The following is a 270545-nucleotide window of genomic DNA, read 5'->3' on the forward strand; positions in this document are numbered from 1 at the left end:
CAAATTTCAACTTGTCTGCATCTGTTACTCTTAAATTAAAGTCAAACTTTTAATTAAGTCTAACCTGCAAATATAAGTTCATGGATGCAACTTGCAAATATAAACTAAATGCAAGGCATGTTCATTTTGTATCCTGCAATTTCATGTTCATTCAAGATGTGCCATACACGCTTTTTTTTACTTTAAGGCTCCGAATCATCCAACATTGAAGAGTGTTATAAAGAATATTGACCAGCCTCAGCTCGCATATTTTACCCTGTGTTCCACACCCCTAACTTGAAAGTTAGGGTTCTTGAGCGCAGGCTAGCAAAATTATGTCTAATATTTCTTGAAATCAAAAATTCAAGTTGCAAAAAGAGCAAGTGTTTCACGGGGTTGTGATGGAAATTTGTATGATCTTTAATGAAATGAATAGACCTTTCACGGTTCACAGGAAGGAAAGGGGTGGAAATTGTAGTTGCAAATGTTTATTGTAGAGGCTTCATGCAGCCCTAAATTTTTAAGAGCAAGTCAAGGTAATAACATGAGATTTCTGTATAAGCTAAAAATAGTGGAAGCTTGGTAATTCATGAAAATTGGAGAAGCACTTTATAGCACTACAAAATTAATTTGTCTGTATGTAAGGTTCAACAATACATTCCAGATTCAAGTTAAACATGAATTTCTGTCAAGGTTAGAATATCTAAATTGACAACGATTCCCTAAAAAAACTGAAATTTTACAGTAATTATAAAAAAAGTTATTACTGGGATGATCCTTTATTGTATAAATCAACTACTTCTACGACCAGCCCAAAAAGACAATTCATAACTTCATTAATTATTGCTGGACAAGGAGTAGCCAATGGCATAAGGCTGATAAAGAGGGAGCCAACCAATTGTTGTGGTTGCCATTATTTACTGCCTTTAATTAAAAAATGCTTCTGGTAAAGCTAAAGTATGCTTCTGGTAGAGCTAAAGTATGCTTCTGGTAGAGCTAAAGTATGCTTCTGGTAGAGCTAAAGTATGCTTCTGGTAGGCTAGTATTTTTATGAACAAGGTTGTTTGAAGACAATCGTATTTTGTAGGAATATGCTTTGAAAACTCTGTTTTGCGGCTCCTAAACAGTTAGGTAAATACGTAGTACATCCTAGAAACTTGGAGATTTGAACAGTCCGTTTTCACATTAACAAGGGTTGCTTCTATTTATGAAATATTGATGAAAAGGAGGCAACAACTGTTGCATAATGTCTGAGAATATTGCAATCAATACATGTAGAATTATCAATTAAATTTTGCAGTGTTAATGCAGGTAGGCTCCGTGAAATGTCAATGCCAGTTTGCAAGGAACCACAGCGCGGGCTACTTCAGTGAAGGTTTTACCATCCAGAAATAAAAGAAAAGATGGCTTCCCTAGGACACCAACAACAGCACTGAGTACAATCCCATCATCCTCCTCTTTAGCATCCGGGGCCGGTACAAAAACTGGCTCGGACGGATATGAGTCCTCCTCAATCCAGCTCACTACTTCTTTCGTATCGACGTTGACTTTTGCGATGTTCTCAAGAAAGAAATTCTTATCACGGAAAGCTGTGCCGTATGTAAACTTGTACTTCTTAGTATTGTATGAGTAGTTGATGCGTGGCAGTTCAAATCCTTCGCAAATAACTTCAAATTGCTCTCCGTTTACAAGTTTAGGCAGGGTTTCTGGCTCTTTTGTTACCTGTCCGGTTGATGGGATAGGTAACCGGTACCTACGAAGTATTGGAATCGTGTAGTCAACTCCCTTTAAGCCATTTCGCAGCTTGCTTAAATAGAATGCCTCGATTACAGAAGCATCCGGATAACCGCATACATCAACAACGATCTGACCGGACTCTTCATAAGCATTTACATGATGGAAAGCAAAAAATTTATCCACTTGGAAGGTCTTTTCCAGTTTTCCTGTGTGACGGTTAATTAAATGCATCCTTGATTTTAACTCTGGTTTCCATTTAAGCACATCCAAATAAGAATTCTTTAAAAAGTTCATTGTGACCATTTTCCACAATGCCTTCATTACAAGTGGATTTTCAATTATGATAAAGAAATTTTCACTCATACCAAAGCTGTGGAAATAAGCCGGACCAAAAAAGCTGAATGGAACTGTAGCTATGATTGTGGCACCAGAAAAGGGGTCTGTGGCATTTGCATTTGGTGGGATTTTGAATATGTCGTAACGAAACTTCAGCCAGTTTGCCGAAACATTGTATACATACCCTTCATCGTCATTGTGAGGATGCGCCAGAAGAGACCTGGGACCTAGTAGAGTAATTTTTGTTATCAGTCAAGGGTTCTATACTAGATACTAGATACTAGAATGAAAAATTATTGTCTGTGCGATCAGATTCGAGGATGACTGGCAAAGAGACCAAATTCCTGAAAAATGCATTTCATAAAAATGAAGAAAACAGACACGTTTTTGTGACGGTTTTTATTTTGGGAACTTTTGAGGAATTTACCGATTGATTTTAGAATAGGGGACTAGCTGTCCTCACTGCACCTCCCCGTAAGCACAAAGCACCTGTTACGCGAGCCATGTGTATGGAATCGCCCAGGTTACAACGAAAGCTTGAGAAATTTATAGTAGGGCCTCCAACAAAAGGGAAGGGGTGTTGGGCGGGGAACCGTGGCCCATTTCTTGCAAAATAATAGAGGTTTTTATTGGCGTTTAATCTTCCTTTGCATCCCCCCCAACTTTCCGACTTTTGTTGGAGCCAAAGAATGGCATCCTGTTAGCTTCTTTTTTGTATGGTGCCCCCCCCCCCCCCAACGTATCAAACTCAGCCATCACCTTCAAAAACAACTTGTTTGTAGAAAAAACGAGCTTTTTGTATTGCTCTTTTGGGCGAGAAAATGAGATGTCCTGGAACTTCAATAGTTACATGTTATTAGTCTTAAACTTTCTACAAAGTAAGCTGAAGCAGTAGCTTCAGACAGCTACTAAAACGGCTATAAGACAATGAATTTTTGAGACAATTCTTTGTCGAGCTCTATAGATGACAGAATAAAGTCCCTTACCACTCAAAGTAGATTTTAAGTCATGCTCCTCCATAGTTCCAAGGTTACTGGGATCAACGTGATAAATATACGGAGACTCTGTTGAAGCAAATATTTCTTCTTTGATTTTAACCATATTGATGTTGCAGTTGTCGGTCATGGCTGGTGGCAAGAAATAGAGAAAGAACCTTTGGAAGATATTTTTGCATGGATCAGGGGGTGCCCATGTAGCAAAACCGGGGGTCGCTACACGCCCATACTTCTTGGATTTGTCATAGGATTGGCTATGCAGAAATTCACTTGAATACTTTACTGTTCCTTTGCTGACATCAAATTTATGCATCAATGCTTGTCCATCGAACCAATGATTATAACTGCTTTTTCCCCATTCAAATTTTCCTGTAAAAAAATTGCATTTTATTTAGGATTTACTGATCAAGGAGAAGCTCTCTATAATCGAGGCAATCTAAAAATAATTCATCTAAATTCTTGCCTTTAACTTAGAATCTGGCCTTCTGAGAACATATTCGAACAGCCTTACTCAACAAAAATTGATAGACTTTCTTATATTGTAAGACTTTCTTCTCAAGCTATTGTAAATAGTTTTGTGGCACGTAGAGATGAATTACGTTGTCTTAAGACTTTTTTCGCCTATACCTTTTACTTGCTTTTAAACGGCATGGAAGCAAAGTTCTTGCTTATCCTAGCTTTAGCCTCAGTATTAGTGAAAAATTCCTGCCTTATTTCAAATGCCAGCCCCTTTGATCTGTCGCAGATCCTTGAAAGCAATGTGTTCAAACAGAAACTTCTTAGAGTTTAATTTTAATCCTTTGCTATGATTAAAGGCTTTAGCCCCTCCACTTTTTGCAAAAATGCCAAATATTTAGTACTCAACCACCAGTAAAGCCTCTTTTAATAAGGTTTTAGCCCCCCCCCCACTTTTTTTAGACCCCCCACTTTTCTCAACGCTCCGCGGTTCCTGTTACTAAGTACAACGGTAGTTTTTTCATAAATTTATCAAAGATTCAATTCTTAAAGAAAATGTAGGTTATCTTTCAGCACATTTTACACGTTTATTTTTTGTGGGTAGTGGTAAAAAAAGTCCAAAATGGGCCTAAATCTATCTGCGAGGCACGTTTGTTGTCATATTCTTGAATTCTGATCGGCCAATGCAGAATTTTGGTCGCTCAGCCAATCAAAGATTTGGAACCTATGCTTGTCTTGGCTCTAAGCAAAGTATTTGACTTGAATTGTGCAAATTGTGACACCAGGATGGAAATGGGTACATTGGGCTAATTTGACACGCTGATAATGATGCTGAACAGACGTAAGCCGAAAAATGCCCCCAATTGCTATTTTTAGGCCGGGGTACTTGACCCCAGTCCTCCATTTTGGATTTCATCCACACGTTGTTAACTAACGTTTAAAATGAGCATGAAGGTATATAAATACAATCTTACACGACAATAGTATATTAAAGAAGCAGTTTAAATATTACCCTTGATGCTATTTTAGAATGGAGTACTGGAGCCCAGGTCTCTATTAGCATTCTTTTATGAATCATTACTATTCTTGGTATGAATAGGATACAAAGTAAACATGAAATCTTTGGTTTGCTACTTCTCCTCTCAGAGGCCTTCGAGAGAAGCATAGAAGAACTACCTATTGAAGGCTGGAAAGCACAGAGGCTAGAAGAATCAGTGCAATTCTATTATTGGTTTACTGTAATGAAATTAGAGTCAAAGCTATTGTTTCTAAGTGCCCTTAATCAAATTGCACCTTAGATGTCTAATCTTTATCATACAAATCACTCGCGCTGGCTGCCGATTTAGCATCAACTCTTTGTTTGTAATCTTATTCTAAATCGAATATATATAGTTTTAAGCTACAAAACCGTAACATGTCTAATTCGATTATTCACAAAATATACATATTAAATCAACAATTTTAATAGTTTTTGAATACAAATTTAAAATGAAATCATTGAGTTTTGCATACGTTGCATGTACAGGTTGCCCCGTCCCAGTTTTTAATTAATCTTTTGAATTGGATCAGATTCCAAATTTGTGGTCCGAGGGACCTAAGACTGTTTGTTTGTTTGGTTGGGCCTGTAGTGCTGCGGGTGTGCTGCAAGTCTTGTGGACGAAGTGAGGGTCGATCAGAGGCTCTTTGTTCGAAAATATTTTGCATGAATTCAGGATTTAACCTTTTTACAGTTTTGAAAATTTCAATACAGTTGTTCCTTTACTGATTTGCAAAGCAGATCTCCATAAGATGAATCATGACCATTCTAAAGAAATACGTAGGGCTCGTTCCAGTATTTTTTCGATCTTTTCCATAGATCTAGCCGAGGAGAAGAAAAAATCTGAAAGAAGCCCGTAATCAGGGGCATGGCTAGCGGGGGTTGCAACGGGTGTAACCCCCCCCCCCCCCAATACTTCATGAATTCGTCGGTAAATCTTCAGTTTGTCTACAAATTCCTTAGTTTGTCGGTAAAGTCAACTTAAGTTTTTCTCCATCTATGTCTTCGTCGGTAAATTTTTCTATCAATGACCCTCCACCTTCCTAGTCTGGAAGGTCAAGCGAAGCCACTGCCTATAATTATAACGATTTTCGTTCCTCCGAATATGTTTCAGTTTGAAAATGCAGTAAGGATACTTAACATTTCTGCTACTTCGGATAGTCAGCATTTTATACTAATTGCATGAGACTTTCAGAAGTAGCGAAATGTGAAAGTTACATATTCATGTACATGTAATAATTTGCATTGACCTTCAGAGGCAGGAAACGCATATATATTTAAACATATCAATGCATAGATTTGAAAAAAAGCAAACATTTGAGTTTTCGTCTGACACGCTTCACAGTATAAAACGTCAGAACATAGATCAAAACACTAAGCTAGGAAATATATATACCCCGATGCGGATAGAAATAGGCTAATCAGAAACGCGAGCCCATAACTGTTGAGGCTGCCCTATTCCAGGGGGCCTTAAGTATTTGCCGGGCCAGAAAAACATGTAGATTTAGTTCTGGGGCCACTAAGTTTTCAACTTTTACATACCTCATGTTAAAAAAGCTGCTCAAAATCAAGTTCAAGTCTCATACCAAGCTAAACTAGAGATAAGATAGGCAGGCTTATTATGTCGTGTTTGATTATATTTATAAAATCTATTCAGGGTGAATACGTTTTGGAAAGGTGGATGATAGGACATGGTGGAGAGATTGGCTCAATGTGCATTTCACGGTGGATTCACAGGCCCGAAGCCAGGCCAGGGATAGCTTTCTGGTTGGGGGGTAAGGCCACATTTCCTCAAACTGTAGTTTTGAATCCAAAGCCAAAGAATGGTTTACACAAAATTGTGCAACTTTACGTTTCTTGTACCAGGTTGAGTCAGAAGATCGTATGCCCCGCCCCCACTGTGCAATTTTAAGTTGGGACACTAATCTTTGTTGGACTCTTGTTAGGTCGACTTGACAGTCAAAGGACTGTGAAACGTATTTAAAGAGAGGGCAAAATGTGATGAATGTGTGTGTAGTTAGTTCAGGCTGCCATCATGGTCCACGGCAAGAAAAACTTTCGGTAATACTAATCCAAGGATGGCCAGAAACTGAATCTAATACAGAATTTAACGGAAGAAAATCAAAGGCAATATTCTTATTATAGGGTTTTTCGTAACTAAGTTCCATAGTTTTATCTGTTCTAATGTTGACATTTTTTTCAAGGCAATAGTTTTCAAGGCATAAAGATGAAAAAGGAAGGGTCTTGGAAAGGAAAATATTTTTTAGGCATTAGCATTCCGCGGGCTGAATGAAATCTTGATGCGGGCCGGAAGTAAAGAATGGCTGCCCTATTTTAGAGTATATAATGCTGAACTTTCCATGTTAAAAACAGTTATTACTAATAACTTACAAGAGAAAATTTTAAAAAGTGACCTAGATCCATCACTTGTAGCATCTAGGGGTAATATTCTACTTTCTCCTTAAAATACTGTTTGGTTAACCAAAAGGTAGAAATCCATTCTATAATGTTTACGTCAAAAAAATAATGGCTTGAAGATAAGCGTTTACATACAGGCCTAGAATCAAGAACCCTAATCTAAAAATAGAACCAATTGCTATACTTTCATTGTATTGAATTGTGTTTAAACCTAAACCTTCTCAAACGCTAGTTGACTAAGTATGGATGAATCCCAAGTTGAGGAATGGGGTCAAGTACCCCAGTCTAAAAATAACACTTGGGGGCATTTTTCGACTTGTGACTGTTCGGCATCACTATCAGCATGTCAAATTACCCCAGTATACCAGTTTTCATGCTGGTACCACAATTTGCATAATTCAAGTCAAATACTTTGCTTAGAGCCCAAACTACAGTATACCCATTTTCATGCTGGTATCACAATTTACATGATACTTGTTCTAGCAGCCCAGACTGCCAACACCACAGGACGTAATGGAATATGTGACTACAACACGCAACTCTGACTGAACTAACCCTATATTGATGCCAGACTTTCGCAAAAGTACATTCTTTTGTAGGTATATTTGTGTTGGGCAAACTGTAATTGTGAAGAATGTATCTGATAATTCACAAGGATTAAATTTCCATGGATCATTTGACAAGAAAGTATTGGGAAACTTTAAAAAGTTCGGCAAATCATAAGTTTATTTGGGCTAAAATAAGGACCGGCTAGGATGGGCCTGCAAGGTGTGACACCTCTCATGAAAAAAAATCCCGTTGCAAAATAGTTTCTTGCCACCAAGGCGTGCTTTGTCGGCAAATTCTCAAACTTTTCTGGAAAATGGAATACTTGAAGCCCCCTTGAGCACAATAGTAAGCGTCTTCCTTGGCTGTGGTTCCTTTAAACTTTTAGGGTTAGGGTGGGGTGTAGGAATTTACAGAATCACGGATCGTGCGTGTCTGGTATTATGAAATAGCAGATTTCTTTATGTTCAGTGAAAAAATTAACCGGATACCGTATCTAAAGTATCAAAGCTGAGTAAACTGAGTATCAAAAACGATCATTAATAGTAATTTTTACTAGCAATACTTAGCTTGACAATAGTGTGAACACTAGCCAATGGGTTCAATATAATAGAAGAGCCACTATGTCTTTTTTGTCGTCATACTGGTTATAAGTCTACAACTGAATAAGGTCCTTTCTTTTTGTTTCAATAGTGAGCTTAACCTTTAATCAACATAGCAGTAACAGTATGGGGATGGATTTTCAATTGACGACACATTGGTGCTTTGAAAGTAAGTAAATGAACTGTCTTATGCAATCCTTGAAATTGCTTCATGTTAGTCTTAATTAATGTATATTCACTATCGTAGAAACTAACATTAAATAATCTACAATACAATTCAATACAATACATGATGGAAAGCAAGAGACACTTGATATAGGATACAAAACGTTAAATAAACGCGGACTTGCGTATTCGACAGGTGAAACCAATGGATTTACGTAAGGACCACTATGTAACAAGTAGCGGATTTGAAGATTGTATTATCCACTCCAAAGTTTTTTTTAACGAAAAATATCACTAAGAATCTAATGCAAACTTTAGAGGCGATAAAGAATAAAGAAATACAACTCACCCGGCCCTACTCTGATAAGTGTGCCTTCAAACCAGTCGGGAATCTTTCCAGTAATCTTGGCTAAAACAGGCGTTGGATGTTCTTCAGAGGAGCTGTATAGCTCTTTTCCAATTTTGACAAAATCGTCAAGTCCAGTTTTTTTACTGCTGCTTGCCATCCTGACATATGATCAAATGCACAATTCTTATGACTGTCTGGTAACTTCAAGAAACACGCACTTTTGCACTCGGCAGACGGCACAAAGACAACCCGGTGATCTTTTTTCGGCAATATTGATAGGGGGTGGCAACAATAGACGGATTTGTTTTGATCTTCTTACAGCGCATGCTCATTGCGTTTGGATATGGTATCGTATACAGAACAGATTATGTAATTTTTATGTTCCGTCGTCTTGAATTTCCATGTTCCGCCGAAGTTTTTCAAATTTGTTAATTATTTTGAAGATTTGTTTTGTGGTTTTGAAGATTTTTGACATGCTTTGAAATGTTTGCTTCTAAGGTTTCGAAGATTGTACTTTCATCCTTTTTTAGCTGAGATTTTGACTGATGTAGGACCTAAGGCTTGAATTTGGCCGTTTCGAACAATTTTGATCAAGAAAATACCCACAATCTACAATTTCTTCAAACTTATGTTCGTAACTTGAATAAACTCTGCCAAGTATTTATCGAAAATTATATTTCTCAATATGGAATAAAAACATATTGAATGCTAAATGGAATAAGCAAACTGGCACAACGATATTGGTAAATTCGGGAAAAATAAGCGGGGGAGGGGAATGGTCGTCTATTCGGGAGCAAAGAGTGAGCAGAAAGATCACGGTGAAATACCAAAATAAGTTTGATCTGTCACAGATTTTATGAAGGAATTGTCAATGAAGGATTTCCTTTTGTTAATGTATTACAGTTGTGGTAATATTGATAAAAATGTAGCAAAAAAGAAACATCGCAATGCGACGAGAATGAACAACAACAAATACACGTAAACCAGTGAAGGCTATTTTTTCGCCCCGGCATAAGGGGCTTCATTTCGGAGTCAAGCAGTCTGCTATCGTGACCTTTACTTTATTCACACAGTAATATTGATACTCCTAATAGTGCCAGTTTACACAGATCAATTTTATAGGGAAGCTGTTAGAGTCCAGACAAGTCACGCTTCTACATATTTCAACTGCAACCAACAAACATTACAACTTGCCTGCACTGCATCTTTTACTTTCCAAGATCAAACTTATAATTAAGTGCAACCTGCAAGTATAAATTCTCGTTCATTTATTGCCTGCAAGTTCCTGCTCATGCAGGATCAAAAACAGTCAATTACCTTTCCCGCAGCTGCATTTTCAACTTTGCACACCTAGCAAATATGTGTTTGCCCATGTGTCTCAGGAATCGAGAATGCACCAGAGATACATGTCCCAAACTTTCGGGAAAATGCCCCTTTTTTATCAATAACCAATGCCCCTTTTTCAACTTTCGGGAAAATGCCCCTCTATGTGACATGATGCCCCGTCATAGCTGATGTCTCAGTGGTAAGTGTCGCGGAATACAGTACCAAGGGTCTTGGGTGCGAGTTCCTCATATATGACCACGACTACACCTTTCCCGAGAGTGAGGGGAGTCACCATTTCCCTTTATAGGATGGGATTTTGGGGCAAAAGAGCAAACATTCAGACATGTAACCTCCCAACTTTGAAAGACTTCCACATAGAAGCTTTAGAAACCCTGATCATAGAAGCTTTGGAAAAGAATAACTTTTCTACTTTAGTCATTTGATAACGATTTTCGATTCTTACCAAGGTGTATCTGGTTCTTTAACACTTGGTTTAGCAGTATCAATAACTCCAGGACTTATATAACAACACCCCCTGATCGCAAACACGACAAAGACGATCCCCCGGACAGAGTTGATGCTCCCTGGGGTATTGGCTATGTAGTATATGTAAAGTAGCACGAAGTAACTTGTATTCCAGTAACTTGCTATGTAACTTTTTGGAATGTATAAAAAACCCTGACTCATCTTGTCATGAATTTGCTTCGTCGGTTTGCTAATAACTTATAGGCAAGCTTTGACAGGTGGGATAACAGGGATATAAAAACTTCCCCATACATTTTAATATCAATAACAGTAAAATTTCATTTCATGCAAATCTAAATGCCTTCTACTGCCGTTCATCAAGGTCCCGTTGGCAGCGATTGAGTTATTCATGTATATTTTTACCTTCATCGTTATGTGTCTTTTCTGTGCAGCGTCTTTGAGTCTTCAGCTCTCTTTACCTCCACACATAAGGAATATTCAATCTATCAATGAATTTTAAAAAGAAATTAAAAGCTGGAACGCCACCGAGTGCACATGCAAATTATGTTGTTATACCTGGATATTTCTACCCAGGGGATCTTTTAAAAAATTCTCACTGGTGGAGAATTGACACAAAAGGCCATTTTTCTTAATGTGACGCAACTGACGGCAAAAACAAAAGCAAAGGGACGAGTATGCATAGTCTCTAGAGCCTGGTTTTCATATATCGTAACCCGTCGGCGATGATCCCCGATGTACAGCATTCCTGATGGTCGGGGACCATCCCCGATGCTATAAACAATATTGAAGCGCCATAACTTTAATTTTGATGAACGTTTGGGAATATGGCTGCTGATAAAGGCCAATAGTACACTTTTGATACTATCATCGATCTATGATCAACACATTGACGTTGGTGATCAACACATTGATAATTTCGGGATATTTTGCAAATGACATTTCGGGAAATTTATTATAACAAAGTTAGAAACTTTCCCCGCGCACCCAACAGAAAATATTGCTCCAGAAGAAGCCATTGTTAAAATGAAGATAAAAAGGAGAGGCAAATTGCAGTATGAATTTTCTTGGGAAAATTTATGTTAAGTGGATTATGTAATGATCATGACATAGCTGAAGATTCACCCTGATTCACTGTAAAAAATGATGAAATTCAAACTTAAGACTAGGAATCAAACTAGGAATTATAGCCCCCTTAATGTTCCCTGTATTATCGAAAGCATTCCAGTTTTTCCGCGAAACAGTTACCCTCCCTTCAGTTCAAATGAACTCACTTTTGACAGAACATTCCTGATCCATTGTTATCTTTGCTATTGTTCACCGGGAAGCGTCGGGAAAGTCAAATTATTTTGACTTTTGCGATGATCGGGGATGATCGCCGATGGTTCCCGATGACCCGGTTTTCATATGTCATAAACCATCGCCTTAAAGGCTGGTTTTCATATATCGTAATTCGTCGGCGATGATCCCCGACGCAGTATTCCTGGTGGGAGAATACTGGCTTCTGTTGTAGATCTTAAGCATGAATACATAAATAAGTAAGTAGTAGGGTATAAATGTATAAGGTACGTGGGGACACAATGTCGGGTAATAAGAATATTAGATATGTCCCGTTACCTAAAAACATCTAAAAAGATCAACAAACGGATATAAAGCATGTGAGACTGTCGAAGTATCTCTACTACAGCTTGAATAGTTGATTTTTCAAAGTAAACTTATAAGAAACCATCTGTATAAACCAAGCCCTAAGATCAGCAAAAAATTAAGAAACCATAGGACACCCTCAATCTTGACCGAAACATACAGGCACTGCGGAGCAGGGGGCCCCCCAATTTTTTCAAAAAATGTCAAATATTAAGTAATAAACTACCAGTAAAGTCTCTTTTTATACTGTTTTAGCCCCCCCACTTTTTAGACCCCCTTTTCTCAACGCTCCGCGGTGCCTGACATAGGACACCCCTGATGCCCTTCAAGATGACATAGTTACTGGCCAAAGATCATTTGTAATGTGATATCTTGTAGTCTCGGGATCGCTACTGAAGCATAGGGAGGTCATTAAAGCACCTAAAATCCGTACTAAAATGTCATGTAATAGCATACTGTATTTCGTGATCGCTGTCTATATTAATCCTGAATATCGAAATTATTTGCAAGACAGAACAGGTCTCCTTTGTTTTAAGATCATTTCATATATCTAGGTTTATCTGCTAGTAGGAAACCTTAAAGTAGGATATAAGCGGTGTTTTTTGAGGTAAAATTAACAGCTCTATTCAAGATACTGTTATCTTGATCCAGAAAAAGAACATGATCCAGATGTCAAAGAAAAGATTCTTAAGGCATATCAAATTATCAAAGTCATGTTTAAATGTAAGTTGTTGTCCCTTTATTTCTCAAAGATGTACCTTTGGAATACATGACAGGGCCTTCGACTCCTTCGTGCAAATATCATCATTTTTATACCTCTAAATGCATTACGTATCTTCTACTGCTGCGTAAGAAGACTTCAACTGCTGCGTATTTTTCAGGACAGGCACTCAGAAATATTTTTTTATTAGTGGCTAGATTAGACGTTTGTAACCCTTTTAATACTGGAGGGCTAGAAGAGTTAGGATAGGGCTAGAAGAGTTAGGCGAATATTAAAGCATTTTTAAATGAAAATGGCTTTTAAAAAAGCAAAATTTCTACAACATATTGGCTTAAAGCTTTTTCGTCTGACACTCTTCAGAGCATAAAACGTCAGAATCCGAAAGAACATGATGAAAAATATATACCCAGTAGTGTGGATTGAAATAGACCAATCAGAAAAACGCAAGCACAAGACCGGTCTGGTTGACCAATCAGTGCCGCGTGCTTAAAGAAAAATTACCACTGGAGTCCAAGAGAGAAAACGAACTCCTTCTGTCCACACAATGGAGGTTTTTTCGTTTGTATGTAGATCGACTCCAAAACTGCTAGATGGAAGGACGACCGGGCTCTGCCAATTATCCGAAACATGTCGTCATTTTAGAGTTTTGCACAATCTGTGTTGTCTAAATGATGTTGACCGATGGCAGAATCACTTGCTTTAACAGTGTTTCTAGACCTACAAGATCGAGGAGGCTGTTCTCTTTGAGGGACTGTCAATCTTTCCAGCTATTGGTCTATCCGAAAAAAAATCCGAGGGCATCATCTAATCGAGGTTTCGCGCTAAAATCAACAGCGAAAATGGCGGTTCAATATGGCTGACTGAAAGAGTTTGACTTTCGTATTATCTCTAGAATGACGAAGGCAAACTAATTTTGAAGATGTCAAGAAGGTAAACTTTTTAGTTAAACCTGTAGAATATTTCCAATACGTTTTGCTTTTCAATCGGTCAGAATTCAGTGTATCAAAGAAGTTATAATGTTGAGTTTTTGATAGAGATTGATCTTGATCTTGGTTATCATAAACTTATTATTCGAACTTTTCATTCCAGGCCCGTAGACAGCTAAACTGGGTTAGGGGGGGGGGAGGGGGCATGGATAGAAATATAGCTTTTCTATACCTACCTTACGAAATACTGTCAGATCAAGCTGCACTTATAAGATCTTTAACCACAATTTTCGTAAATAATTGTTGGGCATTGCCTCCCCTGCCCCCAGTGTCTACGAGCCTGCATTCACAGCAATAATTACCTAGTATAGTTATATTTAATAGATAAACTACAAATTACAATAAATTTTTTAAAAGGAGACTGTATACAGTAGATAGTACATAGTTTGAAATGTTTGCTGTTGGACATATGAAGAGAACTCATAAGGAGCTATCTAGGTCATATGCCCAATTTGACATGTATAAAAAGTGTACATTTTATAAATAAAAAAAATGTTTAGAAAACTGCAACATCGAATCAAAAAAAGGAAAGAATGCAAATGAAAATGAAAATAATATCAACATATTATTGGGTTAGTATAATAAGAGATATTAATTAGTTACTAATCCAGTCTGGAAACTCTGTTTCTTGCACGGGCAAGTTTACGTGCCTGATTGTGCAACTGCGTGCCTCAAATCACACACTTTTATGAAATTTTTAGTGTTAATAATGTGAAATGTATTCAAATAGGGACTTTGCGTGGCCAATAAACAAAAGTGTGTGGATGGAAAATTTGAGTGCACGGGCAATTCGTCGTGGACGCACGACAAAGTTTTCAATTTGGATACTAATAACACAATAGTGAGAATATAATATAAGTTTATAATATCTGTAATTTAAATGTTTCAGAGTTTCGAGCAGAAAGAAAGTAAACTACAGTCGGTACATGGAAGATGCAGACAATTTTGAAAGTGATGGTATAAGCCAGATTACATAAGTTACATTTTAATTTTTTTTGTCAATCTCTTAAATTCTTTTTTGACATAAACAATTTGTAGATGAACATATTTTACTTGCAAATGCAATGTGTCTGAAGTAAGCTAACTTTCTACCCATTTCGTCCTGTGTCTTGTATGATAAAGTGTGATAAAGTATGTTTTTTCATTTAGTTTTTTACTAAATGAATGCAGTGATACCATTTATTTCCTCTCTATTTCTTCCAATATTATTTTGCCCATTGCAATCCTATAAGTTAGTGAGGTATCTATTTTTAAATCAAATAAAATAAGTTACATCTTTTTCATGGATTATGCTCTCAAACTGTTGTTTGGGTCAACAATGATTTTTCTGCTATAGATGACTTTCAAGATTCCCCAAATCCTCCACAATCAAAAAAGACAAAATCAAACGAAAATAGAAACAAGGGAAAAGACAAAAAGACCAAAGAGACAAAACAAACATCAATTTTGAGTAAAGACTGCCAAGCAATTTCTAGTAATAGTAGGTATGATTTAAAATTAATTATTTCTTTTTTTGTAAACTGAATAGATAGATTTGTAAACTAAAACGGATAGATCTTTTGGGTTAATTTAGTTTCTTATAAAATTCTAGTAGGCTTTGAAAAACAATTCACTAAAGCTATGCTTACAGTTACACTTCGCTCCCATTGAAGATTACACAGAACAGCAGAAACAGCATTCAAGTACTTTTTCCCCCTTCACTGCTCAGTGACTTAATTTCTGATAATGATTAAAAGTAAGCAGAGAAACTTTGCCCAAAGTTTTAACTTTCAAAGCAACATTGTATTCCATAACTTTCAGAAAAGTAAGATTTTTGCTTTTTCAGCTTTCAGGATAAGGGTGCTGCTTTTGTGAAAGGTCTTACACATTAAAAGCCTATTGTAGCTCTGTTTTTAAAAGCCTATTCTGTGTTTTTTTGTTTGTGCTTTTCTAAGATTGGAAATAAAGAACTGACATTTCCTTTTCTCTTTTCAACAGAAAGTCTAGAGATGAAAAGATATTTGAGAAAGAATTGCAAGCAGCATTGGAGTTATCAAAAAAAGATTCACCTGAAGTCATTGTCATTGAAAAAGGGGATTCAAGTTCAGAAAATGTGGAAGTGAAGACAGAAGAAAAAAGGATAGAGGAACAATCCAAGAATGGTAGTAGCCATCCCTCTGTTTTCATTGTTTAACCAATTTGTTAATTTCAAAGTTGGATAGGGTGATAAGAAACAGTTGACTCTTAGAGGAATCAATGCACTTCGAAGCCCACATATGGAGTCTTTTAGGGTCCTTCAGAAGCTCCCCTCCTCAAGGGTCAGCTCTTTATCATTATTAAAGACTTATACAAACTTGTCTTAAAACATCTCAATTGAGCATAAAAAAGAAAGTTGGGTCTTTAAGTTACATAACATATCATACTTGCATAAGGTTTGATATTGTCAATAAATGGTTTGATGAAAGTCAACTCTTTAAGGAAGATTATTTCTGTGAATGGCTGTAAGTCGAGTTGAACTGACAGTGCAATGGACTTCTTTTACAGAAGTTGTCAGTGAACCTAAAGAAGTTGCTGGTGATGAGCTTGATGGCAGTGAAGAATACAAGTTAAGTGATGATTCTGAAGATGAGGAGGAAGATGATTATGAAGAACATGATGATGACGATGATGATGATGAGTTTGTTATCGAGAGGAAGAAAGTAGTTAAAAAGGATAAAGGTGATGGAATGAAATCTACTGAGAAAGAAAGTGATAAATGTTTGCCACCAAGAAAGAATCAGAAAGAGAAAGAATCTAAAAAAGGTATAAATTTGTCAAATAATACCTTTGAAGTGGTTTTTCACAAGAAACTGGTTTTGCTGGAAAAATGTTCTATGCCAAGACATGGGCAGAATTTAGAGATGAAGTAAACTAGAGGAAACAAGTAGACCAATTAACTCCAGATCAATTGGATAGAATAACTTTCCATGTTCTGTAATACACTGATCACATACAAACTTTATTTATGGTTTAGAAATTGAAGACAAGATTTCAATTTCTTAAAGAATATCTGGATTGTCCAGCTGATTGTCAAATAATACCCTACTTATTGATGATTCTAATGATTTAAATCAATACAGTTGCTGTTTTTTTCTTTTTAGCCAAACCAGCCAACAAAACTTTAACCAAGCTCTCTAACGCAACCAGTGTCACAAATACCAGTGCAAATACTCCGCCATTGAGAAGTTCAACAATACAGACCAGAGTTGCACCAAGAGTAGGATTGAAATCTCCAGCAGTTATTATGAAAAATGCCATCACTCAACCACCATCCCCTGGTATGTCTGCCTATGTTTTCAAGTAAAAAACCATTGATATACTAAAGCTGAAAAACATAGAGTCTGTTACCTTACAAGATCTATTAAGCCCCCTTCTCTTTTAAACCCCCTCTCTATTAAGCCCCCTTATCAAGCAAAAATTTAAAATAAGCCTCCCTCTCTATTTTGCCCCCTTTAAAACCCCTGATGTCAAACAAAGAAAACATATGCATTAAATGGGTGTCTTGACGGGTGTGGTGACGATAAGATTGTGACGGCCCATGTGAGTATTTGCTTGTGTGCCTTTGAAGCTCCTTAGAAGTCAGTTGAAATTTGTTCAGCATGATGAGGACATTGTAATTGATTGATTTTAAGCAACTTTCGAAACTGCTGGCAAAGTTTTTGAGAACATTTGTATGACATTTTCATAACAAAAAGTGAATAAGGGCATTTTTATAACATTTTTACATTGAATTATCAATATGCCTCGTCTCTAATAAGCCCCCTCTCTTTTAACCCCCCTCTCTTTTAACCCCCCTCTTGGACAGACAGAAATAAATAAAGCCCCCGGGGGCTTAATAGAGCTCTTACAGTATTCTTCCATGAAGGAGCTCGCAACTTTGAAAGGAGGCTAAAGTTTCTATGTTTAAGTTGGATCCCGATCTGAAAAAAACCCTGCTTTCCTTCCATCCAATCGATTTTCTTCTAGGATGGGGGGGGGGAGGACGGGGTCATCTGCTCCAACAAAAGGGATGGAGTCCAGTAGCATCGTGACAATGGGGAGGGGTCATTCATGAAGTTTGGGTGAAATGTTTGCAATAATAATCTAACCGCATTGACACTTTATTGTTTTTTGTACGGTTATGCTGAAAATCGTCAGAAATTATTCTTTTTACTACCCCTTGATGTTTCCTTATGTGAAGGGAGACAATCAAGAGAGTGCCTTTTGATGTCGAGGCAACCCTCCGTCCTTGAGTCAAAGGACATGCCCATGGAATGAAAGCATCCTTGTGAATGCTCTTTGACTCCAGGACGGAGGGTTGCCTCAGACATTTGAAGATTTTCGCTCGTCCGTCTCCCAACAAGATATGCAAACTAGTTTTAGGCTATTTTAAAACCTAAACATTCTACCTTAAAATCATTGTTCTTTTATATGAGATTATCGATTGCTTCCAAGCTGCTTGTGTGTATCTTTTCAAAAGCAACATTGACGATCTACTTAATACTTCGTAGGAAATTCCCCAATGCATAGCCTACAGAATCGAAGCAAGTATGGAAATGCTAGCCCAGCTGTTGGTGGGATCATGAACGATAGTTCTCGACCAAGTGGTCTGCGATTGGGGTTATCACGGAATGTTCGTGTAGCCAAACCTTTGCATTCGAATATAGCAATCAAATAGTTGGCATTGGAATCAGGGCCTTGGTCCCTATCATGTAGAAATCGGCGTGACGCAGTAACTTATTTGCTAGCAGAGAGCTTTGCCAAGAGACAATTCTGTGGCCCAAATTATTATATTTATAATATTATTGCCTAATATACTGAAGGATTGTACTAATGTAATATTTTATTCGTACCGTGTAAATCCTCAAAAATGCTCCTAATGAACGTTTGTGCCTAAGGAAATTTAGGAAAATTTTTGCATGGGGGATGCTTAATGGGGCTTTTAATTGAGGATTTGCAGTATTCAATCAGTGTATAAAATGTTTACGCCCTTTTTTCTTTTTCTTGTAAATGCAGAATAAGCCGGCAGATAAGCCTGAAAATGTAGGATGAAACTCACCAACTCCATTGCTAATTTGCCTTTGCCTAAAAAAAAGATTATTTTGATTTTAGCATTTGTTTCGTGCCCAATCCCTTTTAGCCGTTAATTGTTTCTTGGGTCATGATACTGGACTTTCTTCAAATATTCATGGCTTGTGATTTATAAATATTGACGAAAAAAATGTATAAAAAGGAACAAATTGAAGCTGGAGCATCAGCGTTCATAAATATTCGTCCATTCTTATTTTATCTGAGCCAAAAAGATATGAAGGTTACTGAGTTTTTATCGTATATCGAGTTACTATTGAGCAAGGCAAGAAAAATAAAACAATGGGTGTACACATTACCAGGTCACCAGAGCCACTATGAAACTGAGATGGAAAACGAGCTAACAAGGACGTTTTAGAGGACACTGCAATACTACCTAGACTATAGAGCATGGCAAAGCGTGAGTTCATTCGTGGTGAGATCAGCTTTGAGTTGTACGCTAAATTCGAATCGCACACAGCCTAGGTTTTTCTTTTGACTTATGCATACAATAAAAATTATAATCAGCAAACATTATAGAAGAAAGTAGTTTTCATCCCCAAAGTTCGGACACTTCGTTATCCACAAATTGACCCTACAATGTCCGTAAATTATCCCCCATAAATTGAGCAGCAATGCTGCTTTTTTTATGTTATGCATTTTACATTTAGCAGACTGTCATTAATATAAATATAAAGATATACGCATAATAATCAAGTTGCTTCAATGTTGCTGAGAGATTTCGTTCACACAAACACACCATATTACTAACAATTTGAGGTGCCATACGATAAATGTGCTCGGTGCTCGCATGTGAATTCCCCGAGAACCCGATGCCCTGTAGACTATGTTTACCCCAATTTATTTTGAATGGACATTTTGAGCACTCCTTTGAACAATTATGGGTCCATCATGGGTTCATCGTGTCCTGTGTAAATATTCTTCTGTTTTGTATCACTAAATGTAGGTACTATTTTCGTCTGCTCACATGAACTTTATGTGTTGATTTTTCTTTACCGCGGCAATGCATTTCTTGAGGCATCTTATGACATAAATAAACATAATCGTGTTTTGTAGCAGCGTCGTGTCACATGAACTTCATTTATTGCATTTTATGGTAAATATTAAAGTATCATATTTCAGTGGTTGCGAAATGCAAACTCGACGAATGGTCATAGTATGTATGAAAGTGTTCTATACAGAATTAGGGATTAGAAGTGATATTATACTAATCTTAAACTTTATGGTTACTTCACTGATAACGGTTTTGCTCATATTTGTATTGTTGTATAATTTTTTTTAAGATATCAACTGTTTCATTTCTTTGTTTGCATTAAAGTTTGCTGCACCCCTCTTTTACTTATACAGTGAAATATCCCTCAACGGACACCCCTATCGAACCTCTGAGCAACTACTCGACAAATGCTTTCTTGCCGACAAGGCCTTGTACAAATCCAATATTTCCTAAAGATTTTGAAAAAAATTTCCTTTGTTCTCCATATAGCTTCGTAAATGTTCCATAAAAAACTTCACTATAAGTCTTCACTATAAGTAAAATTTCACTTTCTTAGAATGGACATGAACGCTATTCCAGGGTCTTTTTAGCGTACTAACAAGGGATAGGAGGGCAATCGCCTCTCCAGCTCTGTTGAAATTACTTTGTTTAAGCAAACAGACTTTCCCTCTAAACAACAACAGTAAAAAAGGCCTATCTTCAAGGGTGAATTTCCGGACCAGAGCCTTTTTAACATACTAACTAGGGGGCAATTATAAGTTTCCAACGAAGAGGGTCGGGGACATGGCCCCCACTTTTTTGCAACACGATAGAGCTTTTTTGCAAAACTCTTCAACTTTCGTCGGAGCCCCTGAATTGCACCTACAGTCTCAGTGTTCAAACCATTGGCTTTTGTCCTCATCTTTATATAAACACAGGCTTGCCCTCGCAGCCAATTTTCCCTTCGGAAATGCTTTGTCCTCCCACGAATGTCCTCCAGCTATTTAGTGGTTTCACTGTAGCAAAACGTTTGTTAGTGTTGCAAATTGATTTCTAACTATGTTCATTATTTATATTCATTCTCCATATAACAGTTGTCGATACATATTGCCTTCATTAACGGGTATCTTTCTATATACGAAGACAGCAGTCTTTCTTGGGACGAGATTCAAAATTATTCCATATCTTGTTCTTAAAATGGTAATTAACACAACAATGTCACCTATCAAATAACCTATTAGAACCGCAAAACGTCTGTACTATGATTCTACTTTTCCCTGATATTTTGCAATGTTTTTTACTAAATACTGAAAAAACAAGGCATTTTGTACTTTGCATTGTTTCCTGCAGCCCCTGGCAAGAAATGATCCTGCTTGTTTCCCAGTTGTTACTTAATAGAAATATTCGAGATCAAATAACAGGAGTCATTTAGCAATATGATCACTGTGGACAGGCTTTTAAAATTTTTTAGGTTTTCAATTCCTTCGCAAATTTGCAATATTAAAGCCTGGTGCACAACCGGCATGCTTTGCGACTTTATTTTCAAACCTGCCTAATACACTGATCAATAAAATAGATCAGTCTTTTTTATAAATCTTTTTTATAAGTCTTTTTTATAAGTCTTTTTTCTAGATCAGCGGCCTAATATCATATTGCATGAAAATACCAAACACAGTCAACAGGTATGGGGTGCCGTTACCGCCAAAATCATGTAAATGCTTTTTTGTAAAATTGTACCTTGCATTTATAGTACGGTACCATTTGTTTTCTGAAACTTTACCTTCTGTTTCACCAAATGGTACCTAGTTTTGAATAATGGTACCCTCTGTTTCATAAAATGGTACCTTTTGCTTAATTAAATTGTACCTCGTTTCAAAAAATGGTACCCGCTGTTTTGTGAAATGGTACCCTCTGTTTTTTAAAATGGGACACTTTCTTTTGTAAAATGGTACCCTCTGTTTTTTAATATGGTACTAGTTGTTTGTGAAATGGTACTCCTATGCTATAAAATGGCACTTTCTCCATTGTAAAATGGTGCTCTCTGATCAATAAAATTGTACCTCCTGTTTCATTGCATGGTAGATTTTGTCTTAACCTGAAATTCTTTTTTATTACTTTGAGCCTGGAACTACCAAACATAGAGTATCAAGAGTACTAAGACACAATAAGCCCCAGGACCTAAATGACTTCTTTTGAAAACACAATGGAAGAGCTCATAGAACTTGTACGCCAAAGTATCAAAAAAGTATGCTTCAGTTTAAATGCTAATAATAATATTGATTTTGGTGATGTTTTAATTACTTTTGATTTATTTGTGGAGTGTTCTGAAGCTGCATCGACCACTCTTGGCCTAGTATTACTTCTCAGATTTTGATTGTTGGTAGACTGAAGAGCAGCACTGGCATTACTTGCCAGGGGTATTTTGAACTGTTGTCGTTGGAATTGAAGAAAGCCGCAATGCAACCCTTGAAAAAAGTGGAGCAGCATCTGCAAGTTCTTTATCCGCCATTACTGTAGCCGGGCACACACCGAGACACCATGCTACTGCTCTTTACTTTCTGTACTGCTCTGCTGTTTTCCAGACTCCAGAAAAATATCACTTTACAAAACAGAGGGGTACGCGGCAGAAGATACCATTTTACAAAACTAATGGTACCATTTTATAAAACAGGGGGTACCCTTAATGAAACAGACGGTACAGTTTTAGAAAAACACCTTGTGACATTTTATAAATGCAAGGTATAATTTTACAAAAAAGGATTTTTTACAGACAACAGGATTTCGAAGATAATTAATAGCGAGTGCGGGGAAATAACCGACCCGAGCGAGGCTGTATACTGGTTACTGGTTACAGCAACATTGGTTACGAGAGTACGCTGTATACAACAATCCTTGAGGCAAATTAACCTATCGGTCTTAGAACTTTTCTCATCTTCAAAAGGGGCGCACAATTTCCAAAAAGGGGTGCCACACTTACTTCAACTCGTTGAGGGAGGGGCAACTGCCCCTAGTTGCCCCCCCCCCCCCCTTAAATCCGCCACTGACATGATGTTGGGTTTAATGTCTTCTTGTCAAAGGAATGCGTCTTGCTAAAATTACAACGGAACGTTTTCGATGGAATTTCATATGTCACGTCTCGTAAAAAATACGTCGAAACTTCTTGTTCAAAAAAGACTTGAATAAACAGAGGCGGATACAAACTACAGCAACCTATCTATGCAGAAGCATAAATCAGACTTTTACAACAACAAAATAAAAAGTATAAAAATCTTTAATCTGTCGTTTTTTTGGAAAATTCTTTAGCAGCGTCCGTCCTAGATTTTCCCCCGTTGATACCAACAACATGCAGAAAACAGGAATATGTTTTGCTGACTATCTTTTGGCCTCTTCATAGAATAGTCGAGTGGTGGTTCTAGGCATTTATCTGGTTCGTATTTTCTGAATACAAAAACTTGTTCGTCCCTTTAGAGCCAATCACCACTTGTTTGACCGATGCAAACGTCTTGTAAGCCAGGCCTGTCCAACGCGTGGCCCGTGATGTTGTCTAATGTGGCCCGTGCCTGGGTCAAACTTGATAAAGAACTGCATTGTATTCATTCAAGTTGTAAGAGAGAAATTGATTCATATTATTTACGGTATTATTATTTCATATTGTTTACGCGCACGTACACTTGGCGACTTCAAGTGCAACGCAGGGAACCCTCTATTTTGTGCCCAAACTATGAACACGCCGCGCTTGTTTAAAAAGTTCAAGATTGGTACAAGCCATGTTTCTAAGGGGAAGGGGGAGAGATAGTGAACTTGGTAAACACAATTTCAAATTATCGCGGACAACCGATTTTTCCGTAGCTCAGCAAAATGACTTTGTTATGTGTTTGATTTTGTTTGAAAAAATCGCAGTGTGGAAGGAATACGATATTGCTAAGCATAATAACTAAACATTCATCTTATGTTAGGCTGGAAGACCATAAATTAGAAGTTTCTAGTCAACAATTTCTGAGGAAATCAGATTTTTTCAGTTCGGATTGTGCCACAAAAGTCAACATGCCGTGGTTTACTTTTTATTTTGGGAGCACATACAACAGAAGCGGACTGGCCCACCGGGACACCGGGAAATTTCCCGGTGCGCCCTCTGCCCCAAGTTATTCTTTTCAAAAACATGAAAACTTTCAAAAGGCAACTAATCTTCGCACAGAACTAAAATTGATTACAATCATCAATTGTCCAAAGTACGTTTCCATAAAAAGTTTAGCTTCACCTTTAAGTTGAGCAATATTAAGATTGATTGCAAAGTTTCCCAATCTGCAAATTCTGCAAAATTTTCTAAAAACCTTGTAAAGAACATATTTTGCTTTGAAAATGACTTTGAAAAAAGCAAATATTTTAAACATACTAGCAGCTTTTTTGTCCGAAACTCCGTTTAATTTTGGTATACAACCTCGTATACAACGTCTTTTAATTTTGGTTAGCTTGTAATTTTTTCAAGCAAGTGCACAATACTTTAATTAATTCGATTTCTGTTGGGGGGGGGGGGGTAGCAGGGATTATTTTCACTAGCTAACTAGCAGACTATTTGCCAATTGACTGATGACTAATAATTTTGCGAAACAAATGACTTCTGACTAACCATATTAGTTTTTGACTTATGGCTAATCTTATGGCTAATGCAAATTAATCCTAGTTACTGGTATCCAATAACTGAGGGCTCGCACTTTGAAAAAGAATTAGTTGAGCACTACCTTTGCAGGCACCGCAGAGCAGGGGGGGGGGGCTGGGGGGGCTTTAGCAAAATATTGGCACATGTTCAATACCTGATCACGCTGGTGTACTGGCATCATAACTTTTGTAAATGATATGTAACTGTAGCGTTTAGGCAGAAGCAACACAGTCATTGGGCTAGAAGGTGTTGAGGCACCTCTTTACTTTTTTTCAAAGATATGCTGCAAAACTTTCAAAAATATTTTATGTTACCGTTTGATGAGAACGTAGTCATATATTTCGTCAAATTTTGATTTCATATTTCAAATTTCATAGATTTTGAGATCGAGTTTAATCGAAAATAATATTGTCTCCTAGGCCAGAGAAGCTGCTTTCTTTATAAAATTTTGGGAGGGAGTGTCACGCTAACTGAAAAACGGGTTTTGGGTTTCAGTCCAACCTTCAAAATTTATCATTTGATATCATCATTGATACATAACATTGAGGACAGTACGTCATTTGATACAAATTTTACCAGCCGCGTAGAAAGTCTTCTTCATGCCAATGCCGATTGTGGATAAAAAAACTTTGATTTTCAACATGGGACATGTTCCGACATTCTAAATAGGGTGTTTTCAAAAAATTTTCCGGGGGCAAGCCCCTGAGCCCCCGTTTCGTTTCCCGCCTAGTTCTCTCATTCTGTTGTCCATTGCAAAGGGTTTTAAGGATGGATTATGACAGTGTTTGCAACAAACTGATTAAGGCAAAATTTTTCCGGGCCCGTTTGACAAGCACCAAAAATGAGCAACTTTAACAACTATTGGCGCCCTTTTGCTTGCTTTTCCGGTGGGTCGAAGGGTAGCCAGTCCACAAATATAGTAAATAAAAATTGTTAAAACTGATGGCAGAGGCAGATTAAGACCTGGCTCGAACGGGAATGATTGCATACTGTACCAATGGCGTTCAAAATGTTTGAACAAAGGGAAATGAACCGTTCAGATGGGGACGGAACCATCACATACCAATTGTTCTTCTCTTCACGCGGGAAGACAATCGCTCCGTTCTACTTTTTGTGCTGGAATTTCAAGAGTTTACCGGTGTGCATATCAGTATTTCCATATGAACAATGCAAGCATTTAGCCAGATTAGTAGTCATTCTGTTTTTCGGATCATTCCACCTGTTCACACGGGAACGGAACAATTCCACACTTTTTCACTTTCGTATCACTAAGGGGAACGGTTTAAAGTGTTCACACGTGCGTGGAATGGGACGATATGAAACGGAACGGGGCTAAACAGACAATGCAGCCATAAAAATGTAAGAGGCCCCCAGTTACTACGTTATTCTGAAAGTGGCCCTTCTTGAAATAAGGTTGGACAACCCTGTTGTAAGCCAATCAGATTGTACTTCACCTCAGCAATCTTTGGCTCGAGCATAGATGAGATTTGATTTATTAAATCAGAAGTTGAGCTTGCCTCTACAGCGGTACAGCACGTCTTGTGTTCATCAGTAAATGTACTTTTATGCGAAAAGTGGCTTACGGCCACTCGACCACGAGCGGTTGACCAATCAAACTGCGCACAGAGAAAAACACGTGAACAGTTTCTGCCTTTCTACAAATCGGTGACATCCTAAAGCAGCGCGCAGTGGTTTCACGTGAGCAGTTTCCAATTCCTTTCTTGTGCGCGTGCTCTGATCAATTTGGCCTAAGATATTTTTGCATTCGCTATACTTATGCATGCCAAATGCCTTTTAAAAAGACGATACTCATTTTGATGAATGCTTAACCTTCTACGGTGATGCATCAATTGTCTAAATACGACTTGTATTCTGGTGTTAGATTATTCTTAATCACCATCATTACCATCATCATCATTAGGTTTAAGTGTTATGGTAGTGTCATGGCAAGGTCATTTGGGACCTGGCTCTATAATTCTGGAACAGTCTTTGTGTTAGTTAGGCATAAACGTTCTCTATTGGAAAAGTTAGCCTTCACTGGTGGTAAAATAGAGTAGTAAGACAGTAGAAAGAGCGCGGATTAAAATTGTTTTGTTCCGTCCCCTACATACACAGCCTAGTGGCTGACGCCGCAATTGATTCAAAGAATAAGAATTTTCTTATTTAGTGGTATGATGTCTTGATAAGAGGGATCGGGAGGACATGATCATCGATAAACGTGAATAGCAGAGTCCAGTCCAGGATAATTGACAGGCAGTAAAGTGAAATGTGACCCAGGAACCGCTGAGCTTTTGTGGATTCAAAGAAAAGCTTACAAAATGTTCTCATCAAGCTGAAAGCCAAGACATCATTTGTTCCTTATCCAGCATCAGATATGTCCAAAGTCCGGTCCACTGGCAATCGCGGCTAGAAGTGGTTTTGGATTGCCTACACTTTAATTGTTAAAATGTTATGTTTGTGGTTCACATTGTTATAATTATTATAATGCAGCACGATAACTTTTTGTTTTCTAAAAGAAACAAGTAGACACTGCTGGACCTTGGACAATTTTCGCGTTACCGAATACGGCACTTTTCAAAAAGTTTAGACACCCCCGAATTGATGCGAAGAATGTCGTACCACCTTAAAGCGGGTAGTCCAAAGTTCAACTTTGGCAACTGTGTTCGACCATCAAAAGCCTAGTACTGGAATTCCGTGACCAGTCTGTCTGCTGAGGAAAAGCTCAAACAAGGTGAGTTTATTGTTAAAAGAAATTGCTTGTAAAAGCTGATAAGATTCTCTTGCTATGTAGTTGAACCGAGATCCTAAAAATGCAGCTGCACTTTTCTCCTTGCTCCCAACACAGTTAATTTTTTACGACACTACACACGCTGCAAATCGTTGTCTTACTCTCAGTTATGGATCAATCCAGCTTCTCGTTTTTTTCTTTATCAAATTCATCATAGCCAAGCTTGACAGCTTAACCATAATTTTAAAAGAGTGCATCAAAATTTGGTGCCCTGTGCCAGGAGCCCTCTTTAAACTCGAGGGAATTATTTGGCATGAGGAACTCCCCTTTCAGAACAATGGTACAAGTCTTCTTCCAGGGAAGGCCAGCTGTTTCAGTTGTAATACCGAAAACCCCGCGTTGACTGAGCAATAATCTATCTCACAGTATTTGCTTCGAATTTCAGTCAATGCTGCCCATAATTCGTTTAGATATAGAATTGGATCCTCACTATTTCCCACAAAATCGACAGACATCTTCGTAAGTGGGGAGTACCCATTTTTTTATAAGAATAACACAGGTGATAAGATTATATGACACAAGCGTGGCTTATTTTAATGAATCAGTAGTGCAAACTAAAGTTGCTGCCATAGCTAGAAGTAAAATAAAACTTACCCATGTTTCTTGTTTTAATTTTTTTAAACCAAACACCCTGCAAAATAGAATATTTTTCATAGCAGCTTGATACAAAATCAGTAGGAGCGTGTCTGTCTGTAATTTATACATCTAGAGGAATTCTGAAAGCTACAATCCCGGACAAAAATGTTGAAACAAAATGGAATTTTTGTAATTTTCTACTTTACCTTGCCCCTAAAAATTCCAATCCTCCCTTTCCCCTCGATTCAATGCTGGATTTCTAGTTCTATCATTTCTCCTTCAAAATCATGCATTCAACATTGAATTGGGGAGGGGGGGGGGAGTTATTTTTGAAAGGAAATTGAAAATATAGGCTTTCCTTGAAAATTCTGAACCATTTTTGTCCAGGATTGCAGTCTTCTTTTCTTAAATGTTGGATATCTTCAAATGGTTTTAACTTTAAAACACAGTTGCCTTATTTTTTGTCAGTTTTTATCTATTTCATCACCTTATCGTGTCAATAATCTATCTTATCACCTTATCATCAAATCATTTTTATTTGTATATATGCATTGAAAATTTCCCGTTCCCTGAACAATTAATTCAGGGTATAATTTCTCATTTTAGGAAAATGACTACTGTAGGGAAAATAACAAATTTTATCCAATGGGCGGACAGTATGAAAGGTTTGTTTTTTTAAAGAGTTGATTGGAAGAAATTTTACACATATTGACCATCTTTGGAAAACGTGGTATCAAACCATTTATTGGGTATTTGCTATTTTCTGACTTGGTTATCATATTTGATTGTATGAACAAAGTTTAATTACTAAATATTTGCCATTTTACATGTTTAAGTAACTGGAAATTGAAATAAAACTTTCCAACATGAGAATAAGTTGATTAACAAGATATGTAAAGAGACTGTAAAGCCTGAGATTTTTAGAGAAAATCAGGGAAACCTTGACTAGAAATTGTTTGCTCTGAATATGAGCAAAGCAAATCTATGTGAAAAATGGAAATGCCTCCTTGTACCTTTTTTCAAGGAAATGTTGGTGGGAAAGTCAGAGAACTTTAACCCCAATGGACTGAATGAACCCTGTAAGAGCAAATCTGTGTGAAAACTTTATCCAGCTTCAATGGTAACCTGTTGCCATAGTGTGATTGATTTAAACACACATGTGAGAAACTGCAGTTTTCTGCACCCTTAAAAAAAACCCATAAAAATATCTTAGCCTTGTTAAAATACCCTTTCTTGCTGGCCAACTTTATGACCCTACCTCTAAGTTAAGCAGCTGTTAATTTATTTGCTTTCAGATATGGATCTTGTTTTAGGCTTAGCCTTTAAAATTGCATGGACCTGAAAAAGTAGTTTTGTGATTAGAAAAAAGAGGTCTACTAAAAGACAAGGGAGGTTAATGCAATTGATCAGGCACGAATAAAAAAATAAGATTTTTCATCCCTATAATTGTATCAAATATTATTATGTCTGTAAGCTTTATCCAATTATTATTGAGTATTTTGAGACTGTTTCCTTGTGCCCTTCCATCTTGATGAGGTTTATGCTAAGTTTGTTTAGATAAGTCTTTAAATTGTAACATTCTTAGATAACTCAATGATTTCAATTCTTCTTTGACAGTATTAGTCTTGACTGTGAATCAACTTAGAAGTTTTACTTGCCTAACTGCAATTATCTTTGTAGCTAAAAACATTTTAGCATTAATTATTTATTTTATGTATAATACGAAATAATCTGAAACTTGACTTTTCCAAAGTTTCATTGTGTTTTTGTCAAAAAATATTAATCTTTTTTGTGTTGACATTATTTATTCATTTAAATCTTAGATGTAAGACTAAGATTCTCCAATTCAAAATAGTACTTTAAAGGTGTTCAAAAGATTTGGTTCATAAAATTATGCAAAAATAAGAAACCATTTGGATATTAAATCATAATTTGATCTTTTGATCTTTTTATAATCAAATTCACTATAAACATTGTGGCAAAAAAACCATTTAGTCTATGTATTAAGATTTAACATATTTACATACACTAGCTTCAAAATGCTTGATTCCAAAAGACAGAGAGTTTGAAACATCTGATGGAGGATTTTGTGTGGAGAAGAGAACTAGTTTATAGTTGGTTCATTTTGGTTTATATGAGTAAAAGTAAAACCAAAATCTTGTTCTCAAGTAAATATTTTTGATACCCAAATAGCTGCATCTAGTTTGTACAAGTCCTGGAACCCTGAATTGTTCCTTCTTTTAGATGAAAGGACAGCAGACTGGCTGTTTGTCTCCAGCCCAGTCCCAACATTAGCAATGACACTAGTCTATTTGCTGTATGTGAAATGGATTGGTCCAAAGATGATGGAAAATCAGAAACCATTCAATTTAAAATACCCATTAGTACTATACAATGTAGCTTTGACAATCTTGAATTTTTACATATTCAAGGAGGTAAGCATTTGAATAATTCAATAACAATATTTTTGCTTTAACGTAAAAAATGGCTACAATTTCACCCTTTCTGTAGTCGCTTCAATTATCCAAATGTTGCAATAGTCAGTTAATATTTCAATTGAGACATGGAATATTGTTCATAGTCTGCTGACTGCCACATTTTGTTTAGCAGAATTCATTGTTAGTTCGTTTTAACCCAACTTAATTTTTACCCAAATGTATCTCTATATCAAATTTGAAATTTAGATTTTACAAAATCATAGCAAAGAAAGCTGAGAAATTTGCAAATAGCCAACCTAGCTCCTCATCCTTCCCATTCAATGTTGAGATGGGAGCTGTTCTGCCTGTTCACCTCCCCTCTTATTCTGACACCATCCCACCTAAAATTGACCTGGATGAGGAGATATTGTAGATCACCAGGATGATAAAACAATATGATTTCATGTTTTGCTATAAGCGAATTTTTATCAACATTGAAGCTCTAAAAAGAGGAAAAGATTTTATAGCTTACACCACTCAGTGACAGATTAAATATGTATTTTTTAATTTATTAAAGAACATTAATATTATCAGTGTTCAAATTGATGATATTATCAGTAAATATCAGTATTCAAGGTTATCACTGATTACCCATTTTTTCAAGAAATTATAAAAAAAATATGTGTCAATTTAATCTGAAGTATTTCTTATATTACAAAATGTGATCAAGAGTATTTTTAAAGAAAAGCCTATATGATAGGCCTATCCCCTACCATGGCCCCTCATAATTCATGAGAATTCAGTATTGTATAGGCTAATTATATGTGGCAGGACCCCTTATAGCTTCTTCTAGTTACTATGAGAATGGTGGACACCCAGGGATACTGGGGGAGACATGCCCCTTGTTGTTAGCTTGATACATTTTGTTGTCCTTCTAAATATGTTGAGATAACATTTGGTGATGATGCATAGGTAAAAAGTGCCATTTCTGACAATAAAAAGGGTATTGCCTAAATTTTTGGTTTTGTTAAGAACAATGGTGTTAATAAATGAAGATCTGTGTTTGTTGAGTGCTCATTCTGATTTATGTGAAACCTTATTTTTCTACAGCTTGTCCTTGGGGCCATAGATGCTGGGTATAGCTTTCCATGTCAACCTCTTGTTTATGATAAGGATCCAAAACATATACGGGTAACTATGGATGTTTCTGTTACTATACCTTGTCATTTCTTTGTATTTTTTGCTTTGCACCAATAAAGTTTTATTTGGTCACCAATAAAGTTTAATTTTCAGCAGAATGCAATGTTTCCCCCTCGGCCCAATAAAAATTAATATTTTTGGATATCAATGAAGTTTTATTTCCTATTTTTGCAGTAATTTAGTCAAACAATTTCCATTCTAAAATATGGTTTATGAAGACTATGTTTCAAATTGCTATTGGTCTATTCTGGAACATAGAGTGGTAAAGTCAGATAGTTCAGTGAACTTGGAAAGTGGCTTGCTGTTTCCATTCACTTTATGTGTACGTCATCTGCTAAGCAATGTTTTCTTGACCATTTACAAAGTTTTCACTTTATGATTATTCCATATATTATACCAATGTAGAAATTGTATCACTAAGGTCTTTGTTAACCTATGACCCTTGCAAAAAACTTGAAACACTAAAATTTTTATGTCACTGAAAAAAATATGAAACTGATATTAAGCAACATTGAGACGGGGGAAGGAGAATTGCTTTTAAATTCATTTATAAAATATCCTTAAAATTTCTCTATTCCTTCAACCATATCTCTCTATATCTCAATGTCTATATCAGTTAACTTATTTCAATAGATGGCATACACAAAGATATTGACAGTAGCAAACCTTTACTTTTAGAAACCTCTGGTCCTGGAGAAGCTGTGATAAACATTGATTTTTTTAATGAATTATTTCCATTCTCTTGCAGATTGCTGCAGCAGTATGGTGGTATTACTTTTCAAAAGTTATTGAATTCATAGATACGGTAGGTCTCTGATTGCTTTAAATGCCTTATCTATAGAAAATATATTTTAATAATTGTGTAATTTGGATTCTGTAACCAAAAGAACACCTTGGATAATCAGCTAAGTCTGCTGCAGATTTTTTTATGATGTTTTAGACAGTGTATGATAAATTGGGATGTTATAGGTTTTCCAAGTCAAGGTAACATGTTAGTCGCAAAAGTTTGGCTAGTCAAGGTAACATGTTAGTCGCTCTGTATAAAGATGTGGTCACCAATCTTTGTTTGTCATAACATTGAAGTGACAAAAGAAAGAGAGCCTTGATTTTGTGGGTGTTATTGTGTCATAAAGCAGAGTACCTGACTAAAATTTTGATCCAATATGGGTTTGTGAGTGTCTCAAATGTGAATATTGAGTTTATTTGGCAAAAAAGATTACTGATGTCACACTTTTTTGTATTTTGGTAACTTATATAGAGGACAAATTACAGAAAAGAGTTTTAATTACCTCTGGCTTTCATTCAAGTTTTTTCCTCTCTGTTTTTCTAGGTTTTCTTTGTCCTAAGAAAGAAAGATGAGCAAATCAGTTTTCTGCATGTCTATCACCATGCTACAATGCCCTTTTTGTGGTGGATTGGAGTAAAATGGGTTCCTGGAGGCCAATGTGAGTAAACATACCTTTCAATACAGAATCTAAACCTGAACTATTTTCTTTAAATAAAAGATAACTTGGAACAAAATATTCTTTGTAGCAGACGTGACCTTAAATAGGTGGCCATGTGTTCTCAGTCAAAATGTCATGAGATAGGGTAGCTAGTCTCTTTTTCTTGCCCTGTATGTGCAGATCATAAGCCAAATGCTGATTCACTTTTGCACCTTGCATCTCTGCACTCAACTGCACTAACCACCTCTCTTTTTAATGTCTTGAAATCTGGTTGTATCAAAAAGAAGGGACATGGAAGATAAATATTGTTGGAAAACCTATAATATTTTTTATTCCAGGGCGTCTTTTTTGTTAGCTGGTAACCAGCCCATTTATTTTCATAGGAAAGTGATTATCTTATTCCTTTAGAATAATGACCTGTTTAGTAGTTTTTCAAACTGATTGACAATTCATTTCTTGTTAGTACATTGAAAGTTTTTTGTAGCAGTCAGCTATTTAATATACGTTTGAAATCAAGCCCTGTTTGGTCACACCCCACTGATATCTGCATACTTTAAAGTAAATATTGTATGCATTTTTTTTCTTGGTGTTATCCAAGCCATTCTATTTCATACCTCTTTGTTTTAATAGAATGCCTTTTGTACATCCTAGCCACATATGCAGCTCCAATAAATGCATTTGTGCATGTTGTTATGTACATGTATTATGGACTATCAGCACTTGGGCCTGAATACCAAAAATATCTATGGTGGAAGAAATACCTGACTCAGTTACAACTGGTAAGTAATTCTAGATCAGATTTCTGTATGATTTAAGGCTAGCCGGCTAGCTACTGAATAACAGGATTAATTTTTAAAGGCTGGCTTCATCGACGTCTTGCCATAAATTTTTTAAGGCTGGCTTCATCGATGTTTTGTTCATTCATAAAGGATATTTGTCTTTTTTAACGTTGAATAGGTTTACAGTCATTAATTATACCGTAACTTATTGCTTTGGTAGATAAACCTTATAAATTTAGGACTTAGCTTTTTGAATGACTGTCAACTGTAGCAATGGATTAAAGGAGTACTGTCATGATGGGTGGCTGATCTCCAGACATTGACTTAAATCCAGTCTAAAGTTATGGAACACTAACATAAGTTTTCAAGAGCAAAGTAAGCCTTTATTCATCCCTTGGGAACAATTGGTTTTCTACAATAGACGTAGAAGATATAGAATTATGTTATTTGTGTGACTTGTATGATCTGTGCCCATACTAAGAACACTGTTCTGAGGGGTGAAAAGGGCGTGGGAAGCAGTAACATTTGGAGAATGAAATGGAAAATATATAAACACGACGCCCATTGCTCGGTGCTCCAAGTAATTTTTAGAGTCATTGTGCCATATTAGCTGCGCAAGACGGCAATTGCACTCATATGCATAAAATCGATTGACATTTTCTTTTAATGCAGTTAACGATGAATTGGCTGCTAGCCTGGCTCCGTTCATTTGATTTTTGCTGCCTGTCTTTTGCCTAACTGCTGAATGGCTTTTATAGCATTAATGAGAGGTTTTTTGATCGCTTGTAAAAGGATTAATTAAAGAAAAACATTTGATAGTAGGCGAATTAGGTCCTTCATGAAGCATTGAGCAGTTAATATTGAACCCCCTTGTTTTGTTTTACTTGTTTAGATCCCCTAATGCAAAAGTATCCAGGCTTGGAGAAACTATGGCTAGGGAAAGAGCAGGTTGTGTAGAATTACATACTACCCACACTGACTTTTCCCCATAGAATCTTATCTGTGTCAGTTTTTTCAGCCCAAGTTCTTCTTTGCAGTTCCAGTTCTTTTTCGCCCTGATCCACTCAACGCATTCCTGGTACACCGATTGCCCCTTTCCAGGATGGATGTATGCTGCACTGAACTTGTACCTGGTATCGTTCATATTTCTCTTTGGGAACTTCTACCTACAGGCGTACATACGAAAGCAACGCTTGTACTGCAAAGTGAAGCTTGAAGATCACAGCAACGGCAAGCAGATTAAGAATGGTCATCTGACCAATGGTGTGGATAAAAAGATTAACTAGAAATGTAAAACAAATTGATATGCACCATCTTTTGGTCTGAAATCGAACGTTTGAAAGACTTTTTTACTAATATGATTTTATGTTGGCGTCAGAAGTTTAAACTTAACCATGATATATTGTTTTAAATGATATATTGCAAATCAAATCTATTGACTTTAGTTTACATTGGGCAAATTCAATGTTCAGTAATTTGTCAACCTAGAGTTCTTATCTGGTATATTTATAGATATTTATAAAAAACTTGTATTAATTGTTGCACAGATCAGCTCTTTATCAGATCATGGTGCCAGTACTCCATGTAAGGTCCCAGTACTCCATGTTAGGTCCGATTTGTGCTGTACCTTAGATTCAGAACATCAAAGCCCTGTGCTAACAAAGCAATTAAAAGCAAATTTATCCAAACCAACAACCAACCTCACAACATCTTGAAATGATACCTTAAAATAACTTTTATTGGATTCTTTACCTCTTTCGTCTAAGAACAGGTAACATCATCTGTTTCCTACCACATCATTTCACGTCTTACCATTTCTTGTGCAACCATTACTATACAAATTACACTGTGCTGCTGAATTCTCACAAACAGAATGCTATACAAAACACAATGGCACCATACCAAGCTACTCCAAATCATAGCTTGACATACCGAATCATACCATAACAAACCATACCATACCATGACCTGCCATGTCATACCATGCCATTCCATACCATGCCATATCCGACTGCATCACCATGGAGTCGAGAGGGTGGCAATGAGTAGCAAATTGAAAGTTGCTTTTCTCGCAGCAATACCCCGAGTATTGACATTATTTTTGGTTTTCACACAAGAACAGTTTACCAAAAGTGCTGTGATTTTGACCAGAATCGTTGTACAAAAAGTCCAGTTTAAAATGAAACAATTCCAGATATTTATAAAAGCTCGGTTTACATTGAATGACATTTTCCCCCACGAGCCCCAGGTTTCATTTTCCCTACGTAGAATAGTATCTTAAATACTTGCAGCTTTTTCTTCAACATGCCTATGTTTCAGATCTCACTGTCTCTATTTTCGTCAATTTTGAGTGGTATTTTGATTTGATGTATTTGCACGTGATTGATTGATGTAAAATATACATGGAATTGACTGTGTATGAGTGTACGTTTCTAGAAAAATAGCTCTCCCGTCAAACATCCTTTAACTTTGACCTCTTGGGTAACAAAGAGTCCAAGAATTCAAACACAAAAGTGGAAGAATGGAACCGAGAAGTGACGTCAGAAGAACAACTGCAGTATATTTCGAAGGGGGGGGAGGGCATCCTATTCACATATTTGACCTGACACTTGCCACGAGACAGGGTATTCTTTTTCCGACAGGGTATTATAGACTGCATCAAAATTCTGAGAGCGGGTATCAAAATAAAGAAATCTATAAAGAAGAAATATGTGACTACAGCGTACTCTGTTATTAGAGTTTTCTTAGAAAAAGCGTGTTTCACTTACAATGATTATCCGCAAATACCACAAGATCTTGTGTATTTTGGCATAATTGTGCCGTATTTTGGCATACTTTTTATGGGACAGAGTTTGCTTTCAACAATTGTTTATTGGATGCAAAAGGTTTTCCTGCACACCTGGTATTTTTCCTTTTTCAGTGACCAGATTAAGGCCTCAAAGCCTCCCATTTCAAGAATCAGGCCCCTGCTAGCCTGAATTCCAGATCCCTAACTAACACTTGCAACTCGTGTATCAATTCGATTTTTCTATCAATTTTAATTCAAATGGCTCCTATGGTGATCATGTCAAAACAGTTAGAGAAAAGGCTCGAAATCGTATCACACATTTTTTCTAAAAGTAAGAATTGAGATGGTTTTAATCCTAAGCTTTTTATGGTCTTGTTCGACAAGTTGATCTTTCCTATAATGAACTATTCGTGTTAGGTCTGTTGCTAAAATGAGTGACCAACTTTGGAAAAAATACACAGGGTTTATTCTAAGAAGGATTTACAACACCACAAATTTTTGCACTGGGAATTTTTTGTTAAGTGTTATAATTTACTGGAAAAACGAACCAAAATAACTGTAGAAAGAGAAACCACAGATCTAAGAAAATATGTCTTTCGTTTGACTTTATCTTTTGAATTGGCATTAAAGACAGAAAATATTTACGGGGAATAGAGGTTGGTGTGATTTTACATGATAAAGATTCAAACTATACGGATTTTACTTGCTAAGGAAGTAAGCAAAGAAATAAACAGCCAAGATCAAAAGCTAAGGTGTTTTTAGTTTAAGGACTGCCTGAATATTTACTGAACTGAATGTTTATGAGGCATATGGCCATAATTAAACTTGTTCTCAATATTATATAATTTAAATTCGAAACGCTGCGCAAAACTTGCTTTCCTAATAACGCATCACATTTATGTCTGTGATAGCGTACCTATTATCAAGTTAAAATAAGGTAATGCTTCACTTCATCTCAAATATCATGAAAAAATTACAAGCCACATCATTAATGAGAAAAAACTATGAACCTATGTTTTATTCAAAACCACTTCTAAGTTTGATATGTATGTTGATATTATTCCAGATTTTAAAACAAGCAGTAGGCTTTGCAGACTAGGACTTAGCAGGAGCCGCGGAGTGTTGAGAAAAGTTAGGGGGGTCTAAAAAAATGGGGGGACTAAAACCGAACAAAAAGTGGCTTGACATTGGTAAATTTCTTCCACTTTTGGCAAAAGTGGGGGGGCTATAGTGTAAAAGTGTGAAATTTATAATACTTCTTGAAAAATGAACGTTTCTCATTTTGCTCTTGTATATTTAGGGTGTTGTACTTTCTAAACTTTTGTATTGTGCTTGTAAATTAATGATTTTGTATTTAATCTTGTGAATTTTCATCCCATAACTATCATTATAGCATTTTTATTGTCTAAGTTTTCAGTTTTTTGTTTTGTTGTAGTAGATTAAGGGCCATTTCGACCTGTATATATATAATTATAAAAAAAATTAAAAGAACCAGACTCTTGGGGTCAGGTCATAAATTTGTGTAGTGAAATTTACCGACGAAGAGAAATTTAGGTACTATTTCACCTACTGAAAGACGACTTTACCGACAAACCAGGGGTTTTTGCACTGACTGGAGAATTGGGTAGGAGTCAAACCCCCTACACCCCTCCCCCCGCTAGCTACGCCCCTGCTGGCCTCGATCATCTAAATTTTCGGACCATTATCTAAAAAAATTATTCTCTGAACTTTTAGGAAGGCTGGCTCTCTACTTCGCAACAGAAATAAGTCTTCTTTCCGCTTGCCACGATTGAATGGTTTTTGTTATGTTTTGTTTGGGACCGGGCTGTCCGCGTTTTTCGGGGTCTGGACAATAGGAAGAATTTTGCGGATTTGATTCGATTGTTGAGGAAGTAAACCAAGCATTGACAGGGAATGAAAGTGAGAAGATGGCTGACGGAGCAGAAAAATCGAAAGCAAGGCAGCGTTTTGCACTCTTGCAGAAGAGAGCATCGCAGCTTGGTCTTAACAATAATGACATTTTAAATCTAGGTGTCATCCAACAGCACCAAAAGCCGATCAGCCTAACTCGCATTGTGTATAAAACATTTTTCATCCTGCTGTTGGTTGGCAGTCTCATCGCAGGGGCGCTGTATGGAGGTAGATTGCAGTTTCTTATAAATATTATAGTATACTCAACGAATTATTTATTTCTAAACTCTTGTTTGAAATGAAGATGTCAAGGAACCGGAATTTATAAAATGTGATGCCGCAAATAGCCTATTAGCGAGACGTTTAAAGATCAAGTTTAAAAAGGCGAGCTAAAGGAGAATCCTGCGCAGTTGAGGCAACGATTTCCGCACGAGGGATGTCAATATTTTATATGTTCCGCCCCAATGTGCGAATCCTTTCAACTTAGTCGGTTTAGTTCAACATTAAGTCAGATTTCCATACTGACCTAGAAACTTCATATAATTTTGCTGACACGGCGAGTCAAATTGTGGTTTTATGTGGACTGAAGGATGGGATAAAGCTGTTTGTTATTAAATATTAAACAGTGGATTTTTTAATCAAGAGAGATCTTGTCTGTATTGTTTGTTAAAACGCAAAACATTGACGTTTTATATTATCAAGGAATGTATTCAGGAAAAATTTTATTTTGCTGAAGAAAATACATAATTTTAGTCACAAGCTCTCATAAAAGCATGCTCTTTTATGGGGATTTCAACTGTACTGCGGGAAATTAGACTAGATAATTCCAGCAATATATGAATGGTGGTAAAAAAATAAAGGATCAAGATCAAAAGTTGCAAAGATAAGGGAACAATTTTTGTTATGATTACAAGCCTTTAATATTTTACAACCCAATCATGGACATTTTCTATGCTCTATGTACCTTTTTTTCAAAGTTTGAAGCATCCAGAAAACGCATTGTCCAATTTTTTTCAAAATGGATCCCATAATGTTGCATGTTGTCAAGTTAGCCTATGGCAACACAAAATTTAAAGACGGTACTGGAAAGAGAAAAATAGCACACTAAAGTACTCAAATATGCTATTTTTTCCCTTTGCGTGCCATCTTGAAATGCTTTATCCTTGAGTTTCTGATTACATTTGTACTGTTTTCTAGCTTATGCTTACAAATTGGTCAGTGGAAAATGGTTTGCAAAGCTGTGGGTGAACCATGTTATTCCAATGGATCTTGAACAAGAGCAATGTTTGTTACCCACTACAGAAATAATGCTAGATGTGTTTCGGCCACCACTGGATTGCAGTTTTTGTGAAGGAATCCACAAGGAAGACAGGGTTGCAAACTTGACAGCAGAAGAGTTCAAAGACAAGTATGGCTATTCTGGGAGAGTGACCATCGTGACAGATGGTACTAAAGATTGGTCTGCCTCCAAATTTTTCAGTCTTGGTTTTTTCAAAAAAGTTTATGGGAAGAATAGCCCGGTTTTAGAGAGTGCAAGCAAGGATTGCCAGTTTTTTAGATATAACACAGATTTTAATACTATGAAGGAAGTTTTCACCATGCCAAAAAAGATGCAAAAAATGGAAGGGAAGCCATGGTATATTGGATGGTATGTATAGATTAGTATTGATGCATGTTTTTAATTCTCTATTGAATCTTACATTTTACTCTTGCATCCTTCCAGCATGTAATATTGGGTAAGAAAATAGTTTTTTTTCCCTCATCCAAATTTATCTTGGAAAACCAAAGAAAGAGGAAGGCTAAGTCAAACAGATTGTTCTCTGAAAGGGGTATCAGTCTGAAACCAGGTCTTTATGTAAGAACAATTTTTTGATATATACATTACCTAACTCAATAATTGCATGATATGAATTTGTATCATTTATTTAAAGTAATATATATATATATATATTATACATAGTATGATATATATATATATATATATATATATATATATATATATATATATATATATATATATATATATATATATATATATATATATATATATATATATATAATTTTTTATTTAATCTATTATAATATGCTAATTGTTTTATTTCAGGAGTAATTGTGATCCAAAAGCTGCCTCCACATTGAGAAAATATTACAAGCGACCATACTTCTTCTCGGATGAAATTGAATCCAGTAAAACTGATTGGATTTTCATGGGAACCCCGGGATATGGTGCTCACATGCATGTAAGCACTCTTTCATATGTGATTAGATGTTGCATCATAATCACCAATCATCATAATCACTAATCATCCTATCATCACCAATCATCCTATCATCACCAATCATCCTACCATCACCATTATCAATTTTAATCAAAATTACAATCTACTGGTTTTTTGGAATGAGAAAAATCTATGAAAGACACCTATGACCTATTTTCTGTAGAAACATTCAAGAATATTAAATCATTGTCATGTTATTTAGTTATATTTAGATTCCATCTTTTCTTAGATATATACTAGATATAAATAATAGCAGTTAGATATAAACCAAATCTACAGTAGTCAAAATAACCAGTTTTTAGTTATATTAACTAGAAATGAAACTGAAATATGAAATAACATAAAAAATTATCCATAAATCAGAATCTTTTGCTGCTGAATTGTGGGCAAAAATAAAATTTTATTTTTGTTTCTAGATTGACAATGTGAAATACCCTTCATGGCAAGCACAAATTCAAGGCACTAAAATCTGGACAATTGAACCACCACCTGAATGCTACTACAAATGTCCTGGTGCATTCAAAGTTGTTGTAAATCCAGGTGATATAAGTAAGTATGCAAAATGTTGTCATTTCTTTGCGAAATGAGCTATTGAAGGAACATACTCAATATGTTATTAAAGTGGGTACCTGGTTGGTGAAGTGGGTACCTGGTTGTCCAGATATTCAATGCAACATTTTGTAGAAATTAACAAGCTGGAGCGCTGGGTGGAAATTGTATTAATCCTACTCCTAAGTTAATTTTCCTTTTGCAAAATTTGAAAAAAAAATTTGTTTTTTTTTTTTTTATTTATTTTACTCCAGATTGGTTGTAAAGCCTTTAGGAGTTAACTATTGAAGATTGAAGATTGAAGAACTCTCTATAGAGAGGGAACCACCTTCCACGAGGAAAGTTACAATATGATAGTACCAGAACTACCAACCTGAAAAGTACAAATATTGTTAGACATTCTGAAGATTTCAGTTGGCATTATTTTCAACTGTTTTATTTGTTTTAGCTCTGCTTAAGATGAAAAATATTCCTTAACAGCATTAACTTCTAGTTGTTATTGCCTGATTTGAAGAAATTCTAGGGATGTTCTTTAATTTCTTCTTTTGCTGTAAAACCTGGAAATGTTCAATCTATTTGAGAAAACCTTTATTAGGTTGGAGCAAACTTTCCTAATTCTAATGATTAAAATTTTACAAAGTATGTAAACAGGAAAAATTGAAGTTTATTTTCATGTTTATTAGATATTATAATCTGCCTAGTAATTACCTTTCACCTCTGAGTTAAACATTTTTTTAACTTCTGTTTTGTTATAGCAAAACTTCTGTATATAAAAACAATGTTAATTAATCATGCTCAAATATAATTATGTACTTTATATCTTACTTAAATTTTCTTAGGATAGTATTAGGTTAAATCCTATTTAAATATTAGGTTAAATTCTTCCAGGATTTTTTCAGGTTTGAAAAAACCTTGAAATTTACATTCTTTCTTCCACTTTTAGTAATCTTGGATACAAACAAATGGTTTCACCAGACTGATATTGTTGGCCAGAACATGAGCATAACAATTGGTTCAGAGTATGATTGAAATGTCAGGACAACAGAGGCTTATTTTTCCCAACCCAAATCGCTGTATTTAAATCAAAGGAAACAGAACTGCAAGCCATATTTTTGAAAAGTATTTTTTACTTCTAGTTTTGTCTAATAGTGCAACCAAAGGAAAGGCAAAGGGTATTCTTTGTGTCTTAAGACAAGTTTTTGCAGATTCCAACTTGGGTTTGAATCCTATATTTAAATGTTTAAAGAAAGGAACATACATGTAAAAAGAAATGCATTTGCCTTTCTCTGTCTTGAAGATTTGTATGTATTTAAGTTGAAGTTGAGTTGTTAGGCTAATTATTTACTTAGAAGTGTGGCATCTAATTACTGACAGTCATAATCGTACACAATTTCAGTTTCCTTGTTAAAATCTACTCAGATATAGAAAATGCTAGATGGCCTTTTTAGGATTCAGTAATTGATACCCAAATCAAATAGAAATACAATGGTTTCTGGATCTTGAACTGATGAAAATCCTGAATTTCAAACATTAAATCTTAACGGGGTATATCCTATACCAATGGTTTGTATGTGTGAGCAGTCAAACACAGTATATGGTACCATATTCAGATTTCAAAGTCTTAGGCATAAATTTTTTTAAGAAATTGAAACTAACAAACTATATAACAACCAATAGAGAGAAGAAACTAGTCCATAAAGAAATGTTTCCTGATTTTCTATACTTTTGTTATGTTATGCTCCTGCCCCAATGTTGTTTTTCAACTACATGTTACCTAACTAACTGCAACACTGGTATAGTGCTATCCAAATAACAAGGGGGGCTGCTGAACATAATTTTGCTAAAAACAATAGCAAAATTAGATATTGGCTAATTTTTGCATTAACAAGGGGGCTCAGTCCTTTAGCACTACACCCCTGTCTTGCAACCCTCTCTGACTGTAAGATGTAGTGGCAAACACACCTTTATGAGAAATAAATGAATTTTAAACTTTACTAATGTTAGGGATAATTTCAAGAGTTCTAACTCATTATATTTTTCATTCACAATATCTACCCTTTAATTGATCTTATACAGCATGTCAAAGACAAGCTTCTGCAGACATCTAATACACACAAAATTGGTTTAAAAATAAAACTTAGTAATCTTCGTGTTTCCCGTGTAACTTTTTCACAGAAGTATTGTCGTTTATTCTATCAGCAAATTTTTTTAAGAATTAAATTTTTGGGGAAATTTCTCGCCTTTAAAAATTTCTTGTATTTCCTCCACTGTGCACCAAAGGAAACGATAAATGCATGTTTGTCTAAAAAATAATTTTTCATTGTATATGTCTTGAGTATCGTGCTCAGGGATGCTGGAAGGACAGGGCTTCAGTAAAAGATCATTTGAAAGAAATTTCCAACTTCTAAGAATTCTTTCATAATTGTCATTTTATTTCGATAATTAGATATCTTGAAAATGAGTAAGTGGCATAAGAATTTATTTTATAAGTTTGAAGAAATGTGGCCACGAATAAGGCCCTTTAATCAGAATTTTGCATAAATCTCTTCGATAATTACAAACCCAATGTCAAGGACGCTTTTATGAAAAGAGCATTTTGATCCCCTTGCCCCCCAATCAAAGGGGTGAATGACGCCCTCCCCTGCGTCTCTGATCATGCCTTGTTTAGGACTTGGAAAACCACGAAAATATACCCATTCAATTCCTTGTTCGTTTTCTAACAACCCTTGCACAGAAGTGTTTATAGTTTTAGCATCCCCGTGCAAGGGCTACAGCAATGCTGAAAGAAATTTCCAAGTTGGTGGCATGCAATGATTCAGTACAAGCACCACAGTAAGTTAAGGCACATTTCACACTTACTATTGAAGCAACCTATGATCTATTAAACCATATGATTAAACATTGTCTATTAAAATGTTGGCTCAACTGAATGCAAATACATTGACTTTAAAGTTTACATCGTCCTGGGAAAAGTCAGCCTGTGTGTCTATACATCGTATACATTTGATTTACTGTTTCATTAAATCTCGGGTGGGGCTTGGTTAAACTTGTTTGATAATAGCCCACTAAATGGATGGATAATATGATTTGACATTTTTTCTGATTTATAAGCAAAGAGTTAGAATGACTCGAGAACAACTGAATTTGACGCCACCAATATGGTTTTAAACTGGCTTGAAAAATCTTATTGTGCAAGCTAGAATTGCGTAATGAAGTAGAACTCTGTGAGGTAGAATGAGACTAGGCGACGAATGACCACTGTTGCAAGGCACCGCCTTAGAATGGAGACCTTCAAACGACGGACAAACCACTTCTTCGTTACAATGGAAAGGAATTGTGTAGAAAACGTAAACGCTTCCACAGTGAAGGCATGCACCTCATTTACAGTAGCGGTTATATCAAAACAAGTTGAAAATTTATAAAAATTCACTGCATAGGGGTGGTTCATAGTTGTTTCTAATGCTTGCTTTAGAACAGTAATACAGTCAAGAGCATAAAGAACTGAAATCTTGAGAAAGGGTCGGTAAATGTAAGTCCAAAGGAAATTCCTTTAATTTTACGGCTACTAACGAAATAAGGACCATTAGGCAAAACATCTTTGCCACAAACGATCAGCTGAAAATATACCCTAAAATTGCATTTCGATATGCTAAATAAATATGAAGTACTCAAATTCAGTAGACGAATGCGATCTGGAAAGAGAAAAGAGACCCCACTTTTATTCAATGATAGATTTTTCTTGTGCTCTATCCTTGTATCGATACTTGTTAGTTTGTATGCCCCATCTCTAAAATGATATTTGAATCTAACAGAAGGAAAAAGGCATCATAAAAATCATTTGCACTTAAGCCTAAATAGCACTTTAGTTAATAGAGCAGCGATTTCTTATCTGTTAACTTCGAGTTCGTGCTTAATGTGACCTTCAGAAAACTGGCCTATCTTGAAAGAACGCTTAAACATACCTCAAAATTTGCAGAATCAGTTACAACATCAGTTACAAATTGGCTGAGAGATGGTCATTGAGAGATTGGGTATTTACAAAAGGATCATTCTGGTTTTAGCTTGATTCTAAAAATTAAAAATCAAGATTAAATTGAAGGGATTTGATGAGCTCATTTTGCATAGATTATACTAATTTTTCGGCGTCAATCTGTAAAGTATTTCAGATTATAAAGTCAAAATTTGAAACCTCTAAATTGGATTTTTATGAATGCTTTAATTCATCGTTCTATTCAATCAACATCTAAGAATACACCCAAATAAACATGAGCGTAAATCTGCTGCAAATTCATCAATTATTTTTTTTGAATCACTGAAGACCAACTCGCATTGTTTCAAAATCCATTGATATTTATTTATTGTAGCAATTTGTGATGCATACTGATTAAACTAACATAAAGAAACTTTGGATAAAATGTTAAAACGTCCTCTTTAAGCAAATTTTTTAGAAGCAAGACTTTTATTGAATATTCTAAGAGTGAGGTACAAGGTTCAGATTGCTTAAAAATTTAGTGATTTAATGCCATTTCTGGCAGGATGTTGTTTTGGTAGTTGTTCTAGTTTGAAATCAAGTTCCGTTTAGAGTCGATGAATTCTTTCAAGTATCAAGATGGTGGAAATTCGAAGCTATTGGACATTTGTGCATTGCCAAAAGGCCAACATTTCTTTTTAAACTATGCAACGACATGAAGGACAAATATTGCATGTCGAAACTTCATTAGCTGAGCCAAAATAAAATACACTTTATTTCTTCAACCCAAGAGTGGAGATAACGGGGGCCTAAGTAGCTTGATATGTAATGGTGAATGCACCAGCAGAAAGCTAAAGACGTCATATCAGGCAGGGGCGGACTGGCTAATTTTTTTGGCCCGGGCAAATTATGATCAAACCGGCCCACAAAGATAGCAAATAAAAAGCTACACGGAAAATGCAAGTAAATGTTAGTCTGTAAGGAAAACAAGTTTTTAAATTCAGTAATTTTGTGCATGGATGAATGCTGGTTAACAGAACATGTTAAATATGTCATTTCCTGACTAAATAGTAAATAAACAAAAATTTGAACTCATTGGTTTGACTTTCTTTCTAAATACAGTAACTTATATGTTGATAATGTGATCGTTCTAGATGTCATCTAACAGGTGTTTTTCTAAGAACATTAACATGAAGGACTCCAGGTTTGGCTGCGAAAAATTACCACGTAATCTGTTCTTTATATATTTAAAGTGGAAAAGCTTCTATCACACTCAACTTGTGACAAATAATTTTCTAATCCTCCGGAAAACCACAATGATTTTCAGCCGCCCAAAAATATCGATTTGTCAATTTCTGACCCCAGTTGAAATTTTATCGTGTAGCACCATACCCCTGTTGGGCGGGGGTCCATTTGACTTATGATAGTATATGCCTAATAAATTTACCATAACTTGTATGAGTTTATTGAAAGGAGCAAAAGCAAGACCCTGCTATTTTTTGTGACGTTTGTGGCTTTTGCTTGATAAAAAAAGCTTTGTATCGTAGCTGGAGTCTCGCAGCTTTTCCTTACGAAATTTCTGTGCACCACCTTTGGTTGAAGTCTTCTTGCTCTTCCCTTGTTCTACGTATGTCCTCTTCATTACTACACATCACAGAGCAAATTGCGTAGTGAACTCTAGTCAATAATACGTTTCCTGATCAATAATACGTTTCCTGAAGAAGTCTCTGGGCTGCGGTGACAATAATGAATTCATAATTTTGATGCTTTTGAAGTACTCGCGTGTATATTTATTCTTTTCCACAAGGTCTCTGGAAATTCAAGGCAAACAGATCAACGCACGGGTATATTTTTTTCGCCTCGCAATCACTTTTTAAACCAATTTATTTTTTTGCACTTTTATCAACCGGCCCTTAAACCGACCGGCCCTTCGGGCGATCGCCCGAATAGCCCGACCAGCCAGTCCGCCCCTGATATCAGGGCAAAGTGGGGCCGTAAAAAGAGTGGGGACACTATCGAAACCTTTTAGATTCAGTTATGTAATTGTGCATGCAAGATTTTTGGGGAACTCTAGCCTTCTATATAGCCTTCATAGAGAAGGCAGGGGGCTGAAGTTTTTATGAACATTCTAGACTTTCCTGCAGAAGTCACTATTGTCGTTATCATACCTTTTTGCTACTAAGTACGATATTTTTTCGCATAGATTTACTACACAAGGGACTTGCCCTACCAGTTACGGTCTCTTTGCTGCTCATGTTGAATCGTTTTCTCGTGGTTTTCTAAGTCACCTTTGGTTTCAAAGGCCATTCTCGATCCCTGTTCGAAGCATATTACACAAACATAAGGCAGCTTCGAGGAATGACGAGACCTATGATGATCAACTTGCTCTTTTGAAGTCTGTGATCTATAGCAGCATTCTGCATCAACCAGACAACTAAATGGCCGTTCACTGTATCTAAATATAATCGTATTTTCAAAATTTAAGCTAAAAAGCTTCTTTGAACGAGGAGTCATGGATCTTGGGTCGGTAGGCAGAGACATGATCGAATACTTGCGCATTCGATGCCCTTTCCCCTCCATACGACTCTTCGAGCCTTCGTTCAGGAGATAATTATGAATAGCAATTGGTGTCTCACTCGCTCTAGAGAATTTCCGACTGCGTTTTAGAGACATCCCACTATGATATTTACCTTGACCTTTACCTTCGAACTCTGGCTCACCAGCAAGTCCTAGCACAGCTAAGTGGTGCCGATCGATCACTAACCTTGAGTTTTCGTCCTTGATCGCAGCTGCTAACTCCATTATGTTTCCTCTTGCATATATTGACGTCTTCCTCCTAGGATAACCTTCAACCCCATCTTTACTGCCAACACTCCGTTTCTCTTCTTTTCTTAAATCCAACATCTCTTTACACTCTTTCTCCATTATCTCCCTTAAAATTTCCTCTTCAATACTTCCCTCGTCTCTAGACGACTTCTTTTTCCTTTTAGAAGCATCTTTATTACTCCCTTTTCTTTGCTCCTTCAAGCCTCCCTTTCCAGCACCATTCTTATCACTGTGTTTTCTAGCCAAATTGCTCTTATCTTTTGATCTACTATAGCCATCAAGTAACTTCCCGTCTTTCAGCTGTCCTTTAGATTTCTTGGAACCTCGTCTTCTCCAGTCCATCAAACACTCTTCTACGCAGTTTGAATACTCGCTCCTCTTATCCTTTGACGCGTTGCTCAGTTTTCTGCTAAGGTCATCATCATTATCCTCTTTCACCAAAAACTCATCAATTAATGTGAACGATTTATCACTTTCTGTACTCGCTATTCTCTCTAGATGTCCTGCTTCTTTTCCTTTTGCAGCACTGTATTTTGAAGACGAATTTGATACACATTCTTCTTTATGCTTCTCTCCACTTGAAGTGTTCATATTTACATCAAGCTCATTCTCAGATGGTCTCACAACCAAACCTTTCTTTCTCACAGGTTTGCTGCTGTGCTCTATCGAGGTATCGTGTACCTCTGTTTTTCCAGTATGGTTTGATTCAGTAATAGACGGGAAAATAATTTCGTCATTGTCTTTGTTAATGTGTATTTTCGTAGCCACATTGCTATCTGAATGTAGTGAAGGAAGTTTAGCATTAAAGGCTGCTTTAATTTGTCCCTTATCAAAACTCGGTTTTGAGCCATGGTCATTTTTCTCACAAACTGTCTTGACAGTCTCATCAAGCAATGCTTCTTCAGTAGATGCCTTTCTTTCACCCTCTCTCTCTGATGCTTCGCATAATGTCTCAAGGTCACCTTCCCTCGATCGCAGAGGACGACGCCTTCTGATGCTACTAACTGTTGGATGTCGATCCTTCTCTTTTTTCTTTTGAACTTCATAAAGGTACTGATCAGACATTCCATCTACGCATGTGGAATTTGGCCCCTGTTCTTCCTTTTTTGAGGCCGCATTTTCGAAAGAAGCATTAAGTAAACAGTCATCATCTATTTCATTTGCATCGTCATCTTTTACATAACCTGCATCACTTTTACTTGCATCTGAATTGCCACTGATATTCATACCTCTTACTTTGCTCAATTTTGCACAAATTCTCACTGCATCTTCCGCTCCGCAACCATTTCTTTAATGGAATAAGTACTGAGACTTTTTCGAACTAGATTCTTCCAATCAGAATGTGACTAGAGAAGAGGCTTTCTTTTTGTTTCGATATATTGGTCTCCATCCAATTTGACTGTATTTTGTTGTTAGAGTTATAAAACCCTGACTTACATATTCCTTTACTTTGTTTTCATGACTAAAAGTTTCGTTATATGTTTACAGCGTCTGCAAACCAATTTAGTTGCAACTAATGATACAAATGCTTTTTCGGTATTCTTTATATCACAAATATTAAGGTCCAATGTCGTGTGAGACTGCCACCTTCAAAACTCACAAAAATGTTCTTCTGTCTGTTCTTCGAATTGCCTCTCTGTGCAGTACTGTTATTATTTCAAAGATAAGCACTCGAACATTCGGTGTCACGTGCATGGAGAAGAAGGTTTCTGTAAACTGACTTGCAAGAGATTAAAAAATTGATCAACATTCATACCACCAGTGACATGAATCCTCTCTTTCGTAATTTCGTCTCAGAGGAATGAAAAAATTGACAGAATTTCTCTGCAGAATATCTTTGCTCTTTCTATATTAACTACACGTTAATAGATCGGCTTCGCGGCAAAAATATGTTGGGCTCTTCACAACTTAAAAATGTCAGATATGTCATGATGCCACTTCTACGAGACTGTGTTATGGATTTTCAGCTTCGTCCAGAACACTTTTTATGAGCCAATCCTTACTTCAACAAATACTTGCTTGAAATTTCTTATCAACTCAGCTCAAACAATTACCCAGATGACATTGATGAAAGAAGATAAGTAGAAAATCATTCCATACGATTATCGAACAGCATATCTCTTTCACTGATATCGATCTTCATCTGTTTCTGGGCCAGTCTTCTATGTCACATGGCTGCGTTCCATGACTATCATCAGTGCCAGAAAAGGCCAACAACAAGATATTTTGTAGACCCTTAAAAGCATTGGTCAGTTGACAATTGGTATGTCTCCAAACTTTCAAGCAACTTATACAAGGACCAAGGTTGGCACGGAAGAATCCTGTTCTGCATATGTTGTAGCACACATTTGTAGAGACAAAACTTTTGCGATCGATTAGGACTGGAGAATCTTCTTCAACGTAATTTGTCATCAATGTCTTCAAACACTAATAACGTCTTGTCTCCGTTATATCGAACTTGATTTGAAATAAGCAATACTTCATCGTGATTCAAAAACCTGTGGTCACAAACCAGAGTCTCCGAGTTCAGTAATGTCTTTGTTTGTCGCTTCAAACCCTGCTATTTTTCCCGATTAAGCGTGCTGATAAATCGATCATTGCAGGTATTCAAACAGAACCAATACATCAGCATTTTCATTAAAGGGAAATCAATTGTTAAACAACTAATCCTGTTCTTATAAAAAGTCTTCCCTCTTGCAAGAGCGTATGTTCGCTGTTTACTAAAATCTACGCTTTGCGGCCAACGATGGTTTAAAACATAATTCCATTTTCACAACCTCGAGAAAACTAAGTTTGTAAATTCGTATAACGTAAAGCTTATCATTGAAATCTCGAAATTTGGCCATACTTTGTTTGGTTAGCTTTACATTATTAAGAAGATAGTGAGGCTTTTCGTGTCTGATAGCTGCACGAGACAAGAACAGTCGCGACACTAACGTTTGTTAATTAATACACTCAGCTCTTCGCTAATGAATTTAAAACAAAATGCAGCTAGCAATGTAACGGCGGAGCTGCAAAGAGCTGACGGAACCTCTGACAGTATTAATGGAAGCCTGATTTGATTTCCAAGAAATAAATATCAAAATGCGCTCAAAGAGAATGGTGGAATCAGATAGGAAGTTTTCAAAAACTACGTAGTTTCAAAACATGTTCAGTTTAACTCTATGCTTGATGACAACACTGAGGGTTAAGTTCAAGCTAGAACTAAAAACATATAGTTTGATTATGTTGGGGATCTTCTTATTCCTTTATTGTTTACACTACTGAAGATAGGCAAAATCCAAACCGTCAAGAAAAAGCCCAGAACAATATAACCGAACACATCCAATCAGTGGCGCAAAAAGCTATCCAGGGCTGCTGGGGAAAAAATAGGTTTGGGTCCTCTTTGATTGATCACATATTTAATGTTTAGATCTTCAGGGACCCCAATTTAAAAAATATGGCTCCACCTTCTTGTCCTCTGGGTTTGGCCAGGCTTTCCACCTTCCTGTTGCGTTCCTACATCCAATTACAACTTAGATTCTGACCAAGGCTCGATATATTATAGCAACACCCTAATTTATGTCAAAGTCTGTCAATTTTTACATGGGGAGTGTAAGGGGTGTCACCCCAGCCCCCCCCCCCCTCAATCTTCAAAACTCTTTTAATAAGTCGGAAATTTGAGAGTATTTGGTAAATCCAAGTCCTTATCACAGTGCTTATTTACATCTGAGAAAAATACCATAATGCTGATGCTGAGAACTCTCTTAATTCAGATTCGAATTGACAGAGCAGTATAATTTTAAGGTTTTTTAGGTTTAGGCTTATTACAAATTCAGTACAAAATTCCAACTGGCTTAAACTCTGTACTCGTCACTCTCCCAAAATTATCCTACACCATGTTTTTCCATTCTTGTGTTTGATATTGTTATACATTAGCTAAACCCATAAGAATTAAAAAGGTATAATGTTATATCATGTAGCCAAAAGAATCCGATCTTTAGGAAAATTCTTACCCTTCATTATCGGATGGCCCCCCTGTTTATAAAAAGTTCAAGTGAGTTCCTTGGGTTTAGAATGTACACTGCAGCAATAAAATGATGCTAAAAGGGTGTTGTTTCGAAAATATCTCATGGAGAACACACATTATAACCCCACAGTTCCACTGCAACATCTGCCAAGAGTTTTTCTTTCTCATTGAAATTTTGCTTTTTACACACAACTTAAATCCCGAAATTAGCTTATCAATTTTAAGATTTTTAAGATGATTGCTAATTCTTTCACCATACAAACAGATATTTTTCTAAAAAAATTTCACTTTTTTATCTTCGTTTTCAGAAATAATTTCAAGACAATATTGACGAAAAGTTGTAGTTAAAGTGCTTCGTATATTTTGCTTTTTTCTTTTTCCTGTTGCATATTCAATTTATCAGAGACTAAAATCGTGGATTGTGACGGCAATACAGGTTTGGGATGCACTTTACTTTCAGGAAGGTTGTTATTCGAGGGGGGTGAAGGCTTGTACGGTGGGACACTTTGAAGCTTTGCGAGATTCAGTATATTCTCTCCATGAAACATTCTCCATTTTACACAAACTAATGCATACTTTTTTGCACATCTTGATCGATTTGAAGACTGGCCACAGCCAGATCATTTAACAATGATATCATAAATATTCTATTTCAAGATATAAGGGCTTTATACCAGGAAAATTGTCAAGAAAGTATTATAAAGCAGAACTAAATGAAACAAATAAGAAAAATGAGCAAAGTAGCCAGGAACGGATTTTAGAGGAAAGGATTGGGAGCTGATAGATAATAATTGAATTTTGTTAGATAAAATTACGATAACGCCCATAATTAGGTTTACATCTTTAAAAGATAAAGATAATAAGTAGAGTGAAATCTTGGCGTTAATATTGATTTGAAGTTTTTTTATTAATATTGACCTGCAAAAATTATTTTTACCGAATAATAGCAAAATTGACAAAATATCTCATAAAAACTGGGGGGAGGGGTTTGCAGCATGGCAGCCCCATTCCCCCAGCAAGTCCGCGCCTGAGCTTAACCTTGCAAGAATGCAATAAATATTTATTTTCACTACAAAACAATATCTGGAGGCTGTTATCATACAGCATTTTTTGGAAGAATACATTTCCCACGGGCTCGTGCAGTTTTCCGTGTTATTGGTTTTAAAGTATTCCATGGCCAAGTCCGTGCTTTGTAATGCAGCGAATTAATTTATCAAAATACGAAATATCTTTCTGAATTCGCTCGATACACAAACATAGATCCACAAAAGTAACCAAATTCCGCCTCGTGTAAACGGGCGAATCCGTTCCGCTTTCACTCCGAAACCCCTTTATATTTTCAAATGCTTTTCAGATAGCTTTGGCCGTTCAAATATCTCAGACACAGTAATTACCTCACTTCAGTCCACAGCGCAGTGATAAACAAAATCATTTCTCTGCGTCAGCCAAGGTGCTTTTAAACGCATCAAACAAGCTCCAAACATGCACGAAGCAAGAAAATATATCTAATGAATCTACTTACGTCTATTTATACTTGCAGGCAGCCTCTTGTAACCATCTTATTAAACTCAGCATCGTAAAAGCAGCGAAACAAATCTGCAGGCATTTCGATAACAAAATACACTTCGGTGGAAGCCATGCAATTGACATTCCTTGCGTTGAAACATTTCCCGCGTAAATATCAAAGGAGCAGTGTATTATGGGTATTTGCTGCTCCCCTGGGACAATTATAAAGCAATATGTTGCAGATGGTTTGTCTTACTTGAGAATTTTCGTGCACGTGCACAAAACACACTCCGTGGGGGAAGAGTAGTTTGTTTGGAATCGCAAGCATTAGAAACAGAGGATTCCACTCTATTTGAACGAAAATACCGAGCTACAAACATTGGGAAAGCGGACAATTATCAATAAATGATGTTTTGTTGTAAAGACCAAAATCATTCCACAATACAACTGATATGATGATTTTTTCCTCATTTAACCTTTGTTTGAGGCCTGTTTTATGGTTCTTACATTGCAGAATTAACTTGGAGTCTTAATGTCACATCATAGTTTCTTTCTACTGTCATCGCATGCAAACCAATTTCGAGTTCCACAACTTCTCGATTGGTAAATTTCTGCTTATTTCCTTGTGAAAAATTTTATAATTTCCTTCTTGGGTCTTCTAGAGTTGTATCTGCTAATGAAAAATTGAGAAAAGGCAGCTGTCTTAACCCTAATGAGCCTATGTATTTGTGAGAGAATAAATGTGAACTCCTTAGCCAGCAATGATTCAATCTTTTGCATAATGCACAGAGAGAAATTTAATAACAACTTTGCTTTTTTGCCTATTTTCCTTGAGTTTTTCTAGCAAAAAATACGGCAAAGGGCTTAGAAGTCACTGATTTTTGGTAGGCTATGGAAAGAAAAAACTGTCTCTTCTTCTATGACAACAGTTAAGAGCTGGTGCAAGAATCTAGCTGCTGTGAAGACCAGAAGCAGAAAAACTTCAAAAGTTGCTTTGTATCTCGATAAAAAACAAAGCACGGGAAGCTGCCAAGGATCTCCAATGAAAAAAAGAAATACTTGAAACCATGAAAGAAAAGAGGGTCGATAGAATAGAAGAGACACTACCCAAGGCAGGCAAATGAGCCGTCTTCAGCTTCTCTTAAAAGCGCCCTCATCTACTGCGACCAGCCTGGAATCCAAGCAGGCCGCAGAGAGACGTCATGCTTAAAAGAGAAGCGATAACAAGAACATAAGGGGACCTTGAATAGGGCTGCTCCCACAGGGCTTTGTGTTAAAGGAGAACCAGCATGCAACTGGGAGAGAGTAGCAGCAAGGGTTGTGTAACATAGGGAGGGGGAGTGAGGGAGAGGTTGTAATTTCAAACCTTCTTTTTGCATTAGAGATCCCCAGAAACTTCCCGGGGCTAGGCCTATTTCAACACAAAACAAAACTTTTTATCTTAAATATAATTAAATTTATAACTACAAACAAGCGTCCATAATGGCGCAGCAACTCCATATCTGAAAACAAAAGAGGCTTGATAAGAAAAGTTTCAATGCAACAATAATGTTGATAATTTCTTCATTCTCACGACGGAATTATATGTTAGGTTGAACAACATTTTCAGCTGAGGAAGAATAAAATTTTTATAGGATTCATTCATATTAAGATTCTAATCTCCTAATAGAACAGTGTCAAAAACAGTTTAATCGAACAAGTTCTAGAAAAAATCAAAATACTTGCATCAGTATGCCTAAACGTATTCTTCTTTTTCTTCAAAAAAGTGGGGTACAAAGCCCCCTGGCCCCCGGTCTTCTGGGACCTTGTGTAAATGACCTCTCTCTCATAGATTCGTCAAAAATTATGCGATAAGAGTGTGTACAAGAGAGATAAAAATGACAGCCAAAGCAAAAATTCATAACAAAGACGGAACTTACTGTATTCAAAATGGAGTTGTGGTGTCATCAGAGTCGCACTAGAAAAAAATACAGGTGTCAGAATAATCATCAAGACACATCCTTTAAACATTTTCCTTAATCGATTAAGAAATCTTAACCAACTTCAAAGATGTTTAAATTATAATAGACGGAAGGTTTCATGAGGATCAAAGTTGGAAGAAAGAGAGGGGAGGGAGAGAGAGGGGAGGGAAAGAGAGGAGATGGAGAGTTAAGGAAGTGGAATGGGGGAAGGGAAGAGAGGAGGGAAAAAAGAAACAAGGCAAGGTGAGGAGATGAAAAGAGGGAAGAAGGGTAAGATTGGGGAGGAAAATGAGGGAAGGGGAAGAACGAGAAGGAGAAGTGTGGGAGGGGAAATGTGGAGATAGAAAGAGAGGGAAGTAAAAAGAGGAAGGGAGGAGAAGAGGGAAGTAAGAATAAAAAAGATAGAGAAGAAAAAGAGAGAGAAGGAGAAGAAGAGAGAAGAGGAGAAGAAGAGAAAGGAGGAGAAAAGAGGGGAGGGGAAGGGATAGAAGGGGAAGAGAGGAGGTGGTAAGAGAGATGAGGAGAGAAGAGAGAATGAGAAAAAAAAGGAGGGAAGGAAATGGAGAGGAAAAGAGGGAAGAGAACAGAGAGGAAGTGAAGCGAGGGTTATTCTTATTTGCAGAAATGTTCTTTTTCTCCAAGGAGCTCTAATGAATTAGTAAACCCAAATCTCTAACAAAAATATGAAATTGAATTTCGGAGCCTTCTTGCGAAACTTGAAATTTCAATAAAATGTATATTGCTACGAAGAAATTAAATTGAACTTTTCACTCAAAATCATAAGGTAAAAATTAAAGTAAATTCTTGCTCACTTCGATAACATCTTCAAGAGAAGCTTCGCTTCGAATAGAAGATCTCTGCGATCTTGACAGCACCTTGGAAAAAACGTGTACAATGAATGATTGTTTTTCAATGAAAATTACAAATTACTTGTTTTCAGAGACTTGAGAATGCAGAAGAATAACATGATCCAAAATGTGTTAATTTTGTTACAGGATTGTGCTACAAAGCTTCAGAAAAGGCCTTTTTTTATTCCACCTGTTTTGCAAAGAGCCATCTCTGAATTTGTATACTCCTAGACTCCTAAATAAGACTCCTAAACTAGACTCCTAAATAACCCAATGCTCCACAAGGGCTTTAAATATTTTGATAATGAAAAAATCAACTAATTGGTTTTTACCAATTGTTTAAACTCAAAACCACTAGTTAAATCAGCTCTGTGAACATCAAAACTTCTCCCGTACCTGATAGAACACGACAGAATTCATAAAAAATATCTGGTATGAAATCGAGAGACTATTACCATATCTGATCCTTCTTCAGTTCTGTCTTCTGTCTTAGCTTTCTTTGCATTCTGGCTGTTGGCTTCTACAAACGACTGAAAAGGTCCCATCATGTACTTCAAGTGTCCCATAATTGATGATGATCTTGGAACTACTTCTTCGTAATTTAAAACCTCTTCTTGGCTTTGAGTTCGACTTTCTCGTGCATCGTAGAAAACATCGCTTTTACAGCCTGGGTATCAAGAAATGCTATCCCTGTTATGTATATCAAAGCTAAACATAATAAAATAAAGTCTTTTTTCAATTTTTGAGAAGGTACTCAGTCAAAAATACTAACAAAATGTAATAAAAAATTGAAACAACATACTCTTTAAGCTTTCAGACGATGCAATCTGGTCAAGTGATGTTGCATGGGTATCTGCTCCTTCTGTCTGGGAAGCCGTTGATTTCATGACACCGAGCTCTTGCAGAGAGACATGACAAGAGGCATCTTTCATGCCTTGAGCCTCGTAGTCCATATCAGCTTGTGTGGCAGTTGAAACCATTGGCAATCTAAATTGTACTCTCTTATCAAGCTTCAATGGACGACATTGTACCTCTTTGTTTAAGGTGATGATGCGACGACACTGGGTACCAGTATGACGTTTCTGTATTAAAAAAATCCACATCATACCATGTTTCCCTTTCTCTAAAGTACAGCCATATCAAAATGGCTATCAAATTCTGAGATCAGTTACTGTTAGAGATTAATTCAAGATTTCAATGGTCGAAAGAGGGGAAAAGGTGACAGGGGTGGGATTCAAAAGGTCTTTTGGTTGATTGGAATGAACTTCAAAGTCATTTGTGTTGAAAACTAAATTCGATATTGTCTTTTCAGTCTCAAAGCAACCGAAAAGTAAGATTACATTTTCAAATAAGTTACAGTTTAAATTATTTGCATAAACAATTTTTACAGATTATTGAAGTAATAGGAGAGAAGACAAATCATTTGATAACAAGATAGGAAGAATAAACAAGGCTAAAAATTGATTTCTTCTGTTGTTTTGTCGTTGCCTTTTCTTCAACTTCTTTTTTCATTGTTAGCAAGCAAGCTCAGATCTTCTTCCTGCATCTTCTGCTCCTTTTGTTTCAACCTTCTTCAGTTGACTGCAGTCCTACCTTCAGTGTATTATATAAAATGCATTGAAGTGAATATAAACTCTTATAGTAACATAATGATGCTTCATAGAGGGTACAAATCGATCGTCATACATCTACAATGATATAAAAAATAAATTTAAAGTCTCATACCGTTGGCTGGTATACTTGGCATTGTTTATCACGCATATTATCTTTCTTCTTCTTTTCGCGGTACAGATAATAAGCATATCCGCAAAGTGCAGCAGTTGCCGAACCTGCAACCACTCCAATCAACGTATTGTTATCCACTATCATATTGAACCTCGTATTGTTATCCACTATCAAAAACTTGCGATTCGCTAAAACAGATGAACTGCGATTTGTTTTAACTAAACTGACCAATATACTTGTATTCAGAAGATTCCTTTCGTCTCCGTTACGATCAAAACAACCTTCACGTAGATTTGTCTTAAATTGTGATCTGCGCTTCGGAAATCAATATGACGTCACATTATCACTTAAAATATGGCGTCAAATGAGACATAATTCTCCTACTTTAATGAAAAATATTGAATTGGATTTCGAAAATGCCCAAAATGTGATGACACCGATTGAATTGAATAGAAAGTTAGGAGAAGATCGACGAGTAGATGATATTCAGGAGACTATATTGTATTTGGGTAACGTGGGGCAAATACTAAGCAAAAACTCATTTATGATTGCGCTGCAGTGTCTTTTGCTGCTCACGTGCTAAAGCTAACGCGAACAACCGTCGGGCGGGGCATGGTGCTTTTGAGGAGGTAGTCAAATACATGCGTCGTTAGCTTTAAAACTAAATTGCGACATATTTTTGAAAATTTTAAAGCAGCAAACAACGGCTTTAGGATAAAAATATTAAAACTTATATTATCAGTTCCTAATAAGGTAAAGGGTAACGTAAAGGATATAGGAGTCCTGGGAAGACAGATCTTCGTATTTAAAAGATCTTTGGCGAGCACGAAAAGGATACGTAAGTTTTGTATTAACAAATCGCTACTATTTCCTTCTATTATGAACTGCGAAATTTAACCAACAATTGCTTTTGTTGGATGAGCCAAAGGTCTAGTTGAAAAATTCTAGCCCTTTCACTCGTTAAAGAAATTTGAAAGACAATGTAGTATCAATGAAAAAAATTTAATCCAAAAATATCTTTGTGAGATAGTATCAACACAGTGTGTATTAACGATAAGATGTTCTAGGTATTATAAAATAAAATAGAATTTTCTAAGTTTAAATTCAACCTCCTCTTAGATTAATTAACAAATGTCAACAAAATCAGACTGAATTTAACACATTCAGTTTCAGGACCAGATAGTGCAAATTCATCTGCAAGTCAAGACATTTAAAACAATTTGATACCAAAAAACTTAACAACCAAATTATTAATATGAGTTTAATTTTACTACCATAAAATGTAAAAGTATGTCATTCATCATCTTTTACAAGGAAAATTTTTATTACGTCAAGTTTTGAGATCTCTAGAATAAAGGTATGGCTTAATTTGAGTCTCCATCGAAACCATGTAATTTAGCAAGTTAGCTTTCGAACCATTTAATGTAGTTAGGCTTTGAGTGAAAGAAACATCTTGATTTATCTGTCACAACGGACAACTACTGTTGAGTAACTTGGATGGCTTTATAATGACGTCATTAGAACGATTGATAACAACAGCAATTATATGCTTAGGCCCAGGATATTAAATCTACTCAATTTCTGTTGAAATTTGTTCAAGACAACATAAGGTAGAATTCAGATTTCAATCGAAATAATTGAAATAAAGCATTAAAAAGGGTTACCAAATTTTTCCGAGCCTTGTTCGGGTCTCAAGAGAATCTACCCCACTTTTGGTAGGCCTTACATTAATTCAGAAGTGTCGAGAAGCCACAGAGCAGAGCATTTAAAAAGAAAAAGCTAAATTTATAATACCAGTAGATTGCATACACTACGGCTAATATGTTACGTTGTATTAACTAATTTAAAGGGAATTATATTTCAATTCTTTGTTAAATTTCATCTTTGACCAAATCAATACTAATCTACATATATACAACAATTATTTAAAAAACAACATTAACATCAAAGTGAATTCATTACTGATCAAAACCTTACAAAAAACATTACAAAAATTAACCGTTGGTCGATTAGAATTTCTGAGAAAAGGTTTTAATGAGCTGAAATCTTGTGAACTCTTGATAGCTTAATGGCGAATACTTTGTTTTTAGAGTATTGGTTTAATGTAGCCAGTTTCTGTTAAACTGTTTTACCAAAACGCAATTCAACCGTGGTGTGTTTGTGTAATGTATTTTCAGATCAGAACTTCTATATGCATAAATAACATATTAAATGTTACGACTATAAAAATCGAAATTCTTGTTAGCCTGTGAAAATATACACTAACAACTCATAACTTAGATAGATACAAAACGAACAATAATACTATGAGAGTATACCCTTATCCCTTAACGAATTTTCCACCTTAAAGCCATTAAAAAATTGTATAACGGAACATTTTTACATCAGGATAAAAAATAAGTATGGTTATACGTCGGTCCAAAGTAAAAAATAGATTCTCGCTGGCAATCCTGCCAGAGGAGATTCCCCGTGATTAAGAACATCACATGCACGTGTAAGGCATGTCAAGCAGAGCAGGATCAGTGATAACCTCGAATTCATCCTCCTGTTGAGACAGAGGTTGTGTTGAGTTTATAGCAGATCACGGGAATAGTGCCACAACTGCTAATTTTTAGATCAATAAGTGTTGCAAAAATAGTCAACGGTGTTCACAGATATTTATGTATTTCAGAGTTTGTGAAAATTCAAGGAAAATTTCGGTTATATTAAATTTTTATTCTTGGTTATATTTCATTTCTCAATGAATATTACAACCCATTGTACGCCGTTTAGAAAAATGAAAAGAAGGAATGTTTTTTCTGGCATTGAGGCCGGGAATGGGGTTTTTCCTTAGCCAGCCTTTCCTCAACCAATAAATGTTTTATCTACTAAACAACTTTGGAAAAAATCACGGTTTTTAGAAACTGGAATCGTACCAAGAACTTCACAAATAATTACATATTTACAGGTGATCCTCCCACAGGGGCTGTTCTTGATTTAAAACAAAAAACTCTACATCTAACTACTGCTGCTGTTTCTTACACTTTCAGCCTTAGTTGATACAATCTCTAATACATTGATGCCCAAAGACCCTTTGCATTGTAAATCGAATCAAATCAAATCGTACGAATCAAAATCGAAACAAGAAAACTTACATTCTCTCCTGCTAAGTAACGAGACACGTTCACATAACAGCGATCGCAGACTCTTTCTGGATGCTGATAACCCAAATACGGCAATCGTAGACGATTTCTGGTGCACCCGGCACAAAATATATTGCCACATGCCCTGTAAAAATTTAATAACTTTTCTAAAGGTCTTGCAATATTCAATATTGAGGATAAATCATTGAGGAATATTACTTTTAATTGGTCTGAGCTAATTTTCTAGCTCAGGTCATGTCGGATCAAGTCAGGTCGGGCAAGATAGCATTGTGTCAAGTCAGGTCTTATCAGGTTATGTTGTATATGAGACCAGATCCCGCTAGATTAGAAAAGTAGAGTGCATTCATATCAAAGTCAGATCAGATCAGTTCAGTTCAGGTCGGACTAGATCAAATCAAATCAGGTCAGATCAGATTAGATACGCTCGTATTAAGCTTGACTTTGTCAATTCTCCTCATTTCAGATTCGGCCAGATGAACTAAAGCAGGGACTCGTTTGGCAAAGTAAGGTGAAGAAAACCTTTGGGTTGAAACTCGGATGATTGCTAACTTGATTTGTACTAAATGAAATAATTGCACAAAAGTGAATGGTTGTAAAATTGAAATTTAACGCTTCAAATTATCAAATGCCTTTTCTACATATTAAATGAAACGAACGATTCCAAAAGCATGAAATACCATACCTGCAGTGATGCTGTGAAAAGAAAGAAAAAACAAAATATTTTAGTTGAAAATAATTCAACAATTATCAACAGCTTAAGATTGAAATAAACCTGTTCTGAAAAATTAAGAACAACCCAAAGATTGGGGGATAGGATAGAACAGCATGTCCCTTCCAACATAAGAAACAAAACTGCCCCTCAAAGAGAATAACCTCCTCTATCTTGTAGGTCCAGAAACATTGTTAAAACAAGTGATTCTGCTATTGGTCAACATCTTTTAGACAACCCAGATTGTGCAAAACTCTATAATGACGACATGTTTCGGATAATTGGCAGAGCCCGGTCGTCCTTCCATCTAGCAGTTTTGGAGTCGATCTACATACAAACGAAAAGGCCGCCATTGTGTAGACAGAAGGAGTTCGTTTTCTCTCTTGGACTCCAGTGGTAATTTCTCTTTAGGCTCGCGACACTGATTGGTCAACTATACCGGTCTTGTGCTTGCGTTTTTCTGATTGGCCTATTTCGATCCACAACTGGGTATATATTTTTCATCGTGTTCTTTCGGACCCTGATTCTGACGTTTTATGCTCTGAGTAGAGTCAGACGAAAAAGCTTTTAGTATGTTTTAAAATGTTTGCTTTTTTCAAAGCCATCTTCAACAACTCATTTATAATACAAAAAACATAATTTGAAAGTAGATTGATTTAAGGTTTCTCTCTTGAACAAGTGGAGTTCCTCATCAAGAGACAACCAAAAGGCACCGTAAATCCTCACAACACATGGGTGCACAATAACTCAATAAAGCCCCAATGTGAGGTTAATAAATTTCAAGAGGCTTATAAATATGGGGGAGGGTGTATTTCGAGACTACCGTAACTACAACTATTGAAAAGGCTAATAAGAATAACTTACACGTCGTCTTATGCTGGTAAATTTCTGTTTGCAGTCATGACATTCTTTCACCCGGTCATCTGGCACCCAGATCACTGTGTTAGCTGCGGTTTCCTGTGATATGAATAAGAAGCATCATAAATATCATGATCAAGCCTCTACAAGGCATTCAATAAAGGATCACTATTGAATCAATTAATCAGTTGATGACTCGGATACAAGACAAGATTCTAGGTTAAAACTAAGAACAGCCGTCAATTTCCGAACACAGATTGTGAACACGGAAATAGTAAAGAAATATATCAATGCTTCAGACTTTTTATGTCACAGCTTTAGATGATATAAAGCAAAATTGGAAGCAGTATTGTGTCTGCGGCTCAAAGGGACGAATGGTGTAAAATAGTGAACTAAGAGAAGCGACAAAGATCATAAGAGCATGTTTACCAATCCCACGTCTCCTGCCACTACAGTTACTTTTTGCATGGATCTACCAAAAAAGGTCTGTTTGCACCAGAAAATGGATTTAAAACAATGGAATTTCTTAAAGAAAGCCAGATACATCACTGTCACACAAAAACTCTTAAATCAGAGAATAATCTGCGTCACATCTTCCACTCACCACAGTGTCTGCATTTTCAATCTCATCGAGCACTTCAGAGGCTGGGACAATATTGAACTCGTCAAATCTGAGAAAATACTCATGCCAAAATTGAAGGCGTCTTAAATTGCAAACAGGAATGAGCACCTATAAAAGAAAAATAAACTTGAAGAGGATAGTAAACAGACACCCAACACATTGAGTAGGCACCGAAAATAATCAAACATAATGAAGCCTCTCTGTGATGGACGTATGTGGAACCAGAATTACTTTTTATTGAAAATAGGTTTGAACTACCTGGGAAAATTTTTATCGAGACACTTTTTTGAGATAATGTTTAAGACACTTTTTTGGGACAAAATATCATTCGTTATAGGTATGCCCGGCATTTGCAGTTTCTTACATGCATTTTAACTCAAAAATGTCACTAAGACGTGCTGTTTATAACGTTTTTTGCAAAAAAAGGCTTGGATCAAAATTGAAAATATCAAATGTAGATGTTACATTGCATGATATTGTTACAGTGAAAGTCTAAGCAAGAGAAACCAGAATTATTGTAACCAGAAATGTGTTAGTTGTACGCCAGTAGCTTTAACAAGGCTTTGACAGGAGCAAAAAAATTGGACAGATAATTGGCCGGTGTTTTTAGAAGTCTGTTATTGAAAAAGGTGCAATCAAAGTTTGTTTTAAAGTCTTTTATTTCTGAAATAAATAGACTTTATTTTCTAAGATTCCTTTTCTTCGAATCTTACGTTGGACGATTACTTTGACCATATGAAGTAAATATCCTATGCGAATTTATAACGGGTCTTAACTGCATAAAAACAGATATAGAATCAATGTAAATGGCTTTGAAAAAAGCAAACATTTAGTAAACTAAAGCTTTTCGTCTGACACTCTTCAGAGTTTAAAACGTCAGAACATAGATCGAAAACTCTACGCTAAGAAATATATATACCCAGTTGTGGATCGAAATAGGCCAATCAGAAACACGAGCACATGACTGTATAGGTTGGCCAATCAGTGCCGCTTGCCTATTAGAATGTTACCAGTGGAGTCCTTAGGTGAAAACGAACTTCTTTTGTCTACACACTAGCGGGTTTTTCGTGCTTATGTAGATAGATTCTAAAACTGCTAGGTGGAACGACGATCGGGCTTTACCAATAATCCGAAACATGTCGCCATTATAGTTTTTTGCAAAATAAAATGTCAAAATAAAATGTGATTTTGAATTGTTCCTTACGTCATTCACTTGTTGGTAGGCTTCATTAATCATCGACTGGCGAGCTGCATCGAGATGCGCCCACAGTGAAACAGTTGTTCTCATAATATCTTTTGAGTCACGCTCCTGGACACTGTTGCAGAGAAAATTCCCAAACCTGCAATAAAAAAGCTGTATTATTCAAAGGTGTCGACGAAAAGCTACTCGTGTAGAATGTAGACCTACAATTTTTGACAAAAGTCCTCGAAACACACTGCGGTCAATGAAAGATTTTAGGAAATAAAATTGTCCGGCTGTAAGATACAGAAATATCCCCCGCCCCTACCCTAAACAAGTTGGTTAAAAAGCCTATTACTTACCCTAGCTGATAGAGTTACATTGGTTGAACTTCAAGCTCTGAAACTGTTGTTATTCAATATTTTTTCAAGGGGGAGAGGGGGATGCTACTGAAGTTATGCGAAATTTTGGCTTAGTGTACCTGGCAAACATTGTAGCAATATCTAGGAACAATAAAAATTTTCTGGACTATAAAATCAAGAAGGCTAACAAGACTCTAATCGAAACTGATTGGTCTATGAAAGGGTAATAATGAGAATTTTTAGAGCAAATGTGAGCTACTGAAACATTTCAGTGAAAGATTCAAAGAGAAATGGGAGATAGAATGGGGAAGAAGGGTAAAGTGATTGTACGCGTAGCTAATTAAAAATATCGAATATTTTGAAAAGCTTGCGACCAGATTCATCACGGAAAATATGAGACTTCATTGATATCTGTATCAAGCTATCTTGGCCATGGAGGAACAAATGGCAAATGTGATAAGATTCATTTATGTGCCTAAAAGTGAGCATGGCAAAATTCCCTTTGTTTTTTGGGTATTCTAGAAAACATTTGCGGAAAAAAAAGATACAAACTGCTTTGCAATACAGATGAATCGAATTCACAGTGTTAACTGGCCTTCACGGTGACATCTAATGTTTGAAGTGGGTGCACGATTGAATATAGAAATACATTCCATTCTGAGGTTTTTTCAACAAGGCATCGAAGAAAGAAACTTTAGCCGGTTATTTGAAGGCATAATGACAAGATGTCATTTAAAGAATGAGAAATCATTTAAGGAGGAAGAAATCATTTAAGGAGGAAGATATCATTTAAGGAGGAAGGTATCATTTAAAGAGGAAGAAATCATTTGAGGAGGAAGATGTCATTTAAGGAGGAAGATATCATTTAAGGAGGAAGATATCATTTAAGGAGGAAGATATCATTTAAGGAGGAAGATATCATTTAAGGAGGAAGATATCATGTTAAAGATGTTTGTTAGGAAAGATGGAAGATGTCTGTTAAGATGTTATGAGGGTGGAAAATGTCTGTTAAGGAGGAAAATATCATTTAAAGAGGAAAATGCCTGTCAAGGAGGAAGGTATCATTTGAAGAGGAAGATGTCTGTTAAGGAGGAAGGTATCCTTTAAAGAGGAAGATGCTGGTTCAGGAAAATCAGTAAAGGAAGAAGATATCAGTTAAGGAAGATCTTTTGTCACAGTGGGGATAACAAAAAATGTGATGATTATTTGACGAGGAATAACGAAAGTGATCAATGAAAAAAACGAAACAAAGCTGGACTTTACCATCCTGAATTGATGTGTTCAGCAATGGCCAGAATATACTTGCTGTTGAATTCGAATGCATTTGGAAACTGCTGCATAATCTGTAACGAGAATCAATTCGTCAAGTAGCATTAAAAATATGACCAGCTGTCAGGAAAACAAAAATCTGAAATATTTTTTTTGAAACTTGGATTTTACATCCCAAAACCAAAAAGAGCATTGTGAAGTACCTCTAAATATGCAAAATCAGTTAAAGATGTTACGAAATGGCAGAGATAAGGCCAGATAAGCACATGTTCTTGCCCCATCAAACCCTTCTGTAATTTAGTCTTTGGTCATAAATTCATGAACAGAGCCAAATTATGTTCTGTTCGAAAATTTCAAATCTTTTATTGGCAATATCTCACCCAGTTTCTGACCGGATATTGCATATTCGGAAGTATTTTATGGAGTTTTTTATGTAATGTGGTCAAAATTCAAAAGTTCTGGAAATGTTTTTTGTGACGACACATTTAAGAATTCTTTGGAGGGCAGTGGTCTTAAGGCCTCTGTCTATTACGCATTTTTCATAGCTAGAAAATACACCCATAAAGTTTTGATGTGCTAATGAGTTATCTCGACGACTAAAATACTTTTGGATGACAAGGGAAAACATAGAAATTTCATGGTTATAATAAACCTTCGTCACATAAAATAACAAGAGTATTAAATTTCCAATAAACGTGTATGGTGAAGAAGTTGTACAATAATAAGGTAAGAGTTTCAAAAGAAATGAGTAGAAAAAGTTGTTTTTGAACTTGAAAGGTGCATTATCTGAATAGTGGTCTCCCATCTTACAATATACAATAATAAATAGTTTCTGACTTTGCCTTAAAACTTTGGAACTTTACTATAAAACTGGAAATATTGTAAAAGATCTAAACACATAGTTTGGGAGTTCCACATCCGACTTTTATGGTAATGATGTAAGCAAAATAAATAAAGGATACGAGGAATGGAGATAAGAGGGATGTTCTTGCTAAGTATTCAGCGTGATTATTGCTGCAGTTATACTATGCAATAATTTGTTGGATGGAATATCACATTCTCTTACTTTTCATTTAACTTCATTTTGACGATCTGTTTATAACTTTATATAATTAGAATAAGCTAATAAACAAAGAAGAAAAGAATATCAACCTGCCAAACACACTCAAGGAACTGCAGAAATACTGGCGATCTTTGACTCGGACAGGACGGGTCTCCGAGACGGTCTGTGAATCGATGCCCAAATGATATCCAGTCTTTTTCAACCAATACCTTAGAACAAACAGAGTACATGAAAGGAAACCATGCAAAATAATGATGAAGTTTGATGATGAATAAGGATTGACAATTTAACTTGAAATTGAGACGTTTGTTATTTGTTAACACTGGCTGTAGAGATCGGTAAGAAAGGTTGCTAAAGGCAATGAAATAGTTGCCACATCCAGACCAGAGAAGACAGTCTTCTCGGTCATTCAAGAAACATTTTGATAGTTTTAGCTCTTGGCATGGAGTAACGATGGACATATTTGAACCCTCACTTACTGATTCTAACCTAGTCCCGCAATTCTCAAATGATCGTGATTAAATAATCAATAACAAAAATTTGAGTGGTATTAAAGAGCCTTGATAAAGTAATGACAAAATTAAAAAGATTTCGATTTTGTTTCAATTGCAGAAAGCAACTTACGTTGAAGCCATCAAATGTTCTATAGTGCGAATCAAGCATGATTTGAGCTAATGACGTCAGCTGCGGGGTTCTATCCCAACCATCAGAACAATGCACTAGTACCGAGACTCCTTTATCACTGACATAATGAGCAACCAAAGTTGCACCCTGGTGAGAAGAGAAGTGCGGTCTTCACAACAACATCCTATGTAAAGTTAAATTTCATATCCATTTTTATATATATGGCTTATATTATATCTCAAGTTACATACACATGAAAGCAACTCACATTGGAACCCTCCAATCGAATGAATTGAATCAGATGGATTCCTTTTAGTAAAGTAGTCTGAAACTAAAGGTATTGACCTGGTAGCTTCTCTACTTTGAAGAAAAAGTTTTTCGGCTCCGATTGAAAGTTTCGGATTCTCCTGTTTTATGTGTATGCAGGCAGACATGCTTCTCTGAATAAAGATCTTATTCAGCTGGAAAATTTCTATATTTTAATGATACTGATAAAAAGCACTAACGAAATATTTAAATAAGCACCCGGGGGTTATTCAAAACTCGATGCCAAAAAGGGGGCATATTCGAGAGGGGACGTATTTGACAGAATGAACTTATCAAAACTTGATATTCTTAAGGGAGGGGGGCTTTCAGGGGGAAAAGATTTGTAAGACATAAAAAGAGGATAGACATAAAAATTGGAAAAATGTAAATAAATTGCAATTATTTGATTGCTTCCTTACAAATCTGGCACCACCATAAGTGAGGGATGTATTCGAGAGGGAGGCTTATTCAACGCTCGGCTCATTAAGAAAGAGGCTTGTACGAGAGGGGCTTAATTGAAGCCCACTTTTCACTACTTGGTGCCGTTTCTAAATGGAACTCAGGTATATTTAGAGAATAAAACGGCATTAATTACCCTTAACACGTTGCTAATATGTGTCATCCACTGAGTAGCTTCGAGTTGAGACAACCATTTATTCTCAGCAGCGCCTTCGCAGACACCCTGCAGCTTATCAATACTGTCTCTCATAGCGTGAATATTCGCAATATCAAGATATAGAAGCTTGCAGTTCTGGTATCTGTTCACATCCTCCGTTCCTTTGCCCTGAAATTAGACATGAATACTGCAATCGTCACATATGATCACAAACTCAGTTGCACGGTGCCATATTTGGTTCACCTTGGATCTGTTTTCGTACGGGATAGAGGTTTGCGTCACGCGACGGTGAAGGAATCCGAAGTACTTCGCTATGCCTAACCGGAGTGAAAACCAATCAAAAAGGAAAATCAATCCGAAGTTAAAGCCAATTCAAAATGGAAATATTTCAAAGTGAAAACCGGTGCAAAAAAACCAAGTATATCATTTGCAATTTAGTTTCAGTGAAAGAGTGTCATAAGTTTAAAAAATACATATTTATACATCAAAACGCTTCATTAACATCACCAATAATACCCTTAAGTCCACTCCTATTAACAAACTCTCTTAAATTGTCCCTTATAGGTCAACGTTCGCTCAAGAGTCAAGAGTACACAAAAACTAATGTTGATGGAAATTCTTTAAAAACACTAGGCAATCAGGGTCGTCTGTTAACTTGGAAGTTTTTGTCTCTTTCTTGGACTCTTCAACCAAGTGAAAGGTTATCGTTCGCCGATTGGTTAAAAACAAGGAGCCAATCAAACGCGCCAATCTCATTCTCGTGCTACTTTTGATCTCCATCTGGATATAAATTTCTACTTAACTTGAGTCATTACCCAAATTTCCTAAAGCTTGGGCCTCACTAGCAACAAACACAAGGGAGTTAATGGTCAGCAAGGACGGGCTTGACACAAGCATAACTACACGCATAAATATATAGAAACCTTCCTAGTTTTCTGAATCATGTGAGGACATTGAAATCTGACATGTGAGGCATTAAACCTTCGCTTGCGTTTGTGCTTGCATTGCTACGGAGGACCAAGCTTAAGTGTCGGATGCTTCCAGTTTTTCGTGCTATCTTCAAACCAATGATATACTCACCGAGGATAGAGTTACAATATAATGTTACTGGTTCCTTTGGTAGGTGCACTAATTATATTGGTGTATGACGTAATATGCATATTTCATGCGTATAGTTTAATGCAGGTTTAAATACAACGATTCTCCTCACCCTCTCCCTCTCTGATGAATATTACAATTATCATTGTGATTATAAAAGAATGACCTTATTACTACATGCTGACCTGCTAATAGGCTCAATATGGCAATGCTCTTTGTACTGTTTTTGTTAATAATTCTTCTTCAATATGTACTGAAATACTATAGCTTAGAGAACAAGAAAGGTTATTAACAAATCTAGTGAACAATTATCCTCTACAGTTATAAGGAGATATAAAAAGCAAGTATTTGTTTAAGTGAGTTTCTAAGAGAGCATCTTCGAAATGACATCACGTGTTTCGCGATGATAGCGAGCTACTTCTTGCTAAACGCTTGCTTAGAGATAATCAATCAAGATAAGTTGATGTTTTTTGCCTTGCATCTGCTCACTAAAGCAGTTATCGCCTCAAGAATAAACAAATATATCCGACTTTGAGGTAAAGCTGCTCTGTATGTTAGGCCAAGTGTGACGACTCGGAAGAATGACGAGATTAAGTTGAGATTATCACGAACGAGATTATCAAAAGACGAGATTATCAAAAGCCTCTCGCTACCGAGGCAGTGGATAAATTCCAATATTTGACGGTGACTAAAGAATTTAATCTTGACAACATCGATGACATTTAACCAGAGCAACCGAGGAACAGTACTGCTTAACTATGAGCTCGTTTAAAAGTGGCCTAGTTCAAACCTTCCTTAATATTTGCCATCACAAATAATTTTCCTTTCTAAGAAAGACTACCGGACAGAAAATTTTCTCTTACCAGGGTATGAAACTTTATAACGTTTCAACTTAAGAGGCCAAAAATAAGTCAAAGCCAAAAGAGTTTCAAAACCATAAAATGATCATCTGCTCAAAACGAATCTATTTCTTCCTAATGCTTTTTGATAAATTATAAATATAACTGTATACAGTATTTTCACTATTGTCTTTAATTCTAGATTTAGTTAAATTGTGTATATTTTACAGGGCAGGAGAATTATAGCTCCCTGTTAAAAAGAAACCTGAGTAAAAGAACGAAACGAAGGTGAATCGAAGTTCAACTTAATTTAAATATAAAATCTAATATTTAGGTTTAGTTAATTTCTCATAGTTTCGTGTAAAAAATGCGCATGAAATTAAAGCAAAAGAATTTAAAATTCCGTCTTGAAAACAGAATTCTTTGGTAGAGGCGCAATGGAATAAAAGATTGTATTTCATAGAATAACAAAAATATTAACGTAAATTTAAAATATCTACAATTTGTATTCTGAAATTTCTTACCTTAAGTCGGTTGCCTCCTGCAGCTAGCATTGAACGAGCATCGAAAATCACCATGTTGCTGTTAAACGGGTTGCAATTTCTTGCTTCATTAAGCAAAGTCTCATCTTCAATACAGTACTATGGAGAAGAAATTTGTTAATAAAAATGCAAAACAAATGGTGGTTGTGACTGAAATGACTCATGATGATTATTGATATGACTGATGACGATTGATCATGAAGTTGATTATGACTGAAAATGATGTTTGCTTATGATGATTGATCATGACCTTGATGATCATTGGTGATGACTGATGATGATTGATGACGATTAAGGTAATTATGATTATGATTGCTCTTGCAGCCCCTGACAAAAAAATGTTGCTTTGAAAAAAGCAAACATTTCACAACATATTAACTAAAGCTTTTTCGTCTGACACTCCTCAGAGCATAAAACGTCAGAATTAAGGTCCGAAAGAACACGATGAAAAATATATACCCAGTTGTGGATCGAAATAGGCCAATCAGAAAAACGCAAGCACAAGACCGGTATAGTTGACCAATCAGTGCCGCGTGCCTAAAGAGAAATTACCACTGGAGTCCAAGAGAGAAAACAAACTCCTTCTGTCTACACAATGGCGGCTTTTTCGTTTGTATGTAGATCGATTCCAAAACTGCTAGACGAAAGGACGACCGGGCTCTGCCAATTATCCGAAACATATCGTCATTATAGAGGTTTGCACAATCTGGGTTGTCTAAAAGATGTTGACCAATGGCAGAATCACTTGTTTTAACAGTGTTTCTAGACCTACAAGATCTAGGAGGCTGTTCTCTTTGAGGGGCAGTTTTGTTTCTTATGTTGGAAGGAACATATTGTTTTATCCTATCCCCCAATCTCTGGGTTGTGCGTCCTACGTAGCCAGAATCACACTGGCACGTAAATTCATAAATAACGGAACTTTTTCGGTGGGTAGGAATGCAATCCTTTTGAATAGATGGAAGTGTTCTTTCGAACCTTTATTCTGACGTTTTATGCTCTGAGGAGTGTCAGACGAAAAAGCTTTTAGTTAATATGTTGTGAAATGTTTGCTTTTTTCGAAGCCATTTTCAAGTTATGTACCGCCAAAAAACTGTTCAAAAATAATATTGTTTTGTGTTGACGGTAAAAGGTTTGTGGCTGTATCTTACCACTATAAGCTAATTAATAGAAACCCTAACTATAAAAAAGACAAGTTACAATTGATCATTTGGGCTGGGTTTATGGGACTCAAAGATTCAAGTGCATAATCCACCGAAAAGGAAGTTGTCCTGATGGTAACTTACCCGCCCTAGAGCACCTGTTCTTGGCTGTGAACACCTCATAATGAAGCTGCCATTTTCAAAATTAAACCACGTCAGAGTAGGTATACGAGCCTAACAAGAAAGCATTACGATTAGTTTGCCTAATAAGAAGGGCGCAAAGGCAACTATCAAACCATCATCAAATATCAAAGGCAATCACGCAAAGGCAAGTATCATCAAATATCAAAAGCAAGTAAAGCAATCAAGAGAAGCTTTGTAGTAACAAATATAAGAATACTAGTTGATCAACAAAAAACGTAAGCAGTGGTGAACGTACCCTGGATCTAAATTCAGCAAGACCTTTGAGTGTTTCATCCTGCAAAAGAAATTGTTATTGTGCATAGCGATGACTCTAAAATCCACGAATGGGGTCAAAAATTCAAACAGAAAATTGATTTATTAATAACTATCATTAAAATGGCTTTGAAAAAAGCAAACATTTAGTAAACTAAAGCTTTTCGTCTGACACTCTTCAGAGTTTAAAACGTCAGAACATAGACCGAAAACTCTCGATCGAGACCGAAAAGTTTTCGGTCTATGTTCTGACGTTTTAAACTCCGAAGAGTGTCAGATGAAAAGCTTCAGTTTACTAAATGTTTGCTTTTTTCAAAGCCATTTTCAAGTTTTGTACCACCAAAAGATTGTTTGAATTATCATTAAACAAGATTCGTTTTTTCCTTCCTAATATAAGATGTTCTTATGAAAGATAAGAATTTTAGCAAGTACTGTCATTGAGTTCATATAACGTGAGAAATCTAAATTTCCAAATCAGTGATCTTGGAACTAATATAAAAAACCCATAGAGTGCATATCTGTTCCATAGTTTTGAGCTTTCGAAAAGAAGCTTGATATCTGCGTAAATTTGTATAATGCAAACGCTTCTACTAATTCTATTGCCAAGTGAAAAGAGACGGTCCCCTTTTTGGACAAAAAAGGCTTCTTCCTTGAGATTTTACCATTTCAAACATAAGGTAGCTTCTTGCAATTATTAACAGAAATATTACAAGCAAGAGAGCAAATTCTGACATTAAATTTTCTTTTTCCAACATTTGAAAATCAATGCCTTTAAAAATGTACATCTGGGAACAACAGTCCTTTACATAGAAGAGACTTTCATGTTTTGTTTAACGGCATCCAGTAGTAATAACAGGAAAGATACCAAAATACTACATTCAAATCGTTTTGGGGTTTCAAAATTAACCCTCAATATTTCTTCAATACTCCTAATTGACATGTTAACTTCAGTAGCAAGAAACCAAATGAAATATGTGTTACCAGTGATGAAAATATTGCGCAGAAACTTTCTCATGACAGTTTTTGTAGTGGGGATGTGAGAGGGGAGGGGATTCACTGACAATCGCGGGTAACCACGGGCAATCGCAGGCAATCGCGGGAAGTGGCTGGTATTTGCAGCAATTCGCGGTTATTTGCAGATACTCGTGGTTACTTGCCGGCATACCATTCCTCGCCTGTTCTCTACAAAGACATTTAAGTAGCTATGTGGGTAATCTTATATGAGAATCAATATACGATTAAAATATAATTGTACTAAAGTAAATCTTAAGATTACTTACTGAAACACTCTCTGGAACATAGAGATACCTCGGATATGAAGGACTGAAGGAATAATCAAGATTGATAGTTGACAAACGCCAATATCCATTCACCTTTAAGAAAAAGCAATAGTTCTAACAATGCCACCTATTTACCAACTCTTAACTCTGAAAACCAATGTTCTTATGGCTTTCAATTGAACAGCATCTAAAAGCGACTAAGCAGTGCAAAGTATCAGTAGTCCTGAATTAGTTTTCTAAGCAGCAAGACAGACTGTGCATGAGGTTTCTCTTGTAAGAATTTCTCTTGTAAGCATTTTTTATATAACAAATATAAAAGCTGGCATTCGATAGCAAATTGATTATGAATTTACAACTTTGTAAATAATAGTTATCTTCCTTCTTCACCAAGCGGGCAGGCAATCTTCCACCACAACCCAGCCCCCCCCCCCCCCATATCTGGATAGCAGCGCTGGGTTGCACAACATATTCTGAGAGAAAAGACAAGGGAACGTCCTACTTTTCTACCCAAGTCTCGGATGACTTTCCCGTTCTGATGAGTAGAAGGTCAAGCCATGTTTGGATCGTTAATCCTTTTAAGAAAGGGTCGCTTAGTGCCATAAATCTTTAGTATTATCATTAATGACACTAAGGCCGCATGAAGTTCTTTCTCATTAATAATACCACATCAAGTTAGTTATACTCAAGATGTTAAAACAATCTTGTAAACAAACCTTTTGTCGCTCGAATTCCTCCTGAGTATCGTAGACTTCCCAAGAGCTCAATAGAAACTCTGGCCCAGCCAAGCTAAAAAGGGGGGAAAAGAAAAGCACCGTACCATGTAAGTTTAAAAAATATCATTACAACTGATTAAGCGATTGGTTGATTGGAGTGATTAATTGGAGTAAGGGATTGCAGCGATTGGGTGCAATGATAATGATTATGATTGTTTTGATAATTGTGAACGATGATTGTGATTAACGATTAATGAAAGTGATTGGTGATTGGTAAATGATGATGAGGAAGTGATGTTGACTGGCCTAAGTTTAATACCATAAAAAGCACGGTGTCATAAAATTATACGGCAAAAGAGGGCATTAATTTCAACATAGGGCAGCTTTAATGAAAGGCTAGAGTTAGAACATTGGGCTAGAACGTGAATAAAGGACACCTCCAATATTAATTTAGGAAACCGGTGGCCTTATTCTTCATTTGCAATGTAGCATCAGTGGATTTTTGTAGAAATTGGGGAAACAAAAATGTAAAATTATGATTGAAGATAGCGATTGGTAATTGATTATTAATGTGAAGATAATCCAACTTGCTGAGGTCAGTACCTTACAAACATTTTCGACGGTGGTTGTGCATTTGCATTTCTCGTAATATAGCGCATCCTCTTAAGAAATATTTTCATCATCCTGACAACACACCTGCATTGAAAAAAAGTAAAACGTAAAAAGCACTAAAAGTAACTTGAAGCAAGCTACTGATGTGCACGTACTACAAATAGCGGTATGTTTCAAAGGCTAAGTTAGCAACAGCTCGTTGTAGGGCAGTTATCTTACTGATCATGTTTAATAATGAAAATTAAACACTGAAAAATGAAATGAAATGTACGGCTTTCCATACCCTGAGTGAACGATTCCGATAAACGATTCTTTCCCCATATAAGATTCGACGATTTCATCTGCCATTCCACCGGAATCACTTACATCACTAGAAATCGATTCGTTATCTTCATCGTCATCATCATCATCATCATCACCAGCCTCCCGGCTTTTTGTAGAATACGCTACACGGGGAAAAACTCTTTTAACTCGATAAAACAAACTCAATAATGGGGCAAATAAAACAGTTGATTGTGAAGATAATTAAACCCTAAACTTGTAACTTGGTCCTTTTCATATTTTGCTTAAAAATCAAATGTCATTTCTCTATGAGCCTTTCAAAATGGCTTTTTCTGGTATCAATCATCGAAACAGAACTAGGAGGGATAAACAGTTGAAGATACCATTACATCAAGTTTTTTGAGACAGTTCAAAAAATGATGTAGACTACAGTAAACTTCGTCATTTCGTGCCTGACATCGGTGGTGCATCTGGGCAAAAGGGAGCTGACTCACTTTAAAATCTTATTCCTTCTTAGGAACCAAGTGAAAAGCAATTCTGTCGTCTAACGTGAACATTTAGCTAATGTTGAAGAAACATCCTTCGGTTGTTTGAAATTTCTTTGGCAGACAAGTTTCTCCATAACTTGCACCCCTTTCTTTAAGAATGATTTGATATTTGAGCAGATGCATTTACAGCCCCTACCAGAACTCTTGGAGCACCCTTTTGCTAAAGTATTGTTTACATAAAATCAATTATTTTCGGTAAATGGAGACCGACACCTAACCCCATCTCTCCCGCAACAATATTAGTTGTAGAGTTTGATATCTTGGCTGTTCGAAAAAATTCCATCTATCAACACCCAACCTCTAAATATTGCATATTGCATAATTACATAATTACAAAAATTGCGTAAAATGGTAAACAGTTCAGTGCAGTGTACCAAGACTTTTGGTAGACATTTACCACAGTAAATAGAATGTATAAAAAATCACAGAAAATAGAATTTTGATAAACCTCCCCTTAGACAGTGCAAACATATACGAACGAATAGATCCCCATAAACATATACGGACGGATAACTATAAACATTACAGCTTAAGCACTACCGATACTCCGCTGATCAGCTAAATCATCCTCCTCCTCACTGCCAATCGAGTTATCAACAGTGAGCAGCTGCCCATCCGCTCTTGTTGTGATTTTCCCTTTGACGAATGTCAAGCGAATGGTGCGGAAATCGCTGCATTTGATAATGAGGGTCTTAACATCAGAAAAGCCAGCTCTTCCAGCTTGCGTTCTCTGAATGACCTACCAAACACGATAAGCACTGTCATATAATGGGGCGCATCCTTTAGGACACAGTCAGTGATGGACTAAAATATGCCCATACGAGCAAAGCTTTTAAGAAGGGGTAGAAAGAAGTGCAACATGATTCACATAGCTGTTTAATTCGGGATGATTTGTCAGTAGTAAGCAAGGGGGTCCTACGCAGAGACAACAAAGGCTTGAAATGAAAATGAATCGTTAAATTCTGCGAGGCGTAGCTACTGGAAAAACCATGGGGCACAGGAAGCAACCCCTCTCTCTTCACCGATGCTATATTCTAAAATCTTGGCAAAAAATTGTTAACAATTTTTAACTAAAAATGAAATCAAGCCTCCCTTTTTTACAACACGCTAGAAGTCTAAACAACACACCTGAGATCAATGTTGGGTGACGTGGTTACAGAATAATTGAGGATGCGTGCAGGCTCAAATATTCTTATAACAACATTGATTTCATGAGAGGGGCGAGTGCTTTGAAACAGGTTTGAGTTCATTGAGTGTGGCACAGCATTTCCAAGATTGTAGATAGGCAGGCCACACCCCCTCCCCCCCCCCCGTCACCCATTGCGCTATACCCCTAGACCTACCCTTCACATGGTGAATCGCCTTAAGTCGAAGGACTCAGTAATACAATTGAAACAACTAGGAAAACCGTATTACCAATCTTAATTTTCTGCCATAATTATAATATTTACATTTTCCAGTCTCGGACTCTCAAAAACCTCCACCTTTTAGCCTAAATACATTAGTGAGTTATTCTTAAAAAAAACATGGGTAAATTTTTAGGATTGATTAAAGGTAATACGATTGTTTGATTGACATTTGAATCACGTGTTTAGATTATATCACGAGCTCTGTGATAAATCTTTGAGTGTTTTATGAATCAAAAAATGGCATCCATATACCTCTTTATTGCAGGTCTTTGTCCCTATTCCAAACACAATAATGACGAAAGTCCAAAAGCTACATTGTAGGATGGTTATAGTATATTCAAAACAAAAGATTTGATTTTGCTTTTGTATCGCTGTGAATTAAAATATCAGACTAGAAATCTGCAAGAAAACTTTTACTTCTGACCAAAGTTCAGCCTTACTATCTTTCCGTATTCATTCTCACTATCAACAGCTTAAGCCTTATTATTCTTATAAACTATATTTTTATGAGCTACGTTCTTACACTTTAATAAACGTATAAACCTACCTTTTCTTCATAACCTTTTTCGACAGACTGGATGTTATTTAACGCTACCCACATCGAGAGATCCTAAAAAGACAAATAAAAAGATAGATTTATAGAATAAATACAACGTGTAACACAAGAGATGTGAAAAAATATGGGCTCTGTGAGCCTACAATTCTAAATACCAAAATTGAATTGTGAGAGCAAATCAGTTTACAAAGACTGATAAATAAAATGCATAATTTGTTTTAGTTACAGTAAGATATTCGTGTCTTTCCTGTTTTACATTTTTAGGGTTCTTGTCTAAAATCAGACCCAACACTTGGGGGTATCGGAGAGTCACGTATGTTAGGGCCGCCAAATATTAGTTCATTAACTTATCATTGCGGTAATACCGTCAAAATACAAGATCGTTTCTCGTGGCATTAAACTTTTCTTTGTCATTCTGTGCTTTTCTGCTTACTATTCGCCATCACGACGGAATTTCGAGACACATTTTACAGATATGCCATGACCTTGACTCAAAAATCTCGTCTGGAAAAACTCCAAAAAACAGAAAATACAAAAATATTTTGGCGTAGCATTTCATGAATGACAATGCGAATAAAGGTCCTGTAAAAACGTTTAACATATCCACTCTTTGTTATGTCTTAAGAAATTAGTGATTGTCAGAAATCTGTTGGCAGATGCTTTTCAGAACATAGCTTATTGTTCCTTTTCCAATCAATTAAGGCCAGGCAACCGCACAAGAATTAATAAAAGCTCCGTTTTTGAGTATTTCCTACCGACACCTATCATCAAACACAGGCGTCTTCATACAACATACAGGGGGTTGTCTCTAGCACAAATTTTTTGGCTGAACTGCCAATCAATACATGTAGAAAGAACTACGTCAAACAAATTACATTAACTTTTCTCATTGGAAAATTTGATCATTAAGTTTGATTTTTGCCTTGGTAATTATTTTTAATTTGCTTGGGTTTAAAAGATTCCGCTTAGCTGAGAAAGTAATAAGAGAATTGGTAAAAACCGAGAAAAAAGTGTTATATCCAACTAAATGCACTGTTTTTGACCCTCGACAAAAAAGGATGGCTGATAAAGTCACAACAAGAACCGTAACGAAGAAAGAAAATTCCTCAGAGTTCTGCTTCGAAAAGACCTTAAATTACTTAATTCCCAGCATGCTCTCATTTGAATGCATTACTTTCAGAGGCTAACAGAGCGATGTACGTCAAATGTGTTCCTAGATAGGGGTCGAGAAAACAGATGTTTTCTATCCAAGATTCTATCTTCTGAAACATTGTACTAGACATTCAATCATTTAATACCCTTATCATAAAATACTTTGTGTAACATTAAATGTTTAAAAGCACTGTTAAAAGGTAACAGTGGGAGTTGTTCTATTTCGATCAACAACTGGGTATATATATTTCCTAGCTAGCGTAGAGTTTTCGATCTATGTTCTGACGTTTTATAATACTCTTAAGAGTGTCAGACGAAAAGCTTAAGTATGATTCAAAATTTGTGTTTTTTCCAAAGAAATCCACCTTTACAGATTCAGTTTTGATTTAATGGATTTTTCAGTTTTAATCTTTTGTTTTTATACATTAATGGTGATTCGTCCTAGTGCCCTGGAAGGATAGAGTAACTATTGGGGCACCATTATTCGAGAACTATTGGAAGAAAGGTATTGGTCATTGGAAACTAAAGAACTTTATAATTTGGGGGTTGGCTCGAGCCCCTTCCTCCCCTCCCCAAGAGCAGTAGTAGTTACAGCCATGACACACTCTTCCAAAAAGAGTCGAATAATCGATTTTGCTGCCCTTATTCGTCGCCAGCTGTTCGGTAAGCAAAAATTTACCATAGCACACAAATTTCAAGAGTTTCAAGTGTCTCGAGCGAGGGGCAAATCACTCCAAGAAAATCTCGTACACCTTTGGTGGAAATCCTATTGTTTTATCGGAAAATCGCAAGAAATCCTTTTGTTTTAGGGAAAATCTCGTACGCTGTTTACAAGAGTGAATAGCCCCTCGGTCTCGTGTCTTCTATTTTCAGATTACGTAACAAAGATTGTTGTCAAGTTGAACTTAAAAAGTCTCTTTTAACTAAAATTTTATGGACTTGGATTGTAATGTTTAACTATAGGAACAATTATAAGCATCTAGATATATCGTATTTGGATATTTTGTCGATTCATCAGGTGCTACATGTAGAGAATTCCTTGATACTTATTTTATCTCACTTTTAGTGGGGCAGAAGCAAGCTTTCACTTGAGAAACAGTTAAAAATATACCGTTTGGCCTGCAAGACTAGTGACTTCAGACTTTGTACACTGTATGACCAACCTATTGAAAAACAGAAGATGACTTACGACCTACACATGTGTCCATTAACCTTGGAAAAATCGGGTTAGTGAAAACCGATTTCCCGTTGGATTAGTCATACAATACACTATTGCTACAAGTTCCAAACGGCGCTCTTTTTATTGGCGTTCAGAAAAGAAGCAAGGGAAAACTGTATAACAGAAAAGAAGCAAGAGAGCAAAAAACACGAGTCTATGGGAGGGAATGCAGGACTCCGGCAAAGAGAAAGACGAGGGCTGTAACAGAAAGCATGAAACGCGGGAAAACAACAGAATTTAAGAAACGCGAGACTACAACAAGGAGCAAGATACCCTGGACTATGGCAATGAGTAAGAAAGGCGGGAATACAGCAGACAGCAAGAAACGCGGGACTACGATAGAAGCAGGAAACGCGGGACTACGATAGAAGCAGGAAACGCGGGCTTAAGACAACGGCAGATATAAAACGAGGCGCTATAGCAGAGAAAATAACAGACAGCAAGAAGCGCGGGATTTAGACAGATATACGCAGGACTATTGTTATACACAGGACAGGACTATCATACAAAGGTTTACGGTAGAGTTCAAAGCAAGAAAGTGCGGATCGACACTTCGATGAAAGTCAAATGGTGAACAAACTGAGCCAATTTCTAAATTCTAAACCCTAAATTCTAAACCAATAAATCTCAATAGCTATACCTTATGAAGAAGTCATTTACTCTTATGATTAATATTAGGAAGTGCTGATTTCTGAAAATTTCCAACCAGACAAAAATAATGCAATAATAAATACAGCCATACCGGAAATCAGTCAAAAAAATCCTTCCCAGTCCCCTATGTCCACTGACTTCAACAAGTACGTCATCAAGAAGCAGCTCAACATTTTCCTTGTTGCCTGGAATTCCAAAATCAAAGAAATTAACAATATTTGTGTAAACATTGACAATTAAACTGAAAAGAGTTGTATGTGATTTATCTGGATTCAAAAAGCCTTTCGTGTTCCTATACTTCATAATAACATAGCCTTTCTTGAATGAAAGAATACTAATGAAAATGAAATACCTGGAAAATTTACAATGTCTTCTCCACTCGTTATTGGTAGCTGAAATCCTGGCAGTCTAGCACAATCGTTCCTCATAATTTCATGTGCAATCCATTTTGGTATTTGCTAGGTAAGAGATATCATCAGATTCATAGATAAGAGATATCATCAGATTCAAGGAAATAAATCAACAACAAGGAATTTTTTCTTAACATCAATATGAACAACCTGGGTTAAAGGTAACAATCTCAAAGCAATTCCTGTTCTGCCTAAAACAGTTTTCAGAATCATTTAGGTGCGAGTGGCTCTGTTGTTCTTCTTCTTGTGCCATGGCATTGAATGATGTAGACGGTTCATGATGGTACTTCCTTCTTCTGCTATTTCTTGCAATCTCACCTAGTTGTTTTTCATTAAGAACACCATTAGGTAGCAACAAATACAAATTACTGTTCACGTCATCTTCCCTGTCTAGATTTGAAATGACCTCTTCTCTGACTTGTTTTGCCCGCTATCAGCCGTCTTCAATTCTAAGTCAATCATTTGGTCAAATTCTTGAGTATAGACAAAAATATAACCTAAACTAATGAAAACACATACCTCTTCATCATTCAATGCTTTTAAAGTAATATTCAACAACAGTCTTCCCTTTGATTGGCCACCAGCATAGGTTCTTCCTAAAGGATACCATCTTGAAGTTGTTCCATCTGGTATTGTTGCCAAAGGAACCATAACTCTTCCCATAAGGTCATCACGATTAAGTCTATCTTTATCCCATACATCAATAGTGAGAAAGTATGCAAGCTCACAAAGAGGAACAATATATGGAATGGCACTTCTGCGATAGGATGGACCACTGAATGCAACTTGTGGCAAATGGTCAACTTCATACACAAAGGTTTCATTCCAGATTGGATTTAAACAACGAAACTTTGTTGTTGTTGTCCTCTCTTCTTTTCCGATTTTCAAAATGCAGTAAGGGTCTGATGTCCCGATTGGATCAAGAGCAGGCAAATCTTCTCCTTTGACAACTACAAGAAATTCAAATTATTATTGATTTGGCTAACTGGAAAAGAAGCTATTTATTATGCACAGCTAGCATTAAAAACAGTGCAAGTTTTTGGAAAGGTTTTCTGTATAGTATGGCTGTCCAACAAAAGTCAAATAACCTCAGTTTGAATAGCTAAATAGCAATTATTAAAAATGAGTAAATGTATCTTACAGAAAACTTTGTTTATTTGAAAAGTAAAATTACTTAAAAAGGCCTAATGACTGGTTGATAGATCTTGAATTTACAAAAGAAACATTTGTCTATACAGAGCCGGAGGGGTACTCCCATTAAGGCCTGACAAGGGGGTCCAGTCGATTTGAGGGTCTTACCAAATGGCCCATTTTAGATAATAAAACAACAGCTTAGTTTATCTTGCAATTTATTGAAAATAATAAACAAGATTCCATCTGTCCAGGTTCAACAATTATCAATGGGGAAGAAATCTGTCAAAGAAGGACCAACTGGGCACAAAGAAATTGATGCTACCAAGGATATAATTTCTGTCCTTATGCTACCATTTGAGGGTTATTGTCAAAAAAGACTATCGTTTGAGGTTATCTTTTAACATTCTAGCTTAGGTCCTCTTTGACCCTGACTGGACCCCCTTGTTAGGCCATGATGAGAATACCCCCCCCCCTCCTCTCCCCTTGGGTACAGACAAGAGGAACATAGAATTGCTCATCAACTTTTATAACCGAAGACCATGGGTTACAATCAAATTACTACAGTATTTTCTTGAATATTATTATGGTATATTACTGTGCAGCCATACTATACAACTTTAACAAATTGATGAGCAACTCCTTTGATAATTGTTTAAATAATTGCATTGTTGCGGACTTTTCAAAAACAATTTAGCATAAACTTACTTTTATGGCAACCCCAAGTCTATACCCTTAAACATATATCATTTTATATATAAAAGTACTACATAAGTAGGTTTTCATGTCATTTTTTAGATGTGACCAAATTCATTGCCATGGAATTTAAGAAATGCAATCGGGAGTAAAAGGTATTGTTAATACATCAAACTGTCAGGAGCAGTCAACATCAAACCACAGTTGCAAAAATTGATCTTTATGACTGGTAGAGCAAGAACATGACACTCTTGTAACGTTTTTTCTACCCTCTTGGGTCAAAATATTTAATTTCAAGGTGGCAATGAAAATGACAGAAATTATGGGGGATTAAAACAAACAAGACTCCTTGCACTAGCTGTTCTTGGAAAAAATTGCAACATTTTCACGGAGTTGAAAAAATTGCAAAATCAATAGGGGATATGTCTTATGTTACTATTTCCGAACTAACACACAAGTTTGACTACAGTGAAAAAGTTAAAAATAAGCAAACAAAATACGCCACACCAATAGACGTACACTACCCAGATAAATCACACATTATTACTTTTATTTTATTCAAAATCAATGAGGTGATTGCAATGAAAATTTACCTGTTATTTTGAGAAAAGCCATTCGCTCTCCCTTCCATTTGCCATGGGCTATTGTCTCTACTTTCGCTTTGTCGTCCACGGAAGAAGACATACTTTTTTCAGTACAAGAAACGTACCACATAGCCCCTGAACCTTTACTGTGAAGGCCTACGTTATGATTCATCTCGTAAGCATCCTATTATCTTGCAATCCCGCTGCCTCCTCAGAGGGCTTGTTCCGCCATTTCTTCCTCATATAATACCAAGGCGTAAACGAGGACGAAATGAGCCTCATTTCCAAGTGGCACTTTTTCAAAATGTTGTTAGTGTCAAATGTACAACCAAGTCGTGAAAAATTTCTGGTCCCGTTTATCAATAGCGCAAGAAATCCTCCCACTGAAGGGCTTGATCTGTGATAGTGATAACATCAGTGATAATAAGGATTTTTACAGCAATAGGTTTTCAACTAGAACAGATTTTAAGCTTTGAAAAGATTTAAATGGGCTCAACAATACTTTTTAGGCGAATAGGATGTTATAAGTTCACATTACGAATATCAGGACAGGAACGAAGGACGTGTGTATAGGAGCAAGGCCTGATAAACGACAGCCGTTCTCAATAAATGATGAATAACAATCCTTTGTGATACAGAATTTAAAAATGGTTTGAAAGATGTTACAAAAGCTTTTCGTCTGACACCCTTCAGAACGTATCCTGATTGAGAAAAACAAAACCAAACTGTATTAAATAATAAAAAATATCTGTAATATCATAATTCTTAGAAACAGCTTTTGGCTTTTTTGCTATATTGACGAATAAATATAAATTGAAAATAAACGCCATAAGATTTCCAGTTTTCAAAGCTCGTGCTCTTTCTATGTAGCAGAACCTTTTATCAGCAAATCCGACGTTACAAGCTAAATTTTTTTTTTCAGACAAAGACTTTCTTACAATGACAGTTGTGAAACTGCTGGAGCAAAAACGAACTGTTATTGTTAGCTTTTGATATCTGCATTAGACAATACCCCCAGTTAAGAAACACAACACACAAGTAGAAGTTTTTGGCTAAAAGTTAACAGTATGTTATGAAACTTGATGTTAGGTAAGATGATAGTTCTAATCGCTTATAAATCATAGGCACCGACTTTTATTTTTCCCAGGGGGAAGGGGGCTCAAAATTTAAATTAAAAAAAAATAAAAAAAGTTAAAAGGTAGAGAAATTCCCAAACGTAGGAGACAGAAAGTTTAGACTAAATTTTTTACAAGGGATTTATTTGATTCAAATTATTCTTTAGCAATAGATAAATTTCACATTTTTGAGACTTAGAATATACATATACCTTCCTTCAGCTGTTCTGCGCTGAATTTTCAGCCCAGTGGCGGATTTCAAACGAAATTCCCAGGGGGGGGGGCTGACCCCCCACAGCAATTCCCAGGGGGGGGATCGAGCTCACGAGCCCCCACGTAGTCGGCGCCCATGCTATAAATCCAAACCCAAATCAAGTCAAGCCATGATACTTCGGTGGGATTTACGAGCAACTACCTTGGGAGATTCACCCTTGAACTCTGTGTTTTGTGTTTTGTATAAGAAAATTAGAGGGATAAAGCTTGTTGTGACTTGCAGGACTGTCGGAAACGGGGCTGAGAGGAGCCCTACCCCACAATTATTGTCAAAATGTAGTATATTTCCTTTATAACAGTGTACTGAATGAGAAATAGTACAATTGGCAGCCCAACCCCCTCCTCCCTCCCCCAATATGAATTTTGTTGCAACAGCACTGACTTGCATTTCCCCCACTAATGCACATTCAATTTTTTTATAAAAAAACAAAGGTCGATGTTGGAAATGTCAATTTTCATTGTTTCTGAATTATGATGTCATGCACTTTATAAGGTTATAACGGAAACACATACATATGGGCGTAGTAGGTACTGCAGCAAGAATTGTAGTCAGTTACGAGAAGGAGCTCCAGTAGAAAGGATATATATTAGAGACAGCCACTACCTGGCGTAGGCCAGTGGAGTGGTAAGGAGTATCTCACACGGATTTGTCCAGTTATCATCAACCGGTTAGTCATAATTAGGCCTTATAAAAATATGTCATCATGGTGTTTTCATCATCTCTGCCTTGAGAATCCAGAAAGATACATAGAATCTTTACAACATTAGGTACTATTACAGAAAACAAAAACATTTCCAACGAAAACTTGTTCTGGAGGTGTTTTCACAACAATTTTGACTTTTCGATATTTCTACTGTTATGAAATTATGCTATGTTATGAAATGTTCGTGATCTTTCTTATCACGTCAAGAGATTTGCTTTCGTTCTGATACTGTATTTAGATGTGGGAGATATATTTTTATCCCTTGTGTCTTAAGTTCTAGGCCAACAGGGCAATCATGTTTTGGATTTTACAAAATTTCGTTGTTCTCAGTTTTATCACGATTTCATAGTTTCTTAATTGTTTGCTTCGAGTACTAAAGTTTCTTAATTTTTTCTGACTGTTCAGAACTCGCTTCTTAAAGACAGTTTTTTGTAAAAAAGATGAATGTAACTCTACTGCAGACACTATCGTAATGCATGATTCATTAGTGAATCGACGAGTCTGTGGCCTCTAACCCTAAAAGTGACTAATGCAAAACAAATCTCTGATCTTTTTAAATGATCTTCTTGTCTATCAAAAATCTCTGACAAAATAAACATGGCGTGAGTCTCGTTTCAGTTCAGGGACAAAAAGATTTGCGTTATCTTTTTAGAGATCAGACGCCACGTGCTCTCCTTTGTATGTTCCAAGCAGGCAGCTGTCGTTTATAACCCAGTCCTAAAGGGCAAATTCTTGTGTTGACATATCTTGATGACCTAACAACACAATCAATGAACGTTACAGGCACTCTAAACGTAACATTCCTCAGATTTATAAAAATATGACAATATAATTAGATTTTTGAACAAGTTGCTTTGCTCTTGTTGGTTGATCAGATTTGGAATTCATTCGTGTAGAAATCGGGTATGAGGTATAAACAGTCCTAGTTACTGGCTTGCTTACAACTTCCAGAGAAGTCAGCTTCAATCATTTTAAAGCATTGATTGGAGAGATGAAGGGTTTTGGGAGGTAAGGATGGCTTCTTGAAGCAGTCAGGGATGTTGCAAACAGCCGGGGGATAGTTGACTGCAATTGCTTAAATGCCAGTACCTTAAATTTATCAAGGGTTAGGGAAAACTTTTAAGGAAGTTGTGCTGCTCCAAAATAATTATCCCCTCCCCCTCGCCGATCCTTAGTGCAACAGTATAGAGAGAGAATCCGTTTTCTTTCCCGCGTTGCTTCATTTATCAAATGTCCTGCCTTTCTAAAAATACTGAGCCCTATACCGACTTAACATTACTGTGATCCCACAGTCTCTATTTGTTGACTATTCCTCTAATAAGAAGCCTCCTCGTTAATCGATTGTTCACCAGCAAATAGAGCATAACTTGAAATTTCCCCTTGAAAAACAAGTCAAGCGACGACCTTGTCCCCATCTCTTGATAGCTTTCCCTTGTCCCCATCTCTTGAAAACTGAGAATTTTCGGAGGTACTGATGATGTCATTGCAAAGCGAGGAAGAAGTGAAGCTTCTTTATGCTGAACCTGGGAATTTTATGATCCGCTGGCAGAGCATATATTCAGTAATTAACAGCTGATATCAGGAGGAGCAACGTCAAGTAAAACATTCTCAACTTTGTTTTGTGACGCAAACACAACAAGAGATATCATTGTCATCAAAATTTTCTTTTGAGTTGTAGATTAGCTTAATACTTTTGTCATAAATCCTCATAAAACTTGATTGCTAAGGAAGTAGCATTAAAACCAAAGGATCTGATCAACAAAGCACTTTGCTACTTCTAGTTTGGCATTATTGAAGACCATCTGCAAATATAACGTTTTTGGCAAGCTTTTTTCATTGGTAACTCAAATAAACCGCACAAAAATCGCTTTAAAGAATCAAACGATTTACCCTAATGCCATATTGTCTTCTAAAGAAATTAATATACAGAGTTTTTCATAAACTTTAACAACAAGGAAACGGCTGTTTAGACTATCTCTTAATTCCATTGTCTTTTTTACCATTCGAGTGACTCTATAGCTGGTGGCTGAATTAGATCTGTATTCTGCCCCCTTATTGAAACATACAATTGAAGTTTTACTAAACACATACTAGATTACCGATTATTGATTGGCAATCGGATATGTTGTTTTTCATAAACCTTCGTCGATAAACATTAGCAGAGTCACTATTCAAGTGAATAGAATTTACAAGCAACTGAGATAACTAATTCAAAGAAGCGTAAATTAAACAAAAAAGAAGCAAGGAGACATCCTTGTCAAAATATTCACGTTTTTGTAAATGCCATTATTTAAGCCAATAACTACGTTCTGGTCCTCACATGTAATGTTACTTTGGTACTATTTTCATAAAGATAATAAGCAAAGAGGGAAAAAGAAAAATTCTTAGATGTGAGATGCCTTTAGGAGTGGAGGTTAAACAAAGAAACGGTATTTATGGTAATAGTCTTACAGAAAGCAGTTTTTAGGGGGTAATGGCTTGTCAGAGAAGAGTTTAGGGAAGATGTTTAGTTACAACTATACCTAAACTGTCGTTTTTGAAGGTTGTTTATGGTTTATTTATGAAATCATTAATAAATCACTGTAGCCCCCTTTCTGGATCTTTATCCTTAAGGATCGTAGTTACCTTGTCTTCGAATGAATAAAGATCTTGTAGCATTAAAATGTTTACTTCTTGGGATCTTCACGTACTGGTTTCTTAACAAGCAATATTAACTGATTGACAAATAGCAGACTCTTAAACTTTCCTAATCCTGCTACATTCCTTTAAGGTTTCCAAGAAGCTTCACACTGCAGATATTCTGTGTTTGATTATTCTCAATTTTAAGTAAATATAACAGGTTTTCTATTATAGTTGTTATAAGCATAGACCTTTGAGAAAACAAGCACCATTTTGTATTCAGCAATGAAAATAATATGAGCAGTCATTATGATTGCGTTTCAATTGCCATTCATCTGTCTTGTTATCTGATTAAGTCATTTGACTGGAGAGACGTATTTGTTGGAATATCAACCTGCTTTTATTTAGCATTTCCATTTGTCGGTCGCATCTCTCTATGGCGACTTTTATCAATACCTCATTGAAGCAGGCTAAAGCTTCTCAAAGAAATCACACCCGGACAATTCGTTGGCACATAAACCTTAGTAGCAAAATTTGTATATCTTGTCAGGGATCATAAAAGCAACCCTAACCCAACTCCCCCCTCTTTTTCCGAAAAATGCTCTGCAGCCTCTTATCATATTGTATTTAAAAATGTACAAAACAAGACATGGACTTAAACGGCCATAAGTTTACAAGTTGAAATGATGTTTGACGCCCTACTCAAAAATCAATGGCAACTCTAATACCTTATCATAAAAACAGGTCATGTATTTGAGCACTATGAAAGGATGCTAGGCTAGTTTAAAATGAGAATTCCCAGAATCGATATACTAGTTCTTACCTTATAAGGTAAAGTTTAATTTTCGTTTAGAATTGAGTGAATATCGTGGTGTTTATTGTCTGGAGTTAAAAGAAACTGAATCGAACATTGAAGCTTGTAAATAAACAAAGAGAATGCTAGATGTCTGTGTTTTTACTTTCCAGCGGGCTATCAAAATGTTAAAAAACTTCGGTCCTTTGATCCATTATAGCAAATATTGTGACGCAATTATGAAGATGTGAATTCGTTTAATTGAAGAGTCCGTGATAAAGTTGTTACCAAAGGAGAAGTACCACACCGAAATGATTGCGGCACCCTTCACGCAGCATCGTACATACATCTGGATTGCGCAAGAGTATGGTATTCAGCAAAGAATCAACCTTCCCTGCAGGCATCATGCAATATTCTGTGATGTAATTTAAATGCGATCTTTCAACCCTACACCTTAAAGTAACATTTGCTTTCGGTTAATCTTAAAAATCTTTATGTTTAAATTCAAATTCGACATTTTTCATTGACATAAAAAATTCTTGGTTTGCTCACACCCTACCCCGCTAATTTCTTTGCGTTTTTTCAAAAATCTCCAGGCTTACTTTTGGCATTTAAAATGGGGTACCACCTAGGGGCGTCGTGGCTGGGTGCAGGGGGCACATGCCCCCTATTAAAAACCATTCGGCAATTTAACAATAATATAGTTAGGAAATAAATTAAGTACCAGAATGGAAATATATCGGTTGTTTAAAACACGACGTTTCGAGCATGCACTCGTTATCAAGTGGCTAGAAAAGAAACGAGCCAAGCAAAGAAAAGGCAAAGATGCGACGCAACAGAAAAATGCGAGATACCCAGAGCAGGGTGTTTTTAAGTTGCTATTCCAAGTTTCACACTTAATGCGATCATTAATTGTCGTGAAGTTCTATTAAAGAATAAATCAAATTCACAAAAAGAACAACTGAATGCAAACGGCTGCCTTTCACCTGAGCATTTGATATTAAATTCATTTTCAGAAGTTATGCTCCATAAACTTTCATGATTCATTATTCATTCGATAATTTGTTCGAGCCTCTGTCAATGCATTCAGTAAAATAGACTACCGATTTCAACTTGCTATTGTTCTGCCTTAAATCCTAAGTCTCACAAAACTTCTATGCCTGTTAAGATTATAAGAACTAAGTCATATAAGAAGCAGTCATGACCATCCAAGATGGGAGCTCAGTGAGAAAAAGCAATGTTAAACTGATCTTGTATTCAAAAGATGCAGAAAAAAATTAACTTCTAGCATAAAGAATATAATCAGATTTTTGATAAACATCTGAAATGAAAGCAACAACTGGATAGATTCTCACGATAGCTTCCAAAAGTGCAAATATTTACGACGTGATGCATTCTGAATGTTAAACAGTCAGATTGCACTGATCATATATGCCATAAACAGTCACCATAACAAACTATTAAGTATGGTTGAGTAAGCATATCTAAGTGCGATGACGTAACCGTCAACGTTGTGCTGTGCTGCATAAATATTCTAGGGGGAAAAGTTTTATTCAGAAACTTTGTCTACACTTTAGATTTTTTAGTGGTTGTCTAGCAAGAAATTTTACATTCATCATTCATTCAAGGAAACTTTTCTTAAATAGAAAGAGGAAAGTCTGCTCGATTATTTAATTTTCTATCAAAATAGTCTATGACTTAATAAAGAAAGAAATCAATCAGTGAATCAATGAGATTTATATGCTTGTGCAAGCTGACTTTGTTTTGGCTTATTTGATTCCTGTAGGCACACCTTGCTTCTTATTATTTTGTGTTTAAATTTCTTTAAATATTTTGTAATAATGTACATGACTGCAGGTCTTGCCCCCCTTGTTACGTCATTAAGCAAAACAAATTTCGGAAGTCCTTAGCCTGTGCTCCAGACCCTTATCCTTCAGGTTAAGGGTCTGGAGCACAGGCTAGAAGTCCTTTGATCTATTCGCCACCAACTAACTGATTTACAACTCCAATGAGATTGTCAACATAAAGTAAATCACAACAAGGAAGTTCCGCTTCCATGATAATCTTCTCAATTTGTTTAATAAATGATTTATGCCGGTGGCCTACCAACAGTTAGTGAGAAACGATAGCATTTCTCGATGGACTCCCCATCTGATTTCAGTGTGTTGTAAATAATGACTAGTGCTAGTTGTCAGTCAGTGACAGTCAAATTTGGTATTCGTCACTAAGAGCTTTCAGGCTCCAGTTAAGGTCAATCTCTAGCGGAGAATTTTTGAAGACAACTATCATATGAATGTACGAAAAAATTAGCAGCAAAATGTTCAGCACCTTCTTTACAACTAAAGTTTAATCATACTGGCATCAAAACAAAAGCAAACAAGTATCAAATTTGTCAGAAGAAAGAGACGCTAAATGAGGCCATCTGCCGGATTCTATATATCATGCGATGAAACATTTGTCGATAAGTAATCGGCGGGAACAGCACAAAACGACAAGGAGCAATTGAAGAAAATAAATCTAATTTGAAGAATTAGAAATAAGGGAAATAGACAAATATTTTGACTTAGTATGCGGGGTGTGATTAGAGTTTATTGATGCAAATTTGATCTATTTAGATTCGGTTTTTTCACTTTGTTTTTGGTGCTGCCTGCCTATTTCCGAGAAACTATAGATTTTTAGTTAAAGTTAACGGATGTTGAAGGTACTATGGACAAATGTAAATGTTACAATGGCTTAATGAACATCATCTCACTTAAGGATGTGCTATTCATTCGTTTAAGTTTCTAGCAAACCGTCTAAGAAAGTTTGCTGTTCGCTTCTTCTTGTACAATTATAATGTACAAGCATGTACTTCTAACAATTACATGCTCGGCAGCTTTTCTCTTGTGTCTATCTCAAGACAGTTTTAATATGATTAAAGTTAAAAGTGACGTTCAAAATATTGGACAATCATCAAAATAAAATCATGTAAAGAGAATTAGTAAGTGTTCAGCATTCTTTAATTTGCCTTTTTTCTGATGATCTTTGCAAATGTTTTATAACAAGCTTCACTATAATTATTCATTTAGATTGCTACATCGAGAGTGCAATGCTGCTTTTTGATTGCTACATCAAGACTCAATGCGGATTGCTACATTGGAAGTCAGCATGGAAAAGTCAAACAATTAGACTAAGTTAGCCTTTGTTTGGAAGAGTTTACAGTATTCTTTCATAAAAACATATGGATGCTATGCTGAGAAGACAAGCTTCCATTTGTAGAGGCGGAGCAACAGAACAGCTAGTAATTAAAATTAAAGATTCAAAAACACATTTGTCATTTCAGCAGAACATTTGCAAGTTGCAGATTGGATATTTGAGCCTGTTGTACAGAGCCTTTTTAATCATTTTTTCTGTTTAATCACTAGCTGTGTCAAAACACTTAGGTACTTTCAATTCAAGTAATAAGCACCGATGTTTCTCTTAAATGCTTTAGATGTTTCCAGCTTTTTATGTCTCAGTAACTCAAATCAAATCAAAACATTACAGATTTTCATTACGCCCATATATTAGTTTGGTTTTATTTCTTCCTTCGACAACCAAAGCGATCTTTCATATAGAAATAAAGGTAAATTAAGTTTTGAGTCCAGCATAAGTTAGATGAAAGACAAACTGTCTCCTTGTGAAACTCCTTATTTATATGATTTCTCCAGAGACTCTAGTTTCTTTAGCTTTACGATATTGCACGAAATCAAAGTTCTGTTTTTCAATAGCCAAGTACGATGGCTTATACAAAATTTGCTTTTTAGCATCAGGTTAAAGATATACAACAGCTTATGTGTTGAAAATTTACATATTGCTCAAGAAACATTACACATCATCTTAGCAGCGTCTTTTTATGTGATTCTTTTTTGTGTTTAAATGCTTAAGTAGAGGATAAACGTTACATTTGATAAAAGTTTGTAGCTTTTTCAACAAGGTGCTTTAAAAATCGAGAAAAAACAATGTTTATTGTAAAAAAAGCACTTTCATTGAACAATTAATTTTTTTAAAAAAGTCCATCATGATGGAGACCATCTTTACATTTCGTTTACGATCATTACGTACGTAATGCTTATTTGAAAAGTAAAACTTTGCCTTGAAGGGAAATTTTAGGTGGCACATTTCGTAACGGTTTCGATATCCTAACACAATAAAGATATTAGAATATACGTAAATACTGGTAATATTGATGATTTAATCAATTAAAGTAATAATTATAACAAAAACGGATAAAGATGATAGACTAAAGATCGAGCTTTTCAAATTTCCTTAATTACTTGAACAAATAGATTATTCTGAAATGAGTTTTCGAGTAGCTTTCGACAAATCATGTTTTCTTTGCATTGTAAATTTGCTCTCGTTCTCTGCGATCTACAGCAGGCATGAATACCATTTAATGAGTTTTTAGCTGCGCTCTGGGCAGAAGAGTTTTTGCTAAAAAGTCGTCAACTTGCACAAAATACAAGCAGCTTTCTCATGAATTTTTAATCAGATTTACTTACAGATTGGATTCCTAGAGATAAGCGTAAAGTTTTTATTGCTTCGGAAAGAATTTATCAGAATATGCTTTTCGTACCAATTCAAATAGTTATATCTCAGGATATGCAGCTTTATTTTGTTAGAAAAGCTGCATCTAAGAGATTTGCTTGATGACTAATTTGCTAGTTAGCTGTTCATTTTCGGCTGTTAGCTCCGTTTCTTATCAATTAAAGATTTTTAACTTGAAAATTGTTTTTTGATTTACATTTAACGCAATTAAATTGGAATGAAAAGTTGCCTAGCAATTATTGCAGCTGTGATATCGCTTGCATAACATTTTTTTGCTGTTCTTGTGTCTGCTGTTTTGAAAGATTAGTATTCCAATATAAAAACTGACCAAATCCCATCTATAGCGCATCGTGCTCTTTATCGTATTTCTCAGCCTTTTGGCCTAAAGGGCGACGTTTCAAGTCGGTTGAGGCTAATCTTTTAAGAGTTCTGTCTCGTGAGAAAGATGAACTGGGGTTCGTTGAAAGAAATTGCAGTGTATGGATTCAGGAAACTCTTGCAGAAAATGTGAAAAAACAAGCCCTGTGAAAAGGCGGAAAACATCTTAGGGTCTTATCAATACGAATGAAGTGAAAAAGGGAATTGTGATCCTAAATTCCCCTTTATTTATCGTATCAAGTCCTTCGGCTATGTAACTGCTCTGGGTACCTCATTATCAAACCTGTTCTCGTGTGGACAATGGCTTCAAAATTGACAGTTATTTTGCCATAAAGTAGCACACATTAATTTTGGTAGATTTACAAAGGAAAAATTGAATAAAAGTGTAATTGCTGCAGGAGTCTTTATGATTTTGGTAGATTTACAAAGGAAAAATTGAATAAAAGTGTAATTGCTGCAGGAGTCTTTATGATTTTGGTAGATTTACAAAGGAAAAATTGAATAAAAGTGTAATTGCTGCAGGAGTCTTTACCATCGGTTGAGAAAGCAAGAAACTGAAATGGCCTAATGGCCCAGAAGACTAAAATGTTGCATTTTCAATGGGAGGCATTGCCTTCAAAACAATAGTGACAATAAAAAAATGGCGAAAGCATCACAAGTCCCAAAATGAAATAAATTTTAATGATTAGGAAAACAATGCATAATTTATTGTCATAAACATCAGGTGATGTCAACAAAGCTATAGAATACATGCATTCTATGAAATTTTACTTTGCAAGTTTTAGGAGAAATCTCCTAAGTTAGGATGAAGAAGATCCACTTGAACACATGTCTAACTCGCCAAGGCTATCTGTTATTGTTGGAAAGATACGTTTGAAAGTTTCTGGACTTTGGTATTGTCGTGAAGGGTTTTAAGAGACCTTTTACTAAAGATACCGCAAATGAAATCTTGTAATTTTTGTTTACGTCATCATTTGTTGTTTTTTTATTCTGTGAATGCACCAACTGGATGCCGTAAGGTGAAGAATTATGAAGTATTGTATTAGCAGTTTGAGAGGCACGTCTCATCTCGATTAGCAAACGAGTCACTTTTGACTGACTATACAGTGTTTAATTTTGAAGGTTAATTAAACAAGTAATTCACACAATCAATGGTTTGTGTTCATATTAGCAGATCAGACAAATTCTTTATTTACCATAGAAATCGTAAGCTATTTATAAGCAAGCATCAAAGGCAGTTGAACCTTCTGTTTGTTAATTTTGGTAATAGATTTGGCAATTTTTCAAAATCTGTTTGTTTACTATACAAGCTTCCGTCTGCTTTGCAAATCAAAGCAAAATAACCGTAAATATATTATGTCGTGATGCGTAATGTAACGGCGTCGAAAACAGCGGGTATGATGCTCACCGTCTGGTCGATGTCCCTCAAGGAACAATTCTGGCGCCATCTGTTTGCTTGCTTAAATTCTCGACTGGAAAAGTCTTATTGAAAGAGTCGTTAAGAAAGTTAGCAAATTTCGAAAATCTTCATAATGCTGTACTATGCAAATTTAAGGTAGAATAGAATAGATTTGATTATCTTCTTAGTATATCTGCTTTCAAAGTAATTTCTGAATCGGAAACCCGTCGCTAAATTTCCGCATATGTGTTAATTCACTCAATAGTTTTTGGGAAGATGCCTTTCTGGCTTTGTTTCAACCAAAGTAGTTGTTTGAATAAGTTATCAACAACCTGCACTTATCAATGACACATATCATGAAGATTTTAGATTTTTGATTTTCAGTCGCCGTTAGTCATTCCCTGTCGAGTTTGTTTCTATTCAAATGAACGTTTCTACTAAGTGCTCATTTTCACGATTTCAGGACTTACTTAACAAGGAACGAAAAACCAATACAATAAAGATTTGTTGATGAAATGATGTTAAAATCTCGCTTTTGTAGATTTATCTGATGCAAGATAAGAAAGTTGAAGTTAATCATATAGGTAACTCGCTTAAAGAGCTTTCAGATGAACAAAAGCAAATTGCTTGGGGGAGGGTTGACTGTTTTGATAAGCAAGGTCAGAATCGCTCCAATGCTAAAACTTTTTTAGTTTTCAATGATTTCAGCACAAAAGCCTTCTCAACAGACTAGCGCTGTTTCACAGAACTGTGCGTGCTTTTTTACAATTATTTATGACATTGATAGATTTGAGAATATTCTTGTTTGCTTGTATTATCATAATTTTTACTAGGTATTTATTTGATTAATTTTTTCTTGTATGTACTGTTCTTGATCATGAAAAATAGTGCAAAATAGACCATCATAAATTTATAGCTGGCTTAGGTTTTAAATTAAATAGTATTTTTGGCTCTACTGGCTAAATTTTCGTAAACAAAGACATAAATGTTGTTATATCTTTTTCAGCTTATAAGAAATGTATTTAGACTATGAGTTGCATGTGAACACGTCACCTTAATTCGTGAACACAGAGTCAGATTATTTTAGAATGCTATTGCTTTATGGTTTTTTCAACATGTTAAGCAAAGGTTAATGGTTGAAATATTGATAACATTAAACTCACTTCGAGTCTTCGTTGCTTAAATAAAAAACTGCAAACACTAAGTATAAATATATTGTATTTCTGCAACAGATTTTGTCGACTTGCGCATTATGTATGTCGATAACGTTTTCCTGGCCGAATCATGCCAAATTCACCGTATCTAGGAATATATTCATTATTTTTGTGTTTAGAGCAAGATTAATCCAAGTTGCTATTCCGAGTTTCACAACTTTGCCTACATAGGCGGAATCGAGCATTTTATGACAGAATATATTCAAATACTCTGGTCATGCAAAGGTTAAGATTACCAAACCTGTCAACATCATTTTCCACATATCTTGTAGCTATCATTTATTTGTTTAACGACATGATAACAGATTGCCTCCTTGGGCGTATCAACAGTTTTTTATAGGCACCTCCCCACCTAAACTTTCATCCACCCCCTCCCTGCTTCTTGGGTAAGCTCCAGTGAAAAGTCTTAATGTTAATTCAAAATGGTGCTGACTTGAATGCTGCAAATCTTAATTCAAGTGTTTCTCATAGACCATAGACTATCTAAGTAGTAATTTGCTTGAAAAATCTCAAAAAATCTTATAAATAGGTTATCGCAAGTATTCTTATCAAGATATGCCAGGCAATGATCACACGAGCATTTGCCACACTGAACATTAAACCATTGAGCAAAATTAGATGCTTATTCTCTTATTCCTTGAGCTCCATTTCGCTTAATGTAAGCAGAGCCTGTGCGTTGGTACTAATTATGGATGATATATTCTTTAAAGGTGCCTTTAGATTACACTTAATACATATATGGTGGATATTACACATGTTATTGAAAGATGTAGAGCAAATTAGCCTTCTCAGATCTAGATCGACTTCAAAATAATTGCCTAAACAACAACAAATTCCCTGTCTTATTCAAATTGGTTTCATTCATAACGCTAGCTGATACAATAACTTGTATCAGGTTATTGTATTGATCTCTGTTGTCTGGGTAGAAGCTACGACGCTGGAACAAAATGAGTAGCTTTCCTGTGCATTCTTACCACATATAGTTACTTATTTGCGTTCATTCATTGCTGCAAAAGCCCAATAAACTTTAAAATTGCACTTTTTTCAACATAAATAAACAAAACATATTTATTAGTTTAAAATTACTTACTGTTTGTTGTCTTGTTCATTCAGAAAGCTAGGCCCATACACCAAATCAGGCAGTGGTATGCGAGAAAAGGCCAACAAACAGGCCTTAATGTTGAGCAGTATCAAGGGAAATGAAAGGGAAGATTCTTTTGTTGGAGTTTCATCTTGGGAGAGGCTGATGACTTCCCCTTTTGGAAAGGCCAATAAAGCATTGCTTTGTTTAGGGTTTCTTTGTTAAGGAGTGGCTGCTAGTTTTTGCATGCTCGAGAATATCCATATCGCTCAATTGAAATTATCCTATTACAATGCCTGCCAAAATACTGGAATTCTAACGTCGGTTTTCAAGGGAAACTTTATCCCCTCCGTTTTTGAACAATGTCACCTTCCTTGAAACGACGTTGGAGATAAGAAAATACGTTTCTTCGTGTGACTTGTATGATATTTTTCTAAACTGTAAACACTGTTCTTGGGGTGGGAGAAGTGCTCGGGGAAAATAATTAAAAAGTACGAAAACACAACGCAAACTGTTGAGTGTTCAAATTTCGTTGGTAGGCATTGTAGCATTCAGGTGTTTCTCTTTTCCCTCCAACTTATTTTCAGCGAGGACTTGTTTTGACACCAAATTTTTCCTGATACTCCATAAACATAGATTTGCAGTTTTAATTAGCATTAATAATTATTTTCAATGCCATAAATAGATTTATGCTAAGGTCATGGTTAGTTCGGGACAGTAATCACATCCTCTCGCCTGATTATGTCCAATACTGTTGAATATTCAAAGTCTGTTGTAGAGACAACAGGTGCCAGACACGATCATCTTTTGCAAGTCTAGGCATTTCTTACTAATGAGAATAATAATAATGATTATGCTCTGCCAAATTTATATTTCGGAAAAGTTTCTATAAAAAAACACGCGATTTCCAGGAAAAACATCTTGTATAGGACGGTAAAATAGGAAATTTTATTTTAATTTTGATATAATGTAACCAGTTCTTCAGTTTTGCTAAGTGTTTTTGCATTGCCTTCTAGAATGTTTTCCATTTCTGGAAGGTTTCTTTTGCATTCTATGCACTCCTATAAAAATATTCTATGTTTGTTCACCTCAATTTACACCTTCTGCAACTTGCGCAGCGTTATGTGCTTTAAAACCAGTCATGTTTAGTTTCAATTGTAGTAACGTTGGTCCCCTTTTATGTTCAATATATTCTTTTATCTTGAAATTGCAGCCTTGAAGCCGTTGGAAAAGTATCAGAAAATATTATGAGTACAGGTAAAATGTAGCTTTAACAGTGCCAAAGTTGCATCGAATAAAAAGAGCAAGAATCATCGACAGACTAACATTTCATTTTATAGAAAAAGAAATTTATAAATTTAAAAAAACCTTTATAAAATGCTAACTAGAAACTAGTAGATATCAGAGAAATTACATGACATTGGATGACGATTTCAAAGTTATAAAGAAGACGGTTTCTAAATTACAGCCATACGTGAATGCTTTACAGAAAAAAGGAAACGAAGAACCGTATTTCGAGTAGCTGTGGAGGCGACAAAAACTGGGTAGATTGAAACGATGTTAATAGGAGTAGAAACTTGGGAGGGGGGGGGGTAGGGTGGCAGAAATACCTTCTTTTATTGAATTTTTTTCATAAAAGATGATACCTCTGAGGTTTGATATTCGTTAACAGGATGACTATTATTTGGAAATAGATGGTATTCGAATGGCACTATTGGAAGTTAGGCCAAGAAATAGCTAGCCTAGAATTGGATTCACCAATTTCTATAGCTGAAAAAGCAACACCCTATAGGTATCAAAGGAGAAAAGTAATTGTGGGGGTTCGTGTACAACACGTTTGTGTTTCTAGAAAACAGTACGATTACGTTACAAGCGCCTAAAACATGTATATATTGTCTGACAGATTTTATACCAAATTTCTATAAATCACACTATACAGAATTATCATACAAATACATTAACAACGACTATTGTAGACGCCCATCACCAAATTGTAGTCTATAAAAGATGGAAATATGGAAAAAGGATATGTGTAACAGCGAATGAGGGGTTTTTCTTATGTATTGGTTAAGGATTCAGACGAATCAAAGGACTCAATGAATTTCCTTAGTATACGTCAAGACTTATAGAAATCTTGCTAAGATTTTTTTTAGAAAAAGCGGAATATTTGGAAAAAGATGTGAGATCAGACAAATACCTCAGGTAAGAAATTTGGAAGTCGTGGGTTTGGAGTTAACGCTTCATGGATGGTATACGGTAACACGAAACAAATAGCTTATCTTTGCAAAGATGTACACAAAAAGTACAATAATACATAGATTGTAAATAAACGATATTTGTGAAACACCGAGGCCATTGTAAAAACTGCTGTTTTACAAAAGACTAACATCCTTAGAAAGATAGGTTATGTGCCTATAAGTGTTGGAACTGGGAGACCAATAGAAAAGGAGGTATCCACATTTGGGGGTATTTTTAAGACAGCCAGTCCCTTTGAGATAACAGCAGGTTGTAGATAGCTGATTGGCCTCGGTGTTCACGGTTAATGGCAAAATGCCTTTCGATTCCCAGTGGAATTTTAATAACGTTTTTGTAAACTCTGCATAAACAGAGGTCAGCAAATCTTGCTAGCGATTCGTACAACGGTGTGGCTTCTCTTTTCAAGGTCCAGAGGTTGATGCGAGTCTCAATGAAATGACGCCTGTTAACGATAGGTGGCGTATTTCATATAAACCTGAATACGCATTGACGATAAATTAGCGTTTATCTTGCAAAAGTCATACAAAGTTAAAAGTCCAATGAATAAACTAGTCTCTGAAAATACAAAAATTAGGAAACAAAATAAAGCGGGTTAGCTAACAAAGCAGCATTAATTTGCAAACTTATGGATGATTCAGTAGAAGGGTTGTTTTCCGGGACGCCGGATCAGTTTCAGCAAAGAAGAAAAGGTTGGCCTAAGCGGCATAAGGCTTTGTAAAGAGGGGGAGGGATCTTATGAAGAAAAGGGGGAATGTGTATTTTTTCGATAATCGGAGGTTTTAGTGTTCTTTGTGATCCAACGTCCTTTTAGAAGACCTGCTATTTAATCCCAGCAACACTGAGAACAGGCTTTAATTTAAGCATTGTCGCATCTCTAGCGATAAAATTATTGTTACAACGCACAGTTTAAAAACAACAGTACCAAGCAAGCCAAGAGTGAGTCTCGTTAGGGACACAATTTAGAGATGATGCTCGTAATGCAGTGACCCTCAAGACGATGTAAAATAAATTGAGCCTTGATCAATTTATTAATAATAACCCTGGCATGCATGGTTCTAGTATGATTAAATTTCCCAGGACCTTTCTTTCTAATAAACCATCACACCGTTCTACAAATTATCAATATCTCCACAAGGAGCATTTAAGCTATAACAACAAACAAACGAGGCTAGTAATCGAAGAATCCTTGCCTCAAGGCATGGAGTCTTCTAAGCAATATGAATTTCCTTTGGCGCTCAAGCTCTTTGTCAGCTAAAAGTCTCTGCTCTTGCGCTTTAAGTTCTTGTGTGAACTCGTAAGCCTTTTTCAAGATCTGAATCTTCGGGGCCTTTTCGTTATTCATCAAATCTGGGAGATTGTCTCTAAGAATATGAAATCTCATCTTTAGATCATTCCTCCTTTGTCGTTCTAAAACATTATGTGTTGCACGGCTCAATTCCGTTTCTCCACCATTCTTTTCTGTATCATCGACTTTGCGAAAATTTTCTACAGTCTCGATCTTAATTTGTCGAAGGTACTGATCACTCTGCTGCAGCGATGCCAACGAGTGTGCCCCAACACTAGGTACTAATGTACCCACATTATGGTTATGGTGTAATTGTCCGATGTTTTGCGTAACTTGGTTACGCCCAATCTGAGCGGAATTATGCGTTAAATCGTCCAAAAAGTCAAGCTTTCTCACTACAGGAGAATTCATTATGCTTGGGTTTCGCTGCATCGAGTTTGGTACCGTCGATATAGCGCTGTACGATCTTTTCAATGGCTTTGATGGAGAAACAGGGGAGAGCATGCATTCTGGCACCACTGTCTCACGCATACTTGAGATGCAAGTTGGCACTGTGGTTGTGCCACTTCCTGCTTGGATGTCTCTGTACGTCGTGATCGAGAAGGAACCTATCAAAGAAAAGGTTCAGCGTTAAATAACCAAATAAGCTTCAATTGGTAATTTCGTAAAATGAAAAAGAAATTTAAGGATTTCACTTTCGTTTGAAAAAGATGGCATTTCGGAAAATTTGTAGTTTTTTTATTTTTCTAGGGACATTGATCAAAAAAGAAAACGAAAGGTTTATAGCTGTAAAGTGCCTAGACGGCCGGGAAGATCATTGTTACAAGCAAATAATGAAACCAAACTCGCCTCTGTTATTTATTCAGAAAGACTCGAAACTTTACGAACCGAAAGAGAATAATGGCACCGTACCTTGGTGTAAGCGTGCACTAAATCGTAAATATATACTGGTGCAGTATCTAAGTCATTATTTCTAACAGCTTCTTCGAAACTCCACTTGACCGGGTCGTAACATATCGAATTCGAGACTTCATTGGATTTTTCTTAGAAAGTCAACATCTTAGGTTCAAAAAAATAGTTTTTTGAGTGTGTGAAATTTCTGTGTGAGATTTCAAACCCCAGTCAATTTCGATGCTTGATTGAAAACCCCTTTCAGTTAATCTCACCCTATCACTATGGGGTGCACTGACTTTTATTGAATTTAGCGATATTTTGGCGCAGATTTCGGCGCAATTCCCAAACTTATTTCAAATAAGCGCTCGTCACAAACCCACAGAAAGACAGGCACAGTATGTTGCTAAAATTCCACATAGAGAATGTCCCTGATTGATCTGATAATGTGTGTACAAGAATATTTTACATGAAAAGATTATTTTGATTTTTAAACCGTGTTATTGTGTTGGAAACTACATGATATGGCAGCATATGTCTTTCTCATGGAAACTATAGTTTTTATTTTTACAAACGGGGATAGATATTCGTTTTAAGTGTTCAGTCAATAATTTGAGAAGAGCAGTTCCGAGTGGTTTGTTTTTACACAATAAACGAAACCGAGGGACTTCTTTGAGGTATGAAAAGAACGAGGGAGGTTCTTGCAAAACTTTCGATTGGTAAAAAGGGCTGCGTTTCTGTATTTACCCCTCCGAATCAGAAAATTGTAAACCCCTTATAAAGTTCATAAAAGAAGTCTGACTCTTCTCGCCTAAACAGCTTGAGGCAAGAAAGCAAAGAATATTGACAATTATTCTCGATGAACATTGCTTGGTAAACCACGGAATGATTAAAAAATCTTGCGACAAATTAAAAGTTCTATTTTAAGTGTCCGATACAATTTAACGAAAGTTGTTTTCCAAATCCTCGAAACCACTCTAACAAAAACGCCATCTTTATTGTTGGTTTAACTGTCATTGAAATCCGCATACCAAGTATTGAAAAACATATCATGATCTAGGATTAATTCAACTTGAAAGGTTTTCTTTAAAGCCTTTTAATGTGAGATTTCATAGTTGACTAGGCTAGTTATTTGTATAATTACAGCCACGCGTCGAGGTTTTGTGGTAGACTTATTTTAGAAAAGTCCATTGAAACGGCACACGACCATTCTTAAAGACAAACCTCTACTATACGTCCTTACACAATCGTGCACAAAGAATCACAACTCTTTGCGAAATCTTTATTTGTTTCTATTTGTCATCTCCAAAGCAATTTGAAGTCTCACGAGGACTCATAAACATTGGATTTCTAGTCCTAGCAACCACGACTGTCGAGTTACAATGTCTTTAACAACTTACTATTCCAAATAAGAAAGAAAAATTTATCTGATTTCAACTTAAGGCATTTTTAGAGAATTTCAAACTTTCGTGAGACAGATGACCTATTCATTACAAATACCCTGATATTTTTGGCCATTTCGTTTGGACCTGGATAGATTCAAAACGATACGAAAAGAAATTAAACATGATTTGTGTCAATTCAATGTTTTGACAATGTTTCCAGCGCATTTTGGTCCAATTTATTGAGATGATCAAAGATGGCAGCAAGATAAAAGGCTTGATGCTTAAAGAACTGGACCAAACTGTCACTAGAAGACGTTCAGGTTATCCCCTGTTGTGGCCTAAATCTTCGGATTTCACAATTTAAGGACTGGCGCTTTCGAGTATAGTAATTCTAGAGGCAGCTTACTGAATATTATTTTACAAAATGACTTTCAGTCTTAAGGTAAAGTTAGGGATCAGATTCTAGGAAATGCTCATTTGACGCCAACAGAAATTTTCTAAGTTCAAAAACAATCCACAAAAGGTTATGGACAGAAATCATAGGTTTTGCCTTAGTTTTCAGAATTTTGTGAAATCATTTAAATCCCTGAAAGGTTCTTTATTTCGATATTTTCTCAATATTCTGTTAAAAAATTCATACAAGGTAAGTTTCAATTTAATACAAAATAGAAAAAAATAAGAGATGAATTTTTAGCCTCTTTAAACGAGTAAAGAGCTGTTTTCCAAGATCAGATTCAAAGTAAAATCAAGATCCTATCAAAATGACAGCAATAAAAGCACACATGTCTTACAATAGCAACATACCTTTGAGCATAGCACAACAACGTTCTGCCAAGGACAGGCAAAGCTCTCTAAACAAGATAGACTGCACGTACAGTCTGCAACAAGTGTGTGGCAAAAATGACGAGGATAGATCTCGTACGAAAAACCCTTAAATTATGAATCAACGATTAGCGTGGGAGAGGGACTATTGCAAATGTGCGGATGCAAGACGCGAATTATCTTTAGCTATGCGCAGGTTAACTTGATTCAACACAGCTGATAGTATTAAATTCTTATATTGTTAATTAGCAATTGCTTTGACTGTTAAACATCGAAAATCTGAACATCGTTGCTGACTTCACTCGTTGCACCTGCTTTAAACGACCCTAATACCTTATAGTGTAGCTTCCCATCCATCTACATGCATTCATTTATCTTGGAAAACCCTTCTTCCACCTTCGGGACAAGATAGGTATATGGAAAGGTAAGAAAAGCATTTGAGCACTAAGTTTTTGAAAGCAGGCGGAGGATATTTTGTTTTAAGTCTTACCGAAAAGAAACTGCCATCTTCTGCAAAACATTTTCAAAGACCCTCTACGACAACCATTAAATTCCCTTTCAGTTGCGAAAATTGAGGAAACCGTTCCTTGTCAAAAGCATTTCTATTGCCATCATGACAATACAGTCTGCTTTAGCTACTCGGGTGCATGACTCGGTTGAACGAAAGTAGAGACTTTCATTTTGGAAATTTTGTTTGCCGAAATGTTCTTGTGGCAATCATCGAGATTTTGAAAACACTGAATCAGAAATTAAGCAAAAGCACTGATCTAGAGGTGTCAAAATAACAAAGAAACATGCTTAAGCCAGGGTTTATTTTTTGGTGGGTCTCGGCGAAAATGTCCATTGGAAGGGGCCTTTGTGTTGGCATACAGGTGCTACAGCGAACTCAAAAGCTATTACATTTACAAACAAACCCCGCTTTGTTATTCTTATGGCTATCTTATCGTTCGGAAGGGACAAAAGCTACGTTCTCACACCCCGCAGACAGGAAAAAAAGCCCCCTCGCAATATTCACGTCTCCACAAACTCTATCTCTATTTCTGATTCCCATCAGAATTGGCGCAAATTTGAATGCAACAGCTTGATAACATCACATATTCAAAATCTTACAAGGCTGTGCACTTAGTTCTTTGCTTCGCGCATCTGTTTGATGAATTCAGAACATAAGCTCCAGCCATTATGAAGCTCTAACATCATTCGTTTCTTTGAAGGCTTAATTAACGATCGAACACCGTTGAGGGCCTGTTCGTGACAATACAAAGTGTACGTACATTCGTGCGAATCAAATCAGTGACTGTCTGCAAGAATATTTGCTCTAGTTCTTGTAAGATTGGTTCTTAAGCTCAGGCAAAATTTGTGTCTTCAGTACGGAAGAAACATTTTCCAGAATGTCTCCCTTAAAAATCAAATAAAAATCGAATTTCGAATATCAAAACGGTGATTCCTAGGTGCGAAAATCCTAGATTCGTTATTCAAGAGTTTCTTAACTCTCAGAAATTGCAACTAATGTTTTTAAAAATAGTTTCCTATAAAACAAAATAGCATTATGCCGAATATGATTGACTCAACAAAAACTAATTTCTATTGTCAGGAATCGAAAGCTTGAAACTTTTTCACTCTTCTTCTAATTTTTTATCAAAAACCAAAATTTCCTAAAGTTATGTCAGGGGCTGCAGTTTTGAATTCTTTAAATGGAACTTAAGTATTAAGTTCTGCATCAACTGACTAGATTAATGATGCATCTCAAAAAAGCAACAAATGTTTGAACTCTTTATTGGTCGTTTCTTGACATTGAAAGATAGCTATTGAAGGATGAGACAGAGGCACGTTTTCTACAAACAGAGGCACATTTTCTGCACTTGTAAAACGGTGACAAAAGAGAGCAATCATGGAAAATACTCAATAGAAATACTCCTGAAGGATGGCAATCACCCACTCTAGTGACATCAATACATTGTTTGTAGTGTCATCGCCTTTAAACATTCATTTACCAAAAACAATAAGCTTGATTTTCAGTCACAGAAATAAAAGAAAGTGGCCGGTGATTCAAAAATACACCAAAGCATAGCGCTGTTCTGATCTTAGCTTTGTCAGCTAACAAAATCACCGCCAAGCAAATTCAAAAAGTAAATTTGTAGCTCTATGAGTAGTCATTTAACAAAGCCATTGCGGTTAACAGAAAGTATTTTAGTGTATTGAGTCTCAGAGAGGCACGTGCCGATAGTTAAAAAGAGGAGGCTCTTGCATTTAGTGGCGCGTGCGATATCTTCAAACGAACACACCCTGCGAAACCTGAGCTCTCCGTTGAGGTGCTTATTCCTGTTTAGAAAGTACCTTGAAGCACACAAACCCTTTATTATTTTGCTTCATCAATTGAAGAAGACAGCGAAGGGAGCTAACACATTACGCCCTTCCACCTACTGACCATGACTTCTGATTCCCGCTTTATCCCTCCTTTGAAGTATTCCCTGCTCTTGGTTATTGAGCTAGTACTCAGCTTTCGTCCTTTCCTAGAGTTTAGTAGCCCTTCGCCCTTCTAGAGAGAATCCCTTGCAAGTAAACACCTTAAATAGATCCCTCGAGAAATTCCCCCAAAATAAAGAAATAATACTCCGTAGAAAAATGAATGTTTATCCTCATCTAGATAAAAGAGAACGCTTTTGACTGGTGCGAAAGGTTTGTAAGAAACTTTAACTGGTACGGGTAAGATACAGAAAATAACGACAAGACGGGTAGGGTATTGAATAAATGGCGACAACTTTCTACCAACACCCTGTTTTAAGTTCTTTTGTATTAAGCGCATCGAAGGGTGGTGTATTATGAAGGCTTGAAAGATCAAGGGAATCCAGTTGATTTCGTAATATAAAAGTTCGAGGCATTTTAACACCAGCATTTACCTTTCCAACTTTTGTAAAAAATGTGGCAAATTCATTCTTCAAAACTGGTTGTTATTATAATGAAATAATTCATAGTTTTGCTGTGTAGCGCGAGTTTTACCCTTGTTCCGATGCTTACTATGGGTTAAAAACTTTTAATACAAAATCACAACTCATTTCGCAGTGATCAGGGGATATCATAAACTCAAAACAAATCTAGCGAGGTGTTATAATTCTGGTTCATAAATATATGATTTTCACGACACAAATTTCAGCAAGAAAGTTATGATGATTATTCTGACTTCCAAAATCCTGCATGTTTTGTTGGGCGGGGCTCAGTGGGTAAATCTTGGGTTATGAAATTTTGATACGAAAACAAATTCATAACTTGTTCTTTGTTCACTCCCAATAATCATTTTCGGTTTAAAATACAATTTGAAGCGGCATTTCACGGGAAAGGCGGTAGAATTTGCCCGGGGGACGTTAAAGGAATAATATATTTTGTGTTGTCCCCCCTTTGATTGGGTGAAACTGAATATACACAATTATGAAAATGAAACCTGAGCGACAAAAGCCGGCTTTTGTTTGTAACCTATTGTCTGTGTGCAAACGAAACAAAAGAGTATTGTTTTCTAAAAAAGACAGCACACCTGTCCTTATCGACCGATTCTTATTACATCAAGCTTGTAGCATAATGTCCGTACGATTGCAATGCAAATGGCGTTTCAGACTACAGACCCTAGAAGTAGTTAATTAATGACACAGGCAGTTTCGTAGTTTTGAAGGTCTAGAAAAACCCATCTTCAGACCAAACAGGCTATTAAAAGCCATTAAATGGCGCTTTGAGAACCGATCCGATTTCATTTAGGCGACAAATCTTTGATCAATGAAATTACTAAAGATGTTTGTGTCAATTTCCGTTTGGCGCGTGCCGTAGCGTATTCTGTGTAAAATCAAGGATTAAGTGTCAATAGACTAGAAAACCTCCAGTACAGATATATTTGTACCCGTAGAAATCTGATATCAAATTATGAACATTGTGGAATCATATTGACGAAAGGTGACTTTCCAGGGATGAAATTAAGCGTGCGAGGGTTGTTACAAACACTACCAAGCACGTGGATGCAAAACGTTGTAAACTCGTATCTGTACTGAGCACATAACTTGCAAACATAGGGACTCATACCTTTTTGTAGCAAACATAAAAAATTACCTTATAGATCGATCAAATACTCGAAGTTTGACAACGATTAAATCTATATGAACTTTAGATTTTGAAGGAAAGGATAAATTCTGATATTTTGATTGAATGAAGAAACATTATAAAAATTCCAACACTAACCTTCAGTTGTAACATCAGAGAAGAGGCAACCGTTGTGTGTGAAACTTTGATCTGGATCTTGAAATCCACAATGGTTATTCTGCTCTGCTTGAAATGATGGTGAATGAACGATAGATTCTGATGGAGTGCATGGTGGTGGACTTCGTTTAGTCTGTGAATTACACTGTCCCTGACTTACAGCAGTGTCGAAAAAGTTGGGCGACGCCATGCTGCGGTTTCCAAGATCTGTCAGAAAAGGTATAAAATCCTGAACATCTTCACCAGTGATTGCGTCAGGAACAACTTGTAAATTGTTATTGGGGCTCTGATGAACTGGGCTGTTGTATAGATGCATATTGAGAGCGTTCGTGTCTATAAGTTTGAGACTTCCACGAAGCCTTAAGGAGCTTTTCTCTGGGGTAGAAGGTGGTGTTGGCAGCCCAACGCTCATGGGGGGTTTCTTCCATAGATCTTCACCAGACATTCCGTTTGGGGTAAGAATATCCTCGTAGAATCTTTCAGCTGCGACAGGCAAATTGTGGCACTGCTCGTAGTCAAGTCCTTCGTCATACAGCATGCTAGCTGGTTGCAAGTACTGTTTTGCTGGATTGACGAATACCTGTAATTTATCAAAGAAAACATGTTTACAGCAATAGAAACACCGTAGATACAACAAGAATCTAGATAAGAGAGGCGCTCTTGAAACGCTTGATACCCTTGCGTTGACAGTATGATGACGAAAAGAACTGGGTTTGAGAATGGCATCTTACCGCGTATTTCAAAATCTCTTATCAACTTGCAAAAAACAGTCCAAGTGGTCTGCGGTGTTCATGCGAGAGAAGACTGCTGTCCAAAAGCACTCCTAAAGAGCAGCCACGCGCGATATCAAAAGATTTTCAAATGCCCGCGACGCTTGAGTGACTTCTGTTTTATCGGATGGCGTTCAAGTGATCTGATTGGCTATCGTATTCTGTATCTCAATACAATGCGTAATGCTGTATGCGCAGATTGCTACCTTTTGTTTATGCCATCAACAGCAGGTCTCGATCAAGCTGGGAAGCTTATACACGATTCATAAAACAATTACGTCACCACCAAGTCACGATAGATAGTAGCTGAATTCGCTGAGGAATATGAGTCATGCGATAAATTTAAATATACCTAACCAGGAAGTGATATAAATGATGACAATATAACAACGACAAAGTATAAACTATGCTTTAAATATTGAAGCAGCAAATGAGCAAGTTTTTTTCACCAATATGGTGACTAAAAATCATATCTTAAAGACAAGAGAAAGCAAAAATATTGATGAGAAAAACAAAACCATTAATAGCAACGCTTTTTAAGGTGGAACTTTTTCACAATGATAATCGTATAGTTTGATACCTAACGTTTTTAAAAGAAAGTGGACATTTCTTTTCGGTGCAAATTGTTCGAGTATATTTATTATTCATTGATACATTTACATAATCAGTGAAATTTTGGAAAAACATGGGTCTGCTACGGGGTGGATCCTTAAGCAAATTATCAACTAGGAAGATGATGAACACACATCTGAAGATGATAAAATTTAACTATTAAAAACAACTTCATCCACATAAAATAATAGTCCAAGTCTAGACAGGTTCCCCTTTGATAATTTCTTGTAAGATTTTGTTAAGATTTCAGAAAAAAGAAATTATAGGCAAAAATCGATTAAAAATACAAGACATTATAAGCAATCGAACAAACTGTCGGAACATTTATTCGATGTCAAAACAAAAGTGCTGAGTCAAGCATCCGTCAACCGCCATTTTAAAGGCTTGTGTTACCTTCTTTGCTTTACAATCTTAATTTTGATATTTATTAGAAAAATAAACGCAATCTGAATAATGTAAATCTGATTTTTCTTTCATTCAGTATGAACTGAATAACCCCCTTTTTAGTGGGACTTGAGCTGAAAGAGGGGTTTGTCTTTATAAAAAATATAACAAATAAAATCATTTAAAATAACAATATTTATAACAAAATTATAATATAGTATTTTATAAAAAAGATATAAAATATAGGTATAGCAATAATGTAATTAACACTTGCCAAAGTCCTGCTCTACTCTCATTTATACAATATATTGCTGTCTAGAATATAGAGTACCACTGAGGTAGAGGGTGGGGGGGGGGGGGGTCACTGAGGTAGAAGGTGGGGGGGTCACTGTGGCAGAGGGTGGGGAGGGTCACTGCGGCAGAGGGTGGGGGGAACACTGAGGTAGAAGGTGGGGGGTATTGTCTATAGACAGTACGCTTGTAAGATCTTGCTAGAACAAAAAACTTATTCATTTATATTTTGGGACCCTGGTATCATAAATTCTGCAGGGACCGATAAAAATGTTCGTAAAAGCAGTGGCTCGTTACATTGAGAGTTCGTTGTTCGGGGGTTGAGCCCCCTTGTCAATGCCAAAAATATGCAAATTTCTACATTTGCTATTGTTTTTTGCAACATTTTGCGCAAGAGCCCCCACCTTGTTATTTCGATAGCACTACACCACTGGACCAAACTTTGTATTCGTAAAGTGAGAAGTTCGTAATTAGTGGTGGTTGCCATATAGGAATATGTCCTGAATGCAAGCCACAATTTTCCATAGTTTATAACATGGACGTACCCGCTTCTTTAGACTTCATTGGATTTCCAAGGTAATCAGATTTTAATGTCACGCAACATGGATGATGTAAAAACCTAAACTTGGTACTTCCTGGTTGGGCTACTTGAAACCAAAGAAGCCGAGGGCTTGGAATTTAAATGTGTAATTTAGGTCAGTGGGAAAATTTTGTCTTGAAGTGACAAACTAAATAGTATCACTTTCGAAGTGAATGACAAAACGGTACCAGTGACATTTTTTCCCAAGGAACAGATTGGCCTTTTAGGAACAAAATTGTATGGAACAAACATTGCAAGTTTTGTGTCTGTTCCTTTGGTTTTCCTATTGCTTCTTCATTTGTTTGTCAACGAGAGGAAAAATTTGTAATTTTGTTCGGGTAAATATATTGACACACGGAAACCAATGATTCTCGGTGATTTTACAATTAACAATCATAACCATTATCGAAGTTCTCAATCAAGTAATCAACAAAATCAGTCAGGCAATCATGATCTCATTTATTACCATAATCACAATTATAATCACTAAACAGCCATTATCATCATGATGAAATTTCAAAAAACATCAAAACTATGTTATCTATGCTACCTATAATTTTTTTACCGTAATTTTAAACATTCCAAAAACAGATTCTGATATGGAGCAGGGACTGCCTGAAACCACTGGGTGCTGCTTGATTCTAAAAGGGCCATTAGGGTAGAATGTCACCCATGTGAGTATAAATATAGAAATATAGAAAAAGCCTCATAACGTGCAATTTATTTTGGTTACATTCGCAAAAATCATTTTGGCAATTATTTGCAGGAGTTCATGATCACATTTGCGGCGCGACAGTTCTCAAATTAACATCTGTTCGCTTACAATCGTTACAGAGGTGTGAACAATAGATGGTTAAATAAAACCCCCTAAGGACGTGGTTAGAAAATTAATTTCTAGATTGAGGACTATTACAGCCAGGTGTTTGATCGATAACAAGGGGTTACCCAGTATTATAGAAGCATAGCTAAACCCTGAAGCTTTTCGTTATAAACAAGTATGCTTATCTCAGTATTGCAATAAGTTTTCCTATAGTTAAAATTCAAGGCTGTTATCTTATGTCAGTCAAAGCTTCAATAGCATCTAAATCCAGTTCCTTGGTCCTTCAAAACAAAAATAGCTAAATAGAAGAGCGGCATTCGAAGCTGGTTTTTCTATAAGTTTTCCAAACATTCCTTTTGGAAGGCGGGTAAACCCTGTTGTTTACCTTAGGGTCTAAAAGGGTGTCAGCAAACCTGGGGCAAATTTCAATTGTGAATGGTCTTTCGAGCTTTCGAGCAAAAAAGTTTCTAGGTGAATTTTAAGGAAATTTATAATGTATTCTAGCCAAAATATAAATAAGATTATTTGACTTGTGAATTTTGATCTGTAAGGTAAAGAGAACAGAAAATATCTTGGTACCATAAGATTTGGAGATTGCCAGCTTCAAAGAAAGCATTTTGGATTAGCCTCTTATGCTTTTTGTTAAGGTGGAGTTTCGTTTCTGATGCACAGATTGAAAATTATGAAAGAGCACAAGATAGTTGCCTTCTAGAAAATAGAGGACCGGATCAAATATATATTTAAGTTCGTGAATTTTTAACGCATTTCAAATGTCTTGCGTTGTAAGTTGAGACAAATATGAAATAGTCAAGGTCTAAATACTCCGGATTCAAGGATTGAATTTCATAAGAACAAGAGCCTCAAATAAGTCAAAAATTGTGAAAAAGCTGAGACAGAGGCTCTGTAAAATGCAGGGATGTAAAGACATATCTGTCAGGCCCGGGTACCTGTTCAGCTTACCACCAAATGCACTATACACGTCCAATGTATTCCTGCAGAAAAATATCGTGTCTATTACTTCTGACAACTTTAAGATTGAGAAACTCCAGCCTCGAAGTTTGTAAACGTTAAGAACAGCCAGCTTGGACCTGAAACTACCAGTTTCTAAAAACAGTGTATCGTGTCATTATTGGGGTTTCAGGTATTTTGGCTAGGAATTGAGTGCAGGTACCAAGAGTACAGATGTCAAGGCTCTATGGCAAGAACAGAATTCTTTGTTTGGTTAGCTATATCAACTCTTAATTAGTTCACTAGTGAACTCTTTTCAGGAGACGATTTCGACAGGTTCTTTAAGCTTCCTTTCAAAGAGTAGGTACCCTAATGACATATGAATAAATTTGGGTGCCCCTTTGTCTCTAAAGAACTTTAACAAGCGGGCTGTCTCTATTCTAAAGCCATTCGTACCTGTTGCAGGAATATAATTGCTTTGACATGCAAACAAAGTCCGATCCCTCGGGTGGTGAACAAATATCTAAAACGAGGTCAACATTCAGGCGAGACAACTTAAAATTGATATTGCGAGATTGGCTTGAGGAAAGCATATCTAATAAACAAAACATAATTCGAAAACAAATTTCCCCAGTTTTCCACAAATTTTGGTTGGACTGAGGGAACCTAGAACTTGCCTCGGCGACCGAAGATTAGGCCTTTTCTGATGTCCTATTGTCCATTTTATTGTTATCGGGGATTACAGCCAACCGCAAGCACCTGTCCATCCCAGAGACAACTAAGAGATGAGCGCTAGTCAAATATATGTGTCTTTGTTGTATTTGGACGTGATAAGAACTGTCCAGGCTACGTCAAACCTGATTTGGGGCACCGGTACAAACGTCGAAACAGGATGGGGTTAGAAGATTGGTGGGGTGAAACATAAAAAGAAGCGATCGTGCATTGTTAAGAAAAAAGCAAAAGGATCGCGGAAAAATCTAAAAAACTATAGAAAGAAGTAGAATATTTTAAACCTTTTGGCAAAACAAAGAAGGCTTAGTCCTCCAAGCATAGACGATCTTTGAAGACTGGAAGGGCGAATCGCGCAGATCCCACGTTAACTTTGCCGGTTGATCCCCAGGCTCAGTTCCTTTGTCTTTGCCCCACGAAAACCAGTTGCTAGGATACATGGTTTTTGTACACAAATATCATTATGGTGGTTTTAAGAGCTACATAACTGAGCTCAACTGAGCAAATCACAGAATAAAAAGGGTTTTTAAATTCTTCATCTTTCAAATCTTCTCAGAGATGACGTCAAAGTAACGACTCCAGAGCGCAGGATGGTATATATTTGTAAAGTCCATATTTCACTCGTGTCAAGTTCTTGGTATATTTAATTTACTAAAGAGGGTCTTTTATCGCCTACACTTAGGTACTCCAACGAATTCTATTCACAAGGAAGACGGAATTCGTAGAAATTTCAAGAAGGTGTTTAGAATAGTTTCTTATGAGATTGTGAAACTTTGTCTTCTCGATTATATTTTTCTAAAATCTTCTGATATTGCTAGATAGCATACTTTATGAATAAGATAAAAAAAGGGATACTTTATGAATAAGATATCAAAAGGGATACAAAGAGGAACGGGAAAGGGCACCAATGGATTTGTAAACGGTGTTACCAAAGAGGGTGTTAAGGGTGGTGCCAATTGACGTGCCAAGGGATGCTCAGGCCTAACACAAATGTTCATCGAAAATGGAAGCATTGTACATCGAAAATGGAAGCATCATCGAAAAATTGTACCCTTTTAAAAAATGGAAAGCTTATTTTTATGGTGGTGTAATTTTAATCACATCATGAAGTCTTTCATCGGAGAAACAACTCACAAGCAATTGGCAAGCGGTTAAGGATCATTTCAAGTCCAACAAAGATTTCTCCACAAAGGAGAAACAAATTTTGACTGCATATCTATGGTGCGTGCAAATGACAAAACGCCAAGTGGACCTTTTGCATTTTTGGAGCATTTGTAAAGAAAAATTCAGCATGATGTTCCAGTCATGATGTTCCAAAATTAAGATACAATATGGAATGCATACCCTTTATTCTAAAATTAATTCCAATTTGCAAAAATCAAACAACTGAGTCAAGTAAATGAGATTTGCTGTTAAACATTTTACCCAAAAAAATTAAGATCATGCCAAAAAAATCCCAAATTTTATGATCATGTTTGATTTTACCAAAATTGTACCCCAAATTTTAATCTCTACTTGAAAAGGTAACACGGCACATCCCGCACCAGTGTAGGTGGAAATTACCATCCCTCCATGGTGGTACCATCCTCATTTTGAATGGTTAGTGGGGATGTGGTGGGCATGATTCCACTTTTAAATGAAAAATGACTTTTAATTTTGCGAGCAGTAACTCCCTTTTTCAGCAATTGACTGTTAACGTACACTGGAATACATAGTTTTTTGTTTCATTTTCGTTAAACCAGTGCACAGTAATTGAGGTGTTTCCATTAAATACGCAATCAAGATGGAACTGATCTTTTAAAGATTTTGCAAATAGAAGATGCACTGATTAAAAATAATTTAACATAGACTTCGGTGCCTCTGGCTATCATTAACAAAAATACCTCCTATGGAAGAATCATTAACAAATTCATCCTGTTTCTAAGCTCAGTGCAATTGCTTTCTCAAACACTTGTCTTGAAGCAGAGTAATCTTTCGTTTGACGTAATCAGCCCTAAATCGATTCATGGTGTCGCAGTCCTCGACTAGATCGAAAAAGCACAAATTCGCAAACATATAAATTAAATCGACACAAAAGTTGAGAAATCCTATTATCAACGTAAATCAGTTTTCTGATGTTGGACTATCACTATACAGGCCCTTATCAAGAGAACTGCAGGTGAGCAAACAAACCCTAATATCTGTTCATCCTGTTTTGCCATTATCATCAAAAAATGAGCAATCAGACCAAAGCTGTAGGTACAAAACTCAAGATATGAAAAATCTCATACAAACACAGGATTTGGGCAGCTGTATCGGAATAACCATCAAAATTTTATCACATACAAAGATAGTCAAGACTGAAGTCTTCATCGCGATGAGGAAGGGTAATTCAAGCACAAAGAAAATTGCATGCGCTAAGAGTGAACAGATTTATTTAGCTTTCACCGATATTCAGATTAATATTCTTTGAAAAAGGCTAAGAAAAGGCTGAGGCTAATACCCTTGTGCAATAGAAATACCGTAAATCTTCGAATTGCCCCCCCTCCTTCGAAAGAGCCCCCCTCGAATAAGCCCCCACTCTAGAACTACAAATTGTCAATAAGACCCCCTTTGAATAAGCCCCCACTGCTACCGTAAATTCTCGAATGGGACCCCTCAATTTGATGAGGTTGCCTATAGCGTTTTATTGAATTACCACAACAAATTCATATTTTTGGTAGTAATTAATTAAATGTTCGCAAAGAAATTTCTACTGATATAAACGAGGTCTTCTTAATAATGACTTCTTAATGTCTACAATAATTTTATAAGCCCCCCCTCCTATAAGCTCCCCCTCCTATAAGCGCCCTCCCTCGAATAAGCCCCCATTAAAAAAACCAATAAAAAAATAAACCCCAAGGGGGCTAATTCGAGGACTTACGGTATAGATTAATTGCTCGAGGGTTTTTGCAGGTCAACTTTTTCGAAATTATAGGTCAAATAAATCACCTTTGGAATGCTGATCAATCTTGAGCAATTGGGCTCTTGCAGCTGACAACTGGAATCACTTTTGGGCAGAGACTGCAGAAACAGGTTTCTCAAGGGTTTAGCCCAACCCCCCTTCCGCCCCGCCTTGAGATTCCTAAAATCTACTTTAAACCCATACAAAGAATCATCTTACTATCTAAATCCTACAAAGAATAAACGTTTTTAGCCACCATTCCTAACACATTGTGTAATGCAGTCCTAGCCCCTGGTGGCAGTCGTAGATAGAACGTTTAAGAAAAGCATAAGTCATTTGTAAAATGAAAGCATACCAATAATAATAAGGGCAAGTTTGCAACTGTCTTTAACCTCAGTTCTCTCTGGCATTCCTGGATTTAACTGGCATGATCAACAAAAAGTATATATCTAACCAAATAGGGGAGACACGAGATACCCAGATGGATGCGATCTTTCATTTCTTCTGACAAATACCTTTTTCAATATGCTTAAAGAGATATAGGCTTTTATTCGAAAACTACAATGCATGGTACTTCAACGAGTTTTTAAAAAAATCAGGAAGGATTGTTATAGAAGCCACGCCAAAATAGAGATGTACTTTGAAGATGGAAATGAATTGAATAAACCCTTCTCAAACCCTTTGAAAGGCTATCCAATTTGCAAAATAAACTTCAAAAAATTGGACGTAGGTCGAACATAAAATCTTGTTAAACCCTCTTGAAATGTTTAGCATAGCATCTTCATTTTCTAGCTAATATTTCTTGTACAAGTGTTGTTATGTAACAATTTTCTCCTGATTTGAAGAAGAAACACCAGGTGCGTGCAGAAGCTTATCAAGTACCACAATTAAAATCAGCTAAAGATATGGAAAATACACAGATATTGCTTTCGTTTGAATCTACATTGACGTACTGCACTGGCAAAAGAAATATTTTACCATTCATTTATACACAAGGTAGAAAATTCCACTTCAACTACTCGACAGTCAAATGAATGAACAGGAATGAAATATTAGTAACACCCAAAAGGATACGACTTAAACATCGCACGAGCCGATTTGACTCATGGGAAATATTAATTGAAGGCAACATTCTACAGGTGTATCTTGAAGTTATGCGGGTGACCTAACGCCAAGGTGTTATTATATGAAGAGGCGAAAATGAGGGGCCAGCGATTACTAAGGCTCAAGCCGGCACGTGTTTTCAACGCCAGCTACTTGTCCCAAAAGAGCATTTAGGCCAAGCGAAATAGCGCACACATGGCTTAATGTATCAACACTACCTTAACACAGTTAGTCATAACAAATTCCAGTGTAATTAGTTTCCTTCTAATGTAGTAGTATAATATGTTTACATCGAGTCGTTATACCTCTAGAGACAAGGTGGACACGCTCTTAACTCGCCTACCATATTAGATGCAGGAAATTGTAGGTGGTAAGAAACGCTATCCACGCGACAGATAGGCCCATCGGGGAAAAGCGTGTGTGCCTCAATAAGGCGCTAATACTTATGTGTAATTTGATAAAAATTAAAAGAGGAACGGAAATAGGCATTATCAGTTTTAATGCAGAAAACACTTTAAGACCTGACAAATGTAAAGTCACTTTTTGACAACGATCATTATAATAATCATGCCATCATAATCATGGTTTTCCATTGATTCTCCTCGCAGTTGGAAGAAAGCAATCAAAACCAAAGGTTATTGCAGCTTCTTCGAGATATCATTCAATATTCTCAGTGATTTATACTCAATAAAAAGAAATTCTTGAATCATGAATATTTAATCATAACCAAAATATACAGAAAAATGGCTGTAATCGAGCTCTCTAAATGGGCAATGAATAGAGAAGGCTGGCCTTGCATAAATTAGTGGAGTGTTGAAGAAATGACACGCTGGTGAGGTTAAAGATTGATTCATTTGGAGCGAAGTGATATAATATCGATTGCAACATAAAGACAAAATAAATCAAAAGAAGCTTTGAAAAATAACAAAAATAGATGGAAATATTAAACATTAAAATTTTTGCAATTAGTGGTTTTTATCCAGCATTTATTTCATCTCTAATTAGAATAAATGGCAGATGGAAGCAAAGATTTCTAGACAACTTAGCTTAGGCAATAAATGCCGCACGAGCATGTTTCGCACACTATTTAGATGTGCTGCACAAAATCACATGAGTAACAGTTTGAAAATCAGAAAAATGTTTTTAGTTGAAATCCTGCAATTAATGCAGGCAAAAAGTATTTATCACTAATTTCAAAATTGACAGTAGCTTTCATTAGAGATGTATCATAGTTAGCTGAAAGTTTAAGACCAGAAGTTCATAAGGGCTTTGAAATTTACTGTTTATACGAGATTTTGGTGAATCTGGTTACCTCAACACACATCACATCACAAAAAAACAAACAATCTGATTTTAAAAAGGTGATAGAATACTGGAAACAATTATGCAACATATTGAAATGAAAGAATATAAATCGATATTTAAATAACGAAAAGTATAGTTTATCATACGCTAAGGAAAGGCCGTCGAGGTTTCAGAGGCCGTGGGGCAAAACGGAAAGATGAGGCTCCCTGCAAGCGCAACGATTAGAAAATTGTCATGACCACGCCTTTAAGATTATCTTAAAATGCATTTCTGAATGTTTCTTGCAGCCATTTCTTGCAATCCCTTAAAACTTTATACTATTTTTCGGCATACATTTGCAAGGTTTGATTAATTCCATTCTTAAAATGAAATCAATTACCTTACTAGGCCCAGTAGACCTCGGGACCTTGGGACAATTTGCCCTCCTTACCCCCCCCCCCCCCCCTCAGCGGCCCTCCGCTCTCGAAGGCCCTAAGGTCAGTGATAATGACAGTCATTAAAGCATGTTAAATAAAAAATATTTTAGCTTCTAGTTAGATTATCAATACCAATTATATAAACTCCAAAATCTTCAGAGCAGACTACATACCATAGGCAAAACAAGCTTTGTACTAACAACGATTTACTTTCTTTCTAAAAGCTTTCTTCGTTTACTTATAGTTTCACTTGATATTTGTTCTTTTCTTTCAATTCAAATATGATGAAATCATAAGTATAAACTTGAAATGAAGATTTCGAAAATTATGAAAGTTCTGATGATTTTATCATTGTAGCAATAAAGACGACAATGGTGACGTTATGATAAGTGATAAGCACTAAAACGAATTTCGTGACCCCTTCTGGTCAATACCGTCACAAAAAGCGATATCAACTACGTGATATCGTGCAGTGACAAAAAATTGCACTTCAAAGTACACACGAATGACTAATATTTGTAAGGCAACATATATTTACCGTATGTCCACGCAGATATCCCGCAGAGAGATCTGCGCAGTGGCAGAATACCGATTAACTAAGGTTTATATCGTGACTGTCTTGGAGACACCCAAAGGTTACATAAAGAATAGGACAGGTACTCGTTCTCGTTAATCAAATGCACGCTTGGTCTGTCTTAGGTCATGAACAATGAAAATTGATATGTCATGTAAGTGCAAAATTACTAGGCATTTTATATCCTTTCTGTTAGCAGTTGCTTTGAAAATTGCTCTTGCTTGTGTGGAAAAACCATGCAGGTAAATAATTGAGACTTCTAGCTAAACTAGGAGTCAAAGATGGAAAGTCACCTGTGTCAAACTTGTTATTGTTTTGTACAGTTATTTTCTGGTTGTTAGAAAGAAGCTTCTAATGTGAAAGGGGTGTGGGCAGTAAATTGAGGAACCATTAGGGCTTATTACTTATCTTAATCCTCTGTTGCTCGTTAACTGACAAGCCACGCTGCGAGAAGGGCTTACAATTGATACACCAACAAACAAATTAACCTACTCGTTCCAGCACCCAACACCTCTGCGCAATCAATAATAATTAATCCTATCCCAATAAGAAACCTTCAGACAACAGACAAATCAATAAATCAAATAAAACATCTGGTCCTGCAAATGCCTATTATATGTAGATTTTACTGTACTTCCAATCTCGAGTCATCTACATAAAAGCAAGGCGGTATCCAGGAGGGAGGTTTCTGGGTAGAGAAGAGAAGAGCTTGCTAATTGTAATTATACTTCTCATTGAAAAATGTGTGGACCATGGTCCCCTGGCCCATCATTGGTGAATCCCCTGGCTAGTAGTAGATTTTAAAACAATAGGTGATCGAGGCATTTGTTGATGTGTATTTACACGATTTTGGAGGTTTTTTATCATTTCCGCCTGACCTATGACGTCAACGCAGTTTATACTGTTCCAGTTAAACCGCCCCCTCCCCTACTTCCCCCAGCCAGCTTAGGTCACCCTGAACCTGCATCAAAAGTTTGGTATACCTTTACACATGATACTTGCGAGCTATCTTTTAATTTTGAAGGAATGAAACTACATTAATCAGATTACTAATAGAATCAGCTTATTTCTTATCGCTCATCCAAAGACAATACATAAAGTAGAATTGTCTGCAGGTGTACCAAAGCAAGCTCGGATGGGGTGAATCTAGCAAAGTTGTTAAAATCTTATTCTGGCTCACGATCCACTATTTCTATAGTACTAACAAATCCTATTAGCCATGGCACTGAATTATTAAACGTAGTTATGGGAATAAAACGATCATTTCTATTAAAGAAATCCAATAGTTACATTAGAGCAAACCAGATCATTGCCAGAAGGTGATGGTTTAGATTGATATGATCTGCATCGGTAAACACCGGGGATCGTAACTGTAATCAAGATAATCAAAAAAGCTAGTATTTAACATACTTTGATAATCAGAATCGTTACCACCATGATTGCTATCACCCTAATCATCAACTTCAGTTGTTCTAATCACACACCTAGTCAACATAAACGCGAATGCAATAAGCATTATCATAAACTGCATCATTTACATCGAAATATCACTATCATCATAATCACGGTGATCATGATTCTAATCAACACAATCACTTATGAAGTTGTCATTACCATAAACTTAATCATTTACATCGAAATATCATTATCATCATAATCGCGATGGTCATGATTCTAATCAACACATTCACTTGTTTAGTTGTAAAGTTTTAAGTTCAATGCAAAATCCCTGTTTTCTTTCGCAATTATTTCAGTGTCAGCATTTTTTGTTCTGATCTTTAAACTGGCAGCCGGCGAAAGGTCATTTAAAAATTTGAGGGATGTATACGTCATGATACAAAATAGCAACTAACCTTGAGGAAATTCAAAGCTGCAAAGATAAAGTTTTAACCGTTTTCTATTTGCAGATGCAACTGCTATTGATTATGAATATAATCATAAAGACAATCTTGACAAATAATTATAATAAAGTATTTTTAGCTGTGATGAGCTGCCATGCATTTTCTTGAAAAGAGAAAACAAAAAACACATTAAAAACAGTGTTCGCTCTACTTTTCACCTTCATTCTTCATATAATTCTAGCACATAAAGTTGCGTATTAATTAGTTGTGAAATGGTTTCTTTCCAAGAGTATTTGACCAGATCCCGAGTAACACATGCATATAGACTTCACTCATGTCACAGCGATCCCAAAGTGTTTTGCAAGTTTAAAAGCAAAAGTATACAAGATTCTAGAAACTACTTTTAAAACGGCAGGAAAAAGTAATTGTTTCAACATAGCAATATAAGACTTGCAATCAAAGAGTCTCTGACTAAAGACAGTAATGGAGAGAGTTTAATGGAGAGAGGAACACATTTTTCATGTTCATGTTTTCATGTAATTATGGACCTGAAGTATGATACAGAAGAACCTGGGTCCCATTTCTTTTACTTGGTATTTTGAAATATTTCATCGGTCCCTGTACACATTTTTAACCTGGACGTGATAGGCAAACGACCTAAGGTAAAAGAAGGGTTAACGCTATGTCCAAAGTCTCCTTGTAAGATCACCAGTAGTTTGCGGGAGTGTTTGCTACGTTTTCGCGAAGGCTGGTAGTTTTCAGAAGATGCTCCACATACAGAGCAGAGGGTGAAGATTGGATTTTTTCATTAAGAGCCAGTAAATTGAAGTTCAGGCTGGCTGCTTTAACTTTTTCGAAAATCTTGGGCTGGATTGTTCTTAATTCGTTCTTAAATGATTAGAATGTAAGCAGTGCAATTCCTAGCCTTTTCGCTATAGGAAAGTGCCCAGGCCTCATTTCTCAACAAAGGGAATGAGGCATCCTTTATTTGCCGACAACTTTGAAAATTCACCAAAAACCTCCCCTACTTGGCAAAAAACACAGCGTTTTTAGGATGAAACATTGTTTAAAAATACATTTCATAGTGGCTCAGCCTTAGCTTGTTCATAATTGTTCTTAACTTTTGACCAATGTTCTTGACAATGACCTTTCTTTACCGTTTACAATAGAGAAATCAAGCACGGGACCATTCTCAAATGAGCACAGAACCAAGATACCTAGTGCAACCGCAAAGCCAATCGTATCCCATTCAGGCACGGAACCAAAGAGTTCTCTTTTTCTGTAGTGTAAATGGGGTCTGAAAATTTATTAGACAGAATGCGAACCAAGTGGACTGCTCTTTGTGGTCAGTGACTACGGGTTCGTTTGTCATGAGGAAGTTGAAGAAATCTAAGTGGTACTAAAACGATCTCTTCTTTAAAATAATGCGACGTTTGTCTTTGAAAAGTAAAGAAGAACGGCGAAGAAGTTTATTTTAATACTGATGAAAAATCACACTGAGATAAATTACGCTACAGTCGTTTTCAAGCAAAGATGCGCGAATCAGAGAATTTTGACTAAAAGCCAAGAGACTGTCCCTCGGGGGACACGCATATTGAGAGACAGCACGGAAAACGCAAGCAACATTCAAACGCGATTTCCTAATAGTGGACATAATCGTGGAAACAAAGGGGGTGATTGCGTTCCCACGGACATTACATTTTTGTCAATTGAATGAAAGCACATGGCCTAAGTCTCTAGATCTATTGTGTTACTCATATTACAAAACGAAGAGCACGTGTTTCGCCGGAAATAGGCTACCACAGATTAGCCTAGTGCTTATAAACTGGAGCAAACGCTTTGTTTTCGCGGTCTCGTTTTTATTTCGCAAACACAAACAGATAACAAAAGACACGTGTGTCGATGAGCTGTGTGATGGAATTTGAGAAAGAGGTCGCTACGAAACCGAGATAATAACAATAGGATGCCGCTGAACGGGTCAAAATTCATTTGTTAATTTGACGGAACAATCATTGATCTTGATTTAATCACGTGATTTGGTATCACTACCGACTTTCACACGAGTAACCTTCAATTTGGTAAACTTTTCTCGTCGCTGTTTGCAATAAGAGTTCCCAATAAAGCTGTGTATCTTAAGACAGTTAAGAGCGGTCTGTTAATTTTCTGAAAACAACGACTTCTGGCATATTTTCTACAAATCTCTCTCATATCAATGCAATTGCCTGTGATGGCTGTGAACACGACTTTGTTTATCGTTTCCTACGTGTAGTTGTATAAGAACTAGATTTTGATTTCAACACTGAAGACATAATAATAATATCTAAAATTTGATTTCTCTTCCTAGATTCCTGAGACAGAAATAAGGGCCAATATGAGCCGAGACACCGTCTACACGGACACGACTACCAATGACTTCTTATCAATGAAAACGAATCAAATACTTTGCGTGCACACGAAAACGACGTGTTCTAGATCATCCGCTTTCAAAACCTACAAGGGGTTTTCAAATCTGCGTTTTCAATCAAAGATATATCGTTTTTTATGCAGAGTTCAGGGAAAAGATGATTATTCCTTGAGACAATTTCTATCAGTTTGTAAGCATTCCTCATGATCAAACAAAATAAAACGGGGTTTGGGAAAAGCATTTCAATTTGTTTTGTTTTACTGGCCTTCTTTGAGCTCTTTGACCGTGTTACCGCAAATTTTCTTGGCTTGGGTAGGAAGGGGAAAATGGTAGATAACGCATTCGTTAAGACAGAGCCTGAAGTGGGCGGAACCTTTCTGAGCAATAATGCCCTTATTCGCAAGCTGAGTCCTGTGAGCCTCCTTCTGGGGAGGGAAAAGTCCTACAAACCGACACGCAACTTTGTTTCAGAAACTCTTTCAAAACAATTAAAAACGTTGAAAACCATAATTCTTTCACATTTATTTTATTCCTAATTGAATTAAATGATTGAGATTAAATGAATGAGAATGGCTAACATTGCTGACTATTTTGTTCCGGTGAACTGGGGGTCAGGGCTCATTAGTTCATGGTTTGGGTGAGTTAGGGCTCACGAGTTCATGGTTTGGGTGGTATTGTACAATGATTGAATCCTTTGGCGCCTCCGGAGGCGATTCTTTCGAGTGAATCGCAGACGGTAGAAAAATGAAATCTAGTCAAGCTGAGAAGATAGGCTTTGAGTTGCGCGCAAACGCAACTTGCGCTGATTTATGCACCTAATTCTGTTATTTACAAGCATTTAATATAGGTGGAGAACGAATTTGTAAATATGCACAAGAAGAAAAGCTTGTTTATACAATTCTGAAATCACTTTGTTTGTGGGTAGGAGAAGCCACAGGTGCGTGTGCCCAAACATAATTACCTTTGACAATCAATGCAAGAATACACATATGGCTGGATGAATAAACGCAACAGGCCTAAAAAAACATTAGCCACCCTCAGACAATGGCATATTCTTTTGGTATATCACACCAATAAACGCTTACAGGTTGGCGAAAAATAAATCGAAAATACACAAATCGTTTTTAAAGACACCATGGCGAGCGGAGACACTGTTTGTCTACAGTCGTCTATAATTGAAAATGGGAATCAATTTTTCATCTTTGAAAACAAACTTCGCCTGAATCCAAGATGAACTGGAATTCGTTCGCAGACAATGATGGCTGCTCATCGTAACATATGAGTGAATAGAAAAGCAGAAAAATTATAAGTGACGATTTTTAGAATATAACACTAGTCGATTTTTAGAATCTAGTACTCTAAATTAACATTAACACGAGTCTTCAGCTATGTGAGAGGTTACCAGTCGTTCATCGGCAAAAAAGGCAGGAACCAATCAAAAACGCATCATCTCTCCTCCGCGTTACTTTCGAAAACCATCTGAATAAACTGAGCAAATTTCAAATCTATAAGACTTTGATATCAAAAGTTGTCCAATGTTTTGTCGATTATCATTTTGAGAAGGCCAACGGACAAAATTTATTTACAGAAACGAGGTTACTGTTACCACAAACAGCGTATAGTCGTGGAAATTGTTCGCGTTACCATTCTGAATTAGACTTTCCAGCAGAAAATTTTCTCGTTTAAAAAACAAACATATTTTGAAAAATAAAGTTCCCTGAATTCACTGAGTTTCCCTAAGAGGGTGCGAGGATGGGGACTGTTATGAATTGGCGTAATGCTATGAAAAGAATAATGGGGCACAGAGGAAGATTTCTAATAAATGGTAGCTAGAAGTAAGAAAGGGCCAAAAGAATAAAGAGAGAGCCAGTATACACAGAAAATATATTTAACAAAAAAGTGACACGTCGATTTCCTATGGATATCCACAAGCAAGAACAAAGTAAGCAGTTTTAACAAGGAGAGGCACGACTTTGAATATGATATCCATTGACCAATAAGTTATGACAAAATGACACTGTGACAGTAACATTTAAACATAAGAAGGGCAATTACTCTTCCTGAAAGGGTATTTACAAAAATTTGGGGGGGGGGACGTTGCTCCTCGTTTCCCTGATTCCTACGTCTTTGACCACAAATATACTAAGCAAAGCCTGTTACAAATCAACGGCTAAATACTTAGCTGAACAGAGTAGCACGAAGCAATGTTAGAGAAATGCCAAGAAATTTTGAATGAATTATTTCAACCAATTTCGATTGTTTTCTTAGTAATGGCCATGGGAAATGCTAATTGAATAATACACAATGTACATTACCAAGAATATTGACTTTCGAAATGGCAACTAAAAATGCCGGATAGAGAGTCTAGATTTTCCAGAAAAGAGACAAGAGCTCAAACTAATATATTCTCTCAATTAACGAATTGAATCTATTGAAATTTTTGATATTTAATATAATCGCCATGTGATAATGTTGGGTATGATGATGGTTCTGCTTAGAAAGAAAACGAGATGAGAAAATGTTCAGACATCATTTGTAAAAAACCACTTCCTTCTCGAGGCTAAATTGGCTCAGGTTGCTTAGCAGCAGATATGCAGCAAGAAATTCAGAAAAATTACTATAGTTCTTTTAAATCGATGCTAATTTCATTGTCACTCAGTCATAATCCTAAGTTGACTTTTAGAGCACCATTGAAAGAAGATTTTGAGCAAACTTTGAGTAAAATAGGTTTTGAGCAGAATAGGAAAAATTTCAACCAGAGGATGGCTTGAGGCGTTTTTGAACTCTGAGTTACCCAATGTTGTCGACTTTCTATTTTGTCAGTTCAGCTAAAATATTCTATCGGGCTTTCATCTCCTTGCATGTTTACAACTGACTGAGAATCCCCTGAGTATAGATCATCCACGTAGTTGTAGATGTCGGCTAGGGGGGTCAAACTCGAGCAAGAACCATACCAGAGGGGAGCAGGCTTTAAAACAAGAGAGCAGACATATAACATTCAGATATATTTGGACTAAATCAAGCTCGTGGAATTATAATTATGCCAGCCTCTCAAAATATCATTCGAAAAACTGTAGCCAGAGGGGGCAAGTTGTTGTCAAAATTGTCACTTGGGGGCACAGCCCCCCTCCCGTGACCCCTGCAACTACTTGGCTGGAATAGATCTAGACAGTTAACTTTTTCTCATAGCACGAATTTATGTCAATACTTCTTTTAGACAGCATGATAATATTAGCAAAATAACCTTCAAAGCTACCGAAAAACGAAAGGCAAATGGATTCATGTTTGCAAATTACCGGGGAACTTCTTTGGGCACCTTCCGATTGAATCATCGACATAAGATATCACAGTTAGTGTAAATATGTGGGCGATAGAGGAATCTTGCAGGACCAAATACGGTAAAAGGTATCTCCTTCGTTTATTTGCGGAAAAACGTGTAATCAATGCATCTTTGTTTTCATATCTCTAGAGATATGACGGTACACGTCAGAAAAAAATCTCACGTGACTGCACCCAGCAGTCAGTGAAAAGCCGCCATTTTAATTATTAAGACCATGGAAGACTCCTAATGGATGAATGTCAGAAGAAAGTCCCTTAAAGGATCTTGCACAATCGGTATGCTTTTCAATTTTAATTCAAAACCGATCAAAACCTGCATGAAAATACAAAAACAGCCAATTTCACATCGCGTAAAAGACAGCTACGCAAATCATGCCGGTTGCACCTCTAACAAGAAGGGTCATGAGTTTTTTTTTATCAAACTGCCAACTAAACGAGGAATTTAAAGCTCCCTCTATCGTCAGAAGCTCAACCAAAACATGCATAGATCTAGTTAACAAGGAGGTATATAATTTAGAATTCAAATTTTTGACCGATTTCACACTGCTCCTAAATTCATAAAAAATTGGGGGAACTCCTTATGACTTCAAAAAAACACTGCTTTCTTTCTTCTGATATTCATTCATAAGGAGTCTTCCATTGTCTTAATAATTAAAATGGCGGCTTTCCACTGACTGCTGGGTGTAGTCACGTGAGATTTTTTTCTGACGTGTACCGTCATATCTCTAGAGATATGAAAACAAAGATGCTTCATTATCCTGTTTAACCCTAAGAGGTCTTCAAATATTATAAATTGGTTTTAAGGAAACTCTTTTTAAAAAAGATAAATTGGGGGAACTCCTTATGACTTCAAAAAACACTGCTTCATTATCCTATCAATATGTTTAACCCTAAGAGGTCTTCAAATATTTGTAGCGGCTTAGGTTGAAGGAAACTTTTTTTCGTGACATTTTCGTGACATTAATAACTTTAGGGTTGAGGAGTCTCTGCATAAATGTTGCATAAAGGCAAAAAACAAGAAGTTTTCTAAACATGTTAAAAGTAAACCCCAGGCTTAAACATGCATTACCTTCGATCTTTCGACCTGTCAAACATTACCATAATGTTGCAATATTAAATCTTTGTAGAGCAGCTTTTTCTCGCCTATTTCCAATATAAAATTATTTTCCAAGTTATGATTTCCGAGTTATGTCAAATTTAGGGGGAGGGAAGCAACTACCCTTCACTTCCATGATTACCATCATTGGGTTGTTTCACACAAGGCTTATACAGCTTTAAATCCACTGTAGAAGATGTATCGAATATAAATTTAAGAAAATAGCCTGTAAGGCCGTCAATTCTTGCAGTATTATTGTATGCCTCTATAGAGCACTATTTTCAGAAACAGCAAAAAGCGAATAGCTGTAACAACTAACTGTTCGCTGCAGAGACATAATCACAGTAAATCACAAAATAACGGTGTTATTCGTGCGAAATATGATTTTGGTGTGACAGGTGTAAAAAAGGCTCGTCCCGTTTACTTTAGCTGTGCTTATTTTTCCTACAAACAAACCACTGACAACTTCCAATCTGTTTAGAGTGCAGTGAAAGGGTTAACATACACAAGAGGAATTGTGTTGTATGGAAGGCCTTTAAAAGTAAATTAAAGATAACATAGATGCAGATGAATTTAAATTCAGCTTGTCGACAAGTGATTTTAAAACCAGCAAACGATTTATCAAACAGCAGAAGATTTTACAGAGCAACGTATTGAATGTTACAAGATTTGACAGAAAAACTTAAGGGGCTTTAACGTCTACACCCCTACACCCCTATTAGATATTTCAGTGTCTAAATTCTGGAAAATTCAAATACAGAAATTGGGTTCTTAGCAGGGGCGGACACTTGGTCAAATATTGGGGGGGCAAGCCTATTGTTTAAATAAGATGACGTCATACTTCCCGTTGTTTTCAAACAAAAGACCATTATCCTCTAAAGTATTGGGGGGCCGTGGCCCCCTTCCCCCCGAAGTGTCCGCCACTGGTTCTAGGTTCTTCTACATATAAAGAATATCTATCTCAAGAAGGGCGGGGGGAGGTGATCGAAAGAATAAACACCGATCTAAGAAGCAGAGTTAGCATGCTAAGCCCTTCATTCTGCGAATAGATCATCTCATTTCCATAATTATTTCTTTAATTTGCAATTTGTCATAAAATGTATAAAAGTATGGTTATGGTAAATGAGCTCTAAAAGAAAGTCAAAAATTTACATTAAGGGACTTATGAACAGAATGAACTTAGATAGAGTTTATATAAAAACACAATCAAGATGGGTTTTCAAGGACGAAAGTACATCAGCTACATCGCATTCCAGATTCTTATTTACTGTTAAAACCAGGGGTATATAAAATGTCAAACTCTTCGACATGCTTAGTTGGTCAATAAAATTTACAGTTGGTCGGCGAAATCCTTAGCTGGTAAGAAAAATTGCTAGAGGTTAGGCAAGAGAGGGACAAAATTTGGTATACTCGCGACATGTATTCTATAATTAGTTCCTTTGACTATCGAACCTATTTACAAAACTTTATACTAGTGGTAAGCAATAAATGCTAGTAAGTCGTATATTTGTTTGATAATCAATATAGTTCAGTGTGCTGAACGTCGAATTAATAACAAATAATTAATATAGCAAAGGTATGACTCTGTACATGAAAGTTGAACATTGCATTAAATAATACAAGGAATTTATCTTGTATGTATATTCTTTTGGAAAACAACTACGCTATATCTTCCATAATTTTCGAACCTGCTCTAATTGACTGTTAATAGAAAAAAGGAGGGCAACGCCCTATTTGTTCTCTTAGCCTGGGGTGCCAGTTGGCCCCCCCAGGGTCTCTTGGATATTGGACGGACCCTCCCGACGCAGAAAAAACAACCCAGAACGGCATAACTTAGAGCTTTGCTTACAAAAGCATTAATCACGATCTGTTTACATTCTTTTAAGTTTGAGAACCCAACGGCGGTAAGATCAAAGCCTGCGTAAAACAGCTGAAATTAGAAACGCTCGTAAACGAAAACAGAAAAAAACAGTTATATGAAATTATGTATTGTCTTGTTGGGACATTAGCTAAGGTTTGTCTAAGAGGTGTTAATAGGCTTTTCTTTGTTAGAGTTACTTAAATGTAATTAAATACCATAACGTGTTGCTTTGCAAATGCTTAATTGCTTGCTATTAATTGACACTGTATTCAAATTGGCATTTGTGCCATTCCAAGCAATCAAAAACCAATATCTGAAATGTCACAGCTGTTTGGTCGAAATTATCACGTGATGAAATATCTTTTTAAATCTGGTAACAATCTGTTGTTTACAAATGAGAAAGTTCTCGTTAAGAAGTTCTAAATACTAATGACTAACGGTTTTACTGTTGTGAATGCGAAGTAACAGCATAGTAGGCTTTGTGCAGTCTTCAATGAGCCTGTAAATGTGTAACCTTGCTTCACTCTTTTGAAATCTGTCATGCAAATTTTACTAAGCTAAGATGAATTTGCCTATTACAACCCAGAGTATCCTATCATAGCTTTTTCTTTTATGAACATCTCTGTCACTTATGGTTATTGTGTAACGGAAGAACAACTCTGACTCTTGAACTTTGGCCTTCTGACTTCTGACCCCTAGCAATTCAAGACGAAACAGATGGCATATGGCAAGTATTGTAGAGCTGGGTACGAGTAGGTTCTTCTGAAGTGATAAAAACGACGGTCCCCTAATTCTTTGCGTAGCAAAACACCCCTCCGTATTGATTTAGATAGTCTAGTGAATGCTTATTGTCAGTGCTAATGTGCTGAAAAAACTTTACTCGATGATTGCATGTAAAAACATGCGTATCTTAGGTATATTTATGAATCACCATCAATAATACTCCTCCGAAATTAGATACCCTTAGCAACGTACTGAGAACGAGCTAGGGCGGGGACATCTGTGCACGCACTTAAAGATTTGTATTTGTATTTGTTGCTACCTAGCATCCGAAGGTAGTTTTTAAGACACTGAGAAGCTATGCTTATCAAGCAGTGTCCTGGACCTTCCACTCGATGTGACCACACCTCGTGATTCTTACGTCTGGAATTACAGAGAGCTGGCGACTCTCCCCACTCTGGGTGAAAGTTTGGTCATGCCAACGACTCGGACCAGGGACCCTTGGGTCTGTAGTGAGCGCCTCTAACAACTGAGCCATCCTCGCACTAAAAAGAGTCCGGTTGATAGCTTACATCTACAAGCAGACTACGCGTGACTGAGTCTGCGTTTGCTATGGAAAATAGATATGATTAATTTCTGAAGTATGGTAGGATACTGAATTCGATGACATTGCAAAAATTGCAATAAGAGGGCTAGGGCCGCTGTTTGCAGATAGCGCGGCCTAGTGGGCTATAGTTGGGGCATCTACGCAACCCCCTCGCTCCTTCCCCCTATCGTCGGGGCTCAGCATCCATGCCAAAGTAGAGCAGAGCAGATTTCGCTTTATCGCAATCCATCCTTGATTGTAAAAATAGTTTGGTCACCTTAATTCTTCTTTGTAGAGTTTCTGGCGCTACTCTTAAATAGAGCAAGGCGAGAGGTTTAATGAAAAGTTTACTTCAAGCTCAAGTTTATCAAAGTAAGCTTCTATATTTATCATAATTTTGCACCTTTAAATGAGTCCTAATATCATGAATTCGTGGCAAAAGTCTACATAAATGTTGCGAGAAACTAAAACAACAGGAAGAAAAATAATTTTTTAAAGCTGAAGGTACAAATGACTTGTCATTTTGTTTTTATCTGCTTAGGAAATTGGCATTTAGTATAAGGGTCAATATCATTGGAAAAATTACACTTGATTATTTACTGCAAGAAAATCTGACAGTCAATCAGTGTAGAAGAAGTGTCCCCGCTTTAAATAATTGTGCTCAAATGAACTCCAACGCAAAGACATCAACAATTTTTGGTTAACTTGATAAACCAAAATACGATGTCATTGCGCAAAGATGAAACCGAGCAGTGGATAACTACATCCAATGACCCCTTTGGGTTACCGCTTCTTGCCACAAAATATTTAAATCGCTGCTATTTGGTGTGAAAACAAACAAACATACGTTGCATGTATCGAAAACGTATCTGGAAAATATGCCAAAGAGGTTTACGCTAACTAAGAACTAGTAGGCCAAAGTTGCTGATTTTTATTGGCTCGGGGAGTAAAAATAGATATCGTGGTTCTGCTACAGTTCCAAAGCTGTTGTGTACTTGGTCTCCATAAGACATATAGAAAACCAAATAATGAAAGATAACAATCAACCATTCAGTAAAGAGATGATGTTACCCAACAGCACTGGTGCAAACCAGTTGCGTGAGAACATCAAAGCTATATGACATTTAGATAACTAGTATATTGGCTATAATCATGGTACCATTGGGATATCAACGTCCTTGAAAATAAAGCCATATATGCCGGAGTCATCGAACTTAAGGTGCTGTAACTAGTGGCATAATTCCAAGTAAAATCTCAGTGCACAAAAAGTGTACTGTTTGGTTAGATCCATTGGTTAATGAGATCCATAGGAAATAAGATCCATAGGCAAAAATTACCGGAAGGGGAAATTTTATGCTGTATTCATCTAAACGTTATAGGACTGAAGAGGATCGTTGAGATGACGTGAGAAATGAGATGTTGATAACATAAACAAGTGGAATTGCCTGGGACCAAGCTGAACTGCTCAAGAGGAATAGACCAATGGAAAAGGGGGCAGCTCAGGAGATTCGTGGAGGGCGTGATCATTAAACGACCCTGGTCCCCTGGGCAAATAGCACGATGAGGTCAGGGTGCCCAGTACCTTTTCTTGTTGCCTTTTGCCCCTACAATGTTGCTACTGGGAATCAATTTCCTGTTGGGTGGATACGAGCAAGCATTAAAATCATTGGTCGAGCCTTAATTTGGGTTGACAGCCTTGAAAACCTCTGCCAATCTATTTAATTTATTTAGCAACTTCATATTTGTGCTACCCTCATTAAGAAGCAACGTTACTATCTATATTAAGTCACGGGAAGTCAGACATTCTCATTGCCCTGCGAAACTTCAGAATGGAGTGGAACATGTTAAAAACTACTTGTGCCCATTCCCAATAAAAGAACAACTTGGTTAATGACTCCTATAAGCTGTCTTAATTTCACACCCCTTTGCGAAATGAAGTTGTTACATTAGAGACGACAAATCAGACGAGACTTAAAACCAATTTTTAGTGTCTACATGTAACAAGATGAAAAATTTGTTCTTCCGTTTCCTTATATTTAATTTTTTCCCAGCTGCCAAAATTGAAACATTTTCCAAATGACTTCCTTCCATACCTCTTCAGTTCATCGTAAGATGTTGAGATCCTTCTCTAACCAATCTATTACAGTGCCAAAATCTTAATTAGATTACCTCATGTCTTCTACATGCGCGCTGTTACCCAATGATATCCGAGAATCAATCTTCAATTTAACTTACATAAGGTAAAATATAAGTTTAAGCTCTCCAGCATAAAAGAGAAAGCGATGCAGACAGAAAGCTGCTAATAAAATTATATGTGCAATCAGGCATCGGCCGAAAGATAGATTTTACGGGCTGGTACCAGGATAGTGCATAAGGAATAAAGGCCCCATGATGGAGAGGGGGTCATAAATAGAACGGGTGTGTAATCCAAAGTTACGAAGAAACAAATCACCTCGGATTGGTGCATTTTATCCAAACGAGGTAATAAGAATTTTTGTATGATGTATTCAGACCTTGTAATATGCACAGCATCTGAATTTGTTTATGAACTATATTAAAACGAAGAAAAAATTGCAAGAAATTTTCTGCATTTTATTACCATCAAAAAGGGAGGACCCTCTTCAGTTTAATAGCAAACTCTAACAGCTTCATCACTGTAACTGCCACTATGTGGAAGCCCTGGTTGAAAAGTATGTAGGGATGAACAAAGGAATTTAAAAAAGACAGAAGACGTGAATACTTTAGGGATTTTAACATGAACGATAAAAATACATAATAAAAAACTTACGCGTTGTTGCTGTTGCTGTTGGTGTGGCATTCTTTGTACGTATGGGTTGTACTCATAAAGAGGCCTTGCAAAACCAGTTCGCTCTCTAAGGGGCATCGTGTGGGTTGGAATTTGGAGCTAAAACCAGGCATACGAGCATCAAAACATGGAAATGATCTTTCGTAAAACAAATTTTGCTATTTATACTCATATTTGGCTAATGATAGCAGCAGAGTAATTTAGGGGACATTACGCGAGGTAAGACAGTGGACTGTTTGCCGCTCTTGTCATCAGTTGGGCCATTAATCAGAATAGCGTTAAATGTTGTATTGTATTGTAACTACAATATGCGAGTTTATATTGTAATCAATTGAAGACAATAAGAAAATGCAGGGGAGTAGAGAGTCCCGCCTTTCATGTCAAATGCCCCCAGCAAGAGCTAAGAGCAAGAATATCGACCAAATATCAAAGCATTGAAGACAAATCAATGTAACATTTCAAGTTTTTTCTAATACTGATGCTTCGGCTGCACTATTCCTGTGCAAAGAACACTGGATGACACCCTCTTTTCTAGAAACGCTTCCTCCGCAAGGAGGAAATTGGATTACGGGACTCCAAGCAAATTGAGAATATCTTGGGATTGTTGGTTAAAAACGTCGATTTGAATGGAAGAGAGTGTTTGAATGCAGCACAATGGACTTCAAAGTCAATAATGTACTGGTTTTGCATAATCATTTTCCATGTATCAATGCGTAGGGTGGGGTATTTCAGGCAATGGGCGTGGCTAATTACTTATTTGCAGGAACATTTGCCAGGAGAACACACCAATGTGATGCGATGAGAAGCAGAGAAATGAGAAACTTTATGGGGGGAAGAGCTGCTTCCCTGTTAGGGTTAACCAACAAGAAACTTTGGGCATGTATGCCAGTCGCCCCCTGTTTGTACTCTTGCCTATTGCAAATCAGTTGTTGTCCATCAAGGGCGTTAGCTATGAGAAATTTTGATTCTTTGTTTTTTGCTGGTAGTTGCATGGGGTCTAAAAGTTTCTATACCAGAAAAACCCAGAGTCACTACAAGACACAAACTAACCCAGAGTCACAAACTAACCCAGAGTCACAAACTAACCCAGAGTCACCTATGCCAGGGCGACACAGACATAAATTATATCAATTTGCCCGCAGTTTTATGAAGAAATATATATAACTTTTCTACATCATTCACTAAAGGCAAGATCAAGAATTGACAAGATTTATCTATCAAATTAAATTAATGTCACGTTCTAATACGCAATATCACGGTGGAATATGGGTAGGGCAGCCTAAAATTATACAAAAACACGCATGTAGAGAATTTCGAATACTTCTGTCAAAGAAAGGTTTTTCCATTGCACCCTTAGATTTTTAGTTCCTTAGAACGTTATTGGCATTCTTTGAAAATCAATAAAAAATAGGACGAGTTCGTAGCATTCCCACCCAGCAACCAGGGAACGTGGGTGTTTAGATCGATCCATCTATAAAATATTTCCATGCGAATATATTATAACGAAGTTGCCATTAAAAACTATCAATTTCTGATATTATTAATATATATTCGTTTGATCAGAAAGATGTGTGTTGCTGTTACTTCATATTGTATTAGTTAACAAAACCATTTTGAAAAGAAAACACAAACAGGAAATCACATATATTTATTGAAAGACAATTACGATAATGAATAGATTTGAAGAGGTTAATGCTATATTTTCGGTTATCAATTTGCGTTTATTCAAATATTAAGGGAAGCAATTTTCTTTAATGTCATATCTCCGGACAAATTCTTGATCCAGGTAGTCTGAAATCATAGCCCTGAGTCATCGAAAAAGCTGAATATCCCAGAACATACAAATTGCACTTTTTTCACTTTTTGAGGATTCCCCAATTGTTAGGGTTGTAGATTACTGATTCAAGGGTCCTGGGTTCGAGTCCCTCCTATGGGCAAACGTTAACTTAGAAAGACTAGGGTCACCAGCTTCTGTAATTCCAGGCATAGAAATAATAATAATAATAATTATTATTATTATTATCATTAACAATTTCTTTAACGTTGGCAAGAAAGAACAAAAAAATACATATAGCTAATAAGCTAATGGGGTGTGGTGAAGTCGAGAGGAAGGTCCAGGACACTGTTCAGTGTCCTAAAACTGCCTTCGGAAGCTAGTTAGTAACAAACACATATACATAAAAACATGAAGAATACTTGTGGATGAGAAGTCTCGGTTATACTAACAAACATAACATTGCAATTGAACGGCATGCACTTAGAACACTTTCTGCGTCGCCAGAATGTATTTTACATATGCAATTCAGGGAATGGGAAAGCGGGGGTGAGGGGACTTGGTCATTCTCTAATGATTGCAAAAATGTACTTAAAACCATTAAAAAAATCGTATTGCAAGTGGTCTTTAGCCACACCCCCCCCCCAACTGTTTAGCCCCTCGATCTGTAAAGTGCTAGGCGGTCTACGCAGTCTACGCGGTAGAGTTGTGAATCTTTGCTGTTATTATATGTGAAGACTTTCCTGATATGCATTAAAACATGATGTCTACATTTGATTTGTGACACTAGAGAGTATCAAAAATTAACTGGATGTATCGACAAATATTGGTTGTTAAACCCCCCACCCCACACAGTCAACACCCTAGCCAACTTCATCCAAGTAAAAAAGAATCGAAAGTAGAAATAGGCAGACAAACGAAGAAGCGACGATGAAGTTGAGTTGCAACACACAGAAGTGGTTGGGTAACATGAGGTAAAAATGGGTAGTAAGCTTCTACCCTTGGTCTCTCTCTCTCCTACCCTGGGTGCCAGAGTCTCAATGTCTCTGCAATTAAGTTCGAAGCTAGTCACATAAATATTCATTTGACTGCAATCGCATCTATAACACTTTATCCTGAACCCAGGTTTTTCGAAGTCCTGGTACCCAGTGTGGAACTCTCCCTGTCAATTTAATTGTTAGTCTAAAACTGTATACTGATTAATTAGTAGGGATTTTAATAATCAAATATTTGACAGTTGAGAGCATTGATTAGAAAGCATGCTCGTGTCTGAAATTATTGTAGGTATTGTTAAAAATTATTAGCAGAAACTTTTTAAAAAAATATGTAATTTTCTAAGTGTTTCAAAAGAAATGACTGCAAATAATTTCCGGACCCCCAAACTTGTATACTTTAGAATAATATTGATTATTGAGTAATATCGCATAATAGAAGTACTTAAATCAAATGAAGAACTTAGATTATCGAATTGCCTAAAATAATTATTGTTACCCGTAGATACTCTTGTATCGACGCAAAAAACGATACCAGGCAGTGCACAGACATACCTAAATTGTACATGAATTTGTGCAGGTATGAAATAACAAACCCTCTGCTTAAAATACCTAGTGACTATTGTGTGGGGAGTGGAAATAAAATCCCGTTATTTGGGTATCACTTCAATGTCTGTTGTTTGGTCATATACACTTTTATAGCATTGTTGCAGCTCAACAAGACGTATGGCCGCAACATTACAACGAGGCTTTTCAAATACTTTAAAAAGGTCTTTTGAAAAAGGTTTGGTATACTGGATAAAGAGCTTTCGATTGAAGTTTTTCTAAGTACATTTGCAGAGTTGCTGAACTTCTTCAGGTAATGGAACAAAATATTAAGTGACTGTTTCGCCTTTCTAAGCAGAATAAGACGTTATAATTGCATAACTTCTATAAGTGTAAAGAAGTTGGGATTCTGGTAGCCTCTCCAACCATGATCGCTCATCACCACCCCCCCCCCTCGCCCCCTCCGCAGGTCTGGTTTTGATGTGTCTGCTAAAATAATACCTACGCTCCGACTTCAATATGCCGGTGGAACTGTAGATGGTGCATTGTACAAGCATGCTATTGTGCAAATGTTTAAGAATTTATCCCAGCAGTTATGTCCAGAAGTGTAATATGTACAGTTTTTGAATTGCTTGTGTTGAAAACAGCCGAGTAAACACCTTCATCTGGATTAATATTTTAGTGTCATTTACTAAACAAACCTAAACGGAATATAATTGCATAGGTCTTTGTGTAAGAGGTACTACACAGATGAGAAACGAGGGACTAATTATTGGCAGCTGTAGCAAGAAATGGATTATACAAGGCTCAAGGTGGTTCGGAAACAAGGGAGACATACATCTCGTATATAAGCAGGTAGTTTGGTAACAAGGGAGACATATATGTCTGATTGAAAAACCTTAAGTTTACAATATTAGGGAGAAAGGGTTGCTACAAAAAGAGGACCAGTTATCATTTGGTAGATTTTACCATCTTTTAGCGGGAGGCAAAATTTTCCTTCCCTGGTTAAGACAATTCTGACAAAGTATTCATTCGGTAGGGAGAGAGCTCCCTGAGGGGGGGAATTTAGGCCCCTTTTCCCCTTTCTAGAGATACCCCTGCTAAGGGGACGTAAACTTTTGGAACTTATTGGGGTGCCTTCTAACCTTGACAGCACATAATTACACAACTAGGCAAATTTAGGGGGAGGGTTCATTTATAAGGAAGGGGGCAATCGTCCCTTCTTATGTTTCAATTTGATGCTTTCCACAAGAAAGACAGAAAAAAAGACAAAACTACGATTCTTCCAGGACATGAGCAGAAATCCTGGAATTCAGAGCAAAACAAATGAATTTTTGATGTTTTTCCGGCAGTAAGGAGGTAATGCAATGGCCTTCTGTGCAACGGAGCTTCTGGGAGTGAGAGATCTCATACATCAGTAAAAATTTTATAAAAGATCCAAGACTGAGATTAGGCCAGAGCAAGTAAACCCCGCTTTATTATCATACCTTTTACAGAAACATGACAAAAAAACCTTCTGTATGGCGTTACTGCCCTTGTAGCAAACCAACACCATGGATACATGGGAAGCTACAGAGGGGTGTAACCCATTTGCTGTCATGGTTTCAATTTTCATGAAAACCTCACAATTGCGAAGAGCCTATCAATTGTTCATCTGAAAGAGCAGGTGTAGACCTGATATTGGGTCAAGCTGAATCAGCGCTCATTGCAAACAGTAGGCAGCGTATTAAAACCACTTAAATCGTGTTGTATCGATAAAAAGTAGATGTTTTATGTACAAAGAAACCGTTCCTTTAAATGGGTCCACTATAAGTCTTCTTCATACCGTACTAGCTGGGGCTAAGTTCGGGAATAAAATTCTTCAATAAGCATTTATCGTTACTACTAACAAAGGATTAGGCTAACACGCAAATAGCAGTCCGTAGGTGTTTCTTTAAATTAGGTTTCAAAGGGGTTGTAAATAATACAAGATTTGTACCTTGAGCTTATGGGGAGTTTCTCTACGGTTATATCAGCCTAGGTAAAAAAACCTTTTCCTAAATCGTTCTTGTACGTATGTCTGCTCGATACACCTTATTCCTGTATACTATAAAATATGAATATTAGATATGAACAAACAAATAAACGCGGTGCAATACCTTTGAAAGTGAGCTGTCACCTCTGATGTTAGAAATCAGTTAGATACGTTGAAAATTGTGTGACATATGGCCGATAAAAGTTCTGAAGTTTGAAGTATTACTGTTGTTTTAGCATGGCTCAGAAAATTATGGACAGAGACCAATTTACCGTGATTTGATGGGAAAGTGCCTGTGCTCACATGGTCATATTTCAGCTAAATTGTAACACATCTAACTGATTTTGAATATTTAGATGTATTCCATGATGAGTCTGAATATAAATCATAAAATCGTCACTTAAGACCTCTATTTCGTCTACTCGATACTCGCTTGATGGCACAAAAGCATTTGCAGTTGATTACATATCCCACAAAAACCCCTTTTTTAAATTACAATCAAGCCACAGCACGTGCCATAGAATATTTAATCGTGTGCCGTTATTTCTTTAAGATTATCGGAATTGGAGGTGTCAAAAGGAAAATCAAAGCATAATTGTAACTTTGCAAATACTATTAGGCAGGTATCAGCTCACCCAGTCAGTCACAGGACATAACTAGACAATTGCACCATTAATGAACTTGGCAAATGAGCTTTTCATGCCCTGGATACCTCCAAACCATAAAACATAGAAATATAAATATTTCTTAATATAAAAAATTCAAACTTCTCTTATAAACTCCTCCCATATATCGACATTTAAATAAAAGTAGCCCGATATATGTTGGCAGGCTTATTCTTTTCTGAAAGGGTTCAGCTATAAAAATCAGAATTGGATATTTTTATTGCTTTTACTTTCATGGTCAAAGATACAGCCCACAGGAATGTAGCATTCAAACCAAACTGGTAATTTAAATTCAAATATGGAAGGTTAAATTGCAAAAGAACAGTGAATAGAATTCGCGCGCCATTTGTTCCAATTAAACCTCTTTTGTCCTGCTATGATAATTAATTAGCTATTTTGATAAGAGAAGTTACACATATCAAACAAAACGCCCCCAAAACAACTGAAATTTTATTGCCATCTTCAGAACTATGTTATATTTGAAGCAAAGCTATTGTGCTGGGTAATTGACAAGGGCTGTAAAGGCACACGAAATTCTTGATTTTGCAAACATTGATTTCGAAGTTTATAGGCTTAATGCCAAGAAAAATGAAGTAACAACTTGAAATAATGCTTCGTGATAGAAGTAAGTTTAAACATAGGCCAAGCTTTAGATGTGAAGAAATAAGTTAGATATAGAAAATCATTTGACCTTGCGTGACCGGCATGAAAAGCGCAAGCCGGTCGCTAGATATTGTGCTCAAGGGAGGTGCCCATTTAAAATATGTCTAGAACACCCCTAGATGGCAATAATTTTTTAAATGGAATCTTTATCGAAGGGGGTGTCACAAACCCCATGCCCTAAAAAGCTCCTGCCTTGGTGAAATTTCAGGCTTGTTTTAGGGCCTGGGAAACACTCTTATAAGTTAAAAAGATAAAAAGATGCTGCTTTAATTATAAAATGATGGACTAAAGACAACATAGAAAAGGGCAGACTTGCAAGTGATGTTCGGGTGCAATCGCAACAAGGTACCACGTTTCTATTGGCAGTAATACCCCTCAGAAAGTGGTACATGCGACCTATTATCAAAAATCAAGTTGTCGTCTAAAGCGGTCTAAAGCGCTACATACATATCTGTCATATATAGTTTTGCTAATCATGCTGTGTCCAAGTTACATGGCATATAACAATTTCATTACAATGACAAAGGGAAACTGAATCTATCTGGCTAAAATTACTCCGGGATGAGTATCGCTCGATTATGACGAACTGAAACGTGAATATACGTCTACAGGTTCACGTTCTTGATTTTTCCAAACTACGAGGAGACGATGCGAGCCCTAAGAAGGCCTTGCCTCCGGCGGGATTCAAAACAACACAATAGAAAATTTATTGTCTTTATCTATCAGTTTCGTTTGCTGCCCTTATCTGCTGTCCATCTGCTAACGTAAGGTCAATACAAAGCTGCCGAAGATCCCTTCAGATTTAAAAATGTTTTCGAAATTCATTGTGGTTTAGAATAAACCATTTCAAATGCTCTCTATCGTAAATTTAGGAACCATTGAACACAAAGCAATGTAGTTTTTGCGACAAAAATAAGGAATTTTGAGTCTATTGTACTTAGAGAAACAAAATGGATATAAAATGTTTCGCTTTCCATTCGATTCCTCTCTGAAGGTCAGAGGTGACAGGAAGGTGAGAGGTCAAAATAGAACCTATCACGTTGAAGTTTTTCTTGCGGGTTTGTTTTAGTTAAGTTTGATTTTGAGCTCGTTATTTTCATATTCAGTGGGCCTGTTACTTGTTAAGAATTTTAAAACGTCTAAAGTGAATGTTTATGCAATGAACCATTGAACACAAAGCAATGTAGTTTTGCGATAAAAATACGGAATTTTGAGTCTATTGTACTTAGAGAAACCAAATGTACATAAAATGTTTCGCTTTCCATTCGATTCCTCTCTGAAGGTCAGAGGTGCGAGGTCAAAAGTGAGAGGTCAAAAGTGAGAGGTTAAGTTTAATTTTGAGCTCATTATTTTCATATTCGACGTGCCTGTTCTTAATTATAGAATGTGCAAAACTCTTTAAGAGTTTTTTATTAAGTATACTGAAAATGATATAAAAATGTTAAACTAATCCCCTTTCACACACAATAACTATTCATACTGATAGTGTATTCATACAGTGTATTCATACAGTGTATTTCATCCAGCGAGCTTTGCGACTACTAGCAACTGACTACCCTGGGTGCAGAGTCTCCATAATCTAGTCTCAGAAAGAAAGTTCAATCGAGTCACAGAAAAATTTCTTAAGAACATGAGAAGTTTTACAAATTTCTTGATATCTTCAATTATTGACATCTCTCATGTTTTCTCATAGATGACCTTTGACATTTTGACCCTTTCAATACCGTGTCATGCTGCTTGGTGTTATCTACATGGAAAAATAAGGGCCATACCTGATCCAAGTATGAAAAGTGTCTGAGCCTCTGCATTTGTTTGGGTTCAAATCTATGATTCATCTTCGAGAATATCATCGTAAGGCCAAAGAAGTACTTAACAGGTAAAGGTCACCTAGAATAAACAAAAAAACGCTGAAACCTCATAACTAGAAAATAATGCACTAAGAATTTTTCAAAAAGTATTACTCTTTATGAAAAGGCAGAAACATCTTATATTAACGAACTTTCAACGAAAGTCAATAAAGAATTTGTAACAAAATTAATTTTTTCAAATATTTCTTAATATTCTTTCATTAAAATACAACACATTATCGCGAATGCGCGATATCGCGAATGTAAGAATGATGCAACAATTTGTGTTGGTTGCATACACGCTCCTGGGATTTTAGGATATCTTAAGCACATGGTAAAACCTTCCGATAATGCTATCTAGTTGTGTCGTGTTGTATTACTATCAAATATAAAAAATAAAAATTAATCAAAAATTTTGGATAAAATCACATGTACTCTATGAATGTTATCATCCTTTAGAATTTTAAAGATTCTAACAAAAACTTTGATAAAAACTGTAAAACTTACGTTGCTTTTTCAATTTGGTTTTTCCAAGACCAATTTCTAGAAAAAAGGAATCTTTGTCAAGAATATCCAAATATGAGAAATATCCAACAACAGAGTCTTTTATAACGAATTGCAGCAAATAAAAGACATTGTGTTATTGACATTAGAAGACTAGCACGCCTTGAACACGTTAATATTATCTGCTTCGTTCCCAGATCTAATGAATAGCTAGCCTAGACTTAAACAAATTAATGCCAATTAGACAGTATACGATAAACTTTCATGTGTACTCATACGGTGCATGCCAGAACACAGACGATTTACTTACGCACTGCCTGAAATGCTGTACCTCGTGCGTGCTAGCTCTTCTTGGGCAAATTATGCCTGGCACAGGGGGAACAAAAGTCCACTTTTTGCCACCCGTCACATATGAAAGCTATTTCACTAGCATACTTAACATATAGGCTGAAATGGCTTATGATCATTTGCAACATCCCCCTGTCTTCTGTCACATCAGCCCGTGTACCTGCACTGTGTGGTTTTATTTGAACAACCGCCGTAAATTCTAATTTGGTCCGTCAAATTAAAAGGGCAGCACCGTATTTGCTGCAGTACGGTCTTGTTAAATCACTGCATAAAAAATCACAGCGCAGATCTTTTAAAATCGACTCTGCCTTAAGATAGTTGCAACCTCGTTTGCATATTAATACAAATGAGCATTCAATTCGAGGTGCCCGTGGCAATTATCTTTTAAATATTCTAACACGCGAATGAATAATACGTTTAGATAATTTTTATATCGGTCAAAGGCTCCAGAAGATAAGAGTGGTTGAAGAACAGTTGGCTGAGACGTGGGTTGTTAGTTAGGATGAGACTCATGTCTATGAGTTTTGAAAAGCCGAAATGGGGAGAAGAGATGGGCTCCGGAAAATCGCTATTCACACATTAAGGGGGGGGGGGGGGGGGTTTGGGTCACTGAATATCAAAACTTTGGTTTGATAGGGTATCTAACAAAAAACATCCAGCTACGAATGGATTTATTTTTCCTATTTAGATGATATATTTTATTCCTGAGTGCAAAATATACAATAAATAAAATACTTAGCAGGATACACTATATCGTTTCATATGGTTTAACTAATCACCAACCCCTTTTCACCCCTTCAATATACAGAAGGAGGCCGAGGCCCCATGATTTTAAGCTAGATACTTTTTCAGTAATTCCTAACCAAATTTTCTTACTTTAGGCCCCTGAAAAAGAATTACGTTCAACTGCCAACTGCAGAAAGAACTCCTGGTTCAAGAAAGAACTCCTGAAAAATGGTTCAAGAAAGAACTCCTCATAATATTGAAATACTTGGTAGATGTGGCGTTGTTCTGGCCTTGTTTGTAAATCTGCCTTTAATTCTAGATCCAAAGTTTTGGACAAAATTGTTGTCTTTTATTATTCCGGACAGGGGAACGCCAGATATTTAAGAATAGAATTGCATGAGACATTAAAAATAAAAAATATTCGCATCAAGCTTGAAACTCGGAGTGCTTCTAACAACCACCTTGCCCTACACGTATAATATGAAGTATTTGAAAAATAAAGCAGAAAGATGACGAAATCGGAAAAAAAAGAATTTCATTGCCACTTCTAACCTTTTGTAATTTCAGGAGGATATTTTGCTAGTTTTATGTTACTTCTAAAACAATTGCGTGGGACCCGGAATGAAAAGGCTTTCTACCCATAAGAAAGTCGATATCATTGTTCCATATGAACTTCCTGGGGAAGTTTCTGGAAAGATATTTTTTGCAAGGAAATGTACAAAATGCTAGCTTTTTCAAGTATTATAATGTCAGGAATCAGGACCATTTTGCTTGCCTGCACAAGTCAATAACTGAAGCAACTTTTGCAGTATATGAAACCTGCAATAGCTTCGTATTCCCAAGAAGAACAAGCGAGCAATTTGTTATAGACCGTGTCTTGTGGCGAAATCAGAACTTCCAAAACTTGAACACTGAGAAATCTATATTTATCACAGACAGTAATGGAACTAGACAAGACACATGAGAGAGACCGAAGATGATCAAACATCTTGGAACTAAATTTGCAAGCTACTTGCAACAGTACAATTTTGTCAGACAGAGGAAGTTTTTATTAAAACAAATCTCAATTTCCGTTACTAGCCTGATAGACTGAAAACTTTTATAAAACGAATTTGAAATTTTATAAACCTTTGAATAAATGAGAGTTTTAAAGAAACATTGCCAATGGCCTGTTACCCCTCAAACAAAAAATGCTTCGTAAAGAAGTGGTTTTGTTATTTAAGTCATACTTTTACTAAGATGTAAAGACCTCTAGGAACTCACGAGAGTTGGTATGTAAAAGATACTTTGAAACCATAGAAAAAAACTTATAACTCTCTCGGTTTTATAAACGTACTCTCATCCAAAAATTGCATCCCTCCGTTAGCCATGGCCGTATATATGACGGGGAAAAAAAGTTTACTTAAGACATGATCTAATCAATTTGTCCGAATTATATCGTGACTCATAACGGGGTTTATTTTCTCATCAAAGAACTTTCCATAATCTACAGGTAATAAAATTCCAAAGTAGCGGGTGCTGTCAACCGAAAGCCTTAAAAAGATGTAGCACCAGCAACCAGTGGACGAAAGAGACTACAACAATACCGGTTTTGTTTGAGGTTCCTTGTTACCCGAAAAAAATCTCACGAAAAATATGGCACTTGCTGGTACCTGTTATCTTAATCCTGATTAAGAAGGATACAGAACGCTATTACTCAATTATTTCTGATAAATCAAGGCACGCAAAATTGATTTGGTACCAGCTCGACACTGTCAAGATTCCATTTAAAGCTTAGTTTTATAAGATACCAGTAAAGTATTATCTCACTGGAAATTTCTTGTAAACAAAGGTTTTCTGTGTTGGCCAGAAGTTGCTTTCAAACGCGGCATAAAATCTAACGATTTAGCGATTTAGCTATTTTGACAGTCAGTGTAATTATACAGAGACGCAAAAGCCCTAAAAGCCTACAAATCTGATTTATAGGAAGGTTTTTGCCAACATGAGGAAGGATTCATTGGCAAAAAAAATTTGTGTTCTTGTTCTTTCAAGTGTGGAAAATTAATCACAAATAAATACCTAGAGCCATTAATAATCAATTCAACTTCAACGGCATGATAATGTTGAGGTTATGATGATAAATTAATCAATGAAAATCAGGCCTGAAAGAAAATCTATGAAGAGATTGTGACGTATGTCAGGAAAACTTAGATTTGAAGATTTGATAAGAGCTCTAATTCTCTGCTAAATCAGAAAAATGACACAAGGAATTCCCTTGATACGTGTTTTTGCCTGGTACGGGCTTTTGCTAGGCTGTTTATTCAGCAATTTTATATTGTCCCAAAAGTAGGAAGGACAAGGTTTAATGCAACTTTGTAATTATGATTATTATGATTTCAATGACGACTGTGCTGATGACATCAATTTGGTGACGGTCTAACAAGAATATATCAGTTAATTATCAGTTTCATTGGTCATCCATTTACAAATACACCTAGAATGTCCCCATGACTGCCTGGACTGGCAAATTATCCATTATCAACAACCCAAAGCTGATCACACGCAATGAGAAGCTTGTTTATAAGAAACAGAAAATCACAAGAACACTTATGCTAACTCAATTCTATAATCTGAAAACAGAGGATTCTAAAACCCAAACATAGAGACGTTCAGCATCATCCCATTACGTAGCAACGACTCGTGAGGGTCCTTCACTCTTATCAGTACTTATTCAAGGGAGTGGCTAAATTAAATTGAAGTGGAGTTTAATCGATCAACAATAAAACCGAGGCTGTGTTTAAGAGGCACTTATCTTTGAGAAGGCAGCTGAAATTATTAAGCTGTCAAAACTAGGATTTCAAAATCAGTCAGAAATCAACAGGTCAAAGAATTTAGAAATGTTTTCATGTGGATAAGAAAGTATGGAAAAGCTTCAAGCAGATGGACGATTTCGAACAACAGCCTACAAAAGCTCTAGAAAGAAAAACTGACTGAAACAGTAGTTCTGTGACAAGTTAAGGTTGAAATATCTGTCATCTTGATGGTATATTAAAACAAATCCCCAAGGCTGAGGATATTTTAGAAAGAATGTAGAAACTTCAAGGGAAGTTGTGTCAGCCATCTTAGAGTGCAAAATAAAACAACATAAGATAATTAAGCAAACAGATATTATAGACTGCCACCTTCGCAAAGAAGATTAAAATTTATGAAAGGTATAAATCAAATTTAAAAAAAATGACATGAAATTATATTCGTAGTTAAGAACATTCGAAATTTAGCTTAACAAGATAAATTTACTTATGTAATTTATAAAATACTTAACTGATCTGCCCTCTATCATAATGGGGTGAGTCATAAAATGGCAGAAGTACACCCATAAACTAATCAATTTATCTAACGCAAATCAATTTATCTAGAGACAACAGAATTGAGCTGAAGCCTAATTTTCCCTAGTCCATCTAACATAGTCTCTAAAGTTTCCTTCGTTAGCTCCACGTTCACAGTTCTACCACTTTCTCTTGTCACACCGTCCGACAACGAAGAACTGTCAACCTATACAAAAGCACATATAGAATTATTAATGTACGTGTTAAGCGATGGGTAAAAAAAGTTGACTTTGATAACCCAGTTATGTTGTAAAATAAAGGAAACAGTAGGCCAAAATGGCGGCTTACAGTAGCCGAGGGGCTAAGCTGGAAAAATTCTCAACAACAATCTATAGAGTCTCAATTCAAGACTAAATTGAATGATTATTTTGGAATCTTATATCCTACTTTTACATGTCAATCAATAAGTCAAAATAGTGAGCCTTGACAGTGTTACTTCAAATTATATGAAAGCCCAACAGCACTTTAGTAGTGGCATCAAATTTTTATCGCCGAAAGTTAACGAAAGTTTTTGAAGGTTTATCAAGGAAAATACTATCTAGTTATTAATGGCAAGTAGTGGTTTTGATAACGTTGAGCGCTTTAAACATTGGCTTTGAGGGTGTTTTAACTCTGTGAATTAAACTTTACTATGGTAAATAAAAAACCAGGGGAGCGGTGCCGCGACGTTTTAGATACGGCCTGTAGATGTGTAGCAACACGCAGACTGGAAAACTGTTACCCGAAAAGTGGAGGGGGGATCTTTGAATAAAAATAGATAGTATTGGAGCACTGAAGCAGGAAAGCGATTGGATCTGCATAAAAGTATCAAAAATTGAACATTAATCCAAACCGTCTGACAAAATGCACACAGCAACATTGGCGCTTCGCTTTGATACACGGGGCATAGAAAAATCTAGTAGTAGACATATTCAAGAACTCCGGTGCAAGTTGGAAAGTGAGGAAGCCAAAAGCAAATGAATGATTCACAACAGAAGATTTTGCCAAAATTGTGTTTGTTATGCCAAAAAGAGGGGAGCATACAAACTCCCTCAGCCCCAGGAGTCAGAGAGTCTGTAAAAAGCAGCTTTAACTAAACAACAGCAAACAGACTGCAGAAAATAACATTTTATTTGCAGAATTCTAGATAATTTATGCTGAACTCTAGCCATGATATAACGGCAACCTGGCGAATGACTTGTCATATCCTGGTGCTAATATGGAGCTTGATGCTTTGCTAGTTATCACTAAGCTTATTCTTAATCTTAATTATTTTTGCTCTGATGAAGCTCCGTATGCCGGGGCGAAATATAAGCCATTACCCATTTTATGCGTGTTTGTTGTTGTTTATTCTCGTTGTTTATCAATAAGCTTAACTTAAAGTTGATGTTTCTATACCCTGTACAATCCTAGCCACAGCTAGTGACACGAACGTCTAAATGCAACACAAACAGAAGTATATATGGTATGGTATGGGAGAAATGACACTCACTGTTAATCGGCCTTTTATAAAGTGCTCGATGTCATATAGGCAAAGCTGTACACGCAATTAAGCATAGAGCTGAATGGTTCTTATTTGCGACACCGAGTTTCACACTTAGTGCAGTTATCAGCCCATGCTAATTGCCCATGGGCTGATACTACCATGAGGGTACACAGGTAGTATCAGCCCATGCTAATACTACCTGTGTACCGTCAGATTTTGCATTATCTTTTAGCAATCGACTTTACAACGGGACCTCTATACAATGGACATCATTTAGATCAGTGTTATTGCCCGTTGTATAGAGGTGTCCGTATCCGTTGTATAGAGGTGTCCGTTGTAGAGAGGTGTCCGCTGTATAGAGATTCCTTTAAAAGCATTTTGACCATTCGGAACAAAAACATATGCCCGTTGTTGAAATGTGTCCGTTGAATAGAGGTGTCCGTTGCTAAAGGTGTATGTTGTATAGAGGCGTCCGTTCTTAAGAGGTGTCCGTTCTTAAGAGGTGTCCGTTGTTGAGAGGTGTCCGTTGTAGAGAGGTTTCGTTAATTGAGGTTCCGCTATCTACCTGCTTTTACTGATATCATACCGGAGAACGCTGTGTTTTAAACACACCCTTAGCTAAATGATAGATGCTTTAATTTCTAAAATGCTAAATGCAAAAAGAGTGAACCTTACCTTGAGCTGAAGCAGGCAGGATGGAGCTGCCGGCCTCCCCGATGAACCAGTTTTGACATCAATGCGCCAATCGAAGTCAACCAGCCGGGGAAGAGAAACTAAAGATTCAACAAAAAATCATCATTGACAGCTTTAAAGCCCAAAGAATAGAGTAAATCAGACTGATCTTGGTTCATATTTAAACAATGCATATGGTCAATTCAGGGTCAAAGTCTCTTGTTCAAGAGGTATATTCAAGAGGCATATTGCTTGTGTTTGAGGGAGAAAAGAGATTAAATATTTCATTTAAAAATATTTCAATTCAAATTTGTTTAGAGGCACAAAATTGTTAATAAATAAACAATACAGAGTTTGAGGTATTGTAGCTCAAACCTGGAAACCTGCAGACAGCAATTAAAAATGATCTTTGATTGACTTACATCGCTGTTATCAACGCTCTACAAGTTCACCTTAAACTTACAGTTACTCATCATTTCTAGAAAATGCCTGATGTGTATGACATAAAACAATATTGTGGTAGAGGGTGCTAGAATACACACAAAATGGGGCTATATCTGTAGGTAAAACAATTTTCATGGAAAAAAATAAGATACTGAAGAACTATATTGCATAGAGTATTCCATACCTTGTTGATTGATGGTATCTGATCTCCAATTAGGCCTAGGATTAACAATCAAATATTGGTGCAACAGGGAAACTCAAGGCTGCATAAGGAAAGATGAATAGAATTTAGCATAAAAAGCAATTGACGTATTTCTTATTGATGCATATTAATGTTTATTTCGTATACCTATGACACTATTAGAAAATTGATATTCAAACATGATGCGCGTGTTGGTATCAGAAGAGCTTTGCTACAAGTATAGCAAGGTACTATCCCTGCCAAAAATGTTGGGACATTAATTTTCAAGAACAAATTTAGCTATCTCTTCTCCCCCTGGAAACAATGTTGGTTTTCAAAAAACGACCCGTGAGATTAGAAAGTATGCTCTTGTGTGACTTGTATGATATTTGCCTGAGTTGTCAATATTGTTCAGGGGGGCGGGTAAGGGAAAAGAATAGTGCTCGGAAAAGGAATAGCATGGGGACAGTATAGTAAAGCATGGCCTAGAGGTTAGTAAAGCATGGTAACAATTAATGACGAGTGATCCGTTAACAACCTTGAGTAGGCCTCTACGTCTACACATTTAATTGGTCAGCCCCCATAACTCTTGTTCCATGAAAGGTCATCCAAATACGCTGCAGACTGTTGCACCACCATTTCAGGCTGTAACATAGGTAAATCACAAGCAAAAGATTTGGTAATACTTTCAATAGGCATGCGGCACTGATCAGGGAGCCTCAACGGTCATGTGTTGGCGATTCTGATTGCTCTCCTAGCTTAAAGCTTTAGATTTATGTTCTAACATGATAAACTCTGAAGGGTTTTTGAGAAAAAAGTATTTGTAAAGCAATTTTCAAATTTTGTAACAAAAATTTTTTTCCTTCTTTCTATTTATAGAATAATGCCAGTGATTCGGGAAATACTGCACTATTTCCCAGTATACTCGATATTTTAGTAATACCAGAAATATTGCGGATAGCAAAGATAAGTAAAGTTTCTTCGAAAAGTCTTATGAAGAAAGAAAACAGTTGTTGCTTGATTTGAGCAATTACGTTGTAAGACAAGATGGGGCCTGGAGACTATGAATAGACAACTACTTATCACCTTAAAGGCCTAGGGCAAGTATCCTCACAAACAGGAACTTCTGTTAAATATGGAGCGCCTACAAGACTAACCCTTACATACTGGAATAAGGCGAAGTAACTAAACATGTGTCGCAATGCTTTAAGGTTTCAGGACTATAATTCTAGGGTAGGAGAAAGTTAGATTGAGTTAAAATGAGGATCGGAGCCGTGATTTCGAGGGTCAGGGCACCAAACGGCAACCGATTGGTACCTGATTGCAACAAGCAGGAAGATGGCGAACAGAACTGGCTATCATACTCTTGTTCCAGAGCAAATGCCCTCTCTCAGGTTACAGTTAATATTGAGTCGCTTTTAATTATTGCATTAAACTTTAAAAATATACATCAATATACAGAAAGAAAATCGCTAAAGGCTATCTTTTAAAAAAACACCTGGTGAGGCAATAAAGCTTTTCAAGGGTTCACAATACAATCTAGCCTCAGCTGCAGCCTAAAGTTGCATAACCCTGAAAATTTGACTGATGTCCTTAAAGAAAATTGGTTTACACAAAAGCACAGTAAGCAATGCAAATCAACCCCAACCAATTTGCTAAAAGGAAGTGACATTGGTAGAAAAACCAATACATTCGCTGTTGTTAGAAAAATCAAAGATAAAAGCTAGCAACGAAACACCTGCAAAATGTTTTCAAATAACCACGAAAGAACGACTTTTCAAATATTTCTCAGTTAAAATCAATTAGGGTGGGCTAAAATCGATGTTTTTTGACGTGCAGTGCAGCATGTTTTTGAAGGATAACTCTGGAAGTTGCGAAATAATTGGAGAATGATTGTATATCGTACATCGTATTAGTGTAACAATTTCATCGACAAAAGAACTTAATCTCAAAACTTTTGATGTCACACCAAAACGGCGAAAACATTAAAGTTTTTTCGATTTTTGAAGATAAAAACATGTGAATCACTCAATATTTCCTATCTTAGTCAAAGGTGGAGCTGGTATTTTTGCGTAAAAATACAGAGCTGGCGATTATGCGTAGATTTAATTGTGCACGGGCTGCGCCCCGCCCTGGAGATTTTGGTAATGAATGCCCCCCCCCCCCCCCAAAAAAACTAAAAGGATAGAAAAGTCATGTTTAGGTTTTTTGAATTTATGCGAAACAAATTAAATGTGAAAAAACATTATTCGAAGGCTTTAGCACAGAATTACCCAATTTTGTCGAACATACTTCACCACACAATAACAGTTTAAATGCGATAAGTATAAGAGCTTGAATATGGCTTTAAATCACAAAAATCACATCATAAAAACAGATTTACATGTGGCGAAATCATCGATCGAACTGCTGATGTGATCTCAACTAAAAGCTGATTGGCAGAAATGAAGCATTTTGTCTTTTCGATCGAAAGCTGGTGATCGAGATTTAATCAAATAAGCAGGATTGAGTTTAAATTTTTCGTTCCAGATAAAAAATATACTTTTTGGAAGCAATGTCTACCAGAATAAAAGACAAAGGCGAGAAGTTCATGGTTCAGGCTACAGTAGTGGCAGAAAAAGCCTCCAGAGCAACAACTCCCAAAGCCATTGGCATTAAATTTCTCATGTGGAATTTCACCAAAGAATAACATCGTTCAAATAGCCTAGTTTGAACAAATTATTCACTTTAAGTGAAGCAATCTTTAACTTTTGTAGACCTTCATAGAAAGGTATATAGTTGTTGCAAATAGAAATTAAGAAAGTTTGACTTACATGCAGTCAGCAATTATCTTTGATAGAAGTTCCCTCAAGTTTTTGTGGAAGTCATCTAAAAGACAGAAGAGGAGAAAAGGAATGGTACTATGATACAGATGATACAAATACAACAATTTTTCGAATAATTTGTACGAATTTTATCATAATGAATTCTAAAAAACCATTCTGCAATGACTTTTGGGGGTCTGGTCAAGACAAAAGTAATGAGAGGAGTTTACATAGAAAGATCTCTGTCACAAATGCAATTCTATAAAAAAAGATGCAATTTCAGTGAAAATTCAAACCTACTGCCGTGCAAAGAGTGCCATATTCTCTTTTGCTTATCATGTTTAAGCATCATCCTTATTTGATTTTGAAACCAGCTGATTATAATTTCAAAACTATAAATTGATTATAATCACTTGCATATTGATTATGATCACATGCAAGAAATGCTAAAATTACTAAATATTGTAAAATATGAAACCTGGAAACAGTGAAAAAACCTCTGTTGCGCCAGCTGCTCCTTCAAATACGGCCATCTTTATCAATTCAGAGACTGATCCAATGAGCTTTAAATAAATGAAACTATCAGTTACAAAAAGACAAAACAATTAGCTCTACAATAGACATTACAAATGATAAACACAACATGCCTTTCCTGATGATTTTGCAAAGTGGTCCAAGATTCTAAAACATCAAGTTCAGCAGAATACATAATTGTAGATTAAGAATTAATTTTAAAAGAAAACAGAAATAAATTTCAGTCCATTGAAAAATTGAGTTTAACATGACAGGAAAAAGAAATTTACAAAAAAAATACAACATGCAACAAAATACTTTATTCTTCTAACAGCTAAAGGCAATCTTTGACTGCCAACAGCTAAATAAATATCAGTAAAGCATCATGAATTTCCAAATTTTGACACTTATTCTTCATCTGGTAAACACATTTAATATAGAAATATTTCTTGTTTTCAATAAGTCATGAAAAATCTTCATCAATCACCGATAATACTGATCAACCACAACTGTTTTTTTGTTTTTTTATGAGTATTAGTGCTGCTGTTTCCAGCTTGTATAGAGGCAAAAATTCAAGCTCTCTACATTTGAAACCTTGCTTTGAGCAAACGCAAGTGGGAAAAAACATTGAATCAGGCCTGACCATGTGAGGAGAGCCAATACTCTTCTCCCCTCCAAGCTCTCCTCAAACATCATAGGGGAGCTACAGATTGCCCTTCTAAATTGCTTTAAAAAGAAAATTGCTCTCCTTGAAATCAATTTTCCTTTGTTTCTATTTTTATTTACCTTCAAACACCATACCTGGAGAAGACAAGTAAAGCTGTTTACTGATCCTCTGCTAAACGTTCTATGGCAAGGCCTTCTTATATGGCAAAATTTCAAGCTCTGTACATTTGAACCCTTGCTTTGAGCAAACATAGTTGGGCAAAAACATTGAATGGTCATTCAACAAGCTAATGCAGATCACTGCTTATATGTTTATGAGCAACATCACATTAGAACTTCACAATTCGATTTGGATTAACTAAAATAATTTTATATGAGAATAAGCTTAATTGATATAAAATTACTGAAATACAGAAAACAAGCTTCTCTCTGTTTCCTTAATCTAGAATATCTAGTAAAAGATGCTTACCATTATCGCATCTTCTTCAGGAACATCAAGATCACTTGCAACCTTCTCACTAAAACCTTTAGGAACTACAAACAAGAAGAAAGCAAAATCAACTCCATATAATCACAATGTTGATATCAATGCTCCTTGGAAAAATTAATTGATCTGGATGCAATAACAAACAAAATGTGGGAGGTTCAGTGATATTCAGACTACTTTGAGTAAATAGCTCTACATATTGCTAAATGACAACAAAAAGTCTAATAACATTTATGAGATGCTCACAGACTTACTTTGAACATTGAACTTTGAGATATAAAGCATATCACTTGATAACAGGTTATGCTTGAAACTCCACCAATACAATTTATTCTTTTTTCCAACAATTTTATTAAAAATTCAAGTTAAATTGCTCATTACATTGTGCGACATGCATCTAGTATACCTTGTACTATGTAAAAGATATGAAACTGTGGCACTATATTAATTTATATATCATTACAATTTTGGAATTTTGAGACTTTTTAAATAAAGGACTGAAAAAAGCAGCCAAAATTTTTCAAAGAAGTTAACAAAATCTTCAGAGACTTTGTATAAAACAACTTACTGGTTGAATTAATGTGAGCAAAGCAGTCTTGGAGCAATTTCTTCACAAATTCTTTTGATGGTGCCTAAAGAGCAAAGATAACAAATGGTATAACTAAAAGCTTTCAAGTACTGACATTACTTAATCATAAATTCATATTTTCAGAAGTTTTTGCGTTTAGCATTAAGAATATAAAAAAAATTAAATATTCTTGCCTTGCATATCTTGCTAAGTGCAAAGATAACAAAAGCTTATTGGAATGCTTAATAAACTTTTAAAGAAAAGCAAAACATTACATTTACTAAGATGTAAAACCAGGTTCTAAGGTGTCTGTGGCTTCTATAGAACTTGAAAGTGAAGGGAAGCTGAGTAGATCATATAAGATGATTTAGTATCTGAATAAATAACTGACAATCTAGTAGTGGCATTTTTGTTTTGTTACTAAACCCTTTTTGGTAATATACACAGTGGCATCACTTGACCTTCCAGACTAGGGGGTCGGAGGGTCAACAATAGAAAATCTATAGATGGAGGCATTGATGGAGAAGAATTTAGATGTTTTATCACCTACTGATAGATGATTTTAGCAACAAACTAAGGATTTTGTAGACAAACTGAAGATTTACTGACAAATTCATGAAGTATTGGGGGTTGTTACACCCCCCCCCCCCCCCCCACTAGCTATACCCATGAACTTACACACCAATACAGACCTTCAAACCTCCCAAGCTTAAAAACCTGGATATTCGAAATTTTTCTTTATTAAAACCTGGAGATTTTGCTAAAAACCTGAAGATTTTGCGTCATGAACTTTTTCACCAAAAATAGCAAGATTTACCCATACACTCATTGCTGTTACTGTAAAACTGTATCCTGTATACTATAACTTAAACAGTTTTCACACACATTTTCTGTTATAGTTCAAAGTTGCTTTTTTCGCACTCTTCAAAACTTCTTCTTCTGGTTGCCATTTATAACAGGGAACCACTGATTCTTGGAATCAGTGGTTCTGGTTTGCATGCAAACATAGGAACTAGAAGCGGGACATGGGGCCGAGGGAGTTATTCTAAGCCAACCAGCCATGTCAGCAGCGCTTCGATGTGATTCAAGAACGATAACATAGAAGAGGGAAATTGTACATAAAATCATGCATAAAATTTGCAGGGGAAAAGCTGAATAAAATCTAAACATTTAGAAAATCGATGCATTGGTAAATTGAAAATAAGTTTTTGAAAAAACCGAGTGAAATGAACAAAAATTCGTGTGAACGTGAGATTGAGGCCAAAACCGTGAAACACACAGCAAAACCGTGAGAGTTGGCAGGTCTGCCAATATTAAACCTATTTTCACTGGGATTTTCTTTGTCTCAAGGCGTTCTTCCTGAATTTATTTGCTAATAACAGCAAGCTTAATTTGATGTAAAATCTTCACCATTTGCTTCTTTCAGCTTGCCTTTGTAATATATGACCAAGGAAAAATTTCACATGGGCGGAATCTTTGTCAGTGTCTACATCATATGCCCTATTCAATTCAATGCAGACTTTATTTTAGGTACTGGCACCAGAATAATAATCCTCAAATTTGCTAGCTTTAAAGATATAACTGCTCACAGTACTCAAAAATAATTGTTGGACTTGTTGGGTTGGGGACAGTAATGATTTAGAAAATTTCTGGTATGTTCAGAAAAATAACTGCATACAATTAAAAAAAAACACTCAGAAATGTATCTTTTTCTTTAATTTACCCTTGCCGCGGTAGCTTCATCATCAGAGTTTTGAATAGGTACAATTTTGGTTATAAGATCATAAAATAAGATTGCTCACGATAAAATTAAAATTTCATAGCTGAAGATGTTTCCAGCGGCAGTTGTACCTTTTCTTTCTTATAAAAGTAATTTGATTGTTTATCAGTATGTTACGTACCTTTAAGAGGAAATTCAGTTGTTCGAAGTTGCATTTTATAGACTTTTCTGAAACGTTACCGTCACTTCCATCCTGGCTGGGCGCCATCTTCTTTTCCGACCAAGGAAGTGAAACTGAAAAACGAGGCTATATCAAGAACAATAACCCACAACATAACGAGGCACATCTCGGATATACTGACCCCCTTCTTGTATCCCCCTCCCTCTACAATCTAAAATGCTAATAAAGCAGTCTCACGGAAAAGATGCTGGAAGTCAAGGTGAGCTTTAAAATAGATAAAAAAGTTAAAATAATTTTGGATAATTCCTTCGATTTCCTGGAGATCAAAATCTCTTCAGTGAAAAATTAATTGAATACAGACAAAAATCACCTTTCAGTATTCAACAGATTAAAAGTAACATGCTTATGTGCAGCTGTTAGAGACATGTTTTTAAAGTACAAAATTTTGAAAAATTACGTTTTATCCACTGACTCTTACTTGACCTTGGCATAAGACGTTGTGTCCCGAAATTTGGTGTGTTTAGAGCAAGCGGTCATTTGACGAAAGTGCTGATAAATCCCTCTTATGTTATGAAAGTTTTATGTCGATTTCATTAGCATAAAAGCGAGAGAAGTAGAAAGAATCTTTTAAGCCTGAGCGAGCATAATGGTCCGAAGAAAATTAGTATATCACAGTATTGAATCCTAGATTTGGTTTATACTGGGTGCAAAATTTGAGAAGGATAGGAATGAAAACGTCTTTTTGCCTGATTTCAGCATTGCCACACTTTATTTTGACGGATATGTCATTAACAATCTGACTGCAACTAATTTTAAGTCTGTCTCAGTTCCATACTTAGCAGACATGTTAGTAAAAACATATTTATTTCTTAGATCCTAGAATGATTGATTAAACTTAAAAATGTCAATCAAGCTCGGATATGTGATCTCAAATGGTGTCTGTAATCATGTAGACTTGAAAGAGCAAATTGTCAATCCTTACTTCAGTATCATAATTTCAAATTCAATTTATTCTACCATTATACCAAACAATCTAAAGAAAATTTTAAACAATGAATGCAACTATGATCAAATTACAAAATTAATCAATTCTTGACTTAATTATGCAATTAATTAAGCTTCAAATTCACCAAGCTTATAGAAAAAACCAATCACATCTAACGGAAATGCTGCGCAATCACCGAAAGATTTATTTGACTGAGGATCAGAAAAAAACTTCTTCCCCTCATTTCATCTCTTTCGCGTCCACTTCTTCTTCATCGTAACGATCTTCACTAGCGTATCCCGGGTTTCTTGAGGATCTGGTACCAATGGTGGACTTGCTACGGTGTATGGGTATTGTCGAGGGGCAAATTACTCTTAAAATGGTGTACGAGATTAATAATCGCTAGTGATTAATTTGTGATTGAATCAATTTTGTGTGTGATTAATTTGATTTTTAGTGATAAAGGTGATTAATTTGATTAATTTTTGATTTTTTAGAGACTGAATCAGATTCAAAAGTGCTCTGAAATAATTTCATGCTCAATAAACGTCGTCAACGATTTTGCAACACACCATATGAAATTGAAAAAGAAAAATTAGCAGTTCAGGACAGGGGTTGACCCAGAAAAAATTTGACCGTTGCAGATTTGCAAACGAAAAAGGTGCAAAAGTTTAAAAAAACATTAACAACTAAAAACAGAGATATCTTTTCTGAACAGCAGCATAAGCAAAATATTAAATCAATATTGTAGGTTGGTGACAGTAGCCTGAAGTGAAAAACAGTGAAAAGTTATTGATTACTTTGAATGAGACAAATGCATGTGAACTTTTCTGTGGGCCATCAACTTTCGTCATAAGAATTTGAATTTGCATCAAAAGAGCTATCTTTCCTGAACATTAGCATTAGCAACATGGATCCAAATAGCCTGGAATGAAAAACAGTGAACAGTTGTTGAACACCTTGTAAAAGAAATTAAAGCAAATGCATGTTTTCTGTTCTGTGGGCTGCTATTTTCGTCATAAGAATTTGAATATGCATCAAAAAAGCTATCTTTACTGAACAGTAGCATTAGTAACATGGAGGCAAATTGCCTGGAATGAAAAACAGCGAAAAGTTGTTGATCACTTTGAATGAGACATTAAGACAAATGCAAGTGCTCTTTTCTGTGGGCCGTCAACTTTTTTCTAAAGAATTTGAATATGCATCAAAAAGCTATCTTTTCTGAACAATAGCATTAGCAACATGGATCCAAATTGCCTGGAATGAAAAACAGTGAACAGCTGTTGAACACCTTGTAAAAGACATTAAGACAAATGCATGTACTCTGTTCTCTGCCTCCGCAAGTGATGTCGCTATTGGGAAATTAAACTGTCATTCCTGAAACTTTTACCGATATAAAAAGTTACAGGTTCCAGAAATATGGAACTTGATTATCAAACTTTATCTGTAGAAATTACAAGAATCTGACATAAATCATTTCCCATAAATGTAACAGTTGCAACTGCGAAATCGTGAATTGTCTGGATCCACCTCTGTATCAATGAATTTTTCAATAACATATGCGGATAAAATTAGGCAAGGATTCTAATATTTGTTTTAAGTAACTTTTATGATTGATGTTATACTTTGTGATTAATTTGATTTTTTTATTAATGCGACTCATTTGTGATTATTCTTGAGAGCGTACGTGATTTTAAGCAGTGATTTGCCCCTCGGGTATTGTCAGTCAAAGAAAACGTGGTTTCTATTGATTCCCCTGAACGCACTTAGGGATCGTCTGACTGCTCTCTATGAGGGACCCTATTCTGTGCGAAATTTGTTACAATAAGTTAAGCAATTGAAGTCAAGCAAACGTGAATATTCAGCTGTTTTGTCTACCCGACTTCACTAACGATCTTTCCAGCAAAGATTGTTCGCAACAACAAATCACCACAAATTCAAAAGAAAGTCCCTCCACAGGATTGCATAAATGATTTTAAAATGCTTAATGATAAGTATAGACCAAGATAATCGTTCTTAGAAGACAACAATCACTTTTTGCAAGCAAACTCTGACACAGCTCAAACACAAGAATACTATTTGTTGATTGGCGTTTAAAGGCTCTTGCGCAACCGGCATGCTTAGCGGCAGCTGTCTTGAGAAATTGGTCGTGCTTTCTATTTTCATGCAGTACGATATTAAGCCGGTTTTAAAAATATGATCGCAAAGCATGCCGGTTGCGCTAGAACTTTTAAGCCAATGATAATCAGAGCTGTTTAGATTCCATACTGCTCGACCTGATGACGTAATAAGTTTGCCTTAAACCTAACCCTCACCCTAACCCTCTACTTGAAATAATTAATCATGCTAATTTATGACTATAAATCATGCTTATTTATGACTATCAGGTCGAACAGTATGGAAACTAGACAATTCCATGATAGTAATTGTTTGAAGCCTAACTATTTCATTCGTTGATCGCTTAGAAAGCGTATCCTGTCAGAGCTTGCGTATAATTATTTACAAATATTTGGGGTTTCCAAAGAAATATTTTATCTTGCTGATACTAACTATCACGCCCTCAAGAGCATCCAAGAAATCACCAGACGATACAGTGCTAGTTTCAGGCATAAAACATTCTAGAAATCAATTTTGATGAGAACAATTTCAAAAACTCACAAGAGCATTATGGATAACATCAAATCTTAATTTCAAGTAAAAGTAGAGTCTGAACAATCAAACTTAGGCTATAATTTATTACATACAAAAAATACATAGGAAGCGGCATGGGCGTAGTGCCAGGGGGCTCTGTTAATGCCGAAAAGTAGCCAATTTTCACTTTTGCTATCGTTTTTCGTAGTGTTTTGCGCAAGACCCTCCCCCTTGTTATTTTGACAGCACTACACCCCTGGGGAGTGGTCTGACTCAGCCTTAGCGTAGAGTACATTAATACAACTTGACATTTCCACAACATCAGACATCACCTTACAAAATACAGTCGACTTCAAAACGAATTCGTCAATACGATTTTGTATGTGCAGAAAAAATTCAATCAGAAGATTGAGGTGCTCGATGTTGTTACATCAAGTTCTTCATGCTACAGACCCACATTTCTCGTTTAAAAGAGTTCGCCAAAACTAGTTTAAACTCTATGGAAATTTTCTGCAAGATTAAAGTCTTTAATGAATATTTAACTTCACTCAGGCATGAAAAGAGTAAAACCTACACTTGCTTATGATACAAGCGCTTAAAAGGGGCACGCTTTATACTCTTAATGGTGTTTTCATTTAGATTAAAAAAATTCTGAGATCTTCTAGGATATATCCTAACAAGAGGGAATGAAAATAACGTTCAATTACTTGATAAAAAAGGTAAGAGATGGCTCAATTGTACCATTAACAGAAATGCTATCAATGCAATACTCAACTTGCATCTACTGGACTATTGCTATCAACGTATCAATAGCCACTTTGTTATACAACAATATAATTCGATCAATACTCATAGATTATGATAATTGTGAAAATTTAGCTATAAAGATATCAATGTTATTATAAAAGGTGGTGGAAAGGCCTTTCGTACAGAAAACCCAACTCAAAGGCCTTTATGCACTTGGTCTTAAAAATAATTTTTTTTATGAGTTAATAATTATTGCTAAAACAAAATCGTCGGGCAAAAATAGTTGTTAAAGCCGGAAATTCTGAAACACATATCATGACATGATGCTATTGATTTAGGTTTTTATTCCAAACAGAAAAAGAGGAATATTAAGTTTTCATATAAAACATAAAAATATAGATTTACAGCTATTTCCGCTTGATTACAAAATCTAAAGTTAACACATACAGCCTTATTCTAAGCAAATCTACTACCAGCCTTCTCCAAACTGGTAAACCAATTTCTGTCGTGGTTTTCTCAAAATCCCTCTATTTTTATAGCACCTCAAGGAACGTGCAAAGTTCTCATATTTCATATGAGGTCTATTTTTCCGCTTTCCCCATAATTTTGCTACGTGGTTCGAGTCCAAAAACTTGAACATCCGTTCTTCTTTATTAACCCACTGAACACATGGATATCGATCAGGCTGCTCCAGAAGCTCAAGCAAAAATCGATACAGCCTCGGACCACCCGACTTCTTCTGGGTCCAGTCTTTTGCAGAACCCTGCGAAGCATCCGGTTGACTAGAACGAAATCTGCCATTATCATCCTCACTGTCGCTGACACTCAGAGCACTGTCGGTTTCATCAATTTCTCTTTCGGTTTCCAAAGATCCGGATGATGGAGAGGCAATCGGTGGCGTTTCTGAAACGACTGACGACCTTGAAATCACGGTCGGTTTGCTCCCTGTTATACTGTCAGCTGTCGTTGGCCTAGCAACAGCAGAAACCTATTGGTTGAATTGGATTGTTTAGATATTTATTTAGGCCACACATACACGAAATGCCAATCTTTAACGATAAAAATGTACACTCATTTTTTCATAAAAAACTGGCTATAAGAAACGAGTACCGGACAGTCAGAGCAAATTAAGAAACTCCAGCACTCGAAGCAAAAAAATTAAGAAACTATTAAATCGTTCTAAAACTGAGAACAACGACAATTTGTAAAATCCAAAACATGATTGCCCTGGTGGCCTAGAATTTAAGACACAAGGGACAAAAATAAACTTCCCACATCTAAAGGGCGCATCTGTAAAACTAAGGCGGGTGTCACAGTAGAAAATTTATTCTTCTTCAATCTGATGTGTTAAACTAGAGTACTAGGGTCTAGTTGTACATAAAGTTTTAGAGCTGCAAATTATGGGTTTTCGAAGGTATTCATACCCCTTAATTACATCATTCATGACATCATAATTGAGAAAATCTTAAGAAACAATGAGGACTCAGCATCGACCTTTGTTTCTTATAAAAAATGAGTGCATTCAACGGTGAAAAGTTCCTTTCTAAGGAGGGGAGGGGCACTCGACTACCTACTGTACTTGAAGCAGAACCTTGAAAACATGGAGGTCAAGCAGCCAAAGACTTTGAGAAAGGCTAAAGAAGACAAAAGAAACTAAAGTACCATGCTCAAACCCCCTTCCTTTTTTTGTTTTTCAGTATGATTTCAAAAACTTGAAAGAGGAAAGGTTCCCAAAGAGGAAATTAGTGCGGAGGAAAGCTGGGCACTTTTCTAGACTCCGTAAGATGAAATAATATCATAGCTTAAAAAGGTTTAACAAGCCAAGAAAGAAAAAGAAGAACAAGCATTTAAAGAAAAAGAGTGAAAAGAAGAAAATTTAAAAGTAGAAGACTTGAAGGAAATCAAGACAACAAAGCCACAAAGGAAGACTTGAAGGAAAGAAAAAACAGAAAAGAAGAAGTCTTGAAAGAAGAAGACTTGAAAGTACACAACTTGAAAAACAAGACTTAAAAAAGATGTGAACGTAGAAAGTAGACATGAAAAAGAAAAACTGACAAGACGAGGAATGTCTCATTTATTAGAAGACTATCGGCTTTTCTTCTCCACCTGGGAGGCATAAAAGGACGCTTCAAGACAATGGTATTTTGATGATAACTCGGAGCTTCGTTACTTTAATTTTTATTTCGATATGTTTTGGCAGCAAAACTTTCTATCGCAAGAAGTTTCCCCCGTTTTCAGTAACGTCGTCATCAAAAGATAGAATCAATTGAAAAAGGAACTAGTCTTTTAAGTTACTTGCCTTGAAAAATTTGATGATTTATATAAAAAAATCAAAGCGTTTTATTAAAGGGGATTTTTATTCCATTTGCCCCGTCTACTAGAGAGTAAGGGGGCACATGCGTCAGTGCCTTTCTCTCCGGTGCCCCTGAATGTCTGGAAACTTCTGGAAAGGCCCCCTAATTTCCTGTCAAGCGAACTAACAAATTGGTTTTGGAGTTTCGAAAAGGTATTGCGTGAGTTATTGAGATCATGCTCTTCGTCATTTTTTCTTTACAGAAGTTGATTTCGTGCCCTTTCGAGTCAAAAATGCTTCATTACCCCTAATCATGATTTTTCATTGCAACATCACTCAAAAAAAGGCCACAAGGCTGCATTATTCATAACACAACAATCAATAAAGAAGAAATTGTGAGCATTCAATGAGCCAGCTAAATGTAGGCTTGTCGCACCCTGCGGTTTATCTGCGAGTTACCCGCGTTGAATTTCAGCCGAAAAACAAATCAAACAACATACCTTTTGTTCATATCCTCCCGCAAGGGGTGACGTAATTCCTACAGCTATGCTCTTGGCAGAATTTGGTAGAGAGCAGATCCTATGCTGCTGGAAATCGGGCCTTTCCTCAATTGGCATTGCCCTCTCCACTTCGAAAGACTTGTTATAGATTTGGTACTCAACACCCTCGTAATGTGAGATTGAGTCTCCCATTTGGAGAACTCTTTGATGCTTTGGATAGTAATAACTTACAATAACATGGCTTTTTCTCACTTTATCTGAATTTGCCTTCTGCATTTTTGGTAACGACGATACCGGTGACTGCAATAAACTAGTTCTGAAACCATCTCCATTCGAACCTATAAGACCCGGAGAAACTTGGTTCCTGGAACTAAAACTTCCGGGTTCCGCAATTCTATTCGGGGAATTAGTCACGCAAACGTCATGCGTCTTGTCACTAATTTTCCGCTTGAATTTAACATCGTCTGCTTCATTAATACAGACAGTAAGAGGGTTATACTTTTCATTTCTAATATCACCATGGGGTGAGTTTGGCGAATAGTCTCTAAAGAACATCAAGCTGCTCGTCTTCTTCACGTTGTCGTAAATTCGCGATCTCTCGTCGATGTTTTTAAGTACATGAAGACTATTCCCTGTAGCAAAATGCTCCGATCTACCACCATGAAAAGTCGGCCTCTGCTCGTAAAAAGAGCCTCTGTCCTTTACCATGGTTTCTGACAAACCATATCTCGAAGTAGGGTTATAATCGTCACTAAACCTGGGACTTTTCGGCTTTTTCATCAAACCATCTGCTACCTTCGGGGCTAAGTAGCTTTTTGCCGGGTAGCAATTTTTGCCCAAACCATAGCTTATACACTCTTGACAGTTGCATTGTGCAGGGCTGCTTGACGTTTTACTTTGTAAATAAAACTGTTCTCTATCGACCTCGCGATTTATGGACTGAACTTTACTACTCGATTGCCAGTTTCCAATTAGTCTAGGGGATTCTTGCCGCTGAAAGCCCTTTTCGTTTTTAACAAGGGTAGGGTCGCCTGCAGCTGAGAATGAAGTTTTTGTTGAAATATATTTGCTTGCATAGTCCGCATTAGCTGCCAAGTCTTTTTTGCCTATCAACCGGACCTTTTGAGCGTCAGATTCCGGGCTACGCTCGACCAACCTAGGTAGCTTGCTACTTGGCTCATAAGCTGTACCGGAATCATAAGTCACTGGTGACCGTTTCATCTGGAAAAATTGGTAACCCGGAGTTGTTTCAGTCGTATCAGAGTGTAATTTTCTAGTTTTATCAACTCTTAAATGCTCCGCTTGTCTTATATGTGTATCTCTTCCTTCCCCTAGCGTCATATTTAACCCCCCAACTGAATCACCATATGAAACAGTATTATCAGAGGCTCTTGATGTTTTGTGAACAAGAACAGTCTTCCTTGTCTCTTGGGTGCTAGGCACATTAGGAATAGTGTGAGACCGGCTGTTTAGAGACTGAAGACCGACATATTCGGTACGGTCTTTCGGTGATATTGAGCTGTTTCTATCAAGGTCAGAACGATAAGTGTATGTTTCATCTTGTGTCCTACCTCCTTCCGTTCTCGGTCTAATTTCTAAAGATGAATACGGGACTTGCTTGGAGCTATTAGTCCACTGTTTCAAATAGAGATTTTTAGGCTCATTGCGCAATACAGAAGCAGTGTTGTTTTGTTTACTGTAATGCCCATTTTCATTGTCTTGGCCTAGTTCTGAAGGCCTTAAGCTTGTAGTTCCTTTGCTTTCAATCCTTCCTTGATTTGAATTCATAGATGGTGCTACCGGCCTATTCGGAGTAACAAAAAATAATCTTGGCTGCACATTAGGCTTAGCAAATATGGAATTTGATGCTCGTTCCGATCGTCCAGCTTCCCTGTCCATAGATTGGTCATTTCTGGTCACATTCGATGCAGTCTGCCGAGCAAATGGCAAGCAGTCTGAGCTTTTTGGAAATCTGTTGGACCGACTTGAGCTGCCTTCTTCACTCTCTCGACTTGACTCCTCACTTTTTTCTGTCTCTGCTGCCGAATCCTTGTTCATTGACATTTTCAACTTCAGTTTTTGTATATCCTTTTTGAAATTCAGGATTTTCTTGTTCAGTGACAATGGGGATGTATCAGAAGCACTTTGGCGGTTAATTTGACCAGCCGGTGTTATAAACCTTATTTTATGCGAATGGTTGTAAACGGAGTCTGGTAAAAAGAACCGAACTTTTGAAGCGTTCCCCTTTTCCTTAGACTGCATGTTACAAATTCTCATTCATTTTACGATCTAGAAGTATAGAAAAGCAAAAACTGCATACCTTTTCATGTAATACAGAAAAATATATTTCAGGTTTGTTACAATGGATTAGCCTTAAATGTGTGCAGGGGAAAAAAGTGTAGGAGACAATAACAGATCTAGCTTTGCATAATAAGAATAAGTAAAAATATGGTGACAATTGTACTTATTTGGAATTTTTTGTGTTAGGAGATCCTTGAACCCTAGAAATTCCTGTCGCATAGAAAAACATAGTTTTGAGCCTAGAGATATTTGATAGAAAATGTGCAGCTGGAAAGAAAAGAAATTAATTTGTTTCTTTCTTTGGGTTTGATATGCACAATTGTAAAACATCTGCAAATCAGGGCTCATTTATAATAGGGAGCAATTTATAGTCATAAGTTGCACCCTATAAATTGAGAACCTCCCTGTTACGCTCAGTGCTGCTACACCAACTTACGTTTGTCAAAAGCATATACCTTATCAATATCATCATGAACTACATGTAACTACATGTAAAACTGAACAGATGACATAATAAATGCTACCAGTTTTTATCTGCGGGTTGTTTTGGGTTGTCAAGTAGCCCTATCGTTGTTATCGAATTCATCAAATAAAGACATCTTCAGTAAAAACGCTTTTCAATATCATAAAAGCTTCACTTTTAATGAAGCAGTTTTGTTTACAACATCTTCTTTCACGGTTTCTAAATTTTAGGGTTTTACATTCGCTTCCTTGGCAAAGGTTGCAAGAATTTCCATATTACACTGGGCTTTTCTCATTTCAAAGATATGAAAAATAGCCATCAAAGGTTATTTTCCCGATTACTTTCATTGAAATGTCTTATTATAAGAAGCATCTTATTAGGATTCTGTTTTTTAGCTTTGAGTTTATCATGCTTGTAAGATTTGCTACTTTTAAAATGAAAGTGCTGTCACTCCAAAAATTGACGAAATAGAGGCTTGCTTATGTTTTTCACTAATTGTCAAAAAATTTTGTTTTAAATGGATAATTTGGAAGTGTACCATGAAATTTTGATCAAATACGTCAAAAATCGATGGCTACCAGGTTCAAATGCTTGAAGACTTTAACTTAAGGGAGTGTGCTTTTTTCAGCCTACCATGCACGAGTGAGTTTTACAATAGTTGTTAATCATATCTACCACCAAGACATAATAGAGGAAAAGAAACAAAGAGCAAACTTTATTTTCAGAATCAAATGGTGCCTTAAGAATAAGGACCTTCTGTCATTTTAGTAATATAGACTTGCAACTACTACCTTTTATACTCTATTTGACCATTCAATTTCAATGGCAAAAAAGATGTTTAAAGAAAACATGACTGTAATACAATAAAGGCAAATAAAAACAGATTCAAAAATTCCTGAATATGAATTTTGTGCCTACGAGCGCTGCTCGTGCGCTTGCGCAGATTAATAAGGTCTGCTGCAAATACTGGCAAAAAAGAAGACACAACTAAGATCAGGAAGTGAATTTGTCTGTGGTTGAACAAAGCCAAATGTCTCCTCGTTTAATTTCATGATTTAATCAATGTTCTGGTTTGCAAAAATTGATAAAAAAGATCTGAAAGACTTAAGTAGGGTATGGCGACCGGCTGTTGCCCTTTTGTCAAAGAAACTAAGCCTCAGGTCAAACAAAATCTTCAATTTTGGTAAATTTATATGAAAATGGCTTTGAAAAAAAGCAAACATTTTACAACATACTAAAAGCTTTTTCGTCTGACACTCCTCAGAGCATAAAACGTCAGAATAGGTTCCGAAAAAACACGATGGGAAAATATATACCCAGTTGTGGATCGAAATAGGCCAACCAGAAAAACGCAAGCACAAGACCGGTATAGTTGACCAATCAGTGCCGCGAGCCTAAAGAAAAATTACCAATGGAGTCCAAGAGAGAAAACGAACTCCTTTTGTCTACACAATGGCGGCTTTTTCGTTTTTATGTAGATTGACTCCAAAACTGCTAGATGGAAGGACGACCGGGCTCTGCCAATTATCCGAGACATGTCGTCATTATAGAGTTTTGCACAATCTGGGTTGTCTGAAAGATGTTGACCAATGGCAGAATCACTTGTTTTAACAGTGTTTCTAGACCTACAAGATCGAGGAGGCTGTTCTCTTTGAGGGGCAGTTTTGTTTCGTATGTTGGAAGGAACATGCTGTTTTATCCTATCCCCCAATCTTTGGGTTGTGCGTCCTACGTAGCCAGAATCACACTGGCACGTAAATTCATAAATGACGGAACTTTTTTGTTTGGTAGGAACGCAATCCTTTTGAATGGATGGAAGGGCTCTCCTAGTGCTGTAAACAATCCGAGGATTGACAGCAAAGAAACAATTGGTTATGGCTTGCCTAATCTTGGTAATTTTTCTTTAGGCTCGCGGCACTGATTGGTCAACTATACCGGTCTTGTGCTTGCGTTTTTCTGATTGGCCTATTTCGATCCACAACTGGGTATATATTTTTCCATCGTGTTTTTTCGGAACCTATTCTGACGTTTTATGCTCTGAGGAGTGTCAGACGAAAAAGCTTTTAGTATGTTGTAAAATGTTTGCTTTTTTCGAAGCCATTTTCAAATTCTGTACCGCAAAAAAATTTTAAATTTATATATTCAATAAATATATATTTTTTAGGTAACGGTTCTATTTCCATTTTGTATAGTTTTATCAAATATATTTGATTTGAAATCCTGCGGACACAAGTTTCCACACTATAACTAAAAATTATGGTTGTACCCAAAAACTGGGGAAGGGGGATGGTGGTGGTTGGGTTGAGAGGCCGGATTCATTCCATCAGTTGTTGGAAGAGAGATACGCAACAATATTCAAATCCAACTGATGCATTTGGTTAAGCATCTTATGGCAAAATTCCTTTCTTTATATGATTTTTATTTCATTTTGTGCTGATTGAATCCACAAGTATCAAAAGGTATATTGTTAATCAGGTACCAAAAGTATTGGATCACAAGAATAAAAAAAATTATTATCTATAATTACTGAATGGACCTCCTCCTGCTTCCCCTCCTCCCCCTCCCCCCACCATGCATAAAAAGTTTAAGTGAGCCTCTGACCTTCTTTGCACACAGATTATAGGTTTGAGTAATTGCTATTTGAAGTTATCCCAATGAATCAAATTTTCATGTAAAATGATATTTAAGATTCTGAAGTGACAGATTTTTTAATCCACCAAGGGTTAAAAGCCCAGTTCTCAATATCCCAGCATCAGTGTGCTAGTACATTCATTCTGTCTGGTGCAACAAAAATTATGAGGTAAGGTAAAAATGTTCATTTTCAAAACAGAATATTTCTCAAAGAGGATATCACATCTCCATGACTCCCGTAGCTACAGCCTTGCCTAAAACTTGTGACAGAGTCTGCAGAGAGGCCTTAAAAGGGAATGAGCAACAATTTTTTGATGTGAAAGACATGGCACTAGGAGAAACCTTGCATTTGAAAAAAAGGGGACATTAATATACCTATCTGGCAAAGAGGATTTTTGCTACAAAAACAGGGTCCTAAGTAAAATTGCAAGATGATGTTGGTTGTTGGTATAACAGTGAAGAATACAACTGGTATGGAACGTAAATGGGTTTTCTGGAGAAAAAAATATATTATTCTTTGCCTCTTCCTGAGCCATTAGTATATCAAAAACTTCATTACACAACACCAGATTTGTAGTTAGTAAAGCAGTTCCTTTTTGCTCCAGGAATTTTATAAGACAGTCCCCATATCCACTACAAAAAAGGATATACAACCACAATAAGACTTACTTTAGTAAGATTTGTCACAGAATTTCATTTCATAATCCAACAATGCAAATGATCCCACTTTGCAACAGATGTTCCAATCATACCTGAAAAGCAAAAATACAGGGGTTACATAATCAAATACTTTTGTATTAAAAGATGCTTTCAACATACAGCATATTAGAACATTTTTTTTAAACCTTCAAACATGATAATTCCAGGCAAATTATCAGGCCTTGCTCTAAGCAAAATGTAGGTGCTAGAAGGAGCTCTTAAAAAAACACAAGATCCTATATTTCATGCTTTTAAATAAATTGCCTTCTGGTCATCTTTGGAAGATGTACAAAATGTTGCAAAATAAGAGCAAAAATAAAAAACAGCTCCTTTTTTGCAGTGATGATGTGGATTGAGCTCCCATAGCACCACAGCCCTGGTATAATATTGTGTGGTATTTTTTGTAAACAGTATCATGTGAGCAGGTATCATGCTATTACTACACACACCCATTTTCTAAAAATTGCATTTTCCTCTAAATGAAAATGCAAATTTTTTACATCCAAACAATCAAGGCATTCCCAAATATATAATTGCATTTACAAATGATTCAACTATCAAATTATTTGCATACATTTGTATTTTTGATGAATAGAGATTTTCATTTTACAATTTATTCTTGCAGATGTAGCCTTAAAAAAACTGTCATAAAATGTCATCAAAATGATTGGTGAAATAAACTTTTGTGAAATTCTTAGAAATCATATTATTGTGGTATTTTGAGATGACAGCTTGAGTTTGAAGATCATTATTGTCAAAATATTTTTCTTTATGGCAAGGCCTGAATTTTCAGATGCTCATTAAACTGCTCTCCATTGTTGTTTTCAAGTGCACCTTAAGTGCTGTTTTTGATCAAGCGCCTTTCTGGTAAAGGCCTGAATTTGTAGAACCTAATGCATTAATGTTGTTTCTCAAGACAAAAACAACATAATCTGAGGAAAGTATACAGATGAGAAAACATTGCTCAATTATGAAATACGACTTAAATCAGAGATTCTTCTCACTAGAAACAAAGAACAGTCACTAGAAATTATTGCAATTATATATATACTTTTAGAAATAAATTAAGACTTCTTTGGTTTAACAACTGGCAACTGTAAAAGTCCGCAATGTTTGAATTAGAGGGTTGAACAAATAGAAAACATTTAAAGATTAATGCATTAAAAACATTTAAAGACAATTAAAGACCAAACAGATGCTTTCTCTGATAAGTTTCATTTGTATCCAAATTGCTAAAAGGATTAAAATATTTCTCCATATATTCCTTTAAGGCTACTGATTAACTTAAAATTACACCTAAATTTAACTTCCAAATTAAACACCACAATTAACTCCAAGGGGGTTTAAGTTATCAGGGGGATTTTTATAGAAAGTTTTGTTTAAAGTTTGAGGGGAATGCAAAATCAGTTTGACTTATTAGGGGTTCAAGTAATTCACAGTTTACTAATCACCCAAGGAAATCAGTAAAGAAAGCATTTAACTTCTATTTCAAGAAACCAGCTAATCACCAGGGACCACGGAATAGGGAGGGCTACTGGGGGTTTTAGCCCCCAATGATTTCCAAAATGTACTTAAAACAATACAGAAATTGCTTTGCTCTTGGTTTTTAGCATTTTTAGCCCCCCAAAAACGTTTTAGCCCCCTCAATCGGTAATATGCTCTAGGGTCCCTGCCAATTACTACACTGCCAAATGTGCTACACAATGAATTGATTATGCTAAACATTAGGTTATCCTCAATTAGTTTATCTATTGAGAGAGCCCCTCTTTAAGAAGTTCCCCTCCATAAAAATTTCCATTAATTTTCTGTAATTATTTATAGCAATTTTTTGTTCTTCTTTTTTTGTAATCTTGTTATGTAATCCTTGTTAATTGTTGCAAATTTCAGTATTTAGTAGAATTTTGAAATGAAATGAAATGCTAAAGAAATACAAACAAAGTTGCTGGCACTAAATAAACAAAGTTTGATAAAATTAGTTAACGATATTTATGTTGCTTCTAAAGCAGAAAAGAGCTTAGAGTTCTCCAGCCAGGCCACTTGGCTCAGTGGAATTACTGTGGCTTTTGACAGAGGAAACTGGAGTTTTGTTTCCAGCAAGGTGCAGTATTTTTAGAATCGGATATCAAAGAAAGTCAGACTAGGCACTAGCTCAAACATTTAGGTGATTGCAGACTTGTTTTGAGAATAAGTTGTAATCATGGTGAATTAAATACTACAAGATTTTGTATTACTGTATATAAAAATTACTTGTTACATGTGATGTTAGACTAATAAAATGATTGATATTTGAAACCCATACTCTGGAAAAGATGATATTCATTTTAGACTACATAATTTCAGTTTGATTCTTAACTTATATTGGTTGATAAGTTATGGTTAATGGATTGATAAACAAAATAATTAGTCTATTAGTGTTAACCTTTTTAACATATCAAAAACATTTTTAATAGGTAATGTCCAAATTTTACCAGGACTTTTGCTCCTGTGTTCAAGAAATTCCTAAAATCCCTTACTTGAAACTTTTGACAAATTGCTGCTTCTGAAACTTAATGTACCACGACCAAAGACAGAAGAAGAAAAAAAGACATTGAAATACAGCAGATCGGCACTACTGCGGAACTGACTGCCTGAAAGTGCAAAGAGTATAAAAAACTATAAACATTTCAAAAAGACCCTCTCAAAACATTCTATAGAAATAGATGCAGCAAGCTTCAATAGCTTAACAACAATCAAAAAGAAAGATTTGGATAATTTTAAATACTACTAGATGTTACTTTGACCACGGAAAATTCAACAATATTATTTTCGTTTAACAAATTGTAACTTTTAAATTCCTATCCTAGGTTTAGTTAAAGCAGGTCCACATCAGCTTTATGCTGACTACTTCTGACCTGCTATACAAAATAAATAATTTATGTATTAAACAAAGCAGTTAAAGTAAGATTAGTTTGAAGAGAGGGAGTGTTTTGCGTTTATTGTCTAATTTTACCATAATCGCAAAATTGCAATTGCAAACTCAAATAAAAAACTGTCGAAAACATTCGTGTAATTTATATATCCAGTTAAATGTTATTTGCATTATGTTTCATTACATAAATTTTTTTAATTAACTCTACCCAATATGTTAATCAACCCTGCTTCCCTTTTTCATTATTTCAACCATTTGAGTGATTTAACATTTCGAAATTAGCAAAGCTACACAAATCAATGTTTGAGAAAACTTAAAGGCGAATAAAAATCGTCTCCACATATTGGGTCAATTTACTTTGCCAGTGTTTGCTAGAATACCGTGCGTGGTAGCTTAGAAATATTGACAGCTTCATTCTAGATTTTTCCGACATCAAGATTTGGGCCTAAACCAAACGTCAGAGCCTACGCGGTATTTACCTGTATCTGATGAAAATCTATACATTTGCCTTTAAGAGGGTAAAAGTTGTATTTTGTCTGTCTACTTACCAAATATCTCGCTGTATTTACATCGCAAAAGCTTCTGACATTGTCTGGAAATTGCCAGCTTTGCGTTTGCCTTCCCTGTGCATCGATTGACGTCATAACTTCATGGCAACCTTTCGTGGTTCACTTCCTCCCATTCAATATACTTCCAAAAACAGATAATCAGTGAGTCAGCACGACAGAAAAAAAAGTACCTTGCCAGGCGTTTCTTTGCAAAAAAATGGCAGCTAAGCGGAACCTAAGTTCCTCTGTCCGCAATCACCTTGGTACTTCCGCAACCGAACAAACGTGAACACTTGCACCTGAACGCAGAACGAGCGACAGGAGGGGTGATCGGTTTCGACTTCCTAGCTGCGAGACCCGCGCAGAGTTTAGAAACTTGGATTCGGTTCATTTCAGCGATTTTCTTGGAACTGCAGGTCGAAACTAATAGAAATCCCCGAATAATTAAACGAAAGGTAAATTGAGAACAGGGTTCAATTATTTGTACACGAAGCCCGGTATCCGGAGCGAAATACTAGCCATAACTAATTTATATGTGTTTTTTGTTGTTCATTCTCGTCTACTACTTCGACAATTAATCCTTGAAGCAAAGTAGAAAGCCATATTTTCTGATAAATTTTGATGAATCAGAACCATATATGTTCTTATCGCGGAGGGTAACAATTCACTCTTTCATCTAAGTGATAAAGTAATTGGAATCACCCTTTGAAAAGGCGTGGTAGAGTTGATGCCCAATGGCCAGAGGCGTTCTATATATATAATTTAACCTCTCATCAATTCCGGGGGTACTTTCTTCAGTTCAAGAGGTCCTCTTAAGATTTCGACCAAGGTTCAAAGAGACCTCAAATATTGAGGCTATCATCATGTACCCCCCCCCCCCCCTCCATATAAATAGCAGTTACCAGATTACCAGATGGTCCAAATTTATTTTTTACCGATTGGTTTCAAATTGACACACCACAAATTTATTCACGATATTGGGCAAAAAACATTCGTTTTGAAAGTTAGTGATTCTCCCCTCGTTTAGATTAGCTTGCTGAACTGTGCGCGTGCTGAACTGAACGTGTGCTGAACAGCTTCGAGAAAATGTTCAAAATGTCTCTAGGTTATTGAAGCTTTAGAAGGATTACTGAATCGCTAGACAAGTGCTTCGACAGATTTCTGGCAGGCTCTGCATAGTCTGAACGCTGCAATGAGCTGTGAACTATTTATCAAACAGAAACACTCTATCTGTGCTCTCCCCCAGCCTCCCCCCCCCCCCAAAAAAAATATCGACATATACACATACAGTACAGGATAATTAAAAGATTTATGAGATTTAATGAGAAGGAAGAGACAAACAAGATAATGGAGACAATAAAATGTCAAATCTATCAACTAATCAGAAATCAAAGTACGAAGCAAATATTTGGTGCAAATGGGCAACAGGTTAACTTTTTTAACGGTTCACAATATTATTTACAAGTTTTGTTAAGTACATGGATTGACGTGGAGTGACCATGTTTAGCCTTCCTGCCTCGCTTCAGTAAAGAACCTGCAATTAAGAGATAGGAATTGTCACATGAATAGAGATAGAAAGTGATATGAATTGTAAATGTGAGTAAGTGTCACGACCAGAGAAGGACATTAGATACGCGCTCGTGACAATAATGTAATTTTCAACCTTGATCTTATATCATTTTTACCTGTGGTTATTACTAGCCTGCGTGCAGACTCTATAGAGGACAAAGTAGATTCTACTTTCCTCTCCCCCTGGATTTTTTCCTCCCCCGTAGAGTCTGCACACAGGCTAGATATTGCAGGGGCAGTACTGAGAATTGACTTCAGATGGAGCACTCTTAAAACTTTTAGGGAGGCTGGCATATTACAGTGAGTGCCAGCTTCTTTGTGATTGTCCTTTCCAAGCGGTCTGAAAAAAATTCATACTTAATGGAGGGGGGAGGCATGGAGCTTAGGAGTACGACAAAATTCTGGGTATGGGAAATAGCTTTCTGTCACTTTTTGTAGTCTACAAAATCTTGGAAATTGAGCATCTAACAGTAGCAAACACGACATAAAGGAGCCCAAAAGGAGACAAAAGCCAACATGGTTGAAGTCTAAATGAAAATTAGATTAGATAACAATTCATAGTTTGTTAACAGAATCTTCAAAAAGTGAAATAAAGACGAATATTGAAATAAATCAAATTACAAGTAAACCTTCAGTAATCTTCTTCTGCAAATCTTCTTTTGTGTTTTGACAAAAGGAAATTTTGGCGACTCAGAACTCCTCCAAGACCAGCTAAAAACAAGAAACAAGTTTTAGACATTAGAAAACACATTTACAAATCAAAACAAAACATCTTGAAGTTAAAGAGGCGATACTTTCTGCAAGAACGTCCAGGCAGGGCTTTTTGGAACATACCAAGTTAGAGTGCAACTTCAATGTGTTATAAAAGAGTTATTACACTTACGTTAAAAAAGTATTGGGATAAATTTGATAAAAAAAGTTATGCGTTGCACTATTAGGGTTTGTGGAGCCTTGTTCAGATATGAAAATGTGAAAATGTGGTTTTGAAAATGTGTATAATGATAGGGGGAAAAGGGGGCTATTGTACCACCCTAGTCAGTAAAAATGGGGACAATCCTTGAGAAAGCATGCAGCCTCTTGTAAACCTTGGCGTCAGTGCTGGTACGATATTCTGAAGCAAAGTAAAAAGACGTTGTCAACTTTGATTAGTAAAAATCATTTGGAGAAAAATTCATAATATTCGTTCGTTTACCGGCTGCTCCGTTGCTATACGAGTCAAGATAGACGTTGCGATGCCTTGCAGCACGGTTTAATCGCTCTATGGTAGAAAATGATAAATAACAATAAATTTTCTGAATGCTTATAAAATGGAAAGGGGTTGTTGAAAGATAATGTAACGCCAAATTCCTTTTTCTCTCCTCTTTGTTACACATTGTAATATCTGGTTTCTCCTTGTGATGTGTGATGTAATCAAAAGGTTGTGCACTTGCTTACATGGAAAGTGAAGGTGACAATGTTTTGATTGTTTTTGAAAGTTCGAAAGTTCGAAAGTTCGAAAGTTTGAAGTTCGAAAGTTCGATGCAGCATGAAACCATTACAGCGTGGGAAACAAGGGGCATGGGAAATCATTTTTGAAAATTTTTGTTCCATGTTGACCATTGCACTCCTGCCACCAAATTATCATGACAAAATGTCACAAAAATGGGTACCCCTCCCTTTAGGCTGTTATGTAAATTTTGAAAGGCCCGGAAAGCAGTTAACGGATATCTTTGAATAACGAAACCTTTTATAATAAAAGACAACACCAAACAGCAAACAAATAATTTTCTCCCCAAATTTTCTGCGATCGACAGTAGAAGAGTGAATTAGACCACGAACTTTAAACACCTCCAACTTACTTTTCTTGAACTTGCTTGCGACACAGTTTATTCATTTTCAAAGTTATTACTTCCATTTCAACTCTCTCCAAAGAAAAAAATTGATTATAATCTGATCACTTACCAATTACGTCTCTTTTACTGTTGGCTCGTTTTGCGAATGCCTGTGGAACTACGACAAGAAAAAGTGGTTTTGATTAGGAACAAGGGCGCAATGGCTTGGAAAGCAGAAGGTTTAAGCCCCTCACTGGAGTTCTAAGTCCCAGGAAACTTTGGGCATTTTGATACTCTGCACAAACACGACCCCGCCACCCTAGCGACGGTCCTGACCACAATCATTGTTATTGTCTAAAATGATACTGTAACAGGGCCCACGCCACGCCCCACTTTTTTGCAAAGCAAATGATTTCAAAGCTGCAATGAAAAGTGAAGACGTCTCGTTGTGGATTGGGTAACGAGAACAATACCTGGAACAATAGTCTAAACACGATTCCAGCGTTCCGCCATATTTTTTACAATGCGATAAATTAAAGGGGGACTGGAAACAATAAAAATCCCTTTGTTCTTATAACCAATCAACGTTGTGACAGATTGCCTTTAAACTTCGAGGCGTGGAATCTGTGTAAGGTAAAGTAGAGGGTGATATAGTATTCGAGGATGACATAACTTTATAAATTCATGAAACGACCAACCGCGATGATAATCAATACAAACCAAATGGAATTTCACTTCTCTGGAAAATTGGCTGAACCTGCCGTGGTGCTTCGATGCTTTGGTCCTGCGATGATGTAAGGCTCCCGAATTCCGCAGCATGAACTGAAAGAAAAAGCATAAAAATAAGAGCTACATATATTGGATAATCCTGTTGCATAAATTTGATAATGTAAAAGTGCCACCAAAGTCGGCACAAATATATTTTGTATATATAACAGGCAGAAATCTGTTGTTACGCAAAATATTTTACATCAAGTCAAAAAAGAGTTCCTTTCTTCGGTCAATATGTTAAAAGCTTCTAGAACTTTCTCAAAACAACAAATATCAGGCATCATCTACGTAACGTTGTTGAAATTCTTTTGTTTTCAATTGTCTCTCTCCGGCGGATTCAGTATTTTTGCAAATTTTTCTGCAACTTTATATTCATACTACTCTCAAATACTATATATCAATATATTTCAATATAGATCTATATTTGATATATTAGATATAACAATAAAATATTCTACTGAGAGGTTTCGCAGTTGAAAGATTTTTGGCGATAGTCTTTGCTGTTTATTCTGTAAGTACTGTTTATTCTGTAGTTTATTCTATATTCCTACTGCGAAAAAATGACTTGGGGAAATGTAGCTGCGAAGGAGAAATGCGGAAAAATATTTTTATGTATTTTTCCTTTCTTCTCTGCAGCCAAATTTCCGCAAGATAGACGTTCTAACAAACACGAACAAACAAAACTCTCATGTCCAATGCCCCCTGCCCTTTCCTTGAAGATATAAAGCAAGCGCATAGATATCGATAACTGATTGCAGTGCTTCTTGGCTGCAAGTGCCGGGGGTGACTCAATCATTAAAAATTGTTACTTATTCCTCTTGTTAACAAGTGGTTTCAACCTAGGCCTTTAACACCTTTATCATCGGAAATGCAAGGCAAAAATGGTAAACCCGACAGGAATACAGATTACATCACATGTGACGTATTCTGATCGATAGCGGTGGGATTTGGTTGAACAGAAGCCATCCAGTCACCTCATCTTTCCTGTTGGTGCATTTGATCCAACTCTGACTTATTTGAGTCCGCCAATGCTTATAGTCATAATCCCGATTTTTGAACTTCAGGCCAGAGTCAGGAAAACATTACGGTCGCACGGCCACTGACCGGGGGAAGGTCCACCAAAAACAATAGAAGCTCCTATGACAGACCCAAGCCACGCCCACTTTCTATTGTTTTGTGAGGAAGGTTTGCCTTCTTGGATGTTTTCGTCTGGAGGAAGGTTAAAAATTTTTCTCGACTCTGCTTCAAGCAAGTCCAGAAAATGTTCAAACCTCTAAAATCGTAAAACGTGCGTCAAAAATAATTTAAAATAACTTGGTTCCTTGAGGGGCTGCGCTTTTCTTGTGTGATTATGAATGAAAGAAGCCTTTGATGTGGTCTTTGTAACCACTTTTACAGACAATTTTTGCTGAAGCTCCGTGCCCTACCTTTTTTTTTAATAATGTGTTGCTCCTGTGTTTTTATGTCTACGTCTTTTTGCAACCTGGATTGTTCTAAAATTCCAATCTCTCGTGATAAACAATAATGTTGACTTTCATAACAGATCGTGAACTGTACAAAGAGCTTTGTTGGACGTGAACTATGTATAAACCCTGCTTTAAATCAAGAACAAACTGAGGCTGAGCTGATGTAAAATGCAATTTTGAACAACGTTTCATCTTAATTACGATGATTTTTAGCCATGTGTGGGTGCTTCTTCGGTAATATTCAAACTTGTCGGCAAATGAAGGTTATCTCGGTCATTTTGTTGGCAAATGGGGCCTGAACACCTCCCTAGGGCGAAAAAGCTAGCCATTGCACTCTTTACAACCTATTAATTCAAAAGCTAGCCATTGCCTCAGATTTTTCGAAAAAGTAAGAACAGTCAGTCTGAGTGTACTCCTTTTTATATAAGATGTTTGTATTCGTATTTGTATTTGTTTCTACTTAGCATCCAAAGGTAGTTTTTAGGACACTGAGAAGCTCATGCTTATCGAGCAGTGTCCTGGTCCTTCCTCTCGATGTGACAACACCTCATGATTCCTATGCCTGGAATAACAGAGAGTTGGTGACTCTCCTCACTCTTGGTGAAAGTTGGGTTGTGCCGGGGACTCGAACCACGGACCCTTGGGTGTGTAGTCAACGCCTCTAACAACTGAGCCATCCTCGCACTTAATAATTTTGCCGAGGCTCGGTGTTCTTATTTTTCTAATAATGTGTGGATCGAGTATACAGTTTTATTCTTTTAGTTGTTTTTACGACAACTAGACAACAGTTTTGCATGGCATTTCTGGTGACAACGGTCATCACCTGGCAAAATCTACTCTACTCTGTCAAGAGAGAGCAAATTTCCAAAACACATATTTTTGCTTCTAATTTATCATTGGTAGAGCTTATTTATCTAATTTACCAATTTATCAGGCTAATAATGTTCTTAAAATTTTCTTTATTTTTTGGAAAATCGAGTCTCGGTATTACTATAAAGTGAGTTCTTAAACAAAGAGGGTATCTGGACTTCAGAGGTCTAAAGAATGTTAACCATGTCAACAAATAACTGCTGTTACCTTTCATGAAACTTGGCAGTGCGTTCTGGTTAAAATTCTGGGATCCACCCATTACTGGCACGGCTCGAACGATTCCCATTTTGTCCAGATCTTGTCCCAAGTATGGGACACGGCTTCTAGTCTGGCGCCCTAAAATAAACAAAGTGATGTCGTAAAAAAATACAGAGCAGAAGATGAATCTTTCGTACTGCAAATAGACATTTCAAGGTCACATTAAAAATTGGAAGCATGGGGTATACGAAAATGTACACCCGATCTCTGGATATTGATTAGCCAAAGCCAGGTATTAGTCGAATGCACAACTTATAATTTCTAGTCATTTTGGATCCTAACGTTTTTACTCTGACAAAAAACAAATGTCGGATGAAAGTGTACTATCTGACATCTTATACTCTGAAGAAAATATAAATGTCGGGTGGAAATTTACTATTTAGTGTTTTGTACTACTCTGACGAAAATGTGACAACATAGCCAAAATGAGCACCATGAAATACCTCTTAATTTATGCAAAATTAGTTGCATATATTAAAAATCGAGTGAGATATGGCCAATGATTGATTTAAAGTATTTCAACCAATTTTTAAAACATCTAAAATGATTTGTACATTCCTTAGAATTCTGTAATGCTTTTAATGTGGTCAAAATTGAAAAAAATTCTAAAGCATTGTTTCGTGATTTCATCACTTACAAACTCTGTGGAGGATGAAAAGTTAAGTTTTATACAGTTTGACAGAGAAACTAAGATTATTATTATTGAAAGCAAGAATTGGTCAATCTGCACTTATAAAATTCTCATGGAATATTTGCGATTTTCGCATCTTCAGGTTCAGGAATAGTATCAATGAATTTTCAATTCAATTTAACGCAAAGTATGAAACAGTGCACCAACCACCCAGATTTAAAAAATAAAGTAGAATCTGTACGCAGGCTACCCTTCAGCCTAGCCTGTAAGCAAGATTACCGAAGCCCTCAATGGTAACCCCCACCCCCTCATCAGGTAACCCTATCTGGCTTCTTAAACAAGGTTATTGAGGTATAATTTTGTTATGATACTGACTTAGCCGATTCCTCATTTGATACTCTCCAGTTGATCGTCTGCTGCGGTGGAAGTTGATTGTTTGGCGTGAGAGGACTCCGCTGGCACTGCCTGAAATATCAAAAGAAATACTCAGACAAAATTGCTTGAATAAAACCCAACTGAGAAAAGATGAAATTTCTTAGGACGAAGATCACAAAATAAACAATTTTTAACTACGTGATTGGTAGTAATATCTTTAGTAGGTGACATGATGAGAGGTTACTGACATGAAGTTTTTATTTCCAAAAATCAACGAAGGCCTACGTACCATATGGGTCTCCACCAATGGCATCGAAGTAGACGTTTCTGCTTCTAGCTGCTGCATTCATTCTTGCTGAAAATAATCAAAAAGACAGTTTAGCATCAAACAATGAGAGGATGAACGGATTATTGAAAAGAAAACATGGCACCAAGATCGATAAAAACACAAATAGATTTGTATTCATGGAAGCTGGATCTTTTTGTTCAGAAGACCATCTACTTTAAAGGCTTTTGCATAACCGACATGCTTTGCGGCAGTTGTCTAGAGGAATTGACTATGTTTTGTATTTTCAAGCAGCACAATATTAGGCCGGTTCTTTGAATTTAAGTTGCGAAGGGTGCTGGCTGCGCAAGAGCCTTAAAACAAGCCAATGTTGTCTAGCAAATTCGTTTAGCATGTAATGAATAAAGAAGATTACAAACTGAGAATATCAAGAAAAACATTTGTTATGAAGTCAAACAAGGCAAGAAAACAGTGCAAAAGAGTGAATAGTTTGGGAAATTTTTGCTTTTTCTACTTTTGGCATTTTCTACTTTTTGCTTTTTCTACTTTTGGCATTTTCTACTTTTTGCATTTTCTACTTTTGGCATTTTCTGCTTTTTACTTTTTCTACTTTTTGCATTTTCTACTTTTTGCATTTTCTACTTTTTGCATTTTCTACTTTTGGCATTTTCTACTTTTTGCTTTTTCTACTTTTTGCTTTTTCTACTTTTGGCATTTTCTGCTTTTTGTTTTTTCTACTTTTGACATTTTCTACTTTTGGCATTTTCTACTTTTTGCATTTTCTACTTTTGGCATTTTCTACTTTTTGCTTTTTCTACTTTTGGCATTTTCTGCTTTTTGCTTTTTCTACTTTTGGCAATTTCTACTTTTTGCTTTTTCTACTTTTGGCATTTTCTACTTTTGCATTTTCTACTTTTTGCATTTTCTACTTTTTGCTTTTTCTACTTTTGGCATTTTCTACTTTTGCATTTTCTACTTTTGGCATTTTCTACTTTTTGCTTTTTCTACTTTTGGCATTTTCTACTTTTTGCATTTTCTACTTTTGGCATTTTCTGCTTTTTACTTTTTCTACTTTTTGCATTTTCTACTTTTTGCATTTTCTACTTTTTGCATTTTCTACTTTTGGCATTTTCTACTTTTTGCTTTTTCTACTTTTTGCTTTTTCTACTTTTGGCATTTTCTGCTTTTTGTTTTTTCTACTTTTGGCATTTTCTACTTTTGCATTTTCTACTTTTGGCAATTTCTACTTTTTGCTTTTTCTACTTTTGGCATTTTCTACTTTTGCATTTTCTACTTTTGGCATTTTCTACTTTTTGCTTTTTCTACTTTTGGCATTTTCTACTTTTTGCATTTTCTACTTTTGGCATTTTCTGCTTTTTACTTTTTCTACTTTTTGCATTTTCTACTTTTTGCATTTTCTACTTTTTGCATTTTCTACTTTTGGCATTTTCTACTTTTTGCTTTTTCTACTTTTTGCTTTTTCTACTTTTGGCATTTTCTGCTTTTTGTTTTTTCTACTTTTGACATTTTCTACTTTTGGCATTTTCTACTTTTTGCATTTTCTACTTTTGGCATTTTCTACTTTTTGCTTTTTCTACTTTTGGCATTTTCTGCTTTTTGCTTTTTCTACTTTTGGCAATTTCTACTTTTTGCTTTTTCTACTTTTGGCATTTTCTGCTTTTTGTTTTTTCTACTTTTGACATTTTCTACTTTTGGCATTTTCTACTTTTTGCATTTTCTACTTTTGGCATTTTCTACTTTTTGCTTTTTCTACTTTTGGCATTTTCTGCTTTTTGCTTTTTCTACTTTTGGCAATTTCTACTTTTTGCTTTTTCTACTTTTGGCATTTTCTACTTTTGCATTTTCTACAAAAATTTAAAAACACATTATAGAATTAATTACGCTTCAATAACAGCCAATGGCGGACGAGTTAACTTTTCTTATCGGCCAAAGGTAGATTAAGGGTCTTTGATTATTTAAACTCTGAACTTAGAACCGTCTTGTTCTATCATAGTCAAAAGTTTTTCTATTGACTATGGTTCTATATACCAAACAGCGTGTACAGCTCTATACGGCATCTAGCACTTTATGAATAAACCGGCAAACTGTAATTTTCATAAACTCTGAAATAGATTGATATTATTTCACAAAATAGACCCCTCCTCGAGAAAGATTTTCCTTCTTTTAGGATTTAGAAGCGGATCTAACTATAGTTCACATGTAGGCTAATTAGTCAGTCCACTGATGCAGTGAAATCTATTAAAAGTAACAATTCTTGTCCAGTCGCTAGGTCTATATAAAATCTAACTGCATTGCCTATTATCTATGATCATGAAAACTTCAAAACAAAATTTTATGAAGTGCAGAAGAAACATGTTTGTTCTTAAACTCATCCTTATACATATCTACTGAAAGATAATAATGAAGTTTTCACTCACCCATTTCCTCTGCTTTTGCCTCGTCTGGCTGATTTTTTGCTAGAATATTTGCTTTAGTATTAACAAGTTATAGTTGCATACACAGCGTCGATCAAAATATGTACCTTGCAACATAACCATATCATCAATTTTATCAATTTCATTTTTTCAATGTTATTAACATAGCCATATTTTTTATCAATTTTAAAACTTCGTTTGACTTGATCAAATTTTGCTAGAAAACTTATTTTTTGGTACAAAAAACTGTCTCAGACTATGATCGAGGGATCAATAACATGCTAAAACTACAATTAATGCTATAAAAAACTATTGGACTTCTTAAAATAAATTGGTATAATCGACTGTATTTAATGTTGCGTGTGGAGCTTCTTCCGAATAAAGATAATAAAGTACGAAAAAGGTTTAGTACCAAAATTGAATACATCAAAGCTAGAAATTGATGTTTAATAACGAGGCAAAAGAGAGGTATGATTCTAAAAACTCTAAGGCTGAAACAAAAAATTTATAATTTAATAAAGTTGCCTGAAAAAAGCGAAAATTTCAAGCATGTTACCGTTATTTGCTGGGACCTCTGACTTCTTTTGAAACTGCTGTGCCAGTGACCTGCCTTGCTGTTGCTGCATGAACTTTCCAAGCAACGGAGGAGGAGCTGCAGATCTTTCAACGACGGTATGACCTAAAGAATACGAAACGACCGTATAATTTACAAGCAAATATAAGAGCCGAACTATAGCACCAGCCTAGAAGGATGCAAACAGCAAATAAATGTAGAATTTGCCATTACCAGTGAACTTCATGAAGACCCAAAGAACTTATGTGAGTACAAAGTTTCAAATACAGTCAAAAGAAATGAATTTCGAAAACGAGCAATACAGCCAAAGGGCGGGGAAGGGGGTTTAAAGATAAAATTTCTCTATAAATCTGGGTAAAATAGCTATCAACCCAACTTAGTCATACCACGGACAAATGGACCTTAAGCAAGTCGGACCGATTTTCATTTCTCATTGGATTTTCTTTACTTATTCAATCTAAAAGTCGTACATCAGATGAGTCGGATATACCCTTAGTCAAGACATTTCCTTACCCCCTTACCCCCTCTTTGAATTTCCGACTTCAACTATAATCCTGGAATTCAACTGTAAATACTTCAGCATGTATTTAATGAAGGCCTTCTTCTTTTGATAACAAACGAGGTTATTTTCTCTTTGCAGACTGCAGACCTCCTCGAAAAATATACAATTACAACGCAACGGTATCACTGATGGTCGGGAAAATACACTTACCGGGTTGTCTCATGGTGTTTTTCTGTTCCGGAGAGTACTGAGCTCGGAAAGGTGGTCGGGGGATTCCTGATTTCTCAACTCCATTGACTGTTATTTGTCTTGCAGGGATAAAGAAACCATTTCCATTAGCTGATGGGAAATTCCTCACGACTTGTTGAGCGACCGGCTTCGGAATAAAAGAGCGTGGTGACATTTTTGGTTTGATGTTTGCGACTATTGGCGTGCGCGGTATCATATTCCGGGACCGGATTGCATTTATAGCAGCTAGAAAGAAAATGGCAGCAATGAAAGTTAAAATGATTTGTAATAACGGTTTTAACTATATAGGTTAGAGACTGCTGAAAGTGAGAATGGTAGGAAAGCTGAAAGTGAAATAACAGAAGGGAAACAACAGAGAATGTATCGTACAAAAATGGGTTTAATCAGTAGGATCAGTAAGTACATCGTGACTTGCGTATCTTCAATATGTTTTTCAAACTTTCAAATTGATATACCGTAAAAGCTCTATTAAGCTTCGAAGGGGAGTTACTTTCTTTCTTCAGTCCTAGGGGGGACTTAAAAGAGGGGGGCTTATTAGAGAGGGGGCTTATTAATTATTCAACATGAATCATATTATAGAATTCCACAATGAGGGGGCAATGTCTACAAAAAGCAAATTTGTCGACAAATGACATAATTTTGCCGACAAAACCGACAACTTGGCAAAACCTAGGGGGCGGTTGCCCCCCCCCCAACACCCCCGCAATTTCCGCCACTGGAAAGAATCAGCATCAGTATCCTCTTGACTTCTTAGGGGCACAAGGAAATCTTTACATGGGCCGTATTTAACGCACATGATACTATCATCATCATCATCATCATCAGCCCATTAAATGCATCTTTGTTTGACATCAGGGGCTAGAGAGGGGGGCTTGATAGAAAGGGGGGTTTATTTTAAATTTTGGCTTTGTAAGGGGGGGCTTTATAGAGAGGGGGGCTTAATGGAGCCATTACGGTACTTTGTAAAAATGAGGCTTGTATATGATGCATCCAGGAGAAGAATATAATTACTTTCTAGCATGAGTTTAGGGTTTGTGACTCTTGGTGCAGCGCTTTACAGATAATGCCTAAAGATCAGTGCTGTTTGTACACGAGAAAGAATAATAGCATTTACATATAACTATGCTGAATATCTTTTTTCCTAAAGACCAAGAGAGATTCGAGCAATCCAGCTCTTATGTCGAATTGACTAATCCTTGGCCGACGCAAGCGTACAGGGCAGAGTCGTTTACCCTGGGTGCTAGAGCCTCGTACGATAAACAAAAGAAAAGTGAGTAGCTGGATGAGAGGCTGTTTTCTTTGCTTTTACAAGGATTGATAGATCTTAGAATATCTTAGAAAAAGTTTTCGAAAATATAGAAATTGTCGAGAGATGGCATTATAATAGGGACTAGGTAAGGAAAGTTGAAGGAACAGTCTTTTTGAATTTAAGGAAATTGCATAAAAACATCGAAGAGGCAATCAGAAGGGAGTCGAGAACGGTTGTACGGTACTCTAAAGCAAGTCTATCGAGACCATGCAATAGTGCACCTTTGTTTTACAATAATGTTTCAATATGCCAAGTAATCGGGCTTGAAGCTGAAATCTTAGCTGCATGGAGATTGAGTGAGAGAGAAATAAGATTGATAGAGTTAATGAAGTAAGAAAAATATGCCATAGATGCGTTAAATAATGAAATAAAAATCCACTCATCGCTAACCTTTGTATCCTTCAGCGTACGCCTTCGCAATTTCATCGACCTTCTGTTTCAACTGCCCAGGGGCAAGTTGTTGTCCAAAAGCTGAAATGAATAAATTGGTAGTACAAAATGATGTAATTAAGTTTAAGATAAAGTGAACAATTTGCATTCAACAAAAGGATTTTGTGTTGTTAAAAAAGGCAAAGTTACATTGATAATTTGATTATTTTTTCAATTTCTATTTTAGCGGAACGAGAACGTTACTTACTTTATCGACTATTGAAAACCATATGCCATTTCACTTCATAGTTTCATGTTTTATAGGAGCTTTTTGGCTCACTGAAAAGCGTTTATTCTTCAAATGCAATAGCTTTTTGTCACATTTATCAACAGTATCGTGCTCAAAACATCTTAGAAATCAAAACATTGAAACATACTTAATTCTGGACAGAAATAGCCTTCATTTCTCGAAATAAACATACGGTTTCTCAAAAGCAAGCCCTCAATCCACACCCCCCTGCAATTCTAATCAATTCCTAGATGTGGCAATTACAAGGTACAAAAAATCTGCAGTTTAATTGGAAACGGCTGTGATAGATGATTTCTTCAAGACATTTAGGAACTTTGGGAAAACCTCTCTACCTTTCATGAACTCATTTCATTTCATTTTTTAAGTAAGAAAAATAAATATATATTGACTGATCGATTCTTATTTTCTCGTAAAATAAGCCTGCATTTTCTTACGATATAAATTTTCGACAGCATCTCGTATTTACGTCTAGAGGGTGATCAAAAGGTCAAAGGGCCTAGACATTAAGATCAATAAATGACTGCATCCAGGTTAATCTATTAAAACGAAGCAAATATTGTTTACGACGGTGCTGCATCGGGCATCTTCGAAAATAAAATCGCAACTAATTTTTCGAAAAAATTGCAGCAACTGAAACTGAAATATGAAAATTACGAGATCGCGTTACGCAAATCACTTACGAACTGACCTTGTCTAACTTACTATAAAAAATAGCAAAGGAAAAATTCGACTTACCGTAATGCAAGACATACACAAGCAAAAGCAGGGTTGTGGCCACTATGAATTTCATTTCGAATTAACTTCTTTCTATTTTCGCGCTGAAACCATACAAAGTTCTTCTAGGTGTTTAGGCCCCCAGACGTCCTTCCTTTCTGTAATGGTTAATGGATCACCGACCAAGCAGTAATTACAGCAGGTTGCGATGAAATTCCCTGGGTTTGTTGTCAGCTTGATGTAGTAGCGTCGCTGCATCCCGCGGGTTACGATTCACCAACACGCACTTACGACAAATGGCTGCACAAAAGTTACGCCTGACCTGCGCTAACTGAACCGAGATATCTGGAACAATAGCACCCAGAATTAGCGAGCAGAAAATTACGAGGCATCGATAACAAAAATTGGTTGTTTGCAAGCAGAAAGATTAAATAGCATGTTATCCATGATTACGACATACGAACCGACACAAAAGGTCTTTTGTGAAATCTACCCTTTATTTATCCTCACATCTTGCAGGTTGGTGGGAAAATATCTCTGCTCTAGGCATGCGCAAAACTGATACGTAGCTAGCATCTACTGTCTTTTTGCAGAAACGAATCTGGTTGAAGCCTCCCTCACAATTTTGCACTCTGCGTCACCAAAGATCATCGTCGCCATATTTTTCATTAAGGCCCAATATTTTTCAACAAGACTCCTGGCTATATATAAGGGGCTGGATGTTGCTTTTGGCAAAGATCTAATGCAATTCCTAGCCCTGATCATCGCACTAAATGTTTACAGTGATCATTTTGTTGATAACGCTTATAAAATATTGAAACTGGGTCTAAATTGATCATATCTTTACACATCTAACGCTTTTGGTGTATAGAACAGGACAGTTGTATGTTACTACTCCGAGTTTCACGCTTATTACGATCATCAGGAAACTGAAATTCTGTCACGTAATATATTAGTCTAGGTAGATGGAAGACTAAAGGAATTCATTGTATGAAGAATAAGGACTAGATTGAGGTTCCGTTATTGTTGCACCTGCAATTACAAAGAGCTTGCTACTCACCCCACTCTAAGTGAGGTGTTGGTTGTGTAAAGGGACTCAACCACAGACCCTCGATCTTTAGCACGGGATCGTTACCACTGAGTCGTCTTTACACCTTATTATAGCAAGGTAATTTTGAAGGGATTACTGCGAGGAACTTACCAATGAAAGCATTTCCTCTCTGCGAAGAACAAATTGAAACATACAGAGTTTAAATGAGGTTAGAGATTAATTTATCGACAAAATGCAACTGAGAGCTAAAAACTATGACAACAAGCTGACCTCCATATAATTATGTAAGACTTACTCCATTAGACCATACTATAATGTCATGAATCACCTTGTCAATATTTGCAAAGGACACAGTTCTATAATTGTCATATTCTACTTTAGTTATTTTACAGGGAGTGAATTTCTCTTTCCCTCCTCTGAAACAATCAGATACCCTCGCCAGCTTTGAAAGCAGAATAAAATCTTGGAAAGGAGAGGAATGTAACTGTAGACTGTGTTGTATTGTAAATGCCAAAAATGCTGTAAAAACATTGTAGAATATGTATATATGTATTTATACTTATCTTATCTTATGTTAGATATATATGTATTTTTATTTTTTTGTCTTTAAATAATTTTACTTTGTAGTAGGCTTGAATTAGCCTTTATTTTGTAGCTATTATTATACGCCTACTTTAAATAAATAGATAATAATAATAATTCCCATGTTTCTTCCTTCACGACAGTTACAGCTTTATGACAACTACAATATAGCTGATGGTTGATACAATAGTCAATGTCTTTCGGTTGGAAGTAGATCTTCAATCTCTCAAAATTATGCTGTTTTCGTGACTTGTTCACAGTTTCGGACTTAAACATTCTCTTTTTAAGATCACGGCATTTCTCTCCTTACAACGCATCTCTCAGTACGCTAATATGTCTCTCAGTACAACACATCTCTCAGCATTTTTACGTGAATGCATCTTAAGGTGGCGCTTAACCATGTTAGCAATGTAAGTGCCAGGCAGGTCAGCAGATAACCATTTATGCATCTGAAATGACAAAACGACTCCTTCGAAGTTTTCATTAGCGTAATCTCAACTTTGTGATTCTTGTCTATAGAGCCAATCATGTGGGGTTAGGTCGACATTATCATAGTCAAAATTCTCATCCAACTTGAATTCTTCAATATCATCTGAACACACGTCAGGTTCATTGGATCCTTTTCTTTCCAACTGGAAGGCTTCACTCTTAAAAATAAGATGCTAATTTGTCGAAATAAAGATGGTATGACATGACAGCAAGAAGGTGGAATTTCTTTATTAAATGGAAGGTTTAATCATCGGGGAAGATGAGTTTTCGGCGATTTCGCCTATCCTTTTGGGGAGGCTAGTCAGACAGTAACTCAACTCCTTTCTTTCTACGAGGGATATGAAACAGGATGTGACCTGATTAACAAACTATTTTCAAAGATATTTGGGTATAGTCACCTTTCTTTCAGACATCTGACAAAAGACATAGAAAATCAGGGAAGATGACATTGGTGGAGTCAATATGATATGAGGAATGTAGCACGATGTGAGGGAGAAGGTAGCGCGATGTGAGGGGGAGATAGCACGATGTGAGGGGGAGATAGAGCGATATGAGGGAGAATGTAGGGAGATGTGAGGGGGAAGGTAGCGCGATGGGAGAGGGAAGGTAGCGCGATGTGAGGGGGAGATATCGCGATGTGAGGGGGAGATAGCACGATGTGAGGTGGAGATAGCACGATGTGAGGTGGAGATAGCACGATGTGATGGGGAGATAGAGCGATATTAGGGGGAATGTAGGGCGATGTGAGGGGGAAGGTAGAACGATGGGAAGAGATAGCACGATGCAAAAAAAATCTAAAATGTAGGATTGCATACAAAAAGGCCGATTGCGTGCGATAAAACTTTTAAGTTATTCAAAGCGTGCAAATTTCTAATAAATGTTAAAGTAACCAGTTATAGAGGGGAGGGGGAGCCACTATTCTTATGAAACTCATATTTCCATGGGAATATTCCATGGCAAGGGTGAAAGCTAGAAACCAATGAGAAACGATTAGATGATAATAGTTCAATCGATTTTTACTTTAAAGGGAATCAATATATTGAGAGATTTGCTCAAGATCTAGACGTCATGCGTTGCAAGTATTACTCACTGATGAAGGCGATTCTGGTGGTGATTTACTTTTCGATGTCGTCTTTATCTCAATATTGGTTATCTGAGGTCTGATATCGAAGCCTAAAAGAACATTATATTCACAGTTATAAGAACTTTTCACCTACTTGAGACGTTTTAAAATGTCGAAAACAGGGGAGTTAAGTTGCATTTGATTAATCTGAGTACGAGGCATATTTCACAAGAAACCTCTTTTTAGTCTTTTCCCTTTAGTTCATGCCTTTGTAACCCAATTAACGTTGTATAATCTGCATGCCTCTGTGAAAAAAACATTACTTTCTGAACTCGCCTAATGGCTTTATGTGTTAATTTAATGGGAAAACTATTCACTCTTCCTTGGATTTATTGCAAATACTGAGAAAGGCTCTCTCCACTTCCTCGTACCACCTACATTCCTAGCAACTGAACCTCATAAACAAAAGATGGCAGTTTGAGAAGCCAAAATTAGGTGCAGGGGCATCAGAGGTTTTTTACGTTTGGAGGCACAGGTAGGAAAGAGAACTAATATCCAGAAAAAGGAACACTCTTCGAAAATTTCTGAATAGGGCACTTCCGGGCAAAGGAGCATGTTTCAGAAGCTGGGGACATTTGCCCCTGGTACCCCCAGGTCGGACGAATGGAGGTTTTGAGGCAGATCGAGTGATAATGAGTAGCACCAGCATTTTATCTTCAAGAAACTCGGGGGCAACGACCAAGTAAGTGCAAATATCCTAAGACGATAGATGTAAGAAGTGGGATACCGGCAGAATCTACGTCTTCAGTGGCTTCGCCTGGTAGCTTATCCTGTTCTGCGATTTTGTTCAGCACCATGACTAAAATGGAATGACAGCAAAGTCAGGTTTAAAATCTTCGATCTGGCTCATCCAAAGAGATTTATAGGTCGCTCAACTGCTAAAATTCAGCTATTCAAGGAGTTAATAGAAAAAGACAAATTGAAACGCACCATATATAATGACAGCCAATTTGACCAATCATATTTCTACATCTGCACTTGAATAACAACTTATGTAAAATACCTTTAAAAGGACTGGTTTGTGACGATGCATCTATTTCTTTTGAGCCAGAACTTTCAGTTTCAGTGTTCATGATGTCAAAATCTGTGTTTGTTGGAATGTTAGTTTCAGCTTTTAAGGCTATTTTCTCTTCGCTGGTCTGTTTACCTTTAGAAATGAAAGAGATTCAGTTTTATAAACACATGACAAGTCCAGTCAGCACAAGACTAACCAATTTCAATACTATACTTGGTTTGGTTTGAAATTAATTTAATCTTAAAACAAATGTACTTAATAGGTAGGGAAGTTAAAAATGTCTTAAAAAGTCAAAAAAGGTTTTATTGATATTTGTTATTCTCTATTTTGGCATGTCCTGTTGAAATTCTTGTTTCACAAAATATATATCTTTCTTTTAATTTGGCATATGTTCTGTTTAAAGTGCAAGCAGACAAATTGACTAAAACTTGAAATGATTTGTTGGTAAATCAGAACAAATACAGTCAACACATTTCAGATTGATGAAAGCAAGCTGCTTAGTATTAAAAGCAATCTCTAAGCTAAGTATAAATGGAGTGAGCTTCAATATGGGGGGCCCATTCAATTGGGAATTGATTGTGAAATGATTTTGAACCTTTCAGATGAAAAAATGGTTGCTGGTCCATATAGGTGTGGTAGAGAAAATGCATGTGGAATGGGGTGTTCATTGGCGTGTAATTGCCCATAGGCTGGTTGGGGCATGAGCCCCACTAAAGCTTGGTTGCAATAGAAGAGCATCGAGCCCTGGAACATCGTGTAATTGCCCATAGGCTGGTTGTAATGATCAGTCAGTCGCATGACATCCGCAGCATACAGTCTAGGTCTAAGTATATCTGATTAGTGTTGTATAGGTCTAAGTATATCTGATGGACGACCCTTGATTGTAGGATGCCCCTATGGAATGCCTCATCATTTGGCTGTAGCTAGACAGTTTGATTGTCTCCTGGGAATGACCCAAGGTCCTTGGGGCATGAGCCCCACTAAAGCTTGGTTGCAATAGAGGAGCATCGAGCCCTGGAACATCAAGCTTAACTAGGTCATATTCGGGTCGGCAAGGGAAAAGCCGCTAGAAACATAAAAGAGCTCTGTAAAAATGGTGCAGAGGTATAGAAACATTGATTCCTTAGTTTTATTGTTATGACTCTTGTAATTGAGTGAGATTGTTTAATACCTGTCATTTTTGCCTCACCGTGATGTATTTCCTTTTTTCCTTCTTCCTTTTGCTTGTTTATGTCCTCTAAGTCACTAAGTTCACTAAGGTCGCTTGTTTCACTACTATCATCATCATTATCATCATCATCATCATCATTATCATCTACAAAATTCCCAACCTAAAAAAAAATCACTGATGAAAATTGTCTTGGAGATTTGACACTGCTATATGTTTTTAGAATACATGTTCCCTTCCACAATTGCAATTCAGAACTATTGAGAAAAAAGATCTCTTCCTCAAAATTCTATACCAAATTAATTGCCTGACAATTTTAGCAATTGCATATTCAATTCAATTCAATTTTAATTGTATACTAATTGTATATTAAAACTGTAATATACAACGCATAGCCTTATAAGACTTGTAAAGTTTCTATTAATTTACATAGTCTGTATTCATTTAAAGTGTAAAAAACAACGGCCACAAAACTGAAAAAAACTTCGATAAATTTCATACCTTAGGAACAAAAGCCCTATTATCCAAAGCATATGCCATTTGAGATTCAACACACAAACCAACAGCTAGCTCCTGACAAAAAAACATTAACTTGTCTTCAGTAATTTTTGAGTGATGTGTATGTCACTGAGATTAGGGACAAAGATGTGACTGTCACAGAGACACAACAACCTGTCGGATATTTTTCTATCATAAACATTGTAAATAGGGTTATCAGTCATAAAAAGGGTGCTTGTGAATTTCAATATCTCTCCAGGTCATAATTTATAATCACTATGAAAAAATTACTCTAAGCCAACCAACAACAAAAACTTTTCAACAACTCAACCACTGTTCTGGGACAACCACTAAATATGAAATTATCTGTTACCAATCAACTGATACTGGAAGCTATTTTGGCAGATATATGATATTAAGGTTGTGGCATTTTATATAGTGATGGCAAACTACCATAATTGTTTACCAATTTGTGTAGAACCCCCCCCCCCCCACCCATTCCAAAATTTGCTTTGGCATCCCTGAAAGAAAGAAATTAGAATTACAATGCATACTTCAGTTGATATGTCTTCTAGGCCTTCATCGTCTTCATTCAGTAGATCTGTGAATCTTGCTGGCCTGCTTTGCATCTCTCTTTCACCCTGTTCATGAAAACCATTCTGTTGTGGCTTTATTTCAAAAGTACCTGAAAAGTTTGAAAGTGTCTCATAAATACGTTTACTAATAGTTAAAAAATTTTGTACTTTAAAAATAATAGACAAAATTGTACTTTCACTTAGATGTATCTTTATTAATCAACTATGTATTTTGAGGCATGCGTTGTTTTAAGCAAAAGGGAAAATTTTTGGAATGGGGAATGGCAGGAATGGGGAACCACTAACCAGCCATTTCCAAATTGATCAACGAACAATAACAACAGAGAAATTCGTCGTTCTTACCATTAGAGACATTCGTTTCCCTCGGGGACAGCACGGATAAATTCTGACATAGTTCCTCGAAACTTTCCTCATCGTGCTCAAGAAAACTATTCAATGCGGCCTCAATTGTATCGTCCATTTTTGTCCGAGACCAAGTAAGCAAGTGGTAGTGGAGGACTGGTTGTGTTGATCAGTGTGGCCTAAACCTTCCTTTGTTGTCCTTTGGCCTGCAGACTCCTAAGCAGCTTTAAAATATTGCAAGAGCATCTTCACGTGCTTGAATGACATTCTTTGCACTCTATTTGATTCGTTGACATATCTGCATATGAATTCTGAGGCGTTTTGCAGGTGGGTATCTTTGTGGCGGAGATGTACAGGAATCTCCACGGGAACCGAACCCGTTTCAATACGAGGAAGTGACTCGATAAGGAGGCTCGTAACTTTTCCTCGAATCGGCAAAAGTTCCTGTAAAATTTAGACTCTTTCTGCACATTTTCCTAATCATCAGTTGCAATATGGCTCTTGTCTAGAAAATGTCTAGAAAATTGACTTATACAGCACATTTTATACGACAAGAAACCAACAGGAAATTTTCCTTCAACAATATTCTTTTTCTAGAGCCGTCGTGTCACTGAAGCATACCATGTTTCAATGTTTATTAGCAAAATTCATTTTGATCCTAAAACATTTATTTTTCCAAATCATGTTACTGTTTCTTTTTAGTTAAAAATATAAATAATTCTTTTAGAAATCAAGTGCTGCTTTTCAGTATTCAGTACAGCAACTAACAAACACTGGAAAAGCTGATATAATATATAATCTAAAACAACCCTAGAAGGCTAATTGGAAAGGAATTTGTTTTCGTTAGTTCGCATACAAGTCTTGCAGTACGTTTGTAAAAACTTTTAGAGGACTTTTAAGAAATTATAAGAATCAGAAGCTTGATTTAAACGCATATTGAAAAGAAACGTAAAAATCTTTGTAAAGTTTGCCCAATCGACTAGCCATTAGCCATTGGTTGTCCGAAACACAATACTGAGTCATTCATTTCATTGACCTTCGGCCTAGAGAAGCAATATTTGAATTACGAATAAAATGAGCCAGAATCTTGTGGCAATGAATTAAACGCCGAGATTTCAAATGGAAGGGGTACAGTTTCAAATACTCCGATTACCACAAGCTCAAATTAAAAAGTACTTCTGCATCAATGGCTGTAAAATGAAGGCAGTTTGAAAGTTGCTTTCAAATGAAATACAATTTTTTGGGATGAATTTGCAAATATACTTTGAAATTTATGACTTTTAACCTTAATTATCATTAATACACACACTCCGTATTTTTTAAAAGTGGGTCTTTTACCTGCCCGTCAATGCATGGGGGCATCAATGAAGGTTTTCTTATCCACCCTCTTCTTTCCCTGTACAGACCTTTACACCTTGATACCCTCATTAAGTGCACAAGGGTACTAAACACCTTTTATTCTTAAAGCAAAGAATACAGGAAGCCGTGCAATTGAAGGTTGATATGTCCGCTTAAAATATATTTTTGAATTTAGCCCTGTTTGTGAATTGAAGGTTGTACGCACCCCCTAAAATTCCCCTCTACCTCGTAGAGGTTGTACACTTTTGGATGAGTGGGTTCCTAAGGTGAACAACATAAACTTGTACAGAAAGTACTAAGGAGTGAACCCCGTCAAACGAGAAACTGAATCCAAGGAGAAGATCAGACTTCCAGAAACAACTCGCTGAACTTGGACAGACAAAATTTGACATTTTATATGAACATGTTACAAATTAAGGATAACGATTAGTCGAGACAGCAGTGACTTTTTCTGAGAAATAGCGGCGTTCTGGGCTCAGGGAGACATGACAAAGCTCTTTGAATATGCATGAATCTTAAACCCCCGTCTATGGGTGTAGTTGTCTATTCGATAGGCACAATTGCTTTTTTGAAAGCTGTACACTTTTCAGGTGCAGACAGTGACAAGCTTAAAGCTCGCTGATTTAGGTGATAACAACGAAGGTCGTTGACAAGAAGAGCATTAAAGGAAGAGTCTAGTCCAGAAGTGGGTAGAAAGCGAAGAGATGTAGCCACTTCGCGACCTATTTACAACACCAAATTTTCAAAAGTTTATCAGTACGGTAGTTAGGTTTATCTTGATCTCTTTTTCAGCTGAGATTTGCCTTGTTTTGATGTCCTTTTGCGTTTGATGGATGCCAGCAACGCTTTCCTTCCAGCTTTTTTCTTAAAGTGTCTTTTCATGCCCTCTTGTTCGCTCATACCTAACATGGCCTCAGCTCCATTCATAGAAGTTGCACGGAATGGCCCGCCTTCAGGACCATCGTTTTCTAAAACATAAACAAGTTATATTTATAGAATAAAACTTGGCAAAGGGGTTTACTTCTCTAATATGAAACTCACTTCTCTAATAAGGGGCTTATTTCGACAAAAACAAGGCTGGTTGTTCTAACTATAGTCCGAACAAAGCGACAAGGGACCAAACCTCTGTGTCAGGTGAAACTTGCTGGTGGAATACAAACCTAACTAGGCTTTTACAAAAACTTTGCAGATCTTTTTAATCGGTGCTGTTTTATCGACAAATACGAACTTTCAAAAAAATGTTCTCATCCCGAACAAGTACCTTCTTTGAAAGACATGATGGTCTTCACTACTAGCAATTTCTAAGAAGTAATGCACAACAGATTTGATGATAAGCTTTTCTGGCAACTATAATACACTTTGCAACTGATTTTCAACTACAGAAGGATCTCCACTCCAACAACAACGAACAAGTTCGGGCAGAAACAATGCAAAGCGAGGAAAAATCACCCATTCTGGCGGAAAAGCTTATCAATTTAATGCAAAATGGAAATCAAATTAACTTATATATTATCCTGGCATTCAGAACTTCGTTTTAAATCATTTCATGGCGAGATTTTTAATACCCGACCGAGGGCCAATTAGAGCATGTCGCCCTGTTGGCAAATCAACAGAAAGCAGACTCCGTTGATGTCTTGCTCTTGTCGATTGTATGGGATAAAATAATTGCGAATGATAAGAAGATCTATATGCTATTTATGCTAATTATGCTAATATATGCTAATTACGTAAAGCAGTGGCGTAGATAGAAGAATTCATAGGAGGGGCAATAAATATTACTATACTTTGACACTTTACTTTGACAAAAATCTGAACATAACATAACGACATCAGTTCAGAACTGAAATAAAAAGTTTTCATTCAGATATTTTCATATATTCGTCTGTTATAGAGGTTTAAAATCTTCCCTCTCAAAATTTAACATTTAGATAAAAATAGTAAACCATGTTATAATTCTGACATTATCAGATGTTTTCCGACAAAATAGCAGTTTAGCTTTACAGGGGGGGGGGTCTTTCGCCCCCTCTGACCCCCCTCTATTTACGCCACTGACATAAGATGTCCGTTGTAAACTGGCTACATATAGAAGAAACAATTTAGCCAGTAAAGGATCCGTTTTTATCGAGAGTCACACAAGGATCACACGCTGCACCATTGTTATTCAATATGCATTGAAGCAACGCCAGAGTAACCTTTCATTCATTTTCATTCTCATTCATTTCAATTTTTTAGGCATGGAAGCTCCTCAGTTAGAGAAAACCTGATTTACAAGGGGCCATACATTTAAATACCATATAAGTTATAAACATAATAAATTCAATATTGTACAATAAGTACATTAAAAGAAATAAAGACATTTTTTAGAGTTGGTTGACTTTTTGCTTTATCATTCAACCCCTTCCAGAAACTTGCCACTCTGAATGAGAAAACCTGAGATCTCTGACCAACTGACGTCCTTAATTCTGGAGTTTTAAGTTAGTATTAGAAGTTGGTTCGTTAACCCTAGTGAACATGTCACTCACATAGGATGGCCCCTCGCCATTCAGGGATTTGACAACCAACATGAGGGTTTCAAGATCAAGTAACTCCCTGACTGTGGGCCATCCAAGAGCACAAATGATTGGCAAGGGTAATTGATTGACATCTTATAATTGTTCTGTCTGCACGGTTTTTGTAACTTTTGAAGTTTATCAAGAGAGGTTTCACCAACATTACCCCCAAACTTAAGGCCCAGCTTCAGGCCAGCAGGCGAACCTGCCTTTTGACTCCTTGTATCGAGTAAATCTGGATTGTTTTATAACAACGAGGGCTTAACAATGGCATCACTTGAATAACAACTAAGTCAATGGATATTAGGCCTGGTAGTTTTAAGTAAATTATTCGCAAAGATATCTACTCCTGCTTTATTGTGGTGTGCCTACTTCTATTAAAATGTTAAGGAGCGTTGATATTAGAATGTTCATAGTATTTCAATTTATGTTCTAATCATAAGTCTTTAAGGATGTAGTTGACTCTTACCCTCTTCAGGCCCCTCTCCTGGTTGTGGCTGAAATGGAGATTCTTCTTGCTGCGGACCAAATGGACCAGCAGATTCGGGACGAAACCGAGACATCTGTGATTGCGCATACGAGGCTTGTGCAGCAATGCTGTTCATGGGGATCTGGAACGGACTTTCTTGTCTAACAGCTTGGAAAGGACTGTCTTCACGCTCATCCATATTTCCTCCAGCTGGCTCGCCGTCCGGCTGAAACGGGCGGCCAATGGCTTTTGTGACGGACATATCTGGCTCCACGTTTGAGTACATGGATTCCTTACCTGTACCACAAAAAATATACCAGGTCATTTCATAATTAGCCTCTAAGGAGTTATAAGCTGTGGGGGCAAGCCTTTGTTAACATAAAGTGAAGGACAATAGTCTACTGTTTAAAACAATGGAAAGTCAATGGGGCTGGAGGGGCAGTTGCCCCTTAGGGGCTTGTTTTTTTTATAGTACGTTACAAAGTTACTTTCAAAATCAAAAAATCCTAGTGCGTTTGGTAGAGGATTGAAAAAGACTCCTTTGACGATGTTTACCAAGGAGAAGGGAGAAGAGGGGGAGGCTCTCACGAGAGAGAAGCTCAAGGCACTAACCCGAGGAAGGAATGCTCTTACTAGGGGATGGGGGGCTCTTACGAAGGGAAGGAATGCTCATACTAGGAGAAGGAGGCTCTAACGAGAGGGAGGGTGTTCACTTTTTCTAACAAGGTATATCCCTTCGTGTCCGATGGGATATTTATTTCTCTTCATAATTACTTCAGCTATAGTTTGTATAGTTTATGTTTAAACAAGAGACGTTTCCCTTCTAAAACTGGAAACTGGATACTCTTACTTAAGCTTATCGATGAGTTTGTATTCTAGATCCTTAATAAAATACATTCTAAGCAACAAAACCTCTTAAGACAGAGAATAGCTTTCATCAATGGCAAAATGCTATAGCGAACTGCAATGCTGTGTGAAACCTACAGATGAAGAAGACTAAACAGAAATACATAAGCATTGACTCACTATAGCCGTTTGGGCTGTCGTCATCAACTCCGTTTATTTTCGTAATAGCACGTTGCGTCATTGTATCGACATCATCTGATTCAGTGTATCGACCGATCATGCCATTATCGTCATCGTTGTTACGACCAACTTCCGCATTATCCCCGTAATTCGAAGGTGCAGCTACGAGAAATCGAAATATATAATCCGAATTCAGAAAACGCCTTCTTTGAAATTTTCCTTGTATTTTTTGAAAACAAGTTTTTTATAAACGGAATTTAAATAAAACCCTCTGTGGGTTGGTCTTTGTGCTTTGTCCTGACAAACACAACCGTAGCTAAATTCTGCTTACTTTATGTACTCTTGTCAAGTTATGCAAAAACCTTCTTCAAAACTACTGGATCGTTGGTTAACCTTCCTCCGGCTCACAGCCATGAAACCGTAATGCTTTCTTGACTCTGAATTTAATAAGGCAAATGTATAAGAGGTCTCTTACTTCTTACACAACGTACTATGTGAAAGGCCCCATATCATAAAAACGCTTACCAATTCCGGGTATATGAAAGTTTTGCCCTGGAAATCCCTCTTGTCGCTCTCTATATCCAAGGGGCTCACCACCAGCCCCCATGCCTACGGGCATGCCTTCGATTTCACTCCCCAATCCTCCTCTTCCTAACCCACCAAGCCCTTGTCCAGGGGGACCTCCTTGTCCAAAATCCCCCATTGCTAAAAAAATCACGATAAAATATAAGAAAATAATTTATATGCAAATTGAAATTAAAAACGTAAAATATATTTCAGGAATTGACATGATTTTTAAAAAACCTCTCCAAATAACTTTTAGTTAATCAATTTTTAGAAACATAGCCAGTTTTCACCAAAGGGACATTTTCACAAGTTCGAGAAAGAGATCAGTCTGATGTGCGTGTCTTATGTGTTATACAGAGAACAATGTGGTACTTTTCCACAAGAAACTCTTTCGCTGTGACACTTTCAAAATCTTTAATAGTTAAAATGGAGTGCTGTTCTTTCCAATATATCATTGTGTTTTTATGTGTTACTGTGACCGTTCAAGAGACACTAAGAATAGCCTAAAAAAATAAAGAAATCTATAGAAAGTGAAAAAAGTACAATCTCTGGTATATAGCTTTTCAACATGAGCTAGGCTCCTACATCTAAAATCTACATCTACAATGCCTGTCAAAAGTCCTGGAACACTGACGTCAATTTCCAAGGTCAAAGTCAATCATCCCCCGTCTCCCCTACAGAACAATATTGGTTACTATCAAACGGGTTAGGATTTTATGGAGGCACTTTCCTTTGCGCTTCTTCTATGTTATTTCTCTAAATCATCAACATTGTTTTAGGGGGAAGGGGGCGGAAGTAGTAAGTTTTTTTCATGAAAGGAATGAAAGATATCAAATGCAGAGTAAATAGCCGGGTGTTCCAAGTACTTTTGGCAGGCATTGTAGTTTTGTTATTTGCAAATTTACGTAGATCCAGCAGTCGTTTCTGTCAATTAGTATTTGCAAAAGACTCGCAAGTGCAGGAAGAGTCTCAGACGAATAAAAGAAACATAGTTGAAAGCAATTTCACAGAAGGAGAATGAAATAAATGTCAAACCAATAAAATGCGCTATCAATTGTTAAAATGGTAATAAAATAACAACATTTTGACTAGGCTATCATATTTGCAACGAATTTTTTTAAATGATGGCAATTAAGCAAACGGTTTAGGAATTAGGCCCCAAAAGTAGAAAAGGGCAGAGTGGTACGTGGGAGTCAACTGGAGAAATGTGAGCAAAGAAATGCTGGGGAAAACGGTAAACAGATTCTAGAAAGGAAACCTGACAATCAGGCTCTTGGTTTTCTCAAACAAAGGAAAAATTATCAATATTGCTTTTAAAAGGAGTTACATAGGAAGAATTCTAAAAGCATTTTTGGAATGCATTTCAAATTTCGAGAAATTCATAACTTGTTACGCAAAGGGCATGATGCAAAATGGTAGCGCAAAAAGTCTTCGATAAACGTTAACAGAATCCGTACAATTACAATAAGAGTTTTAAAAAGTAATGAAAAAAGAAATGTTTCGCGGAAGCTAACCTTCTTGTTGTCCGCCATCGGGCTCAGGGTAACCAAGTACTGGTAAACAAAAACAAAACAATTTTAACTAACAAATTTGCATCTTGATTTAAATAAAGACGTTTAAAGTAAAAAAGGTTTTACAGAGAGACTGGCAGAAAGGATCATCAATAATCTATTATCTTGACCTGGCTGCATTCAAGGTTGGAAAAGACTGAATTCCTTTGATATTTCAAAGTTTTATAGAAAGGTAATTGTACATAGTCTTTGGCTGGCTTTCAGGACAGCAAATTTTTAGATGAAGGGCTATGAAAAATTGTATCAGGGTAGAAATTAGATCTGGATTGAAACAGGCCATTCAAAAGACACACAGAGGTATTGGGTTGAGTAAAGCAACTTTTGAAATCATTTATGTAAAACTACTTCAAAGACTTCACAAGAATTAAAATAAACTTTAAAAATGTGATGTGACTTACATTGTTTCTTTGAGCTTTTTAATTCAGTTGGACTCTGAGCTTGTGGTTTTGAGCCTATAAATGTGACAAACATCGTCAATTCTAAAAAAAGATAGCAACTTTAAGGTAGCCTAAATGCTATACGAAGTTACAACGTAGGTCTGTCTTGAAAGAAGCTAAAATGGTATATTTAAAACTGTGTTACTTTTATTGTCGGGAAGGAGGGACAGTAAATCTTTTTTAAGTATTTTCGGTAGTCAAAGAGCTTGAGATCAATAACTTTATGACGATGGTTCAGTGGCTAGTGTCACCTACTACAGATCCAGAAATCATTCATGGCTGCGCGATTTAGGCTCTCCAAAGATAGAATGCAACCCTTTTGATCATATTTATAATAAATATATTTTTGTTTCAATTGCAACAAACCTATTTCATTGCCACAAACAGGTTATTGACCTGCCTAGTTCTACGTGTGGGGGTGAAGGGGGGGGGGGGGCGTTTGGCCCAAGCCTCCCACTGTTGATATATATACAAACAAATTGCCTATGTATTTCAATAGAAAACCAAAAATCGCACTAAGAGCTACAAATCTTTTTTACTATTTTAACAAAATTGTCGATTTGCTTCAAAAAGTAATTTCAAAGCAAGATTGGGAAGGCATACAAACTTTTCTTCGCTGCTCTTTCTGTCTTCTCGTGGTGTCTAACATGTTTGCTTTTTTTGCCTGAAACTAAAATTGAAATTTTTAGTTGAAATAATCGACAAAAAAATAAAATATATCTATCATGAGCTTGCAAGGTAGAATACTGACTCTATTATGTCTACCAGTAAATTCATCCAACAATTTTGCTATTTTTGGTGATTTAAACAGATAGCCAAAAATTTCCCCTCAGCAAGCTTGTGTTTCAAAAAGCAAATATACGAGGACCTGTTAATTTGCATTCATTTTCCGCGCCAGGTTTTAATTGCTTTGTTCATAATATTACCATAAATCGGTAACTTAGCGTTACACAGACTGATTCTTATGACCTAAAGATTTCATAAGACATCCCGTTCTGTTTATTTTCACTTTTTGATCTTCATCTACAACCTAGTCGATTATGAGCCATCATATTGCCATCATCAAATAAATGCCGCGAAGGTTTTCTCATCCCAAAGAAAATTTAGAATCTTCGACTTGACTCTCAAAAAAGGTTTCTTCAGTTCCAAACATGCAAAGAATTTAGAAAATACGTAATTTCAAACGACAATTTTTTTGAAACTTCATTGATCAATGAGCATTAATCAACAGGTAACATAGTTTGTATAAAAACAAGAAATACTTCACAATAATCAAACTTAAAAATATGCAAACTAGAAAATTTTCCAAAGCAAATCTCGAAGGTTTCAAGCTTATCCGTCCCATAAACCTTGCAATCTCGCTTATACACGACACTTTATATACGACAAACAGCATAAACTTTTTTAAAAAATTCTCTTTTATTTTACTCATTCTTATATGATGAAAAAAACTTAAAGTAGAAAAATCAAATACAAGTTTAGCTTCATTAAATGATTTTTTTGAAAAATAGATGGTTTTGTCTGCTACAAAATCGAAATATTTCTGATAGCAAGAACACCCAAGGTATTTAGGGTCTTCACTGGCAATGTCTATCGGCCCTACCCCAACAACATTATACATTATTCACAATGCTTAAAGGGGCAGCCCTTAGACTGAAATACTCCTGTATTAAAAAGGTTAAGGGAAACATTTCAGGTATTTTGTCTTTTGCTAAGGTCACTTTTTGGTACAATCGGAATGGAAGGTCACGGAGCTGTAATGAAATGTGTAGGGATCACGCAAAAACAGTGTGGTTTTCTCCTTTGAAAACCAGTCTACCCGGAATATTACTAGCGGTAGGATCCTCATGTCCCGATCCGGATTCTTCATCGTCTATGCTTATATCACTACTTTGCGGCGAGGCAGGAACAACAGCTTTGGAATCGGGGGTTTCTGGGGTGTCCGGTATGTCAGCTGTTGTGTCTGGAGTTTCTGGTGTTTCTGGTGTCTCTGTATCCGAGTTCGGTGTTTCAGTTGATGAGTCTGGCGTTTCAGTCGAAGAGCTTGGTGTATCAATAAACGTCCGGATTGTCTTTGGCAGACGATGCCGAAGGCTGGCTGCTGGAGCTGAATTGAATTATACTACAATTGGCTTCCTGCCTACATGTTCCAAAAAATCCTAAAAAGCCCTTAGAGCTGAAAAAGCAAGTAGAAAAGTCCAATATGAGCCATCAGACTCCTAAACCATGGACAGAAACCGTCGATGTATATTTAAATGAAGATTTACTCAACCACCTAAATCACTGGCCTCGCGTGAAAGTCCAATTAAGCCTCCTTTCCAACCGGTCCTTCAAGCTCCAACTAAGAGTCTCATACTCAGAAATAAACGTCTACTCTTTAACAAGCACCGGTAGAGTTTTAGTACAATCAATCAAGGTAGGCTGTGTGGGGGGGGGGGGGGCTTAAGTAAAAATTTTGATTGTCAATAACTGGCTATTAAGAAAACTTTAATGCCGGTATCTGGTGGGCTACAAGTTGCCAGGAAGGTGTGTTAATCGAGATGAATTACATTTTGTTATTGTCTTTATCCCAAAATAAAACCCCTGGTAAAAGCTCCAATCCTAACAAATACTGGGCAAAATACCCCTCCACCCTTCCACTCCTCCACCCTTCCACTCCTCCACCCTTCCACTCCTCCACCCTTCCACTCCTCCACCCTTCCACTCCTCCACCCTTCCACTCCTCCACCCCTCCACCCCTCCACTCCTCCACCCTTCCACCCTTCCACCCCTCCACCCCTCCACCCCTCCACCCTCCACCCTTCCACCCTCCAACCCTCCACCCCTCCACCCCTCCACTCCTTTACCCCTCCACCCCTCCATCCCTCCACCCCTCCACCCCTCCACCCCTCCACCCCTCCACCCTTCCATCCTCCACATGCATTATATTAATGACAAGCTGACAAGCTTGCATGCAATAGAAAATTATGTTGAAAGCTGTACTTACCAACTGCTATCGCTAACCCACAGATCAGGGTGAAATAGAGGAGTCGCATTTTTGAGGTATTTCAATCTACGGAAGGAATTAAACTCTGAGGATCAAAAATGAAGATATATTTACTCCTAAAGAAATAAGATCATAAGCCCTGAAATTCTCTACCTGGCGGATTGGCTGATGAGCTAGCAATGAATCACAATTACAAACACAGAAAACGGACACACGCCTCTTTTATTTGGGCACACTATTCTAACCATAAACTGGATCCCAGATCTTAATGCACAGGATAATGTGAGAGCGCCCATGATCTGGTTGAGGTTGGTATTACGCTGTTTTTTTCTAAGATTTTGAGAAGGTGTGCTTTTCCTAAAATGCCAGGCAAAGTCATAAAATGTTCAGAGATGTGGCTTGACCTATAGAGATCTCCAAAGATTAGGGGGAAAGTTGACAGCTATCAGTTCTTAGCGCGATTGTCTCGTTTGAACGATCAGTCAGTAATTAATGATCATAATAAAATTTTGATCGTGTATGTGTGTTTTTAATTATGGTTTATAAATGTACCGAGTTACCTAAGTATAATTTGTCATACAACACACGGGATCTCTTAAAATCCTTGGCCCAAAAAGCCAGTGACCGAAAACAGTAATTAATGAAGATAATGATTACAACTTCGTCAAACATTCTGAATTGTTTCGATAAATTATCATAAATTATCGTATCGCTATTATGTTATGAATGTAACCTAGTGTAAATGAGTAGCAGAGAATGAGGTTCCTTACAAATTGATTCCAGAACATTTCACCTTTATCGAGGTTAGCCAACTGATACTATTCAACCTTCTGAATCGCTTAGGTAATTTATCATAAATTATCATATCTCTATTATGTAATTATTTTAAGTTAGCGTACATGAGAAGTAGAGCAAAGGCCTCTTGCATATAGAGCTTGGTCTAAATAAGATGTAAAAATACATCCAACAGATGCAAATAAATTTTCAAGTGAGTTCAAAAACTTTGTTTCCTATGTCGGAGGCATGAAGAACTTGCCAATCAAAAATTTTTAAGGCCTCTTGTACAGACAGAATAAAAACACGGTGCCTGCTAGATTTAATCCTTCAAAGGACCAATGCTTTCTTTCAAAGGGACATGAGGAAGCCATTATTATACGATATTACCATTAATGCTTTATATAAATTTATATTCAAATTTTTATATCATTAAATCAAAAAATAAACGCAGCGTGTTTTGTTTATATGCAAAGCTAATTTAGGCAGATATGGTTGGAAAATTTAAAGATAATGTATGAATAATATGGGGTTGATAATTGGACAAGCAATTGTAGGGCCAAATTCATTTTCATCACGCTGCTTGTAGACAACACATTTTACTGTTTCGACTTCCATATTTTGTCATAAAATATAAAATGAATAATCATCGTATAATGCAGTGACAGCGCAGTGAATATTCCGAGTTTTTTGTTCGTGTGGCCTAAAATGCTTTTCTTCTATGGCCAGAATGCCCTTTTCTAGTTAGGTTTTCCGAGTTATACCGAATCCAACTTCTAAAATTTCTACAGCAGGGATAATGATTCTGATCGCACATAGGATTAAATTCCCCCCAAATTTAAAAGAATTTTCAAACTTGTGCTTTAAGAACTTCAGCAGAGAATTTTCCTGCAACTATTGATGATTGAAAAATTAGGTAGAAATAGAAAAAAATTTGGAAACTGGCATTCTTACCAGGGATGAAAGATCAATAATAGAATCATATTCAGTTCTAAAAAATTAACGCATCACGATTGAAGTGAAATTATCGATTAGAAATAGGCCGTGTTATATAGTCGTTATATGCGAAATCGAAGCTAGATATAAGACAGTATATTAAACTTGCTTACTCACCACCAAAAACCTCCCTTCATTAAATTGTTACTTTAAGGGTAAATTCTTCCGTAAAAAAAATGATAAATTTCACTAAAATGTGAAAACTGTCGAACAGAGAAACAAGCGATTGTGTTTTACCAAGCCAGTGAACTTATGACATGGTTGGTGCCCATGAATGCGTAGGGGGTGACCCGATTGATTTCAGAAACATTGAGCTTACAGCAAGCATAACTTCACTGTGTTCTTGTCCCGTGTAAACAACGGGGAAAACATTACACAAAGTTGGTGATAAGTTTCAAAGAATGGCACTTTGCTTTTATAAATGGTGGCGTTTTGAAAAGATATACTCGATCATGTTTGTAATTATTTAGGCCTAAATTTGAACAAACGTATTACAGTATTGATAAGGTGTAACAAACAACTATACTGGCAAAATATAATGAAAACATTACACAAAGTTGGTGATAACTCTCAAAGAATGGCATTTTGCTTTTATAAATGGTGGCGTTTTGAAATGATATACTCGATCATGTTTGTAATTATTTAGGCCTAAATTTGAACAAACGTATTACAGTATTGATAAGGTGTAACAAACAACTATACTGGCAAAATATAATGAAAACATTACACAAAGTTGGTGATAACTCTCAAAGAATGGCATTTTGCTTTTATAAATGGTGGCGTTTTGAAATGATATACTCGATCATGTTTGTAATTATTTAGGCCTAAATTTGAACAAACGTATTACAGTATTGATAAGGTGTAACAAACAACTACACTGGCAAAATATGATGACAACTGCAGCCAATAAGTTGCATTTGGTAGCTATCATTAAATATAAACGAACACTTTTTGCTAAACTAACTGCTAAAAATTGAAGAAACTCTATAAAAATAGTTTTTAAAAATATGTGTCCAAAAAGGAACGGGAAAAGCCCAAATTTGTGTGTTATCTAATGTTATCCCCGTACACTTTTATAAGGCTGAATATGAATTGTTTGAGACAGAAGGAAAGATGAACTCAAAAACACAAAAGGGCTCTCACGACACGAATTCGTAGCAGTAATCATTCTAAAAACCCGCTGCCTAGCCACAGACAATGGCCTAGCCAAAAGAGTCGGCTCTGTAGAGGAGGCTGAACCAAGAACAAAAGATAGGGTTGGTTTAAAGTTGGAGAAAAGGCGACAGAAAGAGCCAGACTCAAGAAATGAATCTTTCGTCCATACTTCTGCCATTTCAAAAAATCTATGAATCTTCGGAAAAAAAACCAAAGCATTGCGTGGTCTGTTATGAATCTTTAAATCAATGGTATAGAAGCGCCTTTGAATTATCTTGGTTCGATCACCTTCCATTGTCGTTGGTCACGTGACCCTTAATTTTTCCTAAACTCTGAGAGCAGTAACTGCGAAGGCGCAGACTGGATAATGAATGGGCTTAACCGCAAGTTCGCTCTAACCCGCACGTTGGCGAAAATGCGAGCTGGATTTTCGACCTGTTGATGACAGGTGGCTTTGTGCAATTTCTGAGCAAAATTATGTCTAAACAAAACATTGACCTTTGATTTTCTGAGCAACAAGCAGCGAGGGAGTCCGATCGAAGGAGCTGCGGCCTAACCGGAAAAATGCGTTATAAGGACCCAAAATAAAGGTAATTTTATTCTTTTTGCGATTCCAGACAAACTACTTCATTGCCAGCTGCAATCAAAAACCATTTCATCGAAAATATAATATCGTAATACTAATTGGCAGAGAGTAACAATAATTACTTTGATAAATTGAAAATTTTAAACAATTATTCCCAGAAGCACAAACTGGCACATAAAGAAGTAAATTAGGTTTAAAAAATGGAACTTGAAAGACGGTTTTGGGTTGTCAATACAGCTGGGCAAGCAAACTTAAAATAGTCCATCAATATATCTAGGAAGCTCAACCACAGAGTCAATATCTATTCTGTGGCTCAACTTAAGGTTATATTCGGAGTTAAGTATTTTTTGGAGATAATAAAAATACAATAGCTATTATGAAGAGTGATACATATGAATCAAGGCTAGCATGTTTGTGTGAAATATACCATATGTCAATTCCTACTATGTCTAGTATTGTGGCACCATAAAGCAGTGATGTATTAAAAGTCTAAACCAGCAATTTCTGAGATCACGTAGAACAGTATCAACAATACAGAAGCCAAAATCATCGTCAATTTGTTTTGTGATGTTCATAAAAGTTGCTTTATCAGCAAAAAGAGGGGGCGTGGTTACGGGAAAATATTTCAGCACATGAAACAAAATTGCTTGTCAACAAAGTCACAATGTTGGCTTGCCTTTTAAGAAAGAGTGATAAGAACAGCCACTTTTAGGAGTGGCAACGAAACAGGCTTGCGCAGCTGAGAATAGATTTTCCACAAGCTTGAAAAAAACAAATACAATTTTCAAGGAGGTAGACTGAAAATACACTGACAGTTACGTAGAGTTTATACGATATAGTGCGGTGAAGACTTGATGGTCTTTCGTTTTGGAACAAATGGTGTGACATATGTATGACATCGGTTCTCATTCTAAACAACACGAAACACCTACAAATGCATAGAGCGCCCTAGAGAGGCTTCTAAAGGGGGCAATTTGAGTCTGCATGACAACGAACGACATTTCAAACCTTGTCATATCAGGGAATACAGTAGCTAGCAAAACGAAAATATCATGATATCATTTCGTGACATAAATTGATGGGTAAAGCTTTTGCATCAAGAGCAAGGAAGGGCACGATAGCAAGAGACAGAGGCATTTAACACGAATGTAACACATACTCACAAACAGGCGAACAACAATCCTTCTTACATTTCCCAAATGATTTCAAACTGCTTAACTAGCTTTTGTCAGACAGGTCATCTGGGAGGTTTGTGAATATGTTTAACAAACAACGTTGCATATACTACAGATTTATACAGGGGACGTCTATAGATTCAAGGGCGTAGCTAAAGGGGATGTGAAATTCCCAGATTTATTACCCGTTGGTCAGAATATCGTCAGCTGGCCCAGAAGATCCTTACTTGGTCGTTGATATCGCGAAAACGGTAGGTGTTATAACATCTAAATTTCCCTTCATCTATGCCTTCGTCGGAAAATTTTATTATTGTTTACATTCCCCCAGGAAGTGTATTGAAGTCTGAAAAGGAAAACTACAACGCAGTTGACTTCCATCCCCTAGTCTGGAAGGGTAAACAACAACGCAGTATAGCTACAACGCAGTTGACCTCCATCCCTTAGTCTGGAAGGTTAAGCTACAACGCAGCTGACCTTCATCCCCTAGTCTGGAAGGTTAAGCAACAACGCAGTATAGCTACAATGCAGTTGACCTCCATCCCTTAGTCTGGAAGGTTAAGCTACAACGCAGTATAGCTACAACGCAGCTAACCTCCATCCCCTTGTCTGGAAAGTTAAGCTACAACGCACTATAGCTACAACGCACTATAGCTACAACGCACTATAGCTACAACGCAGTTGACCTCCAACCCCCTAGTCTGGAAGGTTAATCTTTCAAAAAACACACACTGGATTGTCTTCTGTGTTTTTGTCACGTGTCCAGCAAAGACACCATCACTTCAAAATTCACACAGATAAGGATCAAAGCACAGTTGCTTTATAATGTTGAGATTTCGAGAGATGTGGCAAAGAGAATAAAGATACTTTTCAGAACGAATATGCACCCGTTGTTAAAATAAAACATGAAGCTTTTCACAGCTAAGTGATTGCAAACCAAATTACAGTCGAAACAAAGGCAACCCTTGAGAGGTTCAGAGATGTGGGTACGATTCTGGCACAACTAGAGATTCTTAAGTAAGACAACACAAGAAGGGTCAAGTAATGAAAGGGTTGCTATGTTCATAAGAGTTTAAAAGGCTGGCAATAAGGTCAATTTCGCAGTGGAACTTTGGATTGGGTGGTGCTGTTTAGGTTATATTATAGACACAGCCTAAAGGAATGTAGTAGCTTAATAGTTCTGAGCCTTGTCGAGAATAAAAGCCCAGGACAATACGGGACGTCGGCAGGGCAGAAAAGCATGAGAATGAGCACATAGAGGAAAAACCAGAAAAAACCAGATAAAAACCAGGACCTGCAGAACAATTGAATCATTTATTTCCGAAAGCAACTTTGAAGTTTAAAAATGGCCTGAATTTTCAGTCAAATATAAGTATATGATTTCTGTGGTTCGATGATGTTAACAAGGATGCTGCTTACAATGGATTTCAGGATAGCATTTATAGGTACATAACACTAGAGGGCTACAGGGGCTGGTGCTCAGTAGCGTAGTAAGGGGAAGGGAAAAGAGGAGGCGGACGCTCCCCCCTCCTCGCAGATGGCAAAAAATCTCCTTGAAAAGAGGCGTTTTCTGGCATTCCTTGAGGTGTGGATCCCCATTTTTCCCTCGCCAACTCGCCTTTGCATCCCCCATTCTCATCACCCTGGCTACGCTACTGCCGGTGCTCCTAATGTCCATGCTACAACCCTGAACCTCGAATATCGGTGGACTATCAATATTCTCGATTTCTCTTTTAGACCATGCAAAGGAAACGGCATGCTTCGAATCAGCGTTAAAAAGAATGTTTTCGTTTGCCTGGTTATCGCAATAATCTTCATTATATCACTGTACCAATACTGCGAGAGCCACCCGAACCAGTGTTTTTATTTTGAAGAAGACACTCCAAGTAGAATAGCAATTGTTGCAAACTATTTGGAGCAGAATGAAAGGTGAGAGCCTCGTTCTCTCTAGCCTCTTTCTAATCACTTTTTGCTTCACAATAGCCTCTCTCTAACATCTCTCGCCTCTCTTCAGCCACATTTTAGCATATTTCTAACCAGCGGTCAGAGCCATATACAAGCAACCTCGGAGTAACGGAAATCTCCCCGTAACGGTAACCCTCGTTTATCATATGTTCGGTACATAGAGGCATCACAGTACCCAACGACAAACCCTTTAAATGTATCGGGGTAAATAGAAAAATTATGCTTTTACCGAACCGTAGAAACTAAAACACACTCAAAGGCGAAATAATGCGCACATAGCTATCTATCGTCTTGATCATGTCCCTTTTGGTGGGAAAAATCCAAGGAGACCCTTTGAAGGTCTCACTCTTGAGGGGTTCTAAGGCTTAAAGGATCCAAATCAACACATACGGAATGGGTCGGTGTAAATTAAAAATTAGGGTAATGGATACGCAGAAAAGATTAATTACTGTCGTATCTTGCAGTTGAATGTCCTTTACTGATCATGTCATGTTTGTTACAGCGCCTTGCTCTCTGGTCATGTGAAATGGTTGTCAAAGGAAGTGATCACCACTCCCAAACCTATAGGTAAGTGAAGGTGTATCGAAATACTTGTATTGCTTCAGAAAAAATAGTTTATCATTATTACTTATGTTTTTCAATTAAAAATACATTTCATCAAGTAAATCTTTAATTTAGTATTCTAAGAGAAGAAAAATTCGTGGGAAGAAAGTTTCACGAATTGAGAAAAGCGCAAAATTTTGGAAATCAGTTTTCGCGAAAAAGGTGAAAAAGGATCATTCGGGAAAATAAACTTTCGCGTTTGAAATTAATGGCATGATATTTCTCTCATTTTTACCTTTGAGTATAGCTGCAAACAGAAAAATGTTTGGAGACGTTTTACAATATGATGATCCATGCTTTACATACTCGTTTTTTATAAATAAATTACTGTTACATCGTAGATACTTTGCAAGAGTTATTGCAAAGAAATGGGCGGACGAAAGAAGGCAAAAAAAATGATGCAAATAATCCTGAGCTAAAACGGTTTGAGCGGGTTGACATGGAAGAAGTACTCGATGAAGAGAAGGAGCGAGAGGAGATAAAATTACTTGGCCTTGATGCCGGTACTGATAACAAAACACTGGGATACAAGGAAGGAGACTTTCTCGTACGAGAGCAAAGGAAATATGGCAATGAAACTGGACAGGAACTCAGCCAAAAGAAACATTTGATGGATCTGTTTAACACTACCTTAGGTCTTGGAAGATACGAGAGGGTTGATAAAACAATACTTGATCCAGGATCTCTTACTAAAGCTGAATTAGCAGAATTTTACAATAAAACATTGAATTCATCAGGAACATTTATCTTTAACATTGAAAGGCTAGATAACTTGACCCATTCTGATCATGAGTCAAACAGGGTACAGAATGGCACAAAAGAGGGAAAACCAGGTGATACTAAAAAAGTGCTGGGGCAACATATTTATAGAAAAAATGAAATTAAGGGAACAGTGGAATCAACAATCAATAGTAAACAGAATGGTATTAAATTGGAAGGTAACCAGCTAACCAGTAGAAGTAAGGTGTCAACAAAATACGTTACAGTTAAGAATACAAGTAAAACTGTAAAACAAAATTCTACAATAACATTAGCTTCAAGGGCTGACAATAATAGTCAATATTTAGAGAACATTGATACTGAAAATCATTCTTCAGGCTCAGGAGAGGAAACTGAAACAAGTGGCAAAGGTTTCAGTGAGCAGGATAGTTCCCAAAATTCAGTGCAACAGTTTGCAAATCGCCACAGGTCAATAGAAAGTAAAGCAAGAACCAGTTTTAACAGAGTGCTTGACTATGGAAGCACAGGACAGTATGAAAGTGTGAAAAGGTATGGCAAAGTGGACTTGCCAAAAACTAAGAAAAGTGTCCTTAAAGGAGATGCAGTTATTGACTATATTGATGAAAAAAATTACACAGTAAGAAATGTCCTGCCAAAAAACATAACTGGAAGCTCTGCATTGCTTAATGATAAAGGCAAAATAAAGAGTTCTATATTGCAGGGAAATGAAAATTTAGACCTACAAAACAAAAAATCTGATTATGAGCAGATAATTGGAGATGACTTAGACGAAGAAGGCAGTGCTACTGCAAATGAAGATGAAAACAAAATACAGAATAAATCAGATTCTTTTTTGAAAAATGCTAAAAATTCCAAAGCATTGAGTAGCTTGAATGCAAGTGTGTCAGACTTGCTTGATAAGACTGACATTTATGAAGAAAGAAAAGATACAAACAAACAAGTGATTGGAAATAAAAAGAGTAGTAATATGTCATCAGTTATGAGCAGCACCAGTTATGCAAGCAGTAAAGAAAGGACAAATAACAACATAGATTTGAAAGATATAGAAATGCAAGGTACAGCTGAAACTATAAAATTATCAAAGCGTCAGGACATTGGATATAAAACAATAAAATTGAACTATACACAAAAGGCAATTTCTTCAATTTCAAGTAAAAATAACACACTTAGCCAGGATCTGGACAAGCATAACCAAACAAGGTAAAATTTTATCTTAGATATCTTTGAAAAATTTAGATTTGCGAAACCCTATAGCATGTCTGCCAGAAGCAATTAAGGAATAACCATTACCTGATTTTTAAGCAAATTTGATAAAGTTTTAGTAGATAAAATCAAATAATTATTATAACATTCAGCTTTTCACTTGAGATTTAGAAAGAGCAAGCAAAGAAACACAGCCTGTCAATAGGTTGAGCAGCACTGTTATTTCTTAGGTGTAAGTTTGATTCACAAAAATCTATACATATATTGTTTGGAAAACTCAACCAATCAATCAATATTTATTTACACGAGATACCTTTCAGCAAAAAAAGAACTATTTACACAAAAAGAACTATTAAAAAAGAACTATTTGCATATTGCTGCTCTACCAAGGGGTCGTGTTTGGGTCCTGTCGAAGGTTCGAAGGATACTGTCTAAAACCTATTTTAAACAAGCAATGGATTCTTTTTCTCGAATGTTGTTAGGGATATCATTCCAGTTTTTGACACCAGAGAAATAGAAAGCTCGCTTTGCATACTCTAACCTAACTTTGGGAATTTGCAGGTCTCCACAGTTTCTGGTTCTATACTCTGAAATCATGGATCTTTCAGTGAATTTATGGCGAAGATTTTCGGCACAGATGACATATATCGTTTTGACATATTTGGCATAAATTGAGGTATTAGGAATGACTAAACGCAACAACAACCAGCTAGGGACTCATTTCGAGTGACAGAATAAATATTTGTTGAGCAGTAGAAGAGCTTGGAAAAAGGTAGTAGGGGTGTTTATAGGCTGGATGACTCACTTGAAAGAGGCTCTGATGAATTGTGTTATAAAAAATATTTCAAAGCAACATTAATGGCAATAAGTTCTATTTAGCAATATTATTCTGTTAAATTGACAGGATCAGCATCAGAAAGGGATCCAACAAGAGAAAGAAAAAGAGGAATGGGTTATTATTTTTTAACAAAGTATCATGCAAGTCTTTAGACCCAAAATTGGTTCTTTATAATCGAATCTTCAAAACGGCAAGCACAAGTATAAACAAATACTTACTGGAAGAAAGGAAAAGAGGTTACCTCAGAATAATGATCGGTAAGCAGGCATTATCAAATATTTCATTTATACATACCAGATGTTATCTTTAGCAAAGGTGCAGAAACATAAAAGGGGCAGAAGTCCCTCAAACCCCAAGGGGCATTGATCACAAAGCTTAGCATGGCACCCTGACACCTAATTTTCAAAGCTTTGATTCTGAATTGGGCATACTCCTTCTCTGTGAATGGAAGGTGCATGCACACAACATGTAAGTCATGCAAAACACTCAGACTTGTGGCACAGACCATGTCACAGATGTGCAACAAAGTTCAGAGTCTGTTTGTTATTGTAAGTTAAATGCTTCGTCCAAAGTTTAGGCAACTAAATATCAATAAGAAGCATGTTCAATCATTGTTTCTAAAATTGGCTGCTTTTTCAACAGGAACGACCGAAGACTGGTACAAAACCGGAGACAGTTTTCCGTACCCTGATATCATTGAAAAATATGCCTCAAAATCTATGGTTCGTAGAGTCTACTCTGGGCATTTCTATTTCCGTCCAAATATGAAAATCAAACGATCATATACTTACATTAACCAAGTGAGAGAGCCATTTCAGCGGATTGTTTCCCATTATCATTACATGCGTTATTCAAAAGATAGGCCCAAAAATCGGATCCGAGATATGATGGAAACTGGAGAATTCAATGAGACACTATCTGAATGCTTCGAAAAACAGCACAGAGGTTGTGAAAACAACGTCATGACTCGATTCTTTTGCGGTGAAGAAGCTCTGTGTGAAAATGGAACAGCAAAAGCTGTTGAACTGGCAAAATATAACATGAAGCACTTCTATGCCGCCATTGGCCTAACTGAACATTTTAACCTCTACTTGAAACTTCTCAGAAAGAGGCTTCCGAAATATTTCCGACTTTCTCAATTTGTCCCGCACGAAAAACCTGGTGTATATGACAGAGCTACGCCGCGCAAAGTTCCGTCTAAATTAAAAGAGAGAATTAAAAACGCCAACGCTGCAGATTATGAAATCTACCAGTATGCCAGAACACTTTTCCATGGACAACTCAAAGCTTGTGGCATAGACGAGACAACATTGTAGAGATGTACTCTCATTTTCCCATACAATTGTCCTTTCACAAAAAGCATGTTGCAGGCGATACCTGCCTATTGTTTACGCTAAGAGAAATTTCAACATAGAGAGTCAGGAACTTTTATTGCCAGAGTTGAAATCTGGGAGTCCCTTTGACGATCATGAAATCTTAGGTGAAAATGGTAGGCGATTTGAACATAGAAGATAGATCATCCGAACTGCCAGTGCTCAAGGCTGGACCTTTTGTGCATACGGAAACATTATAAAGTGTCATTTGTCTTTGATCATTTGTTCAAGTTGTTGTATTATATGAAATTTTAACAATCTCAAATCAAACTTAAGATGCACAAAACTTGCTCTGAGATTACGGAGTTGCAAAAACCTGCAATCATTTTTCATTTCAATTATGAAAACTGAAACAGGAAACCATCAGATCATTGCTAGGTTGGAATCACCAGAACCATCAGATGGACTCCGGAGTTAAGCTCGCTTTTCCTTATTTTCATCAAATTCACTGAGCCCCCATTAGATATTTTTATAAGAACCAGACAGTTTTTGCAAAGTTTCAATGTTGTTATTTTTCGGATAATTGGAGGCTCCAAAATTCTAAGCAATGTAGTTATTTCAACCTTAAAATTTCTTTAATTGCATGTTCAAATTGTTTCTAAATCCACTACAAAACCGTTTCGCATTGCTTTTTTAGATGCAAGGTTGACTAGCTGATAATATTTGCTTTTTTCTGTTGTTACAAGCACCTCGGAGCAGGGGAGGGGGTGGGGGGGGGCTTTCGCCTCTACTTTTTGCTAAAAATACCAAATATTAAGTAATAAAATACTAGTAAAGCCTCTTTCTATACGGTTTTCGCCCCCCCCTCCCCACTTTTCTCAACGCTCCGCGGTGCTTGTGTTATGAGAGTAAATTTGCACACTTCGATTTTTCCTCCGAGGGTCGGTATGTGCTTACCTTGTTCTAATTGTTTTGTAAAATCGAACCTCGATGCTCTCCTATTAACAGTACTCTAAAAAAAGTGTGTAGGCCTAACATTTTGAATCCCCAATTCAAATTAAATTTAATTTTTCAGCCACAAGACCTGACATACCCGAATATGATCTCAAAGTCAGTGTGAGATTTCAAATAGAAACAACAAGATTTCTAGCTTTTTCTTTGTTTTATTCCACACCTCGTCCAACCACACTTGTCTTTACTATACGTCAAAATGTTCTTAACAGAAAAATTACAAAGATGGTCTTTACAAAGTTACAAATATTTATAGCAATAATCTAAATAAAAGCTTGCATGTGCATGTTAAAAGAGTCCCCCGGCTTTAAACACAACTAGCACTACAGTTCGCTAACTCAACCTTGTTAAAAACTAGGGTATTGCAGTACTGTTACCGATGGTAAAGCAACACTGTTCCCGGAGGTAATGAATAAAGTGTCATAAAACTATCCCAAACTCAAAAGCTCTTATCTAATATACCAAAAGACATATCCTCAAGACAACATAGGTGGCAATAACATTAGTTACTGCAAACCGAAGGATTTAAATCCTTTTTTGATTAAGTTTTAAACAGTTTCGGGGTAGCCTTATCACAATTGGTTTAATGGCGGCGTTGACGGAGGGATTTTTAGGGGTAAATGTCCCATGCATGTTTGGTCAACATTAGTTTTAGACATACCTCAAAAAAGAGCTTGAATATCTGGGTTTGACTAGCGGTTTTCCACAACGATTTGCCAATGTGCAGTACTCAAATACATTGCAAGCAAACGTCATGTCACTTCTTGTACATACCACAAAAAATTAAGGTAGGGATCCATTTGGTATACAAAACAAGACAATTCAAAGACGAGGGTCATTATACTCTATGCAACAATTCCTTAAGCCAGCACCGCCACTAGATGTGTTAAATAAAATACGAGTCTATCTACTATATTTATATATTCATATATTTATATATATATTCGGTTATACGATCATTCTTAAATGCACGATTCTACAAATAACTACGTCTAACTGCGACACACAAAACAAACTAGACAATCCTAACATTCAACGATTATACGTGGTAAAAAATACTAGAAAAACAATAAACTGTTTGCAAATGCGTATTTTGGCATACGTAATATAGGGGGTATACAGCCCCTTCCCCGCATTAGGCTTGTCGACATATGATGACAGGAGGAATTGTTCCAGAACAGCCAAAATAATTCTTTGCTAAGAATTAAAACTCTTTTAAAAGCTTTTATTTATCAAAATTGTCCACATTAATGAAATCATAAAATGAAAAAAGTTCGTACAAAGTTCGAAAATGGTTAGTTCGTTGGAGCATTTATGGAAGCTTTGGCCTAAAACATCTTCGATAAAATGATTGTGCGGGGTTCGCAGTTTGGGCCGCAACAAAAAAACAAAAACAAAACTAACTTCTAAACGACATGAAATAAAAAATAATTCCACATGGAAGCGCTTATGATGGCCATACACTAGTATAAAAAGTTCAAGGCCAAAAAAGGGGGTCCCCCGGCTAAACGTAAACTTCTAATGGTAACTTACAAACTACTCTCTACAGGGTGGTTACATACATTTAACTGATTAACACAATATCAAGATTTAAAATTCAAACTAACAGGCGGGTTCAATGCCTAACTACAAATGATACATACTTGGATTAAACGATTAACAATGATCCTATGGAACTACAAAGTTGTTTAAAAACTTACAAAAATTATCAAAATGGCATATATTCAGAAAATGTTCACGAATATTATATAAACCAGCAAATATGAAGATTAGTTTGGATTCTTCAACCAAGAGGACAGTTCGTATCTTGGTGAACACGACAAATTGTGCTGCAAAGATGGTTAGATCTAAAATCGTCTGTTTTCTATGCACTACTGTGATTTACAGAATCAATGTGCTAAGCATTAAGCTGGATAAATTCATTCTCTACACGAGGCAGCTGATGTTAGGCAAATACACCAATACGAGGCAGTTGATGTAAAGCAAATACACCAATACGAGGCAGCAGATGTAAAGCAAAGACACCAAGACGAGGCAGCACCCAGGTCCAGAAACTATTGATGATAGTTTACAGTGTCTTAAGCAAATTACAACATAGGTAATTTGCTAGCACCGTAATTTTTTACACATTGCAACCTATCAGGAAACAAGGATTGTTGAGCCAGCCAATCAACTTATCTCGATTTATCTTTAAGAATAGCAGACAAACGCCTCCGTAGTTCTTGATTTGACTTCCTGTGCCGCTGCAACTCTGTTTTTAAAGTGCTTTCTTCACCTTTGATCGACTCAATGTAACTGATGGCCTTTTTCAAAATAACCACTTTCGGTATTTTCTTGTTGCCGGAAAGATCTGGAATACAGTCTCGCAAACTGTAGAATTTTCCTTTTAGCTCGTTTCTGCGTTTTCTCTCGAGGACATTATGTGACGCGCGGGAAAAGCGTTCGCTTAGTGCAGTGACTTCTTTCGATCGCTTACTGACGTTCTCTGATACACTGCTGTCGTTAGCAGGCGATTGGCTAGTTCTTGTTGTAACGACAACTTCCATTGGGGCTGCGTCATTGAAAATCTTTGTATTTTCTGTTGGCTCTGAGTCGGGTGTGTTTGGCGGAGTTAATATTTCCACTGACTGTTGCAGAGCCTTCATCTCCGCTGCTTTTGTATCTACCGTCACAACGTCGACATCCGCATCGCTTTCTTCGTCTGCAAATAAGGAAACATAAGTATAAGACATTTGGCAATAACAGTAAACAAATGTAGAAAAGTTGCCGCGCGAAGGAATTTCGTTACGTATAGCACAGGGGACTGTTGTGAAAAATTCACTTCAACTTTTGTGGTAGAAAGGTGGATTAAGAATAAAAAGTAATAACATTAATAATTTTTACGGAAATACAACATTCAAAATATCTAGAAGAGTATCTTTTTGAAAAATCTACACGGCTATTGCTTCTTTGCCGTGGGAGATCCATACAAATATTTTTAAACGATTCTAGAGCGAAAGACACGAAAGACGGTGACTATGTTCGTGTTGAATTCCCAAATTCGTGAGTTGCTTAATTTGATCTTCACCCGAAGGCAATAGACACGGGTTAATTGAGATCGGTATCACTGCCCATCACAGAAAAAAGAAACGATTTCATTAAATTGGATAGATTGTCATTTATAAGTAAAGCCCATTCCAAAACTAAAGATGAGACATATTATATCCATTTTGCATTCAGTAATACATTATCCATCTCGTATTATTGAGAACGGCAAATCTGCGCTTAAACGCGCGAATATCTACTTAAATAAGCCACCTTCGGATCGCCTCCCTAAGTCCGTATTTGAACCATAAAAGTAGAAGCCTGTAAGACATCCGACGGGGAGTTATACTGGGATAAATGTGTACATATTTCCGGGGTAACACGTAATGGAGTTAGAAAGGGCTTTGCTCAAATAAGTATCTGAATACGATTTTGTAATGATCCTGTATCTGGCGTTGTTTCATATCACGAACAAGATACGCTGTTAACGCGACCCTAAAAATATTTTAGCAGTTAAACAAGCCTTTATTCGCAAGTTATCCCACGATTCATAATATCGTGAATAAATTCGCAAGTAATCTTACAATAAGAGTTTTCCGTCCGTAGTTTAGTTTTGGTTTTACAGGGGTTGGCGAAATTTCTTGGCTCAAAGCGCTCAATAAGACTTTGCTAGATATTTACGAGACCAAATGCTCTTTTAAGTATAGTTCTTACAAACACACTATTGCTTCAACTAAACTGTCATTTTACGACAGATTTAATGTGAAAATCGAGTCATGTGTTGAATGCTTAAAAGGAAGAAAAACATTGTCAAACTCTCTCATTGAAATCTGAGCGTTGTTTCTTTGACAAAAATTTCTGGTAATTATTCCCACTGTTATTTTCGCAGCTATATGTCCTTTCAAGCTTCCAACGTGGGTTTCAGAATAACAAATATTTAACGGCAGCAGACTAATTTCGATTACATATTAGTAAACGAATCAAAGTTTAGATCAATGAATTTGCTCTCTGCCTCGTTCAGTTTACTAACTTTCCCATTACTGGTCAAACAAAAAATTTCTGTGAAATGTGCGTTTCCTTCCATCGAATGCCCTAAACTAAACAAAATGCTATCCAATTTGCTGTGTTTATAAACAAACCTTTTATAACCATGGTTAATGTTAAGTTAAATGCTGAAAATCCTGAGGAAATGGTTCATTGCTAGACTGTCGTGGTCATTCATTCCACGTTCTTTCGCTGTCCATTCATTACATAATAAATCCATTGGATTTATTACTAAACACGAGAATCCGGTACAAAAACTCTTTTGGACGAGAATCAACGGGAAATGTTATGGTTTATAGGATTAGGTAAGGGTGACCGTTTCAATCACAGTCGGTTTAGCAAACTAAATCCAAATGAAAAAACCAGCTAATGAAAAATGTCACCCGAAGAGGCACAAACCCATTCGTTTGGAATGTTAATCAGACACAGTCTTATTGCCAATAGTCGGCTGGTCAAACAGAGGGATTCCCCGAAGCGAGTAAGAAATATCAAAGATTCAATATAAGAGGGGTTGTGGTTGGGGTTGGGGTTCAATAGTCGGCTGGTCAAACAGAGGGATTCCCCAAAGCATGTAAGAAATATCAAAGATTCAATATAAGAGGGGTTGTGGCTGGGGTTGGGGTTAGGGTTGAAGCTATGAAAATCAAAGCATAAATCAAGGTGGTCTCTTTAACAAAAAAGCACTTCGGCTTTAAACACAACTAGCATAACAGTTCGCTAACTCAACCTTGTTAAAAAACTAGGGTACTGTAGTACTGTTACCGCATCTGTCCTCGTAAACACTTTTTTTTCAAATAAAATAGCTGACATTTGAGTCCAAAGAGTAAGGGGGGCGAGAGTGGTAAGCACAGAATGACTTTAATGTGGCCCTTTAAATAACAGGCTTCTTCTACTTAAAAACCCGCAGATCTCTATTTCTTTGCGGAGTAACGAGAATAATTTCTTTGCCACTCTTCCCGACCCTCTGATTTGCAGAGGATGGTCTAACTCCGGATCTTGATCAAAGATTCTTTGTTCGAAGTTATTAAAACAGTACCAAATAAAAGGAGTGCGATTTTGTGTTACATCGAGTGATAGTATAGCCTCTGATTGCAAATTTTGTAGTAAAATATCTTCGAAGTATTTGGGGGAGGGGGTATCAACTAAAGGGAACGTGGAGATGAAGCGTATCCAGCCGACCGTCAGTGTTGAAACCTGTTCGATTGGCACCAGGAGCGGATCAAGAGCAAATTTGAAGGAGGGGCAGCTGGTAGTGGGGGCGCTGAAAAATTTTCAAAAATTGGTTACGAGAGTGCGCTGTATACAACAATTTCAGATACCTTTTCAGAATAAACAACATAACTTTTGGGGTAATCCTTGAAGCAAATTAACCTATCGGTCCAAGAACCTTTTTCATCTGTTTCTCATTCTTCAAAAGAGGCGCACAATTTCCAAAAAAGGGGCGCCAGACTTGCTTCAAGTCGATGAGGGAGGGGCAACTGCCCCTAGTTGCCCCCCTTAAATCCGCCACTGCTTGGCACTGTGTACCAACTAAGCGGCAGCCTTGGACATTAGAAGTACCGTGATAGACAATACAATGCAAATCGTGATTAAATCTTAATAATATCTGAGCATTTGAGACACTAATCGATCAGGTTGCCTTTTCGTGCATCAATTTTACGAGAGGAGGGATTTTACGGCCAGAAAGCAGATTTCGATGAATTTATACCGCGTTAAATTTATATGATCCGGCTTAGGACCAAAACAGCAACATATCTGTCTGCAATTAAAGGTCCCTTACTAAGAGGCTCAGTTTCCTGAGGCTTACAGTGTCTAAAGAAGTATTACGCATTGTGTTTATTCAAGGGCCTATAGCTTAACAGGGTGGCATATTCATATAATGAATTGGGTATCAGAAGTAATTTAAGCGTAAGAGGGATGTGGGCCTAATCGGAGCATATCATATTGCCGGGCAATGAACATGTTGGGTACTGAACCAGTACATTTAGCGTGGATTGCGGTTTTGGGGCAAGTACTCCGCGAGAGGGGAGCGTGGAGGGTGCCACACAGTAAAAAGCGTCTGTTGGCAAACCTATATCGTTTGGATACCTTTCAAAGAATTATAAAGACTTGCATTTAGTAAACAAGTCCCCCCATACTGCCCCGAATATCTTATTGTACACCCCCCCCCCCCAAGTGATAGTCAATCAAGACAGGAGTCTGTAGGAGACTGAACTGCCATAGTTCTTTGACGGAAAAAAGGGAACATGAATACGAGATAGCTGCTTCATCTATCTGAAGTTTATATGAAAAGAAAATCTCTTTGCTAAGGCAATCAGTTTATACATTACCTTATTATGTATGATGCTATTGCACTTTAATGAATTGCATAGGACAACACTGAATGCTGGATTTTGCACTGAGTTCAACTTAATCAGTGCGGAAATCTTACCAGAAGTCAAACAAATTATGAACAGAGCAACAGAGGATGCGAGGTCAAAACTTTTACGCCAATAAAGATCATTCTGCTAACACCAGATTCTTTACCTCGTTTTGGAGCTGAGGTAGGAAAAAATCATGCAGCCAAGTCTCTCGTGCACCTAGGTTTCTGAAATTTCATTTGCTCAGAGATCAATTAAGAACTTAAATTTTATCCGATTTTCAGGTTACTATTGAATTTGTCTTGCGCGATGAAGAAAATACCTTGAGTACTGAAAGAAGTCTCGTTGTCGCGGCAAACACAAAGCGACAAGTGACAGGTTAGAAACTCCTACGGCTTTTTCAGCTTACCAGACGACTGGTCTAGGAAGCCTCTGCCAAGAAAAACAGTAAGCAAAAAGAAGAATGAAAGCAGTTTATAACATGGCATGCTATAACAAGATCAAAGCTTCCAATAAAATTAGTCTTCACATGTAAAAAGCATGCCGACGAACTGCTTGAAAATCTTTTGACTCTCGACAAACCCACAAACAACCAGTAGCATACCCAGTAAACAAGGGTCAGGAAAGTTTACATCGCTTTGTTAATAGAGGCAATAGAATTCTAAAACAGGCAGGTAGCCAGAAGGTGGCTAACAGGAAAGCAACCTGCACGTTTGCCTTTGAACCCCATTTTATTATTATGGTAGCTATTGCCTGCTTCAATCACGCTTCGGAAGAAAGGGGGCAAACAATATAGGCAAGGTTCGTCAAGTAGGTGGGGAACATAGGGAACATATGATGGGGAACAAAAACTCGGGTTATATACGTAAGACATAAGAACATAAAAGGAAGTGGTGCTAAACTTTGGCACACTTGAGCCCCTGTTGGCCAAAATATTGTCCGTTTAAGAGAGGTGTCCGTTTTTCCGAAGATAATTATCACCTTTAAGGATCCGAGAGTGCAAGAAAGAAATTTAGAACAAAATCAGTTCAGAGGCTTCTTTAACTTGGGGTGTCTTATCCTTGAAGTTTTGATTTACAAAAAAAAGCAGAGAGTGGAGATCTCGGTTTAATCTTTCGTTACATTTGATGCAATGTTAATTCTAACAATTGGTATATTCACAGTAATGATTGCGGTGATTAGCTCTGATAAGTAAATCAATTACTTTTCAAGTGCTTCACAATCTTCCATTCATTCACACAAAGTTCGCGTGCTGGCGCAAAAAAATCGACCGCGATTCTTGTCCGCAACTCAGACAGTCTTATTTTCGCGCAAATTCGATTACAATTTCACCAAAATTGTAATTTGTCTGATAAACAAAAACCAGTTGTCTCTAACAAGCACTTTTAAATCTGCAAATAATAGTGACGCGCGTCGAAATGGTTGCAAAATCGCACGGGATCGGCCTAAAGAATGCGTCGCGATCCTCGATTTCCTATCTGAGTAAACGAAAGGATAGCGTGTTGCGTGCAGAGTACCGCGACCTTGATAACCGCAGCTAGACGAATCAGTTTTGTTTGGCTTTCAAGTGGATTAAGATTAAACCAGGCACTGACATTGAGAAGTACGGCCAAGCTGTTTAGACAGCCTAAGCTAATTATCAAACGGCCCAGGGAAAGTTTGTGGGGTCTGGAGGGATCTTCGGGGAAGATCTAGTCGTGTTTCTAAATAAAGAACCTTCACAATCACACGATAAATGAAGTAATTTGTGCGAATATGTAAAAACGCCTAGCATGGTGTGTCGGTTTTAAATAGGTCAGAAGGAGGGTTGGGGAGCAATGGAGGGCCCAGTCTGAAATCTGCATTGCTTGAAAATTTGTGTCTATAAACGGAGTCGACTGTGTAGATAAGATAAGAAATGTAATCTGCATGCAGTGGCTAGGCAAGTTCAAATGATTAAGAAATAAATATCGCTTATCTTACGACGAATGCGTGCGAGAAAAGATGGTAACATCTGGTGGCCAGCGAGAGATTTCAGAAGAGAGGATGACCGGTTTAATTACTGTGAAAGCAGGTCTAAAGTACGCAAAGTTGATTATTGATTAGATCGAGGTAAAGAAATTTACCAGGCTTAAAGCACAGCATTAATCTTATTGCATAAAAGCATGCAATGTTAAGAGGATAACGGCTAAAGAAGTACAAACCACTTACAAACCAGGCTTATAGAGGACAAACGTATTGGTTAGGTTTCGTGCGAGATATGAACACATCTGTTAAACTTTTTCACTGCATATTGGAAATGCCAGCTTGTTTCGGCTCTGTGTCTGGGTCAAGTCTACTTGACCTGCTGGGCTTTTCGGCAACAGATTTCCAGCGCTAATACACTTCATCCAAGGAGCAAGTCTCGTAGACACGATAGAATATAAGTATTTGGACATTCCTGTGACGATCTAAAATCAGTTTTAGTGATTGCGCTGGGGATGGTGATAAAGATTGATCATTGATTGATGATTATGATGATCGATGTTGATAATCGTGATGATAATTTATGATAATTGTGATGGTGATAACAATGGTGGTAGTAGTAGCGATGATTATGAAACAGTGCATAAACCCTTAATTGCAAACAACCAAATCAATACCAAATCAATGTAAAAACTGACATCTAAATTGATCACAATGTTTCCGCTATGGACATTAAAGACGGAAATCCGAAAATATTGAGAAGGCAATCGACTGACATCATTGTTTTGATGACATAATATCAACTCAGATTCAATACAGAAGGAAATGTTTTTTTCAGAATAAGTTGGATTCGGCCAACGTTAATCCCGCTGATGAATCACTGGGATGGCCTCGATTATCTGCAGAAGCTAAATCAGTTTTCGATTACCGTAAATTCTCTTTTTAGCCCCCCGGGAGCTTATTTTTTTAGCATTCTAAAGGGGGGTTCACAAAAGAGGGGGCTAAAATGAGAGCGGGGGCTTTAAAGAGAATTTACGGTAAACATTATATTATTGCAAAACTAAGTAGTAAGAGCGTTGCTGCGATGCAAATGTGACTGAATGGTACGAAGGAGAATCAAACATCACGCTAAGTTTGCCTGGAAGTCATGAGAGGTCACCAGCCCGCATCGAGGTTAAGAAGTAATTTGCGCATCCACTATTTCCAAGTTTCCCATTTCCGCTATGGCTTGGTCACGAACTTTTGCGGCAAGTGAAGAATGAACCGTGTAGAAAAGGTTTGATCAAGTTGTGGCTTTTACCGCAAACAAGCAACCAAAAGAAACAAATAAAAAAGAAAGCAGGAATTTCAAAAGTTATCTAAAAGTACGGACATAAGGGGTGCGGGGGCAGTCTCATTCTTGTCGGCTGATGTTTTGTTAGCACATATAAACATTGAAGGCTAAACATAAAAACGAGTCTTGTTGGGTAAGGATTTGTAACTGGAAAAATTAGTTCAACCATTTGAAAAAGGGGTGCGGTAGGAATCTTTGCTCTAACGGGGCCTCTTTATTAGGGGAATCTATACTCTAGCCGCTGGAGTTTGGTTACAGGAACTCCAAAGAGTTACATAAATTTTGTGGGACGCCCTGTGTAGAGAGGGGTAACTTATACTGCGATTTTAGCGTAACGAATGGATTCAGAGCCTTGGATTTGAACTTAATCGACACTAGGCCAGGAACAAGAATCGCTAAAAACACTGAAAGGAACCCATTATACAGGGCTCATAATTTTTTAACTCTTATCTAACATGCTATAAAATGCAATGACATTGAGAAATTGTCCATTACTTAATGAAGAGGAATTGGACAAAAAGAACGCCAAAAGACGGCACCTGATGGACCTTTGTCATGAGAATAGAACTCGACATTTGAGCAGCTGGCTTTACAAACAAGAAAAACAAAGATAGAAAGATATGAAAACCAACAACAAATTTCTTTAAAGTGCATCCAAAACCACAATCCCCTCTAATTGCCAAGATTGTTTACTAGTGTTAGGAACAAAATTATTTTTGTACCAGCAGCCAAATTGTTTGATTGTCTATCTAACAGCATTAAAACTGATGTTGACTAGCATCGAACGATTATGTCTTACGACCTAAGAAAAGGGGAGATACCATGTTATTGTATGAACATAACGATACAGATATCAATGTGAGTAATCCTATAAGGCCGTAATAAGACAGTGTTTGACAGCAAGCTGAAATTTTTCAGCGTCATGGAAAATTCGGAAGCACAAGAATGGAGTTAGAATAGTACGTGCATAGAATAGCATGGCCTCTGTAAAGAGAAGAGTTACATCGAAACCTCTGAAAAAACTCAGTATCGAAAGTTTTTTTCCCGTCAAAAAGGGTGAGAGAGGTAGCTTGTATGCAAAGGGCATCTTCGTATAAAAGACATAAGAATTAGTCTCAAAACAGCCCGCTTTATTGAGCATTCACAATAGGTATGCTGTACCTTTTGGGGGCAGTCCTTGGGTAACAGGCACCGCGGAGTGTTGAGAAAAGTGGGGGGTCTTAAAATGTGCGGGGAGTAAAACCGAATAAAAAGGGGGTTTTACTGATGGTGCCCTTCTAAATACTTACCATTTTGCAAAAGGTAGGAGGCCCCCTGCCCCAAGGTGCCTGGGTAATGGGTGCAGTTTCTAGGAAGTAGATGTTTAAACAACCCTTGGATGTCTGGGGACAAAAAGTAAGTTGGGAAAGGAGAGGGGTAGGGCAAGTTCTTCTCTTTGGTTTTTTCGTATTATATTCTGCATAAATAAAGAAGCAATATAATATAGTTTAAACTATTCAAAGGCCGACCCCAGCCTGTAGAAAACAGGCAGGGCACAGATAATTTTGAAAGTTGTGGAGCCACATGTAGAAAGTTCGTGATTTCTCGGATATCACTTATGGACGGTATGACGTAAAACGCCTATAACATTGTTTGGTCTAGTCTAAATGCAGTTATAGATATAAAGTAAACCTTAATTCAATTCATAAATTCTTTCTTTACCAGAATCCATATACATGGGTAAAAAGGAAAAACAAAGAAAGGTATTAGTGCCCAAAGTTACCAGATTCCATAGACAAAGGAGTGGTATGTGATAAAATCGCAACACGAGCGCAAGAGGCACCTTGTTAATCCTCATAATCAAATATTTCGATTGGACAACGATTTGCAAAAAGTGAGAGCAGACGAGGAGACGTTACATAACGAAAGAAGATTTCATTCTCATTTGATATAATTCTAGTCGCCCTACCATTCAATGATGCAAGATACCACCCTTTTATTTCTTTATTTGTTGTCTTGAACCCCTACTCCGACGACAAAGTAAAATGGACAAAAATGCCATGTCTTTAGCCGATAAATGCCTATCATAAAACAATTGCCTTTTATAAATAACAAATTGACGCATCATCTATGTGATCTGTTAATCACTGTATAATGATAATCAAAACCAGGGCACTTCTCTTACCGCTTTTAGTCATTATCATAATCATAATTAACAATTCTAGGGGGAATCAAATGGAAGCGTGCAGTCTGGAATAAAAGATTTGAACAGTCGCTTGTACCATAAATACGGAAATAGGTTTATTCTGGTCAACCAGGGACAAAGAAGTAATAAAGTAAACATGCCACATTTCCCCAAGATAAACCTCTTTTGTTCTATCTTTGTCTGTATTTTGTTTAATGCACAAACTGATAATTAGAAACGAAAGGAAGTTCACTGAATTCTGCATTAATGTGTATACAGTTTATATAATATCGATTAGTGGTTGCTGTAATGAAATAATCGTAAATCATTACACTGTTGTTACAAAGGGTAAACTGACTAGGCCGAATCGAACGATTTTGGCTCGTCTGTTTCTATACAACTCAACTGTATTTTGTATTTATATTTGATCACGGCTAATGGAAAGCGTAGTTATTCAGTTTCAGATCGTTAGGAACTGCATCTAGTTTAATCAAGACGTCTTACATTGAATTAAGATACCTAACGGGTGGCAAGTTGGCGCAATTACATTTATTTGCCAATGGCCTTGGTATGGCTTAATTCACCTTCAGTAATGGTCGGCATCTGCTTATGAGAATTTTTCTTTCAGACAATGCCAGGGCTTAAGAAATTTGCCTATTTCTTGGGAAAACCAGAGAAAATGACCTTCAAACTCAGAGCAAATGATTAAAATGTTGTGTAATTGCCCAACATAACAGTCTTCGGCTTGGTTCTGCTCTCACAACACTCTCTTGAATGCATGATAACAAATCGATCGCACTCTCGCATCCCTTCGCCTACAAATAATTTTTTTACTACAGATGTTTCGTTGCTAGGGGCACGAACAAATGAGGGTTAAGCTGGGTTCAGAATTGGGGCAAGGTTCCGGAAGGCCACAAAGGAAACCCTGTTAATATGTTATATGCAGCTTTTAGAAAAAAAACTTGGTACGTTTGTCCGGTGAAAAAAGCAACCCCATGCCGTTTCCAAAAGTCCTGGCACCGTTGCAGTGAAAAACAGCGACAATTGACAAATTCAATTTGCTCTCAGTTCTTTTCGCAGTTTGGTAATTTCAGGCAGTAAAATATGTTGGGATCAACCAAGAACCGAAGCAAAGCAACTGTGAAGTGAACAATACTCATTTGGCAGCCGTTGTGTCCAAAATAAGACTTGGGATTGAAATGCCTCCTTAATGGACAATGCTGGCATCTTGATAAGATCTATGTAGTTTGTTAGGCTTAATAGCAATCCATCTGTTGTTTTTAAGGCGCCAATCGTTGGGACACTATAATATTGTACATTGACCCTCTCTGTACCAATGAAGTATAAGCCAAAATACCCAAAACATAATGATTCAAAATTATGTTTGATATTTTTCTTTCGACCACTTCCTATTTCCATTTACCAAATATTGCATTGACGTTAAAGAATAACGCTGATTTGTGATTAATCAAAGAAAATTTAGATGTCTGAAATGTTTCCGGTGAAAAACCCAAACGGTAATTGCAATAAAAACAAAGCGGGATTCTGATACTACATCGGTAGAAGCCAGTAAATAAGCTGTAATGGGGTTAAGGCAAACCTGCGTTATATAAAATAAACAAAAGTTTATGTAATGAATACTCCTGGTTGGCCAGAAAAACTTCCCATCGTTTGAAAAAACTCCGTAGGTCAGGAAAAACCTTTCTTTGATATCCCTACAATTTGCGGTGTTTCTGCTAAAAAAGGAACGATTGCATAATAGTGGGGATTCCCCTGCCTTTTGATTGATGACGACATGATGATTATTATGATATGATGTTATAATTTTGCGTACAAGAGAACTTCTTAATCTGGCCCCTCAAATTTATGCTGAGAAACACCCGATTTTGCAGATAACAACACAAAGGTCACAGAAAGGATGCTTTGGTAACTATCAGTAAAAACGTTCACCCCACACTGAACAAGCCCCCTACCCTATTTCTGACTTTGCCGTGGCTTCTCTCCAGCTATAGCACCAAAGGCTGCCAAATAACCGGATGGCAATAAGCCTTTTCAAAACAAAAATGGTGATGCAGAGAGACAACAGAAGGGTGCTTGAAATGCCGTTTGGCCCGGTCTGGCCATTATCAAAATCTGTTGTGGAAATCGAGCTATAAGAGACATGAACTTGTCTGCTCTTATGAAGTTTCAAGAAATTTCGTGAATCAACTAATTTCAGAGGAATGTTTGTGAACTCTTTCTTGGGGCCCCATCTCCCTTGTCAGAAACATCAGGGAATTAAGCATGTAAGAGACATGAAGGGGAATAAAATTGCGGTTTATCTCGGTGTAAAATAGCTGTGATTGCAGATATCAGATGTTTTTGACAGAGTAAACCGCAGTTGACTTCAGACTCGGAAAAGTATGTAAACAACACAAGAATGGTGGGGGACGACTTGTATTACACATCAGCTTACGTCACAGTAGCCGACCAGGAGGTGGCCAATTTTTCAAGTCGATGTAAAAACACCAACAATCAATTATCGCCGTGACAGGTCATCGACAGTAATTTCCGAGAATTTGCTATCGTTATGTCTGGTCACAGAGAAACTGTTAAACTGTAGCGATCTTTGTGAGAATCCGGAAGTTACGTCCGCAAACTTTGATCCCAGATAACGCAATAGAACGGCGGCCAAATCCTTGATATTTGCAAATGCAAATTTTGCCTCGTCACTGAAATATATTTCCGCCCATACAAAGCGTTCAGGATGCCGCAAGATTTGGCAAGAAAATCTTATTTGGCAGCGGAAAGGTATAAGGCTCCCTTAAAAAATCTCGCACCGAGAAGCAATATCAGCGAAGTGATTGTAGCCTTTCTTCCTACTTTCTTTTATGACAACTTCGGACATATTAATATCATCGCTCATTAATTCATTTCGAACACAACCCACGCGACACTTCAACATGTAATGTCGTGGTGTGAAAAATCTGGACAACTTCTCTGATGATTGGGTCACGCTTAGAGGGTGTGAATGAAACACTGAAATCTTACGATTTACAATCTATTGTCAACTTTTCTCAGTTTCAGACAAGCATTCCTTTGACAGCAACCAAAATTTTTTGCAGCAGTTACTTTAACAAGAAATTGTGATTTAAAACCACATTTTTTTGCTTGATAGATGTTGATACCGAAATGTTTTGAATTTAAGGGAAACAAACCAATTTAGATAGTTAACCAATGTTTACCCGACAAGACTCTCCTAAAAGTCTGCCCGGCGACAAAATTTGAAAATAATTATAAAGAAAATCAAACATGTACCTGATTCTGGTGAACTAATGTCTCTGAGTGCAATTCTTTCTTCTAAAGCGGAAACAGAAGGAAAAACTTCAGCTGGATCCACAGTGTGAAGGAATTTGCTTGAGATTTCGGAGTTGTCCATAAAAGCGGGAAGTTTCCCTGGTAGAGGGAGTTCCCCAACGTAACTCCTCGTGTACGCATGTTCTCGAAATCTAGAGCCGTGATTTTCTGAAGCACCCCACATGCAGTCTTTAATAATCATTGATTCAGTTTTCCTAAATGTAGGTGCGGATATGTCATCAATTGATTCTAGATCTCCAATATGCATTTCTGCGAGGCAAGGACTTGTCGGTGGTGTTAGAAAAACATCTTGAATTGTCCATATATCCAGGGACTCTGGCTTTTCGATCATTTTGACCACTGTCGCTCGGATAACTTCGCCACTTGATGTAACAACGATTATAAGATAAATCTAGTGAAAAAGACGAGGAAACGATTTATATTGATGTAAATACGGCTGCAGGTTACAAATGAATAGGTACAGATGAATTAATCGGACTGTCATTCATACAGACAGAGACCTGTGTGAATCGGATATCTTTCTGGTCTGCCAGGTCACGGAAAAAATGTTATTCGGATTAAAAGTGAAATCTGATGGATATTCTGTTTTAAATGTAAGCCATAATTCACAGCATTTTTCAATTGACCAAGACCTTAAAATCATACCCATGAAATATTTGAGGCAAACCAATCAGGTTGCCATTAGTAATAGCGACAGCAACTTAGGGAGTAAACTGAATATTAGTTACGTTGAAAGATCACGAAAAACTGCGAATGATACAATATTATTGTGGCGGCATTCGATAAGTGAACTATAACCTTCAAAATATCAAGTTTTAAGTCAAACATAAAAAAATCATTTAATCGAAAAATTTTCATAAAATTACAAATGCTCATATAGAACTAAATTGATAAATAATTACAAATAGTTTTCTAAATTTAAAAAATATGTTTTACCTGTAAAGATAAGTAGCAGTTGAAATATGTGTAACTCTTTACCAATTTCAGTTAAAAATAAAATATATGCGTATAATTGTTTTGAACTCTGATGGACCAATCAAGCCAGACACTTCCAGTAGACTGGAAAAATTTGGATCGGCTGAGGTTTTTATGATGTAAGCTCTAGCATTTCCTTGCTCTTATCTCAATTCTAAAGAGAATGGTAATCTGTCTATTTAAAACTACAATCAACAATAGCCGACATCTCATTATCTCTGCAGCTTTTAAACACTGCCAATTTCTGACATAAAGCTATGACGCGTTCATCATTAGAAAATGTTGACAAATTCTTTGAAAAAATAATTATAGAAAATAATACAGAAATTGAGTTTTGTAGGAATGAAAATCACCTCCTTAGATACAGCGTTCTGACTCCAAACTTTAGCATTGCTACCGTAGGGTTAAATTGAACTTTATCAAAATAAACAGATAAATATCTTTCGGTCAAATACAACTGGAACTTAGACTTCCTGTAAATAATAACTTGGTGACACTGTGTATCATCTCTAATTGTATTGGTTGGCAACAAGTTTTTCTCCAAACATAAATTCAGCGTTATGTTATGGAATCACAACTTCAAGCACGACGAATATAATTGAAAAAGATCCCCTTACCTTGCAACGCGTTCTAGCGACCTTCGTCTAAAGTACTCCGAGGTGAATTCCGAGAGATCGAAGATCATTCTTTGAGAGCCAGCTCAATTTTAATGTACAGTTATTATGTTCTCCCCATCAAATAATCTGCTAGTAACAGCCAGCTGGGCTTTCAAAGAGAGTGATTGTTAACAAGCAATCCACATGATCAAGAACCAATCAGCTGATTGGCCGTCGGGGGAGAACCCTGAGTTTTGGCGCGAAACGATCGATTCCGGTTTCTAAGGGCGCACCTGGGATATCTAGCAATGCTCAATAGACTGACAAAAAAGCACGTTTGAAATCAAATCGAGTACAGTTGTAGGGCAAAACGCAATATCAAAGGGAGTTTACTAACAACACTGAATATCCGTGTGAAATTTCTCAGAGATCTGTTTATAGATACGAACAACAGAGAGTTTCTTGGAATTAATTTTTATAGGAACAACAGGCTGCATTTTCCTGTATCCCATGCAATTATGATCCTGGTTTGGTGAAAGACTTTTTGGCACTTAATCATTTGGGGTGGTATTAAAGAACCCTCTTATTTCATCCTACTTAAACCTTGTTGATTATTTTATCATCATATTTGAGAGGTTCATTTGCTAAGGAAAAGACATCAAAGGCCTAGCCAAGGCAAGCTACCAGCAAGAAGACGACGATAGGCAAACTGGGATCTGAGCTTAGTCCTGGAAGTTGGCGATGATGATGATTGTAATCTTATAAGTGCATAAAAATGATTAAGAAAAAATGAAGACGATAAAGACGGTGAAAATCATTATAAAGATGAACTGGAGACTTTCAAGGTTTAAGGGACTGCGGATGGTGTGGTCTAACCATACTCAAAGATGTGAAGCCTCCTTGGGTTTGCGGTTGTCATGTTTAATTGGATTCCAGGGGGGCTAAGTAAACTGTTGGCTTTACAGCTTCCAAGAACTCAAGTCGTTTATTTTCTTTCGGCTTTTCAACCGTTCCACAGTTAAACGACCGCCGCTTGTAAACAAGATCCCCCAGTGTTAACGAATTCAACAAATTAGCTTCGGTCTTTTTGCTGCTTGCATGTCATACACCAACGAAAAAATATGGATTTATCAGGACATCGATCTACCGTCAGAACAGAGGGACTAATCAGAACATTTTCTACATAAATGGCCATACAACAGTCATGAACATAATCATAATCATAATCATCACGAAAAATAATCTAAACAATAATCATCATCATCATCAATTCCACAATCATTCTTATTAATTACACTCTTTTTATAAAAACCAATAAATTTAAGTTCAGAATGACTGTTCTTAATTTTTTCGAAAATCTGAGGCTGGATTGTTCTTAATTTGTTTTTTATTTAATAGGGTTTAAGCAGTACGGGCGCTAGCTTTTTCAAGGAAAGTGTTCAGTTCTTATTTTCCAACAAAGTGAGTGAGACAACCCTCATTTGCCGAGAAGTTTGAATATTCACCGAAAAGCACCCACACATGGCTAAAAATCCTCGATTATGAGAAAAAACGTTGTTCAAAATTTGCAGAAGCTCAGCCTCATCTTGTTCTTAATTTGTTCTTAACTTTTGACCAATTTTGAGGCTCGTGTTCTTATAAAATTGTTCTTATAAAAAAAGTGTAGTGGAGTTAAAGAACACACCAGTTAACCACGCCCATTTTGTCGTGTAACGTTTAGGGCAATTGGGTAAAGCTTTCAATTCTTCTAATCGCTGTCAGTTTACTAGCCAGAGACTATAATTTACTAACAGTTTATTTTCATGTCCATAAATATAGTGGTTATGATTAAAGTGAAATGGAGGGCGTACTTTAGGCGAAGTCTTTGAAAACTTCAAAAGTGCACAAAATGATTGAACACTTCTTTAAACGTTCAAAAAATGCTTTAGATCTTCTTCAAAAATGTTCACAAAATACTGTAAAAGTTCTTCTAAAACGTTTATAAAAATACTTAAAAAATATTCTCTCAAAACATTAACGAACGTGTAAAACCTCTTCCAGTAGATTAAAATTAACCTTTGAAGAGACCATTCTTACTGTAGGCAATCAATATGAAAGGAATACAACGTAGGAGATTATAGCTTTCGACATTCTGATCAGAATATCTAAAACATGAAAATCCTGAACCCATATCTTTTTGGTCTTTTTGTTAAAGCTTTAACCACAACTAAATAAGGGTCTAAACTACTGGATGTTTTCATGAAAAAGTTCAAATAGGAAATGACGATTTTTTCAACGCATTTTATTTCATTTTTAGCAAATTGTCTTAATTTGGCTTTTGCTTCTATTTGATTAGTTCTGCTTATTACACAGTTTGGATATCACTGAGTTCCCTTCAGAATTTGAAATATAACTTCAACTTACTTCTCTTCAATCATTGGTAGGATTGTTTTTTCTTCCTGTTTAATGCTTTATCGAATTTTGATATCCGTCTCAGTATTCGTACTTCTCTCTCCAATAACCTCCCTGCAAAGCAAATAGTACAGATATCAAATTCATTACACGCTTTTCTATTTGAACAGTCCTTATAGAACGATCCTATTTGAACATCAGGCTGAGATTTGCCCAAAATATCAGAACAACATAAGAAACACGGCAGGCTGAAATTCAACAAAACTCAAGAAATAAAATACCAGCAAAAATTGCAAAATGAAAAAATGGCAACAGGAAAACAGAAAGCGTTAATAGCATTAATTATTTTATCAAGCACAGGTTTTGTCCAGACACTATGATGCACAGGAAATTCCATTACAAAATGAGGAGACAAAATAAGAAACACTTGAGGCTAAAATTTGAAGTTTTCTTATAAAAGAGTGTGTAATTGTAACAACTATTGATAACAGAAATATAACGATAAATAGTTGTATTTATTGAATATTCGAATTGATAGGATTTGGAATAAAAATTCGAATAATGGCTTTCAAAAATGCAAATATTGTGAATCACACTGCAGCTTTTCGTCTGACACTCTTTTTTAGAGTATAAAATGTCAGAACAAAAATTCTACGCTATTCAATTGTCTCACAAAAAGATTGTTTAGTAAAACTTTTAACGTTTATTTTTCAAAATTAAGGAATCAAATTACATAAAAAGTCAAAGAATAAAGCTAAACAAGGTTAACAAGTGTGCTGAAGCAAGAATCATTCCCCCCCCCCCCTTGTTTCTAGAGAGAACTCTGATCCTCTTTAGAATAACTGAAATATACTGTGCAACCTTTAAACTGAACTCGCGACAATAAATTTTTGTGACAATTGCTTTCAAGAGGTGGTTTCTTTTATTGGCGCCTATTTGCCCTAGAAATAAGAGGGAAAAGTACAAAAAGTAATGTACTTTACAACTGTGTGGGGGCCTTGGGAAAATTTATGTTTTGTACACAGTGGCTTGGTAGTACGTTCGCTGGTTTTTCATATTCTACAGGAGAGGGAAGCCAAAAATACTTGTAATGATGGTAGAATCTATTCTTTAATTGGGATCAGCGGCGAAAATTGCGGGGTATGACAAATTGCTGAATAAATTGTCAGTACAAGCACGGTTTTGTCATTTGATGGCAAATTTGCTTGTTTTTGAATATTTCGCTCCTCCCCCTCCCCCACTTTCAAATGGCCTCTGATAAGAAGCATTGAAGATGACAGTTTAGCAGTGCCTCTTCTAATAGTGGCTAAAGCGTGACACGACACAAATCCGCCAAAACCACCCAAAACCACCCAAAACCACCCAAAACCACCCAAAACCACCCAAAACCACCCAAAACCACCCAAAACCACCCACAAACTACTAAAAACATTTGAGCTCTTCCATGTTTCAATCAGTACGAATGTAAGGGTTTTGGAAAAAAAACAGTAAGACTAGATTACGGGTGGGGGCGACCCACACCCATTTACAATCTAAAAAATGGATTGAAGAAAATTACGCGCTCCTTTGTTGACAAAATACGAACTGTTTTAGAAGGTACCGCTTAAAAATCTAGTTGCATTTCTTACATCTAAAATAGAGGTTTGCTCCATATCAAGAGAAAAGATCTCAACTGCTCCGTTTCTTCCTAGTGGCCGAGGGATAAGAGGGCTATAGCTCCCTAAAGCTCTTTAACCCAGCTGGTAAATGTGTATAAAGAAAAATCTCAAAAAGAGAAACACCGAAGGACCAAGTCTGAAACGTTTCTCATACCTTGTCTGCTTAAAATAGTGCTTTTTTAGATGAAGAACTGCAAACACTGCTGAGAAGCATTATGAAATGCTCCTGCGATACAGACCATCAAAGTTTACGTTCACTATTCTAAAAGCTATACAATTCAATATTAAATAATCTATACAATTACAAAAACAATTACAAAGGGGGAGATTAATGGTCTCTGTTGCAGGCTATGACATGCAGGAAGGGATCAAATGTTTTGTAAAGGAGGAAGGAGAAGGAGGATGAACCAAATGGGACAGAAAAACCCCCACAGAAAACTGATGTGGGGCAAGCGAACCCGTCTCTCTCTCTCTCTCTCTCTCTCTCTCTCTCTCTCTCTCTCTCTCTCTCTCTCTCTCTCTCTCTCTCTCTCTCTCTCTCTCTCTCTCTCTCTCTCTCTCTCTCTCTCTCTCTCTCTCTCTCTCTCTCGAGGAATCGTTTTGTCAAATAGGGGTGCTTTTTGGTGAATTTTGGCATATAAACGATGTCTCAATTTGTTGGTAAATCAGGCCTGAATACCTCCTTCGAGCACAATTGCTAGCAACTGCACTGTTACGCCTTAACTATTCAAGAACAAATTAAGACCAACCCAGCCTCAGACTTTCGAAAAAAATTAAGACCAGCCAGCCAGAATTTGAATTTACTGGTGCTAATAAAAAAGAGTGTACACGTTAAGCAAGCAAGGCTCCATAGTTATGCTTTCCAGGCTGACAACACATTAAGAATGCTTATGTTTTGGTCAATGAGTGTTTTTCTATAAATTGTTAAAATTTCAATGATAGCATTCTCTATCACATCAATAGTGTATTCTTAGATTCATCATCTAGGCGCCTGGAAACAGAGTTCAAAAATTTTGCCCTCTTTGCTTTCCTCAAAACTTTTCTTATATATTTTGAATGAAAGTATCTTGGAAATAGAAATTAGGAAAATTCATTTATGATTTGGTCTACGCAATGGCGTCGCATGACCATTCTCGCTGGAGGAGGGGGGGGGGGCGCTGTGTAAGAGATGCAATACCATATTTGACCGACAAAAAATTCTTTTGCTACATTTATATTTTGTTATGAATTTAATTCTACCGACGAGTTCTTTGAAGGTTGGGGGTGTACATCCCCCTCCACACCCCTCAACTCCCCCTCTTTTTCTTTGGGGTTTATGGAAAATATCACGTGGACACAAGCACAAGTCGGTGTCATCAGGGGGAATGTCATCAGGGGGATGTCACCAAGGGAGACATCCCTAGTTGATACCAATATTTGGCAAATTTATACTTTTGCTATTATTTTTTGCAACATTTTGTGCAAGAGCCCCCCTTCGCCTCTGAGTAATATCACAATTCTGTGGTAATATCCTTATTTAATTTGCTTCGTGTGGTGTGGTAAAATCGTGGCGGGTATCACATACAGGACGATTTCTGTGAGTCTGTCGGCACTCTAGACACAGGTGTGAATTCCTGGAAGAAGTGCGAATATCAATCGCACGATAAACAAAGACGGTATACACAGAGTTCGGAAACAAGAGAGACAAAAGTAAACAAAAGCAGCTTACTTTGTCAATAATGATAGTTTGTCTAAATATTAATTAAAAGGTCATTTGTTGTCTTTAAATTAGAAATCAACAAAAGATTTGATGCCGATGACCACATGTGCGCTTGACGCTAAATGACTAACGAAGCAGTTTGAAAGACCTTGCTAAGCTTGGGAAATTACACAATAATCGGATTATTTCACGCTGAAAATGGTGTGAAAACATTTCTGTCTTCTATGACGTCAGCCTTTCGGCGTTTGATAAAATTTACCCTGTGGGACACATATTAAATGACATCTCAACCTTAAGGCGTTTTGGATTTGATTTTGGACACAATAGCAGTACACTTCAAAGGTAAATTCAATACAGGCGCGAGCTATAAAAAATCAACCACCGATGTTATTGCTGGATGTTTTGGAAGGCTATGTGTGCCTAAACTCCATTTAGACAAAAGAAAATGGAGAAAAGTAGGTGGTAATAACATTAACCCGTCTTATTTGGGATAAAAAACCAATGTCTCCAAGTATCCAACTGGATAACATTTCGGGCACGAAGAGACGTTATGGGACACAACCAGAAACCGCTGCCCACAAAAATAATACAATACACACTTTTTTAAATGGCTTTGAAAAAAGCAAACATTTCGTAGCCATTTACAAGTTTTGTACCACCAAAAGATTGTTTACACACTTTTTATAAGAACCAGTAAATTTAAGTAAAGGCTGGCTGATCTTAATTTTTCTGAAAATCTGAGACTGGGTTGTTCTTAATTTGTTCGTAAATTAAGAGGGTGTAAGCAGTGTGATTGCTAGCTTTTTCGCCCTAAGGAGGTGTTCAGGCCTCATTTCATTTGCCAAGAACGTGAGTGAGGTGTTCAGGCCTCATTTCATTTGCCAAGAAAGTGAGTGAGACAACCTTCATTTGCCGACAAGTTTGAATATTCACCGAAAAAGTACCCTCACGTAAATAAAAATCTTCGTTTTTGAGATAAAACGTTGTTCAAAATTGCATTTTGAAGAAGCTCAGCTTTAAGCTTGTTCTTAATTTGTTCTTAACTTTTGATCAATTTCGAGGCTCGTGTTCTTAAAAAAGTGTTCTTATAAAAAGAAAGAGTGTGATCTGTGTTATTTCTATGAACCGCTCCAGAAAATGTTCTAGAGAATGTATCGTTACTTCTAGAACAGGAGGTCCAAGTTCAATTTTGTCACTATTTGCCTAAACAGTCATTTATGTAGATATACCATACTGAGACATTATTCTGATAAATCCTAATAGGCCAAATGTTGACTGGCAATATGCTTAGGAAAAATTAAGAGAAAAGAACCAAACAATTTTTCTAATGACTTAGGTTTCGGAGAAGGGTGTAATCTGTGCTCTGGGGCTAGAAGGGCAAACAATAGAGATTCCTTGGTCTCAACTCTTAAATTTCAATGACAAAAAGAAGCTTTCTCTATCATATCAATAGTGTATTCTAAGATTCATCATCTGCAACTACCTACCTACATAAGAAAATTTGTAACACCAATTTCTATCTGACCATTCTTTTCGAAAACTTCACTGAAGTTTTTCTAATTCGTTCGAAAAGGGAGTGAAAAATCTGATTTTATCACCTAGAGAGAGAGAGAGCCTTAGAGAGGTGATATATCCGCACTTTTTTATTCTAAACTAACTTGGTGACCCAATTTGGTGTTCAAACAAACAAACCCTCTACCCTTGACTCAACGAGCATGCGTAATAATCGTTCCGTTTATGCGCATGCTGATTAACTCCAGGATGGAGGGCTGCCTCACTCATTTAAAAAACTTTTTCTTGTTCGTCTCCTCAAAAAGAACCGAAAATTCGCCCCCTATTCATGTGAACGGGTGAATGTTTGGTGGGATGTTGGATCGGTAACTGTTATTTAATGGTCTTAGAAACAATTCACCATTGAATGGAGTTGTTTTAAAACGATCAATTTTGAAATAATTGAAACATTACGAGCACCTAAACCTCAAATTATATGAATGTCGAGCCTCAGGAAAAAGTATCTGGTTCTTAAAGGGGAAATGTATGAAATAAAATATTACTGACAAATTCTGCCTAAGCAGGGGCGTCACCAAAGGGGGATACGGGGGAGTGGTGCGGAACCCCCCCCAATATTTTGTTCGTCGGCACATTAAGGTTTTTTGCCGGGAAAAAGATGGAATTTTTGTACTCACTCTGTAACCTTTTTGAAACAATTGACAATTTTTGAAACAATTTCTGTGTAGTTGAACTTTTAAATGAATGGCACGAGAGTATAAACTTTGAAACAGAAACACATATAAGTAGCCTGTAAGAGTATTTATATTTTGACCACACCCTTAAAGAGTGAGACGCGCCCTTTTCCGGCAAAAATTATCTTTCATCCCTCCAAACAATTTTCTTGGTTCGCCCAAGAGCAAAAGTGCTTTCCTATAAAACAGAATGGACATGCAGGACTCTGAAAACAACTAATTAGGTTATATTTTTTAATATGTCTGCATTTGAAAAATAAAAACTGAATCAGCTTGAACATTTCTGTTACACTACAGTGGTTTCATGAAAGGCATACGCGCCCTTATTATGTTGCCTCTATTCTTAACAACAGCTGCAACATTATCGATTCATTGTTCCATGCACGTGGCCTCAAGAAAGTATTAGTGAGTCATTCAAAACGCATTCTCGTCTATTCTTATCGACTAATCCAAAAGATAAAGCTTTACCACTAGAATTCCACTTATAACTGCGTTACTTACGAAAGTGAAACTCCTGCTATACTGATTTGCAACTTCTTTCAGTGGGAGTGCGTCACCCCGTAAAATATTTTGTGTTTTTCGGTAACTATTACTTTGATTCGGTAAAAATGCATTTTTTGATGGTCAGTAGTAACAAAATAATGCAATAACTTACTTTGTATATCTTAAATTTTCATCTTAAAGTTAAAGACTAAATTTTTTAAAAATGGGCGTTTCCATCAGTTTCCAGTCACCTAAAGAGTGTGGCACAAAGTCCAATCCGTATGTTATAAAAGTTAAAATCACCTGAAACAACCTGAAACAACCTGAAACAATCTGAAATCACCCGAAATCACCCGAAATCACCCGAAATCACCTGAAATCACCTGAAATCACCCGAAATCACCTTAAACCATCTGCAAATCACCTGAAACCACCTGAAAATCTCCTGACAGTTAGCCGGAATTCCGGAACCCCAATCACACCTTAGTTGTGCAGCAATTATTCCAATTGTTCCCATACAATACACAAGTAGACACCACTTCGAAAATGTAAATCCTAATCCTAAATAACCATATACAAATCAGGATTATACATGAATACAAATTTTGTTTAGACCCCCTGTTTAAACAGAGGTAGCCCCACCCCCTTCTTGCAGTCGATTAACCTCGCTTTAAGCTAGCACACCCGATTTTCTAACTTGCAAGAAGAAGAGATCCAACTTTTGCAAAAATGCCTCTCAGTTCTCACAACCTCAGGATTGAAACCAGTGGATTCGGAAAGAATCCGATCCCAAGGGCTGATATTTGGTTACTGTATCATTCATTGAAAGGTACCAAGTGACCAATGGTATTTAGAGCAGTTTCGCTTCTTGAGTGATCCCAGTCATGGCTTTTCGTTAGCCTCGTTTTGATGAAGATTATTTTGACTCATTGTAACCAAAAGAAGCTCGGTATTCAAAGTATGATCATTCTAAGGAACTAGCATTCATTTATTTTTGGTAAAACTCGAAAATCACCCTAGTGGGAAATAATCGAAGTATTTGAATGGGAAAAAAGCGCACGATAGAGTGGAATTATCACACCAGTGGAATTGTCAGTCCTTTATGCGAGACAATAGATTTAAAAATCCCATTCACGAAAACAATGTAGGTGATTTCCAGGTAGTTTCAGGTGATTTGCAGGTGATTTGCAGGTGGTTTCAGGTGATTTGCAGGTGATTTAAGATGATTTCAGGTGATTTCAGGTCGTTTCAGGTGATTTTAACTTTTGTAACATACGAAGTCCAATCATCATACAACACCCTTTGCCAGTCTTTTATTTCGAATACGGGTGACTTTTCTGAAAAGGGGGTTGAAAGAAGGCAATACGGGGTTGAAGAAGTCGCTTTGGACTCATTTTCGGGACAATTTCATACGTCAAAACTTTGTTACAAAGAACTGGTGCGCCAATAAGGCAGTCGTGTTTTGCTACGAGCATGGTACTGTACAGGTATACTGGCCTCTTGTTACCAAAGGGTATTTCGAAGATAATTATTCCAATAGTCTTGTGATTTATTACCCCAGTACTAAAGACACAATATTGGAAAGAGCGATCAGATATACACGCATAAGAACAAAAGACAAAATACAGCTATCGAAATATTTAAACAAAGATAACTTCAAATATTTCTTGTTTGTTTACTTCAGCCTTGATCGTCACAAACTATAAATAAAATAGATAGTTATGGACTAATCTTTTCTTTTGATGGGTGCCTACCAAAGCTGAAAGTCAACAGCACACATTGTAGTGTCATCAAAGATTTCACTGTTTGAGAAATAGGATGAAAAGAATAACTGATATCATATAATTTTTCCCATGGCGAAGGATCCTTTCGATATTTTCCCCCATAAAATCTTATAGTGGCGGAAATTGCAGATGTGTGTTTTTGTGGGGGGGGGGGGGGTTAAATTTCCCCCTCCCCCTATGAAAAATGAGTTTCCGCCACTAAAATCTTATGATATTTGACTCTTTTCTTGCTTCTTACACGCAAAACATGAATACATGCAATTAAAAAGTATTTTCGTGCAGTGCTTTTGTGTATAAAAATAATATGTAGGCATTTACTGTTTAGTAGTAAACTTGAAAAATATTCAAATAATTGTCTAAGGTAGGCAAAGAAAATAGAAGAAAGGGGTAGATGAAGATTGCAAGAAACTGAAGTCCAGAACAAGCAAAGGGTCTTATTTTTTGCTTTTGGACTCTCCCATATCTCTTAGGATTATTTCGAAGTTAAAAAGAATCACAATTTTTAATACGGAATTTTCCTCTTCAAATTGTTTGGGCTTTTAATCTTTAGTTCTTGGGAGATTTTCGAGCTTTGAATAACTGGTAATACACTTCTTGGGAAAACTAAGTTTTTGAATATATTTTAACCCCTAAAGTCCTTACTGATAGAACAAGACACACGCATAAAGCCTTCAGGAAGGAAACACACTAACAAACACAAGCCGCGGTTCCTTTACACTAATAAACTCATTTAAGCTGGGTCTTTTTTAAGATCAAGGACAAATGTAGCCTTGAGGCGAGTAATTATTAACAAGCCTTAAAGAAATATGAACTATTCTTTTCTTGAAAAGCTTAGTTTCATTAACTTCATTGACGATGAAAAAACCAGACTTATCGTGATTGAAACTTGCAATCACCTTGGTTTTCAGGGTTGAATGACGTAGTGGCCTATACTAAGCCAAGTCCCCTAACCAATCAATGAAGTTGTGCGTGTTGTACGTCGAAAATGAGCAAAATTTGATAAAATAAAACATCGACTTTGTACAAGAAATGAATATTTGGTACGACGTTTCGAGCCTAACTCCTTATCATCAACTTGAATACAACAGGTTTATCAATTACCATAAAAGCAGAAAATTATTATCATTGAAGGTCAGTGAACAAATTTCTTATCTATAAACCTAATCTTAGCACAAAGTACCATGTTGCCTGGAGCGGTAGCCAAGTTGTTATTCATGGATGGTCTTAAAATCAATTTCGTCCACAAGTATTTTTTCGCTCGCAGTGTATAAGAGGTTTTTAAATCAAATTTCAACAATAAGTACCTTGGCTGTATAGCTTATCGAAGATTAGTGGCTATAATTAGCGCAGATAACATAGCCAATCACAGGATCAGTATCAACCAACCAGGGGATATCAGCGAGTTATGACGTAACGCATTGAAATTACATTTGACTTGCCCAAGCCTCAGTTAATAATCAAAGAAAAACAAGAACAATAAGCCTGGGGGGAGAGAGAAAAGAAGAAGAGGGAGGAGAGAAAAAAGAAAAGAGGCAAGGGAGGAAAATCTGTTTTTCCCTTCGCTCTTTCCCTTTTCCCCTCCTTCCTTCTCTCCCCTCCTTTCCTACCTCCCACATTTCTTTTTTCTCAAATTTGTTATTTTTTCTTTGATTAATAACTGAGTCAAGGGATATATAAATACTCTGTGTGGCATTTTACAGTAGGGTAGAAAGACAGAACAGAGATTCTCTATTCTGTGGTAAGATGTATAGTATTAGCGAGCATGGGAGTTTCATACTGCCTATCCTAATCATTATTAATGGGCTGCATATCTATAAGGACTATAAGAAGGCCTCAATGGTCTCTACTAGGTTTAATATAGAGCAAACAGTTTGCATAATTATAATCAAAATCATCAAATGGTCAAAATTCTTGAAAAACAGAACAATTTTTTACTGAGTAGAATGTCCTGGTTTAGATTTTAGATTGGAACAAAAGGAACTGCCCTTCGATCAAGATGATGATTTCAGACTGTTTGTTGAAAATGCTGTACAGGGAGATAATGCTACAAAAATTCAGGGTTTGTCTATCAACAAACAGTTACTTTAAGTTAAAAATCTCAAAGATTGAGACAAGTGGTTTAAAGTAATTAAAAATTCTTGAACATGAATTTCTTAAGGAGCTCCTCCTTTTCTATCTGTCATTTTCTTTCTGTGTTACAATGTAGTTTTAATTTAGATTGTGTGTAGTGTAGCTTTATCATGGACTGAACCATGGACAGAGGAACAAGGGGGCACGTGACCCCCATTTTTCAGAAACATTGGTCAAGTAGCTGACAGACGTGCCCCTATTTTGACTACATGCCCCCCCCCTCACTTTTGAAGTGCTTCCTACGTCTATGAGCTGAACTGAAATGAATACAAATGTAACCAAAAATGATCCTTACAGGCTGTACATATGAATTGGCTAACGAGGAAGGACTATCGAGAGACCCCCAATGAGAAGTAAATGAGTTTATTAACGTATGGTTAGGGAGTCTAGCAAGGATTGGTGTTTAATCATCGGATTAGCCTTGGCTTCACTGTAGTTCAGCATCAGAGGCATCAAAGATGCGGCAATAAATACCACGCAAAACCGATGCAGTTTTTGAATAGAATCCTTGATAAAATTCTTACCACACGAAGCCATAGATAATCTTGACAAATAAGGTGGTCCCCATAAAAATTTTCTAGTTATGTGATCCCACAACGGATCAGTTCACATGGATGCACTCTATACATCATTTTTAGAAAAGTGGCATTAAACCAGCAAGTTAATCCACGGTCGTGCTTTGATGGTGGTTGTAATAATACAGAACTACCTTTAATTTGATTGCTTAACAATTTTATTAACGGATCACAAATAATAGTAACATTGTGTCTACTCGTTTCAAGCTACAGGCCAGTCCAGTGTGTAGTCTGAATGAACCTTTGATGGACCACACGATGCCTTCTCAAAATTTCTTCTGCCTTGATTCAACTTTCAACTGCCTGAGGAAATTTCTTAGATGACTAAAGCTAACTAGCCAAAGTCATAAATTTTCATCCCTTTCACACAGGTCTAGGGTTAGTGACCCCTTTCAAGGTTACAAGAGCTCAAGAGAGCCTTAAAAATAAATCGGAAACTCTCCCTGTTCTTAGTTCCTTTCGCTCTCTGAAGCACTGGTACCCGGGGTAGGGGTATACCAACCCTTATCGTTATTCAATACTTAGCTTGAGGGGTGGTAACACTTGTAGAAGAAAATTGAGCCATTTAATCTACCGACGAAGACATACCAGATGAAAACTTTGTTTAACTTATACAACAGTCTGAATATTTTGCCAACAAACAAACAAAATTATGCCGAACAACAATGAAACTTTGGGCGATAGACACATCACGGCAGATACGCACCTGAATCGGAGCGGATCGTAATTTCAACAGTTCTCTAGTTCTGAAAATTGCAACTCCAGGTCTAATCCCCTGAAAAATGATTCTCTCTACGTCTTTTTTGCAGCGTCGACCCAAGCCCTATAAAATACTTAATTGTGCCTCTTTACAGCTCTTTATTTTATCGCAAGCTAGTGTCAGAGTCTTAAAGGGAACCAGCAGGTATTTCTTTTGCTAAGTAATCCTGTGTTAGAGAAATTTTACCAGCAACTTTTGAAAATATATATATTTAATATACGTATTCCGCTTCTTATCATAATAAGTGCTATGATGTGCGATTTATCTCATCATTAAGTTCTCTCTCTGTCCCTTAAGCTATGGATAATCTTGGGACCAGAAAGGATTTGTAAGCATCCTTCTACGATACAGTTTTCAAACAAAGGCTATCAAACTATCTTACTGTTTGAAAATCATAATATTGTGGTTTAACACTGCTTCGACCAGCAGTTCCAATGTCTAAAGTATTCAAAATTGAGCTTTGCTTTGAAACACTGAGATAAGACGATGGGCGATTACGTCGTCCGTAAATGCTTTCTCTCAAGCAACCAGTTAATAAGAAGCGAAAATCGCCTTCTTTGGTTACAAAAATTATGAATTGCTTTTTGTGATGCTCAAAGAGCCAGAAACTTAAACAACAATTTCTATTTGCTTTCAAAGATCTACCACCCTCGCTTCCCACTTGATGTAACGCCATTTAAATGTCAAAAGCGAGCAGCATCTTTTCCAGCTATGAAAAATGTTTTCTTGCATGATACGTCCCCTGAAGGAGTCCCAGCATTGTTTCAGAGAGTAAAAAGGGTGGGTAAATAAGAAAATAAAAGTTAATAATCAGTACTACAATAGTAAGTAGAAAATTCTAGATTAACTTTTTCTCTTGTTCAACCTCAAACACCAAACGATTCCTTTCAAGTTTATGTTTCTTAATTGTTTTCTCCAGTTCTACCACCCTTTTCCCCTTTTTCCCAAAAATATGTCTTGATGTGTTTTAACGCCATTTAAACGTCAAAAGCAAGCAATATCTTTTCCAGCTATACACACAAGCAGCTTTTTTGCTAAGTTACTAAGCTGAACCGTAACTTCTGGCTGTAAATCCCTTTTGAAGTTGATGCATATTGTTGTAAGATAGTTATAAGTCAAAGTCATCTGCAAATTCACTTTTTATAGAACTCAAGGTACGACAACTGTTTACTTTGGAAAGAAATGAGCTCAAAATTGATACTTGAGGAACTTTTATTCTATTTTAATTCAGTGACTTTGCAGGTTCAACGATTCCTTCAAAGTTTATGTTTCTCATTTGCTTTCTCCAGTTCTACCACTCTTTTCCTCTTCCTCTCAAAAATATGTCTTGATGTGTTTTAACGCCATTTAAACGTCAAAAGCAAGCAATATCTTTTCCAGCTATACACACAAGCAGCTTTTTTGCTAAGTTACTAAGCTGAACCGTAACTTCTGGCTGTAAATCCCTTTTGAAGTTGATGCATATTGTTGTAAGATAGTTATAAGTCAAAGTCATCTGCAAATTCACTTTTTATAGAACTCAAGGTACGACAACTGTTTACTTTGGAAAGAAATGAGCTCAAAATTGATACTTGAGGAACTTTTATTCTATTTTAATTCAGTGACTTTGCAGGTTCAACGATTCCTTCAAAGTTTATGTTTCTCATTTGCTTTCTCCAGTTCTACCACTCTTTTCCTCTTCCTCTCAAAAATATGTCTTGATGTGTTTTAACGCCATTTAAACGTCAAAAGCAAGCAATATCTTTTCCAGCTATACACACAAGCAGCTTTTTTGCTAAGTTACTAAGCTGAACCGTAACTTCTGGCTGTAAATCTCTTTTGAAGTTGATGCATATGGTGGTAAGATAGCCATAAGCCACAGTCATCTGCAAATTCACTTTTTATAGAACTCAAGGTACGACAACTGTATATTTTGGAAAGAAATGAACTCAAAATTGATACTTGAGGAACTCCTTGTTCTATTTTAATTCAGTGACTTTGCTTAAGCAGGTTCAACGATTCCTTCAAAGTTTAAGTTTCTTAATTGTTTTCTCCAGTTCTACCACCCTTTTCCCCTTCCTCTCGAAAATATGTCTTGATGTGTTTTAACGCCATTTAAACGTCAAAAGCAAGCAATATATTTTCCAGCAATACACACCTTGCACACAAGCAGCTTTTTTGCTAAGTTACTAAACCACTTCTGAACTGCAACTTGTGGCACTAAATCTCTTTTGGAGTTGATGTCTATTGTGGTTAGATAGCCATAAGCCATGGTCATCTGCAAATTCACTTTTTATATAATTAATTTTACGATAGCTATAAATGTTAGCAAGTGAAGAGTCTAAAATTGATCCTTGAGGAACCCCTTGTTCTATTTTCATTCAGTGACTTTGCTTAAGCAGGTTTGGTTTTGATACTTCGCGTGCTCTTTTGAAAAACGCTGTACAAAATACACATTATTGCCTAAAGCACACAACTATGACAAAAACCATCGGAGGTTAATGATGTCAACAATCAAAAGGCATAAAAAAGATCGACATCGATTATGATTATACGTCTAAGCCTACAACTCAAGCTTGAAAATAGAGAGGGGGAAGTCAAGTGACAAAATGAGAACAATTTGTACCAATATTCCTTAATTTTGCAAAAAGTTGGTGGTATGAGTACGGTATCTGGTTATGGGTGCACTTTTAGGATCTAAAATGAGCTTACATGCAAAGAAAAGACATAGGTATCGGTATTGGAAAGACAGCTAAGAATCAATTCACTAACACTGTAGATGGATAGAGAGGTAGACATTAGTGAAATGGAAATAAAAACCAATATACCAAAGAAAATGAGAGCGAAATGGCAACTGAGTATAGTTAAAATAAGGAACAAATCTTGCTATGGGGGTTTGGTAGAGGGACAGATTGGTATGTCACTGGTGTGAGGATGGCTTAGTGGTTAGAGGTGCTGACTACAGACCACGGGGTCCGTGGCTCGAGGCCCTGGCAGGACCAAACTTTCACGCAGAGTGGGGAGAGTCGCCAGCTTTCTGTAATTCCAGGTGTAGGAATCACGAGGTGTGGTCACATCGAGAGAAAAGAACAGGACACTGCTCAATAAGCACAGCTTCTCAGTGTCCTAAAAACTACCTTCGAATGCTAGGTAGCAACAAATACAAGAACAAGGCACAGAGAAAAGTATCGAAAAACGTATTGCAGCATTCAGAATAAGAAGTGTTAATCTTTGTAGATGCAAAGCTGTAAGCAAAACTAACGAGGATGCAAATGTTTCAGAGGAAGCCAGATCAGTTTTCCCCTTGGTACTCCCCGATATGAATTAGTGTTATGTTGTTATTCCATAAAGTGAAACCCAAGAGGCAGCTGGAGATAGAAGAACATGACTTATTGTGGATTAAAAAGGACGTCCAGGAAATTAAGAAGAATCGCGAAAGGTTTGGAAAAGCAGCAAATGATGTTAATATATGAAGATAATTAAAATGAGATGATGAACAGAATCCCTTTCAGAGATTTCATCTTGCTTGAAATGGCAAAAGTCTTGTAAATCGACCTTCTCTTGATGAAAGTCGACTAATGACCCCGAATAGATATATGGCGTTAATAATCATGCTTTTCCGTGTTACTTCACATTCCAGTCTCGAATAACACGAGGAGAGAACGTGGCTGTCGCAGGTACGATGTCTGGTGCTGAGATATCGATTTCGTAATATCATCCCTTTACTGGTTTTAAGAACAAGTTAAGTAAATTAAACGTCTGGTGTTAAACTTTTTGAGTTGTCAACTCGTGGTGCAAAGCAGACAAGGTTTTTTCTTGTACCTGTATCTACCTGTCCAGAAATACTGGTGGCCCAGTCTTGTGGGCTTCTCTGTCTCTGCATTATAATCAGCCTGTTTATGTCAACTGATCAATATTCACAGGACATTGCATCTTAAAAAATTGTGAAAGCCGCTAAATATCATGCGAACTAGCGATCTCTGCGTCTCCGATTACGTAAGCATCAAAATGACTCCGACCCAACCCCCTTGGTTCCTGTTTGGGTCTTTCAGTACTCTAAGGTGCTCGATTCCGATTATTTGACAAATTATAAACAATTTTCATTTTCAAATGCAAAAACTGCCATGTTTAGTGTGCTGCAGCGTCCTAAAATTTCAGTGAATTTGTTGAAAAGGGCGGGAATGTTGGTAAGGGGTTTTAAGCCCCAAAAGTTATCAGTGAACCCTGAATGGGCTGGCCTCGGCTTCTTCTTTCTCGGTCACAAGATCCCTCCACAGTTGAAGCAATAGAAAATATAAAAAATGTTATCACTTAGAGCCTTAGCCTGAAAATTTCACCCATTCAAACGAAAATGGTTTTCTTCCTGTATATGCCCTTTTAACCAGTGCAAAATATCTAGCAATTGCTTGAAATTTTGATGCTTTAGGACGGTCAGGCAGTCTTGTGGTTTACTTCTTAGATCAAATGAGGCTTCAAAATATGGTGGAGTGTGTCAATAAATCAAAGGTAACAGAGCAAACTTAAGCAGTTCCGATGAAGCAAAAGAGATGAAAAATTCACAAAAGTAGGATTGCAAAATCGTCTTATAAAACAGTATAATGGTTACAAAAGATGGATCCTAAAAGCCTTTTGTCGGCTGCAAAATCACAAGGATTCCTATACATTCACTACATATTCATTTCCAAGATTCTATTAGGAAATCTAGATTCCATATGTGATGATTATTGGCCTAAAACTCAATTGTGAATCGCCCTGATATCCTAACCAAACTTCCTACGATAGTCATACTTTCAACCTCTGCACTGCATGGGGTGAACCTTCATACGATACGATTTAAAATATCTTACTATTTAAAAAGTTTAAATTTTCTAAATAAAAGGAAAGCAGAAATTTGGTTTTCGATTTAAGGACGTGAGCAATGCCACACCATGTTTTATCTCCCTAGGGCTATCTGTGACCTAATCATGGCTAATTTTCAAAAGAATACATAATCGATGGCCACTGGATTCCTCTCGATGTCACCTAACCTTGGTTTTCAACTATCCTTAAAAGCTCCATTTGCTAAAACAATCATACACAGCCGAGTATATATTCAGATCTTGTGAATATTAGCTTGTGTTCCCGACTCTACTTTCAAGTTAGGCGTCTGGATCACAGGCTAGTAAATGCAAGAAGGTCGAAGGCTCACAAGGGCCTAAACAAGGCTGGGCCTATAATTACTTGCCGATAGCTCAGTGGTTAGGGTCGCTGACTGTGGATCCAAGGGCCTGTGGTTCGAGTCCCTGATATGACTAGACTTTCAATTGAGAGTCAGGAGAGTCGCCAGACTTCTGTAATTTCAGTCGTGGGACTCACGAGGTGAGGTCACATCGAGAGGAAGGATCATGACACTGCTTGATAAGGACAGCGTCTGTGTCCTGGAGCTACCTTTAGATGCTAGGTAGCAAATACAAGTACAAATAGATAGTAAGTTTCAAGAAGCAATTCTCAAAACTAGGATTTGGTTCAAGTCGGGTGTGATGAAGAAGGGCGATGTCTGTTAACAGCCCGCTATTGGCGGTATTGTCTGTATGTTTTCTCTTATGACAAATAATTTTCAGAAAAAGGAGGAATCGAAACTGTAAGCTCCGGCTTTCAATTTTGGACGAAATGGCTAACGAAGGAGAAAAGGTGGATATATTACTGGGATGTATGATCTTTTCTTGGGTAAAATCTACATCCTTATGGATATAGATTTTTTCAAAATTCAGGTAAATTTAACTATAAATTGGCTCAACATTGCAAGAGCTTTTGCAACCTGGCCTCTTGAAACAATGGCAAGATCCTTACATCCCACTAGATCTTTTAACCAATTCCCGACCTCCTTTTTCTAGCTACCAAACCATGGAAAACGTGTTTGCGAACGTCACAAGATGCGTTTTCACGACTTTCTGCGAAGAAGAATAACACCAGAACCAATTGGACAACAGACCCCTTATCGCACGGTCCCCTTTCCTATTGAGTAACAGACCCCTTATTGCACGGTCCCCTTTCCCATTGTACATCAGACCCCTTATCGCACGGTCCCCTTTCCTATTGAGTAACAGCCCTTTATTGCACGGTCCCCTTTCCCATTGAGTAACAGACCCCTTATCACACAGCCCCCTTTCCCATTGAGTAACAATCCCTTATTGTACGATCCCCTTTCCCATTGAGTAACAGACCCCTTATCGCACAGCCCCCTTTCCCATTGAGTAACAGACCCCTTATCACACAGCCCCCTTTCCCATTGAGTAACAGCCCCTTATTGCACGGTCCCCTATTCTTTTGTACATCAGACCCCTTATCGCACCGTCCCCCTTCCCCATTGAGTAACAGACCCCTTATTGCACGGCCCCCTTTCCACCTTGAATAACAGACCCTTTATTGCAGGACCCCCTTCCCCATTGTACAACATACCCCTTATCGCACGGCCCCCTTCCCCCATTGTACAACATACCCCATTGTACAACATACCCCTTATCGCACTGCCCCCTTCCCCGCCTTGATTCAGCCACAGAATAGAAATGACTAGTGTTAATTTCTATTACCACTACTCCATTTCTATTCTGTGATTCAGCAGTGTTCTCTGTAATTCATTTATTAATTTATGAAAGAATAAAGGAATATCAGTATAAAGTTTATCCTATTTATTCAGAAAAAATAATATAAAACATTTAACAAAATTTATTGGAAAATGCAGCCGCTGATCAAATTATACTCATTCAAAATATTCAGACAGTAACTAAGTCTTATAAAACTAAAATTTTGATTAATATATCATCTATTAATTATGAATGTGCTAGCCAATAATTTCCTGTATTGAAGAATAAAACAAATGGTGTTTTATGTTAGCCGCAAAGAATTATTTAATAGTACCCTATGAAGTTATAAACAAGAAGGATTTCTAAGTTTATGGATGTACCAAAATCACAAAAAATAGTTTTATGCTACCCGTATCTGTTGATGGATTCCGGTTAATATGGCTTTAATATGTATTCTTCAACCAAGCATCAAAATACATAGTAAAGATTAGTTATTCTAGGATATTTGAGAAAGTACTTGGAACGAAGTACCTAGGGCCTTCTCTGAAACTTATACATTAAAAACAAAAAGCTAAGGGAGAAAGAACGTTGGCTGTAACTAGGGGTGCAATTTTATGGCGATTCTAAGGTATCAGCGCTCTTTGTTAATTGACAGATTTGAATTTTTTTCACTTTTTTGATGCATTTTTCGAAAAAGAGCTTGCCATTTTTTCTTTCCTAAGCACTGCATCCCGAAATGTAATGAAAATAGCCTCTGTACCGGCGTAGCATGGACACTTTCATTAAAAATCATACAGCATTAAAGTTGGAAAATCTATATCTAAAAAATTATAGACAAGCAGAAATTCTAAGGCTTGATTGGAACGCCTTGCAATTTGCAGGGGATGAGAGGCTTGATGGATGAAAGATTTCCAGTTTTGTCTGTAAAGATTTTCAGTGTCACTTATTGAAGAGGCAAAATAATTGGAAACTTTCAAAAGCGGCTCATGAATGTTTCCAAATTATTTCTACAATGATTTAAAGATGAGCTCTGAAAATGTATCAGAAGAAATTGGTTTCTTAAGAAAATAAGCTCATTTCCACAACTTAAAAAAATCCCAAGTCTCGATTAAGAGCTAAAAATAATTAAGAGACAAGGATTTTCCAGGTTTCCAAAAATTCCTACCGAAAGAAACAAAGTTTTTCATTGTCCTGATAAGTGGGTTTCTTGGACGGATTCTTTTGTGCTAAATGTATTAAAATATTTTATGCCAACCTAGGTTTAAAACTCTCAGGATTTAGGCGCCGTTTCATTTGCACAATGATGTTTTTACATTAAGCAAACTCCAGTGACCTTATTTGCCACTGCAATTTGAAACGTTAAAGAATCAATCGACGAATTTCAACATTTAAGGAAAAGAAAGTAATCTAGAATAACTGTTAGAGAGGTTAAATATCCTATCCTACAAAAATCCTATCCTATCCTATCCTATCCTATCCTATCCTATCCTATCCTATCCTATCCTATCCTATCCTATCCTATCCTATCCTATCCTATCCTATCCTATCCTATCCTATCCTATCCTATCCTATCCTATCCTATCCTATCCTATCCTATCCTATCCTATCCTAACCTATCCTATCCTATCCTATCCTATCCTATCCTATCCTATCCATCCTATCCTATCCTATCCTATCCTATCCTATCCTATCCTATCCTATCCTATCCTATCCTATCCTATCCTATCCTATCCTATCCTATCCTATCCTATCCTATCCTATCCTATCCTATCCTATCCTATCCTATCCTATCCTATCCTATCCTATCCTATCCTATCCTATCCTATCCTATCCTATCCTATCCTATCCTATCCTATAAAAAAATATCTTATCCTATATGAGGAAGGTTTATATAAAAAAATTGCTGAAAAACAATAACAAAGTATAAAAATTGAGTAGGTACAGGTCGCTGCCCCTACACCCTGAAACTTTAACTTCAGTTATAAGTTCAAAAACAAAGATAAATTGTATTTTAAACGACGGTTTGCATTCAATAATAAACATTATTCCAAAAAGCAGCATATTTTAGGTGCTGTCTATGGCAGCCCTCATCAGAAAAATTAGAATTAAATCTCAAAACACGTTTCTAGCTAAATATTTTTGGAGTTTAATATCACAACACGCACATAATTTGCAATATTTATTGTAGCTATTCTTCTAGAAACAAAAATCAACGAGAATTTGAAATTATATCTCCATCTTAGTCCATCTTTACACTGTCGACAGAGAAATGGATGACTTTATCCTCAATAATCTGCTTATATAGATATTCTACCAAGCATTGACAAGAAACGTTATTTTATAAGCATTACAATTACATAGATCCCATTTTGTGTGAGATTTAATTCATAAACCATAATATTACCTAACCGTTTACAAATTGTGATGATAAAACCGTGCCTTTTTTAATAAGATTTGTCATTTTGTTACTACTAAAGTGAGAGGACTTTGCCACCGAACTGTGGTAGCGATACATTTTATTTGTTTTAAGGGATACCATGAGAAGACAAAACAGTTTGTGGCTTACATCGGAACTTTTTTACATTATGTCTTCCTGTCGCTCATAAACGTAATATTCTTTATACTTAAAAAAATTTCTCTATTTCCTTTTGACGGTGGATAATGGACAAGGTTTTGTTGTCGGCAGCCACAAGCCATCAAAGTTTCAAGTCTGAGGTTGCTAAGATAAATCAAAGAAAAAAATATTTGCTGATAAAAGAGATTGTGCTTGGATTTTGGTCGGGTGGCTTGTTTTCCCTAATGTCTTAAATTTGTTTAAGAAGTTTCTAAACCCAACCGAATTCCATTACCTTCCACAAATTTCCGTAGTATGAGTAAATCCTAATTTGTTTTAACTTTATAACATGCAAATTCAATACGTTTTGTAATCGGGGTTTACTCTGATTTCAGACTTCATTGTGGAAACTGAGAAAATTGGGGCAAAGTTAATGCAGAAAGGGCGTTATAGGGAAGTAACGAGATATTTCAGCAAAATCTTGTCTAGACAGTAAGAACACACGATTGTTTACATGAGAAAATATAACTTCTTAGAATAAAAAATTTGGACAACGTCAAGGTGGAGAATAATCAAGAAAGAATTTTGAAAGTGGTCGAATGACTAAATTTTTTAAAGAAAGGAGTTTTAATTAGATAGTTAAAACTTTCCAAATCTTCACACTAATATTGTGTTTAAGAATCAGATGTAAAGAATAAGTGTTTAAGAATTGAATATCATGTTCCCAGGGGCTTCCCAAAGGAAGGAATGGGAGCAATTACTGAACCTGTGTTTGCCTGGGTTTCTGTTATCCCTCCATATAGAGGGGAAATTTGATTAATGTCATTAAAAACTTTTTTAAGCATTTTTCATCAAAAAGAAAATTTTGAAATATCGCAATTCTGGCTTGTTCTCATTGTCATTAACCAGAGCAAAACAACAACAATCCATTAGCAAAGTTCAAATCTTCAAATGCCTAGGCCAAATAGTAACCAGATTTGCTGACTCTACATTTTTTCTGGTAGTCTATAGTGTTTTCCAGTGTATATACCAAAAATATTTTCATGGCATCGTCAATCTCAATAAAAGCAATAACTCTTGATATGCTTTTATGACATCAATAATAAACACCCCATCCCGGCTTATCTTTTCTGGATTCTTGAAAACTCTCGCTCTTGGAAGGTATTGAAAAGAAATTCGAAAATTTTGCCCCCAGAAGATGACAGGATCAAACTTTGACAATATGCGCATTGTTTACAAGAGATCGAGCCCTAAGATAAAATCAAGAAATAATGGTAGTGATCACCCTAAACCTTGGAAATGATTCTTTTCGACCATTAGGCCTTCATTTTCTGTCCAACTGACATATGTAGTAAAAAGCAAAACTCTTTGCTACTGATAAAATATCGCCATTGGGTTGATTAGGATGAACATGTCTACCCTAGCTTTGCCAGAAATCGGTTTTTTAACTTATAAATCTATCAAAAAATTCGACGCTTTTTGTCTTAAGGGCGTATTTATAAGGAAGATTTTAGGTGGTTCACCCTTTATACCCCCTTTTGACCAAACTTAATCTTTTCAGGCTAGCGTCACTAACGGTCCTTATCATTGCTATGTGTTTAGTAATTTCGTGCATCCCATACATGATTGAAAATCAAGAAGATGATTCCTGACAAAGTTTTCCCCTATTATCCCAGTTTTTTGGAACAAATTAATCCTATAATTGGTGTTCAAAGAACACCAGTCACACGTCATCCATCATTTCTAAACTTTGAAGAATGCAGATTATCTTAAGGCGGATATGACTTGACTTAAGATATCACGAAAATTTGAATATGCCTAGAAACACTCGCGCTGCACCTGCCCAAAAACTGTTAAAAACAGTCGACATTCGTCAAGAAACAGTTGACATCTGTTCTTAATGGCTGCTTGCTTGTCTGAAAAAGCCCAAAATCAGAGGATCTGCGGTTTTGAATTGTACTTCTCATCAACAGCATTCAATAGAACTGTAACATGATGTTCTCTTCTCCACGTGGTCACAAACATCTTTTCCAGAATTAAGACAGTGCGTGCCCAGATGCTAATAGGCTTCGGGGTCCAATGGAAAATAAAGCTATTAATCTGGATACTTTTTAAGACGCAGATTCTCACAAATTCCAGCCTAGTTTCGTAACTTCTGCTACAGGGGGGTTACTGTATCTATCGCTAATGGACAACGTATGTGATTATTTGAGACAGGAAAGATCTCATTTGCGAAAAAGCTAAACAAAGTGAATTAACTTATGTTGTCAATTGAATCTTCTTTCAGGATAGAGATATAAACAGGAACATATCCAATCGCTCGACCAAAACAGAGTAAAAATATGACTGCAATTCAATGTTATGGATTACCACAAGGATCCCATCTTGCTCCCATAGTAGCAACACTTACACGCCTGCACTGTCTTACTAATTCTCGCTTGGAAGGCTTCAAAAGCTCGTTTTACAGTCGGCTTAAACTGTGAGTCACAAATCATCCTTTGTAGCCAGTAAGATCTGTTGCCGAAAATTTGGCAGATAGTTCTTTTATCAGTAACGCTAGACATCGCTTTACGTAAGGAGCATCGATGGTAGCGAACGAAAGAGTTTATAAACCATTAAGGGTTGCTGCTAGATTATAAAGGAGACATCAATGAGAATAAATAGTCAAGGTGCTGCAAAGCAAATAGACAAAAAACACACTTGCTATATCTTTTTATCACCAACCTTAAACAAAATCATCGGAGCTAGCAAATCCTAGGCATAAAACCTAACAACTTCGTTCTAAACAGCGTTCAGCTAAACAGCCACCTTTCATTACCCTCAAATATTACTAAAAATTGTCTACCAATTCAAAGAAGAGCCTGATTAAAAAAGGAATATCCATTCGTAACATTTTACAAATGGATATTCTTTTTTAAACAGGCTCAAGCCTGTTAACATACTTTATATAATAAGCGTGATGCTGGTTAGGATTCATAGGCCTGGCAGAAATAGGGTCCGGGTGGCTGCAGCCCATTAAACCTTATTAAATTATATGATCATCAGGAAACTCGTCTTGTCGTAATCATCATCAGCATAGCCTGTCCTGATCCAGCCATACCAAGGACACAGTTGAATTCTGATCATTTTTATTCTGCGCCAAGGACATAATCACTCCCTGCCCCTCCCCTCCGATTTCTTACGTCACCTAGCTATACGACAAGAGGTAACGATCGCTTCACATCAGATATTTCAGCTCAGTCTCCAAAGCATGGCAAGTTTTTTACACCTTGGAAAAAAAAACCTCTCAACTTGCAAAAATTCTGCACGCTAATCCCGATTTAATAGAAGATACAAATAGGATTTGCGTACTCTTAGACTGGTTATGCACTTCAATAAAAAAGCAGCAGATTACAAAGATGCAAGCAGTTGAAAACATTGTAGATTATACAATTTGAATAAAATGTAGACACGGACAGTAATTCGAGCAACAATGTGCTGCCTTCCTAAGTCGCTAAAAATTGCAATTGAATGACAACAGCGGAGCAAGTAAACACAGTTTAAACCCAGACTACCGTCACAATCTCTCGAATTTTGATGAGAAAAGCAGGTGGGTGAGAGAAAAAACTAATTAGTTTAATGAAATTTTTATTCATCTGTGCATTGCACGATCGACAAAAGAAATGCCTCCCAGTGCTCTGCTTTCTCGCAAAAAGTCAATAACCACCCCCGCTCTCGAATTGAACTATGTAGTTATGTATGGTTCTATGACAGCTCTAATGTTCCTCAGCTGATCAGCCAGAGAGACAAAATTCGGGGTCGTCGGAAGCATTGGCTCTCACCCCCTTACCTTCCCCTGCTCTCCAACTCCAACACAATTTTCGCAGATGTGACAGCAAATTAATAGTTTTCAAAAAAGCGCTAAAAAATACAGGGCCTTCTAGCGGCTGCTGGCTGTGATTGGATGTGGACGCTTCTAGAGGTATTTTTTACGGGTTGAGAGAGGAATTTGATTACAAAAAGGATTGGGGTGTATTTTTCAGGACTGTCTGAACCAAGGGGCTGGGGGCTGGAGCCCCCCCAATAATCGTCAAACTGTAGTATGTTTCCTTGATAACAGTGTACTGCATGAGAAGGAATAAATTTGGCAGCCCCCCAAATATGAATTTCGTTCCGACGGCACTGTCTTAGAATATACTTAGGGTAGTATGAAAATCAATAGCCCAAATAGCACGCAATAAAGTATAAGCAGAGCTGCACACGCTTTGGTGTATAGAATAAAACGGTTCTAATATAAGTTGCAACTCCGAGTTTCACACTTTGCAATCATCAGGCAAATTAGAGTAGAGGTTTCTATAAGGAAAGGTTACATAGAGCCCACACCAGTCTACCTACTGGTTCACACCAGATGTAGAATGCAGATTATGTTTTCATAAAGATGAACTTCTTTGCCTCAGCTTGGAAAGGAGGCCTTACATGGCAGTTCTTTGTTCAAAATATGATGCTTTATGGTAAGATGTTAATAGAATAGTAAGCTCACGAAATCTCTGGTGGTTCCCGTCAGGAGATATCAAAACAGAATAAACACTTTTGAGTTGACTTTTGATTGGAGATGTATCTATGGAGAAAAATACACGATTGTTAAGGCTTTTTTCTTTCCTGTTTGTGACATCTATGGACCAACGATAATGTATTTGCGGGCTAAACAAAGGGGATACTATTGGCAAATAAGCAAAGTAAATGGTAATGGTTTCATTGCAATCTAAATGAGGGGCATAAGCAAGCGAATGTCTAGAACAACGTGCTATGAGTTGAAAAGTAATGACATTCTTACCATAGGTTTTGGAATAATACTCCTTGGAAATAGGATGTAGCAATGTGACAGACAACATCCTATGCTCGTCAAACCTGAATTCTACGTCATCATTCAACGGCCTAATTCATTCTGCTCTAAATTGTGATTCATTATCTGTCTCCTATTTCTGAGGCCGATTCGATTTTCATTGATAGGTTGTGTTTTCTATATACAGGGGCTGTATATTTCGCTAAATAATTGGTTCCACATTCGATTTTAGCACATAATAAAATGCCCCCAACCTGACCTCCATTCATTTATAAGGAATGAAAACTTTCTTTTTAAAACACATCATCCCAGCCTTTAAAAAAGCCAAGCACCCCCAAGAATGCAGTTACTAACTTCAATTTGATTACATCTGACCATCTCCAATACCCTTCTTATTAGATATTTTATACCCGAATCACTAGATAGCTGCCAGTCGAGCTGGTAACAGTTGTAAATCCATCTTTAGTGTTTCAGGCATAAACCATTTTATACTAGCCTCGGATTAGAGTTGATCGATTAGATTAGATCAGGGTCTGAGTGAAAACATGGCGTCTTGTCTCGTGTGCCCTCTAGGACTAGCGTTAGGTCGCAGCGGATCTTAGGCATCGCGCGCGCATACACCACCTTTTTTCTCCTCAGCTTTTGGTTAGGTATTCATACGAAAGCGTGAGCATTAGTAAATGAAAAACAATTTTTAATCTAGAGCAAATTTGATATTCATTTAAAAGCAAAAAATTGCAAAAAACAAAAGCAGCACGCATAAGCTAAGATTCGTGCAAGACAGTTAGCAAACAGGGAATCCAATAGGTCGTCAAATCAAATACATCTAACCAAACTACGTCAGTGAACTAATGCATTTTCTGCACTCCTCCTAAAGTTTCTCTTTACAGACAAGCCAAAGTCGATACCTCCCCAGCTTAAAAGATCTATACGGGGTCAGTTTCAATTTAATATAAGTTTTATAAACTGTCCAGGGTAAACTAATTACAATTACTAGTGTGATATACTAATATTCTACATCAAATAGATTAAAAATTGGATAACTTTGATTCATACAAATAAGAGCTTATACAATCAAAATTATAACACCAAGTAATATAAAGACAAACAGAGTATGATTTTTCATTTATTCATGCTAGAAAACAAAAAGGGTAAAGGAAGCAATTGCCATACAGCTTTCGTTATGAAGGAAATATTTCAAGTGATCAGACTTTCAGCTCGTAATAGCTAGAAGTTCGTTAAAAGCATGCCTCATAAGAGCGAGATCACACTGTGTGTCTCGAAACATGGCCATAGCATCAGTTACACTAAATAGCTGCAAGAGGGGCATGGCACATGATTCCCACAGGGCCCCATAGATGTGCTACTTCAAAGGAATTGCTTCGTACATTGAAAGACGAACCTCTATATCGGTGGTTATAGCCTGCATAAAGACAGGAGTGTGGAGAATGAGAGCCAAGTTAAAATTGGTCACGCTTTTTTAGAGAAAATAGAAAAAGAATCGTGATGTGCTGCCCATTTGATTCAACCATAAAAAACTCAAAATTCAACACTCAAACCATAAAAAACCATGGAAAATAACCATGGCTAGATATTGGAGGGCAACTTTGCTTGGAAGTGGGGGAGGGTCAAGGTTGGGGGTGAATTACACAACGTAATGAAAGCCCAAATGAAATTCTGAAACTATCAAGGTTTGACGTCATAGTTCAAATCTTGCAAGATATTTGTTCAATCCTTCACAAATAAAAAGGGCATTTGATCAGAACACGTTTTAATCAAAATTGAACTTTTCTGTGGTCTTCGACTCCTTCCACTTGGCTTCGTCACTTCCTGTGCCTCTATGATATCTTAATGGCAAACCATAAAGGTGGGTTTTGTAAATAAATATGATTTCCTTTCGAAAACAATACGGAGCTGTAAGCAAACCCCAGAGGCGCTAAATCATTGCACCGATATAGTTAATCTTGGCAAAGAACGAAATTTTCCAGTTATACATCAAAATCAAAAATTTGGTAAATGGATTAAAATTTCAATATTATAACTCATTAATGATTTGACAAAAAAACCTGACTCGATGATTACACTATTTGCTCACTGAAAAACCTATATAGGAAATGAATTTCCGCAAAGAAAACACACAATCTTCAGATGATTTTAAGATGTTTGGATTGTTAAGTGCACGTTATCTAAAGGAAAAATTACTTAGCTCTTTTAATGAAAGAAATGCAAACGGCTATCTATCCGTTATCTATCCCTTCACCTTAACAAAAGTACCGAATACGGAACACTTTTCCCTATACGTATCAAGCAGTTTCGGTCAAGGCGTGACATTCGTAATTTTTGGATAGTTTGAGGCTCAGGTGTTCTAAATGTTGTCCTTATTTCTACATTGATTTTTCTACATATACATACTATTTATGTTCCCGAGGTCGCTAAATAAAAGTTTTGCAAGACATTAATACTTTTTAGATTGATTTGCTAATTAGGCCTGCTCTGTTTTGCTAAGATGGACGCTAATCCTCAACAACACATTGCTTTCCCTTCTTAATTTTTTATCTGGACTGGGAATTATTTTACGTTGTTCTGATTTTTTTTGCCTCGGTGTTCTTATCATGCATGTCTTCATAAAAAAGTGCAATGAGCAGTGTAGCGAGCGGGGGATGTAGGGGCTGTGACACCCCCAAATCCTCATAAATTTATTAGTAAATTTTAGTCAGTCCAAAAAATCCTTAGTTTGGCCGATAAAATCTCCTACTGGTAGGTGAAATAACCTCTAATACTTCTCCTGTATGTCTTTGTCAGTGAATATCACTATTGATGAACCTCTACTCCCCACTCAAGAAGGTCAAGCAACGCGACAGAGTGTAATGGCTGTTATAGATAGGCGTGGTCATACCTCTTTATGATAAAATTTTAATCATGAATAATTACATTTTTACAATCAAGAAGTTTTCAGGCTGCACAAAACAGAGCACAGTAAGATTGGCTTCGTTTCAAATAAATTGCCAAAGAAAGCTTGGGTCAAGCATTGGGAGATTATTCATCCATACCACGTGGATTTCCATTAGTGCACCTCCGGATTTCAATTGTTTCCATGAATCACGACAATATAGTTAGCGAATAAATTGAGTACCAGAATGAAATAAATTAGTTTGATAGTTAAAAACACGACATTTTCAGCATTTACTTGTTATCAAGTCGTGAGGTGCGGTACTATATAATGATTTGTATAAAAGACTAGAGCCCAGGCTCCAAAGTAGTTTCGAGTTAGAAGTTATTATCAAGAGATTACTCGTGTTATGTTATGGACTAAAACTTTATGTTGTCTCAGCGTACATTCTTCTAAGCGGAGGATATTACATACTAGTGCATTTATATCTACATACTTTACTTGATAACGAGTACCTGCTCGAAACGTCGTGTTTTAAAGACAATCTGTCACGACGTTGATTGATTATAAGAACAAAGGGATTTTTTATTGTTTCAAGTCCCCCTTTAATTTATCGCATTCTAAAAAATATGGCGGAGCGCTGGAATTGTGTTTAGGCTATTGTTCCAGCTCGTTAACCAATCCACAACGAGACAGATTGCCTTTAACTAACAAACCAATTTAGTTCATTCTGGTACTCAGTTGATTTGCTGGCTATAATATCGTTATTTTGGATGAAGTACCACATGCAACGTTCATATCTAGTTGGATTTCAATGGATCAGTTTGTTCCTGGGTTTAATCCTAGCCAAGATTAAACCAGTCCAGAAACTATATCGGTTTCTACATGAAATGTGTTTATAGAGTTTAAAGGTGTGACGCCATAAAAAATCTGAATTTAGAATTGTCAATTTTTGATCACGTAACCTAGACAATCAGAAATACCTTTACATATTCAAAATCTGTTAAATATATTAGAAATTTAGCGAGATATGATCAATGAAAGATTGCTAGTGGGCCGAGCACTGTTACTTTGGCCTTGCTCATACAATTAAGGACAGAGTCCAAATTATAGTAATTTGATGCGGAACGAGTTTCTGCTTCAATGTGGATAGATCTAAGTCAATTCGTAACAAATTTAGCTGATTTTATACATTTCACGATGTTCTTTTAGACTTTGTGATCTGAAATAAAAAATTCTATAAATGGCTTTTTGTGATGCCATCAGTTAAGTACCCAGTATGTGAGATCTGTTCTTAGAGCTAATACTTTTCTTAATGTAATCCATTACTAGATTAAATCCGTTCTTTAGATAAATCAGTTCCTAGTTTTAGTTGATCTTTCATGTAAGACATCCTTCGAAGTAATCCAGTTTCTTACACAATCTGTTCCTATCGTTGTAAATCGGTACCTATGGGCAAGCTCATCTTATACGTAATCTTCTCGTAAATGTGATCTATTCTTGTATGTAATGCGCTATCCGATTGTAAGTGCAATCTGTTCTTACGCGTAAGCCGCTTAGTATCTGAGGTAACGTAACAAATCCTCTAGACATAGGCCACGGAGTCTCCAATATTTAGAGTCAGAAATATAGTTCGAAACTACTCATAGAAATCATTTTCGGAAGGAAGTGGAAATAGAGACCTTTCCCTCCTTCGCATCCACTCACTCTGTACTACCGCAGCCGTCTACAATAAATTATCCTGGATTAATGAGGCTCTGGTACCCAGGGTAGGCCAAAGTATGAACCAATCTAAAACCACGAGAGATACTCTTTTGAGTATTGAAGGGGTTCAGCTTCTTAGAGACATGGTAGAAATTGAAATGCCTAAACTTAGGTTTGTGCTTGCTCCTTCTTTGAAATGGCTTTGAAAAAAGCAAACATTTGAGTAAACTAAAGCTTTTCGTCTGACGCTCTTCGTCTGAAACGAGATTAGAGTATGAAACGTCAGAACATAGATCAAAAACTCCATGCTAGGAAATGCATATACCCAGTTGTGGATCGGAATAGGCGATGTTATTCATTCTTTTAAATGAAAAAGCAATTCAGTGTCTTTCCTTTATATCATATGCGTTTCTTTATATCATACTCATTGCGCATTCATTTGTTAATCAACGGTACTTTTCTGTCTCTAAGATTCGTTCCAAGTTTCCCACGTGGATAAATTGTTAAAAGAAGTTTACAGCCGTAAACAATTAAGAAACCCCATTGATAATATGAAAACCATGAATTCAAAACGATCACTTCTACAATTTTGTATTGAATCTTTTCAATTGATACGAAAACTGAAAAGATTTAATGAAAATTTTACTACGGAATCGAAGTTAACACAAATGAAGATTGAATTAAATGAAATGGATAACGTGATTAATCAAAGTTTATTAAATGTAGTACAAGAATATTGGTTTGATTATTAAATTTATATAGAGGGATTTCGCAATTAAATCTTACAATTACATTATAACATGCAATTTTATAAGAAATTGAAGGAATTGAAGGAATATTTTTGAGTTGGACTGGAAAATTTGAAAATTCTCAGAAGCAAGAAAGTTGAAATTTTCTGATTGAAGTGTTAAAATTTGGTTAGAAAAGAAACTTGTTTTTTGTTCCAACAATAATGAATTTAATGGTTAGATGGGGGCAAGATAAAATAATAGCATGATTTCATCTTGATGGGTAAATGGCAAGAAAGGGCAATGACTTAGAGAGGTTTAGAAAACCTAAGATTAATAACGGTCCTTTAAGGTATATGATATATTTAAATGGAAGAGAATTTTCCTCTTATTGTGACGCAACTGGAGGCAAAAACGAGATCAAGGCTACAAGTATGCACCACGAGCTTAGCAAAGGATCGATTGCAATGAAGGGTATTCGGCATTCTACTGATCTGGGAATTCAAGAAGGAGAGACAACTTGAGATAGCGCACAGTCGCGTGACAATCACTTGGAAGCACGCCGTGACAAAAGCTGACGACGAAGTACAATCAGGGAAGTATTCCTTTATTTCATTGATTAGATATAGCTACGGCGGAAAATCTTTGCAAAACGTGCAAATGGAGCAAGACCCCCCATCTGCACAGGTTGAAGTTACCATTCCAACCACCAACAAGGCTGGTGGGGACATGGAATATGCAAATGTGATCACGAGTCTTGAGCGCAGCCAAAATGAAAAATTAAGCAAATTTTAGAGAATATTACGTGTAAGGTTGAAGTGAGTAGCGAAAAAGTCGAAAATTTCGAAGAGATCACAAATGCAAAACCCGTAGAAAGTACCTATAAGAAATTCGTGGACATGATGTAACTTTTTGTGGTGATTTGTGTAGGTTTCTGGAAAGAAACATTTCTTGCAATGCAAATGTATGGCAGTCTACAGCACT

The 270545-nt window shown here is 36.6% G+C and overlaps 14 protein-coding genes across 25 annotated transcripts; 4 read left to right on the forward strand and 10 right to left on the reverse strand.

The window, feature by feature from the left end:
- Positions 1 to 462: 462 nt before the first annotated feature.
- On the reverse strand, positions 463 to 9011 carry LOC135695465 (carotenoid-cleaving dioxygenase, mitochondrial). The gene is made up of 3 exons (XM_065214559.2): positions 8620 to 9011; positions 3039 to 3416; positions 463 to 2279 (listed from the first exon to the last, which is right to left on the reverse strand). The coding sequence occupies exons 1-3, from the start codon at positions 8774 to 8776 to the stop codon at positions 1282 to 1284; spliced, it is 1533 nt and encodes a 510-aa protein (XP_065070631.2). The 5' UTR covers positions 8777 to 9011; the 3' UTR covers positions 463 to 1281.
- A 4552-nt stretch (positions 9012 to 13563) lies between these two features.
- On the forward strand, positions 13564 to 19021 carry LOC135695467 (uncharacterized). The gene is made up of 7 exons (XM_065214561.2): positions 13564 to 13723; positions 14669 to 14736; positions 15116 to 15263; positions 15757 to 15920; positions 16303 to 16560; positions 16899 to 17075; positions 18288 to 19021. Exons 1-7 carry the CDS (start codon positions 13713 to 13715, stop codon positions 18452 to 18454), a joined length of 993 nt encoding a protein of 330 aa, XP_065070633.2. The 5' UTR covers positions 13564 to 13712; the 3' UTR covers positions 18455 to 19021.
- A 7509-nt stretch (positions 19022 to 26530) lies between these two features.
- On the forward strand, positions 26531 to 36116 carry LOC135695468 (very long chain fatty acid elongase 4). Its single transcript, XM_065214562.2, has 8 exons — positions 26531 to 27225; positions 28465 to 28523; positions 30103 to 30293; positions 31386 to 31466; positions 32224 to 32280; positions 32806 to 32920; positions 33572 to 33699; positions 34737 to 36116. The coding sequence occupies exons 2-8, from the start codon at positions 28469 to 28471 to the stop codon at positions 34983 to 34985; spliced, it is 876 nt and encodes a 291-aa protein (XP_065070634.1). The 5' UTR covers positions 26531 to 27225; positions 28465 to 28468; the 3' UTR covers positions 34986 to 36116.
- Positions 36117 to 38376: 2260 nt separating this feature from the next.
- LOC135695466 (uncharacterized) lies at positions 38377 to 43458 on the forward strand. Its single transcript, XM_065214560.2, has 5 exons — positions 38377 to 38626; positions 39596 to 40046; positions 40503 to 40638; positions 41094 to 41226; positions 42170 to 43458. The coding sequence occupies exons 1-5, from the start codon at positions 38416 to 38418 to the stop codon at positions 42253 to 42255; spliced, it is 1017 nt and encodes a 338-aa protein (XP_065070632.1). The 5' UTR covers positions 38377 to 38415; the 3' UTR covers positions 42256 to 43458.
- A 10654-nt stretch (positions 43459 to 54112) lies between these two features.
- On the reverse strand, positions 54113 to 58923 carry LOC135695469 (uncharacterized). Its single transcript, XM_089109088.1, has 6 exons — positions 58072 to 58923; positions 57149 to 57428; positions 56802 to 57013; positions 56311 to 56373; positions 55457 to 55494; positions 54113 to 55039 (listed from the first exon to the last, which is right to left on the reverse strand). The coding sequence occupies exons 1-5, from the start codon at positions 58213 to 58215 to the stop codon at positions 55462 to 55464; spliced, it is 732 nt and encodes a 243-aa protein (XP_088965214.1). The 5' UTR covers positions 58216 to 58923; the 3' UTR covers positions 54113 to 55039; positions 55457 to 55461.
- Positions 58924 to 59059: 136 nt separating this feature from the next.
- LOC135695464 (uncharacterized) lies at positions 59060 to 84404 on the reverse strand. 3 transcript variants are annotated; one of them, XM_065214557.2, is made up of 24 exons: positions 84150 to 84404; positions 82249 to 82679; positions 81672 to 81777; positions 81411 to 81504; positions 80561 to 80612; positions 78289 to 78351; positions 76873 to 77071; positions 75786 to 75948; positions 75494 to 75586; positions 74891 to 74963; positions 74178 to 74270; positions 72881 to 72919; positions 72586 to 72675; positions 71285 to 71401; positions 68803 to 68991; positions 67902 to 68048; positions 67367 to 67486; positions 66209 to 66288; positions 64608 to 64743; positions 63386 to 63511; positions 62788 to 62880; positions 61897 to 61907; positions 61206 to 61338; positions 59060 to 60616 (listed from the first exon to the last, which is right to left on the reverse strand). In XM_065214557.2, the coding sequence occupies exons 1-24, from the start codon at positions 84310 to 84312 to the stop codon at positions 60554 to 60556; spliced, it is 2874 nt and encodes a 957-aa protein (XP_065070629.2). In that variant the 5' UTR covers positions 84313 to 84404; the 3' UTR covers positions 59060 to 60553. The 3 variants fall into 3 exon arrangements, with proteins under 3 accessions (XP_065070629.2, XP_065070630.1, XP_088965208.1); XM_065214558.2 differs by having other exon boundaries at positions 75786 to 75963; XM_089109082.1 differs by lacking the exon at positions 61897 to 61907 and having other exon boundaries at positions 75786 to 75963.
- A 15191-nt stretch (positions 84405 to 99595) lies between these two features.
- Positions 99596 to 143801, reverse strand: LOC135695354 (uncharacterized). 2 transcript variants are annotated; one of them, XM_065214423.2, is made up of 4 exons: positions 143693 to 143801; positions 135249 to 135365; positions 109140 to 109737; positions 99596 to 102431 (listed from the first exon to the last, which is right to left on the reverse strand). In XM_065214423.2, exons 1-4 carry the CDS (start codon positions 143768 to 143770, stop codon positions 101707 to 101709), a joined length of 1518 nt encoding a protein of 505 aa, XP_065070495.1. In that variant the 5' UTR covers positions 143771 to 143801; the 3' UTR covers positions 99596 to 101706. The 2 variants fall into 2 exon arrangements, with proteins under 2 accessions (XP_065070495.1, XP_065070496.1); XM_065214424.2 differs by lacking the exons at positions 135249 to 135365; positions 143693 to 143801 and adding an exon at positions 109889 to 110436.
- LOC135695355 (COMM domain-containing protein 9) lies at positions 143693 to 158543 on the reverse strand. Of its 2 annotated transcripts, XM_065214426.2 has the most exons (9): positions 158412 to 158543; positions 156511 to 156574; positions 155925 to 155989; positions 154755 to 154839; positions 154286 to 154340; positions 151476 to 151510; positions 150851 to 150948; positions 144275 to 144310; positions 143693 to 143807 (listed from the first exon to the last, which is right to left on the reverse strand). In XM_065214426.2, the coding sequence occupies exons 1-8, from the start codon at positions 158496 to 158498 to the stop codon at positions 144284 to 144286; spliced, it is 516 nt and encodes a 171-aa protein (XP_065070498.1). In that variant the 5' UTR covers positions 158499 to 158543; the 3' UTR covers positions 143693 to 143807; positions 144275 to 144283. The 2 variants fall into 2 exon arrangements, with proteins under 2 accessions (XP_065070498.1, XP_065070497.2); XM_065214425.2 differs by lacking the exons at positions 143693 to 143807; positions 144275 to 144310 and adding an exon at positions 148501 to 148876 and having other exon boundaries at positions 158412 to 158542.
- Positions 158544 to 159270: 727 nt separating this feature from the next.
- On the reverse strand, positions 159271 to 175919 carry LOC135695457 (uncharacterized). The gene is made up of 4 exons (XM_065214546.2): positions 175118 to 175919; positions 171632 to 171714; positions 165568 to 167856; positions 159271 to 163762 (listed from the first exon to the last, which is right to left on the reverse strand). Exons 3-4 carry the CDS (start codon positions 167842 to 167844, stop codon positions 163244 to 163246), a joined length of 2796 nt encoding a protein of 931 aa, XP_065070618.1. The 5' UTR covers positions 167845 to 167856; positions 171632 to 171714; positions 175118 to 175919; the 3' UTR covers positions 159271 to 163243.
- A 543-nt stretch (positions 175920 to 176462) lies between these two features.
- LOC135695310 (uncharacterized) lies at positions 176463 to 189837 on the reverse strand. Of its 2 annotated transcripts, none has more exons than XM_065214366.2 (13): positions 189638 to 189837; positions 188614 to 188694; positions 186876 to 187139; positions 186146 to 186268; positions 185593 to 185631; positions 183158 to 183223; positions 182869 to 182958; positions 181812 to 181940; positions 179218 to 179319; positions 178628 to 178675; positions 177879 to 177944; positions 177316 to 177397; positions 176463 to 176651 (listed from the first exon to the last, which is right to left on the reverse strand). In XM_065214366.2, the coding sequence occupies exons 1-12, from the start codon at positions 189690 to 189692 to the stop codon at positions 177318 to 177320; spliced, it is 1143 nt and encodes a 380-aa protein (XP_065070438.2). In that variant the 5' UTR covers positions 189693 to 189837; the 3' UTR covers positions 176463 to 176651; positions 177316 to 177317. The 2 variants fall into 2 exon arrangements, with proteins under 2 accessions (XP_065070438.2, XP_065070439.2); XM_065214367.2 differs by having other exon boundaries at positions 177308 to 177397.
- Positions 189838 to 191265: 1428 nt separating this feature from the next.
- On the reverse strand, positions 191266 to 196966 carry LOC135695311 (uncharacterized). Of its 2 annotated transcripts, none has more exons than XM_089108744.1 (8): positions 196481 to 196966; positions 196097 to 196227; positions 195546 to 195617; positions 195066 to 195207; positions 193865 to 194008; positions 193589 to 193660; positions 192829 to 192911; positions 191266 to 191896 (listed from the first exon to the last, which is right to left on the reverse strand). In XM_089108744.1, the coding sequence occupies exons 1-8, from the start codon at positions 196596 to 196598 to the stop codon at positions 191744 to 191746; spliced, it is 915 nt and encodes a 304-aa protein (XP_088964870.1). In that variant the 5' UTR covers positions 196599 to 196966; the 3' UTR covers positions 191266 to 191743. The 2 variants fall into 2 exon arrangements, with proteins under 2 accessions (XP_088964870.1, XP_065070441.2); XM_065214369.2 differs by having other exon boundaries at positions 195048 to 195207; positions 196481 to 196965.
- A 1243-nt stretch (positions 196967 to 198209) lies between these two features.
- On the reverse strand, positions 198210 to 218408 carry LOC135695313 (uncharacterized). Of its 4 annotated transcripts, none has more exons than XM_065214373.2 (10): positions 218269 to 218408; positions 207445 to 207510; positions 206290 to 206565; positions 205066 to 205128; positions 204420 to 204473; positions 203965 to 204003; positions 202409 to 202588; positions 201884 to 202045; positions 200858 to 201154; positions 198210 to 198807 (listed from the first exon to the last, which is right to left on the reverse strand). In XM_065214373.2, exons 2-10 carry the CDS (start codon positions 207491 to 207493, stop codon positions 198611 to 198613), a joined length of 1317 nt encoding a protein of 438 aa, XP_065070445.2. In that variant the 5' UTR covers positions 207494 to 207510; positions 218269 to 218408; the 3' UTR covers positions 198210 to 198610. The 4 variants fall into 4 exon arrangements, with proteins under 4 accessions (XP_065070445.2, XP_065070444.2, XP_065070447.2 ...); XM_065214372.2 differs by lacking the exon at positions 218269 to 218408 and adding an exon at positions 209332 to 209520; XM_065214375.2 differs by lacking the exon at positions 206290 to 206565.
- Positions 210679 to 225433, forward strand: LOC135695312 (uncharacterized). Of its 3 annotated transcripts, XM_089108726.1 has the most exons (7): positions 210679 to 210959; positions 212192 to 212381; positions 213865 to 214056; positions 214595 to 214659; positions 215037 to 216636; positions 217544 to 217734; positions 218120 to 225432. In XM_089108726.1, exons 3-7 carry the CDS (start codon positions 213884 to 213886, stop codon positions 218791 to 218793), a joined length of 2703 nt encoding a protein of 900 aa, XP_088964852.1. In that variant the 5' UTR covers positions 210679 to 210959; positions 212192 to 212381; positions 213865 to 213883; the 3' UTR covers positions 218794 to 225432. The 3 variants fall into 3 exon arrangements, with proteins under 3 accessions (XP_088964852.1, XP_065070442.2, XP_088964845.1); XM_065214370.2 differs by lacking the exon at positions 212192 to 212381 and having other exon boundaries at positions 218120 to 225431; XM_089108719.1 differs by lacking the exons at positions 210679 to 210959; positions 212192 to 212381 and having other exon boundaries at positions 212818 to 214056; positions 218120 to 225433.
- On the reverse strand, positions 221976 to 235358 carry LOC135695314 (uncharacterized). Its single transcript, XM_065214376.2, has 2 exons — positions 234968 to 235358; positions 221976 to 222502 (listed from the first exon to the last, which is right to left on the reverse strand). Exons 1-2 carry the CDS (start codon positions 235356 to 235358, stop codon positions 221976 to 221978), a joined length of 918 nt encoding a protein of 305 aa, XP_065070448.2.
- Positions 235359 to 270545: the final 35187 nt, after the last annotated feature.

The sequence above is a fragment of the Rhopilema esculentum genome, chromosome 2, assembly GCF_057945365.1.
Source record: "Rhopilema esculentum isolate cy_ngs chromosome 2, ASM5794536v1, whole genome shotgun sequence".
Taxonomy (NCBI): domain Eukaryota; kingdom Metazoa; phylum Cnidaria; class Scyphozoa; order Rhizostomeae; family Rhizostomatidae; genus Rhopilema; species Rhopilema esculentum.

Excerpts from the sequence above, each read along its gene's own strand:
- LOC135695465 (XM_065214559.2), bottom strand. The coding sequence starts at position 8,776 with ATGGCAAGCAGCAGTAAAAAAACTGGACTTGACGATTTTGTCAAAATT. Across the intron at positions 3,417-8,619 it reads ACTTATCAGAGTAGGGCCGG|GAAAATTTGAATGGGGAAAA; the intron begins GTGAGTTGTATT and ends ATTTTTTTACAG. Across the intron at positions 2,280-3,038 it reads CTTAAAATCTACTTTGAGTG|GTCCCAGGTCTCTTCTGGCG; the intron begins GTAAGGGACTTT and ends TTACTCTACTAG.
- LOC135695468 (XM_065214562.2), top strand. The coding sequence starts at position 28,469 with ATGACTACTGTAGGGAAAATAACAAATTTTATCCAATGGGCGGACAGT. Across the intron at positions 30,294-31,385 it reads ATTTTTACATATTCAAGGAG|CTTGTCCTTGGGGCCATAGA; the intron begins GTAAGCATTTGA and ends ATTTTTCTACAG. Across the intron at positions 33,700-34,736 it reads ACCTGACTCAGTTACAACTG|TTCCAGTTCTTTTTCGCCCT; the intron begins GTAAGTAATTCT and ends TCTTCTTTGCAG.
- LOC135695311 (XM_065214369.2), bottom strand. The coding sequence starts at position 196,598 with ATGGACGATACAATTGAGGCCGCATTGAATAGTTTTCTTGAGCACGAT. Across the intron at positions 193,661-193,864 it reads ACAAACCAGTCCTTTTAAAG|TCATGGTGCTGAACAAAATC; the intron begins GTATTTTACATA and ends ATTCCATTTTAG. Across the intron at positions 192,912-193,588 it reads TGAAGACGTAGATTCTGCCG|GCTTCGATATCAGACCTCAG; the intron begins GTATCCCACTTC and ends ATGTTCTTTTAG.
- LOC135695457 (XM_065214546.2), bottom strand. The coding sequence starts at position 167,844 with ATGAGAATTTGTAACATGCAGTCTAAGGAAAAGGGGAACGCTTCAAAA. Across the intron at positions 163,763-165,567 it reads CGGGAGGATATGAACAAAAG|GTTTCTGCTGTTGCTAGGCC; the intron begins GTATGTTGTTTG and ends TTCAACCAATAG.
- LOC135695313 (XM_065214373.2), bottom strand. The coding sequence starts at position 207,493 with ATGCGACTCCTCTATTTCACCCTGATCTGTGGGTTAGCGATAGCAGTT. Across the intron at positions 206,566-207,444 it reads TGGGTTAGCGATAGCAGTTG|CTCCAGCAGCCAGCCTTCGG; the intron begins GTAAGTACAGCT and ends AATTCAATTCAG. Across the intron at positions 204,004-204,419 it reads AAAAAGCTCAAAGAAACAAT|TACTTGGTTACCCTGAGCCC; the intron begins GTAAGTCACATC and ends TTTGTTTACCAG.
- LOC135695312 (XM_089108719.1), top strand. The coding sequence starts at position 213,665 with ATGGCAAAAAATCTCCTTGAAAAGAGGCGTTTTCTGGCATTCCTTGAG. Across the intron at positions 214,057-214,594 it reads TATTTGGAGCAGAATGAAAG|CGCCTTGCTCTCTGGTCATG; the intron begins GTGAGAGCCTCG and ends TGTTTGTTACAG. Across the intron at positions 217,735-218,119 it reads TTACCTCAGAATAATGATCG|GAACGACCGAAGACTGGTAC; the intron begins GTAAGCAGGCAT and ends CTTTTTCAACAG.
- LOC135695469 (XM_089109088.1), bottom strand. The coding sequence starts at position 58,215 with ATGATAGTGGATAACAATACGTTGATTGGAGTGGTTGCAGGTTCGGCA. Across the intron at positions 57,429-58,071 it reads GCCAAGTATACCAGCCAACG|AAACGTCATACTGGTACCCA; the intron begins GTATGAGACTTT and ends TTTTTAATACAG. Across the intron at positions 56,374-56,801 it reads CTGAAGAAGGATCAGATATG|GTGCTGTCAAGATCGCAGAG; the intron begins GTAATAGTCTCT and ends GTTTTTTCCAAG.
- LOC135695355 (XM_065214425.2), bottom strand. The coding sequence starts at position 158,498 with ATGGCGCCCAGCCAGGATGGAAGTGACGGTAACGTTTCAGAAAAGTCT. Across the intron at positions 156,575-158,411 it reads AACTGAATTTCCTCTTAAAG|GCACCATCAAAAGAATTTGT; the intron begins GTACGTAACATA and ends TTTGCTCTTTAG. Across the intron at positions 154,341-154,754 it reads GGTTTTTTCACTGTTTCCAG|ATGACTTCCACAAAAACTTG; the intron begins GTTTCATATTTT and ends TCTGTCTTTTAG.
- LOC135695354 (XM_065214423.2), bottom strand. The coding sequence starts at position 143,770 with ATGATATTCTCGAAGATGAATCATAGATTTGAACCCAAACAAATGCAG. Across the intron at positions 135,366-143,692 it reads ACTTTTCATACTTGGATCAG|CTCCAAATTCCAACCCACAC; the intron begins GTATGGCCCTTA and ends GCCTGGTTTTAG. Across the intron at positions 102,432-109,139 it reads CTCTGATGTTACAACTGAAG|GTTCCTTCTCGATCACGACG; the intron begins GTTAGTGTTGGA and ends TTTCTTTGATAG.
- LOC135695464 (XM_065214558.2), bottom strand. The coding sequence starts at position 84,312 with ATGAATCATAACGTAGGCCTTCACAGTAAAGGTTCAGGGGCTATGTGG. Across the intron at positions 74,964-75,493 it reads CCGTCGAAAATGTTTGTAAG|CTTGGCTGGGCCAGAGTTTC; the intron begins GTACTGACCTCA and ends CCCCCTTTTTAG. Across the intron at positions 72,920-74,177 it reads ATGTTCCAGAGAGTGTTTCA|GATGAAACACTCAAAGGTCT; the intron begins GTAAGTAATCTT and ends TTTCTTTTGCAG.
- LOC135695310 (XM_065214366.2), bottom strand. The coding sequence starts at position 189,692 with ATGAAATTCATAGTGGCCACAACCCTGCTTTTGCTTGTGTATGTCTTG. Across the intron at positions 182,959-183,157 it reads CATTGGTGGAGACCCATATG|GCAGTGCCAGCGGAGTCCTC; the intron begins GTACGTAGGCCT and ends TTGATATTTCAG. Across the intron at positions 177,398-177,878 it reads GTATAGCAACGGAGCAGCCG|CTGGTCTTGGAGGAGTTCTG; the intron begins GTAAACGAACGA and ends TCTTGTTTTTAG.
- LOC135695467 (XM_065214561.2), top strand. Across the intron at positions 15,921-16,302 it reads AGAGGAACAATCCAAGAATG|AAGTTGTCAGTGAACCTAAA; the intron begins GTAGTAGCCATC and ends CTTCTTTTACAG. Across the intron at positions 16,561-16,898 it reads AGAGAAAGAATCTAAAAAAG|CCAAACCAGCCAACAAAACT; the intron begins GTATAAATTTGT and ends TTTTCTTTTTAG.
- LOC135695314 (XM_065214376.2), bottom strand. The coding sequence starts at position 235,358 with ATGATCGAAAAGCCAGAGTCCCTGGATATATGGACAATTCAAGATGTT. Across the intron at positions 222,503-234,967 it reads CATTAGTTCACCAGAATCAG|ACGAAGAAAGCGATGCGGAT; the intron begins GTACATGTTTGA and ends CCTTATTTGCAG.
- LOC135695466 (XM_065214560.2), top strand. The coding sequence starts at position 38,416 with ATGGCTGACGGAGCAGAAAAATCGAAAGCAAGGCAGCGTTTTGCACTC. Across the intron at positions 40,639-41,093 it reads GATATGGTGCTCACATGCAT|ATTGACAATGTGAAATACCC; the intron begins GTAAGCACTCTT and ends TTTTGTTTCTAG. Across the intron at positions 41,227-42,169 it reads TGTAAATCCAGGTGATATAA|TAATCTTGGATACAAACAAA; the intron begins GTAAGTATGCAA and ends TTCCACTTTTAG.